The sequence below is a fragment of the Perissodus microlepis genome, chromosome 12 (assembly GCF_051167445.1).
Source record: "Perissodus microlepis isolate ML-2025 ecotype Zambia chromosome 12, ASM5116744v1, whole genome shotgun sequence".
Lineage (NCBI taxonomy): Eukaryota > Metazoa > Chordata > Actinopteri > Cichliformes > Cichlidae > Perissodus > Perissodus microlepis.
Window position 1 is genome coordinate 24661459 of NC_140472.1, and position 237464 is coordinate 24898922.

A 237464-nucleotide genomic window follows, 5' to 3' on the forward strand; every position below is an offset into this window, starting at 1 on the left:
CTTTGTACAGCTGTCTTGTCATATCAAGATTGTGGAAGTTACACCAGTTATTAACGAAAAATGGGACTATCTCAAAGTGACCCTCCAATCCTGCTAATTGGAAACCTTCATGCTGCAGTGGATACTAGCCATCACTATGCCCACACCCGCTGTGTGTGTGTGTTTGTGTGTATGTTAGTAGTGAGTTCGCCGGCTCACGTGGATGACACTACATAGTAATTGAAAATTCATGGACTTCCTGAAAATAGTGCCATGATGTAACCGTGTCTCTTTTAACACAAATGTCTGCATTGGGTTTTTACGTTAAAGATGGTTATGTTCATCTGTTTACAAGATCAATAGTTTTCAAATAACACAGCGTATAAAAATATAGAGTGAAGTGTTGCAAGCCGTCACGCCTCTCATATCCCTCCGCTGTTTTTGTCCCCCTTTCAGGCTGTTTTGGTCTTTTCGCTGTTAGCAACGGAAAGAATCCGAGATAGCTGCAAACCCGATTTTGAGATAATAATTATATAACAAATTGACAAGAGGTGTAACACACATGTTGATTTCGGAAAAGTTACTAGAGCGTGTTGTCTTTTTTTAAATATTATTTTTTTCAGTTTTAATAGGAATTGTACAGGTCGCTAATTTAGCTAGCAACTGTTAGCCAGGCTAGCTGCTTAGCAAAGCATCCTCCTGAACAGGCACGTTGACTTTAGCCTGCTGGCTAAGCTAGGTCTTCGGATTGCCCAACGTTAGTGAGGTACCGCACACCGTCTCAGCGTCAAGAAATTGCGGCGTGAAACTGGTCTGTTAAAGACGCTGTCTTTTATGGGATCACCATGTCAATGAAGGCCGGTGGAAATCGCAGCAAGCCCGGCGGTGGTAGCACCGCTGGTGCCGCCGCCGCCTCCGGTGCCGGAGGAAGCGGCGGGGGAAGACAGAATCTGGGCAGGTATGTGAAATTAAAACGTTAACATAGCGAAGAAAAAACACAGCAAGGAGGGTTGGTTTGACACGTTTTCGATATTTGGCCATAGTCACTGCCAAACGGTAGCGGTTGTAAGAGATGACATTGCCGTTAAGTGGTCCAAAACTAGTGCGTGTTTGTGAACGTTGTGCGGGCCTTGCGACGTGTTGGTCAGCCAGTTGTGCAGTTCAGCTAGCGAGGCCTGCCTGTCTGCTTGGTCCAGTGCTGTTGCAACTTTCGACGTGACATTATCTTCTCTGGCACGTTAAATCAAACATGCCACCACGAGGTTGATTTTGCATAAATACATGTTCGGGTGGACATTTATCTTTCCTCACATGTGTGTAGTACTAGTGACGCTGCTTGCCAAGTTGCTGGTATCAGTTTACTCTAAGCTTGAAGCCAAGTCAGCTAGCGTTAATTAGCCAATTGACAGCCTGTGCTTGCATTTCAGTTTTGTAACCGTTGGCTAATGGGGGACACGCAACGGCATTTGTTGTCTTTTGGCTGCCATGTAGCTTGGTACGTTACCGCAACATTGCTGCAACGGGGTTGCCAGGAAATGGATATAAAGCGTGTGGGCGCTCAGAAGAAAGGGGCGGGTGTGGAAACGGGGGTGAGGTGGAGGAGGAGAAGGGGGAATTACAGACAGACTGGCTTTCAACCTTGACGTTGCCATTGCTGTTCGTGAGAAATAGTGTCCTTGAGGCATGACTTTCTCTGTACACGTCGTCCCAAGATGAAGATAAAGCACACTGTCAGTGCATGAACAGCATGCATGCTGTGATTTTTGGTGGTCAGGCTGCTGTTCACCGGTCACTAGGACAGCACTCCCCATTCATTGCGTAGGATTCATCGTGAAGATGCTATAAATGAATATTGGACCAGTTTATAACCATGCTCACAAAATCTGCACATTACAGCTCAAAATGGCATGGCTAAGTGTGTTTTAGAAAGCTTAGGGCTGATTTACTGCAACGGATATAATATAGGGGTTAGTGGCCATTGCTTACGTTGAATGGTTGGTTATGTGCCAGCTGCTGAACAAGGTGCATTTTAGGACATGCCTGGGAAAACTGTTAGCTGCTGAGTGTTTGGCTAGATTGCTTCACAAATATCATTATTATAAGCATAATGTTGTGGAGACACTGGGGAAATTTCAGAATTTACATTGCATATTCGAAATGTGATCTGCAAGAGCACTTCTGTTGATCTTAAATATAAAGTCAATGTCCACAATTAAAACAAATGATCAAGTAAGATGGCTGTGTTGATGGTTGTGGTGATGTCTCCACAGCTGGAATCGATAGTGATGGTAATAAATCTTATACTTGATAAAACCAAAGTGATTTCTGCATGTCTGCAGCTGCAAACATTTCACATGTGCTCTTCAGTCATAATCTCAGTAAAGCATCATTATAAGACCCTCATGTATTCTTAAACCTGGTTCTCTGTAGTTTGCTACAAGTGATTGTAGTATGCAGATACTTGCAGTATGCTGTGAAAGTATATTTTAGAAATGAGGTTAAGGTTAAAGCAAATTATATAGCTTGTATTGATTAACTTCAAGTGCAGTTCTGTATCATCTTAATCACTGCCTCTTATGATTTCTCTTAGTGAGTTGCAGATATCAGAGCATGTGCTAAGTCAAGTCTTTATTTATTTTGTTTTTTACAGTTGATGGTGAGTTTGACAACAATTTAATCAAAATGCGATTTTTTTTTTCTGTCCTTCAGGGGGAGACACAGTGGCAAAGGTCCAGCAGCAGTAAGTAACCTGTTATTTCTCATATACATTTGAGAAACAAAAATACCTTCAAGCTTGAGTATTTTAAAACACTTAAAAAACAAATAAAAAAAAAATACAGATTTTTGAACATAGTGGTGGTGTTTTTTTCCTCTTGAGGCATGTCATTGGTGGGCACCAGAATTTTTCTTATGCAGGAAAAACCCTCACAATGCTTTAACACTTATTTTTCTTGGTTTCCTGTTTTTAAAGCATTTTAACGCCAGAGAAAGCATAAATCCAGATATCGCCTTTTTAATTGCATTAAGAATGGAACAAGTGTATTGGTATTCCACAGTGATGAGACATTATTTGGCATCTTTTTTGTGCTCAAAATGGGAGCATCAAAATTAATTGTATCTTTTCTTTAGGTCATTTTCAATGGTGTATATGCAAATATGAGGATGGTCCATGTCTTGACTTCAGTGGTGGTACGTTTACTGTGTGCCTACCTTGTTCCTTTTTTTTCCTGTGTGTAATGATTATAAGAATATGCATAGTTGCAAAATTCCTTGGATGAAGCAGCCATGTGAATCATGCTTACTCTAAGTGAGTTAGTAAGAACATTATTTACTGCAGTCTGTTTTACCACATGCCGTTTCTTCAAATTTACACAGCACTAAACAAAGCCTGTTGTAGAGACAGCTGGTTGCATAAAAGGAAACCAGCGATTGATCAATCAATGGTTTGCCTTGCAGAAAAATGGGTTTCTGAACTTATATTTTTGAACATGTAAATTAAAATTTGTACTGAACGGCACATACCGTATATAACGACAAGCCTCTTTAATTGTAGGGGACCAAGTGTGAGCTTAAAGTGAAAAATGGAGCCATCTATGAGGGAGTATTTAAGACCTATGGCCCAGAGGTAAGGCTCATGCATAATGTGGTATTCTTTATTGTGCCAATATGGAGGGAAATCTGTTACTTTCTCACTAGCTGAATATGATTAGGCTTAAATGTGATGGAGTCTTGCTAACACTTGGTACTAGTTTCACCCCTAAGGTGGTTTAGAGCTGCATTGCTTTTTCTGATATGTGAGCATTTACCTTCCCTTTTAGGTTGAATTATTTCCCAAAAGTAATAATCATAAGTAAATTTGAGGTTTTCCTCTAATTCAGATCTATGCTAGTATGCTGATGCCAGGATTACACAAAGTAGTTTAATTGATAAGATCCGCTTTTATGTGATTTATTTGACTAATAGTTAAAGTAAGCCTGCTACAATTTTACAGATCTTTAATTCATAACCATACACCACATATCTTTCTTGTGGTGCTTAAAACAGATCTCTTGAGATTTCTCAGTATGTTTTAGTTTTAGGGTTTTTCTTGAGATTGTTTATAGCCGTTTTGTTTCTCTAGCTACTGTGGAGTATGATGGGCATGAAAGAGTGCATTGTCCCAGTCTCCTGTGTCCATAGTTTCTTGTGTCTTTTGCAGATATTTTTTTATTTTTTTTCCTCTGTGTTATAAATTATATTTTTCTCCTTCAGTGTGACCTGGTGTTGGATGCAGCCCACCGAAAGAGTACAGAACCGAGCACAGGGCCCAGGAAAGAAGATATTGTAGAGAGCATCATTTTCAAGGCTTCTGATGTCGTAGTTGTGAACTTCAAAGATGTGGACCTAAATTTTGCCAGGAAAGGTAGTGTGGTCATATTTTTATTTTTTGGCAAAGATTTTTTTAGTTATTGAAACTGGAGATGTTATCATGCGCATGTTGAAAACCTATGGACAATGCACAATGTTAACTGGGTGAGTTTGTCATACTGTTCATTTACACATACGAAAATATAAACGTATGTCAGTGAATTCCCATCTTTGCATACATACAATGTATTACCCTTCTCAGTCTTCTCTATCTTGATGTTGCAGAGGCTTTTCTGTGAGTTAAGTCTTGTGTGTCTGCTCAGAGTGGCCAGTCATTGAAGTCTAATTTGATCTATCGATTGGTCCAAAGGTTGCTCTAGTGCAACAAGGACACTCAATAAAGGCTGAAGGAGCCTGCTTCATGTAATTCATGTGCACCCATATGATTCTGCTTTGGACGATAATGGACTCTGCGGGAGAGTTTTGTTGTCTGAAAATATACAGGCGTGAAGGGTTTTGCTTCATGATTTGAAACTATGGCACTACAGTGATGCCACTTCACTTTAACAACTTGTGAAGTGAGTGAAATTTACACAGAAAGATAAAACGTCAAAAGTGCCAATGTTTGTCTGCTTGCCCCTTTATTTTATTTTTTAAAGAAATGCTCAATAAGTGATCAGTTGAAATCATGGGATGTGAGGAGGGCGCTAGACATGACTTGACCCAAGCTCAAATTGTTAGAATTGAGTACCTTTACAACTTATATCTAGGTGAACCATATCATAAATATGTCTGGTATGAATTTAACTGTTGGTGTGATCGCCAGTCATTTTATCTGTCAGTCATTCTTCTGACTATCTGTCATCTGTGTGTCTCTCCTTTCCAATGGTCTAGTCTCCTCAGACACAGGTAATCTATGGCTGTTTTCTCCTTTTGCACATCTTTGTATGCTTTTAAAAATATGTACTGTGCTCTTATATTAGACCTGTTAAATTAGATATTAAATTAAAAATGTAACTTTTACGAACATTTGGGCATGATGTTCTATTTATTTTTGTGCTATGTATTGTTACTGCATTTTGATTCCAGTATGATTCTCAAAGTTTTAGGATCACTTCTCTCATACACCCAAAAACTAAAAATTAGATATGTATTGCTGATCAGTGTTTCTTTATATTTTTACCACGTCTTCAGACTGCATGTTGCTTTCGGTGGAAGAATTATTCCCTCAAAATCATTCAAGCTGATTTTTGGAGTTTTTAAATATTATCCAGTTTTAACTTTTGATACAGCCTATGTGATACATTTGGGTAATTTTTAATACTAATATAAACTCTATTTTTGTTAATAAGGTTACAAAGTGCTTTGTATTTAAAAAAAAAAAAAAAAAAAAAAAAAAAAAAAAAAAATCACAGAAATTGTAAAAACTAGAGAAAATAGGATGGAGGGAAATAAACAACAAGCAGTAGCAACGATGAAGCAGTGGCTTGTATAAGAAGAAGGTAATGTGTATTGCTTTTGTTTAGTTTATCTTTTATAGGATTTTTCCTAAACATCAGTTTTTTTTTTTGTTTTTTTTTTTAAACCTTTCTTGGCCTTGCTCGAGTCATGCCACACTTAAATGGTAGATTATCAGCAACATTAATGTGATTCCATTGAAAGCAACTGATTCAAAAGTCATATTGGGCTCTCTTACATCATTTGTTTTCTGAGCATTGTTTTCAAAAGGTTATTAGGAGAAGTTTAATTTTGTTTGGCACTGAAATGCTTTGAGGTCATGTAATTAACTGCAGTCTAAATGCATGTTTGCTTACCTCTCACTATTCGCACATTTGATTTTAAAATTTTTCTTACTTTGTATAATTCCTTTGGTGGACAGTGTGCACAAAGCATGCCAGCAAACAATGGAAATATAAACCAGGCCTATTGGCCCAACTGCCCGTATGGTGTCAGTCTAATGTTTCTGAACTTGCTCTGTGCCTGAAACGCTTAAATGCCTTTTGTATTGTGAGATGAGTTATGATGTGTGAGATAAGCAACTCCAGGTGGCTGGTATGCTTTGAGCACATAGTTCACTGGTGCCAGATCTGCAAATGTGAGAGCAGACTTGGGCTAACATGAGATTAGAATTTCAATTCAGTTATAATTGGGGGTTTTCTTTGAGCAGATCTGTCCGTTTATGACTTTGTTGAGTCAATGTATTCCATACACTTACATAAAAATAATGAACATCCTGAAACCGCAATTAGCCCAAAGTAAATTTTTTAATTAATGTGCTCCCTTTCAAGATGTTGCTATGGTGATTCTTAATAAATAGGGTGCAAGCATTGTAGACACTCCTCGTAGCTGGATTTAATTTCTGATAAAAGTTAGCCATCTGAAAATACTGTAGCACCTAGAGACATTATGCTACATACTGTGACAGTGATTCAGGACTCTCCCTTTATTCACAAGTCTTGCTCACACTTCCAGACTCACCAATGCCGGCTCAAGAAAATGGCTTTTTTTTGTAAAGGAACCCCCCCCCCCCCAAAAAAAAAAAAAAAAAATCCTGTTGAACCTGTGTTTGGATGTAACTCGGTGTGTCTTTCTGAACCGTCAAACTCTCCATATAGACGTTTGCTGTAAGAACTCTCTCAGAGGCTCTTGAAGCATGATGAGCACTTTGTTTTCTAAGCAGTGAGAGTGGAGCCTGCTTGCGTGCGTGCGTGCGTGTGTGTGGTATCATGCAGTGTATATAAATATATACATTCTTTTCTTCATGTTTCAGACAACTTCACAGATGCAGCAGTGACTGGCCGGATCAATGGCGAGCATAAAGAGAAAGATCTTGAGCCCTGGGATGGAGGAGAGACCCACAACTCTGATAGCCTCGAGTCTCTGGATACTGATGTGGTGAGAAAAGTATCAGACACCAGAAACAGGCTGGTGCTAAACTTGCTATATATTCAACCGAAACAAAGAGTTTGTTTCATGTGATCCAGAGCATTTAAATTTGTTCACATGCTGATTGTCAAATTCTGTCTCTGCTACTGTTTTCACATCAGTCTAATGGGTGGGATCCCAATGACATGTTCAAGTACAATGAGGAGAAATATGGAGTCTTGTCCACATATGACAGCAGCCTGTCCACATATACGTAAGCTTCTTCACGTTCTCCATGTATTTGTTTGTATACTTGTCATACTAGATATGTTTAATTTTGAATCTCTGACAGTAAACAAACGTTCACTCTTTAATCTGGTTTTATTATAAAATTAAAGACTTAGAACCATGCTGTCCCATGTTACTCCTTGTCTAACCTGAATTTATTTCCCAGGGTACCTTTAGAGAGGGACAACTCAGAAGAGTTCTTGAAGAGGGAGGCGCGTGCTGCCCAGCTGGCAGAGGAGATCGAGGCTAGTGCCACGTACAAGGCCCGCGTTGCTCTGGAGAATGATGAACGGACTGACGAGGAGAAATTCACTGCTGTTGTGCGAGGGGAAAGGGAGACTCACACACTTGGCAGGTGGTGCCAGGATATGAGTTTTTACAAAAATACTACTTGTTTCTGTGAATATGTTTTGTGTACACTTTGCAATTATGTAAATGTAATTGTGTTCGTAAACAGCGGGTTCATATTTGAACGATTTTCAATTTTCATTGCCTGTTGATACATTCTGTGGAGTTGTTAGAACTCGCATTATTCACAATTTATTGTTATAAGAATTTAAGAGGAGCTGGAAAAGGATACTGCAGAGATTTGCATACAATCATCTGTGTTGTAGCTGTGTGCTGTCACCAGGGGGCACTGAAATAAAATTGTTGCTTTAGTTTATGCTTCTCTTGCTCATTTGGCTTTGCACTGGCAGTGAAGAACACAAAGTCATAATACACAAAGAACTTCTAAACTGAGTGTTAAAAATTGTGAACAGGGCCTACTACTACTGCTGTTAGTGCCTTTTTAAAAAAAAATCTTTGGAGTTTGTTTTCTGTCGGTTTTTTTCTAATGCTTCTTGTGCTGCATGTAGAACTCTATTGCCCCTTTTCCTGTTCTTTGGGAGGAATATTTAAGCCTACTAGACAAGTAGACAGCAAATGTTCCTATAACAAATACTTCCTATAACTGGTAATTAAAATGAAAAAATAAGCTCATTTTAGCTAATGACCACTTACTGGAATGGAATAAAGTATAAAATTAATTGCTCATCTTTATTATTGCCTTGTGTATATGTTTAGCTGAGTTAAGTCTGTTTGTATGTTTGTAGAGAGAACAAGTACATTCCTCCTGGTCAGAGAAACAGGGAGGCAATGTCATGGGGGCCAGGGCGTCAGAATTCACCTCGTCTTGGTCAGAGCTCAGCTGGACCCCCCACTCCTCGACCAGGACCCCACGACTACAGTCCCAGCTCTGGATCCGACCAGAGGGTGGTTAATGGAGGTATATTTAATATGTCACCTACAAATCTGCTGTTACTTGCTGCAAATCAAACACAGTATTTGTGAGAGTAAAGGAGTGGATGAGTGAGTCACTGTTGTGGTCAAACCACGACTCGAAATAAGTTCTTTTGCAGTGGCAAAGTGTTTGGGTTATTCTTGTGTTATCTTGTTAGTTTATTTTTATTTAAGCCATTTTATTCCTGTTTCCGCATCCCTTGTCATTTTTTAAAAAAAATTAAATTTCTCTCTTCTTTCTGTCCCCACTATACCTTTTTTTCCCCTGCACTATAGCTTGTGTCATCCTTGATCATTTGTCCTTGCCTCTTTTAGGTTCATCCCATTGGCCCTCACCCTGTCCATCTCCTTCCTCCCGTCCCCCTTCTCGTTACCAGTCCGGTCCCTCCTCCCTGCCTCATCGGGCAACCACGCCCACCAGGCCACCTTCCAGGCCCCCCTCTCGACCTTCCAGACCTTCCTCTCATTCATCCCACCTCTCTTATCCCTCCTCTTCATCCTCCTTTTCCCACCATGGGCCCACATCGCCAGCCTCCGCTCTGGCCAAACGCATGTCTTCAGAAGGTACCCACATCTCTGTGGAGTAGACCTGGGCAAAAAACACAAGTTGAAGGTGGAGGGATTTAAGTCACAAAGAAATGTGAAATATTTCAAAGTTGATGGCGATCAGTTTTATTTGAAAAATAAGTTTGCCCAGGTCTAGTGTGGAACAGCAGAAATAGGAGAAATTGCTTGGTCAGACTGAGTTGGGATCAGATTTGAAAAACTCTGATTCTCTGTCAGTACATCAGGCAGTTTCACCTTGGCATGTGGGTGCACCAATGTGTGCCATGCTTTGGGTGTGGTAACACTTAAGGCACCAATTTATCAACTTTTCTGGTAGATCATTCAAAAGAAGGTGCACGATGATATTCTAATTTAAAAAAAAAAAAAAAAAAAAGGCTTGATGTTTGAGCCATGATGAGTGGTTGTAATACCAGTTAAGTTTCACATGCAGTTTTTAAAAGTCTTCTCTGTATTCCACTCCATTGGGATACAAACTGTTGACCAGAAATGTGATCTGTCAATTTCCAGAGTCCCTCGGAAAAAAAAGCCCCCAAAAAACTGGTAGTGAGGCTTAATCTCTTGACGTTAATTATTTTTACTTGGATAGAAAAATTGTTAATTAGTGTTTGGCCTCTCATTATTTTTTAATATGCTGTTACTGTAGGCCACTGTTCATCTCACTTTTTGGCCTTTGCTTTCCCATTTCTCATCTCTCACTTTGCTTGGTTGTGATGTGGTGTTTGATCACTTTACAGGATCATCTGTAATTTCTCCACTAGCATGCATGCAAAAAATAACCTTACTGTTTGGTGTGATATTTATCAGCATGTAGACTTGAGTTTTTAAAAGTTTTTGTGAGGCACTGGTGAGTTAAAAAAAAAAAAAAAAAAAAAAAAAATTTAACAGAGGGATGCTAGGAAACACGTTTACTTTGCTGTCACTGTGTGTTTACCAGCTTCTATCCATTTGCCTGTCTTTATACATCTCCAGGTCCACCAAGGATGTCTCCAAAATCTCAGCGGACGCCTCGTGCTCACAGAGTGCCACCCTGTCGGACCAGTGGAGTACCCCAAGGAGTGGACTTAATTTCCCACAATCCCCCTGGAGAGTCCACAGTGACTCCACAAACCAGGAGTAGCTCTTCCTCTGGAGGGACATGGTCCTCAGTGGTTAGCGGAGGTAGACTATTAATCTGAATAGTTTGTACCCCTTAGCCATAAAAGGCTGATGGGATATTGTTGTCACCCTGCTGGACGGGCAGGTAGTGTGGACACCAAAGCTTGTAAATGCAATGTAACTGAGAACAAGGCAACATAGGATCTTTAAATGCATCCCAATGGTGAACCTACTAGTCCAGTATTTTTCTCCCTTTGCAGAGATTTTAGTTTAATGCCACTGGAGGGCATATTTCAAAGGACCTGTCATTGTTCGTTATTTAACCTGAATGTGTTGTGAACACCAAATTCTTCTCCCCTCCTCAGCTCACAGACCTCGCTCCCCCCGACAGAATAGTATGGGTGGAGCTTCCCCTGGCTCCTCTTCCCTCCCATCACCTCAGACAGGTACAGCTCCTGTGGAAACTGTTACTACTCCAACATCAGCTTCCTCTCCTACTGCAGCTAGCCCTGCCCCCAGCATAGTCACTTCTTCATCAGGAGATGGTAAGCTGAAGTTTAACAAAGGATTTTTACTGAGTATGAATAGTGATATGAAAACACATGTCTGTTGGTTTTTATAATGTATAAATAAGTGCTACAATCACAAAAAGCTATCGTTAAATCATTTTGATGGGAGTAAGTAAACTTTCTTTTTTGTTTGTTTAGCAAAAGAATGTCGTGCCCAGGAGACTAGACAAACATCTCCTACAAACAAGGAGAACATCAAGCCTTTGGAAAGTTCACCTAGTTTTACAAGACAAGTTTGTAAAGGTTGGTAAACACTAGAAATTTGCATTAACTTTTTAACCTCAGAATGTTGAGAAGCAATACAATTTTAAACATGAGTACGAGGGTTTCTCATCTGTTCCTTTCTTTAGTAGTCGTAATGTAACAATGTCTTTTAAAAATTGATATTTCCAGAATCTGCATTTATTTCTCTCCATTCACCTTGCAGGACCGCCTTCTATACCATCAGACCACAGAAAACAAATAGATAATTTAAAGAAATTTAGTGTAGATTTTAGGGTAAGTACCTCTTGAATTTATATGACATACAAATTGCTAAGATATGACTGATCTCATCTCATGTTTGTGAGGCTTCAGCAGAGGTTGTGCCCCTCTTCCACTCATCTTTCCTCTGTCCCTCTGCCAGTTGCAGTCTAGTTCCAACCCAGACCCTCCCTGTGAACCAGTGGTGACCAAGTCTGCTAGAGACCCTGCAGACAAACCTAAAGATCTTCCCCTGGACAAAGCCTCCACAGTGGGGAGGGAGGCCACTGAAGATGGTGTTGTAGTAATTGCTGCTGGCACACCTAGTGGTACCCATGCTCCACCGACTACCACCACAAGCACCAGTAAGCCTGGCAGCCCTGCTGCAATGTCTCAGTCTCCCTCTGCTACTGACCAGAAGAGGCCAGGGCTTGATGTGACGTCACAGGGAGTTCAGACGACGGCCACCTCAACGTTCAGCGGACCCAAGCATGAAGAGAAGGAGGAGAAAAAAGAAGCAGTGCAGGAGTGAGTGAACAGGAGACCCATTCCACGAGAAAACCAAAAATGACTTTATTGCATTTTGTGTGGTCTGTAGTCAGTTTACTATAATGCACAGTAGGGATTTATTACTGTCCAAAACCAACAACAAATTATTTAATGATAGATATTGATTAATTTAAAGAAACACAATTTAATCAAGTTTAAGTAGCTTGAGAAACAAATTCTTCCTTTTCATTCCTTTTCTCTATTTGTTCTCTCTCTGCAGTCAAGTGAGAAAATCAACCCTGAACCCAAATGCTAATGAGTTCAAACCCAGGTTTAATACACAGGTAAGTTATAACCCGCTTCTGCCAAGCTTAAAACATTTGGAAACCAAAAACTGGGTCTGGTATTTAATTTATTTATGTCTCTATATGCTTTTGTTTTTCTTTGCATTTTCCCTCAGCCCAAACCAGCCAACACCCCAACGCCCCCCCGGCCTCAAGGCCAGCCCAGCCCCTCCATCGTGGTCCAGCAACCTCCAACTGTGTATGGCCAGACAGTCTGCTTCCCCCAGATGTATCCGCTGACGCCAGTCAGCCCTGGAGTTCAGGTGAGATACACACCTGCATACTGAAATGTACATTATGGAGATATTCATTTTTATTCAGTGCAACTCACCCAGAGCACCACACTGTGTTGGTATGAAATGCAGGGTTCATTCAGACCAACCCCTAACAACAGTGACTAACATGTCTGTCTATGTTTGTCCTCACGTGGTAATTTTCTTTCCTTTTCTTTGATTCATGCCTGCCATCATTATTTTCTCAGTGTATTTTATGTTTTTAAGGAAAAAGCTCACATTTGTTGTCATTTGTTCCATTGTAAACTTTTTCCCTCCATGTAGCAGAAGAAGCATTAGGGGGGGAAAAAAGGTCCCCCTCCCCATGACATGTTGTTCCCTGTCTTCTTTTGAGAAGGTGTTAGTTACATGGTTTTCTTACAGAATGAACTGAGAAATGTTTAGGTGATTATCTGCATAACAAGCTTAGAAATGTTTAGTCAAAGCATTTTTTAGAAGTTTAGTATAGATATAATTTTGATGTTGCATATATGTAGCTGTGATCAATACATTTCTTATGTTGCTTTAAGAAAAACTTGGTGATCCAACATCAGACACGTGCAAACGATAACAACTAAAAAGTGGTTCTTCTTCCCTTTTCTCCCCCTCCTCCTCCTCCTCCCCCCTCTCTCTCTCGCTCCATTAGAAAAGCATAATATGGAAGGTTTGTGAATTTTTCTAAGATTTCTATTTTTAAAAACTTTTTTTGTATTATTTTTATTTTATTTTTTAAGCCCAATAAGTACTGGGATGTTTTGCTTGCTTGTTGAATTAATATCATCAGATGTTGGTTTGCCAACTTCTTATTGCAATTCTTCAGATGGACTTAAAACTGTGCTCATTTCCCTTTGTTCCATCTGTTTTCCAAACAAATGGCTGCAAGCTAAAATGAGTTTAAGCTAGCTTGTTTTTGCTGAAGGGGTGTTTGTAACACAAATGCATGGTGGACAATGTTAATGAGTTCAGGAACTGAAAAAACAGTATTATGAATGCTGTAAAAACACCTTTTTGGCTCATGATAGTCAGGTGTAGAAAGTGCATGTGGCCCCAGGTAAGCGATGACTCCCACAAGCTCTTACATTCTAGTAAGCTGTTTGTGTTAGACAACTGCAGCCAGATTGTTATTAAGGGTCCCAGACAAATGAGCATAGATGCACCCATGTTTATCCTCAGACTGTCTGTTTTATAATCTTGTTGGAAATCTCACAGAAAATTGAGTATAAACATGTTTTTTATTTTTCCCTACCTTTCCTCGTTCCTCACCTCTCTCCAGTCTCCCATGTACCAGGTTCAGATGCCTATGACAGTGAGCCAATCTAAACCCTACAGACCAGGTAAAGGTGAGAATAACCACCGCTTTCTTTCTCTCATTTCCCTCCCACATAATCTTTTTCTCAACTTGGTGAACAATATTTACAAACCATGTGAATACATAAATATTTTTAATCAGCTATTTGGACAGTATGTGATAATAAAAGGCTTGTTTTCAGAGTCAGCCCAAACATTGTTTACAAAGTGGCATTGTTGTGGCATTTTTTGCAAAACGGTTGAATTAAAATGTCTTGTTGGTGGAGTAAATAAATTCCTAATGGGGTAAAAAACAAAGAGAGGGCTTCCTGCAGAAGCACACCACGCAGGAGCCTGCAATCTGAAATATTACCAGTCACTCAATATCACGATGAGGAGCTGAGAATAATGAAGGCTGAAAATAATTCCCCAGGCTTACATGAAGTGTGATGGATTGGTTGATTAATCACGTTGATTATTCATGTGGGGGATTGAGCTGCTTTGCCCACACAAAATCAAACGTGCAACAACAGCAATCACTATACAATCATTTAAAGAATGTTGCATATTCTTCTCACTACGCGGGACACCAAAAACCACTGATGCTGTATATGTTGTTTTACCGCACATGCTTACCGACCTGCAATTATTACGCAAGTACAGAGATGCTGTTGTGCAAGTATTTTTGTAGTTTGCTTTTACAAGAGAGAGGCTTCAGGATTTTGTTTTTAATTTCTGATCTGGCCAATCTTTATTATCTTTCAGTAAGTTTAAATATGGCTCATAATATGATCAGTTGCTTGTGTTTTTTCTTTCTTCTCCCCCTCACATATAGACTTTACTAGTGTCTTTCATAGCCAACGGCACTTCTCTCTCACCAAGCCTCTAGAGTTGGTATATATATGTGTGATATGTGATGGTGAACTTATTCTCCATCTTGCCCATCTCTTAACATAAATTTCTAGTACCCAACATGCCCCAGCAGAGGTCAGACCAGCACCATCCGCCAGGCACACCCACCATGATGCACCCAGCCACAGCAGCAGGGCCACCGATTGTAGCACCGAGCCCGGCTTACTCAGCGCAGTACTTCACCTGCAGCCCACAGCAGTTCACCAGTCAGCCGCTCGTCCAGCAGATGCCTCACTACCAATCACAGGTATGATTTACTCTGGCACCAGCAGTATCACAACTATACAGCCTTTAGCAGCTCATTGAGCAAGGATAGATTGAACAGGCTCGTCTATTAAGACTCGTATGTAACCATTAAAGTTTCTCTGGTACCATCAATTAGAACTGGCAGTTTTTATCTCCCGCAGCTGTTCACTTGTCGGTGATTTGGCTGACAGATGCTGGTGGTCTTTAGCAGTTTGATGGGGTGCCAATGTCATGCCAGTTTTTTTTTTTTTGTTTGTTTTTTTTTATCACCTCTGATTTATTGAGCTCAAAGTGTACTTCTGCTTCTTATACCTGAAGAGTTACTACCTGTTTGCTACAGGCTGTCATAGGAAAAACTGCAGCTTTTACTGCAGTGACTTAAAAAATCCTGGAAAATCCTCAGTAATACAAACAGCTAGGCTCAAGCACTTTTTGGAGCAGAGCCTACTCAAAGCACACATTTATATTTTTTATGTTGATTACTAATGAATAGTAGATGGTATTGACAAAAAGATATCTGAGGCTTGATGCCAATACCACAATGACTGTTAAGTTGTGAAATGTAAAATAGGTAAATAAATGTAAGAAAATAAGTTAAACCTCATGAATGTTGCATTTTGCTTTAACACAGTCATGAAAGGATTTGGCCTCTTAAATACATAATTCTTTAAGGAAGCATTTTTCAGGACATATCGAACACACATCGTACGCACATAATCATTGATGCCCCAAAAATAATGAACCTTATGTCACTTTGATCGTCAGTGCCAATTAAATTGAGTGAAGATGGCCAGCTTTGGGATGAGACAGACAAACATGATCTCACACACAGGCTCTTTAAATGACAGCTTGTGAGAATGTTTTATGCAACCTATGAACACAGAATGCATTACTGTAGATTTTATCAGACCACAGTTCATGTGATATGCCAGAACCACAGAGTGAGACCATAGAAGCCATTTTTTTTCTCTTTCAGTTTCATCACAGCGCTTACAAATTGAGCTGGTGTTAAGAAATGCAAGTCTGCTAACTAATGATTACAAAAAAGTATAAACCAAGAAAGAAATAAGCTTCCTTTCTCTGAACAGATGCATCAGAAGCACAAAAAAGTGTTTATGTCCATATTTCATGTGCAGCCTTTGAACAAATGTTGGCTCTCTAAATTGGCACTCAGTTACCAAAACTGTGACGGCAGGAGTTGATAGAGGGTTTCCTCAGTTTTTTGGCTTCCTTTTTGCCTCTTTCAGGCACAGCATGTGTTCAGTCCAGTGATGCAGGGCAGTGCCAGGATGATGGCGCCTCCCACGCATGGCCAGCCCAGTCTCGTCTCTTCCTCTACTACACAGTACCCAGAGCAGACACACACCATGTATGGTACGTGTGCGGCCAATGCACGGGGTGTGATTTCTAATGCTTTTCACTATTACTAACGCTGACTGCTGTTTCAGTGTCTCCAGGGCCAATGCCTCAGCAGTACCCCCACCCTAGTGCCACCTTGCACCCTCACCCGCAGCACCCTCAGCCCTCTGCCACGCCTACAGGCCAGGCACAGCAGGGTGGACCACAACATGGAGGCCCTCCTAGCCATCCAGCTGCCAGCCCAGTCCAGCACCCACAGCACCCGCAGGCAGCAGCAGGTGAGTGCCCTAAGGTTGGCGGTAGTAATTACCCCCTCCCCCCATGGAGCTGAATTTTTTCAAGTGGAGCATTATGGTAATGTATACATGTGTTTATGATTTTTGTTGTAGCAGCAGCAGCAGCAGCCCAGGCCCTCCACCTGGCTAACCAGCCTCCACAGCAGCAGATGTATTCGGCCTTGGCACCCACGCCACCTTCGATGACCCCAGGGCCAAACCCTCAGTCCCCACAGGCATCCTTCCCTTCTGCTCAGCAGGCTGTGTATATCCACCCACAGCAGGTCCAGCATGGCTACAACCCCAACCACATGGCGCATGTGCAGCAGGTAGGTCACAGCCTGCTGTGAACGTGCTCAACAGCGACCACAGTGGCTCAAGCCAGGCAATCAGATTGGCAGTGTTTCCTGTGCTGGACTTAACTGTGGGTGTGAGAAAGGTCTGGGATCCATTCCAGTAGGTGTTTGAGTTTATGAATGGGTCATATTTGGCTTTTGTTAATCCCTTTAAATGAGGTAGACATTTTGTTGGCAGTATGATCAAGTTGGGACGTAGCGCTGTCATTCTCACGGTACGCTGTGGGGTACAGAGGAAAAGAAACATTATTTCCTGATAAGAAGACAACCTAACCACGCAATTCAGAGATATTCTTGGATACCCATAGCAGTTTGGCCCCATTGAGTCTATGAAGGAATTCTTTAAATAGACCTATTGAGAGTTCCCTTGTTGTGTGTCATATATAGGCTATAGAGTTAATCACAGAGAAGGCTCACAATAAACCTGCCCAAAGTTTCAAATGATGACTTCAGTGTTTGTGCACGACTTAAGTTACTAAGTGATCAGTTTCAGTCTTTTCTACTCTCATATGTATGAAGTCAGTGAGAGTGGATGGCCTTAATATGATCATTTCAGACATGCAGCTCTGGCTTAGAGCAGCTGCTGTTCAAATAATCTGTTTATGAGGGGCAGCCAATCAGAAGGAAACTGGTTAAGGAGATAAAGCAGATTGCTTCAGAGGGAGGATGACTAATAGCTGACAGTTTTGTTTTTTTTGGGGGGGGGGGGGGGTTTCCCCCTAGATACATGAAACAAATGGGTTTCCCTAGCATTGTTACATTATGTGTAGTTATTTACCTGTTTGTGCTCTGCTCAGAATTGCACACCAGAGGCCACTCTGCAATCTGTCTGGCTGAAGAGTGTTTCACACATCAACTTTACTTCATCTGTTGGCCATTATAAATGCAGATACCAATAGACTGCCAATTAGCTAATATTGCCATTCTGATACATCATTCTGTCTCTACTGAGGGCCTCCACCAAGGCCAAATATCAGATATGGATATTTTTAACTGTAAATTGTATGATGCTACTCGAGTGGAGTAGCTTTCCAAAGCCCTAGAATTGTGATTGGCAGGATTTCATACCCCTGCATCCGTTTCAGATTTTGTCTGGGCATGTATGATAACCCACAGTACAAGTCTTAAAAGCAAGACTTTCAAGGTAATCATTGTGCTATTGTCCTGTCCTCTGTTGTCCTGGCTCTTCCTTCCTCGTACGTTAAGGGGACTTTTATGTGTGAAGGGTCGACCACAGTGAAAGTGCTCTTTTATTTTCCGTTTGTTCTACAGGTGTTAAAGTACTCGCACAGTTTCATTTTACAGTTTTCGTTGCACATGGAAAACAAACGTTGCCGTTTCCAAGTCAAACTTGAAAAGTAAACTGTAACCTCGTGTTATTGTCTTAGCTGAAGTCACATGCTGTATGTGTGTTTGTCTCTGAGCCCCACCTTTATGTAAACAGGCTGCTGAAGAAGACAGAAAAAAAACCCATTCAGAATCATGCGGTTTCTGTTCAGAGCTGCTGCTCCTGTCGGTAACAGACAGGCGGAGCCGTGAAACGCTGTGTCACTGAAACTCATCTGACTCATCGTTTTACCCAGTCTGGCTTTTGTCCTTCTGTTGGTCTCTCACTGTCACACTTTTGTTCTCACTCTGGCACACTCACTTACACTTGTGCGCTTTCTCTCACTCCCAGGCCCATATGCAGTCTGGTATTGTGCCATCCCACCACCCGGCACCCACCCACCCCCCAATGATGCTCATGGCTACCCAGGGTCCTCCAGCTGGTCCACAGCCACCTATGCCCCAGACTGCCCTTAACCCCATCCCTGTTTCCTCAACCACACATTTCTCCTACCTGGCACATCCACAAGGTATTTTTTTATTATTTTCCTTCCTCTATAAAGAGACTGTGTTGTTTTCCTTCTCTAATGTTCTTTTACATTACTAGCTCCTCTTTACACCTTTGTGCAAACTGAGGCAATAAGTGAGTACTCTTCATGGCAATGGTTGAAATATTTAGACTTCAATTTTTTTGCAAGGGGGTGAGTGTCATTAATAGATATAATGGCGGTTAGCTGGGGCAATCACACAGAATTTTATTTTTTTAATTCTTTGGACAGTTATTATCCCTCAGCCATGAAAGTCTAATGAGGTTCTGTCGTCACTCCCTGTGCAGGCAGGGGGAGGCGTGGACACCCAAGTGTCGGTGCCATGGAGAACAGCAATGTAATCGGTCATGTTCATGGACACAAATTGTGTTTTTTCTGGGGTTTTTTTACAGTCAGCTCAAAATAATGAATTTTAATAGGAAGTAAGAGTTCTGTGTGGCGACTCCCGCGAACACAGAGGCCAAGAAAAGGTAGCTTTGAAAGAAGTGGCAGCTGCTGTATTTGACCCAAGTCATAAACTTGGCATGTAAAATTTGTCCTGTGTAGGAATTGATTCAGATGAGAATTTATCCCCTGGGAAATAAAGCAATAAATAAAAGTTGTGCACATGTTACACCTTTCATCTGATTCAGTTAAAAATGACCATAAAGAGGTGATTTTTGTATTATTCCCAGCAGGCAAATATGTGCGTGGACACTGCTGACACATAGGTCAGCAGTCACTGGTCAGAAGATTTTAACATATTGTCATATTCTTTGGGACAAAGTAACAAGTGTCAAGTCAGTACAAGAAACACATTTCACCCCTGAGTCATAAAAGGCTAAAGATGTAAAGGTGGTAAAGGTGCATCCACTGGGAGACTGAGGGGCCACCACTAACCAGCTCTGAGCTAACTGCATTTAAACACTGGTCAAAGGTGAACTGGTGACTTTAAGATTGTTTTGTAAGGAAAACATGTGTTCTCTATTCGATACACACAATAAGAGCCATGCAGATGGTCGAGTCATACTGTGGGCTTTGCAGAACCATCAGTTATTTAAAGATAGGTCTTTAAAAAGATTCAGCTTGGGACACATGATCAGATAGGGTGAGATTTTTAGTAATGGTAATTTCAGAAGAAACACACTTATTTTATTTTTTTTGTCAGATATTTAATTCTCCTCAGGTTAAACCAGGGAAAACTCCGTCTTTAGGTGCAGATTTAGATGATTGGAGGAGAATTACTGGTTTGTTATTTGAGTGTAATTAAAACAATAGTTTGTATTTTGTAAAGCTGTCTAACGTGTTACAAAGAAACTTTCTGTCATCCCTGCAGTGCAACCTCATCATCAGCAGCAGCTGTAGATGGAGTGCGTCAGCGAGCTGAGGGACCCGCTCTGCGCCGCGCTTCTCAACCAGAGCCTTCATAACCAGGCGATGAAGAGGATGAGAGAGCCCACCCTCTCCTCTCTTCCCTCATCCTCACCAGACATGCTTCACATCAGCTTTTCTCTTCCCTCCCTCCTCCCTCCCTCCCTGACCAGGCAATAAGAGAATGTTAACAGGTTGATGCAGTGACATGTTTTAACGAGCTAGAGTTTTAACAGACAAGACTGCTCCTATTCAGCCCCCCCCACACACAAGCACACACGCATACACATACAGATCTGCAAACACAGATAGTTATACCTACATCTACACACACTTTCAGGGGTCCCAAATTGCAACTTAAGTCAGCTTGCCAAGTAAGAAGTGAAAGAGAGTAAACAATCAGCGAGTGTGAAGAAGAAAATTCAACTGGAACTCGTAATTTTTGTCCGCACCTTGTTATGAAAAGAATCTTCCAACCTTTAGACAGTATTAATCCTACTGTTTATTGCTGCTGCTATGTGCTGCATTTGTTTCCAGACTACACGACACGTTTCTAACCAAACTAAAAACGAAACATGACGAGAAACTTTCTGTGAAATAAACTCATGTTGGCAGCCGAGAGGACAGGAGAAAGTGTTATTTATGAAATTATAACGGCTGAGGTGATCAGATCCCACTTCTCACCCGACCCTTATGTAACTTTTAAGTTAAAACTTTTACTTTGTAGATAATATAAATAATTTAAAAAATGAGCAAAAAAATTTAAAAACAATAAAAAAGTTTTAAAAACTGAACTGCTTCTTGTGGTTGGCTTGTACTGTTGGTGTGTCGTTACTGTGAACGTGCACTCTTGTGTTCTAGCTTTTTACAGTGGCTTGCAAAAGTATTTGGCCCCCTTGAACTTTTCCACATTTTGTCACATTACAGCCACAAACATGAATCAATTTTATTGGAATTCCACGTGAAAGACCAATACAAAGTGGTTTACACGTGAGAAGTGGAACGGAAATCATACATGATTCCAAACATTTTTTACACATAAATAACTGCAAAGTGGGGTGTGCGTAATTATTCAGCCCCCTTCGGTCTGAGTGCAGTCAGTTGCCCATAGACATTGCCTGATGAGTGCTAATGACTAAATAGAGTGCACCTGTGTGTAATCTAATGTCAGTACAAATACAGCTGCTCTGTGACGGCCTCAGAGGTTGTCTAAGAGAATATTGGGAGCAACAACACCATGAAGTCCAAAGAACACACCAGACAGGTCAGGAATAAAGTTATTGAGAAATTTAAAGCAGGCTTAGGCTACAAAAAGATTTCCCAAGCCTTGAAAATCCCACGGAGCACTGTTCAAGAGATTATTCAGAAATGGAAGGAGTATGGCACAACTGTAAACCTACCAAGACAAGGCCGTCCACCTAAACTCACAGGCTGAACAAGGAGAGCGCTGATCAGAAATGCAGCCAAGAGGTCCATGGTGACTCTGGACGAGCTGCAGAGATCTACAGCTCAGGTGGGGGAATCTGTCCATAGGACAACTATTAGTCGTGCACTGCACAAAGTTGGCCTTTATGGAAGAGTGGCAAGAAGAAAGCCATTGTTAACAGAAAACCATAAGAAGTCCCGTTTACAGTTTGCCACAAGCCATGTGGGGGACACAGCAAACATGTGGAAGAAGGTGCTCTGGTCAGATGAGACCAAAATGGAACTTTTTGGCCAAAGTGCAAAACGCTATGTGTGGCGGAAAACTAACACTGCACATCACTCTGAACACACCATCCCCACTGTCAAATATGGTGGTGGCAGCATCATGCTCTGGGGGTGCTTCTCTTCAGCAGGGACAGGGAAGCTGGTCAGAGTTGATGGGAAGATGGATGGAGCCAAATACAGGGCAATCTTGGAAGAAAACCTCTTGGAGTCTGCAAAAGACTTGAGACTGGGGCGGAGGTTCACCTTCCAGCAGGACAACGACCCTAAACATAAAGCCAGGGCAACAATGGAGTGGTTTAAAACAAAACATATCCATGTGTTATAATGGCCCAGTCAAAGTCCAGATCTAAATCCAATCGAGAATCTGTGGCAAGATCTGAAAACTGCTGTTCACAAATGCTGTCCATCTAATCTGATTGAGCTGGAGCTGTTTTGTAGAATCTCTACATGTGCAAAGCTGGTAGAGACATACCCTAAAAGACTGGCAGCTGTAATTGCAGCAAAAGGTGGTTCTACAAAGTATTGACTCAGGGGGCTGAATAATTACGCACACCCCACTTTTCAGTTATTTATTTGTAAAAAATGTTTGGAATCATGTATGATTTTCGTTCCACTTCTCACGTGTACACCACTTTGTGTTGGTCTTTCACGTGGAATTCCAATAAAATTGATTCATGTTTGTGGCTGTAATGTGACAAAATGTGGAAAAGTTCAAGGGGGCCGAATACTTTTGCAAGCCACTGTATCTCTGAACGCTAACTGTATTTATTCAGTCTCAAGAACGCTGACAACACAACATGGCAAGTGGACGTTAGATTTACAAAGCTTCAGGTCTTTACATGGCGTTCCAGTAGTAGGGTACAGTACTGTGCAAAAGTCTTGAGCCACCCCACATTTGTATTTTCTTTGAAAATGGGTGTCGAACTGCATTTTCATTACCATTTTTCATTGATTCAAGTAAATAAATGAGAACAAATTGTGTTTTTTGTGACAGTCTGTGCCTAAAGATAACCTAAGAACCAACTCAAAATTTTATCTGTTTTGTACAAGAGTGTAAACACAAATTCATTGCTTGAGTTGGGTGCCTTTTTACGCTTGAGTAATTCATAAGTCACTTTTAAGTGCAAGTGTTAAACTGCTTTTTTATAATATTGGATTTTTCTTTGTTTAATATATATATAAAAAATCCTGTTTATTGTGAATAACCCATAATGTATCCATGTGGGTTTGCATGTGTCCAAAAACACTGAAAAAATCTCAGGGGGTGGAGTTTACAGTGCAAGGTAAGAGCTACCAAAAAAGTGTTTTATAAATTACTGGGCTAAAGTAGATCACAGAAAACTCAGATCTACTTATCTAACAAAATAAACTTTTTTGCCTTTGTCAACAACCATCATGAAAATGACTACCATCTTGAGTTTTATCAAGAAAGTGATTATAAAAGAATGTATGTACCAACTTTGGCCATCCATCTGTGAACCATTTCCTTGTAATCTTAAGTTATCTGCTGCACTAAGAATCACCTTTCTTTTGTTTCTCATTTGGCGTTTTAACAGGTCATCTTGACCGTGTCTAAATGCACTTGGTTGTTGCCATGTGAACAGATGTACCCAACAAAGTGTCAGGTGAGTGTAGTCACTGTAATCTCTGTTTCTTACAGCTGTAAAACAGAGAAACGCCACCATGTCGCATTTGCCAACTTTGTTCTTTGTGATGAACAAAGACAAACATCAGATACACAAACTAACCACACCATTTTGTTTTTTTTTGGTTGGGTTTATTTTAAAAAATGGGTCAAATATACAGTTGATATATATTTAATATAATTTAGATGCTGAAAGTGATGCAAACACAATGACAGATTTTCAAAGGTGGTTTTCGTTGACTGTAGAAGGGATGATGGGTTAAACTGGAATGTTTACAGTGCTGAGTTAAAAAAAAACAAAACAGGATGAACAGTATTGAGAACACATGACATTCATCTACTGGACATTAAAAAAATAAAACATGGATTTGGGGGGTGAGTGGGGGCATTTCTGGAGTAGATGTTAAAGATTAAAAGACCCCTGAGGTACATGGGGATTTTCTCTTGCATTATCTCGATTCCTGCAAATATCAGCCATGAAGCAACAGAAATATGCGGTAGCCCTGTTTATTTTTTCTAACATAGCATGTTTTCCCAGGATCTTGGGCAGTCATTGACTATTTTTTTACTTCAATCTATGACCAGGTGCAAACACCGAAAGCCATCCATCCTAGCTTCTGATCGCTCCCTAGCTACAAACATGAAGGTGTGAAGCACGGGGCATCTCTCAGATATTGCACTACACAATCACACCCTGAGCTCTGGAGAGGAAAAACAACAACAACAACAACAATTAAAAAGGGGAAAAGCAACAGCAGCTTTCTGGCAAAAGGCACAGTCATTCTCCCTTAAAGGGAAATCAGCAGAGAGAGGGGACTGGTATTTTTTTAAAAATAGTTACTGTTACCGTTGCTTTCGTTTAGCAGAAGAGAAACAGAGGTGTTGATGGAGAAGGTGATTTTTTTGACTTTGAGCAACATAAAAGTTAGGAAGACCAACCGTACTTTTGCCAAAAACATTCTTGTTTTTGTTCCCCTTGAAAGATGTCAGTCTTTATCATGACGATTACATTAAAGAGAACTACACAACCATTGTAACAAATATTCCTTTGGTAGACAAAGCTGACTTGTTATTAGAGGAGTAATGACGACGATCTCGCTCTGATCGTGACAAGGAGGGAGTCAAGTTGCATTTATGCGTTTTTTCTTTTTCTCTTATTTAAAAAAAAAGGAAAGAAACCTCTCCAGCAAACTGCAATAATTAAGAGGACAGCGAGACAAACAGAATCATATCTAAACCATATATTAAGCACAGATTTACTGCAAGTAAACCTAAAATCATCTGCTAAAGTTAGTGTTAAAGCAAGGTTAGAAGACAGACAAGTCCTACAACACCATTCCCCAAGAAATCCTGCTGCTAGTGGCACTGAAGCTTCAATTATTAAAATAAAAATAAAGTAAAAATTACAGAAAACATGACATTTCATGTTTGGCGTGTGAAAAACGAGAACACCATAAAGTCTGGGGTAAAAATCAGCTCTTTAGATGCCCTTTGAAGAAACTCAACATGGTGGAATGAGAATTTTTTTTAAGTCAGCTCACAGCAATAAAATTTACACCTGAGTTGACACCTGGCATAGTCAGTGCACTTTCAACTGGTGGGATAAACCTTACAAAAGCTATGATGACAAACTCACAAGGCACCTTATGTTATCGATTAAATCCAGTTTAAGTGCACAAAAACATGAAGCTGGAGGACAGAGGAACAGCGTCCGATCACTGGTGTCTAACATCTCGTGACACTTTCAAAGCTTTGCTGATTGAAACCAAACTTCTTCTATGATATAAACATACAAATTCTATTACAAATAACATATAGTGTAAAAAAAAAAGACATTAACTTCACAGCCATTCCTTGGTTTTTAGCTGCTGTGGTGAAGTTACACAGAAAATACGAAAAAAAAAAAATTAATGCTGTGAGTGTAAAAAATACAGATAAGAACATGACGCTCCTCCCCCAAATCAGGAAAGCACATGTTAATATTAACTGAGCCACCTCAGTTTTTCCAGAGCATTAAGGGTTTAATGCTAGATTAAGAGCCCGATGAAAAACTGATTGGAAAAAGGTTGAGACTCCAGACAACGTGAAGGATAAATCAATTAGACTTGTGTTAAATGCCCGACTTTGACTCAATAACTACTTTGTTTTGGTCTGCACATAAAGTTCCCCCCCTGTTGTGCTCTTTGAAGTGAAGCCATTCAAGTTTATGTCTTTGTTTTTTTGACATACAAGTGCAAAATTCACATTGGAGTGCCAAGTCTTATTTTGGTAAATCGTTCCATGCCACAAAATCAGTAAAATGCAGTGAAGGTATTGCTGAAAAAACATAAAGAGACCGCTTAAATCACACATTACTCTATGCAGAAAAACTAAGAAGACCCTTATTGTTTCCATAATAATTAAGAAAGTAAGAAGCAAATTAAACACACTTAACTGATCGTCTGCAAGTGTGAGCACCTCCATAGCACATTTAACATGTCGTAATGTTAAAGTCCATGACAGAACAAGTATGAATTGTTTGGAAGGAGACAACCTCTTCTCTCTAAAGGGAACATGTCAGCACACGGATTAGGTTTGCAAAGGAGCATCTGAGCAAACCACAAGACTTGTGGATCAAAAGATGCCACAGTCAGTGCCACATTTGGTGAAAACCAAACACAGCATACCTGCACAAAGCTGTCACGCCAACGTTCAAGCATCGACTGAGTCGACCGGGAACTCCTTTGTATACCAAAGTATTCTAGAGCCAAATGTAAGGCCATCTGTGTGAAGGCTAAAGCTTGACTGAAACTGGATCGTGCAACAGGTCGACGATCCCAACCACAGCAGCCTGAAATACTGCAGTGGGTCCTGAACAGAGCCCATATGGAAAAGAAATAGTAAAAACGTATATGATTTACTCATGAAAGTGGCCACTTTCTTATTTCTTTCATATATTGTTTTAGTAAGTATCCAAAACATACAAGTTTCATTATATAATTTTTCAAGGGATCTTATATCTGTTTTCACTCTTGTATGCTTTTCATACAAGTTTCACACAAGACAGATACAAACTTTATAAGATTTATATATATCTTTTCCATATGGGAGGTGTGCACAATGAATGGCCGCAAAAGAAGAGTGGGATAAAAATTGCTCCTCAACTGTGAGAGAAACTGATCCAGCAAACAATCACTCAGAGTTATTGCTGTTAAAGGTTGTTTTATGAGCTCTTAAATGCCTGCGACCTGTAAACCTGTGACAATGGAGGAAAACGTTTACACGTCACATCTTATAGCATATAAACCAGAGCAGAAGTACAATTTTCTGTCATTCATTCAGTTGAAACTTCAAACTCTTAAAAAGTGCTTGTAAAAAATATCCACAGACCATCTAAACCCACCGTTCACGGCTGCAGGATGGCAACATATTAAAATTCTCTTGTTACTTTATCACTCCAGCTTCTCTGATTTTGTGGCAGAAATGATTTCTGTGGTGCTTTGTTGTTATATAAGTAATTATAATTATAAGTAATAATTTACTCTCCTGTAAAATAGTTTATTTTTAAAATACCTGACTATATTACAAGTAAATAATATCTTTTAAGGCATCCAGCAGCTGGATTGTAGCTGCAGCTGCTTTGGGTACAATTAAAGAGCCGGAACCTCGTCTATCCTTTTTATTTAGTAAATCTGAAAGGGCAGATTTTCCAGCTGACACTCAAAGTGACCCTGACCTACCCATAAGTTGAGTATTACTGCCTTAGGTGATCAAAATTCAACATAACACCACACACTTGCTTTATTCTGGCATAAACGGTCACATCCAGATGCACAACTCAAACTTAGATTTAGGGTAAAAATTAAAGAGCGGTGATGAAAATCTGATTCTGAATCCGTTCTTCTCTGTAAGTTTGAAGGAGTGGAAGCGGTGCTCAATCCATTTTTAGCAAAATGTAACAAAAGTTTCCCCTTTTTGACTGTAAAAAAAATAAAAATCATTATTATTTTTCTACAAAAGAATCTGTGCATAGAAAAAATACACATTGCTTTCAAAGTGCACTGAAGATATACTTCAATACATAATAAAGCACAAGTGGGAGAATATCTAATGTAATAATGCTCTAAAATGAGCGCTCTTTGTCTGTGTACAAAAAAAAGAAAGAAAGGTGAGAGTTTGCTCCACACTGGAAACTTTGTGTGGAGAGTAAATGTCTTTTAAATATTTTAAATTAACCAATTTTGCAGGGAGTGCCTTCCCATCAGTTCTGGTTAAGTGCCAAAGAAATGAAAACAAGTGCAACTCTATAAAAATGACCAGAATAGAAATATAGAAAACTATTTTCTGCCTGGGCTTTAGGTCAATAGTCATTTGACTCTCCCACTCTCACAGAGAACCTCAACATTAATAATCAGCACTGTTATAAAGCTCCGAAAATACATTCACTGTGGACAGTCTGGGTGGAGGATGTGAGGGTCTGACACTGGTAAACACACACACACACGCGCACAAAGCAAGTGTTTGTGTGTGTTTCCACATACACAGTGGTATGCATTCATCAGACAAAGACTTCTTCACTCAAGTTCATGAGTCTGCTGCAATCAGGTTATATACCTGTGGGAGGGAGCGACAAGCAAACACAAGTGTGTTTGTGTGTGTCTGAGTGTGTCAGCTTCACAGGTGTCTGCTGTCGTTCAGAGGTGTTGCAGGCGTCCGACTCAGCGGGGTCAGAGCAACATGTACTGGTTGTCTATTGCCCGCTTGCGACCGCGGTCAGGTTCCAGCTCATAGTCTGAGTCCCGCTGAGGGATGATGGGAGCGTGGGTGCTGGGGTGGCGTAGCAGGTTCCTCCTTCCTACCGACTCGCTCCGACGGAGTGGAGGCGGGGCTGACAGCGTGGGCTCGGGGACCATGCCGGTGCGGGTAAAAGAATGGATTCCAGACTGGGAAAAGGAGCTGGAAGTGGAAAAGCTGGTGCTGGCCGTGGTGTTGGTGGAGCAGGAGGAAGGGGGCTGGCTGGAGCTGCGAGCCAGGCTGCAGTGAGCCAAGCTGGGCTCGGAGCTCCAGCGATGGAGGGAGAACGGGACGAGGAAAGCGCCTGAGAGCTGACCTGAGGGAAACAAGAGGAAATAAATCAGCAAACATGAGCTGTAGAAGTTGATTATATAAAAACTAAAAACCTCTTTATTCAGTCTGAATTTCAGATGTGCACTGATTCGCGGAGGCACTACAAACTGCAGTGGAGCACAACCACAAACCACTGGAGAAGCTGCTCATTTAATTTGTATAAGTACGGGTGTACTGCCTTTAAACGTGTGTGCATCACACTACTAATTCAGTGATAACACCGTTGGTACACATTATTATTTGAATGAGGTCCAAATCCACGAGTCTCACCCTGTGAAGGCGGGGTGGAGCCCGCCACTACGAAGCGGGACAGAGTGACAGCACCGGCGGCTCCACACTCCAGTGGGATAGGGAAGAGTCTGAAATGACTGAGCATGTCCATAACAGATGGGAAGCGCAGGTGCTGCACCCTGCACTGACCCCATTCTGTCAAAGAGAGGCGCAGGTGCTGCAGAGAGGAAAGAGGGAAAAAAGATGAGGAAACAGACGTTTCACGGTGCCTGAATTGAATTCTTTTCCTAACCACAGTGCTCAGTGTGCACACTTTTTTATCTATGCTTGTGTAATGCTTCCTGTGTCTGCACAATTTTCACGTTTCCAGATGGAAAAAAACAAAACAATTTGGGTTTCAAAAGACAAACCTCAACTGCAACCACAACTGTACCCACATACTGATCCGTACCTTTGCTTTTCCCTGGTAGTTGAAGGTGAGGACGTAGTCGCCCCTGCGTGTCTCACTCTGTCGGACCAGAAACACCCCGTGTCCCTCTGGCCCGGAGCTCTGAACCAGGTGGGCCGCCTTGACGCGAGAGATGGGTCCGTGGAACCAGGGGTAGGAGAACAGGAAGTGATCTGTCTTCTGGATTACCTGCTCTGGCAGGGTGAAGGTGACAGGAGCTGTAGGGATGAACAAAGACAGCGAACTTGTTTGTTTCTGTCTGAATGTGCAAAACTGGCTGAAATAATCAATACTGTGTAAACTGTAATTGTTCAGTGTTCACTGTGAAACACTGGTTCAGTGTTCAGCCATCCTGCTTGTCTGTTTTTATCTTTGAGCTGCTGAAGAGAGCAAATAAGCGCTAAAAACACACCAGAAACCTGGTGACCACCCAGTTTAAGACAGAGGAGCGCTTATAGCAGACGAACGGGAGTATGTTGTTGTAGAGACTAAAAGCAGAGCTAAAGGAGAGCAAAACAGAAATAAACTAAATGTTTGCACTTCCTCTCGTGCTGTTACTTTATCTCTGGGTACCCACGTATGAACGAACAGGATAAAACAAAACCTCAGAAATAAAAAAAATAACAGTTTTGAACTGAAATACACAGCAACACTCTGATTATCAGAGGATGTGTCGCAGAGGTAACGTCCCCTCATCCCAGTACTCACGCTGACTCTGACTTTCTGGCTCTGAGCTCCCTCTGTGATTGGCTGGGGCAGAAGTGTCAGGCGGGGAAGGGAGGGGCTCCAGATCCACGCTGACTGACCTGAAAGACAAGAGCAGACTCAGATTATACACACACGAATGTTATTCTCTCTGTAGACTTTGCTTGGGATATTTTCACCACGCCTTAGTCACATTTAGGTTGGACCACAGTTCCAATAGCACGGATTCAGTCCTGGGTGTACATAACCACGGTGATGAAAAGCTGCTAAGACGCTTCATTGTTACTGCACAGATGTCTTTGTGAGAATTTAGTCTGGTCTTTGATTTATTTACTTGTCACAAAAGGGATTATTTGAACCCTCTTTGGTAGTCTTAGCCTTTACTTGCTAGCTATTAAAAATAGCTAATTTAATACTATACTGCTATAATATTACTCTATATTTGTGACTGAGATGCAAATTGTTTTGCAAATTGTCATTTGTTTTTTGAGATTTCTCTTGTAACCAAACAGCTGTTTGTCATAATGGATGTGATATAATCACATGTTGCAATGGAAAAATGTGTATTCCCGACTGGTTGGCAATGTTTCCTGGAGGTTTCTGGCTCTAGCGTCTGCTTTGGCTGCTGGCGGATTGCCGTGGCTGTCTGTAGCTTTTCATGTTTGCCCGCAAAAATTCACTAAGTACTAAGTCAGCTGTAGTAGAACTTGAAAAAGTGCGATGCATACCAAAAATGAGAAGGTTCTCCTTCAAAGTAAAAGTTTTGCAATCAGCACTGGAGCCACCAAAAGGTGCAGCTCTTAATTTGAAGGTGAACCTGCAGCAGCAACTCGCAACTGGTTGGGAAATACTCATTTTTCCCTAACAAGCAGTGGTTGGCAGATGTTCATAGATCGATCTCTAGGAGTGTGTGACTGCGACCTTATTCACTTGACCTGCATCGTCATCAAACCTCAATATGTAAGCTGCGGTCTCCCCATTTCACTGGTGGGGCTTTTATAAAGTGGAGTGCTACATTGAAAGCCCTTCAGGACTTTACAGCTATGGACTCGAACATAACACTGAGTTGTGAGCTTAGACACTGTGTCAGCTTCAAACTAATCTACAACATATCAAAAATGTCACTGACAAGGCTCCATGTTGTTAGAATGGACCTCCAGAACGACTTCAATGCAGTTTGCATATCACAGCTCAACAGCCAAGATGACATAATCTAAAAACTGTAAGCTGTCTGCAGCTTTAATGTTTAACACTCCGAATCAGCAGATGTATTTGAGTACGCGTCAAGACATAGTGTACTACACAAACTGGTTAAAGAGTTGCACAATATCAGGCAACCAACTTCTACATTTGCAACTACTGTTGAATTTCTGGGACATTATGCAAACATTTAGACGCACAGTATAAAAACTGAAAGTTGAGCTTTTTACAAAATAAAATAATGAAAAAGTGGGGCCTAATATTTTTGACAGAAGGCCAAACATTGCCTACAGACTTCTATCTGCTTACCAGCAGGCTAGGAAATGCATTACACTACTGAGGGTCCTCACAAGGATGTGCTGGCGGGGTGAGTCTGCACGCTGAAGGCAAACAAAGCCACAGACGGGAAGTGAGTCCAGTTGAGATCTGAACTTACATTTCTTCTGTTTCACTGCTCTCTCTCATACACGCACACACAAGTGGTATATCTGGGCCGCTTGTGTGTGCCGCTTCCCGACAGATGAGAACGGGAAGGTTAAAGAAGGAAGTTGGAGTAAAATCCTGCTTAAATGCTGACTTGAGTTTGCAGAGCAATGAATAACAGGAAGACTTTACTTCTCACTGTGTATGTGTGTGTGTTCATTCTTGTTCTTCTATTTTTGTGACAATCATTTTTTCCCTGAGTATGGACATCATTTCACACAGTCAGCAAATCTTCAAGGAATAGAATTTAGCCCTCAGCACACTTAAAGCACGCTACACCTACCACATCTGACCACATCTGAAGAAAAATGCGAGTTTATTTCCCTCACACTGCTTCCCTGATGTCTCACCAAGTGTTGTGTGCCTTTTGAGGTCCTCTGTAGTCTCTGCATGATGAATCGCACAAATAAAACCACGGACTTTTGGACAACAAGCCTTTTCCACAGTAGACATTGTGAGTTGTACTGATAGAAAAAGTAAGGATGCTGTTAATAGGATTAAGAATGACTCTGCTTCACATAAGAAACAATGCTTTGTTAGATTTGGTATCTGGACCGTGAAAGTAAAGCTTAAGTGTAATTGTAAAAATTAATATTTACATTTGAGGCGTGTCTGAACAGCACTGCAGAGTCACGATGATCCAAGTGTTGCTTGGTGAAGTTACAAAAACTAAACCAGCTTTTAGATGATATTAGTGGGAATTTAAACAAAAACAAGCTGTTTTCAAAGGTCCAGATAATGCATTCAAAGGATTATCAGATGCAAAGTATTACACACTTGATTTTACAACACTGGACTGTTATTTCTGTACGTCCTTTATTTTACTTTTAACGCAACACTGCAGCAAAAGTTGATCCAGAATCATATGATTGTTTCCAAACAGCCGTTCTTTCATCTGAACAGCTTCACAGCTCCAACGCATTTGTGGGCTGCTTCCATTCAATTAATGCAACATGCAGGCCAGCTGCGGCTCTGAACAAAGCCTTGAAGAATCTAACATGTACTTACTTTAAGACATTTATTCAAATTTAACGGCAGTTCTTTTTCTAAGTTCATTGTTTGTTTGTTTTTAGAGTGTGTGCACTTCCAGATATCTGCAGAAACGAGAAATGCCCCGAGATTCTCAGACCTCCCCCACACTTCCTTTCAGAGAAACGCACACTGACACACACAAATAGACAGAGATTGTCTTTATAACAAGAAACAGAAAACCTGTGTACCACTAAGTTTTATTCCAGGATTGGGTATTCCTGTGAGTACAGTTTGAACTGATTACTGCTTAACAGAAGTAGCTTCAACAGTGCGGTCTGCATCTCCTTTTAGAAGATGACTGATAATTCTGTCTTCTTGCATGACTTCTACTCTTCTTACTTTTCCCATTTCTTTAAAATTCAAAGAAATTTCTTTCTTTCTTCTTTCATTCTTTCTGTCCAAAGTAGAGAACTGATAGGAAATGAAGGACCACATGAAAGATCTTAATAACGGGGCCTTCAGGGCTCTTAAAGCCGTCTCCTACTTTAACTCAGTTCCCTTTGAAAAGCTACATTTACTGCTACACGTTCCCTCTAAACATCATACGTTACCTCTCAAAGGTGTGCAGTGAACACTAAGTTGACTAATGGTGCTGTTGACTGATCAGTTAGGAGGAATACTTCAAATGCAGCAAAGTTGAAACCAGCACAAAGCTGTACGGACAAACCAGAGCGAATACAAACTGTGCAGTTCAAGAAAAGATAAATACGCTCGAGGCCGCACACACACACCTGTTTGTCTACACATGCACATACATCAACATTTATTCTCACTTCCTTTTGCAAACACATACCTCAGGACAAGTAAACATCCAACACACCCACAAACACTAAAAACAGCCAAGTGTTAAATATTTCCTCTCGCGATGTGAATTTCTGGGCTGATGCTCGTGTTTAAAATAACAATTTGGCAGGTAAGATTTTTTGACTTTTTGCATGCTTTGTTATTCTTGTTGTTTATCCCCCTTTTGTTCCAATATAGACAAAGAAACCCTCATTATATAACCCCCCCCCCACACACACACACAGTTTTAGGTTCAGCTTTTCGTCACAATATCTTTGAAAATGTACTAAATCAATAAGACGCAGCAGATAAATATCATTTTAAAAATGCTACCTAACACTACCAACGTACTGATATCGGTCAACAAAGCTGAGATTGGCCAATGCTGGCATGTCAGTGTGTCTCCACTTTCCACTCAGAAGTGAAAGTACAGCAAGGAAGTACCCACAGCAAGCTGAGAATAAAAACGCTCGTTCTGCACTATATAACTAATGTGATTGATGAATGCAATCTTCTACACTTTAAACCATAAACAACGTTTTCTCTAGCGACCCGAGGTTACCAGGGGGTTGCAGACCTGTTGCTACTCCTCTGTGACGTTACAGAGCTTGACTGAATATACTTTGAGTCTCTTGTGTGATATTTAGTTTTTGATTTGATCTTCAGTCAATTTACACTCATAAAAACACCGAACGGGTAAAGAAATGAGACCCGTGTAAGGCAGATCACACAAACATCTGTCCTTGTTTTGTGTTTACACATCTCTCACCTGCTGCTGATGCACTCTTTTAGCTCTGTGGTCCAGGAGCTGACCTGCTGCTCGTTGTCCGTCTCAAATATCAGGCTACCTCGATTAACCTGCAGAGATAAAGATGCTTTAAAAAAAACAGGCTACACAAAATGGACATGATGCAAATGCATAAAATGCCCTGAACCTCTGCACTTACTTAGAGCTTTTTCGTTTATTTTCACTACAACAGAATTAATAGTGTAACAGGAAGCAATAAAACACTGCATACTAATGTAACCACCGCAATTTAATAAGTACAAAGAAGAAAAAAAACCCTCATAACAAAATGTTCTGTTAAATTTCAAAAGGTTTACCGTTAAAAAGGCAAATAGCTCGAGGGAAGGCGTGCTTACTGTGCTCTGATTAAAAACAAAGAAAAGCTGCCTGCACCTGCTACAGGAAGGCATTTCCTTGGTAAGGAGAGATACTATCAATATCAAGAGCCTCTGGGTGAAGCAGAACTTTTGAAATGAAAAACAAAGGCATGAGAGCTTTTTGTTAAATTTACTAAAAAAAGAAGACAACAGTGAAAGTTAACACTTTTCACCACTGATGTGCAAAACCGCTATCAAATACTCGCTCCTGTGGTTGTGAAAACTTTGTAGTTTGCTTCTTCGCTGTGAACAAAGGCTGTAATCCTTTGTGCTCAATAAACAAACAAAATGCCATTCAAATATTGCTGCAGATAAAAAAAAAAAACGGCTGGAGTGCAGCAACACCGCTGTCTGTTTGAGTGGGTTTATGTTTGATGGAGAGCTGAGCAGCTGGTGGGTAAAAAAAGAGACTTTATGGTGGAATATCGTTTCACTTCAAACCAGCAATGTCTACTTTGTCAGTCCACTTTGTGAGTTTTGAAATGACAGTGTTTATCCTGTTCTGGCTGAACGGTGAAGATCTAAGCAATGTGGATATAAACAACTCAGTGCTCAGAGTCCCAAACTACAGCTTCTCTTAGGAAACATCATTTTTCCATTTAGCTGTAATTGTGTACAAACCTTTAGAACAAACGTGTTAAAGTTGTCAGGCATCTCCAGCCGGTTGCAACGCCGGACCTCTTGGATATCTGAGCAGTGAGTCGTCAGCTTGGGACTGGAGGCCTGAAACACACAGTGAGTACATAATTAGCATCTGATACATGAGAGTAATTCCTCTGATGAACACATAAGAGGGAAAGAAACAGAAAGAAAAAGGGTTTCACAATTGTATGCACGGCGTCAACCTTCCTCATAAGCTGGCCTGATAATCTTTAACACATTTTTAAATGGGTTTGTGCAAGTATCAAAAGTGCAAAATGAGTCATCAGATATGAGCATGTGCCAAATTCTTTGAAAGAAACAGGTCAGGGTTGCTGCAGGTAGTGTACGAGGAAGCATGGTTTTTCAAAGAAAATCCTTTCACCTCCATTGTTTTTGCATAGCAGATGATGTGTCGGTGACATACATCACATTTCAACACTCAAGCATTATAAGAAAAACACAATCAGCCCATCGTCTTTTAAACAAAATTAAAACTTTTTTTCCATGCAAACGTCTTCTTTAACTTAGCTTAAAGCGTGCAGTGGTCAAACTTTCATGGTCTGTGTAGATTTGTTACTCATTTGGTTTTCCTTTTCTGAGAAGTAGAGACTGTTCCAAACAGGAAATTGCCCCCCAAAAAAGGATGTCATGCAACACTGTGTACTACTCAGCTCAATCTGGCTCTCATGGGTAACATTTAAGAAGGCTGCCAAGTCAGGACTCGTTTGTGCACTGGGGCCTTTTTCTATTTTGATTAGAGGCAGTTTGCACTTGTGCGATCACCTCTGTAGCTTTATTTTAATGTTGACCAATTAGGCTAAAAATACCACGGGACACAAACGAGCGTGACGCAAGCTCCCGCAGCGGGGCTTGAAGGCTGGCTGTGTTTGAAGAAACCTAAATGAGATATGAGGGGCTTTCTGGTGGCTGTTTGACCCGAGGCCCTCAGCATGAACTTATGACACTGCGAGTTTATTCACCACCAACAAAACCAGAAAGGATCCAGGCTTCAATATACTAAAAAATACACAGAATATAAATACTCTGAATATAAGAGCACATATGGAGATATTTTAAACTTCTCAAAATCCCCTCCCAGTCAGGTGAACCTGAAGCCAGCTGGACAGAAGGATGATGATGTGAAAGGATCTTGAAAGCAAAAATACTCTATCCCAGGCTGCTCTCATATGACTCCACACAGCTGTTGCAGACTTGTGACATACTTTACCTGGAGCAGTTTGCACTGGACCTCGCTTTAATTTTTATTTTTTAAAACAATCCATGAAGACACATTTTTGGGGGGAAAAATGTATTTTTAAAGAATGCACACAAAAATCCACTAAAACAGCTCTGAAGAGCCTCCGAACCCCTACATCCAAACGAGTGGTAACAGAGCCAACGGCATAAACAAACACGCATGCACGGACGAATGACTCAGTCAGCCATGTGTAAAGTGCCTGCGGCATGTCTGGGTCAGAAGTCACTGCTGAAACGAAGGCTGAGTGACAACTGAGAGAAACACGTGTAGACAAGAACATCAGCAGCTACTATGAAAAGTTTAAAAACTACAGCGTGTCTTACGTGTCAGCTGCATACAGTATTTTCATGTTTGACAACTGGAAATGTCAAATCCTGTCAAACCTTGACATTTAGTAGTCAGGCGTCATGAAGAAGAACACGGCTCTCATCACTAGTTTCTGTTACTGCATGTGTGCGAGTGCATACAGAACAGAATATGAGAAAAGCAAAGTTGTGGATTGAACTTCTGATTATTTTCCAAAATTGGAGATAAAGAGCAGAATTTCAAGAGTGAACGTAATCACAAGCTATAGCGACAACTCGTGACTCTTTGCCTTATCGATTTATCTGACAATTATTAAAAAATGTGGCCCGCAAACTCCCTTCAGTCCAAGCTAACATCTGTCACACCCAGCTGTGTTTGACGAACGTTTCAAAACGCAAATCCTAAATTGTTGAATCTGTCTCATGTAAGGGACAAGATTTCTGCAATGATCCAAGTTATATTTCTGTGTGGAGTTTGCATGTTCTTCTTCGGCCTTCGGCTCAGAAGACATGCATGTTGGCTTTACTGGTGATTCCAAATTCTTTCAGGTATGAGAACTAGATAAGGTGTGTGAAGTGTACAAAAGAAAGCACTGAATGGCTAAATGTGGCTTGCAGGTGCTTTGAGTGGTAAATACTGCTATATAAATGCCAGTGCATTTAAATACTAAGCAAACATATTTAAGGGAGCATTGGTTGCATGAAGGTAAACGCACAAAAGCACTGACATCAATTTATCTTTATCAAATTAATCTGTGTTCATAGCCAATGCGAGAAGTTGGCCTGTGGGTTTCCAGACTGCATGACTGTCTGCATCTGTGCATTAAATTCAGCTTTTTGTCTTAAAGTTTTGACCAGAAATGGTGATTTGTATCTGCTTGTTTTCTTTGTCAGCCATGCTGTCGAACTGCAAGATGAAGTGGATCTCCGAAGTGCAGCAGTTAGTGCTGCAAGTGCCTTAATAAATGCGTCACAACTAAGTGAACTCCGGTGTAGTCCATGCTGTGAAGCATTTCTTCACATGATCTGTTCAGTTCCTGTGAAAAGCACATCACCAGCCAGACGAAGAGCATCAAATTGCCCGCGAAGTGAAACTGTGTAATTAAACAGACTTGCACAATAATGGAAGCTAACTAAATCAGCACCGTGAGAGAGCAGAAGCAGCGAAAGGAAACAGACGAGACAGTAAAAGACACGGCATCGGGCGGGTAAGAGGGAGGAACGGAGGGCAAAAGAAATTGCAGGGAGGACAAATTCCACTGCTTTGTGCACCGCATGAGTTTGAGCGCATGTGACAGTGCATGAGCCCGAGGAATGCATATGTTAATCCTTTGCACACGCATAAAACAACACAGGAGCGCACTCATCAAAAGAATAGTTACCTTTCTCCCTCACAACCTTAATGCTATGAGTTTCAACCACAGTGTCTAATATTATCACTAAAAAGCACAATGACGCAGACAGGTCAAGGATGTGACTCATTTAGAGAACCTGAGTCAGTGCAAGAGGAACTGATTAAAGGGAGCTCGCACCAAATTGCTGCCGCAGCTGTATTTCAGTCGAGTATGTTCACAGAAATTTACATCAGCGTTACAAGTTTCAGGCTTTCTAATAATTTCCCCTGTAGAAAGATTGAGATAAAGCCAGAAAGATGACATAAACATACAGTCTAAGAGAAAAACAACAATGCAAAAAAAATTATTTTTTTTTTACAAGATTCGTATGAAAATAATCATGTTGTCTGATAACAAATTGGAAGCTGAGTTTGAAAGCTAATATTAATCAAAGTTTAAAAAATGGATTATTAATTTAGAAATAAGAAGTGACAAAACTGTGCACTGAATAATCCTGCTTTTCTTTGGCCACTTGGGGGCAGTGAACACAAGTTTTAAACATCACCTTATAGGTCAGTTGCTACCAACACATCTGGCAGCCACAGAGCCAACATCATGGCTCATTTCAAGTCTTGCTGAATTCAATATTCACTCTGTCTTAGCTCTGCTTTTGGTCTCTACCAACTCCCGAGGGAAATATCTGGCTTTTTAGCTGCTAAATACTTCAGTGTGGATCGGTGAGTCACTGACTGTCTCGGTGCTGAGCACTGAGCAGGGGGTTTTGTAGAGCTCACCTCAATAATGAACCACAACAGTAAAGCTTGAGCCTGGGCAGCCAAGCAATGAGGTGAAACTTACTGTAAAGCTCAGAGGATTCAAGTGATGATTATCTGGGAGTGCGTACCTACATGTGACCCCTCCGATACCCCTTCTTTGATCTATCTGAAATCTGATCTATGTGCCACATTTCTGTTTGTTTTTCTGTTTGACTCAACCTCAGCCTCTTTTACGCCACCTCATGCATCGTGCGGAAGCAGGGATGCGTGATAAATCGGTGGCTCGAATATCATCAGCTCATCAAAGGAAGAATAAAATATCTCCTTATCATTTTGTCAGCTTCTTTCTACTTAAAATTATCTAAAAAGAGATTATATTTGAGCTTTGCACTAGAGTCTGAGCATCTGCAGCCCCAAAAAAGAAGAAGAGAGACATTTGTACGTTGGTGTTTTTATCATTTAACACGGCATGCAGTTAATCAAGAAAGCAACAGGCAGATTAACTGCAGCTGCAGCCTAATTTACAAATGCAAGTTAAAACTCTACCGGATGTGCAACAACTAATGCTATCAGTCACTCTCACTCTGGGTGTGTGTGTTGGTGAACATTCGAGCAGAGAGTGACTCATTGAGAAGAATTTATTGTGTGAATATGAATGAGAGCCTGACTAGGAGCATCTTTGAGGAACCATGTGTGTCTGTGGAGGGGAAAAAAAAAACAGAAGAAGAAAAAACATTCAGCAGATGTCTGACTGGTTGAGCAACAACGTAACAGGCCTGATTTCTGTGAATCAACTTCATCGAGGGAGCAAGTTCAAGCTCACAGCGCATTTCCTATTACTGCAAACTGCTGCAGCCTGTAATACTCCCTGGAGAGTGTACGCACGCACACGCGCACACACACACACACACAAGGCGCAGTCTTTGCTGTTTTTCTTTCATTTTTTTAATCTGGACCCATCTCCAACAGAACCAGTGAGTAATGTGGGAAAACAGTCAGAGCATTTACGAACTGCGTGAGTGTTAATGTTTTAAAGCTCTCAAAGAAGTGCAGAGGTCTAGGTCTCTTTTTCTTTCTGATCACCCGTGGTGACCCCCGCCCCTCCCTCGGCAGAGTCAAAGGAAAGAACACAGCAGTCTTGTTAGTGTCATAAACCGTATATAAAAGACAACCACAGCCACAGATGCTATGAGGAAGAGATTCAACACTGCGATCTTTCTAACTTCCAGCAGGATCGAAGAAACAAAAAAAGAAGTTCACAACATAAAGTATCGATTTGTGACCTTTTTAAATACTTTCCTCATGAGTTTATGGTCTCAAACTCTAGTTTCAGTTCTCTATCAATATAAAATTATCTTTATTTTGTAACTTATGGAGCACCTTAGTGTTGAGAAGATGAGGAAACCGTAGCCTGCCCAAAAAGATGCACAATGATCATGTAAGGGATACAAACGGACTAAAAATAGCAGCTTTCTACCCATAAAAACATTTTTATTGTTCCTATAGCTTTTTAAACAAGACTACCATGTTTTGTATCTTTACACTGCAGGAACCAGCATCACAGAAGCAAGTTTTGGTTTTTTTGGTGGTACCTATGTTCAGACAGGTACTGCCTATGTCTAGCACAACTGACCTACATGTACAATGACTGATGTAGACGTAAATATATGAAGTTGTGTCATCAGGATTTTTAAAACTACCCCCATAAGCAACAGCCATGTTAGCAAGAATTAGGTCTAAAAATGGGCCTGGCTTTATTAACCACATGTGCAACAACAGCATTAAAACAAAGTACTGACTATTCTGATCAAATGGGCCGGACCATCAAAAAAATTATAACTGTGTAAAGTTGGCCAGACTGTCCTGTAAACCCAGAGTAAAAAAAACACAAATTAATACAGTGAATGCTGAAAAGTTATCATTTAACTGTTTATCCATTACTTAATTGCTTTGGTGTAATTAGGGATCTTTATCAATAGAGAAATTGTAAAAGTTATGAAAATATAGTTAAAACTATATGCACTATGCACTCCTTTTTTCCAGAGCAGTCCAGTGGGGCCGATTCTGGCCCCTGAGCCTTATGTTTAACACCGCTGCTCTATATGATACCATTAAAAAACCCAACAACAACAAAAAAAAACACACATAGTGCTCTTTTGTAGCTGCTGCTCAGCACACTGCCAGCTGGTTACTATGTCGACTTAACGTTGGTGTGAGTACAAGTAGGAAACAGCCCCTGAAGCTATGTAGCCCTGACAATGCTCTGTTCTGAAACTACTGTCTGATGATGGAAAAGATTTTTTTTTAAAGTGCAATGTCCATAAAGACATGCAAAGTGATGGCAAAGTGATGCAAAACACCTAAAAACACAAGCAGCACTACAGTGTGATGTGAGAGGAGTGGGGTCCTTTTGCACGACTTTGTGCAGAGGCCTGTTGATTCGTGACATGTTATAATGCAGTAACAGTCTATTTACTGTCCCTGATATGTTTGAATTTGTTTTGCACCAAATAAAAAGCATTACAAATGTCGGTTTAGCATTGTCCACGACCGGGGCTTTAAATGTGCGTCACAGCAGCACATTCTCACTTCTGCTGTTTTCTCCCCCTCCCAGACAAAAACTTCAAACCCCGTCTGTGAGGTCTGCGAGCAACTACACAGCTTGATTCATTACTAGAGAGACATCAACACACAAAAGCTATGCTTGTACCAACTACTGCCTGGCATCGACCTCCTCCAGATCCAGACGCAAGTAACCCTAGAGACTGAGTACATTGAATGCGTAAATATACAATAGCGCCCACGGGAAAGCTTTTCATTTATGTCTTAAATTACTGCTCCTCTTTGTCCCGACAGCTCGCTGCATTGTTTTGCCAGCAGACCTTGAGGCTATGGCCTGTTCCTCACCCTGCAACTGCGGAAGAACGCAAGGCTGCAGCACACTGCCACTTTCACTGTTTTAGCAATTATTTAGGACAACTTTCTGCAAATTATTGATGCATCCAATCTGATTGTGGGTGGTTTAAACAGTCAAGAGAAAGAAGCTCAAGTTTTACCAGTAAAACACAACATATATACACTGATACCGGACTGGTTGCGTGGATCCTCTGGCCCGCGTTAAAGGACGGCTACATGCTGCTGAGTGCTCGCAAAGCTGCATGCGCTGTTGTCATGGTGGTGATCGAATTTGGGACCAATCACACGCCTCTGTGATGCTATCTGAGCTTAATTCTAATTTAGCTCAGAATTAAACTTCCCTTTTTAATGAGGCCGGAAATCATCTTATTTCACAACGTTCAACATTATCAGTGACACTTTGTCAGTGTCAGCTTGTTCGGGCTCGTTACTGTTATCATTTATCTTTTATTGAAATATATTAGACATTATTTACGGATTAAACCCACCAAAACTGTCTTTTGAAGCTTTGACATCCCCACGTGAACGACACTTGGCTAAAAGTTATACGTTTCTGTTTAAAATCCAGATGGTGATGAAAGAACATACGAGATTATGACTTTTATTGAACCAAAATGTCAAATTTAATCAAGTCCAGCAGCAGGGGGGGCGCTTTTTATTACCGTAAATTGAATATGACTGTTTAAAGACATTCTCTGAGTCATGTTTTATCCATCATTTTGATTTTTTAACTAAATAAATTACAGTTTATCTGATAATCAAAGTAATTATGGCAGGACAATTTAAAGTAAATCCTTTCATAATACAGTTTTTCTGGGACGAGAATGTCAACTATGAAATATTAAGCTGATGGTGATCAGTGCCAGTAATAATACGACACCACAAATTTTCACTTTGAGTCAACTTTCACTACTATGTTTCAACTTCAAACATACGCACAGTCACACAGATATGACAAATATGAAACACTGATATGCAGCAGTGACAATACAGCCTACATCCTGGGCTGCGAATTCCTAAAAATGAACATGAGTTTGTAATAACTGCCTTGTATAGGTTACATCAGCCCCCCCCCATAAAACCCAAATATCAATGGACTGTAATGAAAGTCTTTTGGAATGATTTTTGATTGAAGATAAGTATTTTTTCAGTTCTTACTCAGCATCTTTAGCAGTTAAATGGTAAATGGACTGATTCTTATATAGTACTTTTCTACTCTCCCGGAGTACTCAAAGCGCCGTATACAACATGCCACATTCACCCAATCACACAAGCAGTGTCTTCTATGCTTTTAAGTGCTTACTAACTACCATTCACACACATTCATACCGATGGATGCATCAGAGAGCAACTTGGGGTTAATATCTGGCCCAAGGATGTTTGGGATGCAGACTAGGGGGAGCCTACCTTCCAATCAGTAGATAAGCTGCTCTACCCTGAGCTACAGCAACCCCACAGTTGAAAATCTCTCCTTTATTATATTTTTCATTATATTTGTACTTTTTGCATTACTTTTTAAAATAGGTTATTTTATGTATTTAATCCAGATCCTACAGGTCATATTCGTACAAACACAGATGCTTTAATAACGTGTGAGCTGCTATTTTTAACTTTTATATCATCATTAAAGTACCAAAAGAATTATTTTCACCATACAATCATAAATTACTATTAAAATAACTTTTCTTAAAAAAAAAAAAAAAAAAAAAAAATCAAAGACAAAGTAATTTTCAGACATTGTAATGACTCTTCTTTCACCTTGGTTTACACACATGGCAGCAGGTGTAAACAGTTGGTGAAAGTAGCGCACAAACAAACAGAGACACGACAACAGATGCAACCATGCAACCTCTCACCCACACAAACAGATCTACAGTCTGTGCGCACACACCCACACACACGGGTGACACACAGGATGTTTGGAGTCCAAAACAATCTTCCCAGGGTCCCTTTCTCAAGGCCGTCGGCACAGCAACTGACTGACACTCAACATTCCTCTATCCCTCCGAGGGTCACCGTAGCCAACGCTGTCTGGGGTGCATGCATTGTGTGTGTGTGTGTGTGCTGCACTGACTTTAGACTCTGCAGGGTTACCAAACCGGTCTCTGGAGAGATTCTGCAAACTGTATGTGCACAGTTATCCTACACACACACACACACACACACACACACACACACACACACACACACACACACACACACACACACACACACACAGCTTAAATGGTTAGAGCACCACCCATCAGACCCTCTTCAAGCATGGGAGGTCATGACCTCAATCACAGTAACCAACACATCGGCCTGTACTTCCCCCGGTTTGACGTCGGGATCACTGACGATTTGTTTTGTGCTTTTCTTGGCTTTGATATTCCATTTAAAAGGACTCACACAGCGCAGTAAAATAATCTTACTAAACAAGCAGAGACCTATATCCAAAACCTGATCCATTCTTCTGTGCAACAGAGTGTTATTGTTCCAAAATATATCAAGAAACTACACCAGCCAAGTTTCCTTCTGATGATATTATATTTTTCCATAAAAAGCATTCAAAACAAATCCAAACTATGTTTCCAAACCTAATTGGTTGTGATTTTTTTACATTAAAAAGAAATGATTTTGCTGTTCCTAATGTTCTGACATATTAAAGCTAATGTTTATAATGACCCACGTTTCAGAGAATGAGGTCAACCTATATAAAAGTAACACCTGTGAGCCAGATGGGACAGGGACTATCCCTGATACAGTTATCTCCGTGGGCATAGAAGCCCCGCCCAGCTACTACTCAATCTTCTGTTTGCGAGGGTCAGCCAATCAGCAGAAAGCTGGCTTAAAGAGAGACTACCTGCACTACCTACTGAGCGTCTGCATCCAGGCCTTCTTTAAGAAAACAGTACAAAACTACTATGTTAGCTTTAAACTACGAGAGAAAAGATGTGCGCATCTGTGATATAACTAGAAATGTCAACTACATGCAATCAATGTTTATTTTAGTAATTTCAGGAAGCTACACAGATGTCATGTGTTCATTTGCATGGTTGACATTTAATGACAACACAAATACTTCATATGAGAAATGCTTTTGTGCAGACTGGGGCAGACAGACTAACTCTGGCTTTGGTCTGTTGATAGTAGCTACAGAAAATGGCCAGCTTTAATCTTCCTCTTTGTGCCTGTCTGCATGTTTTTTAGTGGACATTTTATGTTACAGGATTGTGTTTATAATCTAAGATGAATAGCTTATTGCGCCGCCTGAATCTTGGCTACCGTACACAAATTCCTGGTATGTTTGTACAGAAAAAATTGTTCCCTTTTTAACGACTTTATGAACACATACAGCTGCAGCTGGCATTGTTTTTCCACTCTGCTGCTTGATTCTAGCACCTGTTGCGTGTGTCATGCAGATAAACACTCCTGAGTTTGCCCTCCATAGCTGGTGGGACAGAAATAGACTTTCTAAACCCCAGCTAACTCCAGCTTTTTTCTTTGACGAGGTCTCTTTTAGCTTGCAAAGAAAACAGATCCAAAACACGATAAGAACTTTAGGTCCCTGCTGAGGATTACATAGACGGAGAGCAGCTGTAATCACAAAATAAAACATTCATGCAAACTGAATCATGTTTGAACTTAACTCTGGCAGCAGTAGCATTTTGAGATTTGTGCAACCTTTTTTAAAGCAGCTGTGCTAAAAATGCAACTTTAAAATTAATCATCACTACAGACATTGAAGTTTAGTTTACTTTAGTTTAGCTTTAAAAACATTCACGTCACTGAGAATAACTCGGTACAGTCACCTCTGCGCAGACTAGCTGTGCATATAGGTGGAGTTCATGCAGCAGGAGATCACTAGAGCTGATCACAATCACTATCAGCTCTATCTGTGGCATCATGGAGGATGTGGGAAACGCACACACACTTAGCACTACTTGTGGGGTTACCAACACTGATGTGATGACTGTGTTCTTGGAAACCTGTCAGAAGCTGTCAGAGACGTAGCCTTCTGTAATGAATAAATGTGTCACTTCACTGTGCGCTGCCCTCCTTGCTTAGTTCTCAGAAATACTGATATATAAGCAAATATGAAGAAGTTAAGACAGCGCACTAAAGATTCACAGAACCTAGGGCAGTTCCTCGTAAATGAATTAGCTGCGGTTTTGCACACGAGTAAAGACCAATTAGTAAGTCTGACAGAGCAGAAAAAAAGAAGAAAGGAGCAACATCTTTCTGAGTTTGTGAAAACACGACTCCTGTGACAGCGAGCTTGAAAAGTCAGAGAGTTACAACATAACTTATCAACATGCATTTTTACACACAGGCTTAAAAAACCTAAAGCCTTTGAGCCATGAGAATATACTATAACATGATATAAACAAGTCAACACTTCTGAGTAACTGTTTGTCAGTTATAGGTCATGCATAGCTGTATAATGTGCCTTTATTCTGCCAGTGTTTATGCAAATCACAGAGAAGCATTTTCCCCATTTCTCCATTTTTTAAACCCCTCAGCAGCACTTTAAATGTGAGATATTCACCAGTGAGACTTCTGTCATCGCTGAAACACAGCAGAGGGATATGGCATTTCATTTTTTGTGCTTCTGACAAAAAAAACAACTTTTTAAAACCTCAACTGAAACAGAAATCACGTATCAGTTACTCAAGATAATCCTCAGACCCACTGAGAGTTTTCATTGGATCTTTCTTCTACCGAAAACGTGCACTGTTTGTATTGGGGCTGCTTTCGACCAAAGACAAACTCCCAATAATAACATCTGACAGAGAGGTCTGTGAAATACTTTGCGGCACAGAAGTTTTTGGAAATACATCTTGCTTTGGAAATTAATCATCCTTTTTTAAGCTTGAAGCACCACGAGTTATCAATGCTCACAAAGAGCATTGATAACCAAAGGGCAAAAGTGGCTTCATGACCCTAAATAGAAATGCATGGCAGCGACACCACTTTCGGGGTGTCTCAGTGTGCCGACGAGTGGTTCTTAAACACAGGGCAGCCACTGACGGATAATCATGGAAAAAAATATAAAGTGAAACTAAGCTGAATAAATATCATCTCTGCAGGTTTTCCACTAAAACCTACAGTGTAAACTTGTGTGAACGGCTTGCTTATAATCTGGGATATATAGCAGGGTCACAGAAATCCCAATCTGAGTCCCCTTTCTTATTTAAAGCCATTTCTTTACTGTCACTATGGTAAATGGCAAATTGATCAATATTTATATACCGCTTTTGTTTTGTTTCTTTTTTTAACCACTTCAAGTGCTTTCACACTAAAAGCCACACTCACCCAAACACACATACACACAGATTTACACAGCACTTTATTCTACAGGCGATAAGAGCTTTTATCCATCACTCAGACTCACTCAAGGGTAGTTTGGGGTTCGCTTAGACACAAAGAGTGGAAGATCTGGAAACCGAACCACTAATCTTCCTTTTGCCCCCCAAAAACTGTATTTAAAATAACTATAAACTATAGAAATATATTTTTCCAGACTCTCAATGGAAAGACAAATGTCTGTGAATAGTTGTTACCAGGTCATTGCCCTAAATGCTGTTCCAGTGGGACCAACTTAAATCTCTTTATCGCGTAAAACTTAAATCTCTTTATCGCGTAAATACAAAATAATCCATTCAAGATGAATTTTCCCAAGCAGCACCTTTTTGGAGACTTTGCTCCGATGGTGAAATCTGCTTACTGAGAAGCAGAAAATAGATTATGCGATTGGGTGTAGTGGTGAGCTGAACGTGAAACTGCGCACGCTTACATGGGCTTTGCTGCAGCTGAGTTTCCAAGTACTTTAACTGATTCAGTTTTGCATCAATGAGCAAAATCTTGCAAAAATATTTTCACACCTGCATGACACGCTTTTCTCAGTAAAGAAGTTAAGAGATGTATCATTTTGGAAATCTAACAGACTATGAAATAACAATGAAAAGCTGGCCCACAGCTCTTAGTCTTAACCCATAAACTATGCATGTAGTTGTGTCGTTATTTGCAGCGCAATGCTGTTTATGCTGTTTACTGGCTGAGCATAAATTTGTAAAAAAAAAAACAACAAAAAAACAAAAAGGCACCAAATTCATGCAGCACTGAATGGACAATTGCTTGTTTGTGTAGGATCTGCTAACCCACATGTGTACTTGTGTCAGTTATGGGTGTGTGTGTGTACTTGTGATGGTCAGTTAAGGGTGTGTTGGGTCCAGTAACTGTTCATATGTGTGGAGAAAAGTGTAATCCTCTCCAGCATGAAGCACATTTTTCTTCACTCCCTTTCTGCTGTGCATTTTTGTTTTCTGTTTTAAAACTGTGTGCAAATCCTAAAATAACAAATTAAACTCAACTTTAACTTTGACCCAGACACAAGCCGCACTAATCACTCCTGTCTTGCTGGGACCAGAGAAAGCTCTAAATGTTTATAAGCTACAGCTCATTTAACAAATCATATCAGTTTGCAACAAGATTTAAAAAAGAAAAAAGAGTCCCAGACTTTCTGAGGTGAAATTCAGAGGGGTAGATAATGAATAAATGTTAGTTGTGTTTGGCTCTCTAGTGGGAAGTGTAGTCCAGAAAGAATCGGGAGGAGGGAGATCTGCAGGGTTGGAGATGCCTCAGGATAAGCCGAGTGGAGAGAGAAAGTGTGATGAGGAGAGGGTAAAGTACGCATGGACTTGTTACAGCCTATTTAATGCTTCACGGAAAAACTGTAATGAGAAGGAGACAAAAAAAGTCATTAGTCTGCAGATTAGTTTCTCAATTAATATTTAATAACTTAGTGCCAATACACGTGCCCTGAATGTGTTTGTAGATTGCACAGAAAAGATGCAGATATAGAAACATTTTTAGTACTGTTTGAACAATTTTTACGGACTTTTTTTTCTAGTATGTGAATACTTAGAAAACATACCACAATTTGTTAGTAAATAACACTTGGAAATAAATCTTATTAATTAAATAGTTTAATCAGGGAATTGGACAAGCCTCGGAAAACTGAGAAAAATACATTCGAGTTATATTAAAGTCCCGCATGCCTTCAAGCTCCTTTAGGTAGAAGTAACAAAGATGTTGTTTAGCGCAGTGGTTTCCAACAATTTCTAAAGTACCATTAATACATGTCAGTAGCAGTAGCAGCTAATTTGCAGCCTTTTTTTCCCAGTACTGTTGCAACTTTGTATATCTGACATATACCTCACCTCTTTGCTATATTACACAATCCAAAAAACTTGTTGCTTATCATTCAGATTCAGTTCGTCTTTTGAAACAGGCCAAGTTTTTCTCAGAATAATGATTAGTTTCACAGAGCCTCTTTAACGAGAATCGCACCATGTTTAAGTTAGTATGACTCTCGTTCACATTCCTGGTCAATATATATATATACATATATGTGGCATGAATAAGGCACGGCGGGACCAAAGATCATAATTTCGAGCCATTTTATTGATTTCACATCACACCACACACAAACCCTGAGTCCCACCACAATATATACACACAAAATCCTGTTTGGAGCTACCTTGTTCTGCCTCATCTTCACTGGTATTCTCTGTGTCTGCATCCACGTGGTGACCATCCAAAAGATGAAAAAATATTGCCGTAAACAGTGTATTTTGCGACACCACAAAACAAAAGATGTTGTATAATATGAAACGATAGACGTTTTAATTTTGTCGTCCGGTATATTTCGTCATATCGCACAGCCCTAGTGGTGAGTGTCTGCATTGGTGTTTGGCTACACAAAATAAAGTGATTCATGATGCCCGTGATGCATCTCATAATTCCTAAAAGGCAAATGGGTGCATGCAATATACTGATTCAGTAATCTAATATAATGCAGTAATAATCTATTATTGCCATAATACCACCAAGGCACATCTGGTCCATCTGTGAACCACTGCTTTACATGTCTGAAGGTGCTGGAAGAAAAAAAATATGTGTGCAATTATTTTTTTTGCAGAGTTTGCACAAAAGTGTTCGTTTCTACAGTAAAACCAAATATGGAAAATGATAAGATTTTCACACTAAAAGAGAAAAACTAACAAAAAGCCCTCAATAGCCACATTTAAAGAACAGGAAGTTTGTCTGCAGCCTTGAGAAAATTTGTAAATGAGAAACAATTTTAGAGCACAGCCAACCTGAACAATTAGCAAATGTCAGATTCTCACAATGACCTTGTGGGAATCAGATAAGTGAATGATCAAAAACTGGTATTATTAGAAAAGTGCAAAATAAATATAGCAGGCAGAAACAGATTAATTCCCCAAATCATTGCATACATTGAGCTAAAAATAATGCAAAACAGTCCTGTGACTAAGAAAGTCCTTCTTTAAGGTCATAATATTTATTTTTCACACATAATGGTTTCCAATATTTGCTGAACTAAATTTTAATAAAGTTTTGCATAATCATTTCAACTGTGTGGATCTAAAAAAAGAAAAGAAGAGGGCAACCATGGAAAAACCTGCTCCAACTGTGCCTTTATGTAAAGATGTAGAAAAATCCCAGCACTATAAAAGTAGGGGTTACCGGTTAGAGCATAGCATTGCCACGGCTAAAGCAGTACACAAAAATGGTGTCGGTTGAGGGATGTGCTCTGCTGAGTGCACTGCACTAAAGAAAATTAAAGGAAATCACAGAGCATGCAATATGTGACCTTTGAATTCCTGTCTGAGGAGTTCAGCATTATGATTTTGGGTGGAGGAAGGCCAAACAAAAGGGGTCAGCCTTGTCTTTGTGCAACCCTTTCTGCCACTGCTTAGTCTGCAGCTCATGCTCATGCTGCATTAAACATTTCCAGTTGATTTTGCAAAACAACTATACACGAACTTCATCCTCTGCCGACTGCTATGCAGTTCGTTTCCGTGACAACAAACCACCTTCGATAAATGCACATGCCTAATATCGCTGCGATTTTGCTTACTCAAACCGTGACATAATTGTTCTTGGTAATACAATAGCCTTTGCAGGTGAGTGTGAAAGTGTGCAGGTGTGAAAGTGTGTTCAGGTCTGCATGGGATCTGATGAAGAAGATGAATAAAGGCCAAAAAAAACTGATGGGTGAGGGTGCTGCACAGCTTGGGGGCTTTCCACACGCCACTCAGCAAGGTCATGTGTGCTGGCACTGTGGTTGTAGGTTGCACACACACACACAAAACAGAGGCCAACAAAGAGCTTACAACACGAGGGGGGGAAAAAAACACATTTAAAATGCATGAACAAATAAATAGTAGCCATTTCATGAGTCACACATATGCAGTTTTCTTTGACACAAGCAAAGACATATAAACGCAGCATGAGAGGACCTTGTGCAGAAGAAGACAGAACTAGAAAGACACAGCAAGAGATCTGACAAACATCTTGACCACATGACTCTAACCACTCTACTTCCTTTAGATGTTTCTCTACATTTTTGTCACACTGAAATACACACAGGCAAACACGTGCATTTTCAGCACTGTGAGAGAGGAGAGAGAGAACTTTTCCACTCTGCATGAGAAATATGTTGAGCTCCTTTAGACTTGATGCAAACAAAAAAAAGAAAAAAGAAAAATGATGTGACAGGCTGCCTGCTGCCATGAACTTTTTCTTGTTTTCACCATATCTCAGCTCAGCTGCTTCTGCTTTACAGTGTTATTTTAGGTATTAAAAAGCAACCTTTTGAGCCCCAATTTAAAAAAAAAAAAAGAAGATTAATTTAAGTATTTAAAATGGCATCAATTTCTTTACTATTAAACCTTTCCAGTCACAGAGTGAGCAGGCTATGAAAGGTAGCCCTGATTGTTTTCTGTGCAGGTACAACCTACAAGCTGCTCGTGAGGTTAACTTTTATTCAACCAGGAAATATAACTCGTGAGATTAAGAATCCCCCTGACAGGCTGCATATTTTACGATGACAGGAGAAACCAGAGTTCCCGGTGAAAGCGAATCCCGTTTTGCTGGAAAACCTATTGGAAGTAAAATCTTGACCTGCCATGAGATCTTTTACAACTTCTACTTGCCTACATCCTCCTCAAAGGAGTCAGTCCAGTGTCGGTGCTGCTTAGCTGGCTTCTTTTCTAATTGCAGATATTCACTCTGGGCTTTTTAAAAATGCTGCAAAACTATGTGGAGGAATAACTGCTATGCATTAGAAAAATGCATTGCACAAGTCAGATGGTACACAAGTCTGTTAGACTCAAGCTGGACTTTCTAGATTGCAGCTTAATGGCTTCATGGTAATGGGTGACCTCTACCAAAGACCAAGGAATAGTGGGAAAAAAATACAGAAAATTATGTGGTTATTATTTGACAAGCATCCAAAGGCACAAATGTTTTTGGTTTTGTGGTTACAGGAGGCATATTTTTGACTTTTTTTCTTGAAACCTGTCTGAAAAATTAGGCAAATTTCCTAATAGTTCCTGGCTATTTTTCTGCGCAGGTCTTACAAAGTTATTTTTCTGGGTTTCCATTCATCCTCTCCTACGGATACTGTTAATGACAAAGTTATGGAAACACTGAAACATAACTCAGATGTTCACTGAAGGCTGTTCTGCACTGAATACATGAAAACGAGCTGCAGATGGAAACATCTGATCTGTGTGGACAGATGAGGCCATCACAATGCTCCTCAAATTAATATGCGAAACAAACACTAATGCAAAAGTTTGGTGAAGGAGTTCATGTTGTTTGCCATGGCTTGTGGGCTTAAACTATTTCCCTGTTAATTATATCATCTTGTTGTAATTTAATGGCAGGCAGCTGGAGAATTAGTGCAGCCAGCTGTTTAACAAACCAACTCCTCATAACAGTGGATGGAAACATTAATCTGCATTGTTTTCAGGAGATTTTCTTAAAATGTTATTGAAAGTGCAATGCTCGAATGAAAACATAGCCGGTGCTCGTTCCATATAACTAAAGCTGAATGACAAATTAAAGGAGAAATGACCATAATAAAGTTATGGGCCGGAGATTCTTCTAGTCTAAAGTCTGATGGAGCGATGTTTGTAAGCTATTCCCTCATTTGGTGGTTTGGTGATGAAGGTGGAAGGCAGTGTCAGAATACAGGCCTAATCTCTCAAAGCGGACTACAAAGGTCATAGCACAATTGTCATGCACACAGTACTCAAACCATTCAGTGACTCTTTGGCCCTTTGAACGAGGGCTTTCTAGAAATATTTCAGAACAACTCTGTATTGATTTAGCCTTCCTTAAACTATGCCAGCATCTCCTCGCAAGGGTTCAGGATTCCCATTAATATGTAATCCATCTGTACTAGAAATATGAAATTAAAGCAAAGATGCTATTTGATTGTTAGTAGTCAGGAACTATTTGACTATTCTTCCACAAATAGCAGTAAAATGATGTGAAACGTGCTAATTTTGCTTGCAGCTGTGTACACTGCACCTCGATTTCGTTAATTTTTTTTCCTTAAGGGCTTTTTGAGCTGTTTCTTTCTTCTGTTTGTACTAATCTCACTGCAGCACACTTGCTTTACCTGCCGCCTGGTAGGTAGTAACACATCCATCCTCTATTTTGGTTGTTTAATATTGGTTTTCAAACAGCGTGTAAGTGCATTACTGCCACTTTCTGGCAGAAGAAACGCCTTACATCATCCAAAGCATTGGCAGAAGATGAAAAGTTGCTAATTTAAAATGAAAAATACTTGCATAAGCGATCCCATTTTTGTTTTCATAATTTAATGACTAATATATTTGAAAGTCATGGCCATCCCTGGAAACAGGATCAGTTGTTCCTTCCTGCTGTGAATTGCGTGGGTAGACAGGTTCATATAAACACGTCAACTGAGATGGATCCGGTACATAAACTTAAAGAGTGTTTCCATCACAAATCTGTACATAATTCATATCACAGGACATCAATGCAGAGCGAAAAGAATTAAAGGTTAAAAAGTGCCTTTGTTTTTTCTGCCCATATCTAGATCGGTTGAGGCAAGTTGAAGAAGAGGAACGTTTGTCAGTGATCTATTGTCTGTAAGTCTAGAACCTATGAGAGGTTTTACTCCTTTGAAGCCTTGAGATATATCAACACCAAGTGCTTTTCTTGGAAATTTGTGGGCTTGTACTTGGCAAGATTTCTATGAGTCCTCATGTGCTCCTGACAGGAGTCATTATTGCCAGTTCTTACTGAACACTGGTTTTCTACTCAGTCTTAATCCCTCAAGCCTACTTTCATGCAAGACTGGTCTGCGAAGACTTTTTAATTAAGACGCAAAATCTAAAATTATATATATAAATAAAGACTCTGGACGGGGAATTGTCTGAAATCCAGCACCGGCAAATGGAGCTCTTATGTTTAACCACACAGAGAAAATGGCCTAATGAGACATTCTGGTAAAGAATGACTAACACTGACACTAGCAAGCTACCCGTGCTCACGTTTCACTTTCTAATCACCAGGCTATGTACTTGAAATCTTTCGTGCTTATTATGCTCACTAATTCATGCTCCTGCTGTATCACTTCATAGCACTGCCACTTCGGCTCCCACTGTGACAACATACAGAGGCAATTTCGTGACTAGTTTTGTCCAAGCACTTCACTGCACTTTCCCATGACTTTACTTTCAACACTAGTGAACTCAGCCATAATTCAGCACCTCACCTTGCCAGCAAACCTTTAAATCCAACTCTTTGAAACTCCACAAGAAACTGATTTCAATAAGCTCCACACAGGACTTCCAGGTGATGTCATATAATAACCGATCCACATAACTTGCTGAAGCTTCCAGCCTCTGTCAGCTGCTTTTAATGCATCTGATGTTAAGTCCAGGTGCTTTGTGAAATGTTTGTTTTTAGGTAGGGATAACCAGCAAGACTTCATCTGGTCAGCAAGAGCTGAAGTAGAAGTATTCAGCCCTTGTGCAGGCTTTAGCCTAGAGTTGTGCCTTGGGTGGTTATTTTAATATTTACTTTCTTCCCGTTTGAATATAAATGATTAAAAACATAAACATATGACTCAAATTCAACACGAAAATCAACTGACTCGCCTCTAAAGCAGTTTCAGTAATTAATGAAAGTTGAAAACTTCATGAAGTTGGATTTTGTTGGAGTGTTGGCTGCTGGCTTGGTACATGAACAATGGAAAACGGTTACACAAAACACAAAATGTAGTGTTAGAGACTGGCAAAGATCAAACAAGAAAGCCAGCAAAAAAATGGGACATCGAAAGTAAATACAACTTCAGCAAATCAATCTGTGCCTTCAAAATAAAGAATCTTTGAATATTGCCAGAGGAAAAAAAGCAATAGAAATCCAGTTTTCCATCACAAATAACTTTTGGGCAGGCTACCTGGGTTTATTTTTCAACTCTACTTTATTTTATACATTTTTTTTTAAATATTAACAGTTGGACATTTTAGCCTTTGTTTGACATGACAGTGCACAGAGTACACAGATAAGTAGGGAGACAATGTGGGGAATGGCACCAATCGTTTAGCCAGCAATACAGATTCTAGCCTTTGGTTTACAAGTCTCCAGTGCACTCAATTGAGCTATAGTGGCATCCTCCTTTTAGTCAAATAATTTCAAACTTGTGCACCCAATGTTTGTTTTTTAGAGCTGTTATTGATGCTGTACAAGCAAAAAAAGAATAGATCGCATAAATCATTAAGAGCCCAAAAATTACCGCGACATTCATGCCCATGATGTGGGTATATAAACCTTTGACCACAACTTCATGGCATTATTCACCTAGTAACCTGAGAATGTGTGGGTTTGCCGTCTTTCGCACTCTCACCCGCACAAAGGCCAGCCATCAACCATCAATGGTCACAGACAGAACGTAATGTAAGCCGAAAACTTATGACTATCTTTTTTCCCCCACTTTGACTTGAAGCCATTTTAAAAATCCTGCTCTAATCTCTATATAACCCTCCAATCAAATCCACAGTAGCGCCACATACAACTCTTATTAAAGAAAAAAAAAGACATCAATAAACTCATCCAGCAAAACAGACCTGTTTTTCCTTCACTTCAGAGTCACTATGGGCGACCATTACATTTCAAAACATTTATTATTCCAACCAACCACACATGCTCAAAGCCAACTGGCTAGATGTTTAAGGTCTTTGCACAGCTCTAACTATCCTAATTTCTTTCTTTCAAAACATCCCTCAGATCCCTGTGGGCTGGATGAGATCAGATGATGTAAAATTAGAGGAAGCGAGGACGAGTTGAGGCATGTGAGAAGAACCTTTGTCCTCTTCAAACCTTGTTGCCTTTAACGTCACAAACACGAACATGAACGTTTAGTCTCGAGTCCGTTTCATCTGTCTCAATCCACCAAATGGATTCGTTACCTGAAAGTTTGCACCTAAATACATGCGGTAAGTGCACCTTTGGTGAATAGTCAAAAATGCAAGCGCACCCACGTATATTACATGACTCAGTTACTTGAAGGCATCATTTGAAGATTTCATGAAACTCGATCCCTGGAAAGCAGAAAAGATACAACTTTGTGGGTGAGATATGAAGACAGTTCTGAGTAAGAAGGAAACTATTTCTGAAGAGAGACAATCTCTGCTGTTCTAAATACTGTTGTGAACGGTGACAGACTGATCATTGTGCTTCTCTTGCATTTCACTTTGCTAGGGTAAGATTTCATTGTTGATTAATCTGCTATTTGATTTGAGAATCGACTGACTAAATGTTTGGCCAGACAATGGAAAAACATTATTGTTATACAATCACAGCTGGGTAATGTCTTACAGGCAGTCTTTTTTTGCCCAACCACCACTCCCAAACCCAAACTTATTCAGTTTACTAGAATACATAAAACCTAAAGATTTTTCTAGATCATGTAATCAATCTATTTCTTTACTGATGTGCTTAATTCTGGTTTGCATTTTCTGAGAAAGCTGAAATCGACTTTGTTTCTAAATTAGTGTAAACAAGTAGTCATCCGATGTCATCCGCATACTGGAAACATAAAAAAAGGGTTTGTAGCAGAGAAATATTGTAGTTCCAGTAAAGCCTCAGCACTGTGCATGTGATCCTCATGAAGTAGGACATTATTTATGGAAAAACACACTGATGTTGAGCCTTTGAAATGCCATTTGCAAAAGCTTGGAACAGCACAAATAAAATTTGATTCACGTTGATTGTGCCGGCTTAGCAGCAGAAACCACAGAGGCAAACTTTTAAAAATATGCATGTCTCAATGTGAGAAAACATGCATTTTTAAATGATTCGATATGGATAAAATGGGCAAAACTAGAGAAGACTTTTCACGAGGGAAAATTAACTTTGATAAATTCTGATATTTTTTTGATTTCAGCCTAACCGTCAGTCTGTCTTTCTCATGTCTCCTCCTGTTGTGTTTCCTGCGTCTCTCTCGCCTGGTTTCATTCTGTTTCTCGGACAGCTGACTGGGGCCCATGTGTTTAGGGCTTTAGTTGTGGTATGCAACGAGCCAAGCCAAATTAACGCTGCATGTTGCCATATGAGAGACTGAATTACAACAAGTAACACAGAACAGATGGACACCAGAGTCTCTTTGAAAACTATTTTCCACTGATGCTGCAAACTCCTCTCTTACTGTCAGTAAGAAAGTGCAGAGGGAAAAAAAGCAGTGAATGTTCACTCAAAGAAAACAGCATCTAATGCATATAAGAAAGCATTTGATTCTGTTAATCGTTGTGGTAAAAATCCATGTTTGACTCAGAAGATCCATTTTTGAAAGTTCTATTTCAGACTTTTTGCTGCAGCTTCATGATAAAGCACGACATATTAAATGGGAGGCAAAAAAGAAGCTTGTACGATACATGCTCACATACATAAAAGTATGTGTGCGAATATACAAACACACTAAGACAGCGAAGGACCTGCTCGAAAATCAACAATATACATCATGCATGCACATGTACACACAAGCATGAAACAAGAGCATGTGGGAAAGATTAGAAGAGCTGGAACAAACACATGCGAATGGACAAGCACGCACATATGCGCAGCTGAGATGAGATGGGATGAGATGAGAGGCGTATGATTAAGATGAAGTCTACAGGAGGTCTGAGGAAACATATCAGACTGTAGCAGTCTGTGGGAACTCTCTCTGGAAGACAGAGCCACGATTTTCCTGGCAAGACACAAACCTTGTCTGTAACCTTGACTACTGAACATCAGATAAAAGGAAAAGTAGGAATCGCTATTGAATAAACAGCCTTAGCGGTACAGAAACAGTCAAAGCAAAGAAAAGCTAAACGAATTATGTCAAACATACACACAAAACCTCACAATAAAACACTTCATCACAATAAATAATTTAAATTAACTTGTAACATGAAGTTCCAGCGTTGAATACCGAGGCGAAATGAGAATTTGGAGACTGCTTCTCTTTTCAGCTGACATAACAATTTTCACTTCTGCAATATATCAAGAGTTACATTGTCTTAACTTTGTTTTTTTACACTATAGAAAATTTCACAGCTATGTGTACCCTCACAAATAAAAGACATACCTTATTCCTATGGACCTAAGACAAGGCTAATAGGCTAACTGACTCTAAATTGGCAGCAGTGTAAAAATTGGACGTAGCCACTATGGTGTCATTTTAACTCTGCCTTTTCAAGCCACTCTGTTAGTAATTTGTTTGCACACCTAGGATTCCAAGTAGCCACGCCCCCTATTCCAGTCTCATGTTGGACGAGTTACACATAGAAATTCACCCCTATAGAGGTCTTTAGAAAGGGGGAAGCCATCCACAGAAACCAGAACTGTTATTTGTTCAAGGCAGTTAATAATTGATGGTTGGACATCTTGCTTTTTGGAGCATGCCTCAAGTGGCCATTTGAAGAACTGCAGTTCATCCAACTAACATTGCGGGGGTACTGGAGTCTATCCCAGTACACACTGGGCAGGACTTGAGTGCACATTAGATGAGACATCAGTGACTCGCATAGTTCACACAGACAGTGGTGGTTCAGCAAGCAGCAGCCTGCAAGCCTAAAAAATGAAAGCAATTATGCTATTGCTACTAATTTGACCAAAGCAAGCAAACTAAGCAGGAGAAACCAGCAACAGAAAGTTGCGTTAAGTTCCTTAACTAGAACGCTATCGTGATTTTAGTGCACTGTTAGGTTAGAGGATGATAGGTTATAACATTTTCACAGTATGATAACCATCTGTAGAAGGAGATCAGATGCTGTGATATACTTTAAACATGAAACCAAGTTATTAATTTTGACAAGCTGATGATGATGGAAGGATAAAGATATAGAGATATATTATCTCTCTTGTTGCCCTTTTTTTAAACACTAAAAATGCACATTCTATGTTAATCATCAATTTTAATATGAAACCCAGTAAAGTGTTTCAACTCTACTATAAATGTGTGCAATTTATGACCAATATTTGACATTATTTTTCTGTAGAATATTAAAACAGTATAATATATTAACTTTGCAATCACCGAGGAAACTCCCACAGCTGTACAGAGATATAAAATGATGTGATACAAAATGTTCTTTATTGTGTTGCCATCAGATAAACTGCATTCACAGATCAGTTCCTTAAAACTGCACTTCTGGGATCTCACTTTTCCTTGATTATACTCCATGCTGCAGACACGGACACGGATGGAGTCCCAAGAGCTGAGAAGTCATTCTCTCAAGTTGACTACTGGGGTGCACATGCACTGTAATGTAAACAGGCTGGTAGGCAGACATCCGCGTGTACCCTCATCTTCATCGTCTGATCACAGAATTGACGTCACTCAGGCCCATACGGACCCAAGTGTACTCACGGCTTTAATCTTCCACACAGTACCTATAGCAGCTGCATGCTTCAAATCTATTTCAGGCCTAAATATGGGCTAACATTTCAGATTATGCAGAAGTGAAACTGCCCTCAGTTTTAACTATAATTATAGGACAAAACAGACATTTGTTAGGACTTGGCTGAAAAGTGACTGCATCTTTCCCAGAAGTAACCTAGCTGACTGTTGCCTTTAGCATGTTTTTGCTTTTAAAGTCAACCTACTAAAACAGCAATACTCAAAGACAACCTAATGTGTTGCATAAAATCTTACGGGGTATCATCTTACTGGATTATTGCCTTTTCAGGCTAATACTAAGCAACCGACAACTGTGCTGTTGCCTGCTGCTTTCTCACGCAAACTCATTATCAGTTTCCATGCAGCTTGCGCCTTTGTGCTAAATGAGCTCACTGATATTACTTCTGTTTCTCACACATAAAGATATAAATAAAAATGCATGCATACTTTGCTCATGGATTATTATGTTCTGTGCAGCCAAGATATGTGTGATGTGTGCAGGCGTGCATGCTCACACACTGACACATTGCCTACAGATGTGAAAAACCCCAATTTTCATTAAGAATAGGGAAACTGTACTAATAGCAACCTCAACGCATTCCAGCTTGGTGTGTTTAAATAACTGTTAAGGCAATTAATGCACAAGTTTTTCATGTGTACATTAAACGTGAGAATGCTAGTCCACAGCTCTCCTTCCTTTTAAGGTCATTCTCAGGCCCTTATCTATCTGCCTTCCAAGATCACACACGCACACACACACACACACACACACACGCACGCGCGCGCGCACACACACACACACACACACACATTAAGAGAGAGCATATTCAGAGCACCAATGCATTAAAGCAAAATTGCAAACAGCCAGGCAAATCCTGCCAATGTCTTCCCATTCTAAATAAACACGCAAGCACGTGCACACATGCACAACTTTGGCTCTGAAATCAACTGAATTACCTCACACACATGGTTAGGGCTGTAAGCGGCTGAGGACTCGAGGGCTGCTAAATATAAAACTCTACAGACACACATACGCCCTCAGACACATGCACATGCATGCAATGTCTCTCTCATGGACCTTTATGTGTGTCTGAATGCACACTTGCACACACCCTAAAGAGACTAAACTCTGCTTACAGTGACCTTATAGATGGCAGGGCCCAGGACAGCATTCGACCTGCTCTGATCACTGGTTTAGGGGCTAAGTGTGCAACTACATGCAGCCTCACAGCTGGCCCCATCTGGAAATATTGCAGGGTTTAATGCCATGAGGCCTTGTGGGGGGAGCTAAGCATGCGGGGAGAGAGAGAAAAAGAGAAAGAGAAAAAGAAAGAAAGAAATACATCCTGCTGTGCTGCGAAGAGCTTACAGCAACAACTGATGTCATGTTTCCAAGTTACAATTGCCACTTGGCATTAACAAGTGTTAATTAAGAAGTAATACACCAGTCAGGCACTGCATTTAAACCACTGACAACTTTAGTGAATAAAACTAATCATCTTAGTTCTATCATCCATCACCACCCACCTACACATCGTGGCAGACCAACACCCCTGGAAATACACTGTACAATACAGAAGGGATAATACTGGCAACTTATTTACTGGTTGATTAAATGGGAAGAAATACTACTACTAATAAATAATAATAGTTGACTAATCCAAAAGTCAGAAAGCTTGTTGACATGTGTCACTTTCACGCACATTATCAGATTAGTTTGCTATGTGAGGCACTAATGTTTGCAGTGCTAGCAGCAGCAGCAGCCTTCTTCTTTCTTTACTTGCAGGTTAACATGAACATGTATGTGCTGAACATGGCTACCTACTACTCCTCTTCAGTGGTTATATGCCAGTTTACTCTGTTACAGCCAACATATGGATCGCATACAGTTCAAAGTACTGCTGGTTTGAGGGTTGTTATCCATCTAAGTTTCCACCTTGCTTGTTTACATCTACCTGCCACTTGCTGCAGCTACAGTTCGGTTAGTGATGTCATAGACCTAACAGTTAATCTGAACTGTACTTTGATAAAACGTAAATAATTTTTGAAGCTATATAAGCATTATTTTTAATTATTTACTAAAACTCTCTACTATATTCAAACCAAAACTGTTCAGACCCCAGACTCCAATCTGACCAACCATCTGTGGGATTATTGTGAACAAGCTCGATCCAACCCTGCAGGTATCAGGTCATTGCACAACCCTGACAGGGTCAGAGCTGTTTTACTGGCATTTGGGTAAGTTAACTAATGTTAGATCGTCGGCTTTAATGTCGTGGTTGCTTCGTGTAAGGAGAAAAGTTGTGACTGGCTGCAGAAAACCCCAAGCAAACAGGAAACAGTGTGGGAGGTGTATCTACTCACCAAGGATTAAAAGAAGACATGAATGTTGCAGATTCGTTGATGTAATCGAGTGAAAATGTCACAGCGAGAAAATACTGAGCTATATTTCTGAGCTATAGAAATGTCCTGTATATGTTTGTATATTAATAAAGGGATAAGTAACAATAGTCAATGAAGTACGGACTGATTAAATCTATCTCATATGACTAGCAACTTAATTTCCACTTCTTTAACTAGGTTAAAGGGTAAACCAGTTAGGCTAATCTTTAAAGGGTACCAGTGTGAAACAAATCATCTATGAACTGTGATGACCCTATTGTGCATGGAAAGCATGAGTGAACCTGAAGCTCATGCTCTCCTTTAAACTAAGCTGTGAGTATATGACTAATATCTTTTCAGTTTGTGTTTTCAGTTTGGTTAACAAAAAGCTTTGTGTTTATCATCAAAACACTCCCTCTAGATGCCACCGAATCACCAGAAGCAAAGGTGAAATGCAAACCGCCAGTAAGACAAAACGTTTTTTTTTTTTTGAGGCAAAGCTAAATGTCATCACAGTTTTCGTCTTGTTTTGTCATGTGGCAAACTATTCACTAAAAGGAGCTTCTTAGAGGCAGTAAAAATACCATTTATGCAAACAAAAACAAACACAGGCAGAGAAAAGAGATGATTTGAAGGAGGGGGGGAAACCCCTGCAACTAAACAGCTGGAAACAGGAAATGACTTTGTGCCTTAATGTGTGTGTGCTTGTTTTTGTGTGTGCGTTAATTTAAGAGTATGTGACACTGCTTGGCAAACTTTACCCAGCCCTTTAAAGGCAAATGTGGGTTTCCATCCTATTGACACAAACAGATCTAGTGACCTACCATGCATAGATATGAAACACAAGATGACGAACCTGTCAGCTGTAACATGTCACAGTGTGAGCAGTTCTGAGAAGAGGTTATTTTAAAAAAAACAAAAAAACAACACATGCACATCTGCAAAAGCGGCAGACACAATCCAGTGAAACTCGGCAAAGCTCTCCTGTACTGAGAACAGCAGCAACAGAAAACGATCAGTGGTTTTCATGAACATCTGCTTGTTGCAATCAAACTAAGCATCAAGAAGATAAATCGTGATGTGTGTAGATCAGTAGACAATATTTTGAATTGACTTCTTCAACATTTCTGAAAATACATTTTTTGTTTTCTTTCTTTCTCGCTCAAATCTATAAAGTACTGAGGATGCACTTGTAGTGCATGACTAGTCTCTTTCCATACACAGTTAACAAAAGCTGCAGACTAGCATAGCTAAATTCTATTTGTTTGAATATAGGAGGATATGAGGTGACAGGAAGGGTTACACCGTGACTTTTCAGGCAAAAAAACTAGTCTGGTGTGCCGAGAAAGAAAGTAAATCATTTGCAATCTCCTTTAATTTGCAACATCATGGCATAATTTTATATATTTAGTTGCCTGACAAGCTAAACAGTATTTCTGTAACCTCTTGACTTAAAACACTCCTCACACACTTTGATGACTTTTATGTCCAATAGAGACCAAAAGAAAACTATAAAAAGTGCGCAACTAAATAATTATTTTACTAACAACTCATACTCTTTTGTCTTTTCCAAATTATAATAAAGGCAGATAAAGATATTCATACTAGCCTGACTAAATAAACTTGAAAAAATTGAGAATAGACCATTCTTACACTTCATGCATGCAACTAGAGGCGAGCAATCAGGCCAGAAGATCATACAAGGGTTTTACAATTCATGATATAAATGATACTTCTTTCACATATTTAGTTTAACTCGTGATCACATGAGTAGTTGTGTACACGTGAGATGGGCTAGGCCGGGGCTAGCTGGTTAGCAGTAGTGGAGCTTTCAAAATAAAATACTTACACATAGCAGCATTAATGATTTAATCTGTATGATTTCTCTGCAGATAATGCGGCAGATAAAGAAAGACCACGGTAAACGATTGTGAGATCAGCTAAACCTACATGAAACACCAGTCCACTGATAAGGATGTCAAGACAAATCTTTCTCTATCTTTCTCTTTGTAAGCAAAAGTCATGAAGCTGTTTCAGATAGAAACCCCAGGAGTCAAATTTTGTACAGAAAGCTATTTAAAAATAAAAATGAATACTTTTCACCTGCTGTGAACTGTTTTCAAAGAAATGCCCACATATTATCATGTGAAACCACAGCTGAGCTGTTAAGAGTTTAGTGAATCGCGTGTACGATGAATATAAAGTGTGCCAAAGCTTGTGTTTTTACCTTTGGAGGATCATAGAGCTCCAACTGGTAACTTTCCCCTGCTCCTCTTCCTCCTTGAATGTCTCTGATCCTCCTGACCAGCAGGTGGCAACGCTGCCAGCGGGGCTGTGAGTCTGAAACAGTTTCGTCCACCAGAAAGTACCTCAACTGGCCCTCTTTACAGCAGCCGCTCGCCTCGGATCGCCTCTGCCTTTTACTACGAAACCTATTGAAAGGAGCCATGATCAGCTCCTTCATTCCAGGACGGTGTGAAGCAGCTGTGGGTGTGGCTTCGGAGGAGTGGGAAGAAGAGGATGACACCTCTTCGCTGATGGAGGAAATTGCACCCACTCTGTCACCATTATTTGGAAGATTACTGTTGGTGGTGGTGGGGTTCCTAGGAGTAAGGTCCCGGGATGAGCGCGGACTGGCTTGGGGTGATTTCTTTAAAAGCTTATTTACAGACTTCCGGATTTGGCTGAAAGAGAAATGTGTGACTTCTGAGTTTTCAGGGTTCGAGGTTAAAGAGTCAGAAGAGTACCGTTCAGATACCTGGCGATGATCTGTGCCAGAGATCTCCTCGTTGCTATGGCTATGAATCACCAGTGTCCCGCTGCCAATTGTGCGAGATCCTGAAAAGGAGTTTCCCGCAGCGCATCTCAGTGGCAGCTCCTGCTCCCGGCTCAACACCACCGGCTCCACTTTCGGTGACGCAGTCAGTGGAGCAGCTCCTCCATTTGGTCTGCCAGTCTCCCGATAGTCCTGCACCCGAGGCAAAGTCCGCACTCGAGTGATTACAGGCTGAGGACGAAGGACCACTGGAGACGATGAGGGAGCGCTACCGGAGGCGGCAGAGCTTGTGTTCTGACCCAGTGGCGTGCCGTCTTTGTCGACCTCGCAGCAGAAGTGTTGCTGGAAGAGGTCAGTAAATTGCTTTGAAAAGGTCTCTGGTGGAAGCACGTCATGGTGTGGTCGCTCTCTTGCAAAACTCCGGTAGTGCCGGGCCAGCTCCTGGGCTGCGGCGATGGCATGCAGCTCGCAGAATTCCGTCCAGCCTTTTTGGGCAACTGCCACACCTTGGCCTGCTGCTGTTGTGGTGTTGGCTGGATGGATAGTGTTACCATTCATTGCAGTAACCAGAGTGGATGAGAATCACTGTGGAACAGAAAAAGAAGGCGGGTAAGAGAAATGAATGGATGAAGCATGGAAGAAACGAACGAAAAAAGCCAGAGGAGCAAATAACGAGAGCAAGATATAGGAATGCAATTAGATCAGAATAATGTGGAGGGTTGTGCAAGACATGCAGCACTAAACATGGGAAATGGCACAACAGTTACAGCACATTTTGAACTGCTTCAAAGTTTAAAAACAGTTCAAACACTAAGAAAGAACATTCAAAACTCTGATTTCATCTGAGCTTGATCTGTAACCGCACAAATTGGATTACATGGGCCTGCAAAAAATCTCTGGCAATCAACCAGAGTATCCTAGAGTATCTCAACACAGGGCCACGGTTCACTCAAAGGACAATCGGTTACCATTCAGTTAATGGGAGAAAACGCAGCGAGTGTACACATTTTAAGTAAATTTCAGGAAATTGTTTCCTACAGCAGAGGCGAGCAGAGAGAAAGGAGAAACTGCGTTCTAACCTCCACTGATATGGATGATGGCAACTCAAGTATTTTATGAATGGAAACAGTAATTAGTCAGTCAGACAGAAGGTGAATGAGGCCCTGACTGAGGAAGTACGGTTAGAAAATCTCTCAATCAGCCACGCTGCCTGTATTTTCATCCGTGTGTTTGTGTACTTACACGTGACCTATTTTAATGGTCTTTCCGTTTTTCCCCCCCAGTGTATCACTCATGTTTTAAAACACGATACACAAACAACATGATTATTCATTAACTTAACAAACATCATAAGTGTAGTGAAAACAAAAGTGTTTATTTATTTATTTATTATACTTAAAGGGGATTTCTTTAAGTACAATTAACACGAAAAATAAATAAATCAGTGGCGTTGGTGGAGGGGGACAGGCTCATCCGGTAGAGAGCGAGGCCCATATTAATGAGCGTTTTTGACCCTATAACCTGTCTCGCAAGGGTAACCACTTCTGCCGGCTAGCCTCCACCACAACATCTGCAGGTGTGGGTGGGGGGGCAACAAGGGGCCCAGGCAGAAGCTGACTTAATAGACAGAAAGTCGTAGCAGTCAACCAAAGGGCATTTCAGTCATATGCTACCGAAACCAGGTTTGGTGAGAGACTCTCAAAGATATGGAGAGAAAAACAGCTGCAGACAACATCTAATAAACCTCCTGAAAGATTTTAAGAGTTTTTAGCTTCTGTTGGACAGCTCTTGTTGACCAAAGCCACGCTTTTCATAATCTTTGCTCAAACTGAAGTAAACACCGACTGCGTTTGGACTTAATGAATGTGGCAAAATCTTAAAATTTTAAACTGATTAATCATCCAACCTTAAACATTCACACACGCAACCTCATTTTATGAGTGAGACAGTAAAGATGTGACATGTGGTAATATACTGCACTGAACTTGATGTGTTCGGGTTGCCTTGGAAGGCTTGGCCTCCTACAGTAGGGCTCTGCTACTTTTTTTGCGTGCACTGTTTCACTTCCTTGCTTCTGTTAATGCACAGTGCTTCAGTGTTTGCTGATTAGTCTAATCCCACAAGGCTTTCTCTGTTTAAACTTGTGGCTTTTCTTATAATAATCAGTAAATTGAAACTATCAAAAGCCGTCTACCATTTTACTCATCAGGGCCCACAACTACATTATCAACTGTAGGTACTGCATCATTCGGTGCACGAAGAAGTTAACACGCAGCTTCTCTGTACAGTGCACACGTGTTTCAACCTGTCCACCACCGTTAAAAAACTAGTACTGTTGTAATTTAAAAGAACTGTGTGGTTAACAGCTTTAACCACACAGTTCATCAGAATAAAGGAAGGATGTATTCCTAAGTATTCAACAAGCCCTTCTCTTTTCTTTCTTTTTAAACACCCATTTGCTATGTGTGTGTGTGTGTGTGTGTGTGTGTGTGTTTATCCCTTTTTTGACCTTGAGTATACTAAACAAATAGGCATAGGGGATCAGGGAGAACACACTTTTGGGCATGTAGCATAAGGATGACATAAAAGTGTGTTGACTTGGAAGTGAGTAGCCCAGGCATGACTGGTAGCTGGAATAACTGGACACGACTTCTGTTCAGATATAGCAAGATTCAAGTGACGTTTAGAGACAGCCAATGACGGCAATGAAAGAGTCCCATTTTTGGTAGAATAAAGAAGCAGAATTGGGTCTTCTGGAAATGAAAGAAGACAAATATGACTGGACATTTAGAGTCTTTTTAGTCCTAAAACGCTGACATATTAAATTCTGAAGCAGACAGGAAGAGCCATAGATAGGATATTAAAAAAAAAAAAAAAAGGATGTAGCTACTGTGATATCAGCTGTGTGGACTTTTGGAGCACCCATTTTGGTACTTTGTGCGTGTTCATCTTAAGTTTTTGTTTCGATCCAGACGTGGCCATATTGGAACAAGAAGGCAGAGCTGTGGCATATCACCTGGTGCTGGTGCAAGCTTACGTAGCGAGGTGTTAACTAAAACGGAATGTTTCCTGACTCCATCGAATGGACAGAAGACGCCCACAATGATGCCGAACTTTAAGTCTTAAAACAATTTAGCCAGGAAACAGGAAAAAAGAAACTTCTGAAGGGGGGAAAAACATCTGTAGAGACCATAACTGATTTTTGTGCTAAACTGTCAAAATGTTTCATTTCTGCACTAACTAAATGTGGGCATTTTACCACGAGAGTCTATGGCGACTGATTCACTTTTGGCACCTCCTTCAAATAGCCATTAGTTGCCATCTGCAGTTCTTGGCACTTATACATTGGCTTAATTTCATAACTGGAAGTTTGTGCTTGGATATAAGACACTCAAACCCACCACTGGAAGAAATACAGTCACATACACAGACATACATACAGAGGTGAATTTAAGCTTCATCTTAAAACTGCCACTTTGCATGTGTAAACACTGCAGACACATGGTGTAACTAACAGACTGTAACTAGGATACAACAACTAGTCAGATTTCTTCTTATGTGTTGCACAGTAAAGCGGTGAACACAGGTAGAATATTCACCATAACACAAACCAAAAGCAACACCTCAAGGTGCTTTTAGCAAAGAAGTCAACATGCATTATATATAAGCTGCTTCTTTTTCTGCCCTGCATGTCTTTCCATAATAAAGTGTTGAGCAACAGATGAACAGTTAGACTATAAGACGTAAACTGCAGTATCATTAACAGGAGTTTAACCTTCTAACTTCAACATGTGCCTACAGTACATACCATCTTCCTCCAGTGCTGCAGAGAAGAGTCTAATCGGCATACAGGAAGTGTGAGAGTGCTTTTGCATATGGGTGCGTGTGGGCTGTTGTGTCTCTGTGTCTGGTGGGGGGGGGTTGTCACAGACTGTGGTCCAACAGATCACAGACAACCACAAGAAACAGGGGGTGGGGGGATGGGGGGTCGCGCTGTGGTCGGGCCAAAACATGGAGCAACGCGTCTTGTTATCTAATTTCTCTCCATGTCCTGAGCGACAACCTTCTGAGATGAAGACTTGTAAAAGTCGTGAGGTCACATCTTAAAATAAGCGTGCCGTTTTTTCATTAGCACCATCAAACATATCAAGGGGACACGTACGTCAATGAGGCAGTGAAAAGTTGGCATCGTGAAATATTGCGTCACTAAAGTTCCTGGATGTGTCCTGTCACAACAACTAATTCCCTTCCTGTACTTTTTCAGAGCATGCTCAGTGCATGCCTCACTTTGCCCCTTCAGCTGGCCTCCCAGAAGCTTGGTTCTATCTGCCTGGCCAGCCCAGCGATGACTCAGCACTGCCTAGAGAACAAACACACACACATGCACACAAAAACACAGACACACACTTCCTCTCGCCGTATCCATTGGGGTCTTGGCCGCCTCCGTTCCCAGGGTTTTCCCTTTCTTTTCATCCTCTCTGTCCTCTGAGGATCTCCAGATATGTTTGGACTCAAACTTCCTTGACTTTTTACCTTGACGAAGAGCCATATTCAAACTGTGAGGGGAAACAAAAAGGCTAACACAGTGTTTGTGTCTCCTTTCTCTGTTCTTATCCGGGACCTCTAACCTCAGCTCAGTGTTTTGTTATTGTATTATTGCTTTCCTAGAAAGCATTCGGCAGGAGACGGCAGAAAAAAAAGCCAATCCAAACACCCGAAATTGCAACTGGAAAACATTTGTGCACTCCTGCCTTTTTTCCTTCCTCACCTTACTCATCACTCCCTCAAGCTCCTTCTCCTCCCCTACAATGCCCGCATTCTTCTTCTGCGAAGCACACGCATGCTCGCGATGGCACACTGATTGCTTTCTTCGTCTCTCTCGTGGGCTTTACAGAAATTTGGCACCGCTTTTTTCTCCCCCATCGACACCACAAAACAACCTGAGGAACTGCTGCACTGTGTCGAGATCAACATCAGATTTTTTGGCAAGAAGAAAAAAAGAGAAAAAATGATCTAACCAAACAAATGCTACTGTGAAACTACTGATGCAGCAAGTCAACCACTGCTGTTTAAAAGAGCAAACAGGTAGTGACGCATACCACACAAGTCTTTAATGGACACATGGCAAAATGTCAAACAATCTTTTCTGAGCATGTGACATGAGGCAAAGTCCTTCTAGAAGCAAGCCTAACCACTCAGCAGCCATCTTGAATCACCTCCACAATAACTTAGGCAGTAATTATCTATTATCTAAATTAGCTTGTAGTTGGTCAGTGAATATAAAAACTGTATCCTGACCTTGTCCTATAAAGTTAACCCCACACCAGGTCAAGTTGCAAGACACCACAATGAGTCACACAGCTCTCATCTATCCCTAATACTCATGATGTACACGCTCCAGAAGTGGACATAAAAGAGTCTGATTTTAATCAAGACGGAAGGAAACAGGATGTGTGAAACACAGACATGAATCGATCTTGTTAGCGTGAGTAACCTCATGACTCAGGACTTACTGGGGAAATTCATGTGTTATATTGCGGCATTTTATTCCCACTAAATGGAAGTGCTAGCAGTATGATTTACAGTAAACAGCGTCCTGGATGTGGTCTGCAGGGAACAGAGACAACATGGTCTTTTGCTCAATATTTTTTTGTTTGCACAAACATTAACACCACATGGCTCCTCTCAAAAAGAAAAGAAAAAGCTTTTTTTGGAGCAAAACCAAGAAAATAAAATCTCCCAAGACCGCGGCTTATATAACACTACAACTCATAGATAATAATCTATGCTGCTGGTGGATGTAGACTGCTATTTATATCTCACAGGCCTGGTATCAGCTCTCACACACCACTGAGTTACCCTGTTGTCCCCATTAGGGAACAGCTCGTTTGATGCAACGGACACACACATCCATGAAAGTGTTGAAGTGACCTGAGTTTTCAGGTCATGCATTCAAATTAGGAGGTAGGGGTCTGGTTTGAGAGTGCTGCAGCACCTCTAATGGCCACTAGATGCTGGATGCATAACCAAAATGCAGACTGGGTGGGAAAATGTTACAAGTCTGACAAGTGCTAAACTACCTCGTAAAATAAGATTTTAAAGGGTTTTAAAAACAAGTTTACTTAACCAATAAACTGATCTTGAGGCTCCTGTGAGTTCGTATAAGGGAGAATTTTTGAGTCCCGCTGCCAACCGAAGCTGAAATGTTTTGTCACCCGAGTCACATGGCAAAAAAAGCACAATTAAAATAATTTTAGCTTAAATGTAAAACATTTGATGTTGGTAAACGTCAAATAGCACAATTATCTAATTTATGTTCTTAAATTTTACTTAATGCCTTTGAGTTTTAAGTGGTTTAACTCAAGTTTGCCAATGTAAAATTATCAGACCTTGCATACTGAAAAATGACAGTACTGGAAGATCCTAACACTGACAAGATGACTATATGCCAATGAGTTCTCTGAAACAGTATCAATTTAATTTCAGCAGATTCTGTACATCTCGGAGTTGTTGGGTTTTTTCATGCTAAAAGTACTCAGCACTCCTGACAATACTCAGCTCAGAGTCCTTGATAGTACCAAAGAGGCACAGCCTCAGCAGCTCTAACACTTTGGTTGCTGAACAGGTGCAGGCATAAATACTCAGCAGCATTAACTTGTCCTTCATTGCTGTTCCACACTTGTTGTGACATTTGGTCAGTGTGTTGCTCGACCGTCTTTCCACTGTTACTGGACAGCTGGTTAAGCTAGGAAGAGGTGCACAGTGTGGAAAAGATGACTAGCGCCTTGTTACGTTGCTACAGCTGTTTTTGCCACTGTAAACAACTGGAAAAAGCACGCCAGACTCAGGAAAAATAGACAAGACTTTGCAGATTTATGGAGATTACATTTGGATGTTTCAAAGCATACCATTTTTCATAATGTAGTCTTCTTTTCCAGCTACTAAACTACCATTAAACTGGTCCAGGAAGGCTATTGGTGTTGCACTTTTCTCCTTATGAAAGTAAGGGGTCAGCAACCTCCAGTCACTAAAGGAAATATATGTATTCCCCAACAGGTGGCTGTTTCTAGGTGAAACTGGTCACAAAGAGGATGCTATACCAAAAACCTCAACGTGATAGTTTTGGCTGCAGATTTCTACAGTCGCCCATAGTTTGCATGGAAGATGCCAACTTGATCCAAGTTTGATTTTGAAGGCAACCGGTCTTGTTCTCAATTTACATCACACTCCTCACAGTTTTAACATCACTTGGCAAACATGTTCGCAAACAAGTCAGCGTCTTCCATGCAAACTATGGACACCCACAACAATCTGCTGGCAAGCAGCTTGGTTTCAAGCAGGTTTTCAGCGCAGTACCACACAGACAGCAATCACCAGCAATCACTTGCCATTCAACTGAGGAATACACATTTTCCAGAGTGACCTGTGGTTTTTTCAGGGGATCACCAGTCATTAGGCATGTGTGGCCAGGGCTTGTCAAAACCTATAGTCATGTAAACAATATCGCCTAAATAATCAACTAGCCAACTCTATGATTACAGCTCTACTAATCAGCAAATCATTTTAAAATAAAAAATGTTTACAAAAAATTCCAATTTCACTGAATTCACAGTGGAAATCAAGCGAACTTTCCCTAAAGAGCAAGCTGTGAAGAAATTGTAAACTATAAGAATAAAAAGATATATATGAGAAACTAATGACAGCAGAAGTGGAATTGAACTCCTTTTTGCACAAAGACAGGAAGAAGATGCAACCACAGGCGCAATAAACATTAGTTACTACTTGACTGCTACACATCAGCTCCAACACTGCACTCCCGCCAGACCCTCCAGACATGACATCACAGACACTACCTCCATGTTTTTTCAGACACACTTAAACATAAATAGATATCAGATTGTTGGGCGATGAGCTAAACTGTTTGCTCTTGCTCTAAAACACACAAACATACAGATGTGTGAGCAACTGGTCTGGGAATGTGTGTACATGTACACCTCTATGTGCTGATTAGTTGTACATTATTGCAAAAAATAGGATGCAGTCCTAACTGTCATGCTCATTAAGTAAAATGCAATTTACAGCGAACCACATCCGTCCGACCTTTATATAGCCCGAGCCTTATTACCGAGATCAGCCGGATCCAATCTATTGCTTATGACTCAATTAATATGCATGGCATAGAGGCTCACAGAGACATCAAACACTCGGCGTTTCCTGTAAAAACTGCAGTGGAAAATTTATATAAATCACACACACAAAAACCTAAAGCCAAAAAATAAAAAAAATAACACAGCAACATGTGCATCCAAGGAACTCGGGTCAAAAACAGATTTTATTACCTCTGAATTTTCACTCCCTGAATCATTGAATGAATCACAGAGATACGGATAAACTTATAAAGCAGGGGCACAGTAAGTGATTGTAAGAGGGGGGAGAAGGCAATAAAGCAGTGAGAAAAGGAAGAGGAGGAGGAACAACAGTCACAAGGACAGAGAGAAAGACAGATGGGCGGATAATGAGAGGCCAGGCAGGAAGTGAGAATAACAAGCAGGAGAAAGCTGAGAGGAGAGGAGACGGCGCCAGGTTTGTGGATGAAGGTCCAGGTGGCAGAGCACAAGAGGAAAGGAGACCAAAGGATCACTGCTCTGCTCTGCCTGGGCAGCAATCACAGCAACAGGAAGCCCTGCCCTGGCAAGCAGCAAACAGTGCACACATGCAAAGACACCGTGCATGTACACACACATGCACACCAACGTGCTGCCTTACGTGAGGAGAGAACTAGAATATCAAGTACAAGTGTTACTTAAAATATTTAACTGTGAGCATGATGAATACACATTTGTGGTGAAAGCTGCAAGTGGAAAAAAAACCAAGTGGTTCTGGGAACTTTTCTGCTTTCGTATTTTAAGGCTAAATCGCAGTACACAATACACATCATGATATTTTAGAATAACCTCTAAATTATTTTATAAATGTTCGATTTATCTACTCTGATACATACACTACACTGATTATTTAATAATGACCTAATATGTTAAATTTAAAGGTACAGTGTGTAAAATCTCACCACTAGATGTCAGTAGATTGCAGACTGCCATCGACTGAATTCTGTTTTGTTATTGATCCTGTTTTTGCCGCTATTAGCAACACCAGTCTTTGGAATTAGGGGTGAGTTTTGATTATCGATTTATCGATTAAAATCGATTCTAGCTTGGATAACGTGATATCGATTCATTAAAATCCTGAATCAATTTTTAAATATAAATTTATTTTGCCCGAAACGCCAGAATCTCAGGTTAAACCTTACAAAATTTCAACAACCACCAAACAGCTAAAACAGTAAATGAGAGCAGGTACACGGATTCTTCACAAAGACGTAAACACAAAGCGCGGACCCGCCGACAGATCAGAATCAGCGAAATGTCGCCTTTCTCACCCGACGGCACGGACACGGTCGGGGCTGAAAGCCGACAGCTCGCTGATTCTGATGTTTCGGCGGGTCCGCGCTTTGTGTTTATGTCCTTTTTGCGCTGATTCTGAAGCTGCAGGTTTAATCGCTCTCCAAACAATATTGACTGAAAACGCTTATGTCACGGCGAGTGAAAAGAGCCGTGTGGAAAAGGAAAAGGAGGATCCAAACGCAGGCAGTCGTGAAGGTGTAAGGGTGATTTATTGAACACCAAATAAATATGGACAAACAGCAAATGGAGCACGAACTAAACTAGACTGGAAACTACTAAACTACAGAGCACAAACCTGGACAAGAATGAGAACGAGCAGGGGAGATTGACGATGGACAGCAGGGAGAACACACGGGTGACACATGATGGATACACAGACGGACCAGCAACTACAATGACAGAGGACACGACTTAAATACACAGAGAAACACAGGGGAATTACACACAGGTGGTGGACACAGCTGGGAATAATCAACAAGACAAGACAGAGGTAAAACTGAACACACCCACATGAGACGCAGACCTTCACAATAAAACAGGAAACGAGAACACTACACCAAGACGCAGACCTGACACTGAGACAGACAGAATGACACATGGAACCTGAACTAAACCTGCAAAAACATGACAACTCAAAATACTGGGTCAACCTGACCCAGAACCGTGACAGCTTAGCTGTCTCTAATAAACCCTCTGTAACTTTGCTCTGCTTCACTTCAGCAGCATCAGGTAATGTTCATATGTTGATTAACGGTTTTCTTCTGTTTTTGATCTACTGCAGAATATTTTTTATAAAATCCCAGGCCTGGAAAATCGCCTTCATGTTTTTCTGTGTTTTATCCTCAGTTACTTTGACACAAAGGCATCTGCTGTGATGCTTACACCTTTGATAAAGTCTTGCAAGTGTCAGCTTTCTTTTTATAGATATAAAAATATGGAAATGTACTGATGCATGATCTGAATTATAATATTTCTGACTGTCTGAGGCAAAATTTCCCCGATTCAAATCAAATCGAACCAAATCGAATTGAATTGAATCAAATCGTGGATCGAATCGATTCTGGACCTTGTGAATCGGAATTGAATTGATTCTAGAAATCAGTGACGACACCCAGCCCTATTTGGAATGGAGCTAAGGTCATTGGACTTGGACACTTAGCGAATAAACTGTCATATAATATGAGAATATAATCAATCTATTTATCAAAGGGAAAGTGTCATTTTTAGGACACCTAAGCCTAACATTAGCCAGCATAATGTTAGCTTATAACCATCTGTTAATGATCCGTTGTGAGCCAACTCCTGAGAAGGAGAATAACGCACGTTTTCGTCTCTTCGCCACTACATAATGTATTTTAATAATTATAATTCCCCAAAACAGCTCCTCAGATAACCTAAAGAGTATGAAATATATGATGTATAAAAAGCATCCCACTAAACTCTGTGTTAATGAGCATTTACTTCTAAGCCATTACAAACTCCTGCACAACCCTACAAGTTTTAAAGAAGTTTAAAAACAACAGCTAAGTTGTGATTTCAGCTATAGGGTATTTCTAACTTAGACTAAGAGGGTGGATGATATGCGAAAGTGGCTGATACTAATTTGGCATATGATCTTCTTTTCAGAGAAATGCCGCAGACAGTGTCATTAAATAAATATATAATTAAGTGCAATTCAAGCATCCTCTCTCCACAAGAACAAAGCAAAATCATAGCCTGCACGATGCACCTTGGAGGTGCAGATTTATGCACTGGACCTTCAGCTTAGAGTTGCAGGGTTTTTTTTATCCACATGCACAAAAAAAATCATATGATCACATCAGCTAAGCTAAAACTGTTGAGAGAAAAACTGTAAGTCAGATCATAATTCAGCACCGAAAGCTTGTGACATGATCATTTGGTCAGATATACGAGAGCACACAAAAAGCCAAATTAGCTACAAAATGTTCTTGCTGAAGAACAGCTGGTAATTTTAGCTCTTATCAACATGATATTAATGGGAGGAAATGGGTCCGCTTTTATCGGCTTCTGAGATAAAAATAAACCGAGTCACAATATGAAACTGAAAAGATGTGAAATCGCTAATTGTTTTTTTTGCCATCACTCCACTGAGACACATCGTCACTAGTGATCTTAGTATTATGATTACTTATTTTTGCTATGTTTTAACACTGTTGCTATAGATGGGAGAGTGAGAACGGCGAGAATAAATGGGTCATTACAATCCCATTTTAAGCAGCAGCAATCACGTTAGCAGCCTGATACAGAAACTGCTTTGGTCTCTATAGCTTATTTCTCCTTAATAACTGTAGAGTGGATGAATAAAACCATTTTGACTGCCTTGATTGACAAGTATACCAACAGAGACCATTATATCCAGTAGCTGTCTACTAATTAGTCTTCATTCAAATCCTCTCAACCGTGTCTGTGCTGCTGGTGCCTTTTTGAGCATATTAAGTTAATTTTTTTTAGAACATGTGGGCACCACTGAGTGAAAGTTCAATCTTTTTTTTAGTACTATCAGATTTTAGATACAACTAACCAAGTTTTCTACTGTTAGCTGTTAAGTTAGTGACAAGACAAACTGGCAGTGACCAATAACCTAAACTAAATACTTTAAAATGAGGAATCAAGAAATTAATGGGTACTGCTTCAGTGGCTGCCTCCATCCAGTCTTTGTTAATGTTTGTTTATAATGGAGCACTGTAACGAAAAATAATTTCCCCTAGGGATCAATAAAGTATTCTGATTCTGATCTTTTATGTACAGTCTACGATACGAACTAGCAAATTTATACTTTCATAACTTCTCTAATTTGGTCGGTAAACTAAGAAAAAATCTCGCCATGCCTGTGAAGAGGCTGCTTCATGGCTGTAAGTGTACATAAAGTTAATAAATGTCCCACCAAGTTTGATCAACAACATCCATAAAAAACAAAAAAACAGAAAACCAACATGAATAAAAATCCACATACCACTACTATCCAAGTCTGTTTTCAAGAGAAAAGTGTCCAGGAATTCGCTCTAATACAGCAACCATTCAATATTGTTTTGACAAGCACAACTGCCTGCTGTACTGATAGGCAACATACCAGTTAACACAAACCGACACCATGTGACCTTTTTTCCATTCCTTTCACTTCATGTTTTATACTTGAATGCAACAAGCTGCTCTGCATCACGCCAAAGTGGCACGGCCTGACATCAGCTACCCGCAACGAGCTGCGTTGAGGCCGATTGATCAGGTGCATAAAAGCAGAGGCCGACATGAAAAAGACATACAGTCGCAGGGTTGGGATTGGCTGAGGCTTACTGTTCCTGTTTGTGTGAAGTGAGATGTGAAAGAGCTTTGATAATACATAGAGCAGAAAGCGAGACGCACACAGCTTACATAATTGAAGAACATATTGTAAAGGAGGAAGTAGCGCTGAAACATGAGATAACTTTGGGCTTAACTTCCCATAGCCCGAGGAAAGCATCAGCTGATTCAAAGGTATAACACGAGGGGAGGCGGCGATTGCAACTACTAGGCACAGCCAGAGACCAGTGGTGTTGTTATACAAGTTTAATCTGGATATCACAAAGACATGGAGAAGCTTTGGCTCTGTAATCCCTGTTCCAAACACTAACTTGTTGCTCTGTGAGAATGAGCAGGAAACCTTTTGTCTAACACATGTAAAAGGAAAACAATTCGGATGTAGCCATATTACTCACAAAGAAGCTACGGAGTAAGAGCAGGGGTGTAACAATACTGAAACTGAGACTGAAATCACACTACAAAGATCTGCAAATCTGGACTTGCCATGCCATAAGATTGAAAGTGTTAAAATATTCCTATATTAGAAAATATGTTGACCAGCCATCTATCCCACATGGTGATAGAAGTCCTTCAAGTTTCCCGAAAATGCACTTTTTCAGGTTTCCTTCATTGAATTATCAGAAATAAGGTCAAACATCCTGGATTGCCAGTGCTTGTTTCCTTTATTTTGTATCATCATCATCAAATTGGTGCAGTTTTTATATCTCATCTTTTATATCTCAACAGACAGATGCTTAAATTTATGCTCAAAAATTTGATTTTGGCTTTAAATTCTGAAAACGTGTTTCCTCAGACCTGAAGATTTCTTTATCGGTGTGTTTTAAATTTATGTCCTTATAAAGACTCAAAAATTCTGAAAAAATAGGAACGATTAAAGAGCACTAAATGTAAACCCAACTCCACGTGCTTCAGTGTTGGCCAGTACATCGGATGTACTGATATACTCTTTATAATGTCAAGCGCGATATGAATTTTTCAAATACCACTACAGTGCTGAACAGATAACATACCCACTGTGGCTTTCAAGTGGTTTAAATGTACTTACTAGAGGCCACAAGAAATGGTGATGGGGCCTAGAAGAAACTGTTCAGTCTTCCAAAAGCTAAAATACTTCACACTGATGCTCCAGGAGAATCAGAAGGAAATATCTTGTAAAAAAAAAAAAATCTCCGCGTTAGATGTGGAGTGAAAGCAGGGGGTGTAACAGTTGTGCAGAGGTGGAAAGTAACGAATTACATTTACTTGCGTTACTGTAATTGAGTAGTTTTTTTGTGTATTTGTACTTTTTAAAGTCATTTTTCAAGTCTGTAATTTTACTTTTACTTAAGTATATTTTTTAAAAAGTATTGTAGTTCGCTACGTTTTCAATCACACCCATTACTGAGTAAATTAAAAATAAAAAAAAAACATTGCGCTTCGGAAATACTGCAGGGAATGATGGGTAGTAGAACAAATTGGCGCTAAGGTCACGTTAAAGATGGAGTCTGACATCGGTGTTACGGATCCAGTGAAAAAAGAAGCCCCGTCGAATTCTGCTGACCCTGAACTCGAAGAAACGGATGTGAACCCCTGGCCGTATTTAAGGGACTATTTCGGCTTCAAGTGCAAGAAAGGCAACAGCTTTATTATGCAGTGTAAGCTGTGTTTGCCCAGAGAGACCGAGTTAGCAGCTTTTAAAAATTCCACATCAAACCTGCGCAAGCATGTAGAGGTAAGTTAAATACAACTCGTACCGTTATGGTAGCAAAAAGGCTGTGTTCAAATTAATCACATTACGTTAAGACATCTGTGAAGAACACAGATAACGTTGGTTGGTACTAGCAACTTGCTGTAATCGGGCACGTTGTTGTCCACGCAACTTACATTTTTTTTACTGGGTTGGTAAATTGCCAAAAGAAAATGTGTTTACCTACGTTTTTCCTGTTTGTTAATAATAATAATTTATTTAAAAAAATAGTTAAATTAAAGACAGAAGCGGCTACTTTCTTACTTAACCCACATATGTTCACACTGCAGGCAAAAGAATAACAGAGCGCTCACTTACCTTAGATTAGTCAAAGACAGCTGACTTCTGTTACTTGTTAATTAGCACTTGCAACCTCCCGTTAACTAGCCTGTTACTGTCCAATAAAAAAAAAACACGAGGTATATTGGTATAATTTACCAGCGGTAGCTATGTAATGCATTGATGTCTTATTAGGGACGTCAAAAAACTTTCTCTCAAACTTAACACTGGCCTGCCTGCCTCAGCTGCCTTCGAGCGTCTCTTTAGCTGTGCTGGACTACTGTTCACTGCAAAGTGAGCAAGGATGAACTCTACTAACTTTGAAAATCAACTGCTCCTCAAAATTAACAGGAAGTTCAGAGAGTAACACTCTAGGATGGATACAAAGGAACTTTAATCTAGAGGTACAGTAGGGCAGGGCCAAGTTAAAAAAATTAAAAAACATTTTTAAAGCAGCTGCCGTTCAGTTCAGGACTTGTTCTCTTATTTGACAGTTTAGAACACATTCTCATGTGAAAGAATGACATGGTTTTGTATTGAAAACACTGTGATACCTGACAGTTTGGTTGATTGGTTTGGTGACCATTATCCATTTTCATGTATAGACTTGCAGTTTAACTGCCACTGCACTTTAATTTGTAAAGTTTTTCTTTTCACTAAAAAAGAACTACTTTGAGATTTATATCCCACTGTCTTTTTTTGCACTACTCAGAAGCGGCTGTCCTCCTGCTGACAGAAAAGTAACTATGTAACTTTTACTCTGAGTACATTTTAAATGAGCTACTTTTTACTTTTACTTGAGTACATTTTTAGACAGGTAATTTTACTTGTACTTGAGTAAAATTTCAGCAAAGTAATAGTACTTTTACTTGAGTAAAATATTTTAGTACTCTTTCCACCTCTGCAGTTGTGAAACCGAGACCAAAATCAGTCAAACGTCTGCCCGTGTGGAGCCTGCTTTAATCGTACTAGTCGCAAATGCGGAGTTTAGTTTTTTATCTGTGACCCAATCAGAAATCACATGATCAGACCTCTGGCAAAAATAATTTTTATCAGTCTTCTTTTTAAAGAAAAAAACTAACAAAACCTAAAGCTGTAATCTAAAACCGCTGTTTCTGAGAATTGTTACACCAAATCAGACCTTTACCGGACCTGATTGTAATGAAGTGTTTGCCTGTAACACAGACCTCATTGTGTGTTGTGTTTTGTCAGCTTTGAGGCCTGTACTGTCTGTGATGCCTGTCATTTGCTGCTGACTTCATTCCCTCCTCACATGTCAAATCCACACAATCAAAGCAAAGTCATAACTTGCCTCTCTCTTTTTTCTTTTGCCTGTTGCTACACGAGCCCTATAGTTTAGTATTTCCTTCACATGCCAGGGTCAGGATAATGACAGACTGCAGATTGTGTAAAGATGTTTTGTATTAGTCATTGGTAGGATGTCGGACAGCTGGAAGGATATGTATTAGTCAGGATACATAATATCATCATATTAACTGTTTCATTTAAGCTAAAACCCCAGTTTTGTTTTCCAGTGCTCAACGTGGATTACTCCTGCACACAGTCTGAATTCCTTTTTATCATCATAGACCCAGCCTTTGCTTTTCCTACTTTCCCAACCTGCCTCCCTGTCTCAGTTCCCACCACAGGAAATAGGCAGAAAGTGGCTGGACTTTATTTCTGTGTCTTAAGAATAGCAGCATTGTGTTATTGTTGTCGGAATGCAGAGGCCTGAGCGCCCCCCCCCCCCCAAGTAATAGCAATTTGCCCATATGTAGTGTATAGCAAGAAACAGTGTACCCAGTACAAAAGACAAGTCTTGACCACTGTTTTTATCCCCTCTTGATTTCTCCAGCTCTGTGATGCAGACTAATGCAAACATAGAGAAGAGATCAAGAGAATATCCACCACTGATGTGTCACAAATCTGTTGCATTTCTGCATCATCACAGGATAAATGATACACTCCTGACTTTTAATATTTAATTATTATTTTCCCTAAAGCTACACAAATGAGTCACAATATCAAAAAACACTGACAGGTGGGTTGATCTTCTTGTTACAAAGCAATGTTCTGCTGACATTCATATGGATATTACTTTTGACACTCAGCTCCAATAGAGAACCAAAACTGCCAATCAATAAATAAACAGATGTATGAATAATTACAAAGACCAGTGGCCAGACTCACTCACAACAAAAATGGCTGCCTGCAATCCAAACAGATCACTGAAGAACTGAGCCCCTACTCACACAGGTCTGAAAACCGAGCCAAAACTTTACCTCTGACCTTTTGGGTACAAAATATCCCCACATTATCAAGAGATATTCAAATTTTGGTCTAATTAGCTTAGAAATTGTTGGCCAAGAACAAATGAGAGTGCTTTTTTTTTACCGTTAAACACAAAAATCAGTTCACTGTTCAATTTGAAAAACAGCTTCTCAGCTCGACTGTCACCGAAAGCTCGACCTCAACTTCTTACTGGAAGGGAAGGGAACAAAAGCTTAGTTTCGGAAAAGCTGATGACACAATCCTTGACTCAGCTACTCACCACTAAAACTGAGTCAAATCAAAACAATTCAGTCGATTCAAACATTCACGACTCAAAACTCCAGATGCATGTCTGTCTGAAATCCACAAGCACTTTATGAATGAGTCACATGATTGTTCTGATTCACTTTGCCAATATTTAAGAGGTGCAATACTCTATCACTGTGTTGAGTTGTTGTCGGGATTTGGCTGAGACATAATTGACTCCATCATTCACTCAGATCAGCAGTGAATCATCTGCACGCATCTGACTTCCCGGAAGGCTAATTCAGGAGTCTAAACCTTTCTACGTTGGGGCTTATAAGGAGCCAACAGAGTTTCTGTGTTAGGCCTTACAAAGTGCCTCTTTTTGGCACAAAGACATTTCCCAAGAATCCTGTTTTTCTGCACTGATAGCAAATTCTGTGCTTGTGATGGGACTTGCTGCAAACTGGACATTTTGTGTGAGAAATGTAATCCTACTTTCACTTCAGCTGAGACACGACTCGTATTTCTGCTAAATAGAAAAACACAGCTCTGTCTGACATGCAAGGGCAGAAAATTCTCACATTTGCAATGCTACAACCATGAAGTACTTAGCATTTTTGTAAAAAAAAATTAAACAACAACAAAAGAATAGCACAGTTTAAATGCAGCGACCAACTCCAGCTCTGCACCACGCAGCCAAGGAATCTGGAAAAACTTGTCATGATGGGCAGTGTTTCTTTGGACAACTTGAAAACAAAACAAACTCTTGACCCCATCATACACCTTCACTGTGTGCAACCACCCACACACACATATCCATCAATGTCCAGCAAATGCCGAGCCTGCAAGCGCACACATGCTTTTAAGTGAGATCCTTATGCTGCTGCAGCTAAATCAAGACTATAATCAACATTCTTCCAACAACAAGAACAAGGGTGCATTGGAGTAAAACACACACCCACACACACACACTCTCTAATTATTGCTGTTTTGGAAAAAACACAGGCACGCATGCGTATCCCCTGTCTAACACTTGCACAAACGTGTTCACACACAGGCAAGTACTTAACCCTAGTGAACGCCTTATATGTATATGTTTGTGTGTGTCTGTGGTGAGAATCCACAGTTAAAGCTGAAATTTTAGGCTTCAGATGCCAAAAGCTATGCAAGTCATATCACATAAACACACAACAACAGCTCAATAATGTCCGGGTTATTGTAGAAAGTCTGTTATGACCAGAAAATAGCCTTCTTTCCTTCCCCTTTTTTTGGTCCTAATTTGTTTCTTCTTTATTTCTCAGTCAACTCCCAGCTCCCTGCCAAATTATCTCCCATGGCTCTCCTCTCTCTTTTGCCGCCTCCTCCCTTTTCCCCACTGAGGCCACTGTGGGTCAGACCTCTCTCGTGGTCTCATCAGTGGATTTCTTAGAACCCCTGGGGGAAGCGGAAAAGCTGACTCTGATAACATCTCAGTTCAAGACATCGAACCATGACAGTGTCTGATCCGCATCGGATAGCCAAAGCTTCAGAGTTCACTCCCCTCACTTATTTCTGGATGCACAACTGGTTCAAAAAACAAAAAAAGTAAAAATGATCACGATTAAGCTGCACTCCTTTCTTTCAAGGAAATACGTCTCAGACAGCTTCCAGGATATTAATGTGCTGTATTGCATAAAATCCCCAACCAAGTAATCATATCAAGTTGGAAAAAATCTTGTTATAATCATGCTGAAAAGAGTCATGCACCTCTCTAGAGAGACTCCAAGATACTCTGGTGGTGGAAAAAATGATGGCAGAATTGCTAGGATGAGCCACAGAATTCAGGTTTATTATTTATTTTTATGTTTGAATGCTTACGTGCGTACACCACACCGCCTCTTTAGTCCACGGGTGATAAACATGCACCACCAGAAGCCACTGCATGGCTTTGCAAAGTGTGAAAACTGAAAACAAAATGCACTGCTAATCCTGGATCGCACAGGAATGAAAATGGACAGAAAGCCAAAAGGATTTTGAGATCTAACCAGGCTGTCGGATTAATAAAAGTCATAAAACACTAATGCTGTTTAGTTACAAAAACACCACATGTGAAGGTTTTGTTCCTTCTATAGCTCCACTCTGATCAGTAAATTGCAATGAGAGCAAATGCACTACATGAATGCCAAAGTCAGGCATAATGTTCAACTCGAGCTCATTTTTAATGGTATGACTCTGTTAGAATATACTTGTAATTGTATATTCAGTTTTTTCTTCCCTTTCTTCCTTTTGCATTGATACGGTTTTATGGGCATAGCCCACTTGAGATCAAATTGGGTTGCATGTGGCCTATGAGTGTGACACCCCCACTTTAGCCATACCACAAAGAGCAAAAGAGAAGTGAAGACAGAACCAATGCATCCATGCATCAGAAATCAAGAAAATCTGTGGGGAAGTAAAAGGGTTTTTTTCTGAGAAATAACAGTTTCGCTTGAGACTACACAAGCCAAACAGGAATCTGGAAGTGCTGCAAACCTGTAAAAAGATTACAGATAGAATTTAGTCTGTGGAGGGTTTTCACCAGCTTATAACAATGACGACCAAGACTGAAGAATTTTTTAGGATGTATTTTCAAACAAAAGATACTATCACAACAGACAAAAGAGTTAAGTTGTGGTTATACTACAAAAAAAGGAATATTTCATGACTCAATACAGTTTCACCTTCTGATGGAATCAGTTCAGTCATTTTAGTTTGTGTCTGATATGGTTCACTGTTTTCCAGCTGGTATGGCCTACATTGCATTCTCTTCATGCTGGAAGCAGGAACTAAACTCCTTGCTGTCTCTCTTTCGCCTTTCAAATTCATTAATTTCTGCACAGAAGACTTAGCCATGGCTGCACCTACATCGCTCACCATCGCTCTTTATCCCACACTGTAAGTTATGGTGACTGAATAGCGCTCCCTTAACCCAATGCACCGTTAAATATTCTCCTGGCTTTGCAGGCCTGTCTGGCATAAACCCCATCAGGTTGGCTCGACAGAGTTAAAATTATCAGCCAAAGAAACTATATACAAAGCCGTGTTACTTTACCACCCAAGAGGCATATTTTTTGCCTCTGTGGCTCAAGGTGTGACTGTTGCATCGAAATGACTCAGTCGTCAAAGTATGCAGACCTCACAAGGTAAATATGTACCCTGCAGGTAAGCTTCAGCACCTGTTAAGATCACACAGATCACACACGGGCAAAAGTAAAATAACATAACCACCGAAAAATGTAGAAGAGGCAGAATTATGCTAAGAAAATGTTAACGTGAATGACAGCTCATTATTACCTCCAATATAATGTTGTAATTATATTGTGACCCAAACAGTGGTGCATGTAATGGTCCATCTAATTTTACTGAAGTCAGCATGTCTTTATGCTATTTTACTCATTTGATGGCGATTAAGGATGGCAAAACATATCTGGTGGTCATGAAAATGTTTTAAATAAAAAATGCATTTAAGCCTTGATGTGGTACTCCCCAAGTTATATCACAACAAAACAAACCCCAATTGAGTGTTAATACATTGGTATTAACATGTTTAGCAGCCTCTGGTGTTTTTTGTTTTTTGTTTTCATCTGCACCATAACCCCAATATTTTCCAAAAAGCATCTTAGAATGTAGTTTTCCATCTGCTCTTTACTACACATTTTTTGGTCAGAGGATTTCAGCAACCACCACAGCTAGTGAAGCTTTTACTTTGAAGGATCATGCTCCTGTAGTACACACACAGACCAATGTTGCCACATAAAGCACTCCACAGTCACACACCTTGAACTGAACCATCACAACTAAAGGCACGTTGGCCAACACGCCTTCACCTTCCCAAAAGTACCTTCATTTCAAAGCTCTAAAAGCTGGAATCGGTGCAAACAAAGACACACACACACAAACAGCCATGAGCCAGAAATAGACCTGAATTCCTTCCAACACACACACACCAAAATGAGTACTTTGATTTACTCTCTCACACACACACACAGCACTGGACTTTCAAACCAAGTGGCTTCTCCCCACTAGTTTCTAATCTCCATCCAGCAGTCATGAATAGGCGCAAACTAAATTTCAGATGCACGTTTTTAACACGGTATTTTTTTTAAAGCGCACTTTATCAGTGCCTGTCTCTGTATTTAAATACCTGACACGAATCACTAAAATCAAGGGACAGTGGGATTAGTATTGCGTCATCACCATGGCGACCACTGCTGAGTAAATTTGCGCCAAAGCCTTAAACAATTTTTTGAGTGACATTAATGCACTGGAGTTAGTTACAAACTTGCCAACTGCACATTTTCATGTGTGTATATTGTGACAGCTGTGCTCGCTGAGACAGAAGAAGCTGTTCTGTGGTTTGACAGGACCAAGTTAATTTCTAGTTAAAAGAAAAAAAAAACACTTTAGGGGCAAAATGGAAAAAAATTAAAGGAAAATCTGCGCCAGCACCGCCTGCATGCAACCAACTCGGGAAGCTACTCCTGCAGACCCTTTAAACTATACACGACCACGTTTTTTTTATTTTTTACATTTCTTTTTTCCGACCTTGAAGAAAAAATGTTCACATCGCTGCTGCATATTTTGGGATTAGTCGCCAAGCGGCTACATTTAATAAAGAAAGAAAAAGAGAGAAAGAAAGAAAAGTTTAGCAATGCTAAGAAGACAGTGTGGGAGGGGGGGGGGGTTGAAAGTTACTGCCACAACATACTCACGTTCTCCGTTATCTCGGATGGGCACCCACCGCAGCACGACGACTAACCAACAAGTTGGACTTCGCATAACGGAAATGTGTTGTGCATTAAAGTAAGTCTAAACGACGTCAGTGAAGAGCAACGTGAAGTGGACACCGGAGGAGAAGCCGTGCGATAAAAAGTCCTTCGCTTTCTCCCTCATTGTGACTGCATGCGACTGGTCCTCCGCAAAAGGGGGGAAAAAAGAGAGAGGAAGAAAACTTTCAGCCACGAACTTGACGCGGAAAAAAATGGTTAGCCCTCATTTCCGTCAAAAAAAAAGGAAAAAAAAGTGTGGCGGTCCAGTGAGCTTTCGCGATTAAACTTACTTCCGCACTTGTATTTTCAAAATAAGACTTTCTATCTTAAGGGGGCAATATTCGAATTGTAACACCGTTATTACAGTAGACTAAAACAAAAGTAAAATATTGCGTGGAAAATATTTTACTTAAATTAAATAAGAATTAAAAATGAGGGTTTTTTTTTATAAAGACAAACAAACTGTATGCTTACAAAACTCATTAGAATAAAAACCACCAAGGTAATGTGCTTAGTTTTAGCGTTTGCTTTTTTCATGTTCATTGACACTGCAATGTCTACATGATGAGAAGTGTTTGCATTGTAATAGACTGACAAATGCCACCCCAATTAAAAAATAAATACCAAAAGTAACACTGAAACTAATAAAAACTGAACTGAAACAGAACATTTTCCAACAATAAAAACTAAACTGAAATGAACAGATCCACACAGGAAAGGAACTGAAACTAAACCTAAATGAAAATAAAAATTCAAAGTGAAATGTAATGTACTTTTCTTGTCTTACTGCCCTGTAAAAACAATTTTTTTAACCGTACATTTACAAGTCACCTTTTCTGTCTTACATGGCGAAGTTAGAATGACCAATAAGTCTATAATGCATGTCTTTGGACTGTGAGAGGAAGGTGGAGTAGAGGAGGAGGCCCACGCAGGCACACGGGAAATGTCCAACCAAAAGGGCAAATGGAGAGTCAGTGCAAACAAGACAGAATACACGTGTGTGAACTGTAAAGCTGCAAGGAGTAGAGGTAGTGAAGGTGCATGAGTTTAAAATACCTGGGGTCAACCATCGAAAGCAACGGACAGTGCACAAGAGAAGTGAAGAAGAGAGTGCAGGCCCAGAAACGAGTGTCGGATGTGATATGAGATAGATAATTACAGCAAGAGTGAAAGGGAAGGTTTACAGGATGTTGGTGAGACCTGCTATGATCTATGGTTTAGAGACGGTGGCACAAACAAAAAGACAGGAGGCTGAGCTGGAGGGGGCAGAGTGGAAGATGTTTACATGTTTGTTAGTGAGATGGTCTGGACTTGTGTAGAAGAGAGAGACTGGATATACTGGACAAAAGATGTTGATCACAGAGGAGGCTCATTGATGTAGTGAAGGAGAACAGTGCAGATGGTATGAATCCTAGGGATAGGGTCAGCTGGAGGCAGAGCATACACTGTGGTGACCCCTAAAGGAAGCAGCCAAAAGAAAGAGTAGAATTAAATTGTTTTATTCAAATAGATTGCCATTGAGATTGAGATCTTCTTTTCAACAAAGGGCATATAGTTTAAGAGCACAAAGTCACAATGACACAGTATACATGCTCAGAAATGAAAAAAGCTATGTACAAGAGGTCTTGTTGTAAATGAGAATACAGAAGGAAAAAGAAAAAAGAAAAAAGTACAAGAGTAGTTGCAGATACACAAATATAACATTTTAAAATGCTCTAATGGGATCAGTTTTTTTTTTTAGCTTGTTCCATCTGTGTGCAGGAAAGTATTCAAATGTAGTTCTTCCATAGTTTGCTGTGGGTAAAAGGTACAGCCAAGGTAACAATGTCCTGTGAGCTGACATTTAAAGTCCTATGTTTAAATTCAGGCAAAGAGCAGAGATAACCAGGCGATCTTTGTGGAGTCTTGCAAATAAACCCCATACAGTGCTGTTTAAGATCTCTAGTACAAGATGAGAACAGGACCCTCTGTGATGAAACAGTGATACATGAAATCAACATAAACCACACCTTACTTTTTTCTGCTGTTTTGTATTTCTAATGAACTTTCCTTTATATTTTCCTTTCAGTTTCTTTCCAAAGTTCACTTTTACTTCATTTTTCATTAGTTTCAGATTCAGTCTTTTTAATTATTATAATATGTTGGGTGTTTCTAGTAAGTAGGCTATTACAAAACAAACGTCACATTGTGATGGCAGTTAACATGAAATGATGAAGAAATGTGGGGCTTGTTGACAAATTTGACCGAAATTACACAGATGAAAACTTGGGACATTTCCTGTTTGATTTATGTATTTATTTATTGTTAGTGTGTTTTATGACAGTGCTTTACTTTGTTTTTATTGGTTTTCAGAGTCAAGGTTTCATTTTTATTTGAGTCAACTGAAATTCTATCACGCCTACTTTTAGTTTTCAGTTGTCTTTTTGCTATCAATATCCTCACTTTGCATGCAATATGGCCCCTGTGTTATTATTAATTATACACGTGGCAAGTATTAAACAGCTGACTGCATTTAGCAAATGCTCTGTTTAAATGCAGAATTTATTAAAAATACAGTAACTGAATGTGCTCATCTAATTCTTTTTGCAAACTGCAGCTGTCAGATATTTTCCTGTGACATGCATGTGGCACAAGACAAGCATAAAACAGCATTAAATCAGTCTCTTAATTGTACAGCTCAGTGCACACCAACTAAATTACTTACAGCCACTTTTCACTGGCACTGTGCTCGACATGATACAATCAAATATGAACCTATGAACCAATCTGCCTGAAAACACGCATATCATTTAATTTATTGTCATCCTGTATGACTGCATATTCACAAAAAATATGAAGTTAAATGAGCTCACAACAAACACAGGATGTTTGGGACAGCTGGGCGGTCTATAATCACTCTGCCCAGCAGTGTCAGCAACCTATTTCCTGTGCAAACATGCTTATATGTTTGCCACCACTGACCCATTTTTATGCACACAAACACTGTATTGTGTCTCAGCTGATTTCACTCAATGAGATGTATCCACAGCTGTAAATGTATCATTTAATAATCTTCTAAAACTGTCATAAGGACAGATTTTATGACAGACGTGTGATATACATAGATGAAAGAACACTTTCTGAGTCATCAGTGTTTAGCTTTAAGAGTGTACTTTTATGTTGAAATTATCAGGGAGGAAGTAGCTCCTATTGAATACCATCCTGGGCAGGTTACTGCAAAAGGTGTCTAGTTTCTTAGGTGAAGTCTTTTAGTTATTGCACCTTTATTTTGGTACTTTATTTATGGATGCAGATCATTTTTTTAAAAAAAAATTATTATTAACAAAACAGATGTTCAGGTGTGTAATGTTGTTTGCTGTGGCTTTAACTCAGTAGATCTGTACTATGCTATACTTTAAAGTAAGGAGATCACTTAAATGTGACGTTAATATTTTCTCTTTCTCTCTAGCACATAAGACAGGGGAAATAAAAACAAACGAAGACATTTTATCTTGACCTACAATGGATAGTTGTGTATTTCTGTTTTGTTTTGTTTTTGCTTTTTACTTCTCTAGAGACCCGAAATCCGTTGTTTATTTCTTGTTTGATGGTAAAAACGTTAATTTATATTGCCAGGTATGAGTATAAAGTTTGCAGCTATTTGTGAAATACATATCTAAAATTGTTAAACAGCGACATCTGATGGCAGACGGCCTGCAGTGCATGAGGAGCGTGTGCCTGTTTATAGAAAACGTCTTTTTTACGGTATCATAAAGGGAAATTGGTTAAAAATCACTGGATATTTACACAATAAACTTACATTTCCTGGGGTCTATCCCTTCTGTCACTGAGCAAAGGCAGGATATACCTTGGACAGGTCACTAGTCCATCAATTCAGACGTATAGCCACACTTACTGACATTTCAGAATCACAATTTAATCTAACATGCCTTTGTACTGAAGGAGGAAGCCAGAGCACCCGCAGAGAACCCAGCCAGCAGAGTCGAGGCATCAGACTGCATGACAGTGTTAATTTGGCACAGTCACATATTCCTTCAGTCTGCGATTACAGTAACAAACTTTTGGAGTTGTGAAAAAAATGTACCCATCCAACTAGACTTTTAATGATACGTGCTAAAAATGAAAGCTGTCTCAATATTACATTTTGCAATTTGAAAAAGAAAGAAACAAACAAACATAAAATCACACTGTATCACTCTTACCCCTTTTCTGCGCAAGTCATTCGTGTATCAGTGATAATGGTGTTGTGCACTAATGAAAACTAACGGAACTGAACCATGGTACCAAAAAGTGATTTGAATGGAGATGAGACTTCATGACAAAATTAAGAAACCCAAAAAAAGAGCAAAAGTCAGCTATTGTGGTTGTAGATATATGCTAATGGCTGCAAGTGTAATAATGTAATTGTGAATATAACACAACGCACACATAATGTGAACAGCTCCATGACTGGATATGCTAGAATTTCAGTGTCAGCAATTTTAAATTTGAAAAGGCCCGTTGCAAAGTCTCTCAGTTTTAACATCCAAAGTTTAATAATAAATATTCATATAAACCAAGAGCACCACACACATTTTTGTGTGAGTTCCCCTTATCTAGAGATTTTCTACCAGTCTGCCGTGGTGAGAACGGTATGTTGTGCTCTGGGAGCAGCATTGGAGCAGACTCAATAAAGTAATTAGTGAGTCTTACTCTGGGATTTCCTGCAAAGTGGGAAAACACTTGAAGTTAAACAAACTGTTATCCATCATGGGCAATACTGAAGGCCCTCTGCAACACTGCACAGACAGCAGAATCAGCTCTGCTGCCACAAGGACAGACACAGAAAAATTTTCATACGTCATGCAATAAATCTACAATGCAACCTTGAACGTACTGAAATTGAGCATGAGCTACAAGAGCACAAAAAAAAGGCTAACTATGCGTTTTCATGCTCATGTTTTTCATTCCCCTCTTTTCCAATCTCTCCTTCTGTGCTCCATGTTTCTTCTAGAGGAGTCAGCATTATGCCGATTGACTCCACTAGAAGCATGTAAAGGCTTTACAGAAAGAAAGAGCAAGCCCACATGCACTTCCCCTTTGGGGTGCTCACCATGAACCCTGCAGAGTCACGCCTGAGAGGTCCGTCAGCTCTCTTGTGTTTGCTGTGACTTTGCTGCTCAAGTTCAATGCATGTTCACTGACGGTTCGCTGCAGGCCGAAAATGACCTTCAGGCCACCGGGAAATGCTCTGGCAGTTTGCAGGTTTTGAAGAACCTCACACATCTATTCTCTGGAAAGCAGAAATACATCTTTAAAGAATGATTTAATTTCACTGCAATTTAGAAATGCAGCTGGTGAGACAAAGTGTGAATATGTGTTTATGTGTTACTGTTTAGATCTCTTCTAGTGAACAGAAGAGCTCACAAAGATGCAGGAGAGATGTGTGCAGTCTGTGTCTCTATAGCTATTTAATATGACTGTATGCATTCAGACTCATACTGTACCAAGACTGATATAAAAGCTAGGAAGTGGCAATAAAAAGTAAAAACCAAACTAGGTGTAAAACCTTTGCAATTAAAATTTTAAAAACTAGAAAAGATAATAGTCAGGTGCATTTCCCTTAATGTCTTGATATGATATACATGCATATTCACATACAACTAAAAAACACTGAAACAAGAAGCTTGCCCTTGAAGCTAAATTAGGAGAAAAGTGAAATGAACTTCAAGAAAAATGCATGTGTGTGTGTTTCTGTGTGTGTCTTTTTTATGTGCTGCAGAGCTAATGGCAACCCAACGAAAGAGACGTCTCTCTTCTGTATTGAAAATGTCAAACATGCATCATCAAAGAATTTCTTAATCCTTTTGCAAGTGAGAAACTGAGCGTATCAGACACCAGACATACAGTTATGTAAAATGTGCTTCTCCAATTCTGGAAGAGAAAAAAAGAGACAAACAATAAAAATAATCATCTACTCCACTGTCGTCCTAAATGTCTTACTACTTACATGGTAGTATTCAGTTCATGAAGGCACTAATAGGTCAGGAGGTGCAGGTAAATAGAGCAGGCAGTAAGCAACACTTGCAACCCTGCAAGACTAACGTGTTGCAGAAGCTCTGCAAATAAGGCATTGAGCCCAAGGCTAACTGCACCTCACTGAGTGTGCAGTCACAACAAGCAAAGTAAGTAGTTTCTTGACCAGTTACAGTTTGAGACAGCCACCAGATCACAGCAAAACACATCTCTTCATGTATCATAACAACGTTCTCTCAGGTGGCAGTTGCATGGGGGATGTGGATGAGCGGCATGCATTAATGATATTCATGTGCAGAAGCCTGGAAGGACTTCACACAGAACATTCAGATTAATTAAGAGAGGGAACTCTGAAGTCCAGTGATCAGTTTGTTAATTACTCTACCTTATGTTTATGAGTTTATCAATTACCTGTACATAACTTATAGTTAACTATGCCACATCATACCTGAGCATTTTAATTCTGCTGTGCTTTTTAGCTCTCATATTTATATGGTTTCCGTTCTGATAATCAAGACATAAGGCACTCTGCAGATCTGCAGTAATATGCACAGTGAGGCAGTAAAATACAAGGTTGTGACTGGAGTACAAATACTTTAGTTTTCCCATTTTGTGTGAATTTAGGCTATACTTCCTCTGAATTATACCTCAAAGGGAAATAATACATATTTTGTACAGAATACGGTACATTTCTATAGATTAAAGCACCGAAAGACTGACAGGTAAGATATTTTTGTGCTGCAGAGTGGTGATAGAGTATTGATGATATTTTAAATACATGTTGCCGGTAACATTTACATAATTTTATTCAAGTAAGGTTTTGAATGGAGTCTTTTTATGCATTTGACATGCTCACAGGCAGCTCAAAGGAAGACGTTCTAACACAGCCAGGTGAGACTGCCAAAAGATGAAGCTGTGCAAGCAGAGTGGAACAGGAGAGATGACGGTAAGAGAGTCCAGTTGAAAATCACAACGTGGTTTGCTTTAGTCTGCTCTACTTGCCTGCATTTTTGTAAAAGTCGTGCCACTAAAGGTGGAGCAGTAGACAGAATTCCTATTAAAGCTTCAGGTGCTGAACTGTGAATTGTAATTCACCCACAATGCACAAAAGTTCGACACGGGACGCAAAGCACGTCTGTGGGGGGAAATAAAGGTGGCGACTTACCTGGAAAAGTTCAGTGCTTCTTAATTGAAGTTTTGACAAAACTCCTGGTGGAAATGAGTAAAGGTTTTGGAGTCTCGAAAGGAAGGAAAGAAGCTTCAGTGACCAGGTCACAATGCTACAGGCGCAGGCGAGAAAGCAGTGATGGTACCGAAAGCGTAGTGATTCTGCTGCTTTGACCTTCATGTCTCAGCTCTCACACTGCCACAGAAAATACACAAAATATAGAGAAGATCCCTCAAAACCCTTTCCGATGATTATTTAAAAAACAGGTTAAATGGGCCCTTTTTTCTGCACACGACATCTGATCATGAGACTATTTCCATATTTCAGTGCCAGTGCTGACTCACACAGACCTGTCTACGATTCACCAGACTGTAATTCAGATTCTTCCAAAATGTTAAAAGGGGCTGACTTTAGTTTGCTGCCTCCGGCTGCTTTTAGGATTATTTCCGATGAGCAGAACTGTGCTAAGGGGGCCTGCTACCTGACCTGCATGCAAACTGCTTTGCAAATCAACACCTCGTACCCCAAAGGGCTGTTAATATAATTCCTTAAAACCGTTTGTTCCATCTACGAAAAAAATCTGTGCAGAATTAAACATAGACAACAATATTGTTAGAATATGAGTGAATCATATGAACCATATGAAGGTGAGTGACCTTCATATAGTTTCTGTAACCTGGAGGATATTGGACAGGCTGTGGAGGATGGAGGATTTAAACAGATTCAAACTCAAGTCTGACTACTGAATACTTTTATATTATTTTAATTTTGCTCATTAGGCATAAATCTGAACATAATGAATAACATTTGGTCAACTTTGATAATCAGGCAGTGAACATAAAGGTCTAAAACAGGGATAATTACTGATGGATATTTTCAGAGGCCTTGAGAAAGATATGAGTAAGAAAGACAAGCTATAAACAGGGGTACAGAAAAGCAATGATATGAGTTATAACTGTAGAGATGAGACTAAAGTTTTGCTTTTCTTCCTGGTAATTACAATATAATACAATTAGCTTGGGTTCTGCTGAAAACAATCAGCAGGAAGAGCAGGAATAAAGGCTGCTGCTGTACTAGGCTTCTATTAGTCGATCTCCTCAAATGAAAAACTTCAGCATAGCATTATTAATTCTGTCAACCACACAATTGCTACAGATTTTTTGGTGGCACATCCATGACACAAGTGTCCCGCTCCACCACATCACAAGGAACTCTACTGGACTGGGATCTGGTGACTGTACAGTGAACTCCTTGTCCTGATCAAAAACTAGTTTGAGATGATTAGAGCTTTACCAGCTGGCGTGATATCCTGCTGGAAGGAGCCCTCAGAAGATTTGATCATCAAGGAATGGTCGGCAACAATACTCAGAAAGGCTGTGGGATGTAAATGATCCTCATATTTGCTTTGCTTGGCCTAAGCAAATATGTCCCACACCATTACACCATCAGCCTGATGTGCTAATCAGGCTGATCAGTGCTTAATTTTGACCATGATCTGAATGTTGCACTAGAAATTAATTTTTTAATTTTCCAACTTAGGTGAATTAGTCTGATAGTTATTACAGCTATCATAGTTAGTTATCACCTATTCTTAGTTGTCAGGAGTGGCACTCGGCATGGTCTTCTGCTGCTGTAACCCATCTGCTTTAGGGTTAGATGTGTTCTGCATTCAGATATTCTTTTCTGCGTACCTTGAATGTAAAAAGTGGTTTATTGAATTCCTGTTGCCTTCCTATTCTCCTCTGAACTCTGAAATAAGCAAGGAATTTCTGCCCAAAGACCTGCTGCTCACTGGACGCATCCTTTTTCTCACCAGCCTCTTTAAACCCTAAAGATAGTGTGGGGAAAATCCCAGATCAACCATGCTCAGTTTGAACTTCATGAGGTTGCCTTGACCATGTCTACGTAACTAAATGCTTTGAGTTGCTGCCATGCAATTGACTGATCAGATACTTGTGTTAAAGAGCGTGCCTAGCAAAACGGCTGACACGCACAAGCAAACAAAATGTGCAACTGTGTGCGAAAACAGACTGACTCACATTTACAAATTATGTCTAATTAGGTGAAAACGGTTAAATGTTTAGACAAAAATATCCTAAAGAAATTCAGAGAAACTGTAATATGTATAATAAAGTTTATTTATGCAGCACTTTTTTAAACAATGATACAAAGTGCTTCGCGGAAACAAATTAAACAGAAAGCATAAAAATGTGGAAATGAACAGAATATTAAAGACATTCATAAAAGCTTTCAGTAAAAGGAAGTTTGAAGCAGACAGAGTCAGTCAATATCTGCAGAAGTGATTATTGTATCAAAGTTATATGCATTGATCCCAACTACTATAGAGGACATGACCTCTTTAATCATTAGTGCATAATATGGCAATAAGTAGCCTAGTAATGAAATGAAAACACATTTTTTGTGCCTTATATTGTTGTTGTTAGAGGAATTTTGCCTGTCTCAAGAATGACAACGAAATATCTGAGGTAATATTGGACCTCAAGTAGACTGTGGCACTTCTCACCCGCGGGTATTTAAAGATTTGAAGGGCCAGGTCACCCAGATCAATAAAAATACTGGCGATGGCCATACACAGTACATACACCTGCATCTTACTATAGTGAAGTATCTCAGCGTTACGGCAGTTTGACCAAAACAGAAAATCCTGAATATATAACTTGAAATATGAAAACTGTCCTGGAGCTCAAGTCATTAGGTTGAACACGATTCAAAAACAGTCCAGCAGCTTTGAAAAGTTGCATCACCAAAAGGGGTGAAAGCTGGACAGCACAAAACTGGGACTTCAATCATAAAGCTGCAGAATTGTCTTTGCACTATAACGTGGTTAATGTGACATAACAACTTCAAACTATGTTGATTTGTCTTGTGCAACGTCTCCAGATTGTTATTACACAACAGAAATCACCTCATGCTTTTCCTTTTCCTTATAAAAAGACTTTCCTGTTGTGACCTTATCAGTTACCTGTTGTTTTTTGCAATGTCCACATGATTAGCAAAGTAATTTGCATGTACAATCTCTGCAGAATGATAAGGAAGGAATGAGAAACTTCATGGTTCTTATTAAGGGAAAAGGGTCACAGCAAATATAAAGCTGCATTATTTTATTTGTATCTAATAAAGGATCAATCAAGGCTAAACTCATTGCATCTTTTTTGAAAAACTGATGATTGTAATACAAGAATTATGATTTTAAATACTGCAGATTTTCAAATTGCAATTGGCAAATATAACTCGGTTTGTGGACAAAGAGCATATTTTGTGTTTCTTGGCTTATACAAAGGATAGTGTTAACATTTATGGCAGTTTTTCCCCCTCTGACAGGATTTTAAAATAATCTCAAATGCTTTTATTCCTTCTTTCGCCATTAGTTAAGACTGCAGTTAAGTCTCCATTCAGTCACTTCACTGTATTGCTGGGTTCAGATAGGTGAAGCACTGCAGAATGATCAGGAAGGAATGATATACTGTGGAAAAAGAGGCGATCTACCTCAGTAAGCTTACTGGCTCTGCAGCCACTGCACTCTCAGTTCCTCCACCTCTTTGCCGTACCAGTCATGGAGTTTGGAGAAGCAGCCGGTTCCAGGGCATACAGGGCTTTCCAGAGATGCACCTTTTCTCCGGGGAGGCACAGGCGGAGCCCTCGCTCCATCAGCTCCGTACCCAGTGACATTTGCAGGGTCCCCGGAGCTTTCCCATACCGCACAGGATGAAGCTCCCTCCACAAAGCCGTTAGCCAAGGCAGCTGGTGGTTTACTCCATGCAACTCCATTCTCCTTGGAGGGTCCAGAGATGAGCTGCAGCTCATCCTGTTGGTTCTTCTGGGCAGAGAAGGAGGCTGACATGGGAGGGACACTTGATGATGACGATGATATGGAGGACGAGGAAGATGAAGAAGAAGATGCTCCAGACCTGGACCGTCCCATATGGTTTCGCTTTGAGGACTTGGGCCTGCCCTGCAGGTTTCCAACTCCAGCCCCAACAAAGCCACCTCCGGCAGCCTCCTGGATCTCCTCCAGCTGCCTCTCCAGCTCTTTCACCACCAGCCTCATGTAGTCAAAGCTGGCCCTTGACAGCGCTTTCACCCAGGACTCCATGGCTGCTTGGTTCTCAGCAGCCATCTTGTACACACGAGCTTTGGCGCAATCAAACTTGATGGCAAAGGCGAACTCCTCGGTCGACTCACACAGCTCCACGGTGCATCCTTCAAGAACGATGACGCCAATGGGCTCTCGGCTGTCGCGCTCTTCGAAGTAGAAGAGCATGTTACCCTTCAGGACAAACCAACGGCGGTGATAAGCAGTGTTGCGCTCCCCCTTTTTGAACAGGAAGCCCGTCTTGTCTGGTGGTGAATCACAGGTGGCGTAGTGCGCCACGCTGCGCTCGTTCAGCTTCATCTTCTCCCCTCCTCCGTTTCAGATTTATTTACCTAAAGAATATTACAAAGTCAGAGGTCATCACAAGGTTAAATTTATCAGCTCATACTCAAAAGGTACAACAAGAACCTGCACAGTGTACTTCCTGCAAACTTTAACTTGTGCTTATCTATGTTTGCTGAAAGAAAAAAAAAACTTTATCACAGTACCATATTAAATTGTGGTTCACTGACACTGTAAAGTAGTTATAATAAGTTCTTCAATAACAGTCTATTTGCATTTCTCTTTTCAGAAAAGGTCAGAGCCGTGTGGCAGGAGTTAAAAACGAGTGACTGAATTTTGCACTCTTGGGAACTTTAGAAAGGGCACATGCTCGCAAAGTGGACTTCAACCTATTCCTGTTCTTCTTCTCCCCGCTGAGACATCCTGCCAATGTAAACACTGTCCATTTACTTTGTTTTGCCTGTCATAACACCAACAGAGCGCTGTAGCACACATAAATACTGCAACCCCCTGCAAGTGCAAGACAAATTGAAAGTCTAACTTGCACAGCATGGACAGATTAGTGCGTTACATGCTGTTTAATCACATGTTCAACTGTAAACTGGGGTTCAGATTACCTCCTGCTAATCCAATTTTACTCTTGTTAGGAAACAGAAGTAAGGCACTTTATTATCTTGATGGTAGTTAATAGCTTGTTTGTATTATAGCTTTCGCTTTTTGGTAATGAAGCTATTATCTGAGGACCATGAGAGTAAGCTGGAAGGGAAACTTGTCTGGGAGGCAGTGGAAGTCACTGAGGAAGATGTGGTAGAAGATCGGGCTGGAAAAAGGAAGACAGTGGAGCGCAGGAAGGTGGTGGAGCAGGATGTCCACCTTGGTGTATTCTCTGTAGCTCCTTGATGGTCAAGCAAGGCTCCTCCGAGTGCTTGAGATTCCTTAATTTTCTAGACCTTGGAATTCTACAAATGTTTTTTCTTTAAAATTTAAAGTAGATGTGTACTGCCTTAGGATACAGGGGAAACCCCACGTCGATAGTTTTCCCAAAATGGGCATCAATACCCCATCAGACAAATTCACCTTCGCACATGCTATAACTCATGTTTCTTATTTTCTTCCAACATCAGAATAAAAACAGGAGATACCACTTAAAAAGCTCAGATGTATGGGCTACTCCCTGTCAGGTTCACTGAGTATGCACTAAGTTTATTATAGTTCATTAAAACTATAATAACTTAGATATGAAACAGTATTTTAGTTAACTGAGATATAAGTACTTTCCAAAGGTCTCTAGTCACCCCACATGTCTATATATATTTTGCAAGGACAATGGTAAACAGTTGCAGTGATTTATTGAAACATGCAAACATGACAGGAAATACAGCTTGTCTAATGTCTTCAGTGTTGAAGACATTCGGAGCTCCTCTCTGGATGTTGGCTGCCTTTTGTTGTGTTCTTTGTTAAGATCATTGTTTCAGTAATCACTAATAATTGCTTCCATCAGACCCGTTTCCACTGATTTTCAGTTCTTCTGTAATTTGGCATTCCTTTGCCTTTTGTGTTTCCCTTCCTTAAAAAAATGGCTTCTTGACTGCCATTCTTCCACTGAGGCCATTTCTGATAAGGCTTCATGGAACAATAGATGGATCAACTAAAGAGCCAGATGCATCCCTCAGATCTTGTGTCAGATTTCTTTTCTGTTTCTTTGGAGCACTGTTCATCATTTTTAGATACTGTTCATCTTTTATTTTTTTTAAAACCTGCCTCTTCTTCTTTTTTCCTCCTCTTGTCCAGTTTCCTCATGTGCTTTAAGGACACACTGTATACCATGCCAAGATATGCCAGTTTTTCAGCTAATAGCTCTTTTGGAATCAACCTTTGGTGCAAGAATGTCATTTGTGTGCCTTTCAGACTGTTATCTTTGGCATTTTTCACAGATTCATCTGAGGAAATGGGAACAAATTATGTGTCTTTGCAACAGTTACAACAGTAACAAATTTCCTGACGACACAATTTAAAATTGGTTCTTTGCCAAGTTGTCAGACAAGTTGTAGACAGAACACTGGTTCATCCTTTGAGTCAGGTGCCTTTTTTATGCTTTAATGACTCATAGGTTAGTGTTAAGTGACCTAACAAACAAGTAAAAGACTGCCCTGAAAATGAGTGAAAAAGAGCCAAAGAAAAACTTTGAGAGACCTTCGGAAAGCCTCGACAGCCAATGCTCCAGACCATTTAAAAAAAGAAAGGAATAACAGGTAGCCAAGTGTTTGTAACACAGATTCTTAACTTCTTAAATCTACTCCTGACAAATAAATATGCAAGTAAGGAAAAAGTATAACTAAGAGTTTAAAACAGCTGAAATTAGACTAAAAAGAAAATAAAAACATGTCTTGCTTACTGACCGTCCAAACAAAACCCATCCCTCACTTACGTGCTTGTCTCATATCCAGCCGACATCCACCTCCGTCCTCCCATCACATCTGGAGCTCTTAACTGAACAGTCTCCCACTTCTTCTGACTTCTTCGCCCTTCTCGAGTAAATACTAAAAAAAGACCAAAGTAACGAGTTTTATTTCACGTTTATTTTACACTCAGGAAGCCGCATAAACGACAGAATCCAAGAGGAAGTTCGGTTCAGCGTCCTCGCTCGTTTTAGACGTTAAGAGGATTATTAGCCGCAAGTTTTTTTCCACCGCTTCGTGTTTTTTTTGGAGCGAGTGATTCAGCATCAAGGAGGGCTGACTGGTCACAAGCATTTGACACATCAGCACTTTACAGGAATTCGTGCTGGCCTTCAGTAACACAGCGAGAGCAACACGAACGAGCGTGCTTGAAGGCACATCTCTCAGTGCCAACTAGCTTCACGCCTTTAGCCTCTTTCGTGGAAACAAACATGCATCCAACGTCTGTCCAGCCCGCAGACTGCAGACGAGCTGTTAAAGGTGGACTCTCACAAGTTAGGACAATATTATAATAACCAGCTAAGTGTTAGTATTCATTACCTGCGCGTAAACAGAAAACCTCCCTCTTCTTCCAAGCGGATAGTCCCACAGTTTTTTTTTTTTTTTTGCTTTTCCCTTTCTCTCTTCCTCGCCTCTTTCTTTTTTCTTCTTTTCCCCCGGTCACGTGACACACTAACAGAGCGCGCGTTGTGCCTAACCCAGCCAGCTTGACAGGGCGGGGTGATCACTTCACTTTAGCTCTCGTGCCATCCTGGTGAAACAGCCGTCATCCGGATAAGCAGTAATCTAAAACAGGCGCGCCTGTCTGTGGCCTTGGAAAGGTGGCTGCTGTCTGCTCCACCTGCACGGATGGAGCATTGCTGGTCTGTGCAAAAGTCTCGAGTCACCTGCCATTCCTTTATAGTTAGGGTTTAAATAGAGTTTGTATTTAAAAAGAAAATGTATTGAACGATAATTCACCTGGATTTCCTAAGGTCTTTCAAAGTTCCTCTTTATGTCTTTATGCCTGACCATTTTCATAGACATTATTTTTGTTTATTGGGCAACTTAACACTGAGCTATGAATCATTCATGCATGAAAAAGGCACCTAACTAAAGGAATTAACCAGTGTTGTGTCTACATCACAAACAACTTGGCAAAGAACCGGTTTTTAAAATGTATCTCTTTAGGCACTTTGTTACCAGCAGCCTGTTGTAAAAAGCTATAATTTGTTCCCATTTCATTAATTATATCTACCTGAAATACCAACAATAACACAGTTTGAAAGGCTTCAAATAGTATTTGGTACTAACAAGGTGATTCCCAAAAAACTATTAGCCTGAAACTTGGAATACCTCAGCACTTTGTGCAGTGTGGCCTTAAAAAATTGAGGAAATTGGACAAACGGAGAACAAAAGATGATCTGACAGGCCTAAAAAAACTCTCTATAAGTGATATCCTTAAGAAACGGGGAAAAAAAAATCTAGCAACAGGATCCTGAGAGATCCCTTCAGATGATCCAGCTAATGTTTGGAAATGGTCTCAGTGGAAGGATGGCTGACATGAACCCTTTCTTAAGCAGGGAGAAAAGGCTGAGGTATGCCACATTTCACAAGAACTGGACTGAAAATTAATGGCAACAGGACTTGTGGAGTGATGAATCCAAATTTGCTTCAGTAATATTGATGCAGTGATCTTGACAGACAAAAGAACCCAACACCCAAAAGACTCCTTCAAGAAACCTGGTTAACTATTCCTGAAGAAATAACAAGAAAGCCTTTCTAACCGAGTTCAGGCTATGATGCACAGCAAAATTGATCATATTAGACGTCAATTTTCAAGCTTGTTGAAATTTGTATTTTTTTTTTCTCCCTTATTTACTGGATTTTCATGTATGCTTGCACATATTTTAATTAATCACTGCAAGTGTTTCCCATTTTCACTGCAAAACATAAAGAAATTGGTGACTTAAGACTTTTGCATGGTATTGCATTAATCTGAAACATTGTTTTAAACAGTCAGTAGCTTCTCGGGATTCATGTGGTCCTAAGAGTAGTTGTTTTTACTCTAGACGTTATCTGGTCTCTTGATGTGGTCTGATGTGGACTAAATGGAAAATACAAACACCAGCCTCCCTTCTTGTGTTTTCACTCTTTCTCTGTAAATCTAATCGACTTTAACAAGTGCCTGAATAACATATTTTGTTAATCATATTTCAAGTAAAATAATCACATATTATGGTAATTACTGCCTCAGGATTCAAAATATATTTAACGTTCTCCAATCAGTAGGGCTATTGGTTCCTAAATTTTTAATATTGTAACTAAATAATCATAGCTTTGTTATATATCAGTAACACATTCATTATAGTATCATAGCACCACGAGCATCTTTAGTTTGTTCTGCTTTGTGAAAATTTGCACGTTTACTATAATTACAACATAAGGCACCCCGGGATTAAATGCAAGTAGTTTTTTATTGTCATGGCCTGATTCCCATTCACTTGGGCTGCAAACAGCTGCCCAGCTCTGTTGCAGTCCTTTCATGGAGAGCCCTGCTTGAGGGCACTCCAAAAGGCGGAGTTAAAGATATCTTTTTCTCTTACAAACTCTCAGCAGAGCTTTCCAGTTCATGCATTTGAACTTATGATGTTCCCCTCTGTCCTCTAGGCCACTGCTGCCCTGTATTTCTGTAACCCTGTCACTTTTATGGCACTGAGCTGCTGGCTGCGGTCTGTTTTTGTATGACCATGACAAGCCACCATGAATTCATCTGAATTATTCTAATGAATACGATATTCTGAATATCTTCGGGAGACAGCTGATGGCCTTTAGCACTGCCAGCCTGCTATCTCATCACACTAATCTTCAATTAACTGATGCAGCTGCTGATGCCATTTTCTGTCATTCTCTTTTTGAAACGTTTGCTCTCACTGCTTTTTGGTAACTTTGATGAAGTGTGACGCTCTCGGAGGCAGTTTAATTTCCTCCGTTGGGCTCCCGGTTCACAGAGGCTCAACATATCCGTGAGATAAACGCACAAGAGGACAGCTTTTAATAGAGAATACAGACATAAAATCAGCACTAAAAGTATTGTTAGGTTTAAAGTACACACGCACACTGACCAAGTGCAAAGTGTTTACTTCTCACATGTTATTTCCCAACAGTTTGTGGACACACAATAAAATATCACAAACAACTTTTTGAGACATTCCAATCAGCTTTAAAAGCGATTCATTGCTGAGTCAGTTTAGTCCTTAATTCAGTATCTGAACAAAGAGGTGAGGTTTACAAGTGTGTGTGATGCCTCTAATCTAAATGTATCAAGGGGGGTGTGCTAATAAAAAAAAGTTGCTCACCAGCAATCATGTTTGCATGAAATACCTGTGAATGCCTCTCATCTAACCTCCCAGAAAAGCTATTTTTGTGTGCAATATCTTCAGCATACTAAATGAAGTCATGCAACATTTTCTGTTCATACTGTGGATATTTTCTGACTTACAGACCTAAAATGAATACATGGAGCGGGTGGAAATTTAGTCGCCTTTTAAGTCGCCTTATTTTTTTACAGCATTTTTTTAGACCTCAATGTACTTCTTAAGTACATGAAGTACATGAAATTATCAGAGTGGAAAAACACATTTAACCTTAACCAAATGAATTTTACATCCACCCACCTAGAAGAAGTCACAGATGAGCCTGGTACCAAACTGGTACAAAGCAGACCTTTCATGCTGTTGGTTTTTACCAGTTACACACATGGTGATATCATTAAACTAGAGCCTGACTGATGTAGGACTTTTAAGATACCCGTATTTTGTGATTTAAAAAGTCTGCTATATCGGCCAATATTTTTTTTCTTTCAGACACACATATTTGTTTGTAGTTATTTATTCACTCCTTTATGCCGACTCTGTTCAGAAAGGCTGGTTGTGTTTCTGGCATTCCAAATAAGTTGCAAAGTGCCCTCTGCAGCTTCTCTACGCAATATCAACACTCATACCATATTTGATGGGTGTTTCTGTTACTCTACTTCACAGATGTTATATTAGTACAATTTTTCTGCTGAAACGGTGATTATATTCCATAATATTGATGCTTACAGTTGGTTTTAGAAAAAAATATGCTGAATTGGCTGTAGATGGGGACACTTACAGTGGGTATAGAATTTCAGCTTTTAACTGAGTTTAGTGCCTTCTCAGTGCTGAAAAGGTCATTTGGTTATCTCCTGTGGTGAAATTGCAAGGAATGAAAAGTGAGTTTTAACCCTTATCTACTCTGATGGCCAGTAACTAATTTTCATTGTACTAAACCTTGCATGATTTCATTTAATATGTAAGTTATTGCATTTTTTGTTTAGCTGATTTTTTTGGATGTCAGGTGGGAACTTTGATGAGTTTTGACTGATTTTCTATGTATATCCTGTATATATTTGATCTATTTGGAGTAATATTCATCTTGTTACTCTGTTTCTTTATAACTCATTTGGTTTTTATAAGTGCTATATATATATAAAAGTACTTCATCATTTTTTAATTACCTATGACTCATTACCCAGAGCAACATGGAAATTTGTCAGGTTTATATTGACGACAGGATTGACCTGATGGATGAGGGAATGAGAGGGAATACTTCTTAACTCTGTTCTGGAGGCCAGAAAATCCAGCATTTCAGGCCCACTACCAGACAGCCTCTCCACAGAAATGCATAGAAAAACACAGTGATGGCAGGACAAAGTGAAGAGTCAGTCATGCGTTCATTCAGTCCCATGCCTCTCTTCTGATAAAGCACAACTAGGTATTTGGTTTTCGTCACGTTTCATCTCTGCATTATATTTTCCTCCTCCCGCTGCAGCCGACATTGTAAAGTTTCTCTAAGTTATAATAGTTAAGTTTTTCATTCATGTAAACACGATTCGGTATGTATAAATAACTCATCTTGCTCTGCCCTGAAAAACATATACCTCGAGGGAATGTCAGCTTTCATCAAAATACCTCTCAGTCATCCAACACAATATCAAAAATATCATCTCTTTAAATGTTAAAGTCTCTGTAGAAAAATGCCTGAAATATACATGTACATTTGTATACAAAAAAAATTTGATGCAAATTATTACTTCTTCAATAACCCTTTAAAGCTGTAACTATGCCACACTGTACTGAATCTCTGCATGTCATTGTGAAATAAACACAGCTTGCATGGCACCAGATGAGCGGATAGATTTTGATGTACAACGAACAGAATGTCTGGACAAGGACCAGTGACCGCATCATCAACCATTTCAAAACACGAGTCTTTCCAAAAACATGCTGTGGTTGTGCATATGGCACGTACTGACATAGCTATTATTTTCTCCTTATCTGCAGTCCAGCAGAGAGCGTTTCGCTCCTAGGCCGAACCGTTGGGCTTTCCAGACACAAACAATTACATTTCTTAAAAGGCAAATTCCATCGGTTGAGTGGAGCTATTGATTTCCATCTGAGCACGCACAAAGCAAAAACAAGTATAGACATCAATCAAATACTGGCTGACATTATTTCACCCCATCTTGTACTGGTTCATCTTTACTTTTGATGATAAGGTTTCATCGGTGTTTGAATCTTTAAATCAACCATTTATATGAATGAAAATATCACCTCCACATCAATAGATTCATCTTTTTGCACACACACAGTGACTACCCTTCCTGCTTTGCCAGTTAGACAGTAACACTGCTCCAGCACAGCTGGTTCCCAGAGGTTGCTTAGTGCACAAACAGCACAAGCACTATGCAAGAGCTATGCAAATGGTGGTGGATGCTTGGCCTCAGCTCTGGCTATTCCCTGCCTGATCAACCGGGGTCGATCGGTGTATGAAGCAAGCATCCCTTTGTCTCGTATCTCAAGTGTGTCAATGGGCCCTGCAGAGAGAGAGAGAGAAAAAAGAGGAAACATATTAGTGTGAATATCTGGCTGCACAGTGGAGAGCCACTTGACAGAGCAGTCACAGCACTAACAATCACTTTTCATTGACCAAAATGAAAATATGCCAAAGCACAAACGCCCAGTAACACATACACGAGCCATCAAAGTTATTAAGACTGAACAGTCTTGCATTTTTCTTCGTGGATTAAAAAGCCTTCCCTTTTGTGACAGACAATTTGCCCAGACTTGTGGGACTCCTTAAATAGCATTTTTTTCTGTGTTTCTCACTCAAGTCTGAAGTGGTTCAATGAGCAGAGGACCCCATCTGGGCCACTGTGGCTCTTACAGATCTGATCCTGTTGTTGAAATATTGTTTACCTTCCCCGAGTAAGGTGCAGCTGATGCCTCTAACTTTTAACAATCTCCAAAGGAGCGTGAAAGCCTCAGATTAAGTTTGCTTCACCACCAAAGCTTTCTAAGTTGCACCGAGCCATCTCACGGCCTTTGACTCCATCTTACACACATGGCTGCATACACCCATGAGTCTTTTTGCACTCTTTTTCACCTTTTAAAACTCATGCACACGTATCCCCTTTAAAATGAAAATAAATGCATATGAGCACGCACATGCATTTTAATAACACACATGCCCACTCACGTTCCCAAATCATCACTTTGCCTGAGTCACTGACAGAGAAGCACCAAGACGAGCCAGTATTCAGGCCTAATGTGCACCAGATTTACTTCTGAATGCTCTGGCGTTTGGCAATGTAGGTCATGTCTATTTGTATTCTAATGAACCCTGCACACAGCATCTCCATTACAGATGTAATGCCTCTGGCACAAAACACCAAAATGATTTGGTTTTCATTTTGTTTAATGCTTCCCCCATACCAATTTAATTTTTCAATGATTGCTATGAAATATAGTTGATTGAGGGAAACAAAAATCAAAGTAAATGATGCATGCAGAATGGGATGAGCAAACAGACAACTGTGTCTCTTGGCAGACTATCACCACAAACAATCAGACCGAGACACAACAGCTAATTAATATTCACTGGCAAAATGTGTCTCACTCTGACACATCTTTTGGGTTTTATCGCACATTGTGCACATGCCAGGTTGGAAAATGGAACGAAGACAATACAGTCAGTGGGAGCACTATAAGCACATGCATTGACTATTATAGCAAGAAACAAATCATAGTAACAGAGCATAGGGGTGTACTACAAAGCATGATTAATGGGTTAGCAAGCTATGTTAAGCTTAAAGTCAGAGTTTTATGTGTTATAGAGGTGGTTATCACCTGATTAGATCACCATGCCAACTTTTCCTGAACATATAACCTGGTCTGGAGCAGGTTGTGTTCTTAAATATATTTATAATCAGCTGGGATCACCACATTTATGTTGATTTATTTAGTGTGCTGTAAGTGCCATTCAGCTTCTCTGCTGAAGGAATGCAACCTGTTAACACTACCAATTGAAGCCCACCTATAAAGTTACACCAGCACAAACTGTGCTTCGTATTGTCTGTGGTTTTACATTCATTCAATTGGTGATGCAGAAACTCTGCTTGAATTGCAGCTTCTGGAACACAGAAAATCAATCAGGTGCATTTGTAGGCTATGTATCACCAAGAATACCAAAACAATCAATAAAATGAATTTCACTTTGATCTGGGCACAAAGTAAACTGATTTCCACGTCTCCTTTATTAGGCCGTGGGACAGGTTTGGATTTACAGTTTTACTAAGACTCTGTGTGAGTCTTGGATCCAAATCCTGGACGAGCCCCTGTTTAAGTTACAATAATGTGAAATGGAGACCTACGCTTGTAATTGGTCATTCTTAAACTTGGATTGTTTGTTAATTTAAATGAACCCCCATTCATGAGCTCATCCTCTCTTCTGCACTTGTTACTGTAACATATCCAAATTTACACATCAAGCCTTTACATGTAAGTATTTTTCAACTCATTATGGAACGCGGATGTTTACCAATTCACCCGATAAATGGACAATTGACGTCAGCAGGACGTGGGATTGAAATGTAAAAGCCGTACATGGAGGTGGTGCTGGACGCATAACAATAGGGAGTAAAAGCCATCATCCCTAGAAGGTTTTTTGTCATTCAAAGTCAGGAAGTGCCTGACCTTTTTTATTAAACCTACAAACAGGAGTGTTTGCTGTACAAAGTGTCAGATATGCTTTAATAATAGCTACCTCACCCACATGTATATGGAGCTGCATGTGCACAAAGAGAGTGTTATGCATACAGATGCTGCTGAGTGGGAGTAAAGCATCATCCAAGGGGAAAGGAAGAAAGAAATGAAGAAGAAATAGTGAGAGAGAGCATGAGACGGGGGGGGGGGGGGGGGGGGGGGGGGGGGGGGGGGTTGGAGAGAGAGAGAGAGAGAGAGCTGGGTTATAAACAAGAGCTGTGAGCTGTAGGGAGTAGGTCAGTGCATTTGAGTCAGTCCTGACTCATGATGGAGGCGGTGAATATCCACCTCCTCCCTGCCCATTACAACTTCATCCTCAAGCCTGGAGCGCTTGCAGCTAGCCTTTGCAAAAACTGTGAAAAACTCCTACACCCATGGTCAGAGGAGTAGTGATTTTTGTGTTACAAGAACAATCTGATAATAGGTCATGCATGTATTAAACCAGTGACTGATGAAACACTTTTGCATCGGTCAGCCAGCCCAAATGGCAGAACAGTTTCTCCCACTTCATACTGGCATCCTTCTGTCACACATGTCTGGTAGATTAATACAGAGTAGGTTGAAAGTAATACCAGAAAGGCAGAGCAAATCTCAACACACTGAAACATGTAAACCTAATGAAAGCTAGCTGTAGTCTGTGTGTCCACAAATTATATAATTGAATGTCACTTTTACAAAACAAAGTTCATGTGTACCTGCTTCTATTTAACTATGTTTAAAGGTTGTGAAATGTTATTAAAATGAATAAATTGCCACTAGTGCCAAAACATTTTAAAGGTTAAGAACAGGTTGATATAATGATAATCTGTTTTGCAGTGTTGAAATAAGAGGGAAAAACAAACAAATAATACAAAAAAACATCAACACAATTCTGGAGTCAGCAGATTTAGTTTAAGAGAGAAATATTTTTTGAATAAACATTTAGAAACACTTCAGAAAAAATGGACAATGTGAGCCACTGTGATGTCTTGTATTGGTTAGTCCTGTTGTGAAACATTAAGCAGAGCAAGTGTTCTAGTCTATCCTTACATGCCACACAAAAGGCAGCATGTAAATGTGCAAACATGCTTTTCAGACCAAGGGAAGAAATACTTTCATTTTACTGAAGCACCTAGTCATCCAAATCTATTCATAAGAATTCAGGCTGAATACGTTTTATGTAATGTTAACAACATTTAAAGTATTATCCTTCTTATGTTATCCTGAATTAAACATTACCATTTTGTTTAAGACAGCTTGTTCCCACAGACTAAAATGTTTGCAATGTCTAATATAATGTACTTAAGCTAATGTAATGTAATTGTAGTAATGTAAGCAGGCTTCCTAATATTTCAGTCAACAAAATATACTGTTAGCTTTTTAGGTTTTGTACTGTTCTTTGTACTGTGCTTAAATACATGATCATACATTCAAATACATGGGAATATCTTTGTGTTTTCATATCAACATGGGTATTGAGAGCCATGTCATTCTACTGTTTCTGGTATTGACCACCACCTTTCTGGTACCCTGGAAACTTTATGTTGATGTGGCAAAAGCTTATCAATGCCAAAGTAGGCACGCCCTAAAACATACCAGAATTGAGCACTTTTGACTCTAACAAGGCCCATAATTTACAAAATGTATATCATGTTGTATTCAGTAAGACATCTGAGTGGAAGGTGCAACAGCAAATGGACACAAATGAGACAGAGTGGGAAAGGAAAAATAAAACAGATGCCTCCAATGTTTTCAATGTTTTTCTTTTTGTGTTTAGTTATTTGATCACAGTTTTTGATCAGAAACGGGTAAATTTGGTATGCATTTTGGGTGGTATGATGTTTAGCACTGTCGCTTCACCGCAAGAAGGTTTTGGGTTCAACCTCAGTTGGGGCTGGCCCTTTCTATGTGGAGTTTACATGTTCTCCCACAGGTTAAAGTAAGGGTTAGGTGACTCTTAATTGGTTGGCTGTGATGTGAATAGAAGTCTTTCTCTGTTTATCTGTCTATGATGATGTCTGACTCTGTCTAGCCTTGGTGACTTGTCCAGAGCGTACCCCACCTCTCACTCTGTGACAGCTGGGTTAATTTCCAGCCCTAGATACTGAGGTGGATAAGAGATTTAAAAAAAAAAAAATGGTAAAGGAACCTCTGCGACAGACTGGCAACCTGTCCAGGGTGTACCCCGCCTCTCGCCCTAAGACAGCTGGGACATGCTCCAGCGCCCCCGTGACCCTGAAAAGGACACGCGGAAGCGAATGGATGGATATGGTAAAAGATTTTTAAGTTTATTACTAAACTGAGCTAGCCTAAGAGTTTTTAAGCACAGAATTTGCAACAAAACAACTTTAAACATCTTTAATCACATGATGACACTGTGCCAATTTCCTCAGCTACTAAAAAACTACTACAGTGGCAGAAGCCCATATGAGTAGGATCTACTGATGATGTACCTATTTGTATGAGTATTTCAATATGTACGTATGTGTGCATGCTGCTGCCAGACATAAAATCCATGAATACAACATTAATACAGTGGATGTTCTGTGCCGTGAGCACTAATCAAGTGGAAAAACATACATCCACATTTGCTACATAACAGCAGGGCAATGCAGCTAAAAGAGCATCAGCTTTCACTGCATCACCATCTCTCTGTATGTCTCCCTCTACGGCACACTCACTTTCTCTCTGTCCCACACTTTTACCCTATGTGCCCTCATCCCCACTCGTGCTTACTCTTTCTCATTTTTTACATGGCTAAATATCCACTGATCCCTAATCTAGATGCCGATTTTAGATTGTAAGGCCAGCGAGGTCTTGCATTGGATTTAGTCATCAATATGCGATTTTCATTCCCCTGGTTTTCTCAGCTTTAACCTTCAAGATTTCCACCCCCACCACCCCAACAGAACATATAAGTGATATACATATTAAATTCACTGTTTATATAACATGCCTCCCGAACATCACAGCTGTCCTCCACACATCTTTACCTTGCTTCCTTATTTCTTACTTCTTATCTTCCTTATTTCTTTCCTCAGTTTCTCTGCTTGCCGGCTTGCGCTCTCCTCTCTCACTGTTTGTCATAAAAAATATGTTTAGCAGCGGTTCAGAGCTTTGTCAAGGCTGATGTTGGTACAAAGGCTTTCTGAGGCAGTGTTGTTATCTCCTCTAGTCTAATCTAGCTAATTAAGGGCATTGCTGGGAGGAAGGTGCTACTATTCTCATCTAACTCCTGGGTGTGCTGTCTCCCCAGTCTGGCAAACTGACTCGTGCTTTTACACACACCTTTGTAAATACAAAGACGTATATGCAGACACACACACACAGATTTGAAAACGATCTCAGATGTACTGAAATATCAGCCATATGCTCACACATTTCTCTCTCTCACACACACATGTAAAAATAACAGACTTTCTAAAACATGCTTCTTAATGGAAGCCAATAAAGTGGAGACTACCAACTGTTCATATAGACTGAGATGGTCCGATGTTACTGCTGATTTAAAAGGAAATAGTTCAGCATTGTTTCGCCTGATTCTCTCCACTCAAGAGCAGAACTGATAGGCTTACTGTCCATTTAGCTTCACATCACAGGGGGGTGGTGCTGATATCACAGCGGGTGGAGGGTAGATGTCAACAAAAATGAGACTTGCATTGCTAAAGACAGATTTTTATTAGAAAATAAAGTAAAAGATTTTTCAATTAGTATGCGCTGTGGAGCAAATCAAAATGCCAGCTGTGTCAGCTAACACTTCCTTCTCTCTCTCTCCAACCTACCGTGTCACTCTTTTCATTTTTTCTCCCTCCTTTTACTTCTACAGTCTCACACGTCAACAAAATGAATCCTGGAAGGTGATGAAGGAAGAGGTAGTACCAACTCACTTTTCTGTCTCACAACCCTAACTGTGAATCTAGGCAGGTATGTGTGAAGATATATTCTGTTTATGTGCCAGCATATTGGAAGATCTTTAAGTTTTTGTATAAAATCTTGGGGAAGTGGGTGCTATTGTTTCATCTAGAAAGATATTAATTCATTATATTATTGCTAATGGAGAAGATCCCAAGTAATAGACTCAGTACCAACAATCTCCTGGAAGAAACAAAACAAAAAACAGTCTACCAGTATCAGTTGCTCAAGGACCAACAAACAGATGCAGTGGTGTGTCCAGAGGGGAAACATGGGGTGGCACTCGCCCCATGTTTGAAATATGAAATAGGCACTCCTGGATACAGTGCCCTATATCTTTAGATAATAGCATTAGCAGGAACAGTACTGGGATATAACTTGTTATATTTAACAAGTTACTTTATAGTGTTTTAATGTACTTTATTTAAGTATTTCTTAAATTAAATATACAGACTTGGTATGGCATATGCACATGAAATTTTCTTTTAGTGCTTGATATTTCTTTTTCACTATATTTTAAATTCAAATATACTATGTGCTCCACAACAACTGTTTTAAATTGTAAGAAACTGTAATTACCTTTTTTTTTGCTTACTTTAAAATATACTGTCGTTTTAATATTTTTAAGCTATAAGTAATGAAATAATTTCCAGCTGCAACATTAAAAACATACAAATTCATGAATCAACAGTTATGATCTAATAATATCATGTATATTATACATGCTAATATTGTGCCTATTGAGGCTTGGTAAGTTGCAGTGGCAGTTTTCAAGCAATGGCATCTGTATGAGGGCACAGGAGTACCCATGAACATGAAAATTGTAAGTTTTCTACACCAATTTTAATTCCCTGTCTTGTTCTTGGTTCTTCCTGTGCTGTGCGCTTTAAAAATATCCTGGGAACACCTCTGTACTGTACATACGAAGATACTCTAAAAAAACACAAAAACACAGACAGACTCATGGGGATGTGCTGGAGCAAACAAACCTTCCTGATGAACAACTCGTATAGGCACACTCAGGAACACTCACCGCTTCTTCCTGATCTCTCGATGTACATCTCGATGCCCACGGCGATGCCTTCTTCTGTTCCACTCACTATATCCGCTCTTTTGTTTATTATTTCCAATCCTTTCTTCTCTCTGGATAATCCAAAGTTCAACTGGAGTAGAAAGCACTCATAAAGTAGAAAACACTATGAATGATTCAAAAATGTTTAAACTAGACACAACAAGGGGGGTTGGTGTCAAACCGTGGTGGTGGTTGATTTGCGAAGGATTGTTTTCTGGGGCTTGAGAGAAGGTGTGTGGGGAGGCACACAAGGTGGAGCAGTGTTTCCCGTTGGTGGGAAACTGTGGCTGACTGGTAGACCGCCATTTTCCAACATGAATTCATGGGAAAGAGAATGAGGAGGAGGAGGGGAAGAGGAGCAGCAGTGTACTGGGCTGAGCCTCAAGTCATTCAGCTCAGCCTGCAAGTGTAGTTCTGTGTCATCTACATCGTACTGGAGGTCACAGTCCGGGCAGTAGCCATGAAACTGAACCTTCTCGCTGAAACGTACACGTTCCCTCTCACGTGGCTCCCTGCCAGGGGCCTTGGGGCATTTGTTCTTTTCATGCCGTAGAAGAGGCATGGGTCTGGGCAATGTAGGAACAAGACCCGACTCAGGGATTCCACTGTCATTAGAAATGAAGCATGGTGTGGAGGAAAATAAATCCCTGTTTGATTTCAATGGGAAAACCCCACCATTCCTTAATAGAGACCCGTTAGCCTTGGATAGATTCCCTGATAACACTAAAGTTGGATGAGGCAGATTTTTAACGTTGTGGTCCTCGGCTCTCAGCGGGGTATGTCTTGGTGGTGGTAGAGGTGGGTGTGGCTTCTTGAGTACAGTCAGGACTCCAGGAGGGTTGATGGGGACTGGCATTAGGGAAGCAGGTGTTTTAAATATGCAGTCTTCGGGAAAGAGCTTCATCTTCTCCAGGCTGGATGCAGTGGTAGTGGTGGTGGTGGAGCTCGAGCTGGAGTTCAGTGTGTCTGTCTTTGAGCTGTCTGTTAGTCCGTCTTCCTCCAACTGCAGGTCACAAGTTAGGGTGTCAATCTCATGAACAACCTGTTGGTGATAATAGGAAGTGTAACTATGACAGCTGAAGGAAAAATAAATAAGTGTGTCACAAGAAGATGAAATTAGGCCACTTAGATTATGGTATAAACTGTAAAAGCTGCGTCCTTATTCACAAGGGATGTCCACAGCAGGTATCTCCACATGTTTCACTTGGCAGAATTTTTATGCTGGATGCCCTTCCTGATGCAAGCCCAGAGGGATTTGTGTCTCCTCCTGAGACTCACCCGAGGAGCTTATGATTTGTTAGGAGAATGTGTGTAAACCACTTCACCATGGAGCCACTGGTTATGGTATAAGTTGTAATGATGCAATATTTTGGTCAGTGATTATTAATTAGATTGACCTAATTTTGAAACATTGTTTCTAGAACCAAAGTTCCTCCTAACAGCCAAACTCTTGTTAACAAAAGGTTCTCTTTTTTGTCATCCTGGTTGAACTGAGATGAACTAAACCAGCCAAACGCATATGGGAGAGTTTGTTTGGATTTTTTTTTAGTAAAGAGCAAAAGTTTAACGCTTTAGCAGATAGCCCACTTGAAAATTATTTGTTTTATATCAATAATCTTATTTCCATAATTGCAGAAGCCATCATAATTTTCAATTGCGAAGCCCTACAGAAAATATTAACTATTACAGTCTCATCTAAAAAGTTACCAACTTGGAAAAAATGCATTAGGATATAGGGTAAGAAGATGAAGTAGAGGAAAAGACAAATTAATATCTTTGTAAGTTCTTAATTACATTTTAAAGAGGAAACACTTCCAAATTTATAAGACTGAAGATTGCTTAATACATCCCAATGACAACCACAGTGAGAGAAAATAACTATCAATAGGATTTATGAGAGAAGCCATGAGCCTGCCAGATTCTGACCTAAGTGATAGATTACATCAATCTCATGCACCAGCAGAATTCAAGAGAAGTAGCAGCACCAAACATATCCTGTGATGCAAGACGGAAGAACCATCATTTGTAATATGCAACCAATTTTGAGAAAGAAGAAAAGAGAAAAGATGACAAAGACAAAGGAATGTAAAAAAAAAGAACAGTGCAGAGGAGTGAAAAGATCACTAAACTGTTTGTCTCTTATTAATCAAAATACCATGAAAAAGACATAACCGAAGGCTTTGTTTCCTTGAAATGTAACATGTGACAGCAGACCATTAGGAGACATTTAACAAATCTGTAATGAAAAAGAAATTATGTAAAATGCCCTACTAACTTTATCAGAAAGGATATGAATACAGTAGATACAGTAGATATGAAACAGCAGATAGAAAAATACATCTATGTCTTCCCATCGGAAGTTTGCATCCACATCCTACATAATGAAAGTACTTAAGAACTGTTTAGGAAGATAACAAGCAATATGTACTGATAAAAATAAATAAAAACAATAAATAGAGGAAAACTTTAATCAGAGTATAGAATTAAGCCAGTTAAACTTCTCGTCATTTAAGTTGCAGAGAGGGTTAACAGATGCACTAAAGGTGCTACAGTGAGACCCAATACAAGAATGGTTTTATAGATGAAGGCTACTGACCCCTTTTTTCCTCCTCATCTTTTCTGGTTGTTTTTTCACTAGGTTTGCGTTTGGTTATGGTCAGTGTCACTGCTGGTAGTGTGAGATACCTGGACCCTAGAAAGGCTGCACAGTCCAACACCTCCGAGCACAGTCTCCAGAGCATGGAGGAGAATTCAGGAGACAGGTAGTTACTCTAGGAGCGCTGGACAGTGTTGTAGAAGATCCTTACCCATCAGCAGGGCATTCCTTTGTGTAAAGAGGAACAGGATGAACATTGCCAGAGGCCTATAAAATGAGCTCCAGCAGACCACCGATGGGAATGTCTCTGACCAAACAATCAGAAATAGACTTAATGAGGGTGGCCGGAGAGCCCAACATCCTCTAGTGGGTCCTGTGCTCACTGCCTGGCACTGTGGAACCTGATTTGGCATTTGCCATAGAATCACAGAATTGGAACGTACACCACTGGCACCCTGTGCTGTTTACAGATGAGACCAGGTTCACCCTTAACACATGTGACACGTGATTTTGGAGACACATGTGATTGTTCAGCATGACCAGTTTGATGATGGGTCAATGATGGTCTAGGGAAGCATATCCATGGAGGGATGCACAGACCTCTACAAGGTGAGCAACAGCACCCTGACTGCCATTAGGAAATGGAATGAAATCCTTGGACCCATTGCTTTAAACTGGCAGACGTGCTCACTTGACCTAAATCCAATACAGCCAAATTGAACCCCAGACTGTCCAGGAGCTCAGATCTCCTCACAGATCTGGGAGGAGATGGAAAACCATTACTCATCTCATTAGGAGTAGGTCCTGATGTTGTCAGGCATGCATACAAGCACGCGGGGCCCATACACCAATGAGTACCATTTTGAGTTGCTGCATTTTGGCAAAATGGACTAGTCAGCCGCATAATTTTTTCACTTTGATTTTATGGAATGTCTTTGAATTCAGCCCTCTGTAGGTTGATAATCTTAATTTTCATCAAACAATGTGATATCCTTTCATTCCCAATAAATCCAAAACCCAGTCCATATCAGCAGAGATATCCAGCATGATTTTTTCCCCATTAAGATCTTATGTGTTTTTAAAATGTTCCTTTAATTTTTTTAAAATTAGACCTGCATATATTCAAGTGCACATGCAAAATGCTATAGCTGAATTTCCTCTAACACTGTCTTATTAGATTGTCACATCATGTTGTTATAAAAAAATGTATCAAATGTTGATAACAATATTAACTAGATATCTATTAAAAACAGAGATGAATACTTCATCAATATTCACTGGGAAGTGTTTGACCATTCTTGGAAGATTGCACCATACACCACGTCGTGCTGCTCTCAGCTGCTCTCATATAGCTAACAAATGATGGAAGTAGCCAGCTTAGTGAAGTCCCTTGCTATGTGTTTTCACTTTTGCCATCTTGGTGCTTTAATACTGGATGTGATGAACAAATGGTGGATCTGAAGGTTGGATGGACTACACATCTAAGAATGATTAATCTACATATATATGCATGTTTTTTCTTCTTTTGTTTGTTTCTGGAATTGATAAATAGAATATAACCAGATAACCAGATTATTTAAAAATACTTATGAAACAAAGGCTAAAAGTGTTTTGCTAACACTTTGGTAGTGATTTTTCTTTAGCAATCATTTATTAATCAGTAGAACAATATGTGTTATATTATCGTATATTCTTTATTGACACAATATTAATATTTCAATTTTAAATATCAATGTTATTCTCAGTATGTGATTATATTTATCAGTGGTTCAGGTGGTAGAGTGGGTCATCTACCAATTGGAGGTCAATGGACCCATCCCAGATACTCCTGTCCATGTGTCAAACCCCCAAGTTACTCCAGATGCATCTTTCAGAGTGTGAGTTTAAGTGAATATTAGATAAGTGCTTACATATAGATAAAAGCACTGCCTGAATATGTGTGTTGTGTAATTGGATGAATTAAACTTGTTGTAGAAAGTGCTTTCAGTGCTCAAATTAAGTAGAAAGGCACTATGTAAGTACCAGCCCATTAACCATTTACCATCAAAACCAAGGCTATTATAGTTAACTAGAGCTTACTATGAAAAAAGTCAAGCTAACTGAACTGAACTAATGAAAAAAGAACAAAGATGTAGACTGTAGAGGAAACTTCCTTCTGTTCTGAACTTCTGCTTTGCCCCTGACAAATTTTAACTACAAAGGAAAATAAAATTAACCTTTTTAGTTATTCAAAATTAAACTGAACATTTTTGAATAACTGGCAATAAATTGAATAAGTAAACTCACTAAATAAAAACATTAAAAAGTTGAAATAAAAAAAATAAAATAAAAGCTATATTAACCCTAATTGTGACACCTCTAAATTCCAGCTGTCGACCAAACAAGATGCACCCACCTAAAACCAACCAAGGGCTGACTAGACAACTAAAATATGATAGACCATGCGCACTTTATCTTTAGAAATGTAAGTACTTGCACTTTCAGCACTTCCATGGACACAGATACCCTACTATTCATTTACACCTACAGTGCTCAAGCAATATCTGGATGCTGGAAAGGTTTATAATACATCATAAACATTGCCCAAGAAGTCTTTAACGCAGAAGATAAAATTTAATAATCATAGTAAACTCTACTGGGAACTAATAACTGGTACTTAGTAATATAATGCCCACGTTATTGAGGCATTTTCAGAAGTCTTTCCAAAAACCTTCCCTTTAGAGTACATTTCCTTCCTGCTTCTCTTCCCTTGTTGGAGAGTGGTGCTTCCTTTGAAGCCCAGAACTGAAGTGGTGTGGGACATTTTGCTAATGTTTAACTCGGCAGCTCTCATAGGGTCTAAAAAAAGTCTAACATAAGTTGAGCTGAGCATGCATAGGTTCACAGTAAAATTACAACATTTGAGACAAAGATGTTGTTTATCTTTTGGATTAGGGGTTCTCATCTTAGAGTACCCAGTATGTTAGCCTGCTCTCAAGCACATTTGCTATCATGTGGTTTTAAATGCATGTGCAAACAGCAACTAAGGAGAGAGCAAGTGACTGAGAGGGAGCGATAAAAATAAAGATGAGAAGGCTAGGGCAGAGTGCTAAACTCTCCATGCAGTCTTTAAATGGATAATTTGTTGGGACACACACAAGAGGTAATACCAGTATCCCAGTGTGCAGCCCCTGTTGTAGGCCAGGCAGCTTCGGCGGCAGTGCCAAGCATCTGGGCAGGGTCCCTCCTTGGAGCCAGGCTCGGCTCCAGCCCCGTCTGTGAGTTATAACAGATAACTGCATTTCACATGGATTACACCCCAAACACTGGCTTTGATAGTAACACCCCCTGGAGGTATGTGTTTAGTGTGTGCGGTGTCAGAATAACTGATCCTCTACACAATCTCCCAGAAGCAAAAGAAAAAAAGCAAGAAGGGAGGAAAAAGGAAGGGCACATCACATAAAAAGATCACAATAGACAGATTACAATGGCTTCTTCTTCTCATTTATCTCTGGTGCCTGCTGTGACATATTGTAAACTGCTGAAAAACACAAAAGGAGTGTAATATAGTCAAAGTTGCAGGAAAAAATGAGAGTGAGGGGAACAGAGCGGCAGAAGGAGACAGATGCTGTGTCGGCTACCCATCCATAATGTACCACAGGCTGTACGCAATAGAGTTGTATTAGAATGACAGCTTGTCATGTTAAGGTTAGAGGTTTGGCAGAGCGGACTGGATGCCTGGTGTGCAGTCGGCAGAGGAATGCAAGCATAAAAGCAGGTAAGACTGCAGGTTATTTCAAGTGAGGGGGTGAGACTGATTCAGAGAAACCACTCTAATGTGAATGAAGGGAAAATATGTCACAGAGGCAGCTATATATTACTGGTTCTGTGACTGTGAATATAAACCTGAAATATCATCCTGATTTCTACAGAAACATCTGTAGTCTCTCCACCACTGAGATTTGAGACCTCAGTCAGACAGCTCTAAGAGTTTTGATCTTTTAGGACTAGAGAGGAGGAGGACAGCCACAAATACACATGCCAAGAGACAAAGAAAGATGAAGATAAGCAAGACACCACAAGGAGTCCAGGGAGGTGACAGGTGAAAAGAAGAAGACCACTTTCTCTCTATTATTTGGCAGGAAATCATTTGGACCAACAAAACAGTCAGCATTAAGATGATGAAATTCAATGCAAAATCACCTTCCTGCTTGCACCAACTTGTCCATTAAATATTAATTGTGATCACATTTTTTCACACTTTCATCAAAGCTTATGAGTCAGGGTGAAGAAGCTGTCCTGCCATTTCACACCCTATGTCCTCCCAGTGCCAAATGTCTCTCATGTTGGTGATAACGATCACATACATTAATGGGAAAGGCAGGAGCACGGTGTGTAGTCTTTTCCAGGCCCCACTGGTGAGGTCGATGTCAGCCCTCCATCTCCTCTCAGTCAAGGATGCTCAGAAAAAGCACCCTCACAGCAAGCCTGTGGAAATAACACGACACATGGCAGAACACTTCTTCTAATTTACCTCTTTGAGCTCTTTAGCTACATCCTTAAGATCTCCCAGGATGGTTTCCAAATTCTCCACGATTGTCTTGATCTCCTTTTTCACTTTTACTTTGGAGACTACTCCTTCAGCTTCTGCATTTGGTGTCCCTGACATTCTTCAGTTTATGGCACAATCTATTTCATGAAGGATCTCAAGTCAAATCCTTTGCTCGCCACGCTGCCACTTTGCCAACGCATTTTCTCTCTCTTTTTTGCTATGTAGTCCCCCAGCTGCCGTCACTTTTTCTCTCCTAAATCACGGCCAGGACGGAGAGAAGTGGCGTCGGGCAGCATTCTATAGCTAACACTAGGCATGCGCAATAGAGCGTAACACACAAAAATAACGGTTATGTCAAAATATTGTATCATACTGCCTGGGAAACAGCGCCCGTCCACAGGTTTATGTCCAACGGCAACAAAAAATGACGTGCCACGGGCATCCTTCACGTCGACAGAGCGCTAAATTCAACATTTTGTAAGAAAATCACCGACGCCAGCGCTTTAAAAATTGTTTAAGCAAAGAAGGGAAAGAAGAAGAAAAAGAAAAAGAAAAAGAAAGAGGCAGCTGTCCGAACCGTTACACAGTTGTTCGTTATTGTAACGGTCCATAATCCTCAGGCATCGACAAAATTATAATAAGCTCCTCCTGTTCTCCACATAATTAATAGATGGTAATGATATACCATGACAGGTAACGACAACCGAGAGGCACGGTCCTCGGAAAAACACCCCGCCAGTTTCATCCTGTCTACATCGCAGCCTCCTTGGAGAGTCTGAGCACAGGATGCTCGTGCGCGGTCTCTCTCGCTGTCCTCACGCGCTCTCTCTCTCTCTCCTCCTCACGCTCTCTCTCTCTCCCTCTCTCTGTTATATCAAGAGGATGCTGCTGATTCAGTCACTTTGTTTGGTGTTCTCGTCATTTGTCCTGCAAATTTGTTAACATTTCTTCGTGATTCGGAACGGTTCTGTTTGTTGCGTTCAAATAACATCATTACATCCCCACCACAGGTGGGCTATCCCTACAGTCTAACTACTGCCAGTCCCGCAATATGCATAATTAATATGCAGGACTTCTTATTATCTGTACTAGGATATAGAATAAATAGTATTGTAAGGGCTGTAAAATAAATGTATTAAATATGACTATTATGAATAAAATTAGGATATTTGCCAACTTTATTTTGTTGATTATTTAGATATGGGAATGTAACGCTAGGAGATAAAAGCAGTGATTTAAAATCAAAAACAACCAAACAATCTGCATCTCTCCAACTGGCTTTGAACTGGCTTATATTGCAACCTGTGAAGCTTCAACTTATTTTAGGCTACAGTTTAATATTCTGATTCACAGAGGAGCAAAGGAGTTCTTAAAATTATTAATTTCTCCCTGATGAACTCTACCATCTGCCTGATGGTAGCAACTCATACAAAGAGTACAGAATGTACTCAGATGGATCACACAGCATTCTCTGTGATTGTTTAAGTAGCCTACATACTTGTTCTGTTGTACTGGCTCAGACCGAGTATTGTTGAACTTAACCTGCTGAGTCCTATTTGTTAGAAATGCGTTAGAGAGATACCACTTGATAATTGAAGAAGTAACTCCTAACTGTTTGGAAACTAACAGAAACTAAAGGGGGGTTAAAAACACTAAAAGGCAAATGAGCATATGCTTTCCTCAAGATGTTTTGAAACTTAGTGGATAATGGAAGAAAGAACGTAATCCGTGCTGAAAACAAACTGTTTTGCAGTTTACAGCTGGAGATATGAAGAAAATTGGTGTTTTAAAATTGTTGTGAAGCATAAGAACACCTGCACTGCTGCTAATACAAGCAGTCTTTGAGATTTCATCACCATTATCCTTTATCTTTTTTTGACTGATTATCTTTCTTGTTGTAAAATTCAGATGCTACAGATTATGTGAATTGGACAATGTCATAAAACAGCCTGAAAAATTTTAATATCAAAATTTGAGGTCAAAGTACACAGATTACACGTGTAAAAAATGATAAAAACGTTGTAATAAAATCCTGGCTTCTGATTGGTCACTGCTCGTTACAGCCTCCCTATATCGCGGAAGTGGAACTTGTCAGAGTTCATCCTGCTGTCTCAGAAAGCCAGTGCTGCAGCTTTTGTAGCTTCTGTGACCCTCTCAAACCAGACAGTAAAATCTCAAAACAATGTCTTTGTCTTTCGAGGGAAGAGTCGTGCTTGTTACTGGGGCCGGAGGAGGTAAAAATCGCCGTTAGCTGAGCTGTCGACTATGTTGACGCTAAAATAGCCTCTGTATTGTTAGCACCAAATGCTAATCTGGTAGTTGTGGAGTTAGTTTCTTAGTGAGCAGCCCAGTTATTAGGACGGAAATTGCATTGATCTTTTCTCTTCGTGCGCGTTTGTTAGCTGCACAGCTGCTCTAATCACGGCGTCTTGCTGACTGCTAACACTGGGCAATAACTGCAATGTAGTATACCAAAGCAAAGTCAGTAAAGCAAGTCTTTGTTATTGTTATACAACATGAGCTATTTTAATTCGAGCAGAAACAGACGTCTGTCGGTCTTTTTATTTAATGGAAACGGAGATCAAAGTACGAATGTTGCAATGGCTCGTAGCTCCAGGGAAAGTGTGTGAAAGGGCATGCAGCAACGACACAGCAGTGCTGCAGGTGGTGATGGGGTTTTTTTCATTCTTTGGAAGTAAGCTTATACCTTTTTACTCATCTGTCTTTCTTTGCACAGGTCTTGGCAGAGAATATGCACTGGCTTTTGCTGAGAGAGGTGCCTCAGTAATAGGTAAATAAAAGATTAATTTTTCACTTATTTTACCTTGTGTTTCTATCGTAGTATTGTTAAGATGTCCTGGGACACGTGCAACAAAGCAGAATTTGGATTATCCAGGTCAATGAAGCAAAGTGAAATCTTATTTATATAGCACCTTTCAACATAAATATTACAAACAGCTCCACAAGAAAAATTCCAAAACATTAAAATGAAAAAATTACTTAAAAAAATAAATTAATTAAAAACACTGAATTTTTGCTGCTCTTTCAAAGACATCACTGAGTCGACATATTCCAGGGTCAGAGGGAGAGCTACTGTTGGAAGAGTGCTGTCTTCCTTTAGTTCTCAGCCTTATATCCTACATAGCCAGCTGACCTTGTTCAAAAGACCCCAGGGATCTCCTGGGGATGTACAGATGTAAAAGTTCACCGATGTGTGCTAGTGCTTGTCCATGCAGAGCTCCAAAAGTCAAAACCAGAATCTTAAAAATTGGACTCTGAAGTTAATGTGGAGCATGTGGAAGTTAATTAGCAATGCTGTGATATGTGAAATCTTGGAAGATTTAGTCAGGTTCTGAACAACCTGCAGACGTTCCACGGAGGTTTGGGTAAGAAAAGTGAACACTTAATTACAATAATCCAGACATGATGAAATCAAGGCATGAATAACAATTTCCAATTCAGAGCGTGACACAATGGAACTCAGCATAAAAGCAACAGCGAAGCAGAGATGTAATATGAGCATTTAGAAAGAAAGCTGAGTCAAATGTTACACCAAGTTCCCTGATAGATTTATCAAATGTGGTATAGGGACATAGAGTCTTCAGATAGGCAATGTACCAAGTTAAGCTGCCATGGTAACATAGCTGTAGGCTTAACCTGTGCTGGTAAACACCTAACCTGTAATTTGGTAAGTTTACATACTCCCTCCCTTTAGGGAGAGAATACTCTGTTTAGTTCATCTGTTTTTTAGCAGTCTAGCATCCACAATTTTCAAGTTATCATATTCAGATTTTGTGTGACAGTGGACACCAACAACCGCTCAAGCTGATTCCACTTTGGCGAAAATCGAGTGAAGGTCCCACCAAATGTGGAAATCAGTACAAACTTCATATTACCCACAATTTTTTTTATGGGTTGTCCTCAAGCTTCAGAGCGTTTACTAGGCCTTGGGGGACATGAGTACCTTGGTTGGCTAAGCATTTGACCTTGACCTTTATTGTTACTCCCCAAGGTCAAAGTTGACCATTAATTTTTTTTTTTTTTTTAAAGAAACCATATTGAGTAATATATCATATGAAAAGGCATGGAGAGAGCTGTACAGCACACTTCTTATTTTTTCAATATGATGCCATAATAGGGTTATGTCAGAATCATAAAACATCAAAGTTGTAAATATAGACCTTGCCCTTTGGGGGAAGTTGTGGTCTCTCAGTGCTGTATTTTTATTTTTTTAATTTTAAAAATATATTAGTGAGTATCATATTGGTATACATATTCATATTTAGCTCCGCATGGATCCAGCTAGTTTCATATATCCTGTTCATAGTTTGAACATAAGGTTTATACCACTTTATGTTCATATCACTTGCTGCTGACTACACTACACTAATGGGGCGATCGTGGCTCAAGAGTTGGGCGTTCGTCTTGTAATCGGAAGGTTGCCGGTTCGAGCCCCGGCTCCGACAGTCTCGGTCGTTGTGTCCTTGGGCAAGACACTTCACCTGGTGGTGGTGGTCAGAGGGCCCGGTGGCGCCAGTGTCCGGCAGCCTCGCCTCTGTCAGTGCGCCCCAGGGCGGCTGTGGCTACAATGTAGCTTGCCAGTGTGTGAATGTGTGTGTGAATGGGTGGATGATTGTGTATAGTGTAAAGTGCTTTGGGGTCCTTAGGACCAAGTAAAGCGCTATACAAATACAGACCATTTACCATTACACTAAAGCACCAGCTGATTTTTACCTGAAATGAGCAAAAACGTGCAGATTGCTGCATCTGTATGACCTACTGGTGAAAATACCTGCTGGTTTAGTGGCGTTCCAGGCTGACATTGAGTTGATTTGGGATTCACTGATTCAGTTTTAAGAGATTGCGACTGACTTCCATATTACTAAGTGAAACACATGACAGTTGGTTCCAAAAATGTGGGGCGCAACAGATCTTCTGTAACAAATGTCCTGAATTGAGGTGCTATACAGAATTGGTGGTGGGAGAAGTTGGACTAAGATAAATTATATTGAAATTGTCGGTAAGAAGCTTGCATTATGACTGTTGGTTCTTTTATTCTTAAAATTACACAGTTGCAGGCATAAATATTTTCTAATTTCAGTATATTCCTCCTGCCATGACTGAATTTGATCTTAACTCTGTCAAGGAATCAGCTTGCCTATGCTGTTTTCTTAACCTAATCACTCATGGAGAATTGCAAAACTCACCCCATTATTGCTAATCTTTTTCTCCTTGTTGCAATAAAGTGAATGACCTTGGGGCAGACACTAAAGGAGGCGGAAAGAGTTCTGCAGCTGCTGATAAGGTGGTGGAAGAGATAAGAGCGAAGGGAGGCAAGGCAGTAGCGAACTATGGTGAGTTCTTCTCTTCTCTTCTCTTCTGCTTGCTTCACGTATTTAGTTCATGTAATGGCTGAGTGAAAAATAGTATTGATTTCTATCAGTTGGACCTGCTCAGTGATGAAACTGTTGGTGAGGATTGAAGATGTGTCTCACCTTTTAGGAGAAAAAAATCGTTTTTGAAAACAAAACAATCACTCTGTTTTATTGGCAATTTTAAATGTTGACTTTTTGTCCATTTTTATTTATTTTTTTTGCCACACATCACATCAATACTTAAACTTGAAAGAAGAGTGAGGCCATAAGCTTTATCACTATAAAAGTTTCTTATATGCCTCCCAAATCTGCTCATTGCTTCTGTATATATAACTATGAGCCAACTATAAAGGATGTTCAATATAGTCAGGCTTTCTTTGCATTAGCTGGCTTGATAAAACCCCAGTTGTAGATAACGGGTACTGCAACAGTGGTTATCAACTGTCTTTGTTAAGCCCGGATTCCTGCTTCAGCCTCTGTGAGTGCTAACATAAAAAGTGAGTTTTCACATGTCATCTGACTCTTCTTCTGCACAAATTGCTGCCTGCTCCGATCATTATCACATGATGATAATGATAAAATGGTGATGACATCTTTAAATAAAATAAAAATAAACCAGTGAAATGCAACATCTTGCAAATAAGACAAGAAATTAATGCCGCAGAAAATCATTAATCTTTGGATTTAGTGCACAGAGAGGTAAAATAAACAGTTTAACTCGAGTTAATTATGTTAATGCTGCTGTTTATATCTAAGGTGTTGGCTGCACGTGTGAGCTCTGAAACGTTACACTAGATACATTTAAACTTTAAATGTTACTGTCCAGCCTAATAGAGGAGATGTGGAAATGGCTTTGTAATAGATCAAAGTGAAATAAATGTTATTGATTGAATCTTTGTATGTTTTGTGACTCTGCAACTCCAGCAGCGTAAAAGAGACTTAGCAGGAGATTAGAGCACCACCATATGTTCATTTGTACACCAAATGAACATATGCACATTCCAGTTGTATGCTTCTGCTTACAATAAAGCTTATCTTAAATCTGATAAATCTGATGGTTTACACTGATGTAACTTTACAGCTGAGCTTCATTCATGACATACGTAAGGTAGACTGCTTAACAACTTGTACATATAAAATGTATTAACCCAGCAGAGCATCTGTATTAAATTTGGTGAAAAAATGCTGATTCCAGTCGATTTTAACCTAAAATTCCCAACTAGATTATATATTCATATATTCAACATAAGTTATCGCTGTGATTGTACCGAGGGGGAAAGTAGTCACTTTTGTGACATGAAAAACTCAGATTTTGAGCTCGGTTAATCTCACTTTGAAGTACAACCTGAACTAAAGCTAACAAGAAACAATCTTTTAAGACCAATTTCTCAAAAAGAAAAAAAAAGAATGTAAAACTGTGAAAAATGACAGTTTTGTTATGTCTATGCAGATTCTGTAGAAGATGGAGAGAAGCTGATCCAGACAGCATTGGATGCATTTGGAAGAATAGGTGTGTATAAACCTTCTATGGAAATCCTGCGGCCACTAGTGCTGATTTACGAAATAATTTCACTATTGATTTACAAAATGATCATAAAATGATTGTCAGCAATGTCGTTACAGTTATTCACTGACTTTAATATCTTACTTTTTTCCAGATGTTGTTGTAAACAATGCTGGGTAAGTCCTCTAATAGCAACAATCACACATTTTATTTTTTTTATTTATTATTAAAAAAATGTTTACTCGTATCATGTGCTATTAGAATGGCCATTTGGTTGCAGTTTCCAGATTTATTTGAGCATGCAATATTAGCTTATTAAAAAAAAGGGGGGGGGGGATCTAAATGCAGGAAAAAAAATGCTAAAACCCTTTCTTTGCTTTTCCCTACCAAGAATACTTCGTGACCGATCATTTGCCAGGACGAGTGATTTGGATTGGGGTAATTACACTTTAATTACATATTTACTTGATTACCTGTTTGTCTTCTTTTGTTTACCTCACAATGATATATGTAGATCAATATGTTTTAAATTGTGTTTAAAACCTGCCATATGCTTCGAACCACACTGTTCTAATGCTAAATATCAGAGATGTGTATTGTTATGCATTAATGTTTACTTGTGTTTTTCCTCTTACTCTGCATCACAGACCTCATTCAAAGAGTTCACTTGAGAGGCTCTTTCTTAGTGACTCGAGCTGCCTGGAACCACATGAAAAACCAAAAGTTTGGCAGGTAAGTAGCTCAGCTTGTAACAGCTATTGACGCAGGTAAAACTGTGTCATCCTCTTATTACGTGGGTAGGATATTTTTCTTTCCTTAGATCTGTCAAGTTACAGTATCCTCAACAGGCAACATTACTGGAGTGTTATCAAGACCTCGGTACCATGTGATGCATGTTCATACGTCAGCAACAGTGCTAAAGATAGTCAAAGTTTTTTGTCGGCCTATGATTAAGTGGTCTCTTGAGGATAATTGTTATAGACATATTCAGATGCTGCTTTAGTCACTATTCTTTAATACAGATAGACCTCAAATGGTGCAAAACCAAATTCATATCTTGGGTTGTTTTTGTTTTTGTTTTTTTGTTTTTTATGATTTTTTTTTTTTTTTTTTTTTTTTTTTTTTTACATGCTTTTATTAGCATGATTTTTGTGATTTATGGTTTTGTTTTTGCTTTTTTCTCTACTATTTTACACTATAAAAACTGCTGCATCAAGACAAGCAGTGTTAGAAAGAGTCTGTAAACCTTTTGGAATTACCAGGATTTGTCTGTGACTAATACAATTTAGTCTAATTTTTGTCTAATTCCCAAAACACCAGCTTGATGTTCCATAGCACCGTTTTAATATTGAAATAATCAACTTGTTCTCAACCTGAAGTCATTTTACGAAAGTTGTCTTTTGCCCATAAGGCACCGTACACAGAGGGATTTCAGGAATATTTTAGAGATCTGCAAACACTGCAAACAGATCTGGGGGTGCCCTTAGCATTAGTCCCATTTTTTTTTTTTTTTTATTAGCTGTGGCTAACGTCCAGCTGGCACCTTAGTGTTTTGCTCTTGGTGCAGCTTTTTACTTTCCGCCACTCATTACTTGTAGAGAGACGACTGAACAGCTGTGTCGAACTTGACCACATTGGAATTGTGAAGTTGCACATCTGTTCCATATGAAGCTTACTGCCCACTCCACTGAGACTATCCTACACTTCTTTTGCCTTATCTAAAATAATTTATTTCTTTGGCTGCCTTGGAGCAAAGCCGACCACAACCGAGTGAATATGTCAGTTGTGTTTATGTTCTCCTTTGTTAACATTTAAGACTTTCTTGAACTTGTACTGAGGATATGTACAGACTGGCTTTGGCGACAGTTATTTTAGATTACAATGTATAAATGTATACATTGTTTATTTGGAACTGATGAAACAATTAAGTTTCCCTTTTTGTTTCATGTTCTTCTGTAAAAGCTGAAGATTTTACTTTATTATATGTTATATATACCTGTGTTAGTTGTGTTGTTCTTCAGTATATTCATCATGTTCAAGTTCAGACAGTAAAATAAATAGTATTTGAAACAAAATCAACCTTAATCTTCACTTAGGACCAAAAGTGAACCTTTAATCTTGACAGAAATTGTGATTTGATTTATAACATACTAATATTTTTTTCCGTGTCGCTCAGCCATTCTAGTGGATGATTGTTACTAACTTGAAACAGTGATGAAGTTAGCAGATGAAGTTTGTATTGATTTTTGCTTTAACGATGCCATGCGTTACTTATGGAAGATAAATGATGACAGTGTAGACTTAAACAGACATGCAGTGCATATTCCGGTGTTTGATTAATGGGGGTTTTACTAACAGGCCTCTGTTGCATGTGCAGCTAATAACATTAGCAGTGGCTGTTTTCTGGAACGGAACTGTTATTGAGATTTTTATTAATTAGGGCCCGAGCACTGAGAGTGCAAAGGCCCTATTGTATCTGCTCCGTTGTTGTTGTTTTTTTTTCTTCTTCTTCTTCTTCTTCCTTCTTCCTTCTTTCTTCTTTCTTCTTCTTGCAAAACAAGGGCCTTTTTGAGGGCCTAAACATGCTCAAAAACTCATGAAATTTTGCACACATGCCAGGTTTGGTGAAAAATTTTGTATTTTAATGGTTTTACATATGAGCACTGGGAAATGGCTCTAGAGCGCCACCTATGCGTTGTTAAATGCAGCCCTACGACCACATAGTTTGAGCTACATGTATGAAATCTGGCACACATGTGTATCATTCCGAGTCGAACAAAAAAGTCAGTGGGCCCATTGACGCAAACCCAACAGGAAGTCCGCAATTTAGAAGTGAAGGTGACATTTTGGCTCTAATTTTGCCATTTCCATGCCTCGAACTTTTTCAAACTCCTCCTTGGGATTTGGTCGAATAACCTTCATCTTTGGTCAGTGTCAACTACACACCTGGGCCATGTTAAATTGCGGAGCTTTTGAGTTTTTGTGATACGGTGATGCAGTGGCGCCACGGCGAATTTCGATGACGGCCTTTTGAGAAAATTTACGTATTTTAATGTTCTCAGACATGGCCAGGGAAAATTAGCTCAGTAGCGCCACCTAGAAAAATGAAAAATGCGAGCCCCCGGTATGGGTATGACCTACATGTTTGAAAGTCGGTACACATATATAACGTTCAGAGTCGAACAAAAAAGTCTATTATGGCCATGTCCTAAACCCAACAGGAAGTCCGCCATTTTGGATTGAAGGTGACATTTTGGCTCTGATTTTACCGTTTCCATGCCTTGTACTTTAACGAACTCCTCCTTGGGATTTGGTCCTATAAACTTCAAATTTGGACAGTGCCAACTACACACCTGGGCCATGTTAAATTGCAGAGCTTTTGAGTTTTCACAATACGGTGAGGCCGTGGCGCTGCGGCGAATTTCGATGACTCGCCATGAAAATCTTACTGCCTCTCATTCAGTCATACATTGTCCGAGCTGGACCAACGAGCACACATATGATAAGGCTACACCCCTGAACATATTTCAACTGCCATATTTGACATCAGGGACAGCGCCACCTAGTGGGAACAGGAAATGTCATGTTTTACACTTCGGGGTACAGTATAGTGATGGGTGACATCTGAATCCTCAAATTTCTCCAGGAAAGCCTTAAGGAGTTGGTCTTTGGTTACAGTGAAAACTGTGACTTTTCGCGAAAGGGTGTGACCCCAGCAGCATGGCGAACTTTGACGTCTCGCCGTGAAGAAACAAAATAGTATAACTCAATGAAATCCAGTCTGATCAGTATCAGACTTTACAGGCATGATGTCATACCTGCCCTGAACAGATTGATTTGCCCATTGTCAGGAATACGCACAGCGCCACCTAGTGGCAACAGGAAATGTCATGGCTTTAATTTTCTTGTACTGTTTTTCACAGGTTCATCGTGGCCACCTCAAAAGCGGTGAATATCACCATCAGTCCTTCATGATGCTTCAGTGCGAAAATTGTGACTTCAAACTGAACGGCGCACCCTGGTGGCAACGCAGTTCACCATGAAAAATGAAGTGGCTTTTGAGGGGCTTGGAAAGTTTAAAAAGTCTTGAAATTTGGCCCACAGCTTCAAAGTGACGAAGGCTTTGGTGTTATGTGATCATTTTGCTTGAATAGCCTGAATTGGCTCAACAGCGCCCCCTACAAAATTTCAAAACCACAGCCCCTGCTCTGTGTTTTATGTATGAGTCTGAAACCTGGTAAGCTTATAGGAGATATCAAGATGTACAAAAAAGTCTCTTGGAGCAATATCCCAAATCCAACAGGAAGTCAGCCATTTTAAAATTAATGTGTAATTTTGGCGACATTTTCCCCTCTTTTCAGGCACCGTACTTTGACGAACTCCTCCAAGGGATTTCATCAGATTGACCCGATCTCCAGTGCGTGGCATCTAAAGACCTTTGTGATGTTAAATTGCGAAGCTTTTTACGTTCAGGGAAATGGGGTGGTCATGGCGGCACGTGGAGTTTCAATCACTCGCCAAAAAGCAGTAATCTGCTGTCACTCCAAAACACAATGTCCAGTCTCTCCCAAAGGTCGCAGGCTTGATGAGACTCGAGCTCGGAAATGTTTGGTATGCCATTTGTCAGTAATGGTTAGAGCGCCACCTAGTGGGACGACTATAATCGTGGTAGAATAAGATGAAATGTTAGCTGGTGGTTAAATGCAAGAATTCCATCAATGTGACATCAGATCGGACGTGCTGGTTTTGGGTGTTGGGCGTGGCTCGACACGCCGGGGTGCGAGGGCCATCATAACGCTGCTTGCAGCTTTAATTAATTAATTTATTCTTTTTAAAAAATGCCTTGGCTGCATTTTTAGGTAAACAGCTGCAAAAAACGTTGTTTGCAAAACTCAGTAACTTTTTTGAAGAAGTAACTATTTAATTAATTGCCCAGCATTGGTCATTATTTATTGTATTTTGCAGACAGAGAGCTACAGGACTCTCTCCCAGACCACAGACTCATAATACAAGTCAGAGCTTTATAAAAAAAGAAAAAGAAAGAAAGTTGTGTTTTCAAAATTGGAGTTCAAGTTATTTTTACTTCCAATAGTGTTAACATCCTACACAGGTCATGAACAAGATTTTTTTTAAATTTTCATTGTAAGTGGGCTAAAGCAGTTAATTAAAAGTAGTCTAACATAAATGTAAACGCTGTAATTTGATTATTTTAATAAACCATGTAACTTGGATGGATTTGATGCTGGCCTGACCACAGTGCACACGTCTGCTGTTGCTCACAGTGGTCCAAGTGTCCGCTCAGGGAGTTTGTGTGTTCGCTCAGACACGTGAAAAATTAGAAGGAACATTGCTGGTGAGATGTCATCAGAGCTGTAAATATTACTGCAGATGTTACTGTGTCAAAGTTACTGTGACTCAAACATAGAAAAATAGATTTTTTATTTCCCTCACCTAATTTTTAAAAGTATTTTATAGCATATAACACCTTTGAAAATATGCTTTGGTTCCCATTTAACTTCAGAAAATCATAAATCAAGATATGGATATTACCTGTCCACAGATTCATGGTGACGTAACTGCTCTTTTAACTGTCTGGTGTCTTTGCTTTGTTTGGTGTTTGTAGACATGGTTTACATGAGCTTTTAGCTGAGATTCAGAGGTTTCTGTGGACACTACCAGTGTTGGGACTAACGCGTTATTAAGTAACGCGTTACAGTAACTACGTTATTATTGTGGTAACGAACACGGTAACTAGTTATTATGCCAAAACCGGGAACGCGTTACTCGTTACTGGGATTTAGATAGGCTCGTTATTCGTTACTTCATGTGGTGGCTATCGCGGAGCTTCCACAGATTCAATAACATTAGCAAGTGGTGGAAGCCAGCAGGTGGATGAAGGAAAAGGGAGTCAAGAGGAGAGACCCGAAGCGGCCGCTGGTCCGAGAGTGTCAGGTGAACTGAACTTCAGGTAAGAAGTTATAACCTGCAGTCCATCTGGGTCAGATATGAACCAAGTTTAGGTGGAGTTTATTTTCGTTATGCTGACTTTTTCGTACTGCGTGCTAGCTAGCATGACGGAGTTTCTATACAGCTGGGTGGGTGCTATGTTAGAATAGAATAGAATTCAACTTTATTGTCATTGCACATGCACAGGTACAGGGCAACGAAATGCAGTTTGCATCCATCCAGAAGTGCTTTAGTGATATAGATATATTACAATATATATTAGCAATAATATAGATATGTAAGTATATTACAGAAATGGGTCTATTATGGTATGTTATAATGTACACGGTATGAGGTATGTTGTGAATATTCTATAACTATAAGTATGTACAGGCTGTAGTGAGTACAAGCTATGTACAGGCTATGAACAGGATATAAATATGAAAAACTGTACAGAATATGAAATAAATAACTTTACAGAAATCTGAGATATACAGCTATACAGAAATGGGAACTATGCAAGTTGTAAACAGTTGTAGGATTAAAAATTATCGAATGTACAGAATGATTATTTACACAGAGCTATACAGTAGTGCAGTTAAGATAAGTGAGATATAATTCCTACAGAGGCTATATAAAGTGCTAGTGGTTGTGAGTGGTGGTTCAGTCCATGTTATTATTGTGTGTTTGAGGGTACAGTTGTCCATTGTGTGTGTGTGTGTGTGTGTGTGTGTGTGTGTGTGTGTGTGTGTGTGTGTGTGTGGGTGGTTGTGGTGTGTGTATGTCCAGTCCATGTGTTAACGTGGGTCAGATGTCAGGAGGCAGAGTTCAGGAGTCTGACAGCTGTGGGGAAGAAGCTGTTCCGGTACCTGGTGGTCTTAGTCCGGCGGCTCCTGTAGCGCCTCCCAGAGGGCAGGAGGGTGAAGAGTCCATGTGATGGGTGACTGGGGTCTTTGATGATTTTCCCAGCCCTTTTCAGACACCGCTTCCTGTAGATGTCCTTTATGGCAGGGAGTGGTGCTCCGGCGATGCGCTGGGCAGTTTTCACGACCCTCTGCAACGCCTTCCGGTCCGAGGCAGAGCAGTTCCCGTACCAGACTGTTATACAGTTGGTCAGGATGCTCTCGATGGTGCAACGATAGAAGTTCACCAGGATGTCTGAGGACAGGTGGTTCTTCCTCAGAGTCCTCAAGAAGAAGAGGCGCTGGTGAGCCTTCTTGACCAGCTTGGAGCAGTTGGTCGTCCAGGTGAGATCCTCGGAGATGTGGACTCCCAGGAACTTGAAGCTGCTCACACGCTCCACAGCCGTCCCCTTAATGTGGATGGGTGGATGTGGGTCAGCATTCCTCCTGTAGTCCACGATGAGCTCCTTGGTCTTCTCGGTGTTAAGCAGCAGGTTGTTTCTGTCGCACCACTCAGCCAGACGATCCACCTCCTCCCTGTAGGCGGCCTCATCGTTGTCACTGATGAGGCCAATCACCGTGGTGTCATCTGCAAACTTAATGATGGTGTTGGAACCATCAGCAGGTCTGCAGTCGTGGGTGAAGAGGGAGTAGAGGAAAGGGCTCATCACACAGCCTTGTGGTACACCGGTGTTCATTGTGATTGTAGATGAGCAGCGGTTATCCAGCCGGACATGTTGGTGGCGGTTGGTCAGGTAGTCCAGTAACCATTTGCACATGAGGGAACTGATGCCCAGGTCTGTCAGTTTCCTGATGAGTTGTGAGGGGAGGGTTGTATTGAATGCTGAACTGAAGTCTATAAACAGCATTCTGGCGTAGGTGGTGTTGTTGTCCAGGTGTGAGAGGACAGAGTGCAGTGCGATGGAGACTGCATCCTCTGTGCTCCTGTTCTGGCGGTATGCGAATTGGTGGGGGTCCAGGGTGGGGGGGAGACAGGATTTGAAGTGTGCTAGGACCAGCTGCTCTAAACACTTAGTGATGATGGGGGTGAGTGCTACTGGGCGGTAGTCATTGAGGCTAGATGGGTTGGAGTTTTTGGGTATCGGGACGATGGAGGTGGATTTGAAGCAGGCCGGTACCACAGCGTGGGCCAAGGACAGATTGAATATGTCTGTGAGCACTCCTGCAAGCTCCCCAGGACACGCTCTGAGAACACGCCCGGGGATGCCATCGGGACCTGCAGCCTTGTGGACATTGATCCTGCTCAGCACCGCTCCTACATCGGTGGGGGAGAGAGTCAGAGGTTGGTGGTCTGGCGTCACGTCTGCTTTGGTTACTGATGTTGAACTTTAATAATTAACCTTATGAACAAAATAGAGTTGCCAACCATCCCGTAAAAAACGGAATCGTCTCGTATTCAGAGAAAATATTACGCATTTCGTATTGAGGTGAAAAGGAACAGTTTGTCCCGGACTTCAGCTACAATGAAAAAGACACAAAGCTGGAGTTATTCTGTGTCTTTGCTGCACAGCTGCCTCTTCTTCTCTCATTCTCTCCCCCTCCCTCTCCTGTTTCTACTTCAGTCATGAAACTGATCAATGATCAGCTGATCGGCTTTTCTCTCTTGTTTATTTATCGCCCACTTTGCGCCAGAAAGAGGAAACCAGCGGATGTCGCGCTAAACAACAGCAGCACTTTTAAGCTTGATCAGCTGTTGTTAGAATTTATTTAATATTAATTTCTAGTATCAGCTGATGTTTGCTGGAGCCACAGCTGTAAACCTGCTGGTCATGATATCGGTTTGGTTATGTGATGAGAGGGAAACATGAAGATGAAACCAGGAGATGTCCTTACTGAATCATCAGAGCTGTGATGGAGAAACAGGTTTACCTTTTAGGTGACATGGATGAGTTGAAGGGAAGTTATGAACTGTTTCTGAGAGACAAATAACACCAGGATCCTTTTCTAAGTACCTGACAGCTGGTAACTGTGCAGGGGCGGGTCTAGCAAAGTGTTGCCAGGGGGGCAGGTAGGGCATTAACAGGGAGAGGGGGGCACAAGGAAATACTTTCTTATTCTCATTTAAAATGTCTCACTTTTAAAAAAATAATTATCTGAGTCTTGCAACAAACAATTGATAGATTGATACATATATACCATCAGAACAGTGTACATCACTGTCACAACAGCGTTTGTTTTCATTCAAAGGCTTTATGATTTTTCCTGTAATGGTGGGCCGGTCTCTAGTTAAAATGCCCGGGATGATTTTTTTTGTCCCAGTCCAGCCCTGTATGCAGCTCATCTTCAGTCTGGTGTTACCTACATCTTCCTATTCAGAAGGCAGAATTTCCGAGTTCTGAGTACAATCGAAAGCACCACGACTGCAGTTTTTGTGTTGGATGTAAAAAGCAGGCTAGGATGGAATCAGGTGTGGGATTTCTCTCGTGGAAATGTGCACATTATTTTTTCCTTTCTATTGGTAGGTGGCACAGTGCACTTGTGGCAAGTAAGCAAGCTAGAAGACTGGCAATCTTGCTGGGTATCCAGTTACGGAAGCAACACATTAACAAGAGAATTCTGAGTAAAACCAAAGTTACTTTCCCTAGTAACTAGTTACTCTGAAAGTAATGAGTAACTTGAAGTAACTGAGTTACTTTTGATAGAAGTAACTAGTAATGTAACTAAGTTACTAATTTAAAGTAACTTACCCAACACTGGACACTACTCATGTCAGCACTTATATTTCTGACCTCGTGTTATAATCGATTAAACGTGATCTCCTCCCTTTTGCCCCCATTTTTGATGTTGTGGGTACAAATGATCAGGCATGACATTCTCATAATAAATCAGATAAAATACTGCAAATAATTAATCCTGCATTTGTGTGATTGAAATGTGTGTGCAATGACACCGTTTTAAAGATTTGGCCTAAATGATTCTGGAGTGAATGAGCCTGAACATGATGACCGGACTAGTGACACCATATCACCTGTGACACTCACACACGCACGTATGACTTTGCCAGTTTCAGCTGAAACAATTTCAGTGTTTCAAACCATGTTCCAGAGTTTTTAGTTCACCGTTCATGAGGTTTCAAGAAGAAAATGAAAGACAGATCTGAATGTTTGAAAGTGTTTTGGAAAAACTCTGTAAAGATTAGATGAACAATACTCAAAGGATAAATTCAACTGTTTTATTTTGTTAGATAAGTTGAAAAAAAAGTTAAACAAGCAAGTAAATAACGAAACAAGGTTAAATGAGTTAAGAACAAAAAGTTAACAAGTAAATAACGAAACAAGGTTAAATGAGTTAAGAACAAAAAGTTAACAAGTAAATAACGAAACAAGGTTAAATGAGTTAAGAACAAAAAGTTAACAAGTAAATAACAAAACAAGGTAGAGGAGCGAAAACCCCAACAATCCCCTCTGAGCAAGCACTAGGCGACAGTGGGGAGGAAAAACTGCCTTTAAACGGGCAGAAACCTCCGGCAGAACCAGGCTCAGGAGGGGACAGTCAACTGCCGGGACTGGTTGGGGGGGTGAACAGAGGTGGAGCAAGATGAAGAAGCAGTATTGTCCCTCTTCCGGAAAAAGCTGAAGAATCTTTTCTTCTTTTTCATGGACTTTTCCACGAGCGCCTTTTTGTCCAGGATGAGGGTTCTCAACTGATCGATGTTTTCTGTGTTTTGCCTCTCAAGTTTCTTGCATGTTTGTTCCACCTGTTCTAATGTTGCTTGTGTTTCTTCAAGCTTTTCTTTGAGGTCTTTGGATGTTGCCTCCTGTGTCAGCTTTGCCTCCTGCAGGTCTGCATTTCTCACTTGATCTTCTTTGTGCATGCCTTCTAGCTGCTCATTTCTTTTCTGGATATCGCGGAGCGTACACTGCAGGTCTTCATGTGTTTTATCTTGCTTTTTCTTTTGGGCCTGCATTTCTGTGTTTTCCCGCTTCAAGTTGTTGAATTCCAACAATATCCCCTTAATGAGCTCGGAGTTGTTTTTCGCCATTTGATCGATCCTTTTCTGCATGTGTGAGCATCGTTGTTCCAGTGTTTCCTTTTCTCCCTCCAGCTCACTTGTTTTGACCTTCAGTTCATTACAGAATTCTTGCAACTTTTGATTTTTACTCTCAAAGTCCTTGATGATGCACTTTTCTTCTGCCAGCCTTTCTTGCTTTTGCTCTTTCTCTTGAAGGAGGTCTTCATTTTGGCGCAGTGTTTGATCCAACCTTACCTTCACCATTCTGTACTTTTCCTGCATGCCTTGGAGTTCGCGCTGCAGGTCTTTTTGCTTTGTGTCCTGTTGTTCCTTCTGTTGGAGGACTTCTTTATTTTTTTCTTCAGCTTCATCAAGCTTTCTTTGGAGCAGGCGATTGTTTTGGTCCATGTATTGCAGATCCCACTCTATCTTATCAATCGTCGCTTTCCTGCCTTGAAGCTGCTCAGACATTTCTTTAACTTCAGCGCTCTTTTGCTTATTTTCTTTGATGAGGAATACAATCTGCTCTCTGGCTTGAGCAAACTTGATCCCCCAGCCCTCATTAATAATGTTGATGTCGGGCTGGCGCTGTAGTGTTTCTTCCAGGTGTTTGTTTTGTGCTTCCATTTGTAAGCACTTCTTCTCCAGGTGAAGTTTTTCTTCTTCAATTTGTCGAATTTTGTTCTGGAGATGGTTGTTTTCATTTCTACTCTCCTGTAATGCCTTTTGGATGGAGAAGAGGCCATTTGGAGAAATTGGCCGGCCACGCGTGGAAGGAGAGGCGGCAAAATCTTTTTGTCTCGGTTGCCGTAATCTTGGATACATGTTGGCGTTTGTATCCGATGACTCTGAGAGGTTTCCAAATTTTTCTGTAGTGAACGTTTGAAAGCTGCTAACATAAAGGCTGCGAAGAAACGAACTAAAAATTTCTGTTTCTCACCCCTACTTAAGGAAAAACTTCAAAGGATCAAAGATCCTTGTGACATCATCACTCCTAAGCCAATCAGATTGTCACATGACATTTTGGAATGTGGAATGGGGAGATATTTTTTTTTAAACAGTTTTCAAATTTAATTTAATATTTAAGTGTTTCTTACTTGACCCGCTTAGTCGATTAAAAAGTTAATTGCCACGAACACCCCTAATGTTATATAACAGACCACAGAAAAAAGACAGTTTTTTTCTACGTGACAGAGCTATAATAAATGTTTTGTTTTTTTTAATTATCCTACTTTTTATAAAAGGGAACATTATTTAAAGAATATGTATTTAATTAAAAACTCTGTATTCATCTAAAGGGTATAACAAGAAGGGTGAGCTTCCTGCTCGAAAAGGAAATGACCAAAATAAATGTATTTCTCTGCAATTACAAACTCTGTGTAAACAGTCTTGGTGTCAAAATGAAGCTAACACTGGTGAGCAATGTTCCCTCTAAGCTGCGCGCGTGCGCAATTGCGCAATTGCGCACTGCTGGCACGATCTCTGCACACAAAAAATCTGTGTTGCGCACAAAAAAAATCTAACCTGAATTGAAATTAAAGTAAATACATTAACAATTCTGTTTTGCAGTGTTAGTCAGTAAGTGACTGGCTGCTCCTGTATGGGATCAGAACGATGTCACCTTATCCCATAGTCCAGCCAAGAATGCGATTCACATTCGTATATACGCAGCTAATCAACGTTGCTGACAGGCTATGACAGCGTCCTTATGTGCCGACAACGGTGTTTTAGCGAGCAAAGCGGCTGATGTGGAGTGAAGCCACGTTAATGACAACGTGTACAACCATTGGAGATGTGAGCAGGACAGACGGAAGAATTAACGGGAAAAGTGTGGACTTCATACCAGTTTTTAAATTGTGTTGATAGGCCACGTAAAACCAGAGTTATGATAAAAAGAATATATGCAATGTTTGGTTTTTATATTTATTGCGGGAAGAAACTGTAAAAACTTCATTTTATAAGGAAAACGCTGGAAAGCTCTCTCCACCTGTGAGCAAAAAGAAAACCAAAAACCCCAGCCTTTCCTATTGGTCGAAAAATGTACCATGTCGACCAATCAAAAAATGACATGGCAACATGGCATTTAGTGGTTTAGGGAGGGGGAAGTTTTAGGAGTGACGGCGGTGTTTTGAGATGTGAGAGATTTGCGACGTTTAGTACAAATCTTGTGTAGTTAGTGTGTAGTGTAGTCAATAGTTTTGTTGTGTGTGTCAGAACAATGAGGCGACTGCTGAATGTTACAGGTGTTACAGCAGTGATACGTCTGCTGCTGTCAGGCAGGGATCAGGCTGTTGTTCTTCCTTGGGATTTGGTCGTATAAGCTTCATCTTTGGTCAGTGTCAACTACACACCTGGGCCATGTTAAATTGCGGAGCTTTTGAGTTTTCACAATACCGTGAGGCCGTGGCGCCACGGCGAATTTCGATGACTCGCCATGAAAATCTTATTGCCTCTCATTCTGTCATACATTGTCTGATCTGGACCAAAGAGCACACATATAAGGCTCCACCCCTGAACATATTTCAACTGCCATATTTGACATCAAGGACAGCGCCACCTAGTGGGAACAGGAAATGTCATGTTTTACACTTCGGGGTACAGTATTGTGATGTTTTACATCTGCAGCCTCAAATTTCTCCAGGAAAGCCTTAAGGAGTTGGTCTTGGGTTACAGTGAAAACTGTGACTTTTCACGAAAGGGTGTGACCCCAGCAGCATGGCGAACTTTCATGTCTCGCCATGAAGAAACAAATTAGTATAACTCAATGAAATCCAGTCTGATCCGTACCAGACTTTACAGGCATGATGTCAGACCCGCCCTGAACAGATTGATGTGCCCATTGTCGGGAATACGCACAGCGCCACCTAGTGGCAACAGGAAATGTCATGGCTTTAATTTTGTTGTACTGATTTTCACAGGTTCATCGTGGCCACCTCAAAAGCTGTGAATATCACCATCAGTCCTTCATGATGCTTTAGTGCGAAAATTGTGAGTTTAAACTGAATGGCGCACCCTGATGGCAACGCGGTTCACCATGAACAATGAAGTTGCTTTTCAGGGGCTTGGAAAGTTTAAAAAGTCTTGAAATTTGGTGCACACCTCCAATGTGATGAGGGCTTTTTTTGTTATGTGATCATTTTCATTGAATATCCCAAAATGGCTCCACAGCGCCCCCTACAAAATTTCAAAACCACAGCCCCTGCTCTGTGTTTTATGTATGAGTCTGAAACCTGGTAAGCTTATAGGAGATATCAAGATGTACAAAAAAGTCTCTTGGAGCAATATCCCAAATCCAACAGGAAGTCAGCCATTTTAAAATTAATGTGCAACTTTGGCGACATTTTCCCCTCTTTTCAGGCACCGTACTTTGATGAACTCCTCCAAGGGATTTCATCAGATTGATGCGATCTCCAGTGCGTGGAATCTAAAGACCTTTGTGATGTTAAATTGTGAAGCTTTTTACATTCAGGGAAACGGGGTGGTCATGGCGGCACGTGGAGTTTCAATCACTCGCCAAAAAGCAGTAATCTGCTGTCACTCAAAAACACAATGTTCAATCTCTCCCAAAGGTCATAGGCGTGATGAGACTCGAGCTCGGAAATGTTTGTTATGCCATTTGTCAGTAATGGTTAGAGCGCCACCTAGTGGGACGACTAACTAATCATGATTGAGCGAGATGAAATGTTAGCTGGTGCATGAATTCCATCAATGTGACATCAGATCGGACGTGCTGGTTTCAGGTGTTGGGCGTGGATCGACGCGCCGGGGGTGCGAGGGCCCTCATAACGCTGCTTGCAGCTTTAATTACAGATGGGCTTTTCGTGACATGCAAAACATACTCTGAGCAAAAGCCTGTTTTATTTATGTTCAGAAAAAAGTCTGTGTTATAGTTTGCAGAGGAATGTTGCTCAAGTGTTATCGTAGGTAATAGATGTCCTTCTCAAGTGCACACAAGCCATTTTATACAAATAGCAGCTCATAAACACTAAAGTAACATTTGTACTGCACTGAGCTCGAGAGCATCTTATTACTGTGTAGAATAAAAAAACCTTTGGTAATAATGTTGCTGATACTGAATGAAGGTTGTCCGGCAGCTGTGGTTGGCTGCTTTTTGGTATAGTTTGGATCTACTTGCCCCTGTTAGAGCAGTGCTTCTCAAACCTTTTTCTGCTATGCCCCATTTCAGAAGACAAGTCCAGGCTCCACATCCCACATTTTATGTTTTTTAAATTATTCCTCTTCCAAAGAGTTCTGAGTGATTAGCTTTGTGTTATTGGGTTATAGATGGTTTAAAACTAATGTCCCTGTCAGTGGGCCACGAAGAGGTCATTAAATGGTGCAAAAAAGGATGTACTGACATCTTACAAGAAGCTGTCCACCACCATCATCAGAACACCAGAGGAGGGACTGTCTCGAGAATGAACAATGTCAGTAGAGTTCCAGAAACGTATAGAAATAATGTCAAGCTTTATTAAGCCTGTTCTATAAGCACATCTTGGTCCACCACCTTACACTTTGTGTTTTTGTTTTTCATTTAATTTGTCATCCCTCTGTATTTTGCAATGCTCATGGGAAATTTTAAAATCCAATCTCGGTGTGCAGTCACCTCAAACAAAAATGTACGGTACATTTAAAGGTAAAACCACAGCAGAAAGAAATGAAATGATAAAGGTCATAGCCTGACTCCCCTGCTCACTCACTATATGAAAACATGAAGGAATACACTTACATAATGTGTTTATGTTCTGGATCAAGTCCCTGGTGCAACATTTTATCATGCGATGCTCTTTAAATATTACTGTGCTGAGACTCTGAAAACTGACCGAGACATTTGAGCACAGAAATTGATATTATTATACAGAGTACTGTATCTGATGACTGGCAAGGTGTTCCTCAGAAGTCTCCTGCACCTAATGTAGCGTTGTTTATGATGGTCACCTTGTTAAAGCTAGTGTCTGTGTAAACATGCTAGGATTGCATGACTAGATGCTTACATATGCACGTTCCTGGGTGTAAGCAGGCATGAAAAATATCTAAGTCTTTGTAAGATTGTGTGTGGAGAGGCCGTCTGGGTCTCTTATGACTCCTTCGTGATGCCTGTCACTTTGCATTAATCCTAACGTTGCCTCCGGTTTTCTGTGGCCAGAATCATCATGACGGCTTCAGCCGCAGGGATCTATGGCAACTTTGGCCAGGCCAACTACAGCGCTGCCAAGCTGGGCTTGCTGGGGCTGGCTAACACTTTGGCAATCGAGGGTCGCAAGTACAACATCCACTGCAATACGATTGCTCCTATTGCTGGGTCCCGGCTCACAGAAACAGTCATGCCTCCAGGTAAGAGTAAAAAACATATATTAACATATATAAACATATAAACATATATATTGTATGCAGCTGGTCTATATGATGTAGGTTCACACACCCTTACAGATAATGTTTTTTTTTCTTTTATCTTATTGAACAGGCTGAAATGGACAAATGGGTTTTAACCAAAGCATTTTTTGAGAGCAGTTGCATAATGTAATACCATGTAATGTGGATTTACAAAATTTGAGGCAACAGCACTCCCGTTCGACATGCAAATTTTTCATCTAATATTCAAGAGCAGTGTTTTCTTGCTTTTCCAAGGGCCATGATGAAATCATGCACCCTGTGAGTGCTTTAAAAGTTTTAATGTGTCAGCCCTTTATTTAAGCAGGCGGCTATGTCCTCCTTGCATTACTGTATGTGTTGTCTTCCAATATTAAGAGAAAAAGTAAGCTAATAAATCATTTATAGTTTTTGTGTTGAACGCATTTTAGAAAGAGGGCATACAGCATTGAATGCCTACAATTAAGATTAAGCAACTAAGATATAGAATTGGCAATCTTATCTTGTGTATTAATATAACACAAAACAAAAAAACATCACCCGTAAGAATAACTGGGACTGGGAATGTTTTTCCAACCCCTGACTCAGTATTTGTAAAAATCTGAACGTCACAGTTACACTGAGCATGCTCTGTGACTGCAGCTCTGGAATAAGAAGTATTAAGTGAATTAAGGGAAAGGTTTTGTTGCCCTGCCGTGCCAGCCTACGGTAGCATCTGTCGCACACTGCGTTGTGCCAACTGTCACAGGGGCCTCACCTTAGTAAATGACTTGGTTCCATATGTTTGCTTTCACTCACTGACACTTTTCTAAAAAAATTAATGACAAAACCCATCTCGCTAAGCAGCAGTGAGTTCAGTGAAGCAGAAGGGCTTCTTTTTACCACTAGGGTACAGATATTTTCAGCATACACAAGGGATATTAAAAAAAAAAAAGTTTAAGCTTGTGCCATATTTTCTTTTTTCAGTTAATTCCAGCATGTTTAAGAAATATTTCGCTAACAGATTGCTAGTACTAGGACTGATACTGACCTGGTCTCATGAATTCAAGCATTCTGTTTGTTTCTTCATGTGAAGCCAGTTCATGTTTTTGCCATCTGTCTTGCAGAAGATTATAAGTTAAACGCAAAAACAAACAATATGTAGTATTGTACTCCATGTATAAATGAACCAAATGCAACATATTTTAAAAATCAAGACCTTCTTTGCCCTTTATTACAGATGTAAACCAGATGTTTTGTTTTATGTAGATCTTGTGGCGTCTCTGAAGCCTGAGTATGTTGCTCCTTTGGTCCTCTGGCTCTGTCATGAACAATGCCAGGAGAATGGAGGACTGTTTGAGGTACTGAAACTGTCACTATACTGCTTGTAGCTTTGTTTCATCTTAGAGAAAAATAATGTACAATAGCATATTCTTTTTCTATAGAGAGGCAATATTTCTTAATCTCCATGTGCATTTGCTCTTCTCTTCATGTTTGACTCCCTTTAGGTTGGTGCAGGGTGGATTGGTAAATGTGAGTACTGTGTGTTTTGTCCAGAGGAAATGTCTGTATGCATTTGCCATATTCATTAGTCCCCCAGACTGCTGCTACAGTATGTGTGGGGTTTATACTGTGCCATGACCCCTGTATTTGTGTGTGTGTGTAGTGCGCTGGGAGCGTACTCAGGGCTATATAGTGAGACAGAAGAACCAATCCATGAAACCCGAGTCCATCAGGGACCACTGGGAAAAAATATGTGACTTCACAGATGCCACCAAACCTGCTAATACACAAGGTCAGTGATGCACCAGGCCAAATACACACTTACGCAATTGGTAACCTACAGAAAAATGTATAAGTGTATCGTCACACTTGAGGACAATATACACACACACACACACACACACGACTTCAAGTCCGTCCTCATGGGTTTTAGCTGTATTTTTTACTATATTAAAATATGTTTAATACAGTTTAATCATAAAAGCAGATTGTTTACAATAACTAATACATGGCTCACAGAAACGGTTATGCCTTCAGGTAGGAGTAAAAAACATATATTGCATGCAGCTGATCCACACACTCTTACAGATACTTTTTTTTTTTTTTCTTTTATCTTATTGGACACACTTGAGGACAATATACACACACATGACATGACAAAATATGGGCTCAGAGAGAAAAGAATGAATAAAGACACTCTGAATAGGCAGGCTTTTCCCCCTTTCACTCATAGTGGAGTAAAACTTAGTAATTCAGCCTAAACAGGCAAAGATGAGCTAAATTGAATTAAAATGAATGCTGTTGAGGTGCTTGTCATTTGGATTTCGGATGTGATTTAATTGTTTTCCGCTGAACTTGTTGTCTGTGTCCAGACTGGACATTAAAATTACCATCATTACCTGAGGCCTCAGTCAGATCGTTTTATTGATCTTGCAGCGAGCAACTGGCAACCACTGCACTGTAATGCGAGTAATCTGTACTCCCCAACTGGTTGTGAGTTTGCTGGCAGTTGCTAGCATGACACTGGTTGCAAAGAGGCTGCACTGAAACCTCCTTGTGATTGCTTTGGGTGCTAACAGGGAATCATTAGTTTGCATGGAAGATGCCAACTTGTCTTGCAAACTAATTACTAAGCAGTAATGAAACTGTGAGAAATGCAATGCAATTCAGAAACCTAAAAATGTTTACCAGTCTGGATGGGCAAGATACTCATGGCTGTGAATGGGTAAATGAGACATGTAGTACAGGTCGGATTTGAACCTGGGCTACTGCACTTTAACCATATGCTCTTCTGCTCCCCACTGAGCTCAAGTGCCTCCCAGAAAGTTTTTAAGTTAAAAAACATTACACTCTGAAGTGATCAGGTTGTCTAAACATGGACTCACAGCACTGCAAGCCACTGTGGCATGTGCTTTCTCTGAGCAGATAGTCGTCACAGATGTGCTCTAGCGTAACGTTTCACCAAGACTGCAAGCACGGCTTTTGACAGTTTCACATGTGAATTATTTCATGTTACTGAAGCTCAGTGGTCTTATCCTTCAAAGTAATTGACAACCATCAGATTTGTCCATCGTTGTTAAAAGATGTAAGAGATGTAAGCTTTTATGAAAATGTAAAACACGGTCTTTAAGAATTGATTTCTTGCCTTTAGTCTTGAATGGTCATTTATTCACTGTGAGCTGAATCATTTCTCTTCAAAGCAGTAACCACGCAACACAGACCAGAGATTAGACTATTTTCACAGCGGCTTTCCTTATTAGTGCCCGGATTACACTTTCACACTTGTTTGACTCACTCTTTGTTGAGTCAGAATTATTCAGATTTTAGATCATTACATGGCTACATAATTTGCCCTTTGGTCTTGGAGTAGTAGTGGGCTAACTTTGTGCTACTCTAAAGAAATTCATGTCTTTCATGTTTTAGTAGTATGGCCTTAGTAAATGTCTAGATATACACAACCTTTGAGTTGCAGATTTATTTGGTTTATACCCAAATAAATCTGCAGTTTTGTTGCAACATTTTTATGTGATATTGGTTGATTGTTAGAAGAGAGGGAAATAAAAAAAGCAGTGTTTTGAGACCTGTCTTTTAATTAAAGTTATGATTAGCCTCTTTTGAGTGGAACCACTTTTGAAGAGCTCAATGAAAGGAAAAATAAAAGCACCTGGCTTGTTAGCCCTCATGTAGTCATGCTGTCAGGCTCAGCACTTATGAGGGTGATAACCTTCTGAAATCATCTGTATTTACAGTGAGTTAGGTAACAATCAAAGACTGAGGACCAGATGGTGGTGGAGATGATGTGAATGAGGTGGAGAAAAGAAGCCAAGTTCAATATGATGTTGAGTGTGAACGAGTGCAGTATTGTTCAGAAAAGAGCTCCAGCAAACAAGAGGCTGGCGATTGTTGATTATTATTTCTCTCCACCTCCTCCACCTTATCCTTCCTTTCATATCCACATTCAAAGAGAGGGTGGCGGTGTTAACATTAACAGAATGGGGGTGGCAGTCCTACAGGGCACTAGCTGGTCTCATTAGCATGGCTTTGTAGTACCACCTCATTTGTATCTTATTTGTTGCTACCTCTTTTTGGTAAGTGCCTGCCGCTGAGTGACGGTAATAGGATCTCTGGTCTTCTCAGTCTTACCCTGGTCCCGGTCCGTGCACGTTTCAGCTATTTTCCTTTGTTCATGCAACAACAGGTTGAATCAGGATATATATTTAAAGAGTTGTGTTGCCTTTGTTGTTACATTTACACTTTTTGGGTGTTCTTAAAACAACCTGAGAACCCACAGTGAGGACTTGTGCAAACAACAGTTTGAATAGAGAAACGTTTATTCTGCAGGTACATAAGGGCTCTCATGTATTTCCATTTTAAAGCTGCTTCTGGATCAGTATGTTTTAGACTGAAATTCATTTATTCAGCATTTGTATAGTTTCACTGAAACATGAACCCCAGGCTTGTTGTTCTATAGCTGGGTTAAAAAAAAAAAAAAATCAGTCTCTGCAGTTTCCTAACTGTGAAACCAGAATGAGCAACTACACATAAGAGACAATTGAAAGAATATTTCGAAATTCAAAGACCTCTCAGTGCAATCATCAACTCAGAGTGAGGTTCAAAAAACGCGACCAAATTCCTGTTTTGCAGCCTTTTAACAGTTAAACAATAAATGCTAAAGAGCTGAACATACTACCACATGCCCATGCTGCTGTATTATTTCATCTGCTCATACTGATATTTAATCACACGTAGAAAATGTAATTACAGTAATTGTAGGTCTCCTGCAATGCTCAGGTCCTGCTCAATTATATAAATGTTGTTGTAGTCTGTTTGGTTGTTGCTAGGCGACGTGATCACATAGTATGTCATTCATAATTCAACCTTTTGTAGATATAGATTAATGTTATTGTCATGCCATTACAATGATACAATGGTTTTATAAAGTATTATAGTTGCATAAACACTAGAAAACTGGTCATTTTAGCTCATTGGTAGGGTGTATACTGATTATGTCATAATATACAAACCTCCAGGGGACTAAGATGTTCCTTCAGGCTTATAGAGGGAGACTTCTGCATTATATTAAGAAAGATATAATGTTTATTTAGAGCCGATATAACCTGGAAGAAGGTGACTTTATTTCCATTCATTTAATATATGCTAAAAATATTTTTTAGAGCTGTTAAGTTGTGTCGTGCATCGCTTTGATGGCTGGCTGTCGTTGTCTTGGTAACCTTTTAATATACTTACTACCAGCTCATATGAGTGATACTGTGCTCTCATTGGTGGACAGTTCAATTGCTACCCTGGATGTTGATCAAATTTTTTTGCGTTCTGCCCACTTTGTGTTTGACTGTGATTTAGATTGTTTGACTTGAAGTCGCCAGATGTCATTCATTTTCTCTGGTCTCTGGTCAGCTGCCACTTTGCTGTAAATTTTTTCCAGTGTGGATGCATCTGTAGAGCGAACATTAACCTTATTCCTGCAGATGTGTTGCTGTAATTTAGATTATCTTCCCTCAAATGAACCCCAAATATTATCAAACTGTGATAATTTTGTCTTTCTTTCATTTTTCTCTCTTTTTTGAACAAATTTTGCATCTCTAAGGAGCTGTTATCATGATTTTAGATTGAAAACACCCATATTTTCATTGGTCGTTATTTAACATTGATTACAGTTCAACCGTTTAGTTTCTGCAATACAGATTTTTTTTCTGTTAATGGTTTGTCTTATATTGAATTAGTGAAACTTGAATAGATGCAATTTGTTTATAACTATTTGGTTTAAAAAACATAATTATATTTGGCTGTATACACAAACTATATATAATTTATGTGGAGCAAATTCTAATATGTAATACATGTGAAATGGCATGCAGTACCTAGATGAGGAGTATTTGGTCAAATCCAGCATGATGGGGAGGGGGGGAGGGGAAAAAACAAGCGGTGCAGAAGGAATTGGGGGGAGGCAACAGTCTTTCTTCTGTTTGCAACACATGCATGCAAACTGTATACTCGGCTGGAGACTGCCCGGCATGGTGAAACACACTCAAGATACTTCTTAGACTTGCTGCACAGCTTGGGGTGTGTGTGTGTGTGTGTGTGTGTGTGTGTGTGTGTGTGTGTGTGTGTGTGTGTGTGTCCAGGTCCCAGCATGCTGCTATATAAAACGGCTCCCTGAACTACTCTCCTTCATTAGTCGAGTTGTAAAAACCACACCCCACTCTACACAATATGCTTAATGAAACATTTGACATTTAGCAGATGATTATGTTGATGCTTATTCGTTATATCACCAAGAGCTACACGAGAAGACTAATTATTATTGTCATGCCTTTACAATATATTAAGCTAAGTGCAGCATCTAAATTAGTGGCACAATAAAAACAATCTGTGTAAGTTATTGTTCGCATAGATAAAACAAACCTCACACAGTTGTTTTACAGATGTCATTGGTTTTCCTTTAAGACGGGTAGTTTCCTCTTCTGTAGCAATTGTTGATTTCTACTCGTATAAGAGAGCCAGTTTCAACACTTCACTCATGCTGTGTTTATTTCCAAATGAAAACAAAACTCTTTGACTATTGCTGAGGAATAAATTCATCTTGCTGAGAAGTAACATGATTATCTTGGTTGGCTAACACCATGTATCGCTCTTACATTTATTTAGAGTCTCTGCAGTCAATGGTGAGTGTGCTGTCTCAAGTGGAATCGCAGGGTGATGTTGGTGTGAATCCAGCAGCAGCTGCAGCCTCTGCAGGCTTGGGATCAGGGATTGATCCTGTAAGTAAAATAATCTGTTAATGTGTTTTCTTGCTTTTTTTTTTCTTCTTTAGTTCAATGTTGATATAAAACTAAATCATAAAGTTTAGTTTAAAATCTGTATTTACAAGAGTCCTAACTGCTGTCTCTTGGCTGCTGTGCTTTATATGAAATGTGGAACATGAGAAACATCAAAGGTGGATGTCAGATATCAGTCAGACGTAAACAAAAACTCAGAGCAGCTGTTTATTAAATGGTTTGCAAAACGCATGGCTTTGTCTGGAGGGGATCACTGCATGTGTTTAATACAGAGCCAGTGTATGTTAGTAAAAGTGGAAGTAGCTACTGTGACAGGTCTAACTGATTTGTGGATTGATGTTTTGAAGGCTTTGCCCTAGCATCTAGGGCATCTACCCTAGCATCTGACTATAAATCGAAGGACTTTCATACTCGTATAGTAGCAATTTGTCCATGACATGGTATCAATGCCTGAAAGGGATCAGGGTGTGGAACAGTTGCATCTTCAGGTACAGAGTAGCATTATAGCATTTGAGCTAGCTGGTTAGTATTGTAACTTCAGGAGATATATCTGGAACAGTTTAGATAACTGTAGACATAGCTTATAACCCTCTCAAGGCAGGCGTTGTCGATTTGCAACAGTTAAAAACTAACAACCTGATTACCCCACATACATATTTTATGAGGTTTTTTTTTTTTACTCAGAAGTACCACTGCAGGACTTGGTTGTGCATTAGCAACAAAAAGTTTAATTTGAGCCTGAGAGGGTTAATTAAAAAACATCAGGACTTTATTATCTAATGCATCTGGGATGCATTTAGGAAACATGAATAAAGAAACCCATATTCATTCATGCTTTCCTTTTTTATGATGTAAAAAACCAGACATACAAGATTTTTTTTAAAGTCTTCCACTGTTTCCTGGCTTCTGCAGTTCTTAACCTTATTGCCATCGGTGTTACTCAGTCATCTGTTTTGTCTTCTTCATTTAATTTCTATCATTCTTCCTACTGAGACTGTTCTACTCTCTGATATAGCTGGGTCATAATGACACATGCAGCTGTAAACAGTGTTTCAAATATGGCAAATCATGACTTTCTAATGTCAACACATTAAATTTAGTTGGGAACAATAATAAACCACTCAGAAACTGCTCCTATGACATGCATATGTACTTGGATATCACCTGTAAATATTGGATGGTACCAGACAAGGGCCTGCTCAAACTAGCTTTTAAAATGTAAAGTACCTAAGCTGTTGGAGCACCACAGAGCAGCGATGAATCCCTGGATATGTTCTCCTTTACTTTACTGTGTTTCCTGTTACTGAAGCTCAGAAAAGGGAACTTGTTACAGCTCAAACACGGCTGAGTTCCTAAATAAAACATCAAGCTGCAAGTAGTGCTGCATCCCAACATGGTTCTCCACACAAATGGCCAAATTGAGCTTGCATTGAGCTGCGTGTAGTATGCAGTAGTTAAACTGCCCAACAGATGTCCAAAATGCTACTCAAACCGAATTCTCTTTTTGCACAAATATTTATAAACTTATTTTGAATTGTGTTGCCCTGTTAAAAAGCCAGATACCTCATCAGGTTGCTTGCACCACTCAGCTCACATATGTAATTTTGACGGCATTACGTCTTCATCCCTCAAAGCGCTTTACAATTCCACTATTCATGGAATAGTGGAATTCCTAATTGGAATATTAGGTGCCAGATTATGCACAGTGAGGGTGTTTTAATGGTTCAGTGGTTACAGTGTACATCAAATGCATGCCTATACATTTCTGGACAATATTTGGGGTTTTCAGTAAATGGCCACAATGGATTCATGTAGAAATTAAAAAAAAAAAAAAAGCTGACAGTGAAACATTTGTATAATGGAATCAAATGTCTAAAAACAATAAAGAAATATGAGCACTTGTGGAATGTTTGTATATTTTAGAATCAGATTTTGTTTGATTTTTCTCATTTTACACATAAAATATTTTATAAAAAACAAGATTTCAAAACTATGTTAAGCAACAACAACAAAACTTTCATGCACAAGTATGAAATAAGATAAATAGGCCTGCAACAGGCCTGTCTAGTGTATATCCATACTTTCACCCAGTTGTAGGCTCTAACGACAATAAATTGTACAAGTCAAAGATAATGTCAGTATTACTAGCTGCCTTGGCTAAATAATTTTTTCTTCTGCTGTATCTTATGGTTGCACATTTTGTTTCTTGGTGTTTTATTGATTTGCCTTCTCAAAATTACCTTTTTTTGCAAACTGTTCTTTTAAATCCTGTGAGTCATTAACAGCACTTACTAGCCAGGTTCAATAATATCATGATTCAGTGCCTAAATGTGAAATGAGGTATACTCACTCTTGTGTATCACTGTCCTCTCTGCTGTGGCTCTCTGAGCTTTTGTGGCTCGCTGGTTAGGAGATTTGGAACAGAGTCACACTGTAGCCTCAAGGCAAACATCACAATCGTGTCCTCGGCTGACATTTGTGTGTGTGTCTGTGTGTGTCTATGTGTAGTTCTGCCCGCACATGCTCTGCTAGTTGCATTTGTGCCTTTGTCCTTGTCATGCTAAGAGGTACACACACTGCTTAAGTTATCAGCTGTGCTGCTTCTGTATTGCTGGCATGCCATGGAGCTCAATCTGTATACAGGTCTGATAGCCCAAAATATTATTTGCTGTAACATTTATGTAGGCAAAGCAATATACCAGAGGCATAGCAAGGTTAAAATATAGAGGTTTTTATTCTAGTTTAGTGCCATGTTCATTGGACAGTAGTAATTATGGTAGTGTCATTGAAATATCTTGATTTATACAGAGACGTGTTTCTGTTGTTTTCTAAATGGGGTGAAAAAGAGAAGAAAGCACCTTTTTTTTTCATAATGCAATTCAAACTCCAGGTTTCAAGGTTAATCTTTCTAACGCTTCCATAAAGCAGACAGAAATAGAACTCGATTATATTGAAATGTATTTATTATGTTTGTGTGAGCCATATATTTTTGTTCTTGCACTTTTTACTAAAGTAGGTTGGCCTTATTCAAAACTCAATAGTCTTTAGTTATCTTATATTAGGCCATAGTGCAGCCCTGTTCTGTTTCATTCTGTCTGACTGCAAGAGACTGTATGAAATAACTGGATATCCATCGCACACATGCACAGGGATGAAGACGTAATGCCGTCAAAATTACATATGTGAGCTGAGTGGTGCAAGCAACCTGATGAGGTATCTGGCTTTTTAACAGGCGTGCACAATGAGGCTGCAGGCGTGCTGCTAGAAGCCCTGTCCCAGTGAAAGGATATATGGCGGTGTGACAGTCAACCTGTTTGGTGTCTCAACATTTCTAAAGCAATGTACTGTTCTTCTCTCCCTTAAAACCAACTAGGCTACCAGAGCACACACTGGCACACCCCTGGCCAGATTGCCTGCTGTATGTCTTCTCTTGCTTCCTTTGCTCATGCACTTCACAGGATAGAGATATACATAATGACCAGGGAGGGTTTGGTTCCCAGTGATCCCACTGAGTTTTGATGTCCTATCTCAGCTGCAGGGGTGTGTTTTTTCTTCCACACTCAGATCTCCTTCATCTATATGTATGGTCACTGAAGGGCTGGGCAAACCTTTGAGTTCTTGTGAGGAAACCCGGGCCCAGACCATATTAAATAATTGGGCATCATCAGTTAGGGTATTGTATTACCAATAGGTGAAAGCTCATTTCCAGCTGATGTAAAGATCAACATGTGGTCCCTTAGCAGTGCTTTAAGCTTGTATTTCCAAATGTTACTGAACCACCGGCTCTCAGTCTTAACTATCCAAGTGTATGTCGCGCCTGTCTCAGCCCATCATGTTGTGGTGGATAATTGTTATGTTGGGTGTCATCCTCTGGTGGGTCATTTTCTGAATGGTGCTCTTTGCCTTTGGCCACAACATGCTGTCACTTCCTTCATGGAAAACACAATTGTTCTGGAAGCTCCGTCTTCTCCATCCTTTGAACCCCTCGAGGGGAGTTACCAGAGATGGTTATCTGGTAAGACTGCCTTTCTTCTCACTGTTGCATCAACAAAGCATGTAACTGAACTTCATGTCCTGTCTGCTGCCATGGACTGTTTGTGTTGTCATCCTAATGGGCGTGGGATTGCTTTGTTGCTCATCACTTCTTTTCTTTCCAGAATGCTGTCCACCTGTCATACCTATTATTTTGTCTGCCTTTGGCACTCAGAGAGGGGGCAGAGGACCTGTGTTCTAATGTCAACTTTACCCTTTTCAGGCTGTAAGACTGTAGATTGGCACGAGTGCTGAGTTCTATAACGGATGCATTCTTTGTCCGTTATGGGCACAGGAAGGGAACTCCTTTCACACTCGGTTGTTGATACCACTTCAGGAGCTTAAAGACTTTGAGGTTTCCAAATTCTGTGCCGCTGTTGGTTGGGCTTCCTTCTTTGCCTGCTTCTACAGGGGTAATATGGCTGCCCCCCACCCCCACCCCTTTTCCCTGCAGTCTGAGCTTGTGGTGAGTGGAGATCCCCTCTGACTTTGTGGGTATGCGTCATCCAGGTATTTCATGCCGTCTCTTGCAGTCAGGAACAATGGAATGAAACAAGAGTTAAAACTGTAACTAAGGGTATATGAATTCTGGTTGACCGCCAGAGTTATTGTAGGAATTTTAATGATTGCTGGGTGCATGTGTCACCCAAGACACACATGTGACTTTCTTGGTATTGTATTGACCTCTCTCCACATGCAAGGTGGATATCAAGGTATTTCATATATTCATATTTCATGGCTTCCATTCAGTCTTAGTTACATTCATACTCTTGTTTTAAATCCTCTCGTCTTGAGACAACAGCAGTTGTGTGCTTGGGATGATCACATTATCCTCCTCCTCCTTTAATACATAAAAAGCTAAGTGTAGGGAAGAAAAAAAAAAACTGTCACAAGGTAGTGAACTCCTAGTGCCGGTCCCAATCTGGGATAAATGTGAGGATTGTGCCAGGAAGAGTGAAAAGTCTATGCCAACCCAAATATGTGGATCCATCTGCTGATAACTGCTTGGGGAATAATGAAGCAACTGCAAGTACTCCTTTAGTTTTAGGTTGGTGTACTTTATCAGAAATTGGCAACAATAGTTTTAATATAAGGAGTACAAGTATTATAAAAATGCCCATAAAGTGCGCTTTATTATTCGTGTAAGTTTAGTGTTATATTGATATATTTAGCAACATGGTTTTGCATGACTAACAAAAATATCTGAAAAAACAATAGGACAAATGCAAAAATCTCAATCATGACTTAAAATGTGCATCAGTTTCAGGTGGAGGTGAAACAGTTGTTATGGATTTATCAAACAGAATTAACAGAGTACTGTGTGTGTGTGTGTGTGTGTGTGTGTGTGTGTATATATGTGTTTTGATCAACTAACTGAGTAACAATTAAAATTTTATCACCAGTCTGACTCTTCATTGGAAAAGCAATAATTAATATATGAGGAAAAAGTGGCAAAATATCAGCAAGCTTAATTTGAAGTTACATATTTGTACACTGAATAATAGATGGAAAGAAGAGAAACAAAAACATAGATCTGCAGTGTGGAGCAGACAGTAAATGAGTGGAGAGAGACCGGATAACAAAGCTGTCCTTTTGCTTTAAACCTTTTTTTTTTCCCTCTCCCATATCATCTCACTCAAGTAACTGACTAACTTGACTTACTCCTACACAAGCCACTACTGCTTTTTATCCCCGCTCCTCAACTGCAGCTTTAATCTCGCCGTGTGCATGCAGGAGAGCAGGCACTAATAATATTCCCAAGTACTGGGAAGCTGGAATTGGTCTGAAAACACACAATTCCCCACATCTGCATTTAAATGCAGTTTTAATTAAAAACGGCTCTCCAGAGGCCAGGTTTTATGATGTCTTTCGATCAGCTGAGAGGTGATATTATGCAGAGTGTGAATTGCACCATTCTGCCAAGCAATATTGTTTTGAACAATAGCTGTCTTATTTACAGCGCAGTGGCTGTAAACATGACAAATGAGTAACTGCAGTACTGCTGTGACTGTAATGTTGCCAGAGATGTATATTTATAGTGCGCTTTAACTGGATTTCTTGTATGTCTTAATAATACTCGCTAACATGAAGGAGTCGGCGGGACCGTTTCACCCCCTTTCCTGCTCTGTTTGAGTCAGACACTTAATACAGTTTGTGCTCTTATGTGTCGCGTACTAGTGCTTCAGTACAATGATAAACAACATTCATATTACACAGAAAGCTGCTTCTGAGAACCCAGAGGACCTTCATGCTTTTCCTGGAATATGTTTTATCCTTCAGTTAAAAATACATTTTTTAAGCAGTTTCGAGTTTATAGGATGCACTAAAGCATATTTAAATTTGACAATATTATGCTGACAAATAAAATATTTATTTAATCAGACATCAGTTCCTGGGATTGAGAAATGGCAGTTTTATCAAGGCCTTAAAATTCTGAAAAAATTATTTATTTTTTGCACCATCCTTTCAAAAGAGATTTCTTCTTTTGGTGGTTTCATGATGAGTTTCAGTCAGGCCGCAGAAAATTATTCAGATATGCTATATTCATAAAACTTCTACCAGTAACAACCTCCTACCAACCTCAGCCAGGGATTAACGAGGGCTTTAAAATATTTACAATACCGCTGAGGCCTTTAAAAGACATTTGTGACTATGTCATTAACACTCGATTACTGCGATGGCGTGTTCAGGAGTTTCAGTTCATTTTCCGGCTGCTCGTTAAGAGAAGTGCAAGCACAAATTTAACATGGCTCAATTTCTGGCCTCCCTGCGCTGGCCACCGTTCAAGACCGGGATTGTTTTGGACTGATTGTGCTGATCGCTCACAAAGCTCTGCCTGGTGCGACACAGGAGTACATTTCTGAACTGCTGATTCCTTTCAACTCTGAGGTCCCACGAGTCCTCAAACCTCCCTCACAGATCACAGCCAAATCAAATATGTGATCATCTGGGGAGAATCTTTTTATATCTTCTGATGCGGTCTCCTTTTATAATATTTTATTAGCTGTTCTGCATACTTTTGTTTTCTACGTGGTTCTTGTATATTAAAGAATAAGTTCAGCAAAATCTTTTAAGACGGCAATCAGGCTTTGGTGTGGACACCTCTTTTTCAGACCTGATGATAAACTCTTTTATGCGCTTGTAATGTGATGGGTGATTAAATCTAATCAAGTCAGAGTCAGATGAGCGAAGAGGAAACGATCCATAGTAACGATTAACTGTAAAATTTCTTTGTGTTACTCTAGACAGCGACTCACTGCTTAACAACAGCGGAGGGTGATTAACAAAAAGAGTCTTTCTAACAAATTTACTTCTAACTTTGGAAGATATGCACTCACTTGTTTACACTGGATGTCTGCAGCCTAATTGAATAAATTTTTGAAAGAGGGAGGGGTGCATTTAAAGATTTATCACCGGCACCTGAAGCGAAGCAACAGATCTTCTCATAAGCCGGCATTTCATCTGCTCCTCAGTGTTTTCTTAAATGATCGTGTTAATTTCAGTGTCCTAAAAAATACATGTAGCCATTTAGAAATGCCTTTTCTCTTGGTGTGTCTGTAGTTCCATTACATAGTGTACTGACCCTTTCTGTTTTCTCTTCTTTCTCTTCTCAGACTAAAGCAGTGGGACAAAAACTTCCTCCAACCACTTTCAGCTTCAACCATACCCAGTGTATCCTGTATGCGCTGGGTGTCGGCATGTCCACCAAGGACCCAGACCATCTGAGGTGTGATTCTGCATGTGTTTGTGTTATTGACTGTAGTTTCCTCAGTAGTTGTAAAAAGGCAAATTACATGAAATTAGACAGAAAATAATGCTAATCATGGCTTCAATCATTACTGTTACCTTGACCTGCATGGAGGGGGGGGGAAATGCGCTGGATTCCATCCACGCTGAAACGCCTGTGCAGCCATCTGTGCTGTTATTTTTATCTGTCAGCAACCTATTCCTACAGAGGTATGCTGTTTCACTGAGCACTAACACTTGCATTTTAATGTAGGTTCCTGTATGAAGGCCATCCGGACTTCAGCTGCCTCCCCACCTTCGGGGTCATTCCCTCCCAGGCAGCTATGATGGGTGGTGGTCTGAGCTCAGTCCCTGGACTCAACATAGATTTTACCCAGGTTAGAAAACGTGCATGTTGATGTCTGCTGTGTCTGTATTTGTCCTTGTGTGCAGCTGAGTTTGACTTTTGTTTTTGTTGTACGTACATGTTCGTATCGTACGGGATGCTTTTAATTATGCTAATGCATCCCATCGGCGGTTACGCTTGCATCTCTTTGTCGCATCTTTGCAGCAAGAATGTGAGGGAGCGATACAAGGACGGATAAGCCAGAGCTGCCGAATGAGAAATGCTTAACACCTCAACATCAGTCTTAAGCGATGTCAGTTAGTTGTGATGCGCCAAACAGCTTAATCACCTGGCCTTTTATATATTTAGATTCCTAACTTTGTTAATGGAGATGATGATTTATCATCTTCGTCCTATTAGCAGCACCACTCACTGGCGTTTGTTCTTTCTTTGCATTGTTTGCACAATAACGCACCACATAGCTGTCGACAAATGTGTGTATGTTTTAAAAACAAACTTTGTGAGACGCTTCAACACATTAGCGTTAAGTTATCCCATATATTCAAATGTGTTGTCACACCCGGGGTGATGGCACATTGTTTGCATCTCGCCGTCTGACTGTGTTCTGTTTTATTATCTGTTGATCCATATGCACAAACACTACAAAGTAAGCGCTGTAAGAATCACCTGTCACACGGAGGTGAGGAGTTTATGCATCACGCCACTTGATTATAAAAGCTCTTAGTTCCTCCAGAAGCTTCCTCTCTAGTTTCCTCAAGGCAAGTTCATGGATTTAAAAGATCATGGCAGAGAGAGGGGGCGGGGGAGTGACAGTTTCTGAGTATTGGGAGGAGAGGAAATACGAGGAAGCACAAGCTGGCATTAAAGAGAGGGGGAAAAAGCACCCCTGTTATAACACTTTACAAAGTCTTGCTTAAAACAGTATCTGAGGCTTTATGACTTTTATAATTATATGTCGCAACTGCTATATTCATTTTTCTTTTTGTTTGTTTTCTAGGTGTTGCATGGAGAGCAGTACTTGGAGCTTTACAAACCTCTGCCAACTTCAGGTATCTTCCCTCTGATAATTCTGCAGAAAGCATTTTTTTTTTTTTTTTTAAATTGCTGGAGAAATTCTGGGAGAAGCAGCAGCTTGTTTACAGCTGCTGACTCTGGCAGCTGCCGCTGCTGCCTTCTTGCAGGACTTGCTCACAGCTGCGATGGCGGGCTCTCTGTCCTTGCAGCTGGCTTGCAGCTCTCGAAGCTGGCAGCGGCGTGGAGCTTTGACCTGCCGAGGGTTGGGAGCATGTTTGTAGCTGAAAGCGCATAAGAGACAGAGCGTGAAAGTTGTGTACGGTTGTTGTTTTTGTTTTTTTATAACTTGGCATTTCTGATCATGTGAGGCATTTTGCCGTAGGCCAGATGTGTCCATTCTGTAGCTTTTACAGTTGTTACAGTCTCATTACAAAATATTATTAGATTCAGTTATTTTGGCCATGCCTGCAAATGTTTGTGTGATGTAAAAAAACACAAGAAAAGCTCAAGGTTGTCCAGACATGGAATCTACAAAGTTTGGTTAAAAACTTCATGAAACGTGAAAACAAAACGTGTCAATCTGCCCACTGAATCCATAAAAGACTGAAAAAATTAACTTACTGAGATTATAATTAAAATATTTTATAGAGCGCTTTCTTGTGGCTCCATGGTATACTGGTTGACACATTTGCTTTTCACAAGCAAGATCCCTGGTTTTAGACTGGGAGGAAACACAGCCAGCCTTGGGGGCTCAGAAGCTAGTGTACTCCCACTGCCAGTCTCAAGCCTGATAAAAAGGAGTGTTGCATCAGCATCCAGCATAAAATCGGTGCCAAATAAAACATGTGGATCCAGCCACTGTGAAAAATGAGGGAGCAGCCGGCTGTTGTTGTGATTTAGAATTGAATATCGACTCCAAACATTTATTTCTTTTAGCGTTTAAACATTTCTGTTCATTAAAAGCACTTTTAGAGCCTTTCTGTGTCACTTTAGCCTAAATCACACTGCAGTGGATAACACATTACATACAGCAAAGGGACAAGTTTAGGTGTATTTACATGGATGGGTATTTTCAGTCTCATTTTTTTTATAATGCGTCTAGAAATCTAAACTCTCATATGACCGAGGTTACCTCAAAAGCATTGATACATTTTGCACGTGTCCTATAATAGGACTAATAGGATTGTGAGGAGCCCAGCTCTGCCTCATGCGTTACCATTACAGAGAACGGTTTTTGTTTTTCTTAAAGATGAATGCCTCAGAGTTTCTCACAGTAGCCGACATGTCCTTGCTTTGTACAAAGTGATCATTAAAAATATTTATTTGAAACCAGATGGTGTTTTTTCTGGTTTGATCAGTGTTGTAACACCCAAAACTCTATTTAGTTATCCATTATTTAAGGCAAGGAGAAGTAGCACACCCTTGTGAGTCTTGGTGTTTTTGCTTGAAAATTGACTTTAGTAATTAACCTACTGCAGATTAACTTTCTGACTGACTAATCTGTAATTGGAGAATTGAGGATCCAGCACATGCTACAGAGAGGTTTAGAGATTTGTCTCAAGGCTTTTAGAGGACTTGGGGAAATAGTTTGTATGTTTACAAAGTATTAATTGACCTTATGTCAGATACTTTGACTTAAAACTAGTGAGGTAATAGTTTGCAGGGCTTGGATTAAATAAATAAAAAAAATAAAATGCATTTTCAGGTAAACTCACCTCTGAGGCCACGATAGCAGACGTGTTGGATAAAGGATCTGGAGCCGTCATCCTCCTGGATGGTAAGGTTTCTTTTTTATTTTGCCATATAGGCCAAGCACGTGATATCATATACAGTATTTATTCCATATTCATTTGTTTTTACCACTTTAATGTGTTTCTTCCTGAGAGTTGCCTCTAAGGCTGAATTAACACGAGTTAATTTACAGTCTGTGTCTGCAGGGACTGAGAGCGGCTCTTATTTTTGTTGGACAAGTCCATAGAGATGGAGGATGTTAGAGCAACTCTGATTTATAATTAATCCAACTTAAAACAAATAGCATGGGACACAAGGTTCCCTGGAGTCTTCACAGAAACGTCTTCATGCACACAAAACCAGTCAGCTTCTGTTAGGATAAAGTCATTTCAGTAAGATGGCCTGTCACAGTCACGTCTCATACAAACAGCTTTGTTTGTCTCTGTGCCTGTTATGTTTTGAATTGACTTAATTAAATAAATCAGGCAGCGTGTCGACTATGAAGAGGATTTGATTCCTTCTGATAGCTGCTAATTGTTCCTCTTCATTCGGCTTCCATGCGGTTATTCGTGCGCTTCCTCCTGCTCTGGCTTGTGTCTGGCAGGTTTGTTTTTACCCCTGTCTGTTTATTGTTTCAGGTAACAATATGTGTAAGTGTGTTGAATTCACCGTCGTTCAGTGTCTTTGCCACACTAGGGATGTTTGTTTAAATGTTTTAATAAGTTTCTCACTGCGTAGAAATCGTGTAGTGCACAAGGATGGGTTTAGCTTTCTGAATCTCAAAGACATCTCACTTCAAAACATAAAAAGTCTTCCGGGACTGTTTTGCTGGACGTTAGTTGAACATTCAGATCTATTGATCTGCTGGTTTTTTTTTTTTTGGTTTTTTTTTTAACACATCTCACAAGATAAACTATGCAGGGAGTGTCAGTTATCTGGACAAAAGTGTCTTGCTGATGTCAGATGATGGCCAGACTGCTTCAAGCTGATGGAAGAGAAACGTTAACACAAAGAACCATTTGTTAAAATCGGAGGTATGCGGAAAAGCATCTCTGAATGCAGTGTCACTCTGGCAAAGAGCAGGAACCTGAGGCTTGCACAGGTTCACCAAAATTGACCAGCAAAAGGTTTCCTGGTCTGAGTGTCGATTTCTTTAGCCACATTCAGACTGTTGGATCAGAATTTGGTGTAAACAACATAAAAGCATGAATCCAATCTAGGGTGTATCATCAGTTCAGGCTGGTGGTAGTATAATGGTGTGGGGATGTTTTCTTGTCACACTTAGCAACAACTGGGCAAAATTTAAATGACTTGGCCTACCTGAGGATTGTTGATGAGCATGTCCATCTTTTTATAACCAGAGTGTAGTCATCTCCTGATGTCTGCTTCCAGCAGGATAATGCAGCAAAGCTCACATCATCTAAAACTGATTTCTTGAACATGTCAATAATTTCATGACCTCCACAGTCTTAGGCATGTGGTGGAGCTGGAGATTCAGCTCTTGGATGTGCAGCACCTTGCGATACTATTATATGACCTATATGTAATTATTTCCAGCACATGTTTGAATCCACACCACAAAGAATTGAGACAGTTTTGAAGGCAAAAATGTCCAACCTGGTTCTAGCAAGGTGTAATTAATGAATGTCTCAAATGTATGTAACACAGTCCAAAAAAAGTTTGTATCTCAGGTCTAAATACCTCAATTATTTACATGATTAGTGACAAAGGAGCATCATAGAGTTTTACAGTAGGGGCTGGGAGTGGTTCTCTGCTGTGAGAGACTGTGAAAATAGTTAAGAAGAACAATATTTCTAATTGTAAGGTATCTACAGTATGCAATATAGTTTATGGATTTGGAGAATCTTAAGGTGTGTGTGTTTGTATGCAGAGGAAAAGACTGAAACTACTGAGTTAGAAAATAATAAAAGGTTGTATTTTATTTTTTTGTGCGCAATTCATTGCACAAGTAAAATTTCACATGTAGGGCTTTAACATAAAGTGTAGTAATAGTAGATCATTGTGGATTTGCTTTCCCTTAAGTAAAAGGACATGAATGCTCTCTCTGGCTCTGATATTTGTCATTAACTGCAAGAAATTGTGCTTCCTGCAGTGAATACCTATAGTGGCAACGAGCTGGTGTGCTACAACCAGTTTTCAGTGTTTGTTGTCGGCGCTGGAGGCTTCGGAGGAAAGAGAAGCTCTGAGAAAGCCAAAGTAAGTTTTCTGTATACAAGCTGTTTTACTAAAGGGACAGTATAAGAAAATGTAAAAAAAAATAATAAAAAATGTTATCTCATGTCAAGTGTTTGTTTTGTACTGCCTCCAGCCTCCTGTTCCTCCTCCTAAACGCTCACCAGATGCTGTTGTGATTGATTCGACCACAAGAGACCAAGTGAGTGAGTCTGTGTGGGTTTTGCCGCACAATAAATTAGCTGCGTTTATAATATATGGGTGATATAGTATGGGTCTGAAATAAACGTGAAGTTTTTCAGAGAGGCAGAAGTGTTTGGGGAGGGGTGTGTGCTGACTGTGTGATGCAGGGAAAAAAAGAAGAGGAATTTAAAACTAAATCCCTTAAGCAATTTAAAGGACTGTGACTGTATTACTTCAAAGATATTCCTATTTTAGGTATCTCTTCCATTGCCTTCATGATAATTTAATTTCATCCCAGATCTGTGCATGAGAAGTTCAGGGGTTTATGAATTAGATATAGATCTAAACAATTTCTGTTTCCCCTGTGGTCACAGGCTGCCTTGTATCGCCTGAGTGGAGACTGGAACCCTCTTCATATAGACCCCAGCTTTGCTGCTATGGGAGGTTAGAGTCTAACATGTTGGGGTTTTTTTTTAAATTTTGCTTAGGACTAAATCTTTGTCTGGTATTTTGAATGCGTTTTGGTCTTATTTAAACGTGACGTGCTGTACTTGACGTGCTCTCTGGTCAGGCTTCAAAGCTCCCATCCTGCATGGCCTGTGTTCGTTCGGCTTCGCTGCGAGACACGTCCTCAAGCAGTTCGCCGACAACGACTCCTCCAGGTTCAAGGCCATCAAGGTGAGCGTAACCTGTGATTTTAAACTGTGTGATCCTGCGAATGAGGCTTTCGAGTTCATGCAAGGACCGCTTTCGTGATTTCAGAGAATGTCTTACGTCAGTGGTTCCTCTTTGATTTTGAGGGTGAAAAGAGCTGATGAGTGGATCGTTACTCTGGTCCACCCTCTCTCTAGATGGTTTTCTCTAACAGGCAATTACTGACAGGTATCATCTGAACCTGTCATTCAGGCTGTGCGCAGAGAGGCTTTCTTTAGACGAAGGAAAAAATCATTTGATTTCGATTATCTTTGATTGAGATTGAAGTTTAATATTCCGGCGACAGAATAACCTCAATAAAAATGCAAAAGTAGACCTGCAAAATTAATATTCTGCCATAAAGTATCATCTTCATGGTCGGAAACTTTACTGAGATGTTAGACAGCGTTTAATTTTGGCCACTTGTGCAGCTGCGTCAGCTTCTTTAGACAAATTGCTTTCCAGGTTAACGTCATCCGTTGCACCCGACAGCGTGACAATAGTTTAATATTCTCTTATTCATTCCCATGACATCTCACACTTCAGTAATGGACTGATTCACATTAACACAACATTTTATAATCTAATTCTGTGTCAGATTGCTCCCTCCTTATTTCCATCACAGCATGGCTCTGCTGTAATCACTTTTTCTTTTCTTCTTTTTTTTTTGTTAGCTCTGCAATACCGTTGACACTGTTTTACGATTTCATCTCCTGATTTCTGTCACAAGGCCTTTAAGCTGTTTGATGTGAAATTCCTTTTATGCTTTGGAAATATTTTTTTTTTTGTGATGGAAGCTTGTGTGCAAAAAGGAGTGAGAAGTGAAGAGTTAATATGGCTACCATCTCAGAAACCTGTATCTGCACACGGTCTGAGCACGTGACGAGTTCAGTTTAACTTCTAATGCAATCAAAATTCAGACAGACAAAAAGCAAAAGGCTGAGTGAGTGATTCAGAGTAATCTCTTAGGCTGATCCGTCAGATCCGCCACCCTTGCTCTCCTTAACCGCCCGTCTTTGCTCCTCAGGTTCGCTTTGTGAAGCCGGTGATGCCGGGTCAGTCACTGCAGACTGAGATGTGGAAGGAAGGCAACAGAGTTCACATCCAGTGCAAAGTGAGTGTCTTTAAGTTTGGCTTGGACACAATCAGAACGATTTTAGGGATGAATGGGTAAATGTTATGCTACAGTGAAGTTTCAGCTCCAGTCTCTCTCATCCAGGTGAAGGAGACCGATGCAGTCGTGCTGGCAGGAGCCTATGTGGATTTGCACGGAGCCTCAGGAGCATCTCCAGAAAATCTCTCTCAGGTACATCAGTCGGAAAATACTCCATTCAATTAACAATCGTCCCTTTTACCTAACTCTGTCCTAGAGCACCTGATGTCTTTTCATTTTTCGTATCTGTAGGTAATTTGGACAAAATGAATTTGTACTTGGGACATATCACGATAATGGATCCTGAAAATGAGAATGGATATGAGCTTTTCATGTCATTTCTACTTATTCGTGCAGGGAGGTGGTCTTCAGAGTGAGCTGGTGTTTGCAGAGATCGGCCGTCGTATCAAAGACGTGGGCTCAGAGCTGGTCAAGAAGGTGAACGCTGTGTTCGGCTGGGAGATAACGAAAGATGGGAAGAAAGCGGCACAGTGGAGTAAGTCTACTGAATGCTTCGTGAATAAAAATATAACTTTAGTTCAGGTAACTACATTTGATCATCAGTATAACATAGAGTCAGTTTAATATCAGGTTGCACAGGTAGTCCAGGGTGGCACATCTACATGTGCCGCCTCAAGGCTTTCTGTCTAGTGGAGGAGAGATCATGAGGAGAGCTGGATGGGATTGTACTATAGTGTCAAGTTCCAGTGTTCTACAAAACGACCTTCATCATGACAGTTGCACAATGGCGAGCACAGATCCTTAAATGAAGTGTGTGTTCACAGCCGGGCACCATGCAGCTGTGCAATACCATTCCTTTTCTAGGGGCTGTCTGATTGCTTTGCCAGTGGATCTGTTGCACCAAAGGAGGTCTGATGCAGCGCGGTGGTTGTATCGTATTTAGAAGGTCCTGACTTATATGTGGAATAAATAAATACTACAAACATCCCGTGGAGTATGTTTGCAGATTACACTGTGATCTGTAGTGAGACACGGAAGGAAATTGAAGAGGGCGTGGAGAGGTGGAGGAATAAAAGTCTGTAAGGAAAGGTGTAACAGCGAGAGTTTAAATACCTGAGGTCAACCTTGCAAAGCAACAGACAGTGCACAAGAGGGGTGAAGATGAGAGTGGAGTGGGTGGAGACAAGTATCAGGGGTGATTTGTGACTGGAGGAGTGAAAGGGAAGGTTTCTAAGATGATAGCGAGACCTGCTATGATGTATGGTTTGGACACAGTGTCTCTGACAGAAAGACAGGAGGCGGAGTTGCAGATGTTAACATTTTTGTAAGCAGGATGGAGAAGACTAGAAATGAGTGCATCAGAGGTACAGCTAGAGACAAAGTAAGAGATGAAAGGCTGAGATGGTTTGGATGTGTGCAGAGGAGTAAATATGGAGCTGCCAGAGAGGACGAAAAGAGGAAGACCTCAGAAGATGAATGGATGTAGTGAAGAAGGTCATGCAGAGGGCTGGTGTGAGATGGGGGGAGATGGTGCGCTAGACAACTCTTAAGGGAGCACATGAGTAAAGAATAAGAAATAATAAAGATTTGAACCTTTTACATGCAACTTTTGGAAGTTGGTTCACATATTCCAGGCGGATTTATTGTGTTGTAATTGGTCTGCTAAACATATCTAACAAAAAAAGGCTGCTGCTCATGTTGCTCGGGTGGTTCGGAGTTCGCACATTTAAATTTCCCCAGAGAGGGTTGGGAGTGATTTTTGTGATGGATTTACAAGGCCGCAATCCTCCTGTCAGCATAAAATTGATTGTGCTGCTGCTCACTGGAGTGTCCCATAGTAAATTTGTGCTCGACTGTCTTCCTCCTCCTTTCTTTTCTCAAAACAAATCATATGATTGGCTCCCATACGCACCCATGAAACAAAGGTTAAGACACAGGTCAGGGGTTAATCTGACCCTCACTGACATTTTGCTGTCCAGTGGACCATTAAAACCAGAAAGAGATTGGTTAATGGCTGAAGAAGAACCTCTGATGTAAGGTGAAATAAGCCGTTCAGGTCAAGTTTGAAGCTTTGATTTTGATTTAGGTTTTTTCTTCTGTGCCGTTTTCCTTTAGCCATTGATCTGAAGAGCGGCAGCGGGTCATTGCACAAAGGGCCTTACAGCGGAAAGGTGGATGTGACCATGACTGTGTCGGACGAAGACTTCATGGAGGTGGTGCAGGGGAAGCTCAACCCTCAGAAGGTGACTGAGTCGTAATAAAACTCTGACGTGACGTTAATTAGTTGCTGTGTGAAGAATGACCTTGTTTTTATTTATTATTTTTTTTAAATTCTGCACATTGACTCACCTGCTTCATGCTCTTTAAAGCTTCTGTGCTCACACTGGTAAATATTTAGATAAAGTTTATAAAAACATGCAGAAATCCTTTTATGACCAAGTGGTTTTGTTTTTTAAAAAAAGCCTCATATTTTAAATCATGTCTTCTTTGGGATGTTAAAATCACTTCTAGTACATTGTAATTAAAGGGAAAGTGCCTTTGAGGAGCCCTTCAGTCTGTAACGACTACCTCCCTGATCTCATCATGTCAGATTTTTAAAAATATAATGGATGCAATGATCTATCAGATCAGAAAGCTCTCGGCGGGGGTAATCAATCGGCAGTACTTGTTATGTCTGTAGCATCCCATCTGTCACTGGCGATGGCCGTCACTGTAAAGAATTTATATGCTTCCCGGAGTGCCTGATATTGATCTGAGGAGCGCGTGTGCACGCTCTTAACAAAGAGTGTCATCGGGCTGGGTGCTGAAGATCCTGCGGGCGGGGTGCTTTTCCACTCTCCCTCATGATGAAAAGGAGCAGCTGGAGGAAGATTAGTCGACAGGGTTGAATGGGACACCGCTGTCATTGCAGGGTCATCATAACCCCATCATGTGATTGATTTTTTTTTTTTTTTTAAATCTTATCTGTGGAAAGCGGTACAAGTCGGCAGTGGTTCAGTTTTTCCCAGTGAAGGCGCTTCTCTGCTGCACGCTTGGCTCCGGACCTCTTGGATATGAATAATATAATATTCTTTGATTGTTCTGCTGCCAGAGAACCGGTAGCCACAGATTCCCTTTTGTCCGAGACCTTGTTGGTGTTAGCTGCAGGCGTCTTGGCCCATTTTGCTCTCTCTTTGTTCTTGAAAACGATTAACAGCCAGCCGGCTCCTAAACAGAAGAGACTGTGGCTCTTTGGGAAGAAGAAAAAAATGCTCAAGTGTTTCTTTGTTGTTTTCTTTGTTAGGCCTTCTTCTCTGGCAAGCTGAAGGTTAGAGGGAACATCATGCTGAGTCAGAAGCTGGAGGTTATCCTGAAGGACTACGCCAAGCTGTGAGCTCCTCAGCCAGCCAATCAAATGACTTCAAGAACTGACCAACCTACAAGCTCGCCTTCTCCGTGTGTGTGTGTGTGTGTGTGTGTGTGTGTGTGTGTGTGTGTGTGTGTGTGTGTGTGTGTGTGTGTGTGTGTGTGTGTATACTTTTCCTCTCGAGGGAAACACACAAAGTGACCCTGAGAATTAATTCTGAAGTGTCACTAATCAAACGTCTTTATTCTCAGCCATCATGAGGAGAAACTGTAATTCAGAGCACCTGGTTATTTACACCTGGGTACAGTCGGTCCTTGCTAACCTGTGCCTAATGAATCATGTAGAAAATAACCAAAGCATTTCATAAATGTAATTGCTTCACAAAGACTGTGCTCAAATGTGTCTAATGAAACGATTGCTCTTCTATTAAAAAGAACTAAATGAGAATAAAACCTCATCATTTAACACTTAAATGGCTAAAGATGTCTTGTTTTTTACTTTAATGTATCTACTGACTGTGTTTAGTGTGAATGAGAGACCTCCAGCAGCTTTTCTGATTCACTCTCAACACTGTTGTTGTTGTTTTTTGTGTTTTTGGCAACAGCAGTACATAAACGCTCTACACCCCCCCCCCACGCTCCGCGTATATGTACCTATACTCACTGGCTAAGGGGCCCCGCAGGGGAAAGCTATAAGATTGTCAGGCTGTTGGAAATGCCACTCCAAATGTCAATGTTGTGTCCAAAAATGTCAGTTATTGTAGGTTAATAAGAACTCACTGACCACTGGAGCAAACATTTTTTATGCTACAGTCCTGTTTTGTTAGTTTTTCTGGCAGGAAATGTGGGACACTGCTGCATTTCTTTGCATGTTAGCCAAACTGCCAACCATGGCACTGAGGGGAAGACCTGTCGTATGTACAGCGCTCTGGTTTTAAAGTATAGAAAAATACCATAGTTCCTGCAGAATGACAGATTTTCTTCACATCCTTTTTTTAAAACAGTATTTATCCTGTGTTTTTATTGTACAGTCATCTGGAGTTATATAAAAATTGAGTGTGAATATAGACGTAAACTTCATGCTGAGACTGATTTTTGTCTGAAACGGTAACAGAACTTTTATTAAAGCATTTACAGCATCTAAACTGAATTTTAATATTTTTTTTTCCCTTTGTGCACCACAGCAGTGGATTTGAAACGAAGCAATCAAGATGTGATTGAAGTGCAGACTTTCAGCTTTAATTCAAGAGGTTTAGCAAAAAGAAATTCCAGCCAGTTGTGGCCTGTTTCTTTCATCTTTTCTAACAAATGAAAGGATAGAAGGTCTGAAGGTAATTCTTTGAGCTGAATTTGTTTTGTAGCTGCTCATATTGAAACTCTCATTATGTAGATCCACAAACAAGAAGGCAAAGACCTTGGAAAATCACTAACTGAAGACTTTTAAAACATAATCCTTTGTGAAATTACTTCTTCCTCTTCTTTGTAAAAGTACCACCTAAAATAAACATGTAATTTTGCAGTAAAAATCACACATTGATTGTTCATTTCAGGTCTATTGAGGTTTTACACAGAGGCAAAAGCTTGTCAGGTGGACCTTGTTGTAATTGCTATAATTACCACCAAATCTTTATCAGAGCAAAGGTGATGTGCTTTTTTTAAAGGAAATGAAGTGATTCAGAGTCGAAACAAAGAGTCACCACCGGCAGCTCTTTAAAAGGAAAAACTGAATTTAATATATCTTTAGCTGGTGTTGCAGTGGTTGCCACGATCAGCCTACAGTAAGGACTCCTCTTCATATGTTAGTCTTACAGTGGTGGATCCTCATTTTATATATAGTTTAATATGAGGTCAGTGTATGTGCTTTTATGCCAAGTGTGTCATATTTGATACATGCAGTTTTTGAGACTTCACTACATCACCAGTGTGACTTTTCCCCCTCTGAAAACCAAAATTGCACAACACATTAAAAAAGCCAGATGCAAATTAAAAGTCAATATGGAAGTTAAATTTTTTTTTTTAAACAACTTTGTCAGATGGTTTAATAAACTCACCATTTAAAATAATAATAAAAAAAATAATAATAATTTTCAGGCTTTAATGGGTTAAATCTTTGGTTTGTAAGAGATGGCCGATCTACGGAAGAGAATTAGGGCCACTGGAAAAAAAATCTGAGAAAAAAGTCAGACTTTTTTCTTAGAATTCAGGAAAAGAACCTGGCCCTAATCCTCTTCCGTACCGATCAGACGAAAGGTCAATGTTTTAAACGTAAAGGAGCTCGTATAGCTTAATTCAAATAAACCGAGAGGTTCACCAAACAAAGCGCAAGAATATATATGGAGCTGGAAATGAGTGTGAAAAAGTTAACCATTATTTATTAAATTCACTTTCATTCATATAGCGCCAAATCACAGTTAAAGTATTTCGTCTTGTTTAAAATGACTTAAATCATAGGTGTCAAACTCTGGACCGCGGGCCAAATTTGGCCCGCAGCCTAATTATATTTGGCCCGCGAAGCCATACCAAATTACTATTAGAGCTGGCCTACTGGTATTATATTGTTTAGTATTAAGCTTTGCTTGTTCCATATTCAGTTTTTAAGCAAAACGTGTTAGAGTCCATAAGAAAAGATTCATTCTTATATGTGGAGGAATAAATATGTTTCAATAAATATGTTTCAATAAATATTAACGTTAGCCCGCAACTTTGTTCCAGTTTTTGAATTTTGGCCCACTGTGTATTTGAGTTTGACACCCCTGACTTAAATCATCGTTCTTCCCCATTCTGATGCTTAGTTTGAACTTCAGCAGGTCATCGTTGCCATGTCTGTGTACCTAAATGGATCGACTCGCTGCCGTATGATTGGCTGATTAGATTAATATGCAGATTAACAGGTGTAACTAAGTGAAAACACAGATATGATTGTGTATTGCAATGCTCTGACATCACAGAACACATCTGCTCGTGTTATACAATTTCTTTTATTACATCAGTACATTTTCCTGTTTATAATACACTGATTTATACAATATCTCTACTATAAAATTAGAATAATCTGATCAAATTCACATTTTCAATATGCAAGTGTTTTTAAAGCGCTTGATATGACCTGCTTCTTTGTGATCAAGCCAAGTGAGTTTTTTCTTCATCTACGACTTTAAACGTTAATAAAGAGAATCTGAAATGTTCCAGTCTTTGAAAGAATAATGAGATGTATTAGATTTAAAAAAACAACAATTATTTATTCTCCAGTGTCTGTACGAGCAGATATCGTTTGGCTTTGATAAAACTCATTTTATTGTCCTTGTGCTGCAGGAGTACAAAGGAATCTCCAAACACTTTAATTGGTGTGAAAAACAAAAATAGTCCACATCAGAAAAACAAAAAAAACCCAGAAAACAAAAAGAAACAATGACGAGAAAAGAAAAATTAGTAAGATTACATCTGCCGCCTGAACAGTATAATTCTAAATATGAACAGTTTCATAAATATACCTGTTTGTACACAATGATTTTCTTCATAAAGTGGCTTTCGTCGTTACCTACCGCTAATCTACGACTAATCGTTGCGATTATGCAGGTATTATCAGAAGCTAGTTCATGGATCTTTATATTTACACACGCAGTATGTAACTGTGATCAACCTGCTTCATATAAAAGGTTTTCTATACTTCATCCACCCTGAAATCAAAGCTAATCTCTATTTGCTTCCCTACAGCAGCAAAACAAGGCTCTATGGGCAGTTAGCTTACTGGATTAACAGTTTGTAAGAGCCTCTTCCTTACTCAAGTGGAAGACGCATCATGTGATACAACAGCCTAGATTGTATTTTCCAAACGTGTACTGAAGGCAATGAGCTGCATTTGGATGATATAAAAAGAAGTTAAAGAATTTTTAAAAAGATAATTGATAATTAACTGTGACAAAGAAAGAAGTAAATCTAATAAAATTAAAATAAAGGCAAATAATTCAAAAGACATCTGTCAATCATGGTCCATGTGAAAAATTAGAGTTAGGAGTCGATGAAAGGGAGGTGCAGGGTAAGCGGAATAAAACATTTCCACAGCAAAACTGAATTTCCTTAAAATTTGAACCCCTCCCCCCCTCAAAAAAACCCCTTTCCATTGTCAACAGCAAAGCTTCCTACATGATCGGAAGCTTAACATTTCCAAAAACAAAACTCACCCAGAGGTGGTGTTTTCAGTTATGACGGCCCCCATCAATGTGTTAAATTGAAGCTACCTTGTGCAACCGATTATCAATAATAATCAACATGAGCAGAACCAGCAGTCCTACTACTGTGCCAGGTTGGCAGAAGTAGCCTTCAGAGATTTAAGGACACTTAATAATGAATGAATACCTCTGGTTCTAGGCCGAGATGAACAAATATCTCATTACGTTTTGTCATCATCTCATCACCAAAGACTATGCCTGCCTTCTATCCTTATATTCATAACACTACATATAATTTAGCTTAGTTTTTACGTGCAAATACACAAAAATCTGGCACAATCAGACAGTCCACTGGGTGGTGGCACGCATACACCGATCAGCCACAACATTAAACCATCCAAAAAGACCGAAACAGTTTCCCAAAGCTGCTCAGATGAACAGCTCTGACCGGCTGAGGCATGGAGCGAGTGGTTTCGGGTCGGTGCAGTGGATCCTTCGGGTCCTGTAGGGTTGTGAGTTTGGGGCGGTGGCCCCGAGGATGAGGCTTGTTCTGGTGGCAGATCACATTGGAATTTGGGTGTCTGGGCTCTTTTCCAAGTTCTTCATGATGTTCCTGAGCAGTATTTGTGGTGGCTTCTGGGAGGAGACGCTGGGGAGTGAGGGCGGTGTGCTTGCATGGTTGGTGTGTGTAAAAAACAAACAAACAAAAGAAACAGAGGTTTCCCGGCAGAACATGGATGATGACTGTTACTCACGTCACGTGAGAGTGGTTTAAATGTACTAAATCCTGCTAGCTTGGTAAGGAGCAGCTCAACATTTTGGAAAACACTTGCTTTCTGACAGCGTTCGACCACTTTCATGTCTGTCTGTTAAAAATAAAGACAGCCCTGATGTGGAAACTGTTGGCTTCGTCTAGCAGTAACAAAATCAGCCAAGGAGCACTTGTACTGCTCTCTGATGGTGTGTATGAAGGTAAAAAGCGTCAATATGCCAGACTCTTCTTTAACGGACGGAGCTAATTACCTATGAGTGCGTGGATCCCAGGAAAGTGTGTGCTGGTCGGCTGATTTTGTGACCGTTATTAGCAGTTTCCCCATTTCTGGTTTTTGTTCTAAGCCACCTAGCAGCTCGCTGAAGGCTCATATTTAAGCGGACAAACACGAGAGTAGTCTAAAACTGTCGTGTAAGGTCTGTATCAGAAAACGAATGAGAGAATCTCCCAAATATGTTAAGCCGCTGCTTTACATTCATGAACCATGTTTATTGGTACCATAGTTATGAATCCTGCTTTCATTTCAATTTCAGCTGGGTTACAGAAAGGTGCCTAAAACTAAACACAGCAGCAACATGACACTAGGACGCTGTGACGCGTCCTGATCCTCTGCTACTCCAACCAAGCTGGTTTATCTGGAGCACCAGAACTGGATATGATGTGCTTTGAACGTCCACCCACTGTTCCGCTTTGTGCCGAGGGCTCTGAAACCTCTAAGTGATCACCTGAATGCTTCCAGAAGAGCTTTTGCCATCATCACAACTGATTTCCTAATACGAACTAAAACGTATCTTGTATAAGTGAAACAATGCTGCAGGTTTAGATTTCACACCTGCTCCTACAGCTTTCACTTCCTGTGCAAAAACTGCTCTCCATGTGTTGTTCGGTGGAGACAGAGATGGCAGTTTGTTTTGTGCAGAGTCTCCAGCTGCTTATTTTGTCTCTCCTTCAGCTGATTCTGACTGAAGGTGTCCCGCACACATTACCCTGCATTTGCCTTTCTCTACATTTTAAAACACTTGTAAAAGCTCCTGTGTTTGGTTAGCTTTAAAGTCAAATTTGGATTCAGGTGGATCACAACAGGTGATACAGCACGGTCACGCCCGATCAACCGGCGAGCGCTCCCTTCTGTGAAAGTCTATAAATCCTAGAAATAAATCAGTGGCCATTCTTCCAATCACGTATGACGCGCACTTCACAAATCGTGCCTCTGCTCACATAAACTGTTTTAATGCCACACTTTTCTGTCTATATGAAGAATTTCACATCGTTCTTGAGGTTGCCGTGGTTGTTGTTCGTAACGCTGAAGCGGTTCGGGAGGATCCTCATCTTCATGGTACCGTCGGCGCCGCAGGAGAAGATGTAATTAGCTGGTCCCACTTCGAGCTGCATCACACCTGTGCCGAGGTTCCTGAACAGCGACTGGCGAGCGTGTTCGTTGGGAAAGGTGTAAAGGAGGCTATGCGTGGTCAGGCTCCAAACCTGGAGGAAGCAGGGAAGATTTGAAAAATCAGAAACAGGACAGTTTAATGGAGTTTGTTTCAGTCAAAGGGAGAATGCGTCTCTATAAAAACATCTATAAACAGGACCAAACCTGAATGAACTGAACCTACTAAGAACCTGATGAAGGTCATTCTCTGATTAAAAAAAACATGACCAGTATAAAAAAATAAATTATCCCCCAAACCAAATATCTTTTGCCATAAATTCTCTCAGATGCTCTAACTCCAAGATGAAAAAGTCACAAACTGCTTCTTAATTTGATGATTGTGCTGAATTCTTTGCTTTCTACAAGTAACTGTGTTACTTGTGTGTTGAGTGTGCAACACACTCAACCATCGAACAATCATGTTCTGACTCAGACTGGAATCAGTCTCAGACAAACTGGTGAAGGTTCCAATTTAGAAATGCCAATTCCAGCATGTTTAAATTCATGTGAATCAGTCTGGATCAATGAGCGCAACTTGTCTGCGACGTGTCTCAATGTGCAGTAGGAGATTCAACTCAACTGGTTGCCAACTGATTGCATCCTTGTTTATATTCCTGTATAAAAGCAAGGTTACTAAGCAACTATGTCCTATGACTTACAGTTAATAACCACCCTGCAGCAACTGGGTCACTGTTTGCGGATGATTTTCTGAATTTCTGTTTCAAAATGTATATAATTGCCAGCTTCTGTTTTATTGCCATCTTGATGCATGAAAGTTGCTCCAAAGAATGCAACTGACTGCAAGTGGCTGCAGACCTGGTCCAAGCCTTCAAAACTACTATTTCAAAAGCAAGTTCACAGCAAACCGTCCTAATAATCTTTGCAGTGCCAGGGTCTCATCACGGTTATGATTATTATTGTGATGTTGGACATTTGTCTCCCCCCCCTCCTCTCATCTCTTTGTAGCTATAGTCACTAATGTAGTTTAAACTTAAATGTGCTCTTAGTGGTATCCAATTCAAACTTGAGATTAATTTGGTACCTTTTATTCTGTCATGGCTACAACTCGCTGTTGACATTTCATTGTTTCATGCATTCTTACTTTGCCCCTTTAAGCCTGTATTTAAGAATTATTTCTTCATTGAAAACAACATCAATGTGACACGGTCAGGTTTGGGTGCTACTGTAGCAGAAAGTATTGTGGCCTCTTTACCAGAAAAAACAGAAATGCATGGCTGAGTTTCCACTGAAGACCTCGATAGGCTCTGAACAACTTGGATCATTTGACTCGTATTCTCAGTCTGGGAGCTGCATGATTCATTAAGGTATCTAATTTATTGAAGTTCCAGCTCTCATCAAACACTTTAATTGTATACTGACTGACTGCAAACTGAAAACGGTTGTGCTGCACATTTATAAGCTTTTAAAGACTTTAGATGAGTAACCTCACACACAGCTTTGAAAGGTTTTTCTTTTCTGAGCAATTATCCAGAGTGAAAGTCATTTGAATTTCAAGCAGATGTGCACTGCACCATTCTACATCTGAGCGACACAGGGGCTTCATCCTTGGAGTGACAGCTGTGTGATCTGCAGCAGCATATCCAAGTCAAAAAGATAAAAAAGACCTGCTGTCTCTGGTAATATATTAGCTGCAGACATTCACATCCTCCTCCTACTGCCTTCTCCTCTGCCTTTCCCAGTGTCAACCCACTTTCACCTTACATGTTAGTCTCCATCAGTCACACAGCTGTCCCGAGCAGGTGGTTAATCACAAGTGACAATGGATTTCTTTTGCTTTGCTGGAGCTCACCGTCTCCACCGATAAACGCAACAGAGACATACACGTCTGGGTGCCAAACGCCCTGGAGGACAGTTCTGCAAGTGACGAATTTACGAGGGCAGAGGAAATGATCAAGTCTCTTCATATAGATTTTTAGGATCACTGTACCCAGCGAAGCTCATGTAAAACTAAAGACCTTCGAGAAGAAACTCGAAGAGCATTTATATCACAGCAAACTGTCTGCTTCCCACTTGCAAACAAATTAACAAGTGCTGTACACCTGACAAAAATGCCACTCAGAAACATTTTATCACACATCAAATGTCAAAAAGACTAGTTGACAAACCTTAATGTTGCCCTCAGCTGATCCACTGATAAAGCAATCCTCAGTTGGATCGACGGCTAGTGCTTTGACCGGCGAGTCATGGGCCTGGAAGCTCTGCCGCTGGTGCTTGTGGGAAAGCTCCAGCACGCTGATCCAGCCCTTCCTCCCGCCTGTGATAAGCAGCTGCTGCCTGGGGGCCATGGAGAGCACGGTGGCACCGGACTCGTGGCAGCTGAAAGCTAAGGATAGAGAGAGGTAGACAGAAGAGAAAAATGTCAATCATAGTTGTTAAATGTTTTTCGGCATTTGATTTAATTTGTTTTCAAACTTTCTTTCCAACACCAAAAGGTATTTATTACAGAACAGCGGCTCTGAATGTGGGGACACTGGCAATCTCCAGGAATCTGTGAGCCATAACCAAGGAGCCTGCAAGGCATCCTCCATTAATTTAATATCTTGTCCTTTTCCCTGCTGTCATAGGGGGAGAAAACTGACTAGTCCACCAGTCGATCACAGGGCTAACACAGAGACGCAATCACTCATGCTCACATTCACAAGTACTGCCAATTTAGAAAGACCAATTAGTCTTATATGCATGTCTTTGGACTGTTGGAGAAAGCTGGAGTAGCTGGAGAAAATCCATTGAAGCATGTGATTAACCATGCCAAAGACACTACTAAATAGGCTAATTAGGTGCAGTATCTTACCTTGCACAAGGCTGTTAGCAGGAGTCACTAGTGTGTCCCACAGACACACATTCCTGTAGAGTCAAAAATAACCAAATTACAATATTTTCTAACATTTTCATTACAGAACATATCATTAGACACAGCAGATTCAGTGTTTAATGAGAGGTGGCATAGGATTAAATTGACTGGAAAGTCTGTGGAACCTGTTGTCTGTTGAAAGACCCGCAGTGGCGATGAGGGAGGAAGAGCCCACAAAGAGAAAGTCATTAGCTGTCTTGTTGTGGCACTGCAGAGTCTGGTAGCGGGAAACAGAGAAGTGACAGTGACGTTAATAATAAAGCAGGACAAGAGTAAACAAAAAGGAGTGTGACAGAAAAACAGGAGGACACTCGAGGGATATAGAAGAAAAACCAGCTAAATGAGCTGCGAGCATCTCACCAGGTATGGTTTTGGTGTAGTCCCGCTTGTGTTGGTCTGCCAGAGACTCAAGGCTCCATCAGCATCCACAATCCCAAACTACAGAAAACAAGCACAAAGCAGATATCACACTTTGCTGTAAAGAGGATAGAATGATCCCTTATATTGCATTTGACATATATATTAAAAAATGTTTGTGCTCACTCCCTCACTGTGAATTTGTCCTCCAAAACATGTCAACAGCCTCATACGGCCAAGCACCACTTACATAACTAAAGTGCTTTCTATATCCTCTCATTCCTTTTTGCCCTCTTAAAGCATATTTTGCGCTCTGGGCTGCATCAAGCAGGTAAGAGAGCGCTGGCACGAGAGAGGCACCATCTGAGAAAATTTGAGGCGAGTGCCTCAGTTCAGAGTGTTTGAATCACTGAGCTGAAGAACAATGCATGCTGAAGCCAACCTCCCCGCTGTGGTCCGTGCCTGAACGGCAGAGGAAGTGTGAAAACGTTTCTGAATGTGACAGGCTCACATCACTCTGCAGTCATGTTGCAAAGCTAAGAATAGCCTGACATCTGTATGGCGGTAGTCAGCAGGCCAATGTGTTCACTATCCTGGTACATAGAGCAGGAGGGGTGTGAGAGTTTGTAACCTTGTTTCCTTGATGGTTGAATCGTATCCTGGTGACTCTGGAGTTGCCTGGACTTCGGAAGCAGATGATCTGCTGGGAGTGACCCCATTCAAACATCCTCACGCTACCATCCTGAGCTCCTGTCAGGTCTGATGAACAGAAACAAAACCGCACGTGACAACAGCTCATCTTCCAATACATCCCAGTGACCATTCAGACCTCAACAGGAGGGTTTTGGCACTTCTTTGTTCCCAAATTCATCCACTACATAAGTGAAAACCAGGTTAAATTCATTGAAAGCCGTTTTCATCCCAGACAAACACTCCTCAGCTGCATCACCAGTCTGCAGTTTGACTGGAAAATACAAGTTTGCAGCAAAGTGAGCGCACTCAGCCTTTAGCAGCACTGGGACTAATGGAAAACAGCTCTGCCAGTTTACGAATATCAACATAAGAGAAACTTTTTTTTGGATGTAATCACCCCCTGAAGGCTGTTTTTCAACAGCAGATATATGATGTCTGAATACCACTTTTAATAGGCGAATAGTTTTCTAATCTACTGACAGACATCGGAGTTGTACTTACAGTACGGCAGTGTGGGATGGGAGGTCATTCTTCGCACATTGTTGATATTTCTCTTGATCATCTGGGAGAAGAAAAGTGAGGAGGAGGAGGAGGAGAAATTCAGTGAGAAAACAGAACTTCATCATGGTAAAGAATAAATCTTTAAAACCGGGTGAAGTGCAGAGAGATGTAGTGAAACAGTGTTATGCTGTTTTAAAGCCCCTTTTACACAAAATACACGTTTCCTGACGGTGTCACATGACTTGAAGGAATGATTTTTTAAATCCCTTCTCACATGGCTCCCTCACACGTGCTTCATTCAGAAATAACATGATGTAGATTCTGATGATTAACTTTAACGTGACCCCTTTAATCATGATCGTCAAAAGCAAGAAAGGTGCTTACTCCTGCTTCCAGTGAATCCACTGACAACCTATCATTTTATCGTTAAAGTAAATTCTGTCTACGTTATAGTCCAAAAGGTAGACACTAAGTCTAACTTAATGTCTTCACATGCTGTAGGTTAGACATTTTAATTGATATTCAATATTTTGTTCATGCAGCTGACGGATAAATTAAAAATACTGGCATCAAATACTTGAGGGTTGGCTAATGGCAGTTGGCCAACCCTCCAGTATTTGATGCTGCCTCCCAGTCAACACACCTATGGTATTATTTTGAAAATCCTACGTTACCTTGTTTTCAAATGACTACATTCACAAACTTAGGTGTCCACGTTGCCCGCACGCCCAGGGGGGTGAGGACAATACCCCATCAGCCTGAGCGGAAAACACTTTTGCCACTTTGCTTCCCTCCTGTTTGATGCTCTCTTTCAGGGGTAATTAATTTGTAACTCCATATTCGTTCTTGCACTCAGAAATAATCTTTTTTTTAAAAAAAAAAGATAATAAAATAAAGGAGGATTTTGAGCTGTTTTATCTTGGTGCATTCCATTTTTACTCCTCTCCTTTAAAGGCCACTGTTTCTTCTGATTGGATGCCCCTCATAAACTTTAGCATTTACATGCTCAGTTTTGGCTCGCAGAAACTGATGTTCATACAGTGAACCACAATTAAATATTCCCTAGCGTTCACACAGAGCTAATCACTTCTGTCTCTAAGAAAAAGTTGCCAGATCTGGTGCCCAAAACCACTGGGTGACATCACATTGACTACATCCTTCATTTAAGCAAAGACTGAGGACATAGTTCACATTAGTCAACAGAGACCATCCTAGTATTTACTGTATTTCATCATCTGACACCAAACTGATACAAGTGTGTCAATTTGTTAGCTAATAATAAACCCTGCTTTGAAGTTAAAGAAAAAATACAAGGCTGTTCTATTATAATGATAGGAGGAAAAACCTACTGAGCCTCAGTATATCAGAGTGAAAATATGCAACATGACTGTTGGCTGAGAGAGGCTGAAATTAATGGCAATGTATTTTCTATCGAGGATTTCATTTATCATTCATCTCAAAATATACTCCACTCTGACACTGAACAAACTGACTGGTTGGTAAAATACTTACGATGCAAAGTGGCTCTTACTGTCCAGTCTGCATATCAGGAGCAATAAGTTAACTAGCTGAAATAACAAACATGACTCACATCTACTTGACTCAATGACACCACAAGAACCAAATTATCTCCCTCCTGCTAAAGCAAACCTTCTCCGCTTGGTAGAAATCAGCACAGTTTTCCACAAAAACAGCAGAAACGTTTGATTCATACATCTCACAACACCATCTCAGTTCCTCAGTAAGCCAATGAGAGGAGCTAATGTTAGCAGCCCCAACGCTTTTGGCAAAATAGACAGAGACAAAAATGAATTATTTATTTAAGCTATGCTTTGAGGATTTTTGCTTTGAGTACAAAAAGTGCAGACAACATCAATTAATTACACAAAAGCAGCAGGGAGTATTATAAACCCATTATCACTGCGTAGTGAATGAAAGCTCATGGAGCCAAACTGTGAAAAACTGTGTTTGATATTACATCTGATCGTTTCCAAACATCAAAACAACAGAAATCTGCAAAAATCTATTTTGTTTAGATAATCCGGCAAACATTCAGCCAACTTTAATTTCACAACTGTTTTATCAGGTTTTGGTGAAATGCAAATGTTAAAAGTAACACTTTTAAAACAGTAGCACATTTTTGAAATCGGCCCAATATTATACAACAAAAGTCACAATTATGTTATTTATATGTAAACATAAAACAAACAAAAGAACCCAACAAAAATCCAGCACTCCTTGTGACTTGGCCGTTTTATTGTATAAATCCAGGTTGGGAGCTTACCACAGCGGCACCTCTGCCCGTCTGCATGCCTCCTAGCCATGGTACGTTGATAGGAGTGCCAGGGTTACTGTGGGTGTATGGCGTGGTGCCGTGGAGGGCGGCAAAATCATCGCGTGTATGGACCACCAGGAAGTCGTCACCACCCACACTTAGAGAAAAAAAAAGAAGAAGAAGAAGTGATATATGTGATGAGACGAGGTGCCTGGCTGGTTCAAACCAGTCATAAAGAGCCACCATTAGCAACAATGAGTCCTGCAACAGCTGGACTGATATGCACAGAGGTTTCAACAACAAACCTGCTAAGTACCTTAACGCCTAATGTGATTTGTGAGCTAATATTTATAATTCTGTATATAAAAACAGATACTCTCTGTGCTATACAGAGAGAGGCAGTGCAGATGCATGTACACAATCTAAAGTGTCTTTATCCAACGCCTACATTTTGCTCTTTTGGCACGAGGGTGAACAGTTGATGGCACTCTGGATGAACTCATGGCTGTTTGTATATATGTAAAAAGCAGACTGCTGTCTTACCCTTTGGCTTCAGCCTCGTCATCATCGATCCATGTCAAGATCTGAGTAGCCAAGATGGATGACACATCCAACTCCTGAATGTCATGTGTGGAGGCCATGACTAAACAGTTACGATTGGCCTGGGAGAAACACAGAGAGAGAAGTGAGCGCAGAGAGGATTGGGGTATGGGAAATATGAGTCCCAATGTAAATAAAATTGGACTGGATGCATGTGCCAAATCTGAAATGTAGAGATTCACCAGCACTAAAACCACCCTTTTCCATTTTCGCTTTTTAGAAGAAGCCAGTACTAATACAGCACTCTGGATAAACACACAGCTCAGACTAACGTAGACTAATGTGAACAGAGATGAATATTGAGAAGAATTCACTAACACCAGGTCCGAACCACTGAACAAAATGAACAAAAACACAGAAGATAAAAAGGCTTGCACAATCAAAATCTGCACTTTAGTTTGTCATCAGCCCTGAGAGTGCGAACACGTCAGTCTGATTTAGTTTGCACCAACGAATGCAACTCATATGCCACACATCTATTTGCAACTGGGGAATCGACTCAAATACTTGCCATCTTTTTATAATAGTACAGAAAAACAAGGTATCCATCGCATGTAAACAAAGCATCCGATATGGATGTGAAAATGTGAAAAGAGTAAATCGTGATTTGCAATAAGCAAGTCCTGTAAGAATTACATATAATCATACATTATTTATCAAAGGGAATAGGGAAGAGCTCCCCCGCCCCATATTCACAATACATATTCCTTAATTTGGTAAGTGGTACTTTTATTTTACCACACAAGATCGATCTGTCACTATGCACAATTGGGGTAAAGCTACTTGTTTGATTTTTTTGCCTCTTGAGAAATGCGACACTGACATATTTATTGCCTATTAGTCCAATCCTCCTATTAGTCTCCTTCTTTGGTCTGCACAAACTACTGTTAGAAGTATCTGCATCTTCTGCGAGTTCTTCCTCGTAACCGACAACAATGTTTGACCCCCTGCACACATGAAAATATTGATTAGAGAAACAAATATTCTTAAGGAAGATTTCTGGAGGCGAGATTCTTATCCTGGGGGTGTATATCACATTAAATGTCTAACTCCCACAAAAGGTTACCTCACACTTAACAAGCTGAATAAACTTAACAGTTTATTTAAGGTGTTAACTTTGTTTGTATTACAGTTTTCCAATAGATAAAAGTATGATTCCAATACTTTTGCACTGAGGAAACTTTGTGTTTATTTAGTTATCCTTCCAAAAACTCTCTTAAAGAGAGAGATTACTAAATCAATTTAATGGTAATTTTCTTATATTAAATGTTTAATTAAATTGAACCAGAGTAATGCATTCTTTTATTCTCATAGTACTTCGTATTGTTCGATGACATCTGTGTCAGCAAATTGTTACCTTGTTGATGGCAAAGGCTGTGATGATGTCAGATTCCTTGTGGATGATGCGTGCTTTTCCTCCAGGGCTGCCCAGATCTGACTCAGTCTGCACACACACACACACACACACACACACACACACACACACACACACACACACACACACACACACACACACACACACACACACACACACACACACACACACACAGATTCAATCATTACAACTGAAACATTTCCCGCAGACAAATAGCCGCCATAATTTCAGTTTCCTTTCATGCTACAGGACCAATGACCCGACAAGAGAAGGGCTGACAAGTGAACTATCAAATTATTTGCTGTAGATGATGCTCATAAATCTAGGTAAGCGTACTCACAGTTTTCTCTGCTATGCAATTTGTGTATTTTATGTTTATGTATTCGTTTGTCTTGCCCTTAGGGTTAGGAAAGGCCATGTTCAGTGCATCAGGCCACACTGTTAAATACAGCAGCCAGCATAACTGGGCTACTGTCATTAGACAGCATGAGAACAAAAACCCTTCAGCAATAAGTACAAGTACACACTGTACCACTGTGGTCCTGTGGGATATTGTACAGAGATGTTACACTTTGATGCCAAAGCCAAGCATCCTCTAAGCATGAGATTGAATTAACGTCTTCACCGCATTTGTTCGAGAGGAAAAGACCATGTCATTTTCTGTCGGATGGAATAAAATATAACTTGACTTGCAGAAATCTAAATATGGTGGTTTGCCATTTTTGCCGAGCACATAATCCCTGTAGGATGCAGATTCACTGCGACAGTGTTGGGCCCATTAATCAGAAGCTATTCAGCTTCATAGTTTGTCCTCAGAGAGACTGGGTTAATTAACACTGAGCCAAATGGAGTAGCTATAATATGGGAGCTTGCATGGTGAGAGCAAGAAGATTAGAAAACCTCTATGAAGCATCAGTTTACAGTGCAATTTAAAATTTATGGTTCATATTCACATGAATATTTAGACAGCTAAATGCTAGATTAATATCAAACTCTTGACAAGAGCATTCAGGGTACATGGCACTAAAAATACATGTACTGTAATTTGGTCCTGATCACAGTTTTAGCATTTAAGATAATGCGTGACAGGTTCAAGACGTAAAATGTGCACATCCGCATTAAACAGTATGGTCTCGTTTCATATGGTATTTACATTTCATACAGTCACATGTATAATGGCTCAGCCACACTAGAGTAAAAGTAGGACAGCAACCTCCCTGTGACTAGAAACCATTAAATGTTTTTGCTGTTGGTAAATGAATGCAACAGATCCCACAGGTTCAGTGTATAATCCCCGAACACTGAGCAAAAATTTTGATTGTACAGATTACATCCAAACAACTGCAGTCCAACCTGGATCGGATGCAAATAACTGGCATTTAACTTCTAAATGCAGACACATTGTCAACACATTGCAGTCAATCAGACTCAGTTGAGCACGACTCGTTTATGACGCCTCTTTGACTCTCGACTTCTAATGTAAGTACTTAATGTTTAATGTGAATTTCTTTGTAGATGGCAAAATTTGCAAGTGACATCAAGAGACTTGTGATCTTTACCTATTTATTCCAACTGCTGTATTATCACAAACTCAGAGCAAACTGACACTGATTTCAAAAGCAATGAGACTGCAAGTTCTCTGCACCCGATCGCCAACAACCGTTTTTCCTTAGCGTGACTGAAGCATAAAGAGGGGTCTTGTCAACTCAGACATACTACTTTGTTATGCACGTCTGAATAAACATGCTACAAGAAAAACAAAAAGGCAAGGTACTGCAGGCTTCAAAGCTTTATGTTTGCAGTTGTGTCATAGGGACAATATGTAAAACTCATATTTAAGTCCCTTATAAACTATAAAACTCTGTGACCAATTAAACAGCCTTGAAGCGACAGTGATTTTCACTTATTTATTAAAAAAAACACACACAAAAAAACCAACCTAAAAACAAAACAAAAAAAGAGCAAATAAATGTGGGAGGATTTTTTTGAAGCCGACTTGTCAAACTTGTAAAAATGTACACAACATCTGACATGAATGTTACATTTCTTGCAAGCATGCTATACTTGCAAGGCATTTGATCACCCGCAGTCTTTCAGTATCCATCACTGTCGACGTATGTACCAATCTTAGGCATCAAGAACTACATTCAAGCTTTTGCTGAATGTAGTTCTTGATCAAAAAAATCAACAGTTTTTGATTTTTCAGTTGGTTAAATATTGCAACAGATACTGAGGTTTGATCAGCAACCCATCCCACTGCAGCATCATGAGCAAAAATTCATCAGAAGCAGTACCTGATTGTTTCCTGTCTCGTCCATCCCTGAACATTTCATATTGTCAGTCTGGTCCTCAACCGACTTTAATGACAGGGGAAGCAGCACAGGGTGGACACACACACACACACACACACACACACACACACACACACACACACACACACACACACACACACACACACACACACACACAAGTGCAACCACCACCAGTGGCAAGCCATGCAAACACATACAGAGACTTAATTATTGTGCTGTTAATCAAAAAAGGTGGAATTATTTGAATGAAAATAATGCAACTGGAGGCAGTAATAATAAGAAAAAAAAAAGGCTGGCATGCAAAACAAAAACAGTATAACAAGGATGTTAAAGCAACAATAATGCAGTTTAGCTTGGGAATGATGCATTTTGTTATCATATCAAAATAGTTAATGTGTTATTCAGTGACTATGATTACAATGTGCCAGCAATGCAATCATGCAGCAGGGGGATATGATGTAAATACCTGATGTGTGCCCGGTTTCTTGGTGAAGATATTTCTGATAAAGGTCTCCTGCACTTCTTCCTGCTTCACCAAAAAGTGCCATAAACGTTTGACTGGCAGCGCCGAGTGGTGGCTGGACCTGAAAGGAACATTTAACATCACAAAGCACGAATGATGTTGTTCAAAGAACAGTAAATCCATGGACTATGTTACTGTGGTATCCAACGGGGTCAGTCTGCACATGGATAAAATGGTGGTCTAAAAAAGTGAGAAAAACTGATTTCTGTTTGAATTTACTGAATATTTTTCTATTTACTCCACAATTTATTAAAGATAAGAGATATTTGAGTTATCACAAAAATTGGGATTTTACTATCTTACAGTAGCCAGTTAAACAGGAAAAAAGTAAAAAACAGACAGTAATTAATATGTCTTTATCCTTGTGTCTGCTGTTCTGAAACAGATGTTAGCAAAAGTGTTGCAGCTGGATGTCCACTAAGTGGCAGGGAGGATGACTTGGATCCATTAATTACCCACATTTATTTATTTATGGATTATTAGGTTAGCCGTTTCCTTTCTTTTGTTTTACTTTCACTTTTAATTATTATTAATAATACCTTTAATACAAATTTTCATTTAGCATTTTTCCCAAACCAAATTAACTGATGTATTTCTTTATTTTCTCCATCAGTATGCAAATTGTGTAAGTCATGAGTCCACTAAGAACTCTGCAAATGAATTTATTAGAACTGCCAATCGGAATTTTCTCCACTCATGTGGACGCTGTTAAAGACAGTGTTTTAATTAGCAGTATACATCAGCAGTACACAGAGGTGTACTTGCTGTTCATTGTGATTCATAGCCTGAATTTGTATGTAAACAATGCAGGGACAGTTGGGCACTTTCCTCTTAAGCTGCATGCACAAGCAGGGAATACTGTTTTTTTTTTTGCTGATGTGTTTACTTTGCTGTAGATGAAAACTTTACCCCAGGCCACAAACTGAATCACTGCCACCTCACTTACATGCCAAAATAAATAACAAATATATGAAGAAGTACTGACATAAACAGGTTTGTGGAAATAAACATGGGGAAAATGCAAAGCATTGACTGAGGACCTCTGTGGATACACAAGAGAAAAAAATGAATAAATAAACAAACCACAAGACAAAAAAATCTGATTCAATACCTGAAAGGGGTATTTGATGCTTCAAATAGGGCTTTGTGCCTGAGGAGGGCGGGGCCAGGTGTGGCAATTTCATCATGGAGGTGGGTGGAGATATACTTGGAAGGGGGGCCCCCGAAGATCTCCAGCCTTTTCTGCAGCACCTGCTCCCACCGCTGCAGCGTCTTCAGCACAGCATGACACAAAGGAGAGGCCACAGGCAGGTCTGTGGTTAAAAAGAAGACAATAAGACTAGCTGAGACAAGCAGTAAGAAATAGGACAGTGCTTCTTTACATGCTGGATGTACATCCGAGGGGCTGGCGTATATTTTAGTGTTTACCTAACAAATCATATCCTGCCGTAAGGTAGAAGGACTTGAGATTGGCCAAGACCAGCTGAACCATGGCCAGCCGCATCAAACACCAACTTAAAAGGAGAAGAAACCAGTTTAGAACCGAAATAGAGTCTTTAAAAAATTACATTTAGGTTTATTCAGATAAGAGTGGAGAAATATTTAGAGGCAGCACAAATAAATAAAAGACAAGCAGCTGTAAAGAGCTTCAGGTTAAATCTTGGCAGCTCAAAAATGAGTCACTGACTGGAGAAATATGCACTCAGTGCTGTGTCAATACCTGTACGAATTGTGGTTTGAATGCTCCCTTTGCGGTGAGTTGGGATCAAACACATCATCATATTCATCGTCGTCGTCGTCTTCATCTTCGCTGCCCTGGCTCGCCTCGGAGTCATAATCAACTCTGTTTTCTGACGGTGGTAGCGAAGGCTTGAATGCAAGAAAATAGAAGACAGACAAACAAAATTGTTTAGATCAACAACAAAACCATATAAGGAAAGAAGAGACAACTTACAAAATTAAATGTATTATAGAGGATGTTAAATTAAAGTTATATTAAAAAGTCATTTTATCATTATACAGGCTGAAGATGCAACAATATCCCAACAGACATAAGAGCAGATATGCAGGCTTATGTTTTAAAACCACTTCTTAACCACTGTTACTAATATTTGGATTACCTTTGCGATGAAGTAATCCCAAATGCTGAGCTCTGGAGGGACGAACTGTTCTTTAAAGATAGAGGGAGCTTCCTGTTCCACAACAGGGACATGGTGCTTTGGACTCAATGGTCCCTCCCTCTCTATCCCAGACTCTTCCTTGGATCCGCTACGTGATGAGAGAAGCCTGAATCGTTTGGACTTCCTGTCTGTGCCACTTGGTGAGGCTGGAGTGTTGAGAGAAAGTTAAGAGTGTGTTAAATCACCCTTTCAAGCTGCCATTAAAACGCATCTGATTGTGCTCATATACAAAAAAAAAAAAAAAAAGCGCCTAGATTTTTTCCAAATATTTACAGTAACTTTATATCAGGTCTACCAAACAGAGTAGCAAGCACTAAGGCAAACCCACACAAATAAGTTGGTGGATTTCACTACGCTAACAGTCCAATTAATTTAACAGGAGTAAAGTGGTTTATAGTTACAAGGTCACCTTCAGAAGAACACACCAGTGTCACAAAGGAAACTAGATCCTCCAAATGAATCACCTGGTGGGGGTGTCCTTGTTGGACTGCTGAGTTTTTCGATGACAGGGATTCGAGCGCCTCCTCCAAACACTGTCACCCAAAGCTTGCTGTTGAGTGGGTGTGCCATGATGCGAAACAGCTCGTTGCAGGAGTGAGTGGCCATGCCGTGAACAAACAGACTGAGGAAGACAGCAGTCAGGATCTCACACAGCAGCACAGCTAAGCCTGGCTGGCTTTCCTCACCTGCTGAGCTCAACAGACGAATCAGAGAGGCGATACCTGGTGAGAGGAACGAGTAAAGTACAGCGGGGGGGAAAACAGAGAAAAAAGAAAAAAAGATATTTAGACAGCAGAATCTGAATATAGACTAAAAAACTACATTTGCTAATTGCTGAGTAAAATATTGAGCCCCACAGACAGCATTCTTTTTTGTATTTTAAGAAACATTTTATGGAAAATAGAAGTATACTAAAAAGTAAGTAATACATTTAAAGTTTTAAATGAGTCTGGTGACATCATATACAGTACATGGACAAATGTATTAGGCCACACCTCTTAATCTTTGACTTTAGTTTTTAGTCTCACTGGGACAGGTGTAATAAATCAAGCCATGCATTTGTTAAAAAAAAGAAGGAAAGAAAAGGAAAAAGGGTCTTTCGAAAGAGCTCAGGGAATTTGAGCGTGGTACTGTAACAGGATGCCACTGTTGCAACAAGTCCATGAAATTTCTTGCCGTCCTAAATATTTCACAATCAACAGAAAGTTGTCTGACTGCAAAGTGGAAGCGTTTAGGAACCACAGCAACTCTGCCAGTGCAGACCATGTAAAGCTACAGAGTGAGGCTGCTGAGTGCTGAGGTGCATTATGTGTGAAAGTTGCCAACGCTCTGCTGGTTCCAAATTTCCTCCTCCATTAACATCAGAACAAAAACTGGGAGCTGGGAGCTTCATGGCATGGGTTTTGATGGCTGAACAGCTCCTGCCTTATGTCTTATATGAATATCATGAGAAGACATAAGGCAATATTTATGTTGTGTGCCATGCATGGTCACATTATTAATAGTGTTCATAATTAAGAGTCCATAGAGAAGTTTAGAAAAAGTTTTTATCTTATTAATTTAGAAACTTGTGCAGTAGGAAACACCACAATCCCATCAAATCCCCTATGTATGGAAGACCCGTGATATTAAGACATTTATGCAATGATTTGTTCTTGAGTCTTCAGGCTCACAGTCGGTGTTCTTAGTCCATTAGCTAATTAATTTGCACAGATTTGTAGCTTAAAAGCAGTTTCATTATCGAAATAAGTTAATTAATTAAAAAAATCTCAGTCTTTCCTTATTTAAAAGCAAATTAATGCAGGAAAGTACTTGAAAATCTAATCAGATGAACTAATCTGTACTTTCTACCTGTGGCGCAGGTAGCTAAAGTAAATTATTCAGACAAAAGCATTAAAACATAACCATGTGTGTAACATATGACATGTTGGTGGGACGCAGAAATAAAACAGCATACCGATAACAAGATCTGAATAAGTTACAACTGCAAAAAACTCAAAGGGTTTATTGCAGCGTGTCACAAACAGGAAGGGTGAGCTGGTAAAGACTTAAGTGTGTTGTTCTGGTTTGCTGAAAACAACCAAAATATGCTTCGGTGTGAAAAGTTTGTTTTGATTGATTTACCTGGCCACTGTGCAGGAGAAGTGTTGGGCTGAACAGACTCATCCATGCTTATAGTTTTGAGAGGCTGCTTCTGAGACAGCAAAACACTCTGGTACACAGTCCCAGTGAAATGGTTCACGTGGCTGTGGGAGAAACAGAAACAAGAAATCGACCCCGCAAAGTATGAGGTTGCGAAGCCAAACATTTATATTAAACATGAAAAGCTGTACAGAAAAGTGAGGAAAGGAAGGGGTAAGTGGTGTAAATATATAATGCTAAAAATGTTTTACTTTGTTCCCAATTCTAGGATGTTGTTTCTAAGAGACACCACTTTTGAGCTCTGTTCTGTCAGGACATGAAATACTAATGGGCTGCATCTCAGGTTAGCTGCCTATATATGCTGTTTGGTGATAGAGAAGAAACGCTACGTAATAAAGAAAACATCAGTGCCCGAGTTCTCACATCAAGTGGCTTTCGAACATACAAAAATCCTTGGACGGTTAGAGAGGAAATCTTTATAGAGAATATGGAATGCTCAAGTCACCAGGGAGTCTATTAAGTTTGTAACATCCAATAAGTCCCCCTTTAAGCTCCTACAAAAAAACCCAATTGCCTCCACTTCAAACAGAATTCAAAAGTCAAAGGGAACGTCATTCAAAAGGAGCGGCAAGTCACAACTCTGAAGACATTTTTTCACAACAAACTTTATTCCTAAAGCCACACACGCTGCAACTGTGCAGGTATTGTAACCTCACGTATGTTTAGGCTTCATTTTGATACAGCTCTTGGCTGATTTCCTAACCAAATTAGACTGAAGATAACAAAATCACTGGTAGGAAGGAAAAGAATTAAAACCCTGTCAACCTTGCAACACTCAACCCCCGCAACCTACATCCTCAAAATACCTTTTGAAAAATTCACACACTTGCTCAGATGCTCAAGAGGAAAAAGCACTTCATCAATCCTCTGCAGCGACACAACGGGAGATTTTTATATTATAATTACCATAACAAAGATAGTGTTAAATTAGAAATTGCCTTGCAAATTTAGTTACACTATTTAACTCAGAACAGCATGGGATAGATGGCTGTGTGTGTGTGTGTGTGTGTGTGTGTGTGTGTGTGTGTGTGTGTGTGTGTGTGTGTGTGTGTGTATACACGTTTAAAGTATTTAGTGAAAAAGATGCCAAACCATGTGCTCATTTAATCACATCACTTAGAGACGTGTTAACTTTGAAATAGTGAGGTCAGACAGCTTGCTCTGAAAGAATAATGAAAGTTTGCTCTCAGTTTAAAAATGAATCTTCATCTTTTCTGATACATGACACACGAGCAAGTCTCTCTGCAGTCACGGCACTGTGACCCAGGTCCCAGTCTGGTGAAGCACTAGTTAATAAAATTTGCTACATTATTAAAAAAAAAAAGGAAAAAAAAGGAACTCACATAGCAACAGGGCTGTAAGCCAAATGGGTCATTAAAAAAATTTAATAAATAAAAACACACTCATCCATTCTAAGCTTAAATCCTCCTGGGTTGTTGTCAGAGTGATTGGGAGTTATGGTAGATAAGAGTCTTAAATAAACAATGTTCCTCCCATCTGTCAAAACCAAAAATCTAATTAAGTATTTACAATAAGAATAACAAACAGCAGCCCTGCAGCTTTTATAATTAATTCTCAACGTGATCAAAACAGACAAGTAACTGTCATACTTCTGTGTGGTGAACGTCCAACACATCTTTATTTCACCCCCCCCAAAAAAAGTGCAAATCTGAAACAAAGAATATGCTTAGATGATCTTGAACAGCATTTTCTACATTGCTATTTCATGTATAGTGTTTGGCTGTATAACTGCATTATGCTCCCATTATAAAGTATGCTTGGTTACCAGCAGTCAGGTCCTGTCCCCATTATTTCTTATTATTCTGCTCCAATAAGCCTAAAAACACTAACACATATACAGGGTGAACCAGAGGACACCAATGTGCATTATTATTGGCAGCATTTTGGCTTTAATTGAATCACCAGAGGCATATAATAAGAGTAGTTATGACAGATTAATAATTTGTTTTAATATTCAATGTGAATGTGATGGAAAATGAACAGAAATTTGTTATTAGCTTTGCTTGAATACATAAAGAATTCAAGACTTTTGCTCAGAGATGCAGCCCAGTGGATACCCACAATGAGCTCCAACCCTTTTGGGTCAGGTTATGTAAGAGTTTTTCCAAATTGCCCTGGTGGATTTCAGTTTAGTATAAAGCTACTCATGTACTCATGATGCCTTGATGAACAGTGTCTGTAACATGACAGGTTAGGGATTAAATGTCTAAAAAGTATAGTAAAGTGGGTGTATTTAGCAAATGCTCAAGAGCAAATAAAGTTCTTGCAACACTCACCTGTATGTGTGTCCATCACACAAACACTGATATATACAGGCAGACAAGGAGGCTGCCAGTGTGTGCATCACATAGATCTGAAATAAGAAGCAATGAAAAAAACAACAACAAAATAAAACATTAATTAGCATGAGAGTTCAATAATTAACCTACACTTAAAGTTCCCAGAAATCTGATCAAGAGCAAATAACAGCTAAAAGACAAGTGACTGACACATTCATCTGTTGAATACAAAAACACATTCCTTTTCATTTCCCAAACACAAATGCTTCATGTGCAAACAGCCTGCTATATGCAGCATAGCAAATATATGTTGACTCAAAATATTGCAAAATTAACCAAAATCTCTCTAGAAACAAGTTTAATGATAAGGCAGCAATTAGCAGTCATGGAGAGACTCACACGCACACACGCACACACAGAGATGAACTGCATCTATTAACATCTATTCTGATTAAAACTGCCTAACATTTGCCTTACTACCTCAGGTTATTCTTATGTTCTGTATCGCAAAGTCTCCTGACATTTATAGGTTTATTTACAGTCTCATATACTGTATATAAAAGATCAATATACAAGATTTCACAAGACTGCGGTTCTCTGAAAAACTATGTACATTTAGAGGAACTGAGAGGGCAAATAGCAGACAGGTGCAACACTTGATCATTAGCAAGTGTGAGCACCTCTATGGCTCAGGTTTGCAAAATTACATCTAAACAAACCACAAGACTTCTGCAACAATGTCCATTAGACAGATGAGACTAAAAGTGGAGATGTCTAGCATAATGCATGGCAACATGTTTGGAAAAGCACCCCCCCCCCAAAAAAAAACAAGCACCTCATACCAGGTGGTACGTATGACAGTGGATAGGAGGTGAGCTTAGCTTATTTTGCAGCTACAGGATCACCTCTCAGTCATTTAGTCTACCATGAACTCTTTTAAATACCATATTTTTCTACTGTGCATCTGTCGGACAGCTTAAGCTTAAATCCATACTGGACCATGTCAGAACAGTGAGCCCTAACACAGCAGAAAAAGAAAAGAATCAAGGTGTTGCTTTGGCCCAGTCTAGTCTAGACTGACCAGGCTGCCTGAAATGCTGTGGAGGGACCTTAAGAGAGCTATGTATCAACAAATGACCATAAACCCCAAAGAAACAGAAGCAATGTGAGAGAGACGAGTGTCGTATAGAGGTTTTCACAGGATTTGGTGCAGCCTTACTAATAAACTTCATGGATACCAAGAAAACTACACAGCTACTGTGCACATATGTTGGTGCAAAAACACAAACAGCTCACTACAGTTTTTAATATTATTTGAATGCAACGTCTCTCCATCTTTCAACGGTTTGGCACACACATAATCCAAATAAAAAGCATATGTCCACAACAGTATGCAGTATATAAAACTACAGACATAACACAACAAAATCAACTCTTAATTATCTGGATAAGGAAGAAATTAATTGTCTCACCTCGTTGGCAACAACATCTGGATGTGGAGGAGAATCAAGTGCACTGATGGTTTGCAGGATGTCGTGAGTCAGGTTGGTCAAATAGACAAGTGGATTGGCCACCACTGTCTTTACATTGGTTGTACAAGCCATCAAAAGAGGGATGGAGGTGGGCTGTGAAGTCACCGTCACCACAGATTGGATGAAATCATCCTGGGTACAAATGTCAGAGATGAGTGTGTCCAATCATTATGGTATATCTGTAGATGTCTATCATAGTAAATACAAACCCCCACACCTATACACAAGGACACAAACTAAGGTTACACAACAGTAAACTTAGCAAACTAAGAAAATGTAGATGGATTCTACTTTCTTATGTCTTTCTCTAGGATGAAGAAAGAAAGATACCTCACTAAAAGAACAAGGAACAGAGGGGAGCTGCTTTGAACCTTTGACAGCACAGCCTTTTCTGTAGCTATAATGACAAGATGAGCCAACTCGTGTAAATGTCATACATAATTTCTACATACATTTTGTGTGAATGACAGTTAATGAGCAAAAAAAGAAAGCTTTGGCACTGGAGGGGTGTCTGGTTCTTTATGTATCTACCAAATTCCTGAATATGACTGTGTGTAAGAATACCACAGACTTATGTTCGTCACTCTTGATGAATCACATTCAGCTGTCACCATCTTAACAGAGGCTCTGCACCCTGACTGAAGTCAAGCCAAAAGCAAAAATGCAAAAATTTCCTTGACAGCAAAGTTTAAATTTGACAACCATGGGAGCAGAGCTGGTACAAAATAACCCAATTTTACCTCAAATCAAAATAGAAAGGACTTCCAGTGCCCATCGCTTGTGCTAACATTTAAGAGCACTGTTCCCATGTTGGCTCATTGAATTGTTTACCTCCTAAAATTTGACTCTCTAATCGCCAGCCTGAGGCACGACCCTCCCTTAGGAGCTCCAGGAATCAGTTCAGCCTGTCAGCCTATTGCTGGCAGTGTGCAGAGAGTTGCCTGGGCACAACAACGAGGTCTGTGCATGCGTGTGGTGGTGTGTGCTAACACAAGCTATTCAGATGGCTTCATGTTCCGTCTATCATGTGTACTCTTTGACTCATCTGCCCAGTATCATTCCCTTCAAAGAGAATATGCTTCAGTTAAATTAAGTGGAAACTCTGGGCGGATTATACTGCCCAGAATACTTTACTGTCTGTAGTGAAAAAGACCTGCTTTAAATATGACGCAGTATTCAAGTATTGTAAGACAACAGAGTGGCCATATAGAGAGCACTGTCATAATTAATTATTCTTGACTTGCTGCTTAAGACTCAATTAATAAAACTATAAATTACTGCAAGAAGCCCCTTTGAAAAACCAAACCAAAACTACAAACTAAGAAACATGGCAGTGTTAGAAAACTTTAAAGCTATACGCATCACTTTTGTCACTTTTGTCACAAATCCATGAAGACCAACACTAGCAATCAATGAGCAAAAAACTGTTTCATGTTTAATTCTAAACACGCTGATAAACGCAAAATCAAAGAGAAAAGCATGAGAAAATCTTCCTCTGAATCACCTGAATTATAATTATGTTGTAATCGACTAATCATTTCATATCAAATTCCCCCCCCCCCAAAAAAAACAATATTACTATTGTTCATTCATTCACTGACAAAACAGCTCCCACTGAAAAGAAAAGTTGCCATTTTAATTACCTGGTGAGATTCTTGAAGCAGCAGTATGAGCTCCATGCGTACAGAGGCCAGACCTCCTCCGTGTGAGCCGTGCAAGCTGCAGTAACTCAGAAACATCCTCAGTAAGGGCTGGTTACTCTGCAGCCAGTGTCTCCTGCTCCTGTGGCTGTCACCACGGGGGCTCCCAGGCTGACAAAAACATTCAGACTTCATTAGTTTTATAGACATTCATTCAGGCTTTCTGTAAATCCACCCACCTGGGTAGGGCACAAACAAAAAGCAGCATGCTTTGAAATGGTATATATTAACCTGGTCTATCAAGAATGGAGAAAAAAAAGTAGTGGGTTTTCTAAAGTAATTTGTAAACACACAGTAGGTGCATTGTGCAAGGGTAAGTATATATAATTGGGTATGCATGTCTGACAAACAGAGATAATATTTCTTCAAAGTACGTCATTAGACACCGTTGCTGTTTTAATTTTAATATAGCAAGCAGCCAGCTATCAACACCCACCTGCTCCTCCTCCACTAACCCAGAAACAGGGACATCACCCTGGACCGACAGCTCTGGCAGGCAACGCTTATAGCTGCAGCAATGCTGGAGAGCCCCCACCTGAGGGGAAAAGAAACAAAAACAAAACAGAATCTGATCTTAAAAATCAATTAATCAACAAGGCGCTCCTCATCCATGAAATGTAACATTTATATGCACACAGACAAGATTCTCAATAATCATAAAGGCAAGAAGGAGATGTGTGGGCATTATGTAAATTACAAAAGTTTTATTGCGTGGCTTCAAGTCTGCAGAAAGACTTGTTATATAACACAAATGAATGAATAAATACATTTAAAAAAAAAAGAAAGAAAAATGAAATTTGACCTCAAAGTTTGCAAAGATGTTTAAATATGTGTATGTCAGTACCTCTCTTTCTAACCACAGGCAGAGCTGGTAACGTAGCTTTCCTCCATCCAGTTCGTACCCTGTTGACAGTGTCCGGAGCTCATTGGTCATAATCTTCAAGCACGCTGCAAATTTCAGTTGAGTCACCAGGATGTCATCAGACGGTTCAATGTAATCATTGCTGTCCTCGCTCTCCTCAACCAGAGATACTGGTTCGTGGAACACACTACCGCTGCCACTCTTGCCATTTTTAGTTTCTTCTTCATCCTCATCATTTTCTTCATCATCTTTGTCGCTATCCCATTTCAGCTCTAGGGGCTCATCTGGAACTACCACTGACGGCTGGCTCCAATCGAAACTTAACACTGAATCCGACCGGCTGTTTGATAAGCTGTTGCCATCTGACTCGTAGCCATTCAGAGCTGACTGAGACCAATCCGGGTCCGATGCTTGTCCGTTCCTGCTCCCAACACTGAGCTCAGCAGTGTTGCCTGTAACATCCTGGGGTCTAGAATGCTTGCGGACTTTGGGCATCTTGGAGAGGACTTCGAGTGCAAGCATAGGGCACCCTGCATGCAAATGTGCATATGCAGCTGTGAAAAACAGTCTTCTCTCATCCAGGCTGATGGAGTCAGCGCTGCGAACCTCAGCAGTCAGACCAACTTTTGCCTTGTTTGATGAGCTAAAATGCCGGCGAAGGAGGAGTGGGTGAGTACGCAGGTAGGTGTAAAAGTTGAAAACCTCAGGGTTACATGCCGACACAGAAGAGGTACCTGCCACAGACAGAAAGTTAGACAAAACGGTTTCATCCATTTCTTTGGCGAGTACTAGCAACAATACCTGCAAAGACAAGCTGTGATATTAGAGGAAAACAAAATAAAACTATACCTGACCTAACTGAATCACTGCCAAAGCTTCAGACAACTTCAGGTATGCACTTATGAGAGAACTAATGACTGACAAAACTACCTTATCTTGTCACTCGAATGCAAATACAAGATGGCACCAGTGTTCACGCCAAGCCGTCTCCTCCGCTGTTGTTTGTCGTCCTTCTCTCTATGTGCTGCCCTGATGTCTCCACGTTACTTGCCTATGATCGCCAAACTCTTTTGAATCTCCGGCCTTTGGACTACCAGACGCAAGATTTTAAATGGAGATCTGAGAATCCTCCTCCGCTTTCGAAGGACTTTCCTGATTACCTCCGCCACTTACCATCTATCTTATGGTCTGGATATCTGCATCACGGACATAAAGGACTCTGGGATTTCTGATCACTTCCCGGTTTTGTTTAATACTGTAGCGATGTGGATTTGAACAGTGACGGTCCTGAGCGGCAAACGCGCACGATTAACTCCCAGTCAATCGCTCACTTCACTGATGCTTTCCTTGACTCTCCCCTCTGTGATGCTAACTGTAATGGGGTTTTATCAGCGGATGAGCTTGCTAACCTCTTTTATACTACATGCGCTGACATTCTTAACTCTGTGGCACCTCTGAGGATTAAACGTGCCAAATCCTCACAACCCTGGCTAAATGATACTACTTAGGCATGAATGTCGTGGTGCTGAAAGAAAATGGAGGAAAGACAAACTCCACGTCTCTCTGGACATCCTCCATAATTGTTTATCTAAGTATCAAAAGTCTGTTAAAGCTGCCAAATCTGCCTTTTTATCTAGCATTATTATGACTAATAGCCACAACCCCCGAGCCCTTTTTAATACTTTTAACTCTGTGATAAACCCTTGCACTACCACTTATAGGGATGCTTCCCCTGCTCTTTGTGATAAATTCTTAAAAGTATTTCTCTGAAAAAATCTCAGCTCTAAGGGCTTCTCATCCATCTCATTCATCATCAGTTTTAGACCCAGTTCCAGCCTCTGAATGCTTGACTGTCTTTCAACAGTTTGAGCCAGTGTCTTATTCTGCTTTAAAAGATATAATTGATCATCTCAAAATCTCTGGTTCCCCACATGATATTCTTCCTTCTCGTTTCTTTAAGGAAGCTTTACATGTTATTGGTCCTTGTATCTTATTTCTGCTGAATGCATCATTGTCATCAGGTTGTGTACCGTCTGTCTTTAAGCATGCTGTTGTGCAACCTATTATGAAAAAGAAAAATCTTGACCCTAATGGTCTCACTAACTACAGGCCGATCTCCAAACTCCCTTTTATTTCCAAAATATTGGAAAAGGTAGTTCTAAAACAACTTCAGGCCTTTTTAGATGCAAATGGTATTAATGAAAAGTTTCAGTCTGGTTTTAAACCTCGCCACAGCACAGAGACAGCCTTACTTAGAGTTTTTAATGATCTTCTTTTAACCGTTGACTCTGGCTTTTGACACGGTTAACCACAACATTCTTCTATCAAGATTGGAACATGTTGTTGGTCTCAAAGGTACGGTTTTAACTTGGTTTAAATCCTACCTCTCAGAGAGGTCGTTCTCTGTTGCTATGGGGCAACACTCCTCGGCTTCTGCCCCTATTTATTGTGGTGTGCCTCAAGGGTCTGTGCTCGGTCCTGCTCTTTTCTCTTTGTACATGTTGCCGTTGGGATTCATTTTTAGAAAATACAACATTTCCTTTCACTGTTATGCTGATGATATCCAGATTTATTCACCTTTGAAATACGATGTGTCTGCTTCTTTGCAACCTCCGTTCAACTGTTTGCATGAAGTTAAAATTTGGTTATCGCATAATTTTCTTACATTGAACGAGAATAAGACCGAAATCATAGTCTTTGGTAGTCACACTCCGCTAGACCAGTTAGCTGATGCCCTAGGCCCTCTCGCTAGCAATCTCTCGCTCACTGTAAGAAACCTTGGAGTGTTTCTGTATGGCTCTTTTAAACTTGAGAAACAGGTCTCCACTGTGGTAAAAAACAGCTTTTCCCAATTGCGTCAGATATCTAAAGCAAAGCCGTTCCTTCCTTTAAAGGACCTTGAAAAGCTTATCCACGCATTTATCACATCCAGATTGGACTACTGTAACTCCCTCTACTCGGACCTCCAACACTCTTCTCTTTACCGGCTTCAGTTAATTCAAAATACAGCTGCGCGTCTTTTAACAGGTACAAGAATCTATGAACGCATAACTCCAATTTTAGCCAAATTACATTGGCTCCCTGTTAAATATCGCATAGATTTTAAAATTCTTTTGTTCACTTTTAAAATTCTGAATAATTTAGCGCTCAGCTATCTTTCTGAACTACTCCACTTATACAATCCCAGCAGAGCACTTAGATCGTCCAATCACATCCTCCTAGCACAACCTAGGTCTCGACTGAAGTCGAGAGGTGACCGGGCCTTTGCAACCGTGACACCTAGACTCTGGAATAACCTCCCTGTTCATATTCGTACTGCCGAGTCTATCCAGTCTTTTAAATCACGTCTTAAAACTTATCTTTTTACTTTGGCTTTTGATTCTAACTAGTTGGCTGTTCTAGCTTGTTGTGTTGTTACCTATTGTTTGTTGTTCTGTTTTATTGTTTGTTTTAATTGTCTCATGCTTTTACTGACTGTGAAGCACTATGGTCAACATTGTTGTTTTAATATGTGCTATATAAATAAATTTTGATTGGATTTGATTTGATGTAGATGGAAGCTCAAAAACTGACAGTTAAATTAGAGGTGAAGCATCATGTTCACTCATTTTCATTGAGGTATAAAAATGTCAGAGTACCTGACAGCAGAAATGTCTACAGAGTTAAAGAACCGTTTTGAAGTTTTTATAAGCTGTGTTACCTTTGCTAGAACCATACTAAGCTCTGAGAAGCATCATTTACCAACCACATGTCACAGCATTTTAATGTGGGACTGGTTGGGCCCTTAAGTCAAAGTGAGGTTCACTTTAAGTTCATTTCTTCATCCATTCATAATTCATGCTGGTTATAATTTCGTTTAATAAATTGAGCTCTGTGGTCAGAAGGTTCCTTGTGCAATTTCAGCTCACTTAATGAACCAAAAATAGTTGCAAGGTTGTGAATGAGGACTTGACCTTAGTGTGTATTACAATCTGCAGCACTTCCAGTCTACCTCGTGTTATTACCTGACAACCTATATTGGACAGCCCTTTGATATTCTGACAACAAAGGCTATATCAAACAGAAATTTACAAAGGAATCTTTTGACAGGCAGATTCTGGCTGAATTACATTTTTCCATTCATAAATAAAATGGCCCTCGAAACAACTGTTCTGAGTGGTAAGATAGAAATCAGAAAACTGGATTGGATTCCTATATTATACTTAAATTTATCTGAGAAACGTTTAGAAAAGTTCACTGTAGGCAGCTATTAACACAAATGTGGTCAGAAATGATGGTATGTGTATGAACCTAAATTTTCACTATGCTCTATTTTCTTGATTCTTCTCATACTTATATACAATTTGTGTTTCTTAATTAGCTTAAAAAAAGAAAAAGATTGTAGTAATGTGAATCAGACAGATCTATTGTTACAAATATATTTTTTAGTGGAATTTTTCTAGTTAAAGAACAAAGAGCACAGCAGACCTACCAGTGTCATATCGGTTCTCAGCAGACCCAGATCTGGCAATGTTAGCTTTTTGTTCAAGTAGAGTATCCAAGGCTTTGCTGTAGTCCTCCAGGACCCAGTAAGCCATGCTCCGCAGAAATGGGTCCTGGTGTGCCGGAATCTGAAATTCATGAACTAATTACAACGGCTCATCTTGCGTTTTTTCATGTTATGGATTCAAACATTTGGTATTTTGCTCAAATTATACACTTAAAACTGAAAAAACAACTTTTGGTGTCTGCACACCTGTTTGTCTTGTCCTAAAACATGTCTCTGGAGGATCTTTTTGTAGGTGGATGCCGTCTCAAACTCAAACTCATACAACCTTGAGATCACCAACGCTAGCTGGAGGTCCTGCATTTTCTCTATACACACCTAGGGGACGACAAAGAAGCCAGGTATTTTTTAGCAGTGGGATCTGTTACTGGCAAGACTGAGTGAGGTAGAGCAGATAAATAATACATATGACTTGGTATGTGTTGATCATCTGAAACTGTTGTTTACCTGTCAAAATGGAAAGGAAAGGGCCAAAAATGCAAACAACAAAAGCCTGTGCTCACAGCAAAAACTGAGTGACTAGTTCAAGTTGTTGTGGTTGCTCCCAACTGGGAAGGTGTGAGGTGCATATCAATGAGACTACCTCCCAGTCAGACAGACTTGAGCAAAGTCAATGATAGCCCTTTGCCTGAGTGGTGCTTATTTCCATAAAATGCTTAAAGGGCTTCCAGTTACTCATGCAGATGAAATAATGTGACCCACTGCTTCAGGGACTCACTAAACAGAAATAACCTTGACAAATTAAAGGTTAAACAATCGAGATGACCAGAAGCAGCTTTCTGGACATTTCTGTGGCTCGCACTGATTGACGCCAAGCTTTCAAACCACTATTCACAACAAACACATGTTTTCACATTAACTAACCAGCACTCTCCAAATATAATGTATGAGGCATTAAGTAGAGTCTAAAAAGGGGGTCAGAGATGCTGGTTTATGAATGAGATAACATGCAACTGATAATTCACCCAAAAAGAAGTAGCGACAGCAACACCCAAGAGTCAATTGCCAACATCAAAAATGCTTCAGAGAATTGTGCTAAAAGCTTTTGACAAAGACACCACAGTGGAAATGCATTGAGGTGTTTTAATAATACAAAGAACACCACAGAAATACTGCTGGTGTGCTCTGTTTTTGAGCAATGTGGTTTCTCTGCTTTTGAATAGATCATTAAACATTGCCCTTGACTATTGTTGAGGGGAAAAAAAACAAAAAAAAAACCAACGCTTACAAAGTTACAGGCAGTTTGCAAATGAAAAGGAGGAGCACTTGACTTAACTCATACTGTAGTAAGGTTTCTAACTGAGGTTTAGTGAGCTGAGATGCGTCGGAGGTGTTGAAGGGAAAAAAGATGGTTCTTGGAAACACTGTTTTATGTCTGTTTTCCACTTGCCTCCACAGCATCCTTAAGGGAGCCGGCTAGAAGGAAGAAGGCTGCAGAATGCTGGAACCGCTGCTTTCCCAGCAGAGAAAAGGCATTTTTCAATGCTGCTTTTCTCCACCGGTCCTCGCTGAAGTTGTTGTGGAAAAACTCTGTCATTTTAGCATTCTTCTGAGACCTGGGGAGAATGAGATTAGGGATTGAAAGCAGAAATATTAAATTCACTGGTCTTCAGCATTCTAACATAGTTAGCCTTGGTTAAATCTAGTAAAAAATGTGATAACTGTATGTGTATTTCATATGCAAAATCATGCCAGTTTCATCTACCTGTACAGTCCCCAAACCACTGCCTTCTTTTTCAGTGCAAGGTAAAATATAGCTGCATCCAGAGGATCATTATTTCTCTGAAAAGAAGCCTTGGCAACCTGACAAAATAGAAGGAAAAGTACATTCAGTCTCTCCCACCGCACACCACACAGCATTATCCACAGAACAAGTTGCAAATTTATGGGTCATTTTAGGGAGTAACTCAGTATGCTGCAGTTTAGAGCAGCCTCAGCACAACTGTACCCCCATATACCTGCGAGTATTTCACTTATAAACTGACCACCCATGAGGAAGCAAACAGGCCTAACATACTATTTGACATCCTTCAGAGCTGTTAAGTGTGCACGCTTAAATTATACGGATGCTTTTTTTTTTTTGAATAAAAAAAAAAAAAGGCAATCTAGATAAAAAAATTAATTGAATCAATTTATTGGTTAATGTTCACTCTGCAAAATACAATCGAAAAACCATGTTACATCGTTCACTGTACGTTGTTCTTTTTTTCATGGAAATAGCCATTAAAATATTACCAAAAAATAGTTTCCCATTTTGTGTTTATGATCTTCAAACTAGTTTCTAATATGTATTACCATGTAGATCCCATAAATTACCAGATCATGAACTATTTGATCATTAAATCTTTAGTAAGATTAGCAAACTCTTTAATATGCAGATTTACAACCAACTATAGTCTGAAAATTTCTACTTCAAATTAGTCAATTTACAAAAGTGGCACTGGCTCAGGGATTAGCATTTGGGATCCGACAGCTAACTTGTTCGCCTCACCTTTTCAATGCATCTGCGTAACTTGTTAGTGCTGCGAAGCCACCAGCCAACACCCATTGAGCGCAGCTCAGGCCAGGTTGGCTCTCCCTTTTGCATTGCAGGTAGCATGTTCAGGAGCTCTTCCTCAGCTTCAGAGTGGAAACCCCAGGCATAGTGACATGTTGACAAGCCTGCAAAGAGAGGAAAAGGAAATGATAAATCTCTATTTTTACAAGGGGCGATGACATTACTGTGACAGAACGCAGTAAAAAAAAAAAAAAAAAAAAAAAAAAAAAAAGTCAATAACTTTTGTTTCTGCCCATTCAGGAATTACAGTGATAACAGGGCTATAAAACTACAAGCAGCAAAGCAGAACTTCACAAAAGACTCAAAATCAAGACCTCGCATCATTTTTGAAGGACATTTGACATAAAAGACTGTACCTTGCCGCAGTAGTTGTGCTCTGTGGGCTGGAGGCAGCGAAGTAGAGAGGAAAGTGTGAAGTCTGACAGCTAGCAAGAACTTCAGACCGCACTCATCCAATGTCTCTCCCCCTGGAGGTAAAAAGAATGATAACAGAGCTTATTTACTAAATTTTTACCCATCTGAAAAGTCTGTATTTATGTTATCATTTCCTTGCAGTACCTTTGCTCTTGCCCTGGCTGTCATTGAGGTCTATGCTTGTAGAAGCAATGGTGTCAGCCAGTGCCATGAGAGACATCTGCTCCATACGAGTTAATCCTGGCAAACTGGAGTGGAGGAGATGGCTGGACAGAACCTGGGCGTGTTCTGGACCGAAGTATGTAGGACTGTACTGGGACAGGTCTATAACCTGGAGACAGAAAAGGTGCCAACCTGTTAAATTCACCGTTTGATATTTCCAATTTACAAAAGACAATACAGAATCGGTCAATAATGTTACAAAGCAGAATATAGCATCACTGGATTCAATTTCACAACATAAGCATGATACTCTATGTGTAAACTGACTATATAAGCTTTTTCAAATGCAGTAACCTTTTTTTCAAAAATCTAGAGATTAGTTAATAATGTAGATTTTTAATACATTAATAAGGCCCATCATGAAGATTCGACTGGCCTGCTTTTTCAGGCAGGAGTAAATTTAAAATAAACTTTGAGATGCATGTCTTGGCTACCAAGAACAGAGGGCCTGTTAGGAGCACTGGGACATTTCCTGGCGTAAAAAGGAGCTTTAGCCAGATGTGACACAGCAGGCAGGAATGAGCTGATGGACCTTTCAGAAAGAGTCTTATTCTCACTGCAGTGTCCCTGGTGCAAGGATGTGTGCACCAAAGATGCATATAAATGGGCCAGCATAAACAAGTTAAAAATGTGTTATTTTTATATTGTACTAAAGCAAACTTCTAGAATTAATATGAATACCGCTTGCCAAAAAACAAGTGCTTTCAGGACTGGGTGATAATATGTCGATTATTGAGCTTCTGCATAAAACATCTGAGTCTGCATGTCTAAATGAACCCAGTGTCACAAAGTTTCCACAACAGCACAGAAAATCAGTTTTCTTAGAAAATTAACAGTCATGTCATTTGCATGCACTGAATGGTAGGGAGAGAGTCCCAGTTTGGATTAATGCTTTCTGTAATCTATACAATGGAATACCGAAAGAGCTCACCTTATTTCCTGTTTTCTCTCGATCATTGTCCAGGGGGTCCAGATCCATCACGTTGGGTGTGTGAAAGAGCTCATCATAAGCATCGGTGTGGCTGGAACCATGCCCACTATCTCCACTCACACTGCCCACTTTATCTGTAAGGAAGTGTAGGACAGAGTTAAATAACACGAGACAAGTATTTCACAAGAGGCCTGAAGAAAAGTATCCTCCTGCTGGGAAGATGGCAGATTAAAATATCAGAGAGCTTTAAAAAAACAACAACCCAAAACTGAATACATGCATTTGCTTTCATTCTTTTCACTATGTATCCCCAGACAGATAATGAGGGAAAATCTGAAAGAAGTGTAGTTGTTATTCTCAGTTTCTTCACCTTAAGGCGAGGTGGTTAATAATAGTAACTGGTTTTACAATGTAAATACCATTTCTTTGTTCTTGTTTGTGTACCTGCTTTAATGCATATCTGCAGAACATTTTTGATTTCTGACAAATATGCAGGCATACTCTGAAAAAGTCATAAACATTTATTTTCAATTCAGCACTATCAAACTGTCACCACTGGTCTAGCTTTATGTTCAGGGCTGTTATTGCCTCCAGAGGAATAAGCCCTATTCACATGGGATTGGTGTTAACAAGGGACTTTATGTATGACCTTTAAAAATACCCCCCAACATCTACGTTTTATGCTGCATATTCACGTGGCATGAGAAGTAAGTGTTTCACTCAGATTTACTGACGTCTCTAGATACCACCTGGAGACCTAATATTAATATTAATTAGTGCTGTCAAAATTAACGCGTTAACGTAGCTGTCATCATGATTAATGCGATAAAAAAAATTTAAGGCTATTAATGCATCTGGAGTGCAGAATGACTCAAAATCCCTGAAATATTTCTGTCCACGCATTTCGGGCAGTTTGTCCAAGTAGTTACCTTCGCACATGCGCAAATGGGCAGTTGATCTGGTAGTAACGGCCAGCTGAACCAATCACATTGTGCAAGAAGGAATTTTCTTTTCACCGAAGCACTTGCAGCTTAAAATATCACATTGACGCGAAGCATATGTTAGTCGGGGATGCTGCTAGGACTTTGGCTAACACGTCATCCAGCTTCCGACAAACCACTCACGGCGCATCGGGGACTCAGTAAGTCTACCTCACGGTACCGTTCCGTGAGTCGTTTGGTACCGGGCCGCGAGAGTTGAGGCTCGGGTGTGAAATGTATGGTTTTCAGAGATTTATAGCGTTATTTTTTTATCGTTATCTTGGTTTTCCTTGGTCTTTTCACGTGTGTTATGAATAAATCTTCTTTTTTTCGGTACCGGTACTGGTTTTATTTTGTTGTATTTATCCGCGACACCTTAAAGGCCGGTCCGTGAAAATATTGTCGGGCATAAACCGGTCCGTGGCGCAAAAAAGGGTTGGGGACCACTGCTTTACATAGCTTTGGTTCCTCGTTTCAAGGACTTTAAGTGCCTCCCCAAGCGTGACAGAGAGAGAGTGGATAAATGTTTACAGAGTTTTTTGTTAACATGAATGTTCAAGATGTTCAATAAACATGTTAAATGCGTATATTTTCCCTTTTTTTTCTGAGTCTGTTTGCTCATGCAAAATGAAATGTGATTAACGTAGATTAAAAATGAATGATATTTAATTGTGATTAATCAAAATTAATCCACAGTAACCCTGTGATGAGTCCGATTAAAAATTGTAATTGTTTGAAAGAACTAACATATATATATTATATATTAGTGTATACTTACCTATTAGTATGTAGGTTTTTAAAAAGTTTTAAAAAGAACCTGTGCTAAAACTATTCAAATTCTCTTTGAATTTAAGCACACATTCTTTGTGTTTATTCTCCATTTACTTCATTATATTGCATAAATGTCTGTTACAAGCTTAAATATAAAGTTGAAAAAGTGTAATTGCAGCCAGGCTATTGATCAAGTAATTGCAATTAATCGCAATTAATTAGAGAAAATTGTGAGATTAATTAGTTAATTTTTTTAATCTATTGACAGCACTAATATTAATATTAATAAGCTGCCACATAACTGCGGAGCATGTTAAAAAAAAAGGCAACAAGTTCTTTACAAAACGCTGCCAAGCAAGTCATGCTTCTGACTTTTGTTATTCTGATGGATTCAAGCTCGCCTTTTACCTTTCATTTATTTTCATTCAACTGCCAACAGAGCATCCATAATGCTGTTTATAGAAAATATCAAAGAAATCAGTGACATCCTGATTATTAGTGGACTTTGATGAAGCATGTTATGTTAGTAGCTGTGGAACATTTACTTTGAATCAGGTCACAGATGACTTCTGCAATCATTACATAGAGATCCTAAGGTAAACGGTAAATGGACTGGTTCTTTTATAGCACTTTTCTATTCTACTTGAGCACTCAACGAGCTTTATACAACAAGTCTCAAATAATAATATTAGACTTGTGTGAATAAGGCTTCAGTCTTAGTCATGAAATGCTTTCACCTGCAGAGTGCCAGGTAAACAAAGGAAAACAAAAAGGCAAAAACAGCAGCAAAAAGTAGAAAAACAAAAAAGCCTAGGCTTATGCTTTTGTACCCATGGTGCAGAGTGTTCTTGTTCACCAAGTCTTCTTGTTCTTCTGCTTTCAGTTGCTCCCTGTCCCTTGCATCGTCTTCTATCACACAGCCTTCTACATTCTCGTCCTTCATTACATCCATAACCTTCTCTTTTCCTGCTGCCTGGCAGCTCCATATTTAACATCCATTTGCCTAATATATCCACTATCCCTGCTCTGCACACATCCCAGCCATCTCAATCTTGCCTTTAACATATTTTTGCATTAGAGTTTCAGTAACGTCACTTCAACTTGTGAAATGAATTTAATACTTTATTTCTATGTTTTTGCAGGATTTGACTCCAAAACTAAACATTTTACCAGTATTTAATTCATTACTGGATTTATGTACAGTGGTCCCTCATTTATCGCGGGAGTTACGTTCTAAAAATAACCCAATAAGTGAAATCCACGAAGTAGCCAGCTTTATTTTTTACAATTATTATAGATGTTTAAGGCTGTAAAACCCCTCACTACACACTTCATACACTTTTCTCAGACAGGCATGAACATTTTCACACTTTTCTCTCTTGTTTAAAACACCCTCAAAATTCAAACCTTCGTAGAAAACTAAGTCCAGTATTATAGAATGAAACCAAAGATCAAACCCTGTTTTCAGGCTACCGCACGTGCCTTTGACAGTACAAAATGTTTAGTTGATATTGTTGTGTTTGTTGGGGAGAAAACGTACAAACAGTACAGCACTTCAGAGTCACACTGCTAGCGATCGAAGATTTATGTAAATGTGACTGTACAGGAGACACGGCATGGAGGAGACTGAATGACAATGGTCTACAGCCAATCAGGACGGAGAACACAACGCGCTGTGAAAAAAAAAAAAAAAAAAAAAAGCATGCAAAATTGCACAGAAAAAAATCCGCGAAACAGCGAGGCCGCGAAAAGTGAACCGCGTTATAGTGAGGGACCACTATTCTTAAATCACATGCTGTATATACCCACCAGGTTTTGGTGTGTCGTCATCAGCTCCTAGAAGGGCGTAAAGGGGCAGTGGAGGGATGGAGCTTATCTCTGTGTAGTCAGCGGACGAGTTCTCTGCTTTGCTGAACATCTTCTGATCCGTGGCTGTGCTGCCCCCAACACTGATGGTTCGAGACCGCACACGTTTTTCGGGACTGGTGGAACTGTCTTGAAGTGTTACGATTTCTCCAGCAATGCATTTCACGAGATGGGAGAGGATAGCTTTGGCACGGTGAACCTGAAGACAGATGAACAATATCAACATAATAAATCACAATACATTTCAGATTTTGTTCAGCAACCACAACAAAAGCAGTTTTTGTTAATTTTCATGGCTTTTAACTGTATCGGTCCACCTTACTACAGCTTAAGCTATTGTGGAAATCAGACAACTATTATTAAAAGTTCTTTTTTTAATAAAATATTAAACAGCCCATAAATAATGCTTCTTTGGTGCTTCACACATATTGTAGCGATACCAAATAGCAGACGTTGGCATGTACTGATTATACAGTTTACTCAGCACTTAGTTCTGTCAGGAAATGTCAAGAAACCACACCAGAAGCTCCATTAGCTGAAGCAAGACGCAGGTAACTGGAAGCCAGCTATTTAATACTTCAATCCAATTTAGTCAAACACATCATCGACAAATGCATCCTGTGTACTCACGCAGGGGTTAAAGAGGGATCTGAAATGGCATTCAAGGTCCTTCAATTACTGAGTAATTAGATTTGACCGGAAGTTTAATACAAAATGAGCTCAGGTTTCATATCCTGCAGTTCGCTGGTCCTTTTAGCTGATGCCACACAGAGCCATTGATTAAGTAACTTACTCAATGGCTCTGATGTAATAGAGATATTGGATGAGAAATTTGATCTGTACATGACAAGTTATCTGGATATTCCACACACTAAAACCTTTTTGAGTTTTTACAAATGAAAAGACAATAAACAATTAAAAACAATTTAAGGTTTACACTGGACAGTAAGTGGGTAGTTTACTCTGTTGTGGTTTAGTTTATAGTGACTGACTATGTTGAACTGGTGCAGTGTGGACTGTGGAATCCTTTAGGTCCCGGGTAGCAACAGAGACAGTGAGAAAGATACGCTAATCAATTCTCAATTGAAATTAATGACATAATTTTATAAGAGCAGAAATAGACAGAATGTAATCTTGAAGACAGAAAGAAAACAGGAAATGAGAGACGGGGAGCAGGATATTGAAAGCAGAGACACACAGAAAAGGAGGCTGGAAGAAAGAACACAGGGGACAAAGGAAAAAAGACAGAGCACACAAGCAAAGACATCTGACAATACACAAATAGATCAGACACATACACACGCGGTCCACAAGTATTTAGACAATGACATTTTTTTGTAGTTTCTTGCCACCACCGTGGATTTCAAATCAAAGAATCAAGATGTGACTGAAGAGCAGACTTTCAGCTCGAATTCAAGTATTACAATATACAAAAGTAATACATTAACTGTTCAGGAATTAGAGCCATTTTTACACACAATCCCTCCCATTTTAGAAGCTCAAAAGTAATTGGAGACTAGACTTACACTTAAAAAAAAGCCTATTACTGCTAAAGACTGAGTACAAAAAGTAATTGAGTAATTTATTTAACTTACCTTCCCTAGGTCCATAAGCTCTAGCAACTGTACAGGGTGGTATTGGGGTAGAGTTGGAAAAAGTTGGTGAGCTGCTTCAAAAAGACCAGAATCTTCCATTTCTACAGGTAAGTCATAAGCGGTTTTCTTCCCACTGAGCTTCTGAGCCAGACTCGTCATTGATCGTGTCAGGGTCTTTTTGGGAAGAGAAAGTGAAGAAGTGGGGGCCCCAGGGCTGAGACCCTCCTCCTGGCACTGTCTGACAGCTGAGATTATGGAGGAAACACTGCTGCTGATGTCTTTGTCCTGGGCAACTGTGACAGTCGGTTTGGGTGGTGCTGGAGGCTGCCACTGAGAGTACACGTGCATTTCACACTCCATGCCAACTACCAAGATTCCATCTCGTACCCAGGACAGGGAGACTGGGATAGGTGGTGAGCCTTCGACAGAGGAGAACAGACTGACCGATCGAAGCAGAACCAGGCGAGACAAGCTTTGGTCTCTATTAGCATCAGAAGACACTCCCAGATCTGGAGGCTTTCCAGACAGACGACCATATATATATATCTTTGTCCCAATGCCAACTGTCAGAATGTGTGATCCATCCTCCTGGGAAACCCAGTCCAAGTGAACCAGACTCTTACCAGTAGAACCAAGACAGTTCTCGTTTCGTATGGATAAATCCATGTTACTTGGAATGCTGGCACTTGCAGTGGTACTACTACTTAAAGGATAGCTGGACATGGGGTCTGTATTGTCCAATACTATGGTCTGCTCCAGAATCCACTGCGAACCACCAGTGGACTCGCACTGAAAGATGCCAATGTGGACCAGCGGCTCTCGAGTGCTTGCAATAGGGCTGTGAATGGGTTTTGGGCTATGCGGCACATTAAGGGTCGGGGTCAGGTGGGTGTTGGTGGTGCTGTAGTTTACAAATGGGGAAGATGCAGAGGCAGGGGGAGAAGTCAGAGGTCCATGAGCATTCAGATGAGGAGATAGGTTCAGAGGTGTGCTAGGCATCTGCTTGTAGGCAACTGCAAACCGTCCAGCGTGACAGCAGCTGACCTCAATGGGCCGGCCTGGCACACTTACTGAGCTGCTGCTGGGAAGTTTTTCCTCCACCAGGAGAGGCCATTCCTCCCACTGGTACACCAAGTTGTCCACAGTGGGGGGTTCTGTTGTCATGACATTACACCTCCAGAAGCGCACCTTACCATCAGAACAGGAAGTAGCAAGGAGATAAGGCACGTGGCCGGCTGGAAGAGAACATGACGCACTCAGGTGACCTGAGAAGAAAAGTAATGCACCATTAGCAAAGAAAGATTTGAACTATAATATCATTAGAGTTTAATTTCTGTGATTTATTCAATTTTGAAGACATTTGGCAGATATATTAAAAAAAATACAATGTAAACGAAACAAAAGATTGCCTTCGTCTATTCTTATGTTTCATTCCAATAATGTTAGCAGCAGCTTTTTACTCAGGCCTCTTTCAGCCATACATGCTTTTCTTAATCTACAAGTCGGCTTCCTGTCTCACTGTGCACCCTGCTCATTTTTATCTTAACAGTGTTGCCACAATCTTACCATCTTTGACCTAAAAACCTTGACCTAAAAAACATTTATGCACCATGTTCAACACAGAATAAGCCTGAATGCATTCTTTCATATTAAGGTGCAAGTACACACTAAATTATAACTCAGTTCACAAAAATACACCATTGCCTTGGTAAACAACCTAAAGAAAAATAAAGAGAAAAATAAAATCCAATACACTTTTTGCACGAAGCACCCTCTTTTAGACTGTCTTAGGTTCTCACTGTATCCAAACTAATCTTATAGAAGCATTAAACCACTTCATTTGTGAAAAGAAAATAAGTGTACATGATAAATTGATTTAAGTGCAGGAGAAAGCAAAGTCACAATCAGGTATTTCGACACTCCAGCACCAACAATGGACCATAAACATCACACATTGGAAGAGACACAGTGGTTGGTGGTTTACACCGCCTCATCAAAATCATTAACAACTCAACTTCAAGGGGAATTCTTTACATGATGCAGACAGAGCCTATGATACCACAGGTCAGATCAAACACTAATAATTATCAACTGAGTTCTGATGGCAATCTGAGTTTGTTGGTAGCTTTCAGCTGTTTTCTTTAAGTGTTTTTCTGTGATTCTTACATTCCACTCATAACGTTTTTCATAAATTCATAATCACGTGTCACAACAGAGGCAACGTCATTAATTACTTATAATAAATCATCCCCAATACAAGGACATTGATGGAGAAATAAAAGGAAACTACGATGTGCACTTTACTTCAGACGGGTAAGATGTCATTTATACGCAACGGTTTAATCATTTTTGATGGGTTTACTCAAGAGTGTGTATGGATGTTGTCCCATGACTACATATGGCATATAGACTACATATTAGCTTTCTCTAAATATCAAAATTGAACCATCCCGTTAGGAAAATGCTACACAAACTGTTATGTCTCGCTTACTGTACTGACAAGTCTCGCCAATAAAAAATGCTAAGTACTGCACCGATTGTGTGGTGGGTATGTCTGAATAATTTCATGTGATTTCATGATATTTCATAAGATTTAATGCCTAAAATGACTTTAGTGAGTAACTTCTTCCATCATTAGCTAGCCGATCAATTATTTAGAGTTTAGGTTCAAGCTGCAACATTGAACCTTAGCATGCATCAATATGCATTAGGAAACAAAGTGGTTTTGCTTTGCGTCCTTGGAATAAGAATGCGTGTCCTCATTGTCCCTCACCTGCCGAGGGAGTAACACTGATGGCTTCCACTTCTGCTGGAAGAGCCAGCTCTTGGCTGTACAGCCTGTGTGTTGTGAGGCTGAGACGACAGGCACTCTGCAGATTGGAAGTGCAGGATTTACTCTTCTGAGTTACTGGAGAACTGGGTGCGTCATAGACAAACTGAGAGCCGTTCAAGGGAGAAGTCGTGGTGAGATCCTTATGAGCTGCAGTCTCCTCTGTGGGGATACAAAAAGTGGGAATATATTTAGAACAGTTAGGCTTGGTCAAATCCATTCACCATTACTACACTTCATCAGAGTCATTATTTGAAAAATCTATAAAAACAAATCTTTCAACAGATGAATCTCCATCTGGCTAAAGCACACTGTGATACTGGAGGTCTCTTTCAATCATTAGAGATACTGTTAATAATTTCACAACTTTTATACAGCAGACTTGTAATAAAGATTGCAAGGGAGACAAATCTGGACTTGGAACTTAAAAAATGCAAGGCATCTACAGTGATAAAGTCATTACTTAGTTACTAATTATAATTTTGCAACGCTTCCAGCTCTTTTAACCCTTAAAAACTTCCCTTTATGGTCTGCAATCATTTATTTTGGCTAAGGATTAAACAGGATGGCAGAAAATCTCTCTTACATCACCCAACTTTTAGGGTGTATGAGTGTATAAGTACCCACCCATAGTGACTGGTCGAGCAGCAAGATGGAGATGCCACATGTGGAGCAGTGAGCGACCTGTTGGGCTTAATTCTACCACCACCAGAAAAAAGCGGGCTGAGAAGGCTGGTTTACTGGAGGCTGCAGGGGGGGGGGGGGGGGGGGGGGAGAAAAACCCACACAGTGATTTTTTTAATGAAAGATGCAAGCAGCTGCTATTAAATACAGGCATGAAAACTAGGAAAAATAGGTTTTACCCGTGCGAGGAGAGTCGGGAGTTTCATGTATGCTCTCTGTTATCTCAGTGCCAAGAATCAGATGTTCCTCAAAAACATGCAGGAGCTGTGTCTCCTTCCCCTGCTGCAGACAACAGCAGCAGATATTGTCAAACTACATCAGATGTAGACTCTGAACATCATTTTCTGTCTACACACTGACATAGACACAGGCTCTATTAATAGTACATGCACAAAGACACACCCTAAGGAGACGAGGGAGTTTTTTTTTTGCCTTTTATTATTGTGGTTGACCTTTCAGCGACTCGGGCCACTGCAGAATGCTTCATGCCACAAATGGTTTGCAAGTCAACAATAGGGGGTTTTTTTGGTTTGTTTTCAGGGGAAAACCTTCAAAGATTTCTGACAATGTCTGTCTACTGTTAGATGAGACAATCAGAAAGTCCCCAAATAAAGGAGGTTGAACTTTGTTTAGGGTGAGAAAACAACTCAGTTCTCTTGGACTCCATGTATACTTACAAAGTCAGTAATGGCATCCAGTTCTATAATACACCCTGGTTTTGCTGTGGACTGCTGACTGATGATGTTGAAAACCTCCCCAACATATTTCTGAAAGGTGACAAACACACACAAAAAATCATCTGCATACATTTATAAATTAGTATTACACAGTTTAAATATGCAAGCAAATTATTTTACCAATTTGAAAATCACTTAACATCTTGCAACTGACAGCTAACAGGTGGCATAGTAAACGCAATAAAAGAAATGCAAAAAAAAACCCCAAAAACATTTATATAACAATTTCTCCTCTTCTTGCATACTACTTTTTTTTCCCCTGAGTTTTAAATGTTTCACTGCAATTAATGTTTCATGTTATATAATTTCGCCTGCAGTCATTTTTCTCCACCAAGTCATCTCAGGCCAACACTAGTAATAACAAAATGGCAAGACATTGACGTACATTATTTGACGCATTCTATAAATGGCTGAGTGTTGCTATTAATGTGCATGAAAATTGTCAGGCTTGATCACTTACTGATATTTCCGGATTGGAGAGCTCACTCAGTAGTTTCTTAGCCTCAATGACAGCCTGATAAAGCCTGAGTGATTGGCCATCACTTGCCACGAAGCAGGCACTGGGAGAGTTACAGTACAAACCTAAAAAGAAAAACAATTGAATGTTACCACTGTTATGCTTGTTTTTTCTAAATAAATATGTCAAGCATGTCAAGCGAACACTACTGAGATTTAACATTCACTCCTGTTTAATTCAGAAAATCTGAAGTCATTTGGTAAAGTAAGTTGCTTTTGTACATTTATCTACAATGCACAGTAGATGTGTCAAGTGGACTAATAACCACACATGGAGACTCGTCTCAGACCTACTCTTATTTGGACATAGTTAACTATATAGAAAACAATAACAATAAACAATCCTTCACATCAATCAACCCTCCCAAACAAAAAACAAAAACACCAAACCAAAACAAACAAAAAAATCTCATTACTGCCTTTTTGCTAAGGCAACACACAATAAAGTACTTAGCAATCTGACCAGTAATAATATTTTCTCACCTAAACAGCTGCTGGGAATGAGCGTGGGCAGCCAGGCTACATTAGCAAATGCTGATGCATGGAGAGAATTGATTCTAGCAAGCTCCGAGACCCCGCCTGACAATGACAGCGGGCCAACGGGGTCCACTCTCCATAAAATCAGCTCACTGTAGATCGCATTGGGATCCTGGGAAACCATACCCAGGGACACCCGCGTGGGTCGTGACCCACGAGATAGAGATGCAGAATGAGAAAAACCAGAGGAGGCCGCCTCTGGAGGAACCAAGATGCTGTCTGCCTCTGGCGTCCTCAAGGCATTGTGGTGTGAGGTGGTGAGGAGAAGAGGGAGCAGCGAGTGACAGGCCAGGTCGTTGAGGTGAAAGCGGTGACCACAGTACCGTGACTTGTGAGAGACACTGAGCACAGTCGAGAAAGCAGAGTCCTCTGCAAAGCTGACTGCCCACTGGTTTAAAGAGCCATCAGCATGTTTGGAGATCATAAGGACATTGGGGGTAAATATGCTTAATCGAAGACTACTGCTGGGTGCAGATTTTCCTTGACCTCCGTAGCTTATTAGAGCAGATTTGGCTTGAGGCAATGTGCTCCCAGGCGGTCGCTGTCTGCCATGTTGGATAGCTAGATCCACGTTCTTGTTGGAGGCATACATTACCACACTTTGGCTCAGGGAGATGGCGTCACCTGCGGGGAACGCTACAGGAATGCGGGATGCAAACGACACCTGAGACAGAAAGAGATGTCATAGCAATGTCATCAAAAGTGACTGTAATTTGCAGCTCAGATTTAAAGAGGAGGACTAATTAAACTAATTAAAACAGCCAGGCCTAAAAAAATGAATGCCAATGAAACCTGAGATTCGGTTTTGTGCCTGAATGACCAGATTCTCTGTCCTCATTATTTTCACTGCTCATAAAAATGCACTAGGGCATGTCTGAATTTGATATGAAGTCACAGACAAGTACAATATATTTGTGTGAGTCGCCAGATGAGAAGACATTAGAACAAGTAAATCACAACTGTGAAAATAAATCACAACATTACTCTGATGATAAATTAATGATTTTCCCACAAAGCACTTTCTGAAATTCTGAATATAAACAAATAACTAAATAGAAAACTGTTTAATCTAAAGTTTAAAGTTATATTTTGAGCAGAATTCAGTTACCTTTGATTCACTGTAGGGCTGCATGATTATGGTCAAATGATTAACAATTATTTTGATCAATATTGAGATCACGGTTATTTATCAGGGTTATTTATTGATTATAGTGGGGAAAAAAAGGTTTTAATTACAATTTTCATTAAACATAAACTTGCTTTTATGTTGTGCAATATTTCCACTAATGTAAAATCTTTGCTTAAAAATAATACTGAACTTCCTCATTGACCTAAATTAAGTAAATCTCTTAGAAGAAAAATTAAGTCTTTCACCCCATCGATTGTACCTGCATGATTAATAAAACTTAGCAGCAAATGTTTTGCATATGGTGTAGGTTTTACCAGAAAAATAATTCCAGAATAGATAACAGCAGCATGCTGGCCAATTTTCCAAAGCCTTTGTTACTGTTCACTGTGTTTACTGGACACTTGTCTCTGCCCAAATAAAATGTGATTAGATGGATGATTTTAGTGCGTCTTTGGGAGCTAGATGGTTATGCAGATGTGGTGTACAGGCTTGCTTTTATAAATGTCTCAGATGAGGTTGAATGACTCACGCTGGCAACATCTGCATTGTTTTTCTTAGCCTTCATGCATTAATAATACTGCAGTTTTTGGCATGTTTTCAGGAGGCTGAATATAAGTTAGTAGTCTTGCCTTACAGACTAGTCAACCCTACAGCACTTTTTGCAGATGATTTCTTTATAGTTAACGTTACTTGTGCCAAATCAGAAGTACTTCCAAACAACGGATGACGACCCACTTTGAGGGACAAGTTCTTCACCTTCTGTTGTGCTAGATATTAAAATTTTGTAGTATCTGTATTTTTAACAAAGACTTTCTTATTTAGACCAATCAAGAAAATTTCAAGCTTGCATGGGACAGACGCAGGCACACTATCAGGTCCTGATCAAGGGGGTGCTTGACTTGTTTTTACTTTGTGTTCTTTTGGAAGAACATGCATTTTCAATAACAGTTATTTATGTTCATTTATTTATTATAGAGAAAAATCCATACTGAGATTAAATTAAGACCAATTGTGCAGCTAACTGTGCAGTTTCTCTGTGTATCAACCTCTGAAATAAGACTATAAAAGATAAAGAGGAAAGAAACTGGAGGAATACGCTCATGAATGAATGTACAACTGTTCTATATAAAGAACAACAGCAGCAAAGTACCTGAGCTTGTCTGAACATGCCTGGGTGGTATTCATCTAACCAGTCCACATGCCAGACCAACAAAGAGCCATCCATGGGATGAATACTGAACAGCATGTCGGCCCCTTTATTCCACTCCTCTAACAGCACATCCAACTGGTGCTCCACTGCTGTCAGAGGCAGCTCCACAGTTCCTGGTCCTTGGGGTTCACTTGGTCTGTTCTCCTCTTCTTCAAAGTCATCTTCATTTTCAGGCTCTGGAAAAGAATACAAATCATGGTAGCCAAACAATATGTTAAATTCTATTCTAAAGGTTAGACTTTAACTGTCACTGTTATTACAGCTTCACATGCACACACCCATTACTGACTCATCCAAATCATTTCTCTCTACCTTCATTGGAGCACTCGTTCTGTTGCTCTACACTAATTCGAAGCTGCTGCAGAAAGACTTCCATGGCTAAAGTAAAGTGAAGCTCTTTGTTGTTGAGCCAGTGGACAGAAAATGGGCCTCCTGGTTCCTCATCATCCACAGCGTTCAGAGAGGAGATGGAGGGCAACAGGGGAATGTCTGTGAAACGTACAAGTTATAAGCTGTTAAACATTTAGAAAAAATAATGAATAAATAACAACAACAACAACAACAACAACAACAAAATATACATCAGACCGGGCTGCTGACATGCAGGACAAAAATATATCTGCTGGAGCAAATTAACTTTCATGAATGTAAGCATGGTTTAGTATCCTAAAACATAATCCAAGCATACAAATCCTGCAGGACTTCTCAGCCTGAAGGCTGAAAGAGTCTACATGATTTTATCCTAATTCAGGTCAAATTAAGCTACCCAACTAAAACGGAGAGGAAGAAAATGAAATGCTCACAGTTGCCCTGAACAGCTCTCACCAAGCACAAGCTCACCGGAATGTTAAAGAAACAACCTCAGGCAATCTGCAAAATTAATGGTATTTTTGCCAAGAGGTTAAGACTTCTGACTTCCAGCTGAGTTAACCATCCATGTACTCTGTATAGTTCAGGAATAGCAAATGATGTGCTTTAGTTCATTCGTCTTTATCAAGTACTTTATGTCATGTTAAAGCTTTAGTTCTTCAATATGTTGTGAGATTTCTTTTGGTATTTAACAAAATACCAGTGATGGGGATCAACAGGATTATTAAGTAGTTTCAGAGTGTGTTCAAGTCAAACCTGTGGCTGGGTTGATGCTGGCAGCAATGTGAAAGTGGCAGAGAGCATTGGCATGGGGCATGTTATTGCTGCTTTTCTTGTGGTTACAGTGTCCACTTTGAAGGTGAGGCAGGCCGCTGGTCCATGATAGCTGAGGTATGTCCCGATAGTGCCGCGATTCTTGAAAATCCAGCTGTGCGGAAAACAAGTATGATTATTATGAAGTATTGCTCAAATGTCAATTTAATATTTTATGACTGCAGACATCGTCTGTGCCATCCAAATGCATAATACTAAATGTTAGAGGCACTAAAATATTACATTAACCTGTAGAAATGTGGAGCTACTTAAATAAGATTAAAAAGAGGGAAATGAAACACCATTGTTCCCTGTTGCCTTTTCAGGCTGAAACAACAATACAGGTTGAGCTTGCCTTTTGGAGATTGATGTGAATTAATCAACTTGTGTCGACTAACAAACCTCTCCACCTCTCATCCCAGTCTGTGCTAAGCTACTCTACTTTGGTGAACAGGTGGTCCCCTCAGGGTGGGATTTTAATTTATTGGTATTGATGTTTAAACTGCATTTAAGTGAACAGCCCAATTTGTCTTAAAACAGAGCAACAAGGAGCTGGCAACATGGAGGAGTGGCTGTCACAGAGCGTGTATAGAAGAAATTTTAAAGTTTATTGGGTATTTAGGTTATGTAATTTGGACTTTGCTTTGCTGTCTCACAGTAGACTGCAGCTAAATGCCCCAATGGAAAACAAGTCTCACAGGATGACAAACAATCATTTAAAAGCAGAGTTTCTTTAACCAAATATGTGATTGTATCTAGACTCACAGGTGCAAAGTGAGTAAGATAAAACGAGCTGTAAACCTGCAGGTTTTGAGATTTATGAAGACTACAAGTAAACTCACCATTAAAAAGACATGACAAAGCAGGTACAAATACTTTTAAATGAAATCCCATAACCTTGCCTCCTCCAGATGTTCTCAAATAACAACTTATTCAGAATATTGGGGCTTAATTAACTGCACTGATTTGCAAGAACATTTGCTGGGATTTCTAATGAATAATTCCATACAGTCTTACAGTCTTACAGACTCTGCGTATCCATTTTTTTTGTAAACTAATATGCCCCAAGCTTTTCAAGCACTGGTGACACCCACAACTTTCCAAAGATAAAATGAATGTCGGTTAGGATGTTGCGAACAAGCTGGGTCACTTAAAACAGAACACACCAGTATTGCAAACACAAACATGCGCCAGAGAACTGAAAAAGATTAAACACCGATCAAAAGTCAGAGGTATAATTTTAAGGTATCGTACACATTACAGAAAGGCAGACAGTTTCAAAAACCTTCATGTCTGAGACCATTAATTTTTCCTTTTAACTATACCAAACCTCTGTTGCTCTCCATCTACTTTCTCAAAGTTGTTTTGAAATTTCTCAGTGCCTCTTTGTTCTTTTACTCTCATCCCTAAATTATCATTGTACAATACATAAAAATACAAAAGCTTGGAAATTATTTCTGCAGAAAAAAGGGGAAACCACAAATCATATCATGTGTACCATCCATTTCTAACTACACAGGAAATTACAACTTATTTCTTTTTGCATGTTGTATACAAACTAGAGAGTAATACAGCTTTACAAATAATACTTCTGATACGGACAAGTTATACCCAAAAAGCACAACGTTTCCGATGCAACAGTGTGATGAAATGAACTGAAATTTCTGCAGCCAGTGTAACACTGTCAGATTATCATTTCAAAGCAAAAAGGAAAGAAAGCATGACATCTGAACACCTGATAAAGTGCATAGTATCTAGGTAAGTCATGAACAACGCTGATGATCATTTCACAGCTTGTTCTCTGTTATAAAGATAGAATTATTTACACAAAATGATGCGAGGTCCTTTTAAATATTCAGTTTATCCTAATTATTAATATCACTTAAGAAAAAATAAAACACTGACATACAAGTCTTACTATGCAATGCTAGACTTAAAGGCGTATAATGAGAAATTCTTCAAATCAAATAAAGCACCATAAAAATCATGTGTTTCACTTGTGTTAGTAAACTATATTTAAACTGATCACGAGCAAAGGGTCCTGCCAAATTAAAAAAAAAAAGATTAAAGTAATTGCGCATTTTTTTGTTTATCGAAACAACAAATTGCATTTTTGTGTTTGATTTTTAATTTCGAGTCTGTGTGCAAATAGTATAGATTTTTACATTTCATGTGTTTTCAGTGATGTGTTGCTAAAAAGGCCTTGTTTTCTGCACTGTCATACAGCCACACTAACAAAAAGTGAGCACCACTATGACTTAAACTGAAAATGAAGGTTAAATGCAGGATTGCTTAATTAGACTGCGTTAACTTTAGCAAAGTCCTGCTGATTATACTGAGTGTTTATTTTAAGCAGGAAAGTCAAAGTCATTGTGGCTTACTTCTTGTGAGGCTTGTCCGTGTGTCTTCCCATTGCAGCCGTTTTTCTTTGAGAGGCCAGCAGAAGATTTAAGCGTTTCACTGTGTTGGCCAGAAGAATGGTTTTTATGGTGACCAGATAAGAGGCCGTCACCTGGCAACAGCGTCTCTGCCCACAGCCGACATACACTGTCCTTACAGCAGGTGAGCAGCACATTACACACTGCGCCCCTGTTAGGATAAAGGAGGGAGAAAAAAGAGAGAGATTTTGAAAAAAAATTAATGGAATTTTAATTTCAATTACAATTCTGTCTTACAATGATTATTACATCACGATAACTGAGACAGAAATGATTATTTGTCTCAATCCATTTCACATTTGTGCTCTCGTTTTGCATTTCTGCCCCTTATTTTCACTTACTTTTGCCCCTAATAAAAAATTCACATTGTGACACCTTGCCAGCTCACATTTATTTATTTAATTCTTAAATTATAGTTGAAGTTCAGTTAAATCTCTTTAATTAAGATAACTGTGTTTTTCGTTTTTCAAAGTTCGGTGTAGTTTTCTTAAATTTAATTGTGTACGTAATTGTGTGGTTCTTCTGCTTGAGGCCTGCAACAAGAGCACCAGATTGCTGCAATTCCCCTCCTGTGTGGAAGCCCTCTGAAGCTCACATACGATTACCAATATTATATAAAGCTATGAAACAATTTGGAATGTGCCAAATTTATTCAACCCACACCATCTGTAGTGACATATTTTAAATAAACAAAGACAGACATCAAACCTGTCCACAACAAGTTACTTCAAGCTGCTTTCTACTCTAATGTAAAGAAGATAAAGACCTAATATTTTTCAACCATCCTTTCAACCAGCTTGTTAACTTAGGCATTTTTTTTTCTTTTGCCCAGCTGTGGAAGGTTGGGTCAAAATGACCTAACCTTCAAAGAAAAGGAAGTTAAAGAAAAGGAAATTAGAAAAGGCTAGGAGATGACAAATTAACAGTGTCTGTACCGTGGCATGTACTTGCTGGTCTTCCTCCAGGAGAAACTGGTGACAGAGCGGGGATGAGCCAGGTAGATAAAGGAGAAGGCCAACTCTCCCGGGTCACTCATATTGGCGTCTGGAGGTGTAAAGAGTGTGGTAACACCCATCTTCCACTTACTGGTGCTGTACCAAACCTTTATTAGGCAATCATCCTGAAAAGAAGAGGCAATGAAGGATATACGCGATACCATAGGTAGTTCTAACAAAAAACACACGACACCACAGGACACCAGAAGGTAGAAGTTAATTATTATCTACTAATTTCACATGAATCTAGAGTGTTCAGTTTTTAAGTGCAATGTAACAAAGGGACACAACTTACCTGACCAGCTGTGGCAAAGAACTCACCGTCAGGAGAGAACTTCATTAAATTGACTGGAGAAGCAGTCCTTGAGATACAAAATAAAATTATATTCAACACTCCATGTCAATAATTTTAGACTTGAAGATATAAAATATATAATAAGTAATGTTTAGGACAAAATAAAATAGGTTTAAACAAATTGCAGCAGGACATGCACTCAATCAGATAACTGAGTGCATGTCCTGCTGCAGTCAGATTTGTATTGAATATAATGTTACAGAAAAATGTGCATTAGCTGATTTTATTTTACCAAAATAAAATCCCCCATGGGGTCAAATTTGACCCCATGGGTTCTCCAGGGTTAAATGTCCATTTGGTCAAGTCTCTGTCTTGTTTGTGACTATTTTACAAACTCTGTTCTTACTTGCTCTGCCAGATACACCTCCAGGCAGAACGGCAGTCTCTTATGGTCATTTCTGCCGGCTGCCCCCTTTCATCAGCTTCATCCTTTACTCCATCAACATTAGACCACAACTGCAGGCTACTAGAGCCTGTTAGGAGAGTGCAACCTGGACAGACAAACATATACAGATATGATCTTTCAGGACAGCTATCATCAAATTTCTGTTTAAAAAAAATATTAAAAATTTATATTTTGTTGGATCGGTAGTACCACCCCAACACTTCTTTTTAAATCACAACTGTTTATCTTAATATGTCTGTGTTACTTTAAGAAAGAACAATGGTTAAAGTACCTGTAGGGTGCCATGCTAGGTTCCGTACTATAGACTGTAATACAAATTGACCAGTCTTCTGCCATTGGCAGTTCAATTTCTGTACAGGAAAAACAGAAAAAGGCAACATTCAAAACAAGTATTTCATGTTTTGGCAATTATGTTGGCTGAAACTTTGTGCAATAATTCCCTATTTGAATAAGCTCAGAAATAAATCAATTCCCTGTTTCGATGGTACAAGTGGAACTATAGATGAAGCTTTAACAAGCGCTAACAGTGAACTTTCAATTGAGTCACATGCAATCAGGCAACACACACACACAGCATTGTAATACCAGGGAACTTCTGCAATAAACGAAATACGGTTTGTAATTAAGATGTTGTAAATTCTTCTCATTTCTTGTGGTTATTCTTTGACTTCCCTAACAACAGCTCAGACAAAGCAAACGTCTTTATGGACTACAGAACAGAAACCAAAACAGTGAACATGACAATAACCGCATGATTTATGCAAGTGGTTGCAGAGGAACAATATTCTGCTCCATTTCAAATATCAAGAGAGTTTTGCCACACAGAAAAAGCTTCATTCATTCATTCTGGATGACCTGAAAACATGCATGACTATACTGTAACTGGAAGAAAGTGCAGGCTACTCACGGTCAACGATGCGTCTTTTTGATCTGGTTGCTGAACAGGCTCAAAGACACACACAATGCTTCCATAGGAAGCTGCAATCTGCCAGCAAAAAAAGGTCGACATTTTAGATATACTACAAAACAAATAAAAAGGTATTACTGCAAACAGAAACATATACTGTCCTCCATATCAGCCTAGTTATCCAAATTTAAGTAATTCAAAAAAATTCTTGAAAGCTTAAACTTGTGCTTTGTAATATAGATCGAAAATACTAATACTTATAGATCCTAATCAGAATAAACTATAACTTGCTTTATGAGTCATGACATATCTACACAGTAAGAGAGAAGACACCTTGACAACAGGCCAATAAATAAATAAATAAAAAATACCTTAAGTCATAACAACTCAGTGATGAGTGAATATAGTCTTATCTACTCTATTCACACCTCAATTTCATCAATTTGTAAGGGCTAAATTTTCAAGTAATTTCCATGGGACCCAAGAGTCATAATGTTAACTGAGCAAACGATAATACAAGCTGTGTCTTTAATGTGGTAAATAATATGCCAACTGTCAGAGAGGGAATTCTGTGAAGGGGTGAGTCACATGCACATGTTTAAATGTGTGTACACAGACATACAAGTCATCACATGCACAAGCATAGTCACATGGACACTACACAATGGCTCAAAGTATAAGACAGGCTTTTTGTGGCACAAATATAGGTTCTGCAGAAGCAGCACAGTTCAAATTTAATTAAATTCTAAAAGGCAGACACATTTATGCTGAGATCAAGTTCTGGGGATAAAGCAGTCAATTCAACATGAGCCTGTAGAGCGACTGACAAAAAGAAAGAAAATGTGAGTTATAAAAAATTAAGTCTCCTTCTCTGTGGTTATAATGATGACTACTCTTTGGTCTGATTTTCATAAACCCCCAACTGAGACTTTAAGATGGTATTATGCTAATATATATGAATATTACAAGAGACATCTTAAGGCTCTCATGAAACCATTGCCTTTACCAAGAAGAGATGAACAGTAGATTTGCAGGGCTAACTGTGACGGATGCAGCTTTTAAAAAGTTATTTTTACTGCTTTATGATGTTTGTAGAGCTCGCTTGCTCCACCTCCATACTGACTTTCTTTATTTGATTTCTCATCGCAAGTAGACATATATTTCTCAAAATAGTGTAGTAATATTTATGCTCTAGGCACCTAATTACCCTTTAAAATAATGTATTTGGAAAATATATCCTTAATAGGAACAACTTACTAAAGCTCATAAAATGATATGAAGTGCTACAACACTTAAAGTATGAGCACAAAGGATGTACTATGTAAACTAATAGCATTGCAAATATCACAGTGAGCAGAGGGCAATGAAATGGAAATGGCAAGCAGACCAACTTGGCATACTTAAACAGATGCTAGACCATGCTGGAGGCGTGTGTGGGTAGTTCTGGCCCAACGGAATTGGATTTAAGGTCACAAGGGAAGAAGTGAACGACTGGTTGAGCATGTTTTATATTTATTTAAATTATTGCAGTGTTGCCTGCACTTTTTAAAAAAGGCTACCACCCTCCCTAATTAAAAACTAATCCCAGTTCATTAGAATTCTGCTATATGATCTTTATTATCAGGTTTATGCAGATGTTGCAAGCTGCTTTCGTGGCTCCTTTTGCAGCAATGCTACTTACCAACAAGCAGAACTGTGAGTACTCGACTGCATAATGACTGTTGTCATTATGTACCAAGTTTTGTTTCCAGAGACACAAGAAATGTGTAGTGTATTAAGAAATAATCTAAATTCTGTGTTATTTTATCCTCTTCCTTTTTTTTACTGAAGAATCAAATTTAAATTCATGAAAAGAAGCCACTGTACAGGGTGACTGTACAGGGTGAATATCTTGTAAATATATATTTAGATTTAAATATATACAAATAAATAAATACAGCCTGAGACAAGTAAACAGTATCCACGAGGGACAACCTTTAAAGTAAAATTGTCAGCAGAGCCCAAAGTTGATAGAAGAGTCATACTCTTACGATGAAAACTTGAGATGATATATTGGTCAATATCAGTCTACTGACTGTCTTTAATACTCAGATAAAAGAAGACAACATATTAATGGCAGCCACTTATGGTTATGGCTTAGTCACACAAGTAAAAATTGGCCATCTCCAGCGGTCCACCTCCAAATGGCTCTCGCAGGTAGGAACAACCAATGCTTGCCTGGTGACTTTTCGCATTTGGCAATCAATTATAAACAGCTGTGGCCACTAACTGATTAACCAAAGGTTGAACGTGCAACACTTTCAATCTTTAGCTGACCGCTTTTGATCATAAGGCAATCGCAGAGGTCACCTGCTATGAGTCTCCAAACATTTGTGGTCTGACTGCAGAGTAACTGATATGAAGCTCAGAAAGAATGGCAAGCGTCAGTCAGATTCTTTAAATTGCAAACTTAATTTTTTAAGTAACGTTATGCATTTCCTCATTTTCCTAAGAACTTTGCAACTGCAATGACATCACTATCTACTTCCTTAATTAGGTCCATCAAAGCAAATGCAAAACAAAATCTTTCATCGTCTTTGTTCTGCATATGAAATGGGAAAGGCAATTAAGAACAGAACAGAAAGACTACATTAAATAACTACATCTTTTTTTTTCTTAAATACAAATTACAATCACAGAAGATCTTTTGTTTGTGCCCACATTAAAGGACTTGTCAGTGACAACAGCAAATGCACTTGCTGTACAATCACCAGCTTCACTGGGTGGTTTTTACTTCACTTAGAGCTGATGACGGGAAGCTCGAGTTCATTAAGCTGCTCATTGATGTTGCCCACAAGTGACTTTCCTGAAAGCATAAGCTGCCAACACTTAAGACAGCAATAGAGATTGCTAATAAATTACACTGCAAAACAGCTAATATACCAAAACAACTAAAAACAGCAAGTCACAAAGTGGAACTTGCTTACCACTCAATATCATCAACCACACATGTGTGGTCATTATATTAAAGTAAAAGAAAACGGTATGTCATGGGGCCCTGCAATGTTTAGCACCTTCTGCTTTTTTTCTTTTTAATTTAATTATGGGTCAGATGTTTTTTCAAACATTAAAGCTAATTTATAGTTGATCGTTGCTTTGTCCCAAGTAACCAAAAGACAGTTTATGGGTTTGGAATGAATATAATGTCTTATAACTTTATTCAAGGCTGGAACTAAAATATATTTAAATTCCATTTTTCAATTAATTATCCATTTTGTCTAAAAAACAAAACTAATACAAACTAATACCTGCAGATTCAGACAAGGTGCAGATTCGGACAAGCACTGAATCTGCACCTTTTCTAAGCTCAAGCAACTAAGTGTTTGGTATTTTTATGTGGAAAAATAAATATAATTAAAACAATTAATGAGCTATAAATAGGGCTGGGCCATATCATACCGTTCACGGTAATACCGGTATAATGTTGGGCAATAATAAGAAAATGAAATATCGCGATAGAATATGGGTAAAATGCGCATGCACGGTGCCTTTGTTTTCATGCACATGGCGGAAAAAGCATGGCGGCGATGGAGAATGAGAAGGGCGAGAGCGGATCGTTGAATGAAACGGATGAACCAGAACTGGTTTCTAAAAATGCTGCAACTTCAGTGGTGTGGAACTGGTTTAGCTTTCGTCCGTCAGATACACAACAAAGCACTATTTTTGGTATTACGGCGTTATTATCGTGTTGTTTGGAAAATACGGCACACTTAAAATCAATCCTTTGATTTTTCTGAAAATCGACAGTGCCCCTTATAATCCTGTGTGCCTTATGTATGAATTCTGGTTGTGTTTACTGACCTCGAAACAATTTTATGTCGTACACGGCGCTCGAAAATCTGTCAAATGTTTTAGTACAACTTTGCTAAGCTACGAAGCACTGCTTGATGGATTGTCAGAGCATTACGGCTATCGTAGGCAGGAGCCTCGCGGAGTGACACGTACTGTGCTTCAACATAATATTACTGTATTGTGTGTGTATAACCTTTTTTTAAGTTTTGTGGATATTATACATGGTTATGCTGAGGATATGTCGGCCAATTTCAACTGGAAATACCTTTTGGTTAAACTGTCAGCAAGGAATTTGCATTGCACTGTAAAATATTTATGTAACTTTAATGCACATAAAAAACAGCTGCTTGTTTAAGTGAAAATACATTGATGGGATTTTTTTTGCACTAATAAAGTTGTGGAGTTGTAAAGTATTTTGTCTAGTGACAATTATATCGTCAGTTATATCGTTATCGCAAATTTTCAAATGTATATCGTGATAAATATTTTTGGTCATATCACCCTGCTCTACCTATAAATATATGTTATCGTCTAATGGTCTTACATAATTACTCTATGTGGCAAACCATTTATCTTTTACTGAAATCTGGCTCCATTTATTTTCACTGGGATTTGCTTTAGTTACATGACTGGGATCTCACGCTTGCGCATTCAAGCACAAGTCAGCTTGAGGACCCCAGTGAATAAAAGCACCACACCGTTGGCCTTACCTGTCCACCCTGCAATGAGCAGTCGACACAGCCGACCTGTATGTTGCCATGTTTGGCCCCTGGGATGATCTGCAGTCGCTCAAAATCACTGCCCAAAATCACCACGTCACAACCTGATGCATAGGCCTATCAAGAGACAAGACAGTGAGAGGGTTAGAGAAATGAACATGATACTCTAAGATTCATCCGGCCAGGATTGCATGAAGGGTCACTTGAACTGCACTTGTCCCAGAGCTATTGTCAAGGCATCAAACATGCCATCATATGACAGCCCTCAAGTCCAAGCAGATAAGATTAGAATTCCATGCTCTATTTCTATTTCTATACTCAAAAGGAGCTCCTCACATGAACTGTGATTCACTATGACTTTTCCTCTTTTACAAGAGGACATAAGGACAGAAATGGCTCCCCGATTAATCCATTCCTGAAAAGCATGTTGCCAGTGTCTGAAATTAGCACTCTGACTCACCTGTCAACGGGTCAGGTAGACAAAATCCATCAGTAAGGTTTTGTTTTGTTTTTTTTAATACCAGTCTCATGAGATGGAATTACATTTTGAATAAAACCTACCCTTGAAGGAAAAAAGAAGTTGATTTCAGCCCTCAATGCTCTGAAAAATTAGAGCATTAAAAAATGTAATATAATCTAATTACTCTAATCAACTTAAATCTCCTTTCTTCACTGTTCAGACTCTACTGCAATCACATTCTTCTTTGCATGGTGTCAAAGGTTTGGCCGCCTCCTCACAAACTCATGACACCACAGAATGACCAGTACAGGCAGGTTTTCACATACTGGTGATTATTTGGGGTTTATTACTTACTTCGAGGCAGAGCTGGGTGACAGCAGAACATACAATAACATTTTGACAAATAATAAAACAATGACACAGAAAGACTATAATACAGCAGAGACTTTCATTATTGTTGTTTTTTTTTTTAATTACATTTATTTTATTTACAAAGTTGCCACCAGTGTGGCGAACATTTATTTAATTCTCTAATAGAGTTTTAAGCTTTGAGATCACATGTATTTCAGCTTCTGTTTTTCATACATAACAAAGTCCCAAGCCCATTAAACAACTTTGTGCGGTACATTAGCACATTAGGTTTCAAAGGAATCTGCTAGGAAATCTGCTATTGTGACAAATCAGTTTAGCCACCCCCCATGAATCAAAGCTCCTAAACTGCTGAGGGGGAAAATACTTCCAGAGTCTGAAATATCTTACCGTGAATGGCACATTGTTGACGCTTCCTACAGAGAAACAGTTGTCTCCAGGGTTGACAGCTCCCGTAAGGACCTGATGGAGATTCATGACTCTTGATTATAGTCCACGTGTTATCCTTCCTCTTCTTGCCCTTTTCACAGAACCCTCCCACTCCAGGTGAGATTCATGGGAAACCATGAGAAGGATTTGCTCATCTTTGTGTGTAACCTATAATTTCACATCAGCAGCATCACTACAGACTTGCTGTCACAAGAAGAAGAGGAGGAAGAGATAAACAGCACATGAGTTGGTTCAGTCAGCGTCAAGCCTCAAGTACATTACCGACTCCCGGATATTGACTGCAAATTAATTTTAACACTGAGCACTTGTAATATTAGCATGGAAGAAATAAATGTCTCTAAACAGTCTTTGTCGAACCACACTATGAAGGCAAGGCATTCAGTAATCTTAAAAACATTTTGAAAAAGAGCCTTGGTGTACCTTGGTATTAGTCTTTTTATTTAGCAAACAGACAGCTTAGCAAACTGGCACCAAAGGTCTTCTGATCCCCGTGACCCATCTCCGAATTTAAAAATGCACACCATTAGTTCAGCATCAGCACTTTTAGAGGTTATAACCAGGAGGGCTTTAATTGAAAGAGATATGCAGTCAGCTTGGCAGACCAGTTTCTAATTGTGCTAGAAAAGTATTCAGAATCTGTAATAAATGGAGTAACAACCAGGATGGATAAAAAGTGATAGGGGCTAAAATATGAAGAGTATTTTTCACTGTGGCTAAAATTGGGAGCACTGCAGAAGCAAGGTGATGGGGTAGCTCATGTTTTGCTAGCTCTGTGCACATTATCTAGTTACAGGAGGGAAATTTGAAACCACTGTCAAAGGTACATATTTGCACATAGCTGAAACAGCACTGACTGTCTTAACAAAAGACAAATACAAAACAGTTCTCCCAGAGTTACTGTTCCTTCAGTAACAGGAACAGATGTGGGATTTAAAAGGGTTTACTAATTACACTTTAACAAACAGTATTCACCTTTGTGTATTTGGCAGCGAAGTAAATTCAATACAAAGAGTCCATTAATCAAAAGGGTGCAGGGAATTTGTACGGAGGGGTAAATGGATCACCGGTGCAGGTTACACCTTACTGTAACCCTACAAGCGCGGTTAATCAACTTATCATACAATCAAGGGCTGAACAGTCTGAAAATCACACGTTTAAACAAGTATAGATTACGTATCGACCGCAGGTGCGCTACTGAAAATAATGAACGAAAAGTTTCAGAGACAGTTTTAACGATCCAAAAACGCTACAGAACAAAAATAACACCACCAGAAGGATAAAAAAATCCACGTCAGAGGGGTTAACATATGCTTCCTGTGCTGTGGCAACTCACGTGATAACGTTTCACAAGCCAGCGCATTAAAACACAGCTACCGATACCTCATCTGACTAGCATTTTTTCTCCCGTTTAGACAAAAGCGTGCATTTAGCTCACTGTCAGTGTGCAAAAGCAGACATTTCATACATGTTTTCAATCCCTCCAGTCGTAACGCTAACTTAGCTGTCAAGTTTAACTCGCTATCAGCAGTCTTTCAGGACACACAGTAACACCACCAGTAATTATCTGCTTACCTTATGCTGCTGCTTCTTGACATCTCCTGCAGATATAACATCAACGGTTACTCCCGTCGCCTGATGTTTTCGGTGAATACACGGATTCGGTCTTAGTTTAGCTAGCTTTTGTTAGCGTTAGCTCGCACTGGCCTCTGAAGCTCGCTCTCTGAGCAGGCTCCTAGGCTACAACGCTAGCACTAGGTCACTTATGGCGCACATTTGCCCAACAGTCTCTACTTTACGAGAGAAGGAACTATCTATTGACTCAAAATGTTGACTCTGAGTAGGAGTCACCCTCTGCCCGAGGTTAGCAAATAAAACCCTTCCAAAGAGGAAGCTTTTCCTTATGTTGAAGATATGTGATGATAATGACTGTTTCGCTGCAAAGCATCGTGGGTCTTGTAGTTTTAAAACCTTGCTCGCACTCTCGCGCGTGACGTTCACGCACACAGGCTTTTACAGTTGTAGCTAACACGTTTTGCGTTGTTTTTCGTGGGTGCATTGGCTTGTTTAGAGAAGGTAAATAGTTAAATACAGCCATACCTGGAGATGGTTGTATTTAACGTTTTTCTTTTACACTTTAAAAATGTAAAAACGTAAAAATATGACTTTTATGTTGTTTGAACATAACATTGAACGTTGAAATTTTACAGTAGCACTATCATACAGTAGGAGTATTTTTGAGCACTGTACTGACTGTAAGTTGACCAGTTCATAACTAAAACGTGTGGGGTAAGGAATATGCCTGTATGAGGATCTGGGATCTTACCCAATAATGAGAGGAAGTTTAAACTGTTGATACATCTAACACAGCTCTGTCATCAGTCATTTGAAGGACTAATACTATATTTAATAAGTGAAAACTTTAGCTGTAAATGACAGCTAAAGTTTGTATTCATAGAATGGCTATTAAAGCTGTTAACTCATCCCCTTTTGAGCTGTATTTTTCTTCTTTGGGTAAAATATTTTTAAAATATTTGGAAAACTATAACCTTTGAAAATGTGGGGCGTTTTCTCAATTTTCGGGAAACAAGAGGTAAAAATACTTAGCAGTCCCACACAAATTTGGACACCTAGGCCACCTAACTACATTTACACAGCTGTGAAAAAGTATTTGCGCCTTCCTGATTTCTCAGTTTTGGGTTTTGGTTTTTTTGGGGTGGGTTGAGGGGGCTGGACTGTGCATATTTGTCACACTTCATCACCAAAAGAAACCAAACCAAACCAAAATGCAATTTCAAATGATGATTTAATTCATTAAGTAAAAAAGTTATCCAAACCTACCTGGCCCTGTGTGAAAAACTACCCCCACCCACTCATTAAATCATTAATTAGCTAAAACAAAAAAACAAAAAAAAAAGCAAAGGATAATAACATCTAAGAATAATCTAAAGAAACTCAAAAACAGATGAGTTACAAAGTCACTGACATTTATGAGTGTGGCAAGGCTTACAGTAAACCACAGTAAGAGCCATTATCCACAAATGGAGAAAACTTGGAACAGTGGCGAACCTCCCCACTACCAAAATTACTTCAAAAGCATTTTGACTACTCATCCAGGAGGTCACAAAAGAACCCAGAAAGGACTGAACAATAAGATGGAGGCCAAAAAAATTGCATCCATGGGAGAGTTCCAAGGAGAAAACTGCTCCTGACCAAAAACAGCACAAAGGCTTGTCTCACATTTGCCAATAAAAATCTTGATGATGATCCCCATGAATTCTGGGAACATATGGGTTTGTGACCCATTACATCTGGCCTAAAATAAAGACGGTGTTTTATAAAAAAATAACATCATACCCACAGTCAAACGTGGTGGTAGTGTGATTGTCTGGGGTTGCGTCAGGACCTCGATGACTTGCTGCAGTTGATGGAACCATGAGTTTTGCTCTCTACCAGAAGGAGAATATCCAGCCATCAGTTTGTACCCTGACCATTTATGCTCAAAAATCTTCCAGTGTGGCTGAATTAAACAACTGTGCAAAAAATAGTAGGCCAAAATTCCTTTACGGTGATGTGATGTATCACATATGCTTGATCACCATCAGCTGAGATTTGGAATCTAGAGAAGTCTGAGTTCTATGTGAGACTTGTAGCTAAAAGGCCACTGTTCAGATGTGGAATCAAGATGAAGCCTCACTTCAGCACTGAAAATGTGTGCAGAAAATAGCAGCAGGTTCAGTGGAAGGATCCCTCAAGGCTTGGGGTGTAATTTTGGCAAGTTTGACAATTTGGTCAAAATTATCTGTCTCTTCAGTGTTGAGAAGTACAAATCCACCAGGGAAGCATCTGATGAGCCCCAAATGAATTTGGAAGCATAACAATGATCCAAAAGAATCAAAAAGCTACATCATCAATTGAAAGAAGTCCCACAGAGCCCTGATTTCAACATTCTGGAGTCAGCATAAGGATAGTGAAACAGCCTAAATACATGAAGTAATGTGGGGAAGTTTTCCAAGATGGTGTAACAGCCTAACTCCCAAAGTAAATGGAAAAACCGTGCAACTCTTGGAGATACTAATTTTTAAAGAGAAGGCATGATCTCAACAGCTGCTGATTTGATTTTGATATTATTATTATTGAATTGGAGAATAAAGTTTATTAAATAAAGTATTGCCCAATTATTGTTTTTGTTAAAGGTAAATAAATATTGGTCCTTGCTTGGCCAAGACTCCAAAATTTATAAGTGAGGCGACTGAATTTCTTGTATTTATCACAAATAACCACAGGGTGTCATTGTTGTTCAGCACACTGCATTCCAGTTTATTTTCACCAGTCGGAATGATTGAACCATTAGGCTATTAGGCCTAATGATGTGATGCTTTTCATTTCCTCATGTCGCACCTCTATAAATACTTTGTGCTATCGGCTTTTTGTCTAAAGCAATATAATTGGATGGAAATGCATTGAATTTTAGTGAATGAGCACAGTATAACTGTAATCTCATAGAGGCCTATGCTCTGTGATAATTTATCCCACAGATAACCTCTTAATGTGCACTATATTTTCACAAATTCTGCTTGAGCTCCACTGTAATGAGCAAAACAGTGTTGAACGGGGATGAAAATGAGGATGGTGGGGAGTGCAGGCTTCAAACTCAATTAAGTCATGTTGAGATAAATGGGACAGACACTCTCCATTACTAATTAAAATGGCTGACATGTTAGTGACATTAGGGAAGGTTGACGGCGTTTAGCGATGATGAAATTGTTGACTTTCCAGTCAGGAAGTAGGTCACAGCATTATTAAAGATGATACTATAAGCTATTTCATACTGGTTTTTTTAATATTCTTAACATTCATGGTTGATCAGCGTACTGCTGCCAGTTAAATGTAACCTATGTCTACTATACATGTAGAAAACTGACATGGGAGTCATTTTTGCACACAGGCTTGTGCACACCCACGTATTTCTGCACCCACACACAATCCATCTTGCTGTATATTGTCACCCTGTCTCCTTTTACCATCTCAGTTTTCTAGCAGTGGGTTTGACTTTGAACACCATTCACAGAGAAAATAAAAGAGAAATCTTTCATAGACAAACTCTAGCCTGCAGTGTAGAAAGGATATTGCTGCTCAGTGTACTATTGAATGCTGTGAGTTTGACTAAGGGGGATTAGTTCTTTGCCAACATCTTTCTTTTTTTTCTTTTTTTTTTTTTAAAAAAAACCTTTTTGCTGCAGAGATACAGTAGATGTGTGCCATAGTGTGCCTTTTTTAAAAAAAATAAAAAATAAATGTTGGAGTTTTTATTTGAAACTGGAAATAGTACAGCTTAGTTACACATTTAAGCCAAAACAAGACCTTAATGACAGAAGATACTGAATTACTGACCAAAAAAAAGAGTGTGTTGTATTGAGCTTCCTGCACCACTCTAGTCTATTTCAGTAATAGACGTGCCAAGCTAAAAGTTAGAAGAGACCAAATAATGTCTCTGTGCAAGATGTATTTGTTAGCGTCCCTCAAAACCTACAAGATAGTACATCTATGGAAAATGGGAAGAAAATTTAGGTTTTAAAATACTGGGTAGGATGGAATACATGCTCTACTTGTTATGCATTATTGTACTTTTATAAACTAGTTTACACGAATCAATAGCAAATTGTAACAAATTAAGTATGTGTGAATAATTTGTTCATATATACCTACTTTGTACTTTTTG

At 39.9% G+C, this 237464-nt stretch overlaps 7 protein-coding genes across 19 annotated transcripts; 2 read left to right on the forward strand and 5 right to left on the reverse strand.

Annotated features, from left to right (window-relative positions):
- Positions 1-405: 405 nt before the first annotated feature.
- On the forward strand, positions 406-21011 carry atxn2 (ataxin 2). Of its 9 annotated transcripts, none has more exons than XM_084946097.1 (26): positions 406-937; positions 2689-2719; positions 3109-3168; positions 3533-3604; positions 4231-4381; positions 5221-5235; positions 7097-7221; positions 7374-7465; positions 7646-7834; positions 8574-8746; positions 9076-9324; positions 10297-10485; positions 10788-10967; positions 11130-11234; positions 11419-11489; positions 11617-11981; positions 12223-12286; positions 12403-12549; positions 13205-13222; positions 13832-13898; positions 14811-15004; positions 16251-16377; positions 16452-16640; positions 16752-16966; positions 18672-18849; positions 20183-21011. In XM_084946097.1, the coding sequence occupies exons 1-26, from the start codon at positions 825-827 to the stop codon at positions 20209-20211; spliced, it is 3408 nt and encodes a 1135-aa protein (XP_084802223.1). In that variant the 5' UTR covers positions 406-824; the 3' UTR covers positions 20212-21011. The 9 variants fall into 9 exon arrangements, with proteins under 9 accessions (XP_084802223.1, XP_084802224.1, XP_084802225.1 ...); XM_084946098.1 differs by having other exon boundaries at positions 16755-16966; XM_084946099.1 differs by having other exon boundaries at positions 13832-13892.
- Positions 21012-21276: 265 nt separating this feature from the next.
- Positions 21277-96184, reverse strand: sh2b3 (SH2B adaptor protein 3). 4 transcript variants are annotated; one of them, XM_084946108.1, is made up of 9 exons: positions 94155-96184; positions 92067-92246; positions 64338-65471; positions 35346-35447; positions 34330-34418; positions 30066-30163; positions 29361-29575; positions 28949-29126; positions 21277-28661 (listed from the first exon to the last, which is right to left on the reverse strand). In XM_084946108.1, the coding sequence occupies exons 3-9, from the start codon at positions 65442-65444 to the stop codon at positions 28279-28281; spliced, it is 2172 nt and encodes a 723-aa protein (XP_084802234.1). In that variant the 5' UTR covers positions 65445-65471; positions 92067-92246; positions 94155-96184; the 3' UTR covers positions 21277-28278. The 4 variants fall into 4 exon arrangements, with proteins under 4 accessions (XP_084802234.1, XP_084802235.1, XP_084802233.1 ...); XM_084946109.1 differs by lacking the exons at positions 92067-92246; positions 94155-96184 and adding an exon at positions 86914-87219; XM_084946107.1 differs by lacking the exons at positions 92067-92246; positions 94155-96184 and adding an exon at positions 86918-87218.
- Positions 96185-96277: 93 nt separating this feature from the next.
- On the reverse strand, positions 96278-103924 carry LOC146376363 (sesquipedalian-1-like). Its single transcript, XM_084946112.1, has 3 exons — positions 101553-103924; positions 100982-101093; positions 96278-98603 (listed from the first exon to the last, which is right to left on the reverse strand). Exon 3 carries the CDS (start codon positions 98569-98571, stop codon positions 97675-97677), a length of 897 nt encoding a protein of 298 aa, XP_084802238.1. The 5' UTR covers positions 98572-98603; positions 100982-101093; positions 101553-103924; the 3' UTR covers positions 96278-97674.
- A 188-nt stretch (positions 103925-104112) lies between these two features.
- prr16 (proline rich 16) lies at positions 104113-122027 on the reverse strand. The gene is made up of 3 exons (XM_084946111.1): positions 121190-122027; positions 114042-115122; positions 104113-106890 (listed from the first exon to the last, which is right to left on the reverse strand). The coding sequence occupies exons 1-2, from the start codon at positions 121322-121324 to the stop codon at positions 114256-114258; spliced, it is 1002 nt and encodes a 333-aa protein (XP_084802237.1). The 5' UTR covers positions 121325-122027; the 3' UTR covers positions 104113-106890; positions 114042-114255.
- A 1243-nt stretch (positions 122028-123270) lies between these two features.
- Positions 123271-169928, forward strand: hsd17b4 (hydroxysteroid (17-beta) dehydrogenase 4). Its single transcript, XM_084945875.1, has 25 exons — positions 123271-123441; positions 123945-123998; positions 126454-126561; positions 128033-128092; positions 128241-128262; positions 128478-128524; positions 128734-128818; positions 144054-144241; positions 145526-145617; positions 145765-145789; positions 145923-146051; positions 150926-151038; positions 158703-158815; positions 159089-159212; positions 160179-160230; positions 161901-161972; positions 164040-164143; positions 164256-164321; positions 164677-164746; positions 164874-164980; positions 166023-166109; positions 166215-166301; positions 166506-166644; positions 168225-168352; positions 169393-169928. Exons 1-25 carry the CDS (start codon positions 123390-123392, stop codon positions 169480-169482), a joined length of 2214 nt encoding a protein of 737 aa, XP_084802001.1. The 5' UTR covers positions 123271-123389; the 3' UTR covers positions 169483-169928.
- On the reverse strand, positions 138329-139798 carry LOC146376366 (uncharacterized). The gene has a single exon (XM_084945876.1). The coding sequence runs from the start codon at positions 139730-139732 to the stop codon at positions 138434-138436; it is 1299 nt and encodes a 432-aa protein (XP_084802002.1). The 5' UTR covers positions 139733-139798; the 3' UTR covers positions 138329-138433.
- Positions 169929-172413: 2485 nt separating the features above from the next.
- dmxl1 (Dmx like 1) lies at positions 172414-233892 on the reverse strand. 2 transcript variants are annotated; one of them, XM_084945176.1, is made up of 51 exons: positions 233318-233892; positions 231686-231928; positions 230458-230583; positions 225917-225994; positions 225281-225359; positions 224950-225094; positions 224544-224610; positions 224189-224373; positions 223197-223404; positions 220759-220930; positions 219946-220122; positions 219574-219809; positions 217241-217958; positions 216702-216823; positions 216182-216271; positions 215684-215786; positions 215448-215567; positions 214764-214982; positions 211991-213255; positions 210339-210594; positions 206779-206912; positions 205770-205956; positions 205568-205678; positions 205146-205315; positions 204360-204457; positions 204045-204210; positions 202844-202972; positions 202580-202718; positions 198091-198842; positions 197683-197781; positions 197190-197357; positions 195487-195678; positions 194012-194088; positions 191637-191758; positions 189977-190234; positions 189453-189658; positions 189053-189201; positions 188761-188846; positions 188444-188645; positions 187276-187393; positions 186792-186854; positions 184480-184566; positions 183066-183184; positions 182532-182679; positions 180248-180308; positions 179685-179812; positions 179057-179134; positions 178822-178913; positions 178637-178689; positions 177951-178168; positions 172414-175877 (listed from the first exon to the last, which is right to left on the reverse strand). In XM_084945176.1, exons 2-51 carry the CDS (start codon positions 231770-231772, stop codon positions 175644-175646), a joined length of 9297 nt encoding a protein of 3098 aa, XP_084801302.1. In that variant the 5' UTR covers positions 231773-231928; positions 233318-233892; the 3' UTR covers positions 172414-175643. The 2 variants fall into 2 exon arrangements, with proteins under 2 accessions (XP_084801302.1, XP_084801303.1); XM_084945177.1 differs by lacking the exon at positions 186792-186854.
- Between the last annotated feature and the right edge of the window lie 3572 nt (positions 233893-237464).

Excerpts from the sequence above, each read along its gene's own strand:
- dmxl1 (XM_084945176.1), bottom strand. The coding sequence starts at position 231,772 with ATGAATCTCCATCAGGTCCTTACGGGAGCTGTCAACCCTGGAGACAAC. Across the intron at positions 223,405-224,188 it reads ACCAGCAAGTACATGCCACG|GGGCGCAGTGTGTAATGTGC; the intron begins GTACAGACACTG and ends TTATCCTAACAG. Across the intron at positions 178,690-178,821 it reads GGTCTTTCAACAGACAACAG|GAATGTGTGTCTGTGGGACA; the intron begins GTTCCACAGACT and ends TTGACTCTACAG.
- LOC146376363 (XM_084946112.1), bottom strand. The coding sequence starts at position 98,571 with ATGAAGCTGAACGAGCGCAGCGTGGCGCACTACGCCACCTGTGATTCA.
- LOC146376366 (XM_084945876.1), bottom strand. The coding sequence starts at position 139,732 with ATGTATCCAAGATTACGGCAACCGAGACAAAAAGATTTTGCCGCCTCT.
- hsd17b4 (XM_084945875.1), top strand. The coding sequence starts at position 123,390 with ATGTCTTTGTCTTTCGAGGGAAGAGTCGTGCTTGTTACTGGGGCCGGA. Across the intron at positions 158,816-159,088 it reads AAGGACCCAGACCATCTGAG|GTTCCTGTATGAAGGCCATC; the intron begins GTGTGATTCTGC and ends ATTTTAATGTAG. Across the intron at positions 164,981-166,022 it reads CCAGGTTCAAGGCCATCAAG|GTTCGCTTTGTGAAGCCGGT; the intron begins GTGAGCGTAACC and ends TTTGCTCCTCAG.
- prr16 (XM_084946111.1), bottom strand. The coding sequence starts at position 121,324 with ATGTCAGGGACACCAAATGCAGAAGCTGAAGGAGTAGTCTCCAAAGTA. Across the intron at positions 115,123-121,189 it reads TAGCTAAAGAGCTCAAAGAG|GTTGTTCATGAGATTGACAC; the intron begins GTAAATTAGAAG and ends TATCACCAACAG.
- sh2b3 (XM_084946108.1), bottom strand. The coding sequence starts at position 65,444 with ATGAATGGTAACACTATCCATCCAGCCAACACCACAACAGCAGCAGGC. Across the intron at positions 30,164-34,329 it reads AAAGAGTGCATCAGCAGCAG|GTCAGTCAGCGTGGATCTGG; the intron begins GTGAGAGATGTG and ends CTTGTCTTTCAG. Across the intron at positions 29,127-29,360 it reads ACTACCAGGGAAAAGCAAAG|CACCTGCGCCTCTCTTTGAC; the intron begins GTACGGATCAGT and ends TCCTCTCTGCAG.
- atxn2 (XM_084946097.1), top strand. The coding sequence starts at position 825 with ATGTCAATGAAGGCCGGTGGAAATCGCAGCAAGCCCGGCGGTGGTAGC. Across the intron at positions 10,486-10,787 it reads GTCCTCAGTGGTTAGCGGAG|CTCACAGACCTCGCTCCCCC; the intron begins GTAGACTATTAA and ends TCCCCTCCTCAG. Across the intron at positions 11,982-12,222 it reads AAAAAAGAAGCAGTGCAGGA|TCAAGTGAGAAAATCAACCC; the intron begins GTGAGTGAACAG and ends CTCTCTCTGCAG.